Source organism: Dermacentor variabilis, chromosome 9, assembly GCF_050947875.1.
Source record: "Dermacentor variabilis isolate Ectoservices chromosome 9, ASM5094787v1, whole genome shotgun sequence".
NCBI classification, from domain to species: domain Eukaryota; kingdom Metazoa; phylum Arthropoda; class Arachnida; order Ixodida; family Ixodidae; genus Dermacentor; species Dermacentor variabilis.
Window position 1 is genome coordinate 124,376,199 of NC_134576.1, and position 288,358 is coordinate 124,664,556.

At 45.7% G+C, this 288,358-nt stretch overlaps 3 protein-coding genes across 13 annotated transcripts; 2 read left to right on the forward strand and 1 right to left on the reverse strand.

Moving 5' to 3' along the window:
* Window positions 1–43,313: 43,313 nt before the first annotated feature.
* LOC142558173 (uncharacterized) lies at window positions 43,314–62,316 on the forward strand. The gene is made up of 4 exons (XM_075670331.1): window positions 43,314–43,913; window positions 45,471–45,530; window positions 58,522–58,696; window positions 60,948–62,316. The coding sequence occupies exons 1-4, from the start codon at window positions 43,740–43,742 to the stop codon at window positions 61,010–61,012; spliced, it is 474 nt and encodes a 157-aa protein (XP_075526446.1). The 5' UTR covers window positions 43,314–43,739; the 3' UTR covers window positions 61,013–62,316.
* An 8,500-nt stretch (window positions 62,317–70,816) lies between these two features.
* On the forward strand, window positions 70,817–213,963 carry LOC142557411 (venom factor-like). 8 transcript variants are annotated; one of them, XM_075669223.1, is made up of 42 exons: window positions 70,818–71,340; window positions 74,023–74,194; window positions 88,911–89,074; window positions 92,323–92,523; window positions 96,259–96,329; window positions 97,617–97,754; window positions 98,874–98,916; window positions 102,039–102,120; window positions 104,744–104,846; window positions 123,117–123,353; window positions 127,603–127,785; window positions 135,944–136,060; window positions 139,253–139,318; window positions 140,210–140,404; window positions 143,777–143,926; window positions 144,745–144,874; window positions 147,556–147,609; window positions 148,779–148,964; window positions 151,360–151,513; window positions 155,446–155,674; window positions 157,480–157,689; window positions 159,561–159,660; window positions 159,866–159,967; window positions 161,829–162,017; window positions 164,483–164,558; window positions 164,643–164,799; window positions 165,460–165,546; window positions 167,553–167,721; window positions 168,275–168,441; window positions 178,660–178,809; window positions 180,361–180,471; window positions 181,783–181,879; window positions 185,139–185,177; window positions 187,835–187,892; window positions 190,767–190,854; window positions 192,079–192,150; window positions 193,529–193,634; window positions 195,288–195,377; window positions 205,152–205,262; window positions 209,234–209,317; window positions 211,299–211,443; window positions 213,801–213,963. In XM_075669223.1, exons 2-42 carry the CDS (start codon window positions 74,061–74,063, stop codon window positions 213,940–213,942), a joined length of 5,187 nt encoding a protein of 1,728 aa, XP_075525338.1. In that variant the 5' UTR covers window positions 70,818–71,340; window positions 74,023–74,060; the 3' UTR covers window positions 213,943–213,963. The 8 variants fall into 8 exon arrangements, with proteins under 8 accessions (XP_075525345.1, XP_075525338.1, XP_075525339.1 ...); XM_075669224.1 differs by having other exon boundaries at window positions 213,807–213,963; XM_075669227.1 differs by lacking the exon at window positions 140,210–140,404.
* Window positions 213,964–274,414: 60,451 nt separating this feature from the next.
* LOC142557412 (uncharacterized) lies at window positions 274,415–283,765 on the reverse strand. 4 transcript variants are annotated; one of them, XM_075669234.1, is made up of 6 exons: window positions 282,146–283,761; window positions 281,912–282,014; window positions 277,816–277,921; window positions 275,812–275,990; window positions 275,373–275,428; window positions 274,415–274,554 (listed from the first exon to the last, which is right to left on the reverse strand). In XM_075669234.1, exons 2-6 carry the CDS (start codon window positions 281,999–282,001, stop codon window positions 274,530–274,532), a joined length of 456 nt encoding a protein of 151 aa, XP_075525349.1. In that variant the 5' UTR covers window positions 282,002–282,014; window positions 282,146–283,761; the 3' UTR covers window positions 274,415–274,529. The 4 variants fall into 4 exon arrangements, with proteins under 4 accessions (XP_075525349.1, XP_075525348.1, XP_075525347.1 ...); XM_075669233.1 differs by having other exon boundaries at window positions 282,113–283,761; XM_075669232.1 differs by having other exon boundaries at window positions 282,104–283,760.
* Window positions 283,766–288,358: the final 4,593 nt, after the last annotated feature.

The following is a 288,358-nucleotide window of genomic DNA, read 5'->3' on the forward strand; positions in this document are numbered from 1 at the left end:
GGTTTGTAGTCCTGCATATACAACAGCGCAGCAGCTAGGTCTGTTCTACACGAGAATGCGCGCCGGCATGCAGAAGTAGCTCAAACCTTTTTTTTTCTACTTATGGGGTTTTACGTACAAAACCACTTTCTGATTATGAGGCACGCCGTAGTAGAGGACTCCAGAAATTTTGACCCCAGAGATTCTTTAACGTGCACCAAAATCTAAGTACACGGGTGTTTTCGCCTCCATCGAAATGCAGCCGCCGTGGCCGGGACTCCATCCTGCGACCTCGTGCTCAGCAGCCCAACACCATAGCCGCTGAGCAACCATGGCGGGTTAGTTCAAACATTAACGTCTGCCACATCTGCCGCATTTCGATGAGGGTGAAATACGAAAACACCCGTGTACTTAGATTTCATATATACACCCATGTACTTAGATTTTCCCATATATTAATAAACATTAAGGTCTGAGCTGTCTTACTGAGTGGAAACTGTAAAAAACTCTAGCCGCGTGACTTGTTCTTTTTTTTTAACAGCTAGATTTTCATTTCAAGCGCAATGCCACGCAAAGGCCAAAAAACATTTACTCTGAAAGTTAAAAATAGTGTAACATCTTTTACGACTTCGTTTTAAAGACAACGGGCTGTTATTAAAAGCTGCGCTAAAGGGGATAAAGAATTACCAGCCAATAATTCTTTTTGTGTCTGTGAATCATCCACGTAACAGCCGCACGTTTACAACTTGAGAAGACTTCATGATGGAGGGACGCCAGGTACATAACTGCTATCCCACCTAGCCAGCGTAACCCTGAAATAAACGTTCGTTGTGTCTGGCACGAGCAATTATGACGTTTCTAACATGATGCCTTTGTACTTCGTGGAGTAGAGGTATTCAAGTTGGCATCTTTGTTAAACTAAGAAGTGAAACACTAGGTTCGACCACTCTGGTCACTGAATCATGACGAATCATGACCTAAAACTAACTCATAAGTTTATAGCTAGTTTACGTACAATCGAAGAATGTTGTTGTACATGTTTCGTTTCATATTTTGGGTGCATGATCACGTGTCTAAAGTTAGCATTGACCTGTGTAATACGCTGTAGACGTAATTCTTTTACTGATTGTTTCATAGGGTTTTACGTCCGAAATCTAGGCTGGGGCTATGACATGACACCGTAGTAAATGGCTCCGGATTAATTTTGACCACCCACAATCCTCTAATGGGCAGCCAAATCTAAATACAGGAGAGATCTTGCATTTCGCCCCCTGAAAAATGTGGCTGCCATGGCCGGGGATCTAATCCGTGACGATTAAAGACAATCGTCAACGATTGGTTCTAAAAATGGCAGATAAACGCACGCATAAGGAATCACACTGTGCCTATATTGTATGCATTTAAGGTGACTGCAGTCCGCTTGTATATCTTTCATGGTGTCCTTCTTTGCCCATGAGTTTTGATACGAAGGTGAAACACTCTTGCTTGCACCTTTACTGGAACTCGTAGGTTCTCGGAGAAAAGTAAACGGGACACAGAAGGTACTGCGAAGTCAAAACAAACGTCTCCACTGCTTTCATAGTAGTGTTTATAGCATGCTAAAGGACAAAGACCAAATAAGTAATGAGACAGGCTCTGTCAACTATCTTTGCAATTGTGTCAGCGCCCTTTGCCAGACGCAATGCGAGCTGTGCAGTGCGGTTTGTGTGGGGTGTACCCGCCGCCAAAGCAGGCTCTCTTGCGAAATAAGGTTGCTTACAAGGTTGCTTACGAGGAACAATCAATATCCTACGCGCAATCTAACTTGATCAACTCACGACTTCGACCGCAGCCCCAATTCTTTATTACTATTTTCTTGTTTTTTTATTCGCGTTCAACGTAATGGAGAGGAGAAAATGTGCGAACGCCTCCGACTGCTGCTCCGGAAGTGCCTTTATATCAAACGCGTGTGCTCCTCTTCCCGCTCTCCTGCACTCCTTTCTTTGATAGGCGCTTGAGAGAGATGGAGACGTGGAAAGGGTTGAGCAGTTGTGGCCCCTGGGCGGCTCTGTATGCCGGCGGGCTAGGTTTAAATGCCCCTTGTTTCTTCGAGGGGAAAGAGAGATTCTCGGCGGATGGAACTGCTCACTGCGACGTCGCTTTCGTGAAAGAGCGAGCTTGTCACAGTCTCTTGTTGGGCGTCAACTAATCGCCTCCTCCAAGACTCGCTTGTTTTTTTAACGTCCTTCTCGCACACTCGCACCCGGAAAGGTAGAACTAGGGGAGCGCGAACGCCCTGCGTTTCGGTGTGCAGCGCAATTTTTGCCGGATCGCTTCGAAGACAGCTCGCTGTTCTCTACGTCTGGTAACATCGAGCGTCGGTCTGAATTCCCCACGCTTCATTGCCAAGTCGACCGGTCTCGTTCTGAGGAACCTCTGGTCAGTTGAGTAGCGGCGGTCAGCGATGGCATCTTGTCCGCTGTCCGTGATCCTGGTCAGTGCCTGCGCGGCGTTGGCGGGCGAGCTTGCGGCGGGGCGGCAGATCGAGGTGACGCCTGACGATGAAAGAGCCCCACTGCACGACATTCTGTTCCGTCATCATTCCGCGCCAGCGCCCCGATTTGATGTTCAGAATCAGGTGGGCACAGCGGGTAATGCGTTGCCCATGTAATAGTAGCAGCTTCATTGCTGTCGACGTGGTAGTGGTGTCGGCGTTGTATACTCGTAATAGTAGCTAGCAATAGTAGTAGTATTAACATAGCAGCATGGTATCCAAGAGCAATATTAGTAGCTGTGATACTTACAGTTTCTATTGTATTGATGGTTAGGGTAGTAGAAGTACTAGTGGTAGCGCTAGTTGTATTTGTTGTTGTTACTGTTACTCTTCTTATTAGTATTAGTAGAAGTAGTAGTAATTTTTGTGGCAGAAATACGACTATTAGCAGTAGTAAGTAGGAACATTAATGTATAAGGAAATAGTGGCAGGAAAGGTAGTAGCAGGAAAAGGTAAAATTGTAGTACCGGTGTTCGGAGTATTAACAGTATTAATAATAACTGTATTAAGAGTAGTTGTGAAGGTAATAACGGTATTGGAAGTACTGGTGGTAGTACTAGCAGTGATCTTGGCTCCATTTATGTCATAAGTATTGCTGTAATATTAGTATTACTGCTATTTGAAGTATTTAGCAGTAGCCGACATTATAATGGCAGTATCGGCAGACGGAGAAGTCGCGATTTCAATACCAGTTATATAACGTCAGCAGTTGGAGTACTAAGCGTTGCATCAGTACTAATGGTAGTAGTGATAATAGTATTCCTATCAATGGTGGCAGTGTTGAAAAACTGCGCACAATGGTGGTAACAAAGCTGCCATTAATACTAGAAGAATGTCAAGGAATACTAAAAATGCCCCACGTAGTAGCGCCAACAAAGCTGCCAATATCAGTACAACGGTTTACTGTAGTTGCATGCCGCGTTCTGAGTACTACATAGCCTGCATAGCATTGCGACTAAAGATAAATGTTAGTATTTTAACTGGAGGCCATCACAATGGTGCACTAGGTATACGTTCCACCAGAGTCCTTTGGTAGTTCTTTGCATAAGCGGCGTGGCGCAACCTCCTTCAAGCGCCCAGTGCGCGTTTCTTCATTCCCTTTCCTGCCTAACATTGTGCGGATTAGTTACCGGGAGGCGAAAATGTTGATAGGCAAAGCCCCGTCTCCCTTGGCGTCGTGGCAATGCGTTGCCTACACGATCTCTGCCGGATGCTTCGCAACATTGGATGCTCTCCTTTACCAACTGTGTTGATGCAGATTTTCACGACATCTGTCCTTGCTCGTTCTTTTTTGCATGAACCATGTCAATATAACAACCCGGTTCCTCGTACAACCATGTTATGACACTATGGATTGAGGTCTACCTACAGACAGTGACTGCGCTTTAAATGCACGTCGTGTTTCTTATGGTGTGTTTGATGCTCGGCGCAAACTTATTATAATGTAGCAAGATCTTCTGGTATCATTATTGATTGAGTACTGAGCCTCACTTTCAACGAAACATTCAGGCCAAGTGTTAATAGGGGGTAATGAAAATTTGGGCAGCAAGATGTTATTATTTCATAACACTGTACAAAAGACGGGCCTGCCCTTCAACATTACTACGAAAGATGTGCAAAGACCGAAAGGTAATTACAGACACACAAGTACACGTACACTCTCGCAGAATCCCGTCCACGCTGGCATGGAGCACGCACAGGAACGGTCGTCGTCCTGCGAACGGAGAGGAAGCGGCCGTAAATCGCACGCTTTCACTCATATTACTCGGGAAACGATACCGGTGAATATTGCCCTCATGCAAACCAAAGGCAATCAAGCACATTACACCCCGCAGAAATTGCTGAGCAGTCTTATTGCAACAGATGTTTTTACTCAATGACCCTGAACTTGACAGAGGGTCGCGTTAAATACGCCAGATGTAAGACAGCCGCTCATGTTTTTGAAGAGATAAGAAACGTGCGCTTTGAAAATCTTGGCATTGCTCATTAGCACAAATTAAAGATTTAAATGCTGTAGTTGCCGTACGCTTGTAGCAATTACCATACTGACTACAAGTCATCAAACTGCCCAGACAATAGTGCAGAATGTAAGTGTTGGTGGCATGGTTGCAAAGGTTCCACTTGTGCCTTGCGCAAGTGAACAGCGACGTCAAAGAACGTCCTCTCCTTACCAGATGTGGTTAGGCGGTGTGTTGTGAATTCTGTTCCTCCCACCGAACTACGTAATTGTTCTCAGTAGCCTTTACACGCATACTGAGGTTGGTGTTGAAATTGGTGGTCTTCAATGGAAAAGGCGCGCCACACTCTGAACAAGCACATAATTACGGGGTGGAAACCGCGGGTAGTCCACGGTGCCTAGGTACGCCGGTCGACGTTTCGCTATGCGGATCTTCCTACTTAAAACAGACGCTAGTCGTAGGGGTTAGTCAAGCGTGTCTCTTCCCTGTGCGTTCGTTAAGGGACGAGCAGTCGGTGTGTGGAAGACCACCTAGGTTTGAAAACAGAAGTGGGCTAGAATGTGGTGCCTCGGGTAGTCCAATACGTATGACCTACCCTCTATATTCATGGTCAATGTGTTTTTTTTTCTTCGTAACACATCAGGAGACGTAGCACACTCGGCAGTAGGATTTCATCGTCACCGACTTCATGCAGTCGTCGACCACAGCGTTGCGGTCGTCATGTTTGACGTTGGGCTAGCTGCTTAAGTTTCGGGTGGCGTTTCAGGCTTTCATCTTAGTTTCCCGTTTCTAACGATTCGCTTGTTTGTGGTAAGTGGCGTTCACTTTCAGTATAGGTAAATGCTATTGTACGCAGCCCAAACAAACCCCTCAACACTTCTAATCTCAGGCCTATATCACTAACCTCTTGTCTAGGTAAAACACTCGAACACGTCATCCTCAACCGACTCAGTAAATACATGGAGGACAACAATCTTTATCCATCAGAAATGGTAGGTTTTCGAAAATCTCTCTCATGCCAAGATATCATGCTTCGAATGAAGCATAACATCATTACACCCAATAACAGTCTAGATACGCAAGCAATTCTCAGTCTGGACCTCCACGGCGCCTTCAATAACGTTTCACATTCCGCCATCCTCCGAGAGCTTAATCTCATTGGGGTTGGCGGAAAGACATATGACTACATATGTACCTTCTTATCCAACCGTACCGCAACGATACACATAGGCACAGAGCAATCCCTTTCATACGCTTTAGGTAGCTACGGCACGCCCCAAGGCTCAGTGCTGTCCCCTTTTCTTTTTAATCTTTCTATGATGCCGATGGCGCAAGCATTGCGGTCTATTCCCGATCTCAAGTTTTCACTCTACGCCGATGACATCACTCTTTGGACGACTGGCGGCTCCGACGGAAAGATTCAAGACACTCTACAGGCCGCAGCAGACACCGTCGTGGCTCATGCCGGGGCTATGAATCTCACATGCTCCCCTCAAAAATCCGAGCTGCTACTTCTGCCATCCCACCGGGGGACCGGAAAACACATGTCTAGCATAGAGGTAATCCTAAACCACATTCCCGTTACTAGAGTGGACAGGCTCCGGGTGCTCGGTTTACACATTCAAAGCAACCGGCTCAACACATATACTCTACATACACTCCAGACCACAGTCGATCACACCCTGCGTCTTCTAGGGCCAGTCTCCAATAAACATGGCGGACTAAAGGAGGCCGAACTTCCCCGCTTGATTCAGGCCTTCGTTATCAGTAAGATTACATTCGCAACACCATATCTACATTTCCTTAAATCAGAATCAGATAAGATCGACACTCTTTTTACGCAAAATATATAAATTCGCTCTCGGAGTCCCCATACGTACCTCCGCTGAAAGGCTAATGCTTACTGGAACTTTCAACACACTTTCTGAACTCACAGAAGCCCACCTCACATCCCAATACAGCAGACTTTCTAACACCGCAACAGGTGGACACATTCTACAAACTCTTTCTATCACTCCGGCATCCATCATCAAGACTAAATACACCATTCCACATCACATACACGAGAACCTCTGCATCCCCCCACTTCCTAAAAACATGCACCCTGTGCATCACAAACAGCGCAGGAGGCAGCGAGCAAAGGCTCTCCAAAAACAATTCTCCACCTCTAAAGACGTGCTCTATGTTGATGCAGCCGAATATGGGAACAGAAATCATTATGCAATATCAGTCATTAACTCTCACGGGCAGGTTGCTGCGGCCGCCTCCATTCCTGGCTCTTCCTCGGAGGAGGCGGAGGAAGCGGCCATAGCCCTGGCCCTCACAATTCCAAATTCATCAGTTATCGTTAGCGACTCCAAAGCAGCCATACATAACTTCGGAGCGGGTAGGGTCTCTAAGCCAGCTTTTTCTCTCCTCTTGGCTCATCCTTTAAATCAAACTGTGGCATTAATCTGGACTCCCGCGCATGCGGGCCTTGCCGGAAACGAGGCGGCTCATGCCAGTGCCCGAGGATTTACAGTCCGGGCTCAGGCATCAGATGCGTCGGACATCGCCACGGAGGAGGCGCCGTTTACAGCGCGGGATCGACTTATTACTTACCACGAAATCTGCACACACTACCGATTAGACCGCTTAACCTTTCCGCCACTCATGGGCAAATCCCCGCGTAGGTGTGAAGTTCTGTGGCGACAGCTGCAGACTCACACCTTTCCGTCCCCTTACCTCCTCCACCGCATTCATCCCGCCATTTACCTTTCTCCCTCTTGTAAATTCTGTGTATCTCCCAGAGCAGACTTAAACCATATCATGTGGAGGTGCCCTAAGCACCCCCTTCCCCCTTTCCTCAAGCAATTAATATCTAGTGAGGAGCAGTGGGAGGCTGCCTTGCGCAGCTCCAGGCCCGATCTTCAGGAGGCCATCCTGGAGTGGGCTGAGAGGATAAAGGAGGCCTACTTCAAGTAGTTCCTCCCCCACCCTCTATTCCATTGCCCCCTTCCCTTTAAAGAGGGATAAATAAAGTTTTTCATCATCATCATCATCAACATTTAGCAGCGTTCGACATACGGCTCACGATTTTATTTTTGCCTTGTTTTTTTTCTCGCTTCGCTCTGAACACACAACAAGAATTCAGCGCACGTATATCAGCGTTCGCAAAAGACACGCAATGCATCCACGAACGTGCGCATCTTGAATGCTTCGGGAGTTCTCAATCTGTCGTAAGTCATCACAGCTGCATAGAGACCACGGCCAAGAAACGCATGAAAGAAACGGCTCTTCTCACATCGTAGTGACAAAGGATGGCGTGTGGGACTTGCAAAGCGACATCTCACATGTGCGGTTAACAATTTCGAAAGGGCAGCTGCAACAACCGTACTGGACATGTGTGAAAAATCTCCCCCCGCGGGGGAGTTTTTATTAGTGCTCTCCGTATGGGAACACGGCAAACTCCTTCATAGGGGGAGTTTTTTTAATGCTGTCCCTGAACTGATGTATGAAGCTTATGAAGTCAGCAATGAAAATAATAATGTCACAATTATATTACTCGCGCTAAAAATAAATATAAGACGGAGAAAAGTGATGATTATACCCCGCTGTGAAATGTACAACTGAGTTGCGAATAGAAGTATTGCAAATCCGTCATAAACGTTGCAAGAAGTTTACGTAAGCTGTAAATTCAAGCGACATTTATCCACCATAGGTTCTCTAACAGATGATGCTCACAGGACTGCGATGTCAGTTCTTATTGCAGAGTTGTGGGTTTGGAAACCTCGAGCTTTAATTGCTCCGGACCGTTCCGATTTTTAAAATTTTAGCAAGAACTTCTAATTGCCAATAAAAATTCTGCTTCCTTTCCTATACATCATTTAAATTTTCCCTCTGAGATGCAGCAAATTTTATTCAGGTCGGTCTAGCGATAGTCTCACGAGAGCATTTCTGCGTTTTAGGCGTGTTTGAGCAGGGAAACTGGAGCTGACCTCGAACTAAAGCTCCTTATTAAGAGGGGCGAATTCGACGACATAAGAAGAGCATAGCGATATTGTTTTTAGTATCAGGCAAATAAAAATGTACGAACCGTGCGGGCGCTGTGCTATTTTCTTTCTATCAGAGCGTATCGGAATGAGGCCAGCTTTCTTTAATTGAGGTTCATACATATAAAGCTTAATTCTGAGGTTTTACGCGCCAAAACCACGCTCTGATTATGCAGCCGGTCCAGCAGTGTAAAATTCCGCATTAATTTTGACTGCATCAGCTCCTTTAACGTGCACCGAATACACGGTAATTGATCGTTATTTTTTAACATTGATTTTGCATTTCGCTTTTTTCTAAATAAGGTCGCTGCGGTCGGGAAGTCGAATACGCGTCCTCGTGCTTCCTTCATTGGATACCTACTCCACCGTGGCAGATCGATTGTAGTGTAAAGAGAAAATGAAAACAGTATATAGCACATTCCATCTATCAAGGCGTGTGCAGGACTGGGGGTGTTGGGAAACTCCTTAGCCAGTTGGAAGGCTGAATGCCCGCCGAGATGTGTTCATCCGCGCGGCGTCGTCTGCTCTCCGTCACAGTAATTCCGGGTATACAAAAAGGCATACGCAAACATCCTAACATGTCCCTTATCCCTGTAACGTATCATGTGCCAAGCAATTGAAAGAGAGAAAGAGAGAGAGAAATAAATAAATGAGGTACGAAAGGCAGGGAACTTAACCGGAATATAGATATCCAGTTTGCTACTCAAACAAGCGTAACATCACTCCTTAATCCATCCTGACGTTGATGAGAAACTTATGCTCGGAACGATATTCACTTGCGCAAGCACACTGCCTGTGCATGCCTGATGCTGGTACCTTCGGCAGTGCTGCAAACGACTTGTGAGATGGAGCATTGAGTAATTTTAACAGGTGCATGCCCCAAGGTCGGACTGGGAACACGCTGTACCCATCCGAAGTAAATCCGAACTCTGGTGCATCCCGCACTGATGTGCCTCACTCCGTGTTGTGCGCAGAGGTTTGGCGTTGACCATCAGTGCTCCAACAACAGCGACTGTGAATGGGATCTGTGCTGCCACGTCGATACCAGCACATACGTCAGCAGGTGCATGCCCGGGTCCAAGATCGGGGAATTGTGCGTGCCGGAATTTCCGAAGAAGTATCACTGCCCCTGTCTAGAAGGTATTACGTGCCCCCGCACGCATGGGCGAGACGAAATATATTCGCGCCCCGTATTTGCATGCGCGGCACTCGAATCTCTTACTCCGCGGAGTAGAGTCACCTATTTACTTGTTTATTTACTCATTACTGCCAGCATTCTTTTGGCAGCCGAGTGCGGATTGGTGCAGGTGCTATCGTGACGTAATAAAACGCGATCAGAGGAGCGCATTGCTCTCGGTACATGTGGCAGTGCCGGCGCAGGATACAAGAGGGCATCGTAGTGGCGCTGTGTGTTTTTCTCTCCCTAGAAACGAGCCGAGTACGCTTCCGGAACTTCGGGTTTTCGTCGATCCACTGTGTGGTGTGAGACGTTCCTAAATTCTTAATTTCTCAATATATACAGTGATTACTCGGTATGTCTTTCGAGAGTCTCCTTGAATCAGAAAATTTCCTGAATTGTGGAAGTTGTTTGCCTTGGTAACATTACATTTAATATAAAACCTTCACACCTTCCTTTTGAATCCGTGACACGTGTGGTATTTTGTGTCATAGATATTTGTCGAGTTTATGGCTCTTGAAGATCTGTTCCTTTTTCAATTGTGGGGTTTCCTGCATTGGGCAGAGGTATTGATACAGTTTTAATACGTGTTTTCTTTTATACCTTTGTGATGTTGTGTCACTTGGATATACGTCTACGTTCTTCACGTTAAAGTGATTAGTTGGTGCGACATGCTGTGCCAATATGTACATCTTTAGTCACGTCAAAAGGAATGCTCTCGGCCACGTAAATACTCTTTTTCACCTGAAGCCAAGAAAGCTCAGGAGTCGTGGCATAGCGGGGTTCGCCGAAATGCGAGTACGAAGGAACTTATCGCTATCACTGGCTATAATTGTTCGTACTGCCTTAAATTTACGCCGATTACATGCGCGACAACGAAGGACTATGCGCATGCGAGAAATGTGGCCCGGCACAGCCAACGTGACTTGTGGAAACAACAATGCATTATAGGCTAATTAAATGAAAACATAGAGACCGCACAACGTTCTTACCGCCATTCCTCTAGGTGTGGATGACCGACTCACTGGCGAAGCTACGTTGCGGCTATGATTTTACTCATTAGAAATCTTAATATTGCAGAGGCAGTTGTCTGGCTACATATATATCCGGCTCCGTATCTGTGGCTAAACTTCCCACATTTCATATTTATTAGCAAAGATGAAATAGAAGAAGAAGAACAGGCAGATGTCGGCAGACTGGTACGCAACTACGAAAGACCAGTCAAGTGGAACGTATTACAAGATATAAAAGATATCGGTAGGACTTCGAGATCCCGGATAACAGTTCAAAATTGATGACGTTGTTTCTCGCTATCTTTCCTTCTTTTTTTTTTAAGGCGAAAGCCATTCTTTGCTCATGGTGACGTTTGTGTCAGCAGACCTGACCGACAGGGTGGCCGCAGAAGCGTCATCACGCCAAATGAAGGCAGATAAAAGACAGGTTATAGAATGATAAATGATTCATAGTGAGAGTTGGTGAATGATAACGTTATAATTGAGATTGGTAGAGGTTAATAATGACCTGTAATGACTATGATGAATCCGAAATGACCAGTATTTCTAGCGATGGCTTGTAATGACCGCCGTTGATTAGAAATGACTAGAAATGTCTGAAATAAGTAGTAATGACTATAATGACTACTGATCACTTGTAATGAGTACTAGTGACTACGAATCGTCCAATATGTCTAACGACGGCTTGTGAAGACCACAATTGATTATAAAGGACTAAAACGCTTACTAGATATCAGTAATGACTAATAATGGCTGAAATGACTTGCAATGACTGCTGATGACTCGGATATGACCAACATCTCTAACGACGGGTCGCATCGAAAAAAAAATGATTACAAATGTCCAAAAAGGCTTAGTAGTAGGCACTAATGACTAATGACTGAAATGACTGGTAAGGTCTTGTAATGACAATTAAAGGACCAATCTTTCTAATGGCAACTTGTAACGACTAGAATTCATTAGAAATGACTAAAGATACTTTGTAATGACCAGTAAAGAATAATAATGACTGAAATCAGTTGTGATGACTACAAACGACTACGATATGACCAACATGTCTAACGACGCCTTGTGATGACCATGGATTACAAATGACTAAAAATGCTTAGTAGTTAGCAGTAATGACAAAAAGAGAGAAGAGAGAGAGGCGAATGATAAGAAGAGGAAGAGTAGGTTCTCGCCGTTCACCTCTTTAGAGAGATCTTAAGATACTCTATAACTTTTTCTTTTTTTGAAATTGGGGCATCATGTTCTAATCGCACACCATCTTGTGCTCCATCTGGTGTTCGTAAAATAACTCCTAGATTCCCGTTTAGTTATCTCTTTTTTCGTTGGAAAAGCTTATCGAGAAAGACAATTTCACTCTTTCGCAAACCATTCGCGTGCATGAAGCTTGTCAGAATGCTAAGTACAGTGTTTCTCCTTTTTATTTTTTTCCCAGGGTATTGCGAGCTGATTACGGACGGATCTCACTTATTTGACTTCGGAAAATGTGTAGATCGAAGCCAGGGTAAACGCCACGTCACGTCAGGAAGCCCTAGCGGAACGCAGCCGCTGGAAGCGACCGATTATTAAATTAGATTTATTTACTTTATTCAATTAGATTTATTTTTGCATTTTTGTACCAAAAGCTCCAGCGAACAATAAGAATATCGCTCATATGCCAGCTTGATGGTATCCCCGCGTACTCACCAACAATTGCTTACGAACGGTACTTAGGTAAGGACATGTTATTTTAGTGGTTCTTCTTTCACCGCGAAGTAATACACTGGGAACATAGACTTTAAAGAGACATTAAATACAAGGATGAGTTGATCTGTTTAGTAAGAACGCAAATCGCGGAACACCAGTGGCGACGCCCCACGCAAGTTCGCGAACCTTTTGTCGTGACGTCATGAATTGTGATGACGTTTGCTTGGGCTCAGTTCTCCTTTATTAAAACGTAGAACGCGCCGTATTTTAAGGAAGCCATACAATGACCCGAGGAACTTTTAAACTTAAGTTTAATGTGCTCGCATCTGGCCAGACGCACGATGAAATACATTGAAGTTTGTGACGTCGCAGTGACGTATAGGGAGAAGGGAGAGAAGAGAACGTTACCACTGGGATCATAACTCCGTAACGAGGCCCGATAGTAACTACCCCAAAGTGTTCGGTATGAGGCAAAAAAAAAAAACGCGTCATGTTATAAGTCTGAAGATCAATTACCACGGCAAGCTGGGCAAGTTGGTGATTGAACATATTCCTAAGGGTGGGCAGCGCAACCCAGTAAGAAGGCAAAAGGAAGTACACAATACGAGCGCAGTCTTATGCGATACGACACGAGCGCAGTTGCTTATGCAAACCTTTGTTTGAAGAAACCAAAATATTGCATAAAATATGAATCAAATCAACCGCGAGATTGTGGAAGTCTACTTGATGCATGTAAACTCAGGCGCATACATTAACCAGACTTCGATACCTCTGGAGGATAAGGAAACTGAGTTTTTGAATGGCAAGATAGGCTAACACCCTTTCACCCTTGCAAGCGTCACTTTACACGTGCTTACTTTTTCTATATATTTATGCCACTTGTTTGAACAAATAAATGAGTTGTTATTCTGCGCTCGTATCGTGTACTTCCTTTTGTCTTTCGTCCTGGTTGCGCTGCCAACCCCTAGGAACATGTGTAAAGATCAGGCACACGTAGATGCGCATCCAGAGGCGATCGAATTAGCGAAATAGTAGCGAAATTTATAGATATTTCTGTGTTGTGCAAACGTTAGCAAGTATTGCGCTTTTCTGGATTCCTTCTGTGACTACAGATAGCGGAAGCTATCTTCGGACTTTCCGGACGCCGAGATGAAGATAATATGCACACAGGTAACGTTCGCAAAAACATTTCTCTATAATGAAGAAAAAAATACGAATAGTTTCAAGCTTTAGAAAATGTGGTATTTAGCGCTACGCGCTTCAGCGCTCCCTGTCACGTTGCACGATGACATGTTCCATCCTCGGTCAGATGAACGGAGGACCTACCCATCTGATCATCTGCAAATAAAAAGCAGATCGCCTCTTCACATGCCACTGAATAGATCTAAGTCAGCTGGCTGCGCCGCATTGTCCGGGAAAATCGGGTCCTGGATTTATTTCCACATTTCCAGACAAGAAACGCATGACGCGAAGACAACCAATAGCGATGTAACCAAAACGCTGATGAGCTCTGCATCAGCACCGGTCGGTAGTCACTGGGTTCTTTAGCGCAAATATTACTCGGTTTACTAACCTGCATGTTGCAGAGGTAACAGTTTGTGAAACTCTTTCGCAGTACAACCACCGAGCCCACAGGTTGGCGCGCGGGGCTGTAGCCCTCTTAGTAAAACCGGTGTGTCCACGGATTTTGCTGACGATGGTGCCTTCACAATTGGAAACAAGGATCGCAGCTTTCCAAGACGGCGCTGGTGTTGGATCACAGTACTCTTCTTCGCAACGAGCAGTTAGGTCACGGCCAATGCATGTTTCCACACGTATCGCCGGGTGACCACGCTGCAACGGATGTGAGAGTAGGCAGCGATAAATATGTCACTGCGAAAGAAGGCAAAAAATCACCTGTGTTTAAGAGCAGCAGTTCAGCGGACTGTTCTGTTAGGCCGCACAACCACCGAGTCGACCTAATGACGCAGCTAGCTGCTTTGTGAAGTTGAACGCTAACTAACTTCACTGCAAGTGCGACAACTATACCCCGCTTATGCATATCTTCCGCTGGGAAGAAGAGATTAGCCGGGCTACTGCTTTGCTTGTTGGTAAAGCACGAATGTCACGTAAATTATTCGTGAAGCTGCGCCAGTTGCGGCCAACGCTAAAGGTGAAAAAAAAACTTCTGCAAAGGAGGTGAGCACGTGACCACGCCAGAGGGTGCACAAGAGATGGCGATTGAGACAAGATGGCGGCCGAACTGGCATTTACTGTGCAAGTAAAATCAGGTTATCATTCGTTATGCGGGTGGCTACCTAGGCAAGCTTCTTAGTTTTTCTGTTTTTACGTGGCGCTCCTTCTTTTATAATGAAGGAAAATAAATTTGATTTGGTGTGAAGCACCCTTGATACACCACCAGCAAGCACGGTGAGACGATCACTCAATGTGGCTGAAGTTGAGGCCGGGCGACTAACGTTGAAAAAAGTGCCTGCTGGCGCTGTAAACGATGTAACCACGTGCAAGAAAATAGCTGGGAAGATAGCTGGGAAAAGAAGATGCCTTTCAGTTGTTTACGCAATTTACGCATACAATAATTCTGATGGGACTTTCGATAGACTTCAACTACTGCAAATATTTGACATTTTGCCTAATTTTTTGGGTACCTCACCTACCGCTTAATGCGCTGAACTATACTGCCAAACCAAAATTGGAGCCCCCTGTCCTGACTTCATTCAGTGTTTCTTAACATATAGGTTACAGCTGTTTTCAATACATGCCCCGAATTTAATATTAAAATTCTGGCATAGTTTATTTTAGTTAATTACCTAACTGTATATGTAGAATAGAAATCTTCAGCTGCTCAGGTTCACTACGAGAAATATGCTGTTAGGACCGTTTTTAAGGAAACATATTTTAAAGTTTCCCTCAAGAGAGAGAGAGAGAGAATCTTAGCGGGGAAGGTATGGGGGTTAACCAAAGATGTGCCCGGTTGGCTACCCTACACTTGAGAAAGGGGAAAAGGGAAGAACCGATAAGGAGAGAAAAGAAAAATAATAGTCGGTCACTCAAAGTCAGTCGCAGAGGAATCTCCACTGTGACATGCGTCTACACAGTTCAGTGTCCTTCAAGAAACGCCAAAGGGCTTTTTTGTCAAGCTACGTTAAATACCGAGTGCACAGTTTTCCTTTGCAGACGGAGGTAGGCGTATGCGTTTACATTGTAGCCACACAAGCTTAACCAATGCTGCGAAAGGCCATGATAAGTCTAGCGATGGTGAGCCACTCTGAGATCCGCCTTTGTCCTTTCGATGCAGTGCGATCATAAAGATGAGCGCGACGACAAAAGCGACAGCGTGTGGCCTTGAGGAAAGGGAAAGCGACCACAGTCAGCACTGCATTGCTTTGCTCCTAGATAACAAATTGTGTGGTTCTCGTTTCATTCAGATAGAGTGTATTCACTGCCATGGCGGTGGCGCACTAAAATAATTTAACCCTTAAAGGTGAACAAGGGTGTAAAATTGGTCTATAACTAACCCTTATACCAGGTTGAAGCGGTGGCGTAGAGGTAGAACACCCGCTTCGCGTGCAAGAGGTCCGTGGTTCGAATCCCGGTGCCAGGATTCGAACCACGGACCGGATTCGTGCCGGGAAAATTGTATAAAGAGGCCTTGAGTGTGGCCTGATCCCGGTGACGAGAACCGATAACGCACTCCCTCACCAGAGCTAGATTGGCCACCCTGGTGCAGTACTTGACCACAACCTCCTATATGAGCACAACAATCAAACCCTGGCCCTCAGTCCCCAGCAGCTGCGAAGCAACTGACCACGGCGGCGGTCATACCTGCGACGCTGCAGAGGGTGCTAAGAATCCCTGGCTCCGGACAGGCGGCCATTGGAATATGAACATGGCAACATTTAACGCTAGAACGTTATCTAGTGAGGCGAGTCTAGCAGTTCTTTTGGAGGAATTAGAGTGCAGTAAATGGGATATAATAGGGCTCAGTGAAGTTAGGAGGCCAAAAGAAGCATATACAGTGCTAAAAAGCGGGCACATCCTTTGCTACCATGGCTTAGCGGAGAGACGAGAACTAGGAGTTGGATTCCTGATTAATAAGAACATAGCTGGTAACATACAGGAACTCTGTAGCATTAACGAGAGGGTGGCAGGTCTTGTTCTGAAGCTTAATAAGAGGTACCAAATGAAGGTTGTACAGGTCCACGCCCGTACATCCAGTCATGATGACGAGGAAGTCGAAAGGTTCTATGAAGACGCGGAATCGGCGATGGGTACAGTCAAAACAAAATACAGTATACTGATGGGCGACTTCAATGCCAAGGTAGGCAAGAAGCAGGCTGGAGACAAGGCAGTGGGGGAATATGGCATAGGCACTAGGAATAGCAGGGGAGAGTTATTTGTAGAGTTTGCGGAACAGAATAACATGCGGATAATGAATACCTTCTTCCGCAAGCGAGATAGCCGAAAGTGCACGTGGAGGAATCCGAACGGCGAGACTAGAAATGAAATAGACTTCATACTCTGAGCTAACCCTGTCATCATACAAGATGTGGACGTGCTCAGCAAGGTGCGCTGCAGTGACCATAGGATGCTAAGAACTCGAATTAGCGTAGACCTGAAGAAGCAACGGAAGCAACTGGTACATAAGAAGTCGATCAATGAGTTAGCGGTAAGAGGGAAAATAGAGGAATTCCAGAGCAAGATACAGAACAGGTATTCGGCTTTAACTCAGGAAGAGGACCTTAGTGTTGAAGCAATGAACGACAATCTTGTCGGCATCATTAAGGAGTGTGCAATAGAAGTCGCTGGTAACTCCGTTAGACAGGATACCAGTAAGCTATCGGAGGAGGCAAAAGATGTGAACAAGAAACGCCAATGTATGAAAGCCTCTAACCCTACAGCTAGAATAGAACTGGCAGAACTCTCGAAGTTAATGAACAAGCGTAAGACAGCCGACATAAGGAAGTATAATATGGATAGAATTGAACATGCTCGCAGGAACGGAGGAAGCCTAAAAGCAGTGAAGAAGAAACTAGGAATTGGCAAAAATCCGACGTATGCGTTAAGAGACAAAGCCGGCAATATCATTACTAATATGGATGAGATAGTTCAAGTGGCTGAGGAGTTCTATAGAGATTTATACAGTACCAGTGGCACCCACGACGATAATGGAAGAGAGAATAGTCTAGAGGAATTTGAAATCCCTCAGGTAAGACCGGAAGAAGTAAAGAAAGCCTTGGGAGCTATGCAAAGGCGGAAAGCAGCTGGGGAGGATCAGGTAACAGCACATTTGTTGAAGGATGGTGGGCAGATTGTTCTAGAGAAACTGGCCACCCTGAATACGCAATGCCTCATGACTTCGAGCGTACCGGAATCTTGGAAAAACGCTAACATAATCCTAATCCCTATGAAAGGGGACGCCAAGGACTTGAAAAATTATAGACCGATCAGCTTACTGTCCGTTGCCTACAAAGTATTTAATAAGGTAATTGCAAATAGAATCAGGAACACCTTAGACTTCCTCAACCAAAGGACCAGGCAGGATTCCGTAAAGGCTACTCAACAATAGACCATATTCACACTATCAATCAGGTGATAGAAAAATGTGCGGAATATAACCAACCTTTATATATAGCTTTCATTGATTACGAGAAAGCGTTTGATTCAGTCGAAACCTAAGCAGTCATGGAGGCATTGCAGAATCAGGGTGTAGACGAGCCGTATGTAAAAATACTGAAAGATATCTATAGCGGCTCTACAGATACCGTAGTCCTCTATAAGGAAAGCAACAAAATCCCAATAAAGAAAGGCGTCAGGCAGGGAGATACGATCTGTCCGATGCTATTCACAGCGTGTTTACAGGAGGTATTCAGAGACCTGGATTGGGAAGAATTCGGGATAAGAGTTAATGGAGAATACCTTAGTAACTTGCGATTCGCTGATGATATTGCCTTGCTTAGTAACTCAGGGGACCAACTGCAATGCATGCTCACTGACCTGGAGAGGCAAAGACGAAGGGTGCGTCTAAAAATTAATCTGCAGAAAACTAAAGTAATGTTTATCAGTCTCGGCAGGGAACAACAGTTTACAATAGGTAGTGAGGCACTGGAAGTGGTAAGGGAATACATCTACTTAGGATAGGTAGTGACTGCGGATCCGGATCATGAGACTGAAATAACCAGAAGAATAAGAACGGGCTGGGGTGCATTTGGCAGGCATTCTCAGATCATGAACAGCAGGTTGCCATTATCCCTCAAGAGAAAAGTTTATAACAACTGTGTGTTGCCAGTACTCACGTACGCGGCAGAAACCTGGAGGCTTACGAAAAGGGTTCTACTTAAATTGAGGACGACGCAACGAGAAGTAGAATCATGGGTGTAAGGTTAAGGGATAAGGAAAGAGCAGATTGGGTGAGGGAACAAACGTGGGTTAATGACATCTTAGTTGAAATCAAGAAAAAGAAATGGGGGGGGGGTCATGGGCAGGACACGTAATGAGGAGGGAAGATAACCGATGGTCATTAAGAGTTACGGAATGGATTCCAAGGGAAGGAAAGCGTAGCAGAGGGCGGCAGAAAGGTGGGCGCGTGAGATTAAGAAGTTTGCAGGGACAACATGAGAACAATAGTACATGACCGGGGTAGTTGGAGGAGTATGGGAGAGGCCTTTTCCCTGCAGTGGGCATAACCAGACTGATGATGATGATGATGACGACACCATTTACACAATTAACACTGAAGAATGGCTTAAACTCGTTTATGACTCACGCCCTTACACCCTCTTGACACCTAAATGTGAAAAGGGGTGTAAATTGGTCTATAACCCCCACCCTCACACCTTCTGGACCCTTAAAAGTGAATAACGGCCAAAATGTGTCTATTACTCACACACCCACACTTTTTGGGTGTGAGGTTGTAATCTATAGACCGACCTACACTGTTGCTTTCTAGTAAGGGTGTATGTTATTTTGTAGTGAACGGAGGACTCTCGAGGCGTGCTCCCCCTTGCGCAGCCCTTGCGTGAATGTTTAGTGGTCCAGAGATGTGCAGGGCGCTTAGCTATAAAAAAAAAAGAAAAACAGCGAAGTCTATACTTAGTGGACGCACCTTCAGGTTCCATACGATCAGCTCTCTAGTGAAACCGGGGCAGCTTTCTGCCCTCCTCTGTTTGCAGGAGCATTGTGCGCGCACACAGTAGCGTTCGTGCTGAACAGCTGTGTCCATAACAAACCACGGCCGCCTGTAACACTATTCGCCAGGTGCGGTGCTGATTTGGCCTCAACAAGTGGTGTATGTGAGAAGCACCGACTGCCTGTTTTTTTTTTTCGTCTTTTTTTTTCTGAGCCGGCACCGCTCGCCCGCTTGCCTGTCGTGCCATGGTGTTGTGCTACCTTTTATTCTTTATTTTTTTTATCGTTGGGTATGCAAGCTACGTAGTTCTCTTTCGCATGGAGCCTGTTGGTAGCACGAGGTCTGTTTACTCCGATTCATGACGTCATGCTACCTGGCCCGAAATTTTCCATTTTCACGGCCGGCGTGTCGATATCGGTTACATTAAAGCACTGTTGATTACTCGGGAGCCCCCCCCCCCCTTCCCCATAGGACTCTGTGGCAGTCGGGAGCAGGTAGCATGACGGCATGGATCGGCGGCGAAGAGGCCTTGCCCTGTTTAGGTGGTGTTGGTGTAGCCCACTGTTTGTGCGCACTTTGTCTTAGCAATCCCTGACGTTCACGATAAAACATGCGCCAAGACAAAAAAAAACAGAAAACTGACTCGCCATCCCGGCTCTGCTAAAGTGGATGTCCAGCGAATCTGTTGAAAACCACCGCAAGAACTGCGTAGGGGGTATCCAATGCTTTATTGCTTTTGATTAATGGTCGTAATGGGAGTAACGGTAAATATAACGGCACCCCGCCGCAGGTCGTATTGCCTGTTCTTTTTTCCCTTTGCCACTCCATGTATTCACGATGCTCCTTGGGAGTCCTAACAATGCGTTGCCTACCCATAGCGGGGCTGCAACAGCGTTGAAATCAGTTCCTAGGCTGCTTCTGTTATATACGAACGGCTAGTGACGTCACTCTCGTCAACGTATGTGAGGAGCGGCTACGTGCTTCGCATTGTTATCAGGATTGCGTTATCATCGATTATGCGGTACGGATGCTTGTTTTGTGCTTGTTCTTTATTGAAACGAATGCTTTTCTGTATATTGTATGCATGATACCAAAGAATGTGTGCACTTTACGCCTCACTTTGCTGAGTGCTTGAGGCCTCCTTCACCTTCGCTGTGGATCGGCCCGGTATTTGACTACCTCCGCAACGGGGCTACATTTTTGCCCCCTGACTTCGGCCCGAAAAATGCCTACGAACGAGAGGCTAACCACGTCGCTGTAAAAAAAATGAAGTCCAACTGCAACGCAAAACATCAGCCGCCTTGTTTTATTGACAAACGCAGGCAGTACAAGATCAATGCATACGACGGTTCTCTACCTGCTTTTCAACAAACGCATAATCGGGCAATATGCATGCGCTTTTCTTTTACGAAGCATTCATAGCAAACAACTGAACGAACGAAAAATTCGCGCGGTACACTTCCCGGGCTTTCGCAGGCTTCTTTCAGGATTAAAAAAAAACTGTCATGCCGCATGTATTCCGCTTTCTCGTGCTAGTAATGTCTGCCTCTTCGAATAACCCACCTCAAGCACAAGAATCGCCGCAGGCGATTTCTAAGGATTCCGTATAACTGAGAATTGACCAGCCGGTATGTAGATCATATAACTAAGACATAAGTAGTGGCCGTATGCAGGGTGACCCAACTATCATGCAGCAAGATTTAAAAATATGCAAACGCTATGTAGCCGGACAGAACCAACGTAACTTTGTTTGCTGTCGCTTTGAGATACTCTGATTATTTTTTGCATTCCGCCTAATTACATAATTAGTCTTATAATCATGGGTTGGACAAAAGCTCGGCTGGTCAGGCATAGATAGATAGATAGATAGAACGATAGAACGATAGATAGATAGATAGATAGATAGATAGATAGATAGATAGATAGATAGATAGATAGATAGATAGATAGATAGATAGATAGATAGATAGATAGATAGATAGATAAACTTTATTAAAAGAATAATAAAAAACAGCTAATGGTCGGGGCCCTTACTCCAGGGCTCCGCTGGCTCTTGCCACCTTCTCAGCTCTCTTTATCAGCTTGAGCTGGTCGTCGAGGGCCGAGCTGGACAGCAGTGCCTCCCATTGTTCCCTCGTGGTGTTCGTGTCTGGGTGTTCTATGTCGTGTAGTGCGCACTCCCACGTAATGTGGTATAGGGTTGGTGTGGCCCCACACCATGGGCATTCGTCCCTGTTGGCTGTGGGGTGTATCCTATGTAATATATGTAAGTTCGTGTAAGTGCTTGTCTGGAGCCTACGCCAGGCAGCGGCATCTTATTTGTTTAGATTTCGATGGGGTAGTGGATATCGCAAGCGACGCCCTCTGTGGTAGTTCACGATGGCTGAATACTCGAGGTCGACAGGGTCCAGGTCTTCTGCAGCCGGCGTGTTGAGTGCTCGGTTATGTACGAATCCTCGAGCTGCTCTGTCGGCCTGCAAGTTGCCCGTGATGCCAGTGTGGCCCGGTATCCAGATGATGGTTTGGGTGGTGAAGTCCTCAGGGCCCTCCTTGAGTATTCCGGCTAGGACTTGTGCAGCAGGTCTTCCAATTCTTCCCTGTTGGAAGTTGCGGCAGGCCTGCTGGGAATCCGTGAGGATCGTCAGTGGTTGGTTTGCGTGTAGGCCCTCGCGGATGGCTAACGCGATGGCCAGCTCCTCGGCTTCCGTAATCGTGCAGGGGCGGGTCGATGCAGCGGAGGTAACGTGGCCTCGCTAGTCGCATGCCACTGCAACTGCGCCCTTGTTGTTCGTGCCATACATGGCAGCGTCCGTAAAACGGGCCGTGGTATTGAATCTGAACGCTTTCTCCATGTACTGGGCCCTTACAGCCTTACAGGAGGTAGAATGGTGAATAGCCGGCGGTGTCGTGACGCGATGAATAATACGCGAACGAGGCATATGGTAAGTGAAGATCCCAGTCGTGGTGATCGGTCGAAACGTACTTCGAAAGCATGTCGGTGATGGTCCGGTTGAGGCGCTCCGTGAGGTCGTTGGTCTGTGGGTGGTAAGACGGTCGGAACTTGTGCTTTGTCGACCAGGAACGGAGGATGTCCTCGACCACTGCCGAGAGAAAGCTGCGGCCACGGTCAGTGAGTAATTGGCGCGCACCACCGTGCACTAAAATGATGTCATAGAGAAGAAAGTCAGCAACGTCACTTGCTCAACTTGTCGGGAGTGCTGTGGTGATTGCGTACCGCGTAGCATATACAGCAGTGACGGCGACCAATTTATTTCCGGAGTCCCAGAGAGGACATGGTCCAAGAATGTCTACACCAACACGGAAAATGGGTTCGAGTGGGACGTCGATAGGCTGAAGACATCCAACTCCAGTGGAAATGTGGAGGGCTTCTTCCGGCACTGCCAGGGCTCTCAAGCGGAAACGTAGCGCCGCACGGAGCGGGCGAGACTCGGCCACAAGAATCGACGGCGAACGCGGTCGTATGTGCGCGTGACCGAAAAGCACCACTTGAACTGATAAAGGCCGTCAGGGGTAACAAACGCAGCCTTCTCTCGGTCCATGTCGTCTACGGATATCTGCCAGTAGTTGGGCCACTAGTCGACAGAAGAAAAATACGTGGCACCGTAGAGGCAGTCTAGAGCGTCTTCAATACGTGGCAAAGGGTACACGTCATTTTTTGTGATTTTGTTCAGGTGGCAATTATCTGCACAAAAGCGCCACGTTCCATCCTTCTTTTTGACAAGTGCGAAGGGAAAAGCGCAGGGACTGCAGGAAGGCTCGATAATGTCCTTTTCAAGCATCTTTTTTACTTCCTGTTGGATAAGAGCTTGTTCTGACGCAGAAACACGATATGGACGTCGGTGATGATGATGATGATGATGTGTGGTGTTTTGTGGCGCAAGGGCCAGGTTTGGCCAAAGAGCGCCATGACAAGTGGTAGTGTTAACGATGTGTTATGGAGGATGTGACTTGGCTGTAAAGTGGCCTAAAAATAGTCGTTGTAAAGTGCGTAAAATCGACGTGCTATAAAATTATGGCGATGACTAATGACGAATGCTATGAACATTAAAATCCATCGTAGAAGAATGATGCAAAATCAAAAATATGTAGGATGTTAAAATTACTTGGAGCACTGCTGCCTCGCCAGAGCCCTTGAAAGACAAGGGCCTAGAGGCATGTGCTATACTAAAGAGATATCGCAGCGGCATCCTCTGAAGAGAGGACCCGCTACGAACATGTGGGGCTAAAAACATGCAATACAACATCTTTCAGAAAACTTAGGACGGCGTTGGTGTCAAATAAAGGTTCTGGGCCGAGTAGCATTGCGGGATGAAGGGGGATGTGATGCCGGTATGCTAAGGGAAAATGTTTCTTTCTTTCATATTCGGCTTCCCGACACTCCAGGAGGACGTGGAGGATGGTCAGCCTCTCCCCGCATCTACCGCAGTTTGGAGGATCATTTTCAGTCAGTAAATAGTTATGCGTGTCAAATGTGTGTCCTATTCTGAGACGACAGAATAGGACATCTGTTTGGCGTGATTTTGTTACAGAGGGCCAGAATCCTAACTGTGGCTTTATCACGTGGAGCTTATTATTTGTTTCCGCGTCCCATAGGCGTTGCCAGTGATTTCGTAGTTTCCTCCGCAAGAAGGGCTTCAGATCTGTGACAGGAACTGCAGCGGTGGGATTAGCAGAATGCCATGCAACTGACGTGGTCATCTGGTCCGCCAGAACATTACCTTCGATGGCCCTATGTCCTGGCACCCAGCATATAATCACATGCTGGTTAGATATATATGTGTTACATAATATGGAATAGAGTTCAATTATAACAGGATTTTTGTACTTACAGAACGATATCAAAGCCTTCACAACACTCAGGGAGTCCGTATATATAACTGATCTTTTGAGTTTTGATTTCCTTATATGCTTCACGGTCGATAATATTGCGTAGGCTTCAGCCGTAAAGATACTAGTTTCCGGATGCAGTATGCCGGATTCCGAGAAGGATGGACCCACGGCTGCATAGGACACCCCGTTGTGCGACTTCGATGCGTCTGTGTAGAACTCCGTACAGGAGTGTTTGTGTAGGAGTTCCCGGAAATGCATTTGGATTTCAATGTCTGAAGCGTGCTTTGTAACTTGAACGAAAGATGTGTCGCATTGTATCAGCTGCCACTCCCAAGGAGGTAGCAGCTTGGCTGGATGCATTAGGCGAAGCTCGAGGAGTGGAACATGCACTTCTTCACTAAGCTCCCTCACACGCAGCGAGAAAGGCTGTCTTACGGAGGGACGATTGCTAAAGAGTGTAGCGTATGTCATCTCGTTAACGGTATTATAACACGGATGTTGAGGATTAGAGTGGACTTTCAAAAAATATGTTTGGCTGATGTATGTTCTCTGGATATGAAGTGACCACTCATTCGATTCTGCATATAAACTTTGTATGGGACTCGTTCTGAAAGCGCCCGTGGCTAAGCGGATTCCTAGATGGTGGACCGGATCTAGCATCTTTAGCGCGCTCGGGGCGGCAGAATGATAGATCACGGCACCATAATCTAATCGTGACCGAATCAGGCTCTTATAGAGATTCATTAGGCACGTCCTGTCACTACCCCACGTAGTCTGCGATAGAAGTTTCAATAGGTTCATTGTTTTCAGACATTTTTCTTTAAGAAGTTTTATGTGTGGGATGAAAGTGAGTCTATTGTCAAGTACAACACCTAGAAATTTGTGTTCTTTGTTTACAGGTATCTGTTGTCCACACATTTCCAAGCAAGGATCCGGAACCAGGCCTCTCTTCCTTGTAAACAGCACGCAAGAACTCTTTAGAGGATTGATTTTAAATCCATTTTTCTCTGCCCACTGTGACACCTTGTTCAAACCATGCTGTACCTGTCTCTCGCAGACTGTGAGGTTGCAGGATTTAAAACCTGTTTGTATATCGTCTACGTAGACAGAATAGAAAATAGCTGCTGGTAAAGATGCACGAAGCGCGTTCATCTTCACGACAAAGAGCATGCAGCTGAGTACGCCACCCTGGGGTACCCCAGTTTCCTGTATAAATGTTCGCGACAGTGCAGGACCTATTTTCACTCGAAATGTACGGTTCTCTAGGTAGCTCTCTATATAATTTAGCATATTGCCGCGGATACATAGCGCGGAAAGATCGCGTAGGATTCCGTACCGCCAGGTTGTGTCGTACGCTTTTTCCATATCCAGAAATACAGATAAGAAAGATTGCTTGTGCACGAAGGCATCGCGAATGCTCGCTTCGATGCGCACAAGATGGTCGGTTGTAGATCGCCCTTCCCGAAAACCACATTGAAATGGGTCAAGCATTTTACTGGACTCTAGGAGATGCACGAGACGGCGATTGATCATTTTTTCAAATACCTTACAAAGGCAACTTGTCAGGGCTATCGGGCGGTAACTTGCCACTGAGGAAGGATCTTTGCCTTGTTTCAAAACCGGGATCACAATGGCTTCTTTCCATGTAGTCGGGAAGTATCCCACAGCCCAAATCGTGTTGAAAATTGTGACTAGTGTAACTTGGGTGTCTTTATGTAAGTTTTTGATCATTTCATACATGATTCTGTCAGATCCCGGTGCAGAGCTCTTGCATGCGCTCAAGGCAGCTCTCAACTCGGCAATGCTAAAAGGACAGTTGTATGGTTCATTCTGTTGACATTTTCTCATGAGTGGCTTACATTCTTCTATTTGTTTATATTTCAGAAAGGATTGCGAGTAATGGTTGGCCCTTGACACGCTCTCAAACTGCTCCCCAAGTGAGTCCGCCTGATCTTGTAGGGTATCGCCTTCTGTGTTTACCAAAGGGAGTGCATGTGCTTGTCGCCCTCTTATCCTATTGACCCTGTTCCACGCTTTCGCCTCATCTCTGAACGAGTTAATACTCGATAGAAACTTCTGCCAACTTTCTCGTCTGGCCTGTCGGCGGGTTCGCCTGCCTTCGGATTTTACTTTTTTAAGGTTGACTAGATTCTCTGCAGTGGGAGAAGCGCGTAGCAACCCCCACGCCCTGTTCTGTTTTTTACAAGCGATCCTACAATTGTCGTTCCACCATGGGACACGCCGTTTGCAGGCCAAGCCTTTTACTTCTGATATGCATTTAAATGCGACATCTATTATGAATGCTGTAAAAAACTCGACTGCAGCGTCAATTCCTAACGAAGACAGGTCAGCCCATGAGATACTAGTTAGAGATCGAAATTTCTCCCAATCAGCTGTCTCAATCTTCCACCTAGGAGCGTATGGTGGATATTCGTTTTCTTTATATGATCTTAGCAGTATAGGGAAGTGGTCGCTACCGTAAGGGTTGTCGGTAACTTCCCATTCAAGTTCAGGCAGTACAGACGGGGAGACTATGCTAAGATCTATTGACGAAAAGGATCGGTTTGGAAAAGAGTAATATGTGAGTTCTTTCTTATTGAGAAGGTACGCTCCAGAAGAGAAAAGGAACTGTTAAACAAGGCGACCTCGCGCATCTATACGAGAGTCGCCCCACAGGGAGCAGTGCGCATTGAAATCGCCAAGAACAGCATAAGGTTCTGGCAATTGATCGATCAAGGAGTGAAATTCATGTTTGTTCAGTTGGTAATGCGGGGGTATGTAAAGGGAGCAAATGGTGATGAGTTTGTTTTGTAGGACAACTCGAACCGCCACTGCTTCAAAGGGCGTTTGTAGCTGTAAAGGTTGACACGCAATACTTCTATGAGTAAGAATCGCAACACCACCCGATGATGCGACGGCATCATCGCGATCTTTGCGAAACGTGACATATGTACGGAGAAAGTTTGTATGTTTAGATTTTAAATGTGTTTCCTGTAAACACAGCACTTTTGGATTATGTTTGTGGATGAGTTCTTGCAAATCATCAAGGTTTCTAAGGAGACCTCTCCCCGCAGGGGCGTCTGCGTAAGCAGGCGTTTGGTGTGTTGCGACACCACGTACCCGAGCACACGAGGGTTGGACCCTCCCGCGTGTAGCCGTGCGCGGCTTAGCCGTGTCCGGGGAAAAGGGGATCCTGGGGGTTGAGCCAATGCCGGGTGTTTGGACCTTTACGGCCCCTTGGCGGCGGCAACACACCCCTTCGGCCTCGGCTTCACATAGACGGCACCCCCGGACTGACCCACCCGGGGGAAATCGGCAGTCGCCTTTTCCTGTCCTCCTCTCCAATCTTCGTCTTTCTCTCTCGCCTTTTCATCTTTCCTGTCTTCTCATCACTTCTCCTCACTTCCTAGTTTCCCGGCGGCAAGGGTTAACCTTGTGTAGCTAGCCAGCCTTGGTTATGCTGTATTTGGTTATAGCGGCGATGTACGGCTGGCGTTGGCAGGGTTTCTCTAGCAGAAAGTCCTGTCGCGTCCCCCTGTTGGGCTCCATGGTGGGTGGTCGGCATCGCGGCCGAAAACCCAACTATACTCATGGAAAACGCTTTTCCTAAACTCCCTGATCGCCCTCAGAAACGAGGGCGGACCGAAGAGATCTTCCAGTTTTTCGGACGCCAAGTCCAGAATTTTCCTCGTTTTCATGTAATACACGCAGAAAAACCAGCTAAACAAGTGCGAACAATCTCCCCGTTCCTTGTAACAAAGTCTCTTACCGAACTTTTTGGTCCAGGATATAAGGTGTCGAGGATGGCTAGTGGTGACCTCCTCCTGGAGCTCCGCGATCAAAAGCAATTTGAGAAACTGCCTCAGCTAGTATCATTTGGGGACACCCAAGCAACAGTAACCCCGCACCGTACCATGAACACCACCCGCGGCGTTGTCTCGGATGATGACATGCTAGAGCTCACTGAAGCTGAACTCTTGGAGGGCTTCAGTGAACAGAATGTCATAAATGTTAAGCGAATTAAGATCAGGCGAGACGGTAAAGAGATCAATACGAAACACCTGATACTCACTTTCGGTTCAAGTGTCCTCCCCGAGTCCATCGAGGCCGGTTACATCAAACTTCGTGTTAGGCCATACGTGCCCAATCCTCTCAGATGCTTTAAGTGCCAAAGGTTCGGCCACAGTTCACAGAACTGTCGAGGCCGGCTGACATGTGCCAAGTGCAGTAACAAAGAACATTCCTCTGAAACGTGCCAGAACACTCCACATTGTGTCAACTGTGAGGGCGAGCATGCCGCATACTCGCGGTCCTGCCCGTCCTGGAAAAGAGAAAAAGAGATTGTCACAATCAAAGTTAAAGAAAATATCACTTTCAAAGAGGCACGTAGGCGGGTGTCATACCTGTCTAAGAGCAGCTTTGCCGATGTGGCGCGTAAGGGGGCAGCGTCACAACGGCCTCCGGCGGCTGTCCGACCCACAGGCAGTGAGTCGGCAGTTACGCCATCTGCCCCCGCGGCGGTTGCAGCTAGCGCTGCTCCGTCAACCGAGGAGAAGGGACCATCCACCCCGAAGGTGGGTGCAGCCGAGGCTGCCCCAACCTCCGAGGCCCCTTCCAGCGCTGGCAACGGCCAGCGCAGCCAAATCCCTCAGGGAGCCCCATCGACCTCCGGGCTGGTGGGCGCAGGGGTCTTGCCCTCCAAGGCGGGACTCCCTCTGAAAACCTCTCGCTCGCAAGAGCGCTTGTCCGGCGCCTCACACGAGGCAATGGACACTACACCTGTCCCCAAGGCGCACCAAACGCCTAAGGAGCGTCGAGAATCGCTCGAACGCTTCAGAAAGAACAAAACACCTATTACAGGGCCTCGAAAGGGCTCTGCAATATAAGGCATCCACTCCGTTTCCGTAAACACAGCACCAATTTACCTTAAACATGGATACACAAATAATTCAATGGAACATCAGAGGTCTCCTTAGAAACCTTGATGATTTGCAAGAACTCATCCACAAACATAATCCAAAAGTGCTGTGTTTACAGGAAACACACTTAAAATCTAAACACACAAACTTTCTCCGTACTTATGTTACGTTTCGCAAAGATCGCGATGATGCCGTCGCATCATCGGGTGGTGTTGCGATTCTTACTCATAGAAGTATTGCGTGTCAACCTTTACAGCTACAAACGCCCCTTGAAGCAGTGGCGGTTCGAGTTGTCCTACTAAATAAACTCATCACCATTTGCTCCCTTTACATACCCCCGCATTACCAACTGAACAAACATGAATTTCACCCCTTGATCGATCAATTGCCAGAACCTTATGCTATTCTTGGCGATTTCAATGCGCACAGCTCCCTGTGGGGCGACTCTCGTATAGATGCGCGAGGTCGCCTTGTTGAGCAGTTCCTTTTTTCTTCTGGAGCGTGCCTTCTCAATAAGAAAGAACCCACATATTACTCTCTTGCAAACCGATCCTTTTCGTCAATAGATCTTAGTATAGTCTCCCCGTCTGTACTGCCTGAACTTGAATGGGAAGTTACGACCAATCCTTACGGGAGCGACCACTTCCCTATACTGCTAAGATCATATAAAGAAAACGAATATCCACCATACGCTCCTAGGTGGAAGATTGAGACAGCTGATTGGGAGAAATTTCGATCTCTAACTAGTATCTCATGGGCTGACCTGTCTTCGTTAGGAATTGACGCTGCAGTCGAGTTTTTTACAGCATTCATAATAGATGTCGCATTTAAATGCATATCAGAAGTAAAAGGCTTGGCCTGCAAACGGCGTGTCCCATGGTGGAACGACGATTGCAGGATCGCTCGTAAAAAACAGAACAGGGCGTGGGGGTTGCTACGCGCTTCTCCCACTGCAGAGAATCTAGTCAACTTTAAAAAAGTAAAATCCGAAGGCAGGCGAACCCGCCGACAGGCCAGACGAGAAAGTTGGCAGAAATTTCTATCGAGTATTAACTCGTTCAGAGATGAGGCGAAAGCCTGGGACAGGGTCAATAGGATAAGAGGGCGACAAGCACATGCACTCCCTTTGGTAAACACAGAAGGCGATACCCTACAAGATCAGGCAGACTCACTTGGGGAATATTTTGAGAGCGTGTCAAGTGCAACAAATTATACAAAATCCTTTCTCAAATACAAACAAACAGAAGAACGTAAGCCATTAACAAGAAAAGGTCGAGAGAATGAGCCTTACAACCATCCTTTTAGTATTGCTGAATTGAGAGCTGCCTTGAGCGCATGCAAGAGCTCCGCACCAGGATCGGATCGAATTATGTATGAAATGCTCAAAAATTTACACACGGATACGCAAGTTACACTACTCACACTTTTCAACACCATCTGGGATGCAGGGTACCTTCCAATCGCGTGGAAGGAAGCCATTGTGGTCCCTGTTTTGAAACAAGGAAAAGACCCTTCCTCAGTGGCAAGTTACCGCCCAATAGCCCTCACAAGTTGCATTTGTAAGGTGTTTGAAAAAATGATAAATCGGCGACTCATCTTTTTCCTTGAACAGAGCAAAATGCTTGATCCTTATCAGTGCGGCTTCCGAGAAGGGCGCTCAACAACTGACCATCTTGTACGTGTAGAAGCAAATATCCGGGACGCATTTGTACACAAGCAGTTTTTCTTATCCATATTCCTCGACATGGAGAAGGCCTATGACACAACGTGGCGCTACGGCATCTTAAGAGACTTGTCAGAAATGGGCATTCATGGCAATATGCTAAACATAATAACAAACTACTTGTCTAATCGTACATTCCGGGTTAAAGTCGGCAATGTACTGTCACGTCCTTTCATACAAGAAACTGGTGTACCCCAGGGAGGCGTGCTTAGCTGCACGCTCTTTATCGTGAAGATGAACACGCTTCGTGCTTCACTACCACCCGCCATCTTTTACTCTGTTTACGTGGACGACATTCAAATAGCTTTCAAATCTTGTAACCTCGCAGTCTGCGAGAGACAGGTACAGCATGGCCTGAACAAAGTGTCAATGTGGGCAGACAGGAATGGATTTAAGATCAATCCTAACAAAAGCTCTTGTGTTCTTTTTACAAGAAAGAGAGGACTTATCCCAGATCCTTGCATAGAACTGCATCGACAACAGATACCTGTTAACAAAGAACACAAATTTCTAGGTGTCATACTTGACTATAGACTCACTTTCGTCCCCCACATTAAACATCTTAAAGAAAAATGTCTGAAAACAATGAACCTAATCAAACTTCTATCCCATACTTCGTGGGGTAGTGACAGGCAGTGCTTAATTAATCTCTATAAGAGCCTGATTCGTTCACGATTAGATTATGGTGCCGTGATCTATCATTCTGCCGCTCCAAGTGCGCTAAAGATGCTAGACCCTGTTCACCATCTAGGTATCCGTTTAGCCACAGGAGCTTTCAGAACGAGTCCCATACAAAGTTTATATGCAGAATCGAATGAATGGTCACTTCATATCCAGAGAACGTACATCAGCCAAACATATTTTCTGAAAGTCCACTCAAATCCTGAACATCCCTGTTTTAAAACCGTTAATGACATGACATATGCTACACTCTTTCGCAATCGTCCCTCCGTAATACAGCCTTTCTCGCTGCGTGTGAGGGAGCTTAGTGATCAAATGCACGTCCCACTCCTCGAGCTCCGCCTAATGCACCCAGCCAAGCTGCTACCTCCTTGGGAGTGGCAGCTCATACAATGCGATATATCTTTTGTACAAGTCACAAAGCATGCTCCAGATATCGAAATCCAAATGCATTTTCGGGAACTCCAGTACAAGTATGCCTGCACCGAGTTCTATACAGACGCATCGAAATCGCGCGAGGGGGTGTCCTATGCAGCCGTCGGTCCATCCTTCTCGGAATCCGACATACTGCACCCGGAAACTAGTATCTTTACGGCTGAGGCTTATGCACTGCTGTCGGCCGTAAAGCATATAAATAAATCACAACTCCAGAAATCAGTTATATATACGGACTCCCTCAGTGTTGTGAAGGCCTTGATGTCTTTCTGTAACCACAAAAATCCAGTATTTATTGAACTCTACTCCGCACTGTGTAAAGCATATATATCGAACCAACATGTGATTATATGCTGGGTGCCTGGACATAGGGGCATTGAGGGAAACGTACTAGCGGACCAGATGGCCACATCAATCTCATTGCATGCAGTTAACTCTACTGCTTCGGTCCCTGTCACAGACCTGAAGCCTTTCTTAAGAAGGAAACTACGAAATTACTGGCAACGCATGTGGGACGAAGAAATAAATAATAAACTGCATGTAATAAAGCCACAATTAGGTTTCTGGCCTCCTGTAACAAAATCCCGCCGGACAGATGTCCTATTCTGCCGTCTAAGAATAGGACACACTTTTGGCACACATAACTTTTTACTCACGGGAAACGAGCCTCCAACCTGTGGTAGATGCGGGGAAAGGCTGACCGTCCTCCACGTCCTACTGGAGTGTCGGGAAGCCGAATCCGAAAGAAAAAAACATTTTCTCTTAGCATACCGCCACCACATCCCCCTTCATCCTGTTATGTTACTAGGTCCAGAACCACTCTTTGACACCAGCGCCGTTCTAGGTTTTTTGAAAGATGTTGTGTTGCATGTTATTAACCCCACACGTTCGTAGCGCTTCCTCTCTCCAGAGGATGCCGCTGCGACAATTATTTTGAATAGCACATGCCTCTAGGCCCTTGTGGTTCAAGGGCTCGGGTGAGGCAGTAGTGCTGTAACCAATTTAACATCTCGCATATTTCAAACAATGCATCATTCTTTTACGATGGATTTTAATGTTCATAGTCATCGCCATAATTTTATAGAACGTAGATTTTACGCACTTTACAGCGACTATTTTTAGGCCACTTTACAGCCAAATCACATCTTTCATAATACATCGTTAACGCTACCACTTGTCATGGCGCTCTTTGGCCAAACCTGGCCCTTGCGCCACAAAATAACACACATCATCATCATCAAGGAGACCTCTGATGTTCCATTGAATGATTTGTGTATCCATGTTTAAGGTAAGTTGGTGCTGTGTTTACGGAAACGGAGTGGATGCCTTATATTACAGAGCCCTTTCGAGGCCCTGTAATAGGTGTTTTGTTCTTTCTGGAGCGTTCGAGCGATTCTCGACGCTCCTTAGGCGTTTGGTGCGCCTTGGGGACAGGTGTAGTGTCCATTGCCTCGTGTGAGGCGCCGGACAAGCGCTCTTGCGAGCGAGAGGTTTTCAGAGGGAGTCCCGCCTTGGAGGGCAAGACCCCTGCGCCCACCAGCCCGGAGGTCGATGGGGCTCCCTGAGGGGTTTGGCTGCGCTGGCCGTTGCCAGCGCTGGAAGGGGCCTCGGAGGTTGGGGCAGCCTCGGCTGCACCCACCTTCGGGGTGGATGGTCCCTTCACCTCGGTTGACGGAGCAGCGCTAGCTGCAACCGCCGCGGGGGCAGATGGCGTAACTGCCGACTCACTGCTTGTGGGTCGGACAGCCGCCGGAGGCCGTTGTGACGCTGCCTCCTTACGCGCCACATCGGCAAAGCTGCTCTTAGACAGGTATGACACCCGCCTACGTGCCTTCTTGAAAGATATATTTTCTTTGAGTTTGATTGTCACAATCTCTTTTTCTCTTTTCCAGGACGGGCAGGCGCGCGAGTATGCGGCGTGCTCGCCATCACAGTTGACACAATGTGGAGTCTTCTGGCATGTTTCGGAGGAATGTTCAGTGTCACTACACTTGGCACATGTCAGCCGGCCTCGACAGTTCTGTGAACTGTGGCCGAACCTTTGGCACTTAAAGCATCTGAGAGGATTGGGCTCGTATGGCCTAACACGAAGTTTGATATAACCGGCCTCGATGGACTCGGGGAGGACACTTGAACCGAAAGTGAGTATCAGGTGTTTCGTATTGATCTCTTTACCGTCTCGCCTGATCTTAATTCGCTTAACATCTATGACATGCTGTTCACTGAAGCACTCCAAGAGTTCAGCTTCAGTGAGCTCTAGCATGTCCTCGTCCGAGACAACGCCGCGGGTGGTGTTCATGGTACGGTGCTGAGTTACTGTTATTTGGGTCTCGCCAAATGAGACAAGTTTCGGCAGTTTCTCGAACTGCTTCTTATCGTGGAGCTAAGAGAATAATAATAATAATATTTGGGGTTTTACGTGCCAAAACCACTTTCTGATTATGAGGCACGCCGTAGTGGAGGACTCCGGAAATTTTGACCACCTGGGGTTCTTTAACGTGCACCTAAATCTAAGCACACGGGTGTTTTCGCATTTCGCCCCCATCGAAATGCGGCCGCCGTGGCCGGGATTCGATCCCGCGACCTCGTGCTCAGCAGCCCAACACCATAGCCACTGAGCAACCACGGCGGGTTAAGAGCTAAGAGAAGATCATCACTTATCATTCTCGACGCCTTATATCCTGTTCCAAATACTTCAGTTAAAGACTTCGAAACAAGGAACGGTGAAATGTTACGCACTAGTTTGTCTGGGTTTTCTGAGTGGATCACATGATATCTAGGAAAGTTCTGGACTTGTCGTCCGAAAAACTGAAAGAGATCTTCGGTGTGCCCTCGTTTGTGAGGGCGATCAGGGAGTTTAGGAAAAGCGTTTTCCATGAGTACAGTAGGGTTTTCGGCCGCGATGCCGACCACCCACCATGGAGCCCAACAGGGGGACGTGACAGGAGTTCCTGCTAGCGAAACCCTGCCAACGCCAGTCGTACATCACTGCTATAACCAAATACAGCATAACCAAGGCTGGCTAGCTACACAAGGTTAACCCTTGCCGCCGGGAGACGAGGAAGTCAGCAGAAGTGAAGAGAAGACAGGAAAGATGAAAAAGGCGAGAGAGAAAGACGAAGATTGGAGGGGAGGGGAGGAAAAGGCGACTGCCGATTTCCCCCGGGTGGGTCAGTCCGGGGGTGCCGTCTATGTGAAGCCGAGGCCGAAGAGGTGTGTTGCCTCCGCCGGGGGGCCTTAAAGGTCCAAACACCCAGCATCGGCTCAACCCCCAGGACCCCCTTTTCCCCAGACACGGCTAAGCCGCGCACGGCTACACGCGGGAGGGTCCAACCCTCGAGGGCTCGGGTACGTGGTGTCGCAACACACCAAACGCCTGCTTACGCAGACGCCTCAGCGGGGGGACGTCGGTGAATAGGTTTCGCATCGCCAGTATTTATGTAATGGTTCACAACGGACATTTGACCTAAGGGTCAATTGTCAAAGTCAAATATGTCAGGATAGCCTTCAAGAACGCGGCAAAGGACTTCAGCTTCAGCAGGTGTAAGGTCAGAAGAAACCATCTTCTCAATGTCGACGTCAGTACCGTGCGATTACGTCACGGTATGGGCTGAGCTGTAACCATCTTCCACTGTGATTGGCTCCACTTCATCATCCTGCAAAGTGCTAATTATAGCCAATGATATCCCCTGAGGCAGAACTTGGGCGGTTAGCGCGAAATTGACAAGGGAAAGGCCAGTGTGGTTGCCAGTAATTGTCAGCACAGGGTGCGGCACGGTAACACCATGTGTAAGACTAATGGCTGGAATTGGTGCGACCACGTAATTACCCTCAGGCACAGCTGGTGAGGACAACAAGTCGACGTGTGTCACAGATTGAGGCGGAAGGGGAATAAAATTCATGCAGCTCAAACGGCTTGGAGGCGGGCCCCAGTGTCGGCAAGAAGAGGCAAATCAAGGCGAAGTCAGCCGGCTGAACAGTCAATGAGGGAAGAAGGATTTCCAAGGAAATCCAGAGTGAGAATGAGTTCGTGAGGGCAATGCTTGATGACGGTGAAGAGGACGACGGTGTGTCTCAGCAGTGGTGAGTCGGGCAGAGCACATGCCAACAATAGCGACAGTCCCTCCGTAAGCGTCTTGTAGAACTCGGTTTGGTGCAGGCGTCAGAACTTTTTTGAGCCGACGTCGAAGAGCAGCACTCATAATGGACACATGCGCCCCGGTGTCAATCAACGCGCACACAGAAACATTGTCGGCGAGAACGTCCAATAGATTCTTGTTCGTGGGTAAGGTGAAGCGAGGCTTTTGGGCCAATGTCGTCATTGCAGCTTCACCTCCAGAACCTGCGCTGTCTAGTTTTCAGGTCGGTGGTGCGGCGAATAGATCGGAGAAGGCGCACGGTGTGTCGCGGGCGAACGAGATTGACGGCGGAAGGGAGAAGGTGAGCGAGAGTAGCGGGGTCGCGTCAAAGGTATCGCAGGGTCCGATGATGGGGCGGGCGTGTGGGCGAATGAAAAGGACGCGCTATAGGGCCGAGGGTGGTAATCAGGAAAATAGCGCGTCGGAGAAGTCCAGTGGCTGCGGCAGTGACACGCGACATGTCCAATGCGTCGGCAGTTATAAGAGATCGGCGTGTCGTCCACGGATCGCCATTCGGAGGGGTTGCGCTGTCCATAAGAGGATTAAGAAGAGCAGGGTGGAGACGTGTGTGGAGAAAGATGTTCCGAGCATACGGAACGAATGAATTGCAGGCCGACGTTGGACAACTCTTGACGGACGACGCCCTGGATCAAGGAGAGATTGTCACCGGAGAATGATCAGGTGCCGTGAATGAAGGCGACGCCGGTTGTGCTGCTTCGACCTCACGACGATTGATGCGGGTCGACTTGTCAGATCGCGACGGCTGGTGGAAGAGGTCATGATAAGATGACGTAGCAGCAGTGTTGGGAAGTCGGGTGATGTGCTGGGATACGCGGCGGCTTTTAGCATGTTCGTGATGGCGGCGCTCCTTAAGGATCCTATCGATGCCGGTGGCGTTCGTAAACACCAGTAAATCGAAGGCGTCGACAGCAATGCCTTTGAGGACGTGATTAACCTAATCGTTCTCAGCCATGTTCGGGTCACCCTTGGAAAAAAGAGCGAAGACGTCGAGAATGAACGACACGTAGGACTCGGTCGAGGTCTGTGGACGTCTGGCAAGGGCTTTCTTGCCATTGACTTGGCGACCGAATGGATTGCCAAAAAAGTATCGGAGCTTCTCTTTGAAGAGATCCCAGCTCAAGATCTCTTCTTTGTGAGTCTGGAATCATGCCAGTGGAGCTCCGTCGAGGTAGAAAAGAACGTTGGGAAGCATAGTAGTCGGATCCCACCTGGTGACTGGCGCTGACACGTTAATATAAGCGGACACCAGTCGTTAACATCAGGGCTGTAGCGTCTGGTGAAAACACCAGGATCCCGAGGGGGGAAACGGCGACGTATGTCGGGGATGCAGGCGGAGACGCATGTGTACATGAAGTGCCGCTAGCAGGAGCCGAAGCTTCACAGGTGCCGTTGCGACCACTGCGGAGCTCCATGACGGGTACTGGGATCGATACCCCTCCCCTACACCAAATTAATGTTACGTGTAGCTGATACCCATTGCTACTTACAATTTATTTACAGGGGAACTAACGGTGGTCAAAATGGCGACGCTATATGAAGCGGGCACACGTCGTCTTCCTCCTCCCCAGTGCAGCCACAGTGTGGTGGCTGTTCCGTATCAAAATCATGGGGAAAAAAGGCGCGCTATCCTTTTATCGTCTTAGTACTGTAGGTTACGCAGAGTTGCCATCTCGTTTTACAACACTGTGCAAGGTTTCGGAGAATCATTTTAGTATGGGTGTGCGTCTTTAAACAAAGCCACAATTCACCTCATATGTGCTCAGAGTGGTCGGCTACAGCCTAAAGCCGTAACACAAGCAGCCCAGATTTCCCTTTTTCGGTGATTCGGCAATTTTGTCGCACTAAGATGGTGTCGCATGGTAGGAATTTACTAAAAACATTGTGAGCGTGTCCAAAGCAGCTGCAACGTTATCTGGCGTCTCTTGGCTTTCTATGATAACTAAGGTGAGAGATGTCGAAGGGCTTGTGTTCATTATACGGACGTTGGTATAAAGCCTGCGCATAAGACTGCTCTCACGCAAGACGCTCATCCAAAGCGACCACGTTATGTTACGCACACTCATTGACCATCTTAAACTATTATTATTTTTTATTATAATGTCTTCCTTGTACAGTGGTAAACACTTTTTCTATATCGGCCAACTCTGTTCCGAACACACTTGCGTGGTGCGAGCCCGAAAATAGGGCGATGAAAGAATGTAGGCTGATGCGGGTGGTACTGCAGCCCAAAAATTGCTGGCCGAGCCGTAAAGTAGTTTAGTCAAAAAATTTATGCTGGGATAAAGCTGTGTGCTCCTTCTTCTCACCCCGAGCTAACATAGGAAGAGGTTATCATTCTTCGACGTAAACTAAAATTTCAATCGCTTCCGGACATTTTTTTTGTTTTGGTATAGTAGTGACGGAGCCCTCCGCAGTGTTTCTCTAATTGCAATCATCACCACAGACGAAGCAAGAAAAAACATAACTGCAGTGGAGCAGTGGACACTGTATTTCTGACCTCGGTCGGCGAGACTCGGTCCCAGGATGCCCGGATCGCCGAGGTTGCCGTGAAGGAGCAGGGCTACTGGACAAATAAAAGGGGGGGGAGGGGGAAGGGAATCCTAACCTTGCACACCCCATCCTGGACAACAAAAAATACGCAGTTCCGCCTGACCCGTGAAGCACCGATTGCGTAGAAAGGAACAGACACAGAGATAGCGCTGTCCATGTGTGTTCACTTCTTTCTGCGTACGGACTTGTTCACTCGCGCTTACACATACTGTCATATATTCAAACCAACTAGCCCGCCAACGTCTTTTAACTAAGTTAACCAGTACGGTGCCACGCGCGCACAGGTAAACATGAACACGTGTCTCTCGATGAGTTCCGAAACACGCGGTGAAAATTCTGGAGTGAAGAATCGCGGCAGCAGCAAGCGAATTGACCTTCATGCTTCTCTCCCTTCAACGCGAACAAAACTTCAAACGCACAGCGCATGCGAAGCTACCGGCACTACGCGCACTCTGTAAACATCACAGATTGCTTTGAATATGAGGCCCGCGCGGGTGCGCGCTTTGGCAACGTTGCAGATTGCTTTCAAGACACAGAGCGCTGGCAACGCGTCCCTACGGCGTCCGCTAAAGGCGTCTACTACGGCGTCCGCGATCCACGTGGGCAACGCCGTAGTGGACGCCGCGGTTGTCTCCATTTTGTACGGAACGGCGGGGAAAGAGGACATCGAGGAAAACCTGGCAGCCGCCGGAGAAGAACGTCCCTCCTCCCTCGCCGTCTGAACCCTCTGCCTGAAAGTCTGAAAAATTATGATTTAAAAATTAAGGCTGTAGTTGAAGAAAAAAGGGGCATGAACGAGAACCACATAGAAAAGAAGCTGGTGCTGACAAATTTCAACTGGAAGGAAGCCAAAGAAGAAATCCTTAAGCGCACAGCCACAGGGCTAGACGATGTCCCGGTAAGGCTGATTAATGAACTGCGATCAAAAAGTACGGGATCTCGGATGAAACCAGTGGAAAAAACCTTAAAAGATAGACGAATACCAGCCAGCTGGCGACAAAGTAGAATGAATTTTATTTGTAAAGGTGAGGAGGAGAAAGATAGAAATAATTCGTATAGACCATTGATTATTACATCGGTAATATACAGGCTGGTAATGCAGGCAATCAAATTAAAGCTGCAAGCATGGACAGAGAATAATGGCATTTTGGGTGACCTTCAGGATGGCTTCAGAATAGGTAGGAGTTTGTATGATAACCTATTTGTCCTTATTCAGTGTATTTAAATATCACGAGTAGAAAGGAGGCCGTTGTATGCGGCCTTTTCAGACATTACCGGAGCGTATGACGACGTAGACCGCAAGATTTTGTGGGATATCCTGGAAAGGAAAGGCTCTGACAAAGATTGCGGACAGCTTTCAAGACATAGTTACCTTGAAATTACCATTTGCTTTGAATGAAAAAGGTGAGGAGCGAGGAGAATGTTTATATCAACAAGGGACCGAGGGAGGTTGTGCCTTTTATCCCCACTCCTGTTTATGATGTACATGGTGATGATGGAAAGGGTGCTACAGTGAAGTAATATCGGGTTTAATCTCTCATACAAACAGACAGATTCAGTAGTTGAGCAGCAGCTTCCAGGTTTAGTTTAAGCGGACGATATTGTGTTGCTAGATGACAAGCAAAGTAATATGCAGCGTCTGGCTAATATCTCTAGACAGGAAGGCGATAAGCTGGGTCTGAAACCCTCCGTTAAAAATAAGTTTTTATGGTACTCAATGAAAACAGTGAACAGACTGTGACAAAACAGGGCCAGGAAATACCTCGCGTAAAAGGTTATAAATACCTTGACATATGAAAGAACAGGCCTGGAGTGCGACCTGATCTTGGTGACCAGAATCGGTAATGCACTCCCTCAGCAGACCAGGATTGGCCACCCCGGGGCTGTACTTGGCCACAGCCTCCTATATGAATACAACAATGAAACCCCGGCCCTCAGTCCCCAGCAGCTGCGAAGCAACTCACGACGGTGGCGGTCAGGCCTGTGACACAGCAGTGTGTGCTAAGAATCTCTGGGATTTCTGCGATTTCAAGCCTGCTCTTCGAACGATTGACTGCGTCCTCAGCTGGGGGTAATTAAGCTGGGGGTAATTATGCACGTGGAACGATGTTCAAGCTTTAACACGCCCGCGTTGTGCTAAGCTATGCTCACGTGTAGAAAACGTCTGCGTAAATCATGTGACTCAGCAACGATGATCTTCACCATCTTACATTGAAACATTTACAATGGCACTATGCATTGGTTAGTCTTCTCCCGTGAAGATGTATTAGTGTGAACTACTCCTTCAAGTGATCGACCGTGATCTATGTTCCGCCCACAAGCTCCAATGGGAAACGTTTGTGCAGTGAATCTACGGGCTCTTAACAGAAAAATGAAAAGTACGCAATAGAAGAGATAGTTGATAGAAAAGGAAGCAAGAGGTCTTTGCATCAGCTTGGTTTGTAGTCCTGCATATACAACTGCGCAGCAGCTAGGTCTGTGCTACAGGAGAATGGGCACAGGCTTGTGGTATGCACAAGCAGCTCAAACATTTTTTTCTACTTATGGGGTTTTACGTACAAAACCAGTTTCTGATTATGAGGCACGCCGTAGTGGAGGACTCCGGAAATTTTCACCACCTGGGATTCTTTAACGTGCACCAAAATCTAAGTACACGGGTGTTTTCGCCTCCATCGAAATGCAGCGGCCATGGCCGGGACTCGATCCTGCGACCTTGTGCTCAGCAGCCCAACCCCATAGGCACTGAGAAACCATGGCGGGTTACTTCAAACATTAAACTCTCCCACATCAGCCGCATTTCGACGAGGGCAAAATACGAAAACACCCGTGTACTTCGATTTCATTGCACGTTAAAGAACCCCAGGTGGTGTAAATTATTCCTGAGTGCCCTGATACGGCGGGGCTCATAATCAGATCGTGGTTTTGGCACGTAAAACCCTATGATTTTAATGAACATTATGGTCTGAGCTGTCTTATTGCGTGGAAACTATAACAAACTCTGAGCGCGTGGCTTGTCTTTTTTCTTTCACAGATACATTTTCATATCAAGAGCAATGACACACAAAGGATAAAAAACATTTATGCCAAAGTGAAAAATAGAGTAACCTCTTTTATGACTTCGGTTTAAAGGAAACGGGCTGTTATTAAAAGCTGCGATAAAGGGGATAAAGGATTGCGAGCCAACAGCTCGTTTTGTGTCTTTGAATCGTCCGCGTCACACCGCACATTTACAGCTTGAGAAGACTTCATGATGGATGGACGCACGGACGTAACTGCTATCCCACCTAGCCAGCGTAACCCTGAAATAAACGTTCGTTGTGTCCGCCACGAGCAATTATGACGTGTCTAATACAATGCCTTTGTACTTCGTGGAGTGGAGGTATCCAAGTTGGCATCTTTTTTAAACTGAGAAGTGAAACACTGGGTTGAACCACTCTGCTCACTGTCTATGATGTAAAACGAAGAGAGAAGTTTATAGCTAGTCAACGTACAATCGAAGAATGTTGTTGTACATGTTTCGCTTCAAATTTTGCGTGCATGATCACGTGTTTAAAGTTAGCATTGACCTGTGTGAGACGCTGTAGACGTAACTGTTTCACTGATTGTGTCATAGGGTTTTACGTCCGAAATCTACGCTGGGGCTATGACATGACACCGTAGTAAAAGGCTCTGGATTGATCTTACCCACCCACAATCCTTTAACGTGCAGCTAAATGTAAACAGAGGATAGCTTTTGCATTTCGCCCCCCGAAAAATGTGGCCGCCATTGCCGGGGATCTAACCCACGACGAATAAACAGAATCGTCAACCACTAGTTCTAAAAATGGCACATAAACGCACGCATAAGGGATCACACTGTGCCTATATTGTATGCATTTAGAGTGACTGCTGTCCACTTATATCCCTTTTATGGTGTCCTTCTTTGCCCATGAGTTTTGTTACGAAGACGAAGCATTCTTGTTAGCACTTCTACTGGAACTCGTAGCTTCTCGGACAAAGATAAACGGGACATAGAATGCACTGGGACGCCAACACAAACATCTCCACTGGTTTTATAGTAGTGTTTATAGCGTGGTGTACGACAACGACCAAATAAGCAATGAGACGGGCTCTGTCAACCATCTTTGCAATTGTGTCAGAGCCCTTTGCCAGACGCAATGCAAGCTGTGCAGTGCGATTTTTGCGGGGCGTACCCGTCGTCTAAGCAGGCTCTCTTGCGAAATAAGGTTGCTTACAAGGTTGCTTACGAGAAACAATCAACATCCTACGCGCCAAATAGCGGCGCCCACTTCTTTATTATCTTTTTGTTTTGTTTTTATTCGCCTTCAATGTGACGCTGCCGACAAAATGAGAGAAAGCCTCCGACTGCTGCTCCGGAAGTTGCTTTATATCAAATGCGTGTGCTCCTCTTCCCATTCTCCTCCACTCCATTCTTTAATAGCGGGTTGATAGAGAGGGAGACGCAGAAAGGGTTGATCAGTTGTGGCCCCTCGGTGGCTCTGTATGCCGGCGCGCTAGCTTTAAAAGTCCCCTTGTTTCTTCGAGGGGACAGAGAGATTCTTCGCAGGGACCTGCTTTCGTGAGAGCGCGAGCCTGTCGCAGTCTCTTTTTGGTCAACTGATCAGCCAACTGATCAGTCAACTGGCAGTCAACTGATCGCCTCTTCCACTACTCGCTTGTTTCTTTCACGTCCTTCTCGAACACTCGCACCCGAAAAGGTAGGACTACCGGAGTGCGATCGCCCTGCGTTTAGGTGTGTAGCGCATTCTTTGTCGGGTCGTTTCGAAGACCGCTCGCTGTCATCTACGTCTGACAGCATCGAACGTCGGTCTGAATTCCTCCCGCTTCATTGCCAAGTCGACCGGTCTTGTCCTGAGGAACCTCCGCTCAGTTGAGTAGCGGCGTTCAGCGATGGCATCTTGTCCGTTGTCCGTGATCCTGGTCTGTGCCTGCGCGGCGTTGGCGGGCGAAATTGCGGCGGGGCGGCAGATCGAGGTGACGCCTGACGATGTAAGAGCCCCACTGCACGACATTCTATTCCGTCATAATTCTACGCCAGCGCCCCGACATCATGTTCCGATTCAGGTGGGCACAGCGGGTAATGCGTTGCGCTTTCGATAGTAGCAGCTTTATTGCTGTCGCAGTGGTAGTGGTGTCTCCGTTGTATGCTCGTGATAGTAGCTAGCACTAGTAGTAGTATTAGCACAGTAGCATGGTATCTAAGAGCAATATTAGTAGCTGTGATACTTACAGTTTATATTGTATTCATGGTTGCGGTAGTAGTAGTAGTAGCGCTAATAGTAGTAGTTGTTGTTACTCTTGTTCTGCTTATTAGTATTAGTAGTAGTAGTAGTAATTTTGGTGCCACAAATACGACTATTAGAAGTAGTAAGTAGGAAAATTAGTGCATAAGATAATTGTTGTAGTGGCAGGAGAGGTAGTAGCAGGAAAAGGTAAAATTGTAGTACCGGTGTTTGGAAAAGTGATCATAGTAACAGTATTAATAGTAGTTGTGAAGGTAATAAGGGTAGTGAAAGTACTGGTCGTAGGACTAGCAGTGATCTTGCCGTCATTTATGTTATAAGTATTGCTGTATTATAAGTATTAATGCTTTTATAAGTATTTAGCAGTAGCAGACATCGTAATACCAGTATTGGCAGACGGAGAAGTCGCAATTTGAGTAACAGTGATTTAACGTCAGTAGTTCTAGTACTAAGCGTAGAATCTGTACTAATGGTAGTAGCGATAGTAGTATTCGTATCAACGGTGGCAGTGTTGAAATACTGCGCACAATGGTGGTAACAAAGCTGCTAATAATACTAGAAGAACGTGAAGGAATTCTAAAAATAGCCTGCGTAGTAGCGCCAACAAACAGTACAACGGTTTACTGTAGTTCCATGCCACCTTGTGAGTACTACATAGTCTGCATTGTATTGCGGCTAAAGATAAATGTTAGTATTTGAACTGGAGGTCATCACAATGGTGCGCTACGCATACGTTCCGCCAGAGTCCTTTGGTAGTTGTGTGCAAATGCGGCGTGGCGCAACCTCCTTGAAGCGCCCAGTGCACGTTTCTTCATTCCCTTGCCTGCCTAACATTGTGCGGATTAGTTAGCGGGAGGCAAAAATGTGGATAGGCGAAGCCACGTATCCCTTGGCGTCGTGGCAATGCGTTGCCTACACGAACTCGCCGGATGCTTCGCAACATTGGATGCTCTCCTTTACCAACTGTGTTGATGCAGATTTTCATGACATCGGTCCTTGCGCGTTCTTTTTTGTGTGAACCATGTCTATGTAACAACCCGGTTCCTCGTACGACCATGTTATGACACTATGGTTTGAGGTTTACCTACAGACAGTGACTGCGCTTTAAATGCACGTCGTGTTTGTTATGGTGTGTTTGATGCTCGGCGCAAGCTTATTATAATGTAGCAAACTCTTCTTGCATCATTATTGCTTGACTACTGAGCCTCACTTTCAACGAAATTTTCAGGCCAAGTGTTAATACGAGGTAATGACAATTTGTGCAGCAAACTCGTACTTTTTCATAACGCTGTACAAAAGATGCGACTAACCGACAACTATACTGCGAAAGATGTGCAAAGAACGAAAGGTAATTACAGACACACGTACACTCTCGCAGAATCCCGTACACGCTGGCATGGAGCAGGCACAGCAACGTTCGTCCACATGCGAACCGGGAGTAAGTGGCCGTAACTCGTATGTTTTCACTCATATTATCGGGAAACGACACTGGTGAATAATGCCTTCTTGCAAACCAAAACGCAATCATGCACACTGCACCCCGCAGAAATCGCTGAGCAGTCTTGTTGCAACAGATGTTTTTACTCAATGACCCTGAGCTTGAGAGAGGGGCGCGTTAAAGATGCCAGATGTATGACAGCCGCTCTTTCTTTTGAAGAGATAAGAAACGTACGGTTTGCAAACATTGGCATTGCTCATTAGCACAAATTAAAGATTTAAATGCTGTTGTTGATGTACGCTTGTACCAACTGCAACACTGACTACAAGGTATTAAACTGCCCAAACGATAGTGCAGTATGTAAGTGTTGGTGGCATGGTTGGAAAGCTTCCACTTGTGCCTTGCGCAAGTAAGTGAACAGTGACGTCAAGGAATGTCCTGTCCTTACCAGACGTGGTTAGGCGGTGTGTTGCGAATTCTGTTCCATTGAAGTTGGTGGTCTTCAAAGGTTCCCGTCTGGTGCCAGTGCGCACCTACCTTTACTAAGGGCTCAGTATAAAAGTTGATTCACTCTCTCACTCTCTCTCTCTCTCTTCAAAGGAAAACGCGCGCCACACTCTGAACAAGCACATAAGTACGGGGTGGAAACCGAGGGTAGTCCACGTTGCCTTGGTACGCCAGTCGGCGTTTCGCTATGCGGATCTACCTACTTGGAAGAAACGCTTGTAGTAGGTGTTAGTCAAGCGTGTTTCTTCTCTGGGCGTTCGTTAAGGGAGAAGCAGTAGGTGTGTGGAAAACCACCTTGGCTTGAAAACAGACGTGGGATAGAATGTGCTGCGTCGGACAGTCGAATACGCATGACCTACTCTCTATAGTTATGGTCAATGAGTTTTTTTTTCGTAACACCGCAGGAGACGTAGCACACACGGCAGCAGGATTTCATCGTCACCGACTTCATGCAGTCGTCGACCACAGCGATGCGGTCGTCATGTTTGACGTTGAGCTAGCTACTTATGTTTTGGGTGGCGTATCAGGCTTTCATCTGAGTTTCCCGTTTCTAACGTTTTGTTTGTTTGTGGCAAGTGGCGTGCTATTTCAGTATAGGTAAATGTTATTGTAGGCAGCCCACTCATTGAGGCAATCAACATTTAGCAGCGTTCGACATACGGCTCGCGATTTTATTTTCGCCTTGTTTTTTTTCTCGCTTCGCTCTGAACAAACAACAAGAATTCAGCGCACGTTTCCCGGCGTTCTCAAATAACACGCAATGCATTCGCGAACGTGTGCATCTTGAATGCTTCGGGACTTGCTAACCTGTGGTAATTTATCGCGGCTGCATAAAGGCCACGGCCAAGAAACGCGGGAATGAAACGGCTCTTCTCACATCATAGTGACTAAGGATGGCGTGTGGGACTTATAAAAGCGACATCCCACATGTGCGGTTAACAATTTCCCAAGGCCAGGTGCCGCAAGCGCACTGGACATGTGTGAAAAATCTCCACCCGCGGGGGAGTTTTATTGGTGCTCTCCGTATCGGAACAAGGCAAACTCCCCCACAGGGGGAGTTTTTTTAATGCAATCCGTTATGGTAACACAACAACTAGATGGGTTTGCCAGATGCGTTCGTTGGAAACGAGCTGCGATACAGGCGAATAATCAGGCGTCCTTTGAAAAGCGAACAACTTTCTTTTGACACGTTTTATTTCAGTTTTTTTCTTGCTACCCTTTTTTACGACTGCCATGGAACACTAAGTGGGAGTTTGAAATGGCATTTTCCCTCTTTTGTTGCCGCTTTTGTTTGACTGCAGCAGGGACCAGGCCAACATATTTAATAAAGACGCACACAACTTTATTGCTGCCATAATCAAAACTGCTTTGGATCGAAAGGCTGTTCAGCGCTGACAGCATCTTTCGGCGACTATCCGTACACTGAATATAACTGCGGACGTTGCGCACTGAACTTTTCCCATGACTGCGTGTGATATACGGAGGGATCATGTTAAGTTTCTCCGGAATTTTCGAAAACTGCCTGTGGCAGATAGCATAATCCTTCTCCTAGAGCTGAATTACTCGAATAGGTGGGCACTACTGGCACGAGAAATCGAAACACAAATTTATCTAATTGGCACAAGTTCGACAATTACCTTCCTAAATAATTTACGGCACATGTTCAAATTTAATAATTGTAGCCGATGAGGTTGCAGGACGTGTTCCCTTGATATGAATCTCCAGGGTGACAGCAATTTCTAGATATTATTTCGCAAAGAGTGGGACCAAATAGATGGGCGTTCCAGTTACTTTTGTGCTTAAGGAAATGGAGCAACAGTGAATTTTTAGGTTGAGTTGGATGCCGCTTATTACAGCACTGGTGTAATTCTGGAACTTAATTCCATGTGAATACGCTTTGCAACTCACCGGCTGCAATTCGTAAATTGCAGTATAGCCTGTAATGTACTTAAGAAGATAATTAGTCAGTTCTAATTGTTAGTTTGGTATGTGTTTCGATTTCTGGTGAAAAGAATGTCCCCCTCTTTGAATATTGCAGCTCAAGGACTGGAAAACTTAAAAGATTATTACCCCGCATTGTGTGCTGAGTAGGGCTGGGCTATTATTCAAAATTTCGAATTCGAACCAAATATTCGTCTCTAAGATCTGTATAAGAAAATGAACTGTTTGGTATTTCAAATATCACAACTAACCCAATATTTTGCAGAAGCCAACTGTTAGGGTGTTTGCTGTTCTCCGTCTACAAAGGAAGGTATGGCAAATTATAAGGGAGGCAATGAGAAAAGCTTTTGAAGCAATGCAGAAAGAAAGTGGGTATATATGGCAGGCTTTTTCCGTGGTTTCACGTCTGAAGCGTATGCACAAAAACCTGTGATTCTAGCTTTTAGTCAGTCGTTTACTGCTTAGGGCAGTCTAGTCATGTAGCAGTTTTGTGGTTTACGCTAGAACCAGTGATGTTTTCCTTGCAACGGGAATTATTACAAGTGTCTATGTCACACTAGTCCTTCAGTTCCAGTTTCAGTTTACTATTCCTTAAATACGGTGAATGGCCTACAGATATTACACAGACGAGGGTGCCAAAGTCAGAGACTGCAACCGGAACCTTGTATCTTAAGTAGCTTTTTATTCTCCCGTTTCAGAACTTGTAATCTTTTCCCGGTAGGCCTTTATTTAGCGTCTTTCTTTAAAGCGAGTCATACAGCAGCCATTTATTTTTTGGAAGGATGGTTTGCAACATGGTTCCAAAAATTTCGAGAGGCTGTTGCTGCAGTTTTGTTTTCAACAACAATTACTAATCTTGTGTTTCAAACTGATCATAATTTTTCCTCATAATTAGTTTACAATATAGACTAGTCAGCACAAATGTGGTATCTAAATATATCGAAATGAATATTTATTTTATAAATATATGCGTCTGTGTTTGACTAATCGACATTCGATTCGGTACTTGATACTTAGTATACCTATTCGATTCGTATTCGAAAAAAAAAAGAAGTTTATACTCGCCTACTTTTAGCGCGGCGGCATCCTAGGCATTTCCACCTGCATTTTTTTATCTTCTATGGCAGTGCCCGCCGTACGGTGTGCTCACTCTCCGCTTCGTTCGCAACCATGCACATTAACCCTGAAATGTACCCTCTAGGGGTGCACCCTAAGAACAGAGGGAATACCCCCTCTCCCATTCTACTTAGTGTGAGCACCAAGGGGGAACATTCTCAGGTAGTCACGATCTGATAGACACCCAAGTATGAACACAAGGGACATATCCTAAGGTCAAAGAAAGTACCAGCATGGGCTTTCTTCTGTGAATCGGCCCTGAGAGGTTACATGCACGCGTATCTTGAAGCCGATTCATGAAAAAATGTAACCTATAGTGTTGCAGAGTAAAGCACGGAAGCACCGACACCCCCTTTAGGTGTTCTAAGTGTTAGGGTGGGCCCCTAGAAGGTATGTTTCGTTGCGAATGTGCTTGCTACACGCAGGATTTCACCCATGAACCTTTATTAACATTAAGCAGTCGTCGTGACTTAGGCCTGAGACTGAATGATGCTGTCGGCAGGTGGGGAAGAAACACTTAAGCGTTGCGTTCAAGGAAAGCGACCTCCGTCACTCCGTTTTCGGAATCAGTCTTTCAATGAAACCTTGTGGAGACTTTCAAGTCTGAGCATGTTACTGTCGCCTGTAGGAATGCGTGTTCATCCTTGAATGTGTGCATCCTTGATTAATTTAACTTTCCATCCCAGGGAGAGGGATAGAGAATAAACATTTTGGTTAGGTAAATGCAGCTTTGGAGAGGCGTCCTCATTCCAGAATGCCTTGAGCTCGGGCCGCGTCCTGGGTCTTCGCAATCAGCCGTGGCCGATCCTCGAGGTCGGAGGTGGCCAAGGCTCTCTCCCAAACCTCGTCGGTGTGTTAAGGGTTCAGATGATTTAATGGTGCCTCTCTAAAACCCCCTACTATGTGCCTGAGGACCCGAAGCTCTGTGCAGAAACGGAAGGTAGCACTGTCCAGATCTGCGGCCGATCAAAGTTGTATAGCTTCAATTGGTGATGCTTTTCTTTTTTCCAATGGCCTAACTGGCATAATTTTAGGGTCATGCTTCAAGGCTCACTGTCTATTGCGTGTACGTAAGCTTGTTTTCTTTTTTTTCTTTGTTTTTTGCCTGAAATGATTTTGTAACAACGTGGGATCGACCAGGGTATGGAGCAGCGCCACTAACAAATTCACTTTGTTGTTGTTGTTGTTGTTGTCCTGAGTGGCCGTGGCACATACCCACAGGGGGGGATTGGCCAAGAATCGGGTGGTTTAATTAGGTGCCTAAAAATAATAATGATAACAAAGGAGTTATCTGTAGTCAAAGAGAAAAACCAACGACGTCTTCTTCGTCTCCACGCTTAAGCCAAAGACCCGCGCTACTTCAACCTCGTCCCCACTGGCACATACCCGCGGCAATATAGGTGTGCCAAATGTGGTTGTGCGAATATTGCATTTTACACCTCATCCCATCGGTATCTCACTTTGAAACAACCCCCTTTAATCTGCTATTCTACTTTCGGCAACTGTGTTCTTGCCAAAAATATTCCCACTGTTTAATTGGGCGCGCGTCAAGGTGAAAGATGTAAAAAAGTAAACATCGACTTCGGCACCCCTTACATGCGCGTCACGCAGCCTCTCAATGAATAAAAGATAAACATTGATGAATAACAAGTTAACGTCAAGCTGCCTCTGAAGTGAACATCACAGAGGAACGCCCAGGACGTCCTGTTCAGCGAGCACCATGGTGATGCTCAACATCCGAGTGGCTTCCATAAATCTTGGCGACAAGCACCGGCGGCTATAGCTTGCACTGCTTTCTTTCTAGCAGCAGGTGCTTGAAGATACGCGTCAATTATCGCCATTTTTAAAAAAAAAAGAAAATACCGCGTGCTGCGTGCGAGGCGCCCGTGTGTTTACCCGCGTGTGTGAGGCTCGGCCTTACACGAGCGATTTCTGACACCTTCCGAGTCGTTAGTCTCGCTGGCAGGAGGAGGAGGAGAAACTTTATTATTGCAGAAACCGTTGCGCGGTTTATTCCTGGGTGGTTCCCTCTGACAGGGCTCCACTGGCGATCGCGGCTCGCCCGGCCTGGTCGAGGGTCGCCAGTTGGCTTCCCAGGTCCAGTTCGGAGAGTCTCACCTCCCAAGACCACGTAGTGAGGGTGTGTGTTGTGACTCGTGGCGAAATTGCGTCGCCCGGACGGTCAGTGCATTCATGTGTTATGTGCGCGAGTGTCGCTGTGTGGTTGCTACACCAGGGACATGTTCGGGACGTATAACTGTCTGGGTAGATTGCGTGTAGACGAGACAAGTGTGGGTATGCGTTGGTTTGCAGGCGGCGCCAGTCCCTTGCCTGGAGTTTATTGAGAGCATTGTGTGGGGGAGCGTATTGCGTTCTTCCGAGCCGTTGGTCCTGTAGTATTTGTTGACCTGTCGTTAATAACTCGTGGGTCGCTCGTCGGTCTGTCCGGGGCTGAAGAACGGTGTGGTCTGCCGCTCGGCTAGTGAGACCTCGAGCTGCGCAGTCCGCCTCTTCGTTACCCCGCAGGTCTTCGTGCCCGGGGCACCAGACGATACCGTGGGTCCATTGTAGTGGCAATGTGTTGGAGACACGCAACACCCGAGATCGACGGCGCACCCGTACTAGCTCATATTACTTGGACAGAAGGTTCTGCATTGGCGTACACAAGTTCCATCATAGTGGAGACGTTCAACGACGCGCGTAACGGAAATCTATAGAGGAGAGCAAAAAAACCTGAGGTAAGCGAAAAAAAAAATCCCTGCCCCACTAATAAAAATATCGTGGCACACAGCGAAGAGGCAACTGAAAGGTTCATCGCCAGCCCTATATGTTTCCGGAACCGTGGGTAGTATTGCTCGCTGTCAGGGGTCTGCTGAATAGAAGAAAGTACAAAGAGACGGAATTTTAATCTGCCTGCCTCAAGACGAAAGTCGGGAACGCATCTCTTGTGAAAAAAAAAAATTGCTCCTGTCTTCACGCTACTCCTGAGTAACTCGTTTTGGCGGAACCGATAGGCACTATGCAACTGTCTAGGGCGCTACGAAATTTTATGCACAGGGCTATGCTGTTCTATATGTTGCCCAAGTGTAACACTGTGCTTTATAGGTTCAGCACCCTACAAAGGTGGGGAGCATGCAACGATACTGTTCACGACGCGAGGTGTTCGAGTCCTTTACTTTTATCCTCTCCTGGTTTTCGGCTGCCCATGCCACGCCCTCTACAAGCTCGGTATGGTTACATAGTGCCATGGTGACTACATGGTGACAGCCCGCCATAGTACACTATACCTCAATTCTGATTGGCAATGCAGGCTAATGAGAAGGGTAGGAAAGAGTGCGAAAGAGAAGCAAAAAAAAAGGGGGGGAGGGAGCAAGTAAAATGTGTACATTTCCGCACCGCAGCTGTCAACAAAGTGTTGAATGAGCTCTCTTAGAAGGCGGGACGCGATACACTGTGAAATAATTTAAATCCTCCAAAGTTAATGAGGCTCTTAATTTTTCTATAACTCACACCCTTGCGCAAAGTAATTTACACCATTCAAAGTGAATCAGGGTGTTAATCTATAATTTACACCCTTACACATTTCTCAAAGGTGTGAGTGGGTTTCTTACTCACTCACTTACGCCATTCTTGGGCGCAAGGGTGTAAGTTGTAGGCCAATTTACACCCTTATTCACTATAAGGGCATAAAAGATTTTACAGTCTATTTACGCTGCGCTCCATGAGCTAACGCTTATATGAGTACCGTTACATATTTTCAAAATATAAACTCTTATAGCACGCTTCTCGAACTTAATAGATTGACGCCAAAGGCGTAGCCAGGGGCGCCAGGGGCTTATTGGACTTCAGCCTACCCCCCCCCCCCCTGAAATTTTTCCGTGCGGTCATGTATCGCCGACCGAAAGAACCCTTTCGACGGAAATCATTCTGGATTTTGCCTAAAATGCGGGGGGGGGGGGGGTCTTCTTTCTGCTCAAAAAGACATTTCGGCGCGAACATTGCGAACTCGGGCTGGATTTCGCGGCAACTCCCATGCACTTGTAGTCACATAAAGCAAAGAGCCCCATCCGAGCACAAAGTTTCAAGGGCGTTTCGATGGTGAGCGGGCTCGTCGTGGTATCGCGCGGAGGCCGCGGAAACTACGGAGCGCATGGATTTCAATTGCGAAACTTTATGGGCAAAAAATTCTTATTAACATTTCATACCCAAACTGCATTGACTTTTCTAAAGTCGTCCATTGAAACATACAATGAGACAAGCCAAATCAACACACTCTTATACAAGTGGGCAAAGCGCGCAGCGAGATCCTATGAGACGAAGTGTTGTGGTGGTTCATTTGCTCCGTCATGTAGCAGAAAAGAATATCAACATCTTTTTCTCCTGCGCCAAAGCATCGATATCAAAGCAGTAGAACCTTATTATTTCTTATTTCTTATTATTTCTTATTTATTTTTTCTACTTTGACTTTCATTCTGGAGGGCACATTCAGCCTCTTCAATTTTCTTGTTCTCGCTACTAGCGGGCTTTCAGAGCCAGCCAATACGCATGCGTTTTTCTCCGGTTGCCTCGACCACCGCGTGGCGCACTTTGGTGCGCGTTCGTTTTTCTGGAAGCGATCGGATTTTAGCCTGCCAGAGTTTTGGACACGTTCTGGCTAGCAGACGAGAAAGATAAACAATGGTCGCTCGCCGCCATCACTGTGGGGACTCAGTGGATTACAACGTCTCCGCTTGAGAACATCACCTTTACATTGATGTTATTGCAACCTCTCCGGAACGTCTTTTATATCGCCGGTGTAGGATACCGAGCAGTATGCGTATGGCTCTCTGTGGTCCAAGTGTCTCACGTTTTCTTCGATATTCCTTGGGTAACCACACTAGGTGCCCAAATTAGGCGTACGATTGTGGCCAACATGCTTTCGTTTGCGTATTTTTTTCACTTTGATGCCCCCGCCCCACAAGAGAAAGACGTTGTTGCAGCGTAGTGAATTGTTGGATGGTGAAAGTTCCAGTTTGTTACTTCTTCTTTTCGGGAAAGTGATAGGCCACGGGACGCTGATACTCTTATTAAATTATTGCGGTAGCAATTACAGGGACACTTCAGGTGAATCCTGCCGTGGCCGTCATGTTCCGTCTAAACTCCAAGCGCTGAACTCGAAAGTTTGATGGCAGCCGTCTGTCCGGAAATATACATGTTGAATTAACGCGAGAAGACTGCGTGATTTCAACGGCAGAGCGACTACTAACACAAGCAAGAATATCGAAGTGCAATGCTAAGGTCCGTATGCTGGAAAATGATGCCTTCTATGCCCGTCGCCGATTAGAGTTCCTGTGCCCTGCCGAATTTGTTTCAATTCGGCTACACGCTAAGTTGCAAGTCAAGCGGAGAACACGAAATAATGATGTCATGCGTCATGCCAAGCTGGAAAGGCTGCGACCATCCTGAAATGGTCCGTCCCGAAGTGTCCCAGGAGAGGCTGTACACAATCTTTTTTCGTATAAACTTCACAAAGCGGAACTCTGTTCCTAGCATTGGTCTAAACTTTAGCACAGGGCCCACACGAGATACGAAGTAGCTGACTTGTGCTGTTGAAATGGCTCTAAGCCAAGTCGACGGCACTAGACATGACGAAGCTCGCACGCGTGCTATTAACGAAGGCTTCAAAACTCTTTTTCGAACTCCGCGCTGTGGCTAGAGTAACATGAGGCTATCGACCGGCTTCGAAGCAATCCTGGAATCGTAATTCTTCCGGGTGACAAAGGAAACACCGCTGTTTTCCTTGATAGTGGTGACTACACCAAAAAAGTACTGGCACAGGTTAGTGATGCCAATACCTATAGTCGCCTGATGCGTAATTCAGCAGGAAAACTGCAAAGGAACTTCCAGAAGCTTCTGGCTAACGAATTCCATTTGCCCCCCACCAGCATAGGTCCCTCTATTACCGGCTACTTTGTCACAGCGGATAAGCTCCTGCACTTCGTGTCCTACCAAAGGCACACAAGCAAGCAATAGGCATGACGGGACACTTCCGACGGTGTACACTCGCTGCTTGCTTCACGTACTGAGACGTACTCAAATACGTTGTGTATCTCTTATCGGTTTCATTGTGGGCAGGTATCCCGTATGGGGAGCCGGAACGTCATTAAATTTTCAGTTATCTTGGTCGGTGCATCTTCACGCGCTTATTGATACAACTTCAAGGGCGATAATGTTGTCACCGCGCGTCCCCATGCTGTACGTGCGAGTGTAAGAGTAGGGGGGAGGGGAGGTAGGTGAGCCGACGATGGTGTGCGCAAGGGAGAAAAGTGTGGAGGAAGTGCCCCGCCTTTCATCGCGCGCGATGCATCGGGGAGAATGGAGGAAGGGGGTGGGGGGAGCTCAGGATTCTGTGATCTGTGATTGCGCAACAAGCTTATTTACCTTGTGTGATGCATTATATAGAGTGAGTTTTCTTTAGATACGTAGATTTATTGGATACTGATGCGCATATATAAATATCTCGTTGCGAGCTTTTGTGCATACATGCAATGGACTTTGGTTTCAGTGAGGCTGTTTTGCCCTTTATCAAGCTGTATCTTCGAATTTGTATATTCCAATGTAGCTTCACATTTCTAATGTATCTTTTGCAGAACTCCTGCTTTTTATATATGCTCTCCGTTGCGTTGATAATTTTGGTGCAATTAATCATAATACGCGACCTGTCACAGCTGCTCCTGCACAAAACATTGTAACCAAGGACAGCGCCTTTGAGATTTTTTTTTGGCCGTTGCATATGTAAAAATATGTAAAGAAGGTTTTTGAGTTACAATATTTCATGAAAGTATTTGTCCTCAACTTGTTCATTTCATGGCTTCACATTCTTTATACGAGTGGCATGCACTCCTTTGCTGGTTTCGAACTAATATATTCCAAATTTCTTGTGATATTTTCTCTTAAATAGACAAAAAAGTGGAAGTATTCATATCAGTTATTTCTGGCACAATTTTTTGGACATACGAATATATTATTTTATGAAAAAATACATATTTCACATATTTGGACAGCGTGTAGCTCTCAAGAATTCGTTTGCAGCAACTTTGGCAATGGCAATGCAGTTATCGTTGATGTATGTGACCCCTCGACAAGTTCTATAAGGAGCAGGCCGAGCTGGAATGTGAGCTCCCCCCCCCCCCCCACCCGAACGAAATTTCTAGCTACGCCACTGGTTGACCCGTAGCAGGGGCGAAAGCAAGTTCGCAACCACTTATAATATATTTTACTTTGATACTATAGTTTCTCAAGATGGCGGACCTGACGTCATCGGCACTTTCGTGACGCCATATGACGACACACAGCGAAATTTGCTCTTGACGTAGCGTAGCAACAGGGCTATGCAATAACTGAGGCCTTAGCCGTGCCTCCGTTATCGCAGGATCAGAGCAAGCCACTGTTTGATGACGTCATGGCCGGTCATGAAGAACACACTTCCTTGGCACCGAAACCGAAACTGGTTCGTAGAAACGAGTATCGCCGTAAAAGTTTACATGTTGCTGTTGTGCACGCAAGTATTCTCTTTTTTTCATTTGGCTCAAGCAATTAGGTCGAAAATATCATGTCAGTACTTTTTAAGCACCTCGTAAGTCCCATATTTAATTTACGAATAACAGCGATGCCGTGAATCCGATCTGATGAATTCATGCCGGAGTTACTGACCCACAGGCGCAGACGGCCTGCAAATGCTTCAAACTTTTGGTCTGGGGATATACACGGGACCGAAGAGAAGATGCTTTCCTCAGCAACCGCTGCACCGATTTTGACAAGGTTTGTTGGATTTAAAACAAGTTAAAGATGAGACTGTAGCAAAGCAAAATTTTTTTTATTGAAACCCTAAATATTTTCCCCAAAGTTCTTGAAGATTCCAAAATGCAGAGAAGTATGAAGCTTATGAAGACAGCAATGAAAATAATAATGTCACAATGCTATTCCCTGCGCTAACCATAGATATAAGACGGAGAAAAGTGATGTTTATACACCGCTGTGAAATGTACCACTGAGTTGCGAATAGAAGTATTGCAAATCCCTCATAAATGTTGCAAGAAATTTATGTAAGCTGTAAATTCAAGCGACGTTCATTCACCATAGATTCTCTAACAGATGATGCTTACAGGATGGCGATGTCAGTTCTTATTGCAGAGCTGTGGGTTTGGAAACCTCGAGATTTAATTGCTATTGAACGTTCCGATTTTTACAATTTTAGCAAGAACTTCTATTTCCCAAAGAAAAATTCTGCTTCCTTCACTATACAAAATTTAAATTTTCCCCCTGAGATGCAGGAAATCTTATTCAGGTCGGTCTGGCGATAGTCTCACGAGAGAATTTCTTCGTTTTACGCGTGTTTCAACAGGGAAACAGGAGCTAACCTCGAATTAAAGCTCCTAATAAAGAGGGGCGAATTCGACGACATAAGAAGTTTATAGCGATTTTGTTTTTAGTAACAGTCAAATAAAAATGTACGAACAGTGCGGGCGGTGTCCTATTTTTTTTTTTTTTTGCTATCAGAAAATATCGGAATGTGGCCAGGTTTCCTTAAGGTTCATACATAGAAAGCTGAATTCTGAGGTTTTACGCGCCAAAACCACTCTCTGATTATGCAGCAGGTCATACAGTATAAAATTTCGCATTAATTTTGAGCACATGAGTGCCTTTACCGTGCACCGAATACATCGTAAATGATCGTTGTTTTTTAACCTTGATTTTGCATTTCGCTTTCACCTAACTAAGGTCGCTGCGGTCGGGAAGTCGAATCCAGGAACTCGTGCTTCATTCATAGGATGCCTACTCCACCGTGGCAGAATGATTGTAGTGTAAAGCGAAAAAGAAAACAGTGGAAAGTTCATTCTATCTATCAAGGCGTGTGCAGGACTGGGGGGGGGGGTGCTGGTAAACTGCTTAGCCAATTCGAAGGCCGAATGCCCGCCGAGATGTGTTCATCCGCGCCGCGTCGTCTGCTCGCCGCCACAGCAATTCGCGGTATACAAAAAGGCATACGGAAACATCCTAACATGTCCCATATCGCTGTAACGTATCATGTGCCATGCAAAAGAGAGAGAGAGAGAATGAGAGAGAGAGAGAAATAAATAAATGAGGTTCGAAAGGCAGAGAACTTAACCGGAATATAGCTATCCAGTTTGCTACCCAAACAAGCATAACATCGCTCGCTAATCCATCCTGCCGTTGAAGAGAAAGTTATGCCCTGAACTATATTCACTTGCGCAAGGACACTGCCTGTGCATGCCTGCAGCTGGTAACGACTTGTGAGACGGAGCATAGAGTAATTTTTACAGGAGCATGACCCAAGGTCGGACTCGGAACACGCTGTAACCATCCGAAGTAAATCCGAACTCTGGTGCATACCGCACTGATGTGCCCCACTCCGTGTTCTGCGCAGAGGATGGAAGTTGGCTGTTCCTGCCAATACAACAGCGACTGCAAATCGCATCTGTGCTGCCAACTGGTTTACCTCTACAAGCGCTTCTGCAAGCCCCGGTCCAAGATCGGGGAAGCGTGCGTGGCGGATTCTCGGGCCAATCGACCTTACGATTACTACTGCCCCTGCCTAAAAGGTATCACGTGCCCCAGCACGCATGTGCAAGCCGAAATATATTTGCGCCCCTTATTTTCATGCGAGGCACTCGAATCTCTTGCTCCGCGGTGTAGAGTCACCGATTTACTTGTTTATTTACTCATTACTGCCAGCATTGTTTTGGCAGCCGAGCGCGGATTGGTGCAGCGGCTATCGTGACGTAATAAAGCGCGATCAGAGGAGCGCGTTGCTCTCGGTACATGTGGCAGTGCCGGCGCAGGATACAAGAGGGCATCGTAGTGGCGCTGTGTGTTTTTCTCTCCCTAGAAACGAGCCGAGTTGGCTTCCGGAACTTCGGGTTTTCGTCGATCCACTGTGTGGTGTGAGACGTTCCTAAATTCTTAATTTCTCAATATATACAGTGATTACTCGGTATGTCTTTCGAGAGACTCCTTGAATCAGAAAATTTACTGAATTCTGGAAGTTGTTTGCCTTGGTAACATTATATTTAATATAAAACCTCCACACCTTCCTTTTGAATCCGTGACATGTGTGGTATCTTGTGTCATAGATATTTGTCGAGTTTATGACCCTTGAATACCTGTTCCGTTTTCAATTGTGGGGTTTCCTGCATTGGGCAGAGGTATAGATACAGTTTTATACGTGTTTTCTTTCGTACCTTTGTGATGTTGTGTCACTTGGATATATGTCTACGTTCTTCACGTTAAAGTGATTAGTTGGTGCAACATCCTGTGCCAATATGTACATCTTTAGTCTCGTCAAAAGGAATGCTCTCGGCCACATAAATACTCTTTTTCACCTGAAGCCAAGAAAGCTCAGGAGTCGTGGCATAGCGGGGTTCGCCGAAATGCGAGTACGAAGGAACTTATCGCTATCACTGGCTATAATCGTTCGTACTGCCTTAAATTTACGCCGATTACATGCGCGACAACTAAGGACTATGCGCATGCGAGAAATGTGGCCCGGCACAACCAAAGTGACTCGTGGAAACAACAATGCATTATAGGCTAATGAAATGAAACCATAGAGACCGCACAACGTTGAACCACCATTCCTCTAGTTGGAATGGTGGTTGCCTACACCGGCGAAGCGATGTTGCGGCTCTGATTTTACTCATCAGAAATCTTAATCTTGCAGAGGCAATTGTCTGGCTACATATATAGGCGGCTCTGATTCTGTGGCTAAACTTCCCATATTTCATATTTATTAGTAAAGATGAAATAGAAGAAGAAGAACAGGCAGATATCGACTGACAGGTACGCAACTACAAAATACCAGTCAAGTGGAACGTATTTCAAGATATAAAAAATCTCGGTAGGACTTTGAGATCCCGGAGAAGAGTTCAAAATTGATGACGTTGTTTCTCTGTATCTTTCTTCCCTTTTTTTAAGGGGCAATTCATTCTAGGCTCATGGTGAAGTTTGTGTCATCAGACCTGACCGTCAGGGTGTCCGTCGAAGCGTCATCACGCAATATGAAGAGATATTAAAGACAGGTTAAAGAATGAGGAATGATTCATAGTGAGAGTTAGTGAACGATAACGTTATAATTGAGATTGGCAGGGGTAAATAAGGCCTGGTAATGACTTATGATGACTACTAGTGACTTCGAAATGACAAGTATGTCTAATGATGGCTTGTAATGACCGCAATCGATGAGAAATGACTAGAAATGTCTGATAATGAGTTGTAGGGACTATAAAGACTACTGATCACTTGTAATGACTACTAGTGATTACAAAATGACCAATATGTCTAACGGCAACTTGTAACGACTAGAATTAATCAGAAATGACTAACAATACTTATTATGACCAGTAATGACTAATAATGACTGAAATGACTTGTAATCACTACTAATGACTACGATATGACCAACATGTCTAACGACGCCTTGTGACGACCATTGATTACAAATGAGTAAAAATGCTTAGTAGTGAGCAGTAATGACTAAAAAGAGAGAAGAGAAAGAGGTAAATGATAAGAGGATCAAGGTTAGGCTTTCGGCGATCACGTCTTCAGAGAGATCTTAAGATACTGTGTAACTCTTTCTTTTGTGAAATTCCGGCATCGGGTTCTAATCACACGCAATCCTGTGCTCCAGCTGGTGTTCATAAAATAATTCCTCCATTCCCGTTTAGTTATCTCTTATTTTTCTTCATTGGAAAAGCTTTTCGAGAAACACAATTTTCAGACTTTCGCAAACCATACGTGTGCATGAAGCTTATCAGAATGCTTAGTAGATTGTTTCTCCTTTTTATTTTTTCCCAGGATATTGCCAGGCGCTGCCTTCGGGATCATTTTGCATAATGGCCGACGGAAAATGTGTACAATGAAGCCAAAGTCAACGCCCCGTAACGTCAGGAACCCGGCCGAGGCCACAGCCTTCCATGCCCTAGCGGAACGCAGCCGCTGGAAGCGTCCGATTATTCAATCAGATTTATTTACTGTATTCAATTACACTTATTTTTGAATTTTTGTACCAAAAGGTCCAGCGAACATTAAGAATACCTCTCGTATGCCAGCTTGATGGTGTCCCTGTGAACTCACCAACAATTGCTTACGAACGGTACTTAGGTAGGGACATGTTTTTTTCAGTGTTTCTTCGTTCACTGTAAGATAGACTTTAAAGAGACATTAAATACGAAGATAAGTTGAGCTGTTTAGTAAGTTGCGCTTCAACAACGTCGTAGAAGTGGCTATCGCGGATAGAAGAGTCTTCTTCAGCCAGAAAGAACGCAAATCGCGGAATATGAGTGGCGACGCCCCACGCAAGTTCGCGAAACAGTTCGTAGTGACGTCATGAATTGTGATCACATTTGCTCGGGCTCACTTCTTCTTTATTGGTAAAACGTAGAACACGCCGTATTCTAAGGAACTTTTAAACATAAGTTTAATGTCGCCGCAAGGGCCAGACGCTCGACGAAATACATTGAAGTTTGTGACGTGGCAGTGAGGTACTGGGAGAAGGGAGGGAAGAGAACATTACCATTGGGATCATAACTTGTTCTTTATTTATTGAAAATCTCCGTAACGAGGCCCGACAGTAACTATCTCAAAGTGTTCGGTATGAGGCGAAAAAAAATACGCGTCATGTTATAAGTCTGAAGAACAATTACCACGGCAAGCTGGGCGAGTTGGCGATTGAACATATTCTTAAGGGTGGGCAGCGCAACACGGTAGAAAGGCAAAAGGAAGTACACAATACGAGCGCAGTCTTATGCGATACGATACGAGCGCAGCTGCTTATGCAAACCTTTGTTTGCATAAGCAGCTGGGCCGTCCGCGTGGCAAACGCCGTAGTGGATGCCGCGGTTGTCTCCATTTTGTACAGAACGGCAAGGAAGGAGGACGTCGAGGAACTGTGGCAGCCACTGGAGAACTCCCCTCCTCCCTCGCCTGACCCCTCTGCCTCACGCGCGACAGGAGGGGGCAAGCGTCCGGGCCGCGATCCTCGCTCGCGCACGCGATATGGAACCGCGTTCGCCGGGTCCCACGCTTTCATTCATACGGAACCTCACGGCGACCCCGACGGTAGAAATCCGCCATTGGTGTCCATATATATTTCCTATCGCAATAAACAATTACTCTCTCTCTCTCTCTCTTTCTGGACGAAGTCAGAAAAAATAAACATTTACATCGTCCATATACATTGGCGCAACTTAAGGCGTCTCTGGCTTCTTGCAACCACTCGGCGCCAGGTGGCGATTGTATAATGTGCGAAATGATTAGGCACCTACACCCTTAAGCACTGCAATCACTTCTATTTCTTTTCAATACCATGTGGGCGGCGGGGTACATTCCATCGTCCTGGAAAGAAGCTATAGTTATTCCCATACTTAAACAAGGGAAAGATCCGGCCTTAGCCAGCAGCTACAGGCCAATAGCGCTAACAAACTGTCTGTGCAAAGCTTTTGAAAAAATGGTAAACCGGCGCTTAATCAGCTTCCGAGAGAGCAACAATAAACTAGACCCCCTTCAATGCGGTTTCCGAGAGGGAAGGTCGACAATAGACCGCCTTGTCCGCATTGAGGCAAACATTAGAGATGCGTTCATTCATAAACAGTTTTTACTTTCAGTGTTTCTGGACTTCGAGAAAGCCGACGACTCGACATGGCGATATGGGATCCTCCGCGATCTTTCCGCGATGGGTGTCCGTAGGAACATGTTAAACACAATTGAGAGCTATCTGTCTAACCGCACTCTTCGCGTAATGGTTGGTAATGTCTGATCTAAATCATTCACCCAAGAAACTGGTGTTCCGCAAGGGGGCGTACTTAGTTGCACGCTGTTTATTGTAAAAATGGACAGCCTACATACAGTCGTTCCACGGGCAATGTTTTATTCCGCTTATGTTGACGATGTACAAGTAAGTTTCAAATCTTGCAACATTGATGTCTGCGAACGACAAGTGCAGCTGACGATAAACAAATTGTAACAAAACAAGAGGGGTGTAGCACCACTGCCTAGTATTAAGATCAAGGGAGACCTACTCCCTGTGAGCAGCCAACATAAATTCCTGGGAATCGCTTTAGATTCAAAGCTCACGCTTATTCCCCATATTGAAAATCTGAAAATAAAATGTTTGAAAACAATGAACCTTCTCAAGCTACATGGGGTAGTCACCGAAAGTGTCTTTTGAACTTATATAACAGTCTTGTCCGCTACCGCCTTGATTACGCAGCAATAATTTATAATTCTGCAACACCAAGTGCATTAAAAATCCTAGTACCCGTCCACCATCTGGGTATCCGTCTCGCGACGGGCGCTTTCAGAACAAGTCCAATCCAGAGCCTCTACGTAGAGTCAAATCAGTGGTCACTTCATCTACAACGGTCATATAACAGTTTCACATACTTTCTGAGAGTACAAGCGAACAATGAACATCGTTGTTATTCAACCACAAACTATATCGCCGCTGCTACGCTCTTCCATAACCGGCCTGCATTGAGGAAACCGTTTGCTTTGCGTGTGAGGAAGATAATTGAGGAAATGGATGTTCCCCTCCTTGAACATTGTCCTATGACTCAAGCGAAACTGTTACCGCCATGGCAGTTGCAGATCATAGACTGTGATGTGTCGTTTGCAGATGTCGGGAAACATACGCCAGAGGCACATATTAAAATGCATTTTTTAGAACCCCGGTATAAGTACTCTTGCACGGAGTTTTACACGGATGCTTCCAAGTCGGACGCAGGGGTTTCTTACGCAGTCACCGGCCCATATTTTTCAGAATACTGCGCGCTGCACCCGGAAACTAGTATATTTACGGCAGAAGCCCATGCACTATTGTCGACAGTGAAGCATATAATGAAATCAAAACTTCGAAAAACAGTCATATATACAGACTCTCTAAGCGTCGTAAAAGCCCTGAATTCACTCTCAAAACACAAGAACCCTGTACTTGTTGAGCTTTACTCCGTTCTGTGTAGAGCATACATATCTAACCAGCAAATCATTATATGCTGGGTACCTGGCCATAGAGGTATTGAGGGAAATGTTCTAGCAGACCAAATGGCCAGATCAATTACATCGCAAGCTGCTCTTACCGCTGCGGTCCCTACTACTGATCTGAAGCCTCTATTACGAAGAAAACTACGGAACCACTGGCAACGCCTGTGGGACGCGGAAACGAATAATAAGCTCCACGTGATAAAGCCACAGTTAGGATTCTGGCCTGCTGTAGCAAAATCACGCCGAACAGATGTTCTATTCTGTCGTCCCAGAATAGGACACGCGTTTGGCACCCATAATTTTCTGCTCACCAGAAGTGACCCTCCAACCTGTGGTAGATGCGGGGAGCGGCTTACCGTCCTCCAAGTCCTCCTGGAGTGCCGGAACGCCGAAGCGGAGAGAAAGAAACATTTTCCTCTTGCATACCGTTACTACATTCCTCTTCACCCGGCTATGTTTCTTGGCAGAGAACCCCTTTTTAATGTCTAGGCAGTCCTCAATTTCTTAAATGATGTTGTCCTACATGTTATGAGCCCATTACATTCGTAGATCATCCTCGTTCCAGAGGATGACGCTGCGATAATTGTGCTGCATAGCACATGCCTCCCGACCCTTGTGTTTCAAGGGATCCAAGGAGGCAGTAGTGCTCTAGCCAATCTTATAATCTTATATATTTTTACACATCGTATCATTCTTTTTAAATGCATCTTGATGTTCATAGCACACGTCATACGCCCTCGCCATAATCTTATTATATAGATTTTACGTACTTTAGAGCGACTACCTTTTAAGGCCCCTTTACAGCCACATTGCTCCAACTACATAGAACTCATTAAGTATATTGCGAATCCATTACCATGGACATGGCGCTCTTTGGCCATACTTGGCACTTGCGCCATTAAAAATCAAACATTCATTCATTCAAGAATCTCTGGGTTCGGACAGGCTGCCAGGACACATGGACGATATTCTGAGATTCCAAGCCTGCTCTTCAAACGATTGACTGCGTGCTCAGACGGGGACCGTATTAAAGCGAAGCTTTCTATGCCTCATCCTTCGACTTTCCCACTGCTGCTGCTGCTGTGAGCTGCTGTCACACACACCGCCTCAGATGATGGTTCAGAGGATGTATAGATGAGATGCAGGAGTAAGAGAGGAAAGGCGACGGGAGAAGCTCGTTTTCACCTAACCGCATCAAATGTGCACAATGCCCCCTGGAGCTCCCTGGCCATCGCCATGTTAGCCGCTTGACAGCTGTAATTGTCCGTAACTCCCCTAAGAAGCTTTGCAGAAACTGCAGTGCTTCCTTTATACTAACGTGCGAGGCCAGACGGGACGCTGATAGAACGGTAGAGAGAAGTGAAGAAGAAGGAGAGGGAGGTAAAAGGCAGCTCCCAAGTAAGAGAGGGGAGGAGGTGGCATGAGAAGGCTACGAAACCCCTCTACTATAATACAGCAGTTGTGGGGAAACAGGATAAGCTTAAGTTCAAGGTACGGTGCAGTACGTTGCTGCTATTTCTGAAATGTAGACGGGCTGAAAATATGTCAAGTGGGCAACTTACGCAGGGCGTTCAGAAGCAGAGCCGCATTAATTAAAGCGCACCGCAGCGTCCAGGGGACACTGAAGCGGTCGACCGTCAAATCAACACTTGTGTGCCCGCCACGTTAGCTTTACGACAATGGCATTGCTAGAGGTCGGGGATTTGATCACAATCATGGCGGCCGCACTTCGACAGGGGCGAAATAGAAAATGCACGTGCACTTAGATTTTGGGACACGTTAAGGAACATCACGGAGTCAAAATTAATCCGGATTCCGCCACTACAGCTTGCCTCATAATCTGAGTGTGGTTTTGACACGTACAGCCTCATAATTTAATTCCAGTTTAATACTTCTGTCTCAATGCGATGTGCCATGTCAGGGAATGACAACGCTCGACCCTCTCAGAGGTTACAAAATATGGCGCACAAAAACGCCTCAAGGAAACACCTCTCTCTGCGTGTTCTGTGTACTACGCAGACAATCAGCAGTGTTTACGCAAGGTAACGTTCAACATAAGCTCGCCACTCTCGTGTGTTAGCCTAAACATTGAAGAATTAAGCATTAGCCTTCAACGTCACCGCTAATTATCGTCGATCAAAGCATCCAGCACGGAAAGCTTCACTTACAATTACCACAGTGTGCTGGATCTGCATAATGTTTATTCATTGGCTATATAAATTATAGAGCATCTCGACCATGCAAATAGAAATGGCCACAATGTCGCCTTTTAGTGAATACGTTCACATTGCAGCGCCATAGGGAACGAACAGACAGACTCTGAAGAGAAAACTCTTTAAACAATGCTTCTGAACTACGCTTTCCGTTTTCACGAACGGATACACACGCCCTACTTCGTCGTGTAATACGTAACCCCTATCTTGGAACACTGGACCCCACCAGATCGACGACACAAGTGAGTACACAAAAGGGACAAAGAAATGACATTTCGTATGCCTCACAAGCTCAAAAGAAGCCGAACGAGCATGGTGCACGGGTTCGCCTTGGCGTCGCATTCAGCAACCGTTATAGACATCTGATAGGGTGCAGTTATACTAGACCAAACTACGAATACTGTGAGGTACCAGAAACCCTTGGTCGTACATTTTGCATGTGTCCTGCGTACGCACAAGAACGAAAGCAACTGGTCTCTCCCATTGCAAACGTCCATAAGAGGCCGCTATGCAGACGAGTTTCATTTAGGTTCTTGGTCTAATGCAAACAGCGCAGCCCTGATAACAAGTGCCGCTAAACCCTTTCTCCAAGCGGCTGGGCTAGCCGCGCGGCTTTAGAGATGCCACAACTCCGCGAACTTGTATATACGCATCTCTTCCTTATACCATCATCACCAGTCGTCAGCCCTTTTCCTCCCCGTCCCTTTTTTCCCAAATGTAGAGTAGCATGCGAGAGCAAGTTACAGCTCAGGCCGACTTCTTTGCCTTCAAGTAAATAAATCTCTCTCTCTCTCTCTCTCGTCGTCTTGTAGCGATATTCGTGGTCCGGAGCAGTGGTGGAGCGGGCGCGGATTCTTGCGAGATTGTCGACGTGGGCCGCTTGAAGGAACGCCGTACAAAAGACAGCGAGCTTGCCTGCCGTGCTGGTCGTCGCTCGCCACTTACGACCGCTTTTGGTGGCGCTCACGTCTTTCTTTTCATAGGCCATATAATTTTCTTGCTGTCCGAAAACCAGTTGCACTGCATGTGGGCACGATTGCCAAAGTTTCCTCATAAGTAGAGAAAGTGTGCGGGGACCTTGCGACTGCATGCGCCCCCAAATGATTCCTTTAAAAACCCCGGATCTGCACCGTTACCTTGGAGCAGATCCGTCTGCATGACCAATAGTAGAAATCAGGGGGGAGGTGGTAATTACATAACACGGCTGGGCAATAGATGCTTCAGCCATAAACGCTTTTGCCAAAAAACTTCCAAACTTCCAAATGCGCTGATTACAGTCCGGACTCGGACGCTGCGGCGTATTGTACTTCGCCCGTGGCATCGGAGTGTTATTACGTTGGTTCCTGAAACCGTTCACGGCGTACCCGTCTTCTCTGCCCGCTCGCCGTGCTGAGCTCGTACCCCGGTCGGTTGCCACGCAGGTCATGCTTTGCGGTCCCTCGTTGGGCGAGATGGAGCCAAAGCTGCGTACGCAGTTTGGGAGAAGGACAGTCTCTTCGTTGACCCGCTGATGAGTTCTCGCTTGTTTATTGAATCCTCGAATGACGCAGCCCAGTCGCAGCTATAAACTGATGCGTACGTACGGAGCTGCGCGGCAGAGTTAGCTGTGCCTAAAACACCACCCAAAACAAGCACAGAGGAAAGGAGTGGAACTAGCTTGAATGTACCATTTTCTTCGGAGACACAGAACACATAAGCATGCACTATAGTCGGCGACAGCCTAAGGATGCAATGACAAATGCAGGACGTGCTGTTCGGCTAATAGCGAGCTTGTAGCAATGACATGCATGGTCAAATACGTTCGCCCATACACGGAACTACTCCGTTAAAGAACCCATTAAAATCTATGTTTGGTTCGCAACATATAAAGAAAATTATGTGGGGAATCTGTGAATTCCTTATAGAATGCGGAATAGGCAACCGAAATAAAAATGAAAGTTCGTATAAAAAAATGAAATCTATTGGTGCATAGTTTAATAGCGAATCATTCACGTGGAAGAAAGTTCAAGCTTGAACACGCCCGTGTTGTGCTAACCTATGCTCACGTGTAGAAAACGTCTGCGTAAATAAGGCGACTCAGCAACGATGATCTTCACCATCTTACATTGAAACTTTTACAATGGCACTATGCATTGGTTAGTCTTTTCCAGTGAAGATGTATTAGTGTGAACTACTCCTTCAAGTGATCGACCGTGATCTATGTTCCGCCCACAAGCTCCAATGGGAAACGTTTGTGTAGTAAATCTACGGGCGCTTAACAGAAAAATGAAAAGTACGCCATAGAAGAGAAAGTTCATTGAAAAGGAAGCAAGAGGTCTTTGCATGAGCTTGGTTTGTAGTCTTGCATATACGACTGCGCAGCAGCTAGGTCTGCGCTACAGGAGAATGGGCGCAGGCTTGTGGTATGCACAAGTAGCTCAAACACCTTTTTCTACTTATGGGGTCTTACCTACAAAACCACTTTCTGATTATGAGGCACGCCGTAGTGGAGGACTCCGGAAATTTTGACCACCTGGGATTCTTTAACGTGCACCAAAATCTAAGTACACGGGTGTTTTCGCCTCCATCGAAATGCAGCGGCCGTGGCCGGGACTCGATCCTTCGACCTCGTGCTCAGCAGCCCAACACCATAGCCACTGAGAAACCACGGCACGTTAGCTCAAGCATTCGTCTCCTACATGATCCGCATTTCGATGAGGGCGAAATATGAAAACACCCGTGTACTAAGATTTCATTGCACGTTAAAGAACACCAGGTGGTCTAAATTATTGCGGAGTGCCCTGCTACGGCGAGGCTCATCATCAGGGCATGGTTTCGGCATCTAAAACCCCATAATTTTAATGAACATCAAGGTCTCAGCTGTCTTATTGCGTGGAAACTATAACAAACTCTAGCCGCGTGGCTTGTTTTTCTTCTTTCACAGATACATTTTCATATCAAGAGCAACGGCACACAAAGGCCAAAAAACATTTACTGTGGAAGTTAAAAATAGTGTAAACTCTTTTATGACTTCGTATTAAAGACAGCGGGCTGTTATTCAAAGCTGCGCTAAAAAGGGGATAAAGAATTAAGAGCCAACAGCTTGTTTTGTGTCTTTGAATCGTCCACGTCACAGCCGCACATTTACAGCTTGATAAGACTCCATGATGGACGGACGCCACGTACATAACTGATATCCCACCTAGCCAGCGTAACCCTGAAATAAACGTTCGTTGTGATTGGCACGAGCAATTATGACGTGTCTAACACGATGCCTTTGTAATTCGTGGAGTAGAGGTATTCAACTTGGCATCTTTGTTAAACTAAGAAGTGAAACACTGGGTTGGACCCCCCCTGGTCACTGAATCATGACGAATCATGACCTGAAACGAAGTCAGAAGTTTATAGCTAGTCAATGTACACTCGAAGAATGTTGTTTTACATGTTTCGTTTCAAATTTTGGGTGCATGATCACGTGTTTAAAATTAACATTTTCCTGTGTGATACGCTGCAGACGTAATTGTTTTACTGATAGTTTCATAGGGTCTTGCGCCCGAAATCTACGCTGGGGCTATGACATGACGCCGCAGTAAAAGGCTCTGGATTAATTTTGACCACCCACAATCCTTTAATGGGCAGCCAAATCTAAATACAGGAGAGATTTTGCATTTCGCCCCCTGAAAAATGTGGCCGCCATGGCCGGGGATCTAACCCACGACGATTAAAGACAATCGTCAACCACTAGTTCCAAAAATGGCACATAAACGCACGCATAAGGAATCACAGTGTGCCTATATTGTAAGCATTTAGGGTGACTGCTGTCCGCTGATATCTCTTTTATTGTGTCCTTCTTTGCCCTTGAGTTTTGTTACGAAGGCGAAACACTCATGTTTGCACCTTTACTGGAACTCGTAGGTTCTCGGAGAAAAGTAAATACAGAAGGTACCGGGAAGTCAACACAAACGTCTCCACCGGTTTCACAGTGGTGTTTAGAGCATGCTAAAGGACAACGACCAAATAAGTAATGAGACAGGCTCTGTCAACTATTTTTGCAATTGTGTCAGCGCCCTTTGCCAGACGCAATGCCAGCTGTGCAGTGCGATTCTTCTGGGGCGTACCTGCCGTCAAAGGAGGCTGTCTTGCGAAATAAGGTTGCTTACAAGGTTGCTTACGAGGAACAATCAATATCCTACGCCCAATCTAGCTTGAACCACTCACGACATCGACCGGAGCCCCACATCTTTATTATTATTTTTCTTTTTTTAATTCGCCTTCAAGCTGACGGAGACTTGAAAATGTGAGAAAGCCTCCGACTGCTGCTCCGGAAGCGCCTTTATATCAAATGCGTGTGCTCCTCTTCCCATTCTCCTCCACTCCTTTCTTTAATAGGCGGTTGAGAGAGAGCGAGTCGCGGAAAGGGTTTAGCAGTTGTGGCCCCTCGGCGGCTCTGTATGCCGGCGGGCTAGGTTTAAGAACCCTCTTGTTTCTTCGAGGGGTCAGAGAGATTCTCGGCGGATGGAACTGCTCACTGCGATGTCGCTTTCGTGAGAGAGCTAGCCTGTCGCAGTCTTTTGTTGACCGTCAACTGATCGCCTCCTCCACAACTCGCTTGTTTTTTTCACCTCCTTCTCCCACACTCGCACCCGAAAAGGTAGGACTACTGGAGCGCGATCGCCCTGCGTTTAGGTGGGTAGCGCATTCTTTGTCGGGTCGTTTCGAAGACCGCTCGCTGTCGTCTACCTCTGACAGCATCGAGCGTCGGTCTGAATTCCCCACGCTTCATTGCCAAGTCGACCGGTCTCGTTCTGAGGAACCTCTGGTCAGTTGAGTAGCGGCGGTCAGCGATGGCATCTTGTCCGCTGTCCGTGATCCTGGTCAGTGCCTGCGCGGCGTTGGCGGGCGAGTTTGCGGCGGGGCGGCAGATCGAGGTGACGCCTGATGTTGAACGAGCACCACTGCACGACATTCTGTTCCGTCAGAATTCTACGCCAGCGCCCCGACATCATGTTCCGATTCAGGTGGGCACAGCGGGTAATGCGTTGCGCTTGCAATAGTAGCAGCTTTATTGCTGTCGCAGTGGTAGTGGTGTCTCCGTTGTATACTCGTGATAGTAGTTAGGAGTAGTAGTAGTATTAACATAGTAGCATGGTATCCAAGAGACATATTAGCAGCTGTGATACTTACAGTTTATATTGTATTGATGGTTGCGGTAGTAGTAGTAGTAGCGCTAATAGTAGTACTTGTTGTTACTCTTATTCTTCTTATTAGTTTTAGTAGTAGTAGAAGTAATTTTGGTGGCACAATACGACTATTAAAAGTAGTAAGTAGGAAAATTAGTGTATAAGATAATTGTAGTAGTGGCAGGAGAGGTAGTAGCAGGAAAAGATAAAATTGTAGTACCGGTGTTTGGAAAAGTGATCATAGTAACAGTAATAATAGTCGTTGTGAAGGTAATAACGGGAGTGAAAGTACTGGTGGTAGTACTAGCAGTGATCTTGCCTTCATTTATGTCATAAGTATTACAGTATTATAAGTATTACTGCTATTAGAGGTATTTAGCAGTAGCAGACATTATGATGGCAGTATCGGCAGACGGAGAAGTCGCAATTTCAGTAACAGTTATATAACGTCAGCAGTTGGAGTACTAAGCGTAGAATTAGTACTAATGGTAGTAGCGATAATAGTATTCGTATCAACGGTGGCAGTGTTGAAATAATGCGCACAATGGTGGTAACAAAGCTGCCATTAATACTAGAAGAATGTGAAGGAATACTAAAAATAGTCCACGTATAGTAGCGCCAACAAAGATGCCAATAACAGTACAACGGTTTACTGTAGTTGCATGCCGCGTTCGCAGTACTACATCGTCCGCATAGTACTGCGACTAAAGATAAATGTTTGGTTTTGGCACGTAAAACCCCAAATATTATTAAAGATAAATGTTAGTATTTGAACTGGAGGTCATCACAATGGTGCACTAGGCATACGTTCCACCAGAGTCCTTTGGTAGTTGTGTGCAAATGCGGCGTGGCGCAACCTCCTTGAAGCGCCCAGTGCGCGTTTCTTCATTCCCTTGCCTGCCTAACATTGTGCGGATTAGTTAGCGGGAGGCAAAAATGTGGATAGGCGAAGCCACGTCTCCCTTGGCGTCGTGGCAGCGCGTCGCCTACACGAACTCGCCGCATGCTTCGCAACATTGGATGCTTTCCTTTATCAACTGTGTTGAAACAGATTTTCACGACGTCGGTCCTTGCGCGTTCTTTTTTGCGTGAACCATGTCAATATAACAACCCAGTTCCTAGTACGACCATGCTATGACACTACGGTTTGAGGTCTACCTACAGACAGTGACATCGCTTTAAATGCACGTCGTGTTTCTTATGGTGTGTTTGATGCTCGGCGCAAGCTTATTATAATGTAGCAAACTCTTCTTGCATCATTATTGCTTGACTACTGAGCCTCACTTTCAACGAAACATTCAGGCCAAGTGTTAATAGTAGGTAATGACAATTTGGGAAGCAAAATCTTATTTTTTCATAACGCTGTACAAAAGACGGGACTACCCGACAACTATACTGCGAAAGATGTGCAAAGCACGAAAGGTAATTACAGACACGCAAGTACACGTACACTCTCGAAGAATCCTGTCCACGCTGGCATGGAGCAGGCACAAGAACGGTCGTCCTCCTGCGAACGGAGAGGAAGCGGCCGTGAATCGCACGGTTTCACTCATATTACTCGGAAAAACTTTACCGGTGAATATTGCCCTCTTGCAAACCAAAACGCAATCAAGCACAATACATCCCGCAGAAATTTCTGAGCAGTCTTGTTGCAACAGATGGTTTTACTCAATGACCCTTAGCTTGAGAGAGAGTCGCTTTATATATGCCAGATGTAAGACAGCTGCTCAGGTCCGATAGTGTAAAATTCCGCATTAATTTTGACCACATCAGCTCATTTAACCTGTACCGAATACACGATAAATGATCGTTATTTCTTAACATTGATTTTGCATTTCGTGTTCATCTAAATAAGGTCGCTGCGGTCGGGAAGTCGAATCCACGTCCTCGTGCTTCCTTCATAGGATGCCTACTCCACCGTGGCAGGTTGATTGTAGTGTAAACAGAAAAAGAAAACAGTAGATAGTACATTCCATATATCAATGTGTGTGCAGGACTGGGGGTGCTGGGAACCTGCTTAGCCAATCGGTAGGCCGAATGCCCGCCGAGATGTGTCCATCCGCGCCACGTCGTCTGCTCGCCGCCACAGTAATTCGCGGTATACAAAAAGGCATATGCAAGCATCCTAACATGTCCCTTATCCCTGTAACGTATCATGTGCCAAGCAAAAGAGAGAGAGAGAGATAAATAAATAAATGAGGTACGAAAGGCAGGGAACCTAACCGGAATATAGATATCCAGTTTGCTACCCAAACAAGCGTAACATCACTCTCTAATCCATACTGCCGCTGATGAGAAAGTTATGCCCGGAACTATATACACCTGCGCAAGGACACTGCCTGTGCACGCCTGCAGGTGGTACCTTTGGCAGTGCTGCAAACGACTTGTGAGATGGAGCATTGAGTAACTTTTGCAGGTGCATGACCCAAGGTTGGACTGGGAACACGCTGTACCCATCCGAAGTAAATCCGAACTCGGGTGCATCCCGCACTGATGTGCCTCACTCCACGTTCTGCGCAGAGGTATGGCCTTGACCATCCGTGCTTCCAGGGCAGCGAATGCGAATGGAATATGTGCTGCCGCGCGGATACCGTCGACGTGCGCACGTGCAAGCGGCGGGCCGACATCGGGGAATGGTGCTCCCCGGAAACGTACAGTCGGCATTACAACTACCACTGCCCCTGCCTAAAAGGTATCACGTGCCCCAGCACGCTTGGGCAAGCCGAAATATATTTGCGCCTCGTATTTGCACGCGAGGCACTCGAATCTCTTGCTCCGCGGAGTAGAGTCACCGATTTACTTGCTTATTTGCTCCTTACTGCCAGCATTGTTTTGGCAGCCGAGCGCGGCTTGGTGCAGGGGCTATCGTGACGTAATGAAACGCGATCAGAGGAGCGCATTGCTCTCGGTACATGTGGCAGTGCCGGCGCAGGATACAAGAGGGCATCGTAGTGGCGCTGTGTGTTTTTCTCTCCCTAGAAACGAGCCGAGTACGCTTCCGAAACTTCGGGTTTTCGTCGATCCACTGTGTGGTTGGAGACGTTCCTAAATTCTTAATTTCTCAATATATACAGTGATTACTCCGTATCTCTTTCCAGAGCCTCCTTGAATCAGAAAATTTGCTGAATTCTGGAAATTGTTTGCCCTGGTAACATTACATTTAATATAATACCTTCACACTTTGCTTTTGAATCAGTGACACGTGTGGTGTTTTGTTCATAGATATTTGTCGAGTTTATGACCCTTGAAGACCTGTTCATTTTTCAATTGTGGGGTTTCCTGCATTGGACAGTGGTATTCATGCAATTTTAATACGTGTTTTCTTTTTACCTTTGTGATGTCGTGTAACTTGGATGTATTTCTATGTTTTTCACGTTAGAGTGATTAGTTCGTGCAACATGCTGTGCCAATATGTACATTTTTAGTCACGTCAAAAGAAATGCTCTCGTCCACATAAATACTCTTTATCACCTGAAGCCAAGAAAGCTCAGGTGTCGTGGCAGGACAGGGTTCGCCGAAATGCGAGTGAGAAAGAACTTATCGGTATCACCGGCCATAATCGTTCGTACTGCCTTAAATTTACGCCGATTACATGCGCGACAATGAAGGACTATGCGCATGCGAGAAATGTGGCCCGGCAAAGCCGACGTGCCTTGTCGAATCAACAATGCATTATAGCCTAATTAAATGAAACCATAGAGACCGCACAACGTTGAACCACCATTCCTCTAGTTGGAATGGTGGTTGCTAACACCGGCGAAGCGATGTTGCTGCTATGATTTTGCTCATTAGAAATCTTAATATTGCAGAGGCATTTGTCTGGCTACATATATAGGCGGCTCCATATCTGTCGCTAAACTTCCCATATTTCATATTTAATAGTAAAGATGAAATATAAGAAGAAGAACAGGCAGATGTCGACAGACAGGTACGCAACTACGAAAGACCAGTCAAGTGGAACGTATTACAAGATATAAAAGATCTCGGTAGGACTTCGAGATCCCGGAGAAGAGTTCAAAATTGATGGCGTTGTTTCTCTGTATCTTTCCTCCTTTTTTTTTAAGGCGAAAGCCATTCTAGGCTCATGGTAAAGTTTGTGTCGGCAGACCTGACTGTCGTTGTGTCCGCCGAAGCGTCATCACGCCATATGAAGACAGATTAAAGACAGTTTAAAGAATGAGAAATGATTCATAGTGAGAGTTAGTGAATGATAACATTATAATTGAGATTGTTAGAGGTTAATAATGACTTGTAATGACGACTAATGAATCCGAATTGACCAGTATGGCTGACGGTGGCTTATTTGAAGAAACAACTAGAGAAAATTCAGAGGTACGCGGTGCGCTTTATATGCTCCCGATTTCGAAGGACTGATTCAGTCACAGAAAAGCTCCGTTTTTCTAAACTGGAACTGCTAGAAACACGTAGACAAAAACATCGATTGAAATTATTATTCCAAATACTTCAAGGCCAAATAAATATTAGGAAGGAAACATACATAATAGCACCTGGCAAACGGAGCTCCAGAACCAACCATAACCGATCTATCCAAGCTTATACCACTCACACTAATACATTCAGGCACTGCTTCTTCCCCCACGGGATTGAAATGTGGAACAAGTTACCGATGTGTGTAGTGGAACATACTGATCTGTCCCAATTCAAAAAATCTCTGGATGACTATCTGTGCGAATGCGTCGCTTGATTTCGATGTATTCTGTGTTTGTGATTATTGCACTGTTCTTTTCTTTTATATATTCTTTTTCATAACCCTCTCTGTAAGGACCCTCGCAATGGGGTTGACAGTATTGTTAAATAAAAGATAAATAAAGAATAATAAATAAATATTAATGATATTGTTAACACGGTTGAAGATGGTGTACAGATTCGATTTTTTTTTTCGATGGTTAGACCTAAGCTGGAATATGCTTGCATTGTTTGGGACCCATACACAAAAACTAATATCAATAGTCTTGAGAGAATTCAGACAAAAGCGGTCAGATTTATATTTAACCAATTTTCCAGATGTGATTCCCCCACCGAACTTATGCAAATTAACAACCTTGAACCACTTGAACTTAGAAGAAAAAAAAGAGACTTGAATTCCTTAAACTACTTCACACTAACAATTTATCCCTTGACCCATCTGAACATTTATCGCCGCTATCGACCAAAACTACACGCCACCGCAGACACGATGCATTAATCCTTTACTTTGCAAGAACAAACCCATATAAGTTTTCTTTTTTTGCTCGGACTGTAACCGAATGGAATTGTATAAACTGAATCCACTTCCTAATCTTGTTCTTATTGGTTCTGTTTCTTTTGTCAATCTGATTTTCTTTGTATGTATCATAGGTCGCCCTTCCTGCTTGGACCACGTGTCCGCAACATCAATAAATAAATAAAATAAAAAATAAATGACCAATATGTCTAACGACGGCCTGTGATGACCACGATTGATTAAATATGACTAAAATGCTTACTAGTGATCGGTAATGAGTAGTAATGACTTAAATGACTTGCAATGACTACTGATGACTCGGAGATGACCAACATCTCTAACGACGGGTCGCAATAACCAAAATTGATTACAAATGGATAAAAATGCTTAGTAATGCTAACAAAATACGTATAGACTGTTCGTGGACTGTATGATAACACTACTACATCGAACTGAAATATTTATGTTGTACTTTAGTTCAACTTTCTTGTAGAGAGATTTCTCATTATTTTACGTCATGTGCTTAGCGTTTTCTGTAGACTGCTGTTCTGTGGGCGACTGTTCATTCTATATTTTTCATTGACATACTATAACAGAGCAGTCGCTACAGATTTTTGAGTATTTTATATGACGTGCTTTGGTGTCTTTTTTTTTCATTCTTTTACATGACCATTTGTAATCTGTAAATATTTTTGTTTTCACTCAAATGTATTTTCTGTCTCTTCTTTCTGCCAAGTAATGGGGCGCACCCAGTCAAGCTGCAGCTTAGGAGCCTTTTGTGCTTGTCCTAGCATTCTTCTGTTTGTACAAAAGAAATGCTGAAATAAAATTGACTCTACTCGAAAGTAGGCAGTAATGACTAACAATGACTGAAATGACTGGTAACGACTAGTAATGATGACTAGGAAATGGCTAATATGTCTAACGGCAACTTGTAACGACTATATTTCATTAGAAATGACTAAAAATACTTAGTAATGACCACTAATGACTAATAATGACTCAAATAACTTGTAACAACTACTAATGACTACGATATGACCTACATGTCTAACGACGCCTTATGAAGGCCATTGATTACAAATGACTAAATATGCTTAGTATTGAGCAGTAACGACTAAATAGAGAAGAGAAAGAGGCGAATGATAAGAGGAGGAAGAGTAGGCTTTCGCCGTTAACCTCTTTAGAGAGATCTTAAGATACCCTGTAACTTTTTCTTTCTTGAAATGCGGGCATCGGGTTCTAATCGCACACAATCCTGTGCTCCATCTGGTGTTCATAAAATAACTCCTCCATTCCCGTTTAGTTATCTCTTGTTTTTTTTTTTCATTGGAAAGGCTTTTCGAGAATCACAATTTTCAGTCTTTCGCAAACCATTCCTGTGCATGAAGCTTATCAGAATGCTCAGTAAAGTGTTTCTCCTTTTTATTTTTTCCCAGGATATTGCCAGATGATCACTGCGTACTTCGGAAAATGCGTATGGCATGTTAGGTAGGGTCGACGCACCGTCCAGTCAGGAATTAGGCAGAGACCACAGTCTTGCAAGCCCTAGCGGAACGCAGCCGCTGGAAGCGCCCTATGCTAATTGGACGCTGGAAGCTTCCGATTATTCAATTAGATTTATTTACTGTATTCAATTAGATTAACTTATTGAATTTTTGTACGAAAATCTCCAGCGAACAATAAGAATATCTCTCATATGCAAGCTTGATGGTGTCCCTGTGAACTCACCAACAACTGCTTACGAACGGTACTTAGGTAAGGACATGTTTTTTTGTGTGTGTGTGTTCCTTCTTTCACCGCGAAGTTATACACTGGGAACATAGATTTTAAGGAGACATTAAATACAAAGATAAGTTCAGCTGTTTAGTAAGTTACGCTTCAACAACGTCGCAGAAGCGACTGTCGCGGAGGGAAGAGTCTTGTTCAGCCAGAAAGAACGCAAATCGCGGAATACGAGTGGCGGCGCCCCGTGCAAGTTTGCCAACCAGTTCGTCGTGACGTCATGAATTGTGATGACATTTGCTCGGGCTCAGTTCTTCTTTATTGGTAAAACGTAGAACACGCCGTATTCTAAGGAAGCCACACACTGACCTGAGGAACTATTAAACATAAGTTTAATGTCGCCGGCAACGGGCCGGACGCACGACCAAATTCATTGAAGTTTGTGACGTTCCAGTGACGTACTGCGAGAAGGGAGAGAAGAGAACCTTACCTTACTTACTCGTGTTTCTTTTATTGAAAAGCTCCGTAACGAGGCCCGACAGTAAATACCTCAAGGTGTTCGGAATGAAGAAAAAAAAAACGCGTCATGTTATAAGTCTGAAGACCAATTACCACGGAAAGCTGGGCGAGTTGGTGATTGAACATGTTCCTAAGGGTGAGCAGCGCAACCCGGTAGAAAGGCAAAAGGAAGTGCACAATACGAGCAGAGTTGCTTACGCAAACCTTTGTTTGAACAAATCGAAATATCGTATAAAATATCAATCAAATCAACCGCGAGATTGTGGAAGCCTACTTCATGCATGTAAACTCAGGCGCGTGCATTAGCCAGACTTCTATCGCCCTGGAGAATAAGGAAACTGAGTTTTTCAATGGCAGGATAGGCTAACACCCTTTCAGCCTTGTAAGCGCCCCTTTACACGTGCTTGCATTTTCTGTATATTTAAGTCATTCGTTTAAACAAATAAACCAGTTGTTAGTTTGCGCTCGTATCGTGTGCTTCCTCTTGTATTTCATCCGGGTTGCGCTGCGCACCCCTAGGAACATGTCTAAATATCAGGCACGCGTAGATGCGCATCCAGAGGCGATCGAATCAGCGATATCTTAGCGAAATTTAGAGAAATTACTGTGTTCTGCTTACGGAAGCAGGAATTGCGTTTTTCTAGATTCCTTCTGTGACTACAGATAGCGAAAGCTATCTTCGGACTTTCCGGACGCCGAGATGAAGATAATATACACACAGGTAACGTTCGCAAAAACATGTCTCTATAATGACGAAACAAATCCTAATAGTTTCAAGCTTTAAAAAAACGTGGTATTTAGCGCTACGCACTGCAGCGCTCCCTGACACGTTGCACGATGACATGTTCCATCCTCGGTCAACAGAACGGAGGACCTACCCATCAGGTTGGCTGCGAATTAAATTCAGACCACCTCTTCACATGCCACTAAATAGATCTAAGACAGCTGGCTGCACCGCATTGTCTGGGAAAATTGGGACCTGGATTTATTTCCACATTTCCAGGGAAGAAACCCATGACACGAAGACAATCAATAGCGATGTGACCAAAACACCAAAGAGCTCGGCAGCAGCACTAATCGGTAGTCACTGGGTTCTTTGGTGTAAATAGCACTGTTTTGACCATCCTGGATGTTGCAGATGCAGCAGTTTGTGAAACTCTTTCACGGTGCAGCCACCGAGCACACAGGTTGGCGCGCGGGGCTGTAGCCCTCTTAGTAAAACCGGTGTGTCGACGGATTTTGCTGACGATGGTGCCTTCACAAGTGGAAGCAAGGATCGCAGCTTTGCAAGACGGCGCTGATGTTGGATCAAAGTACTCTTTTTCGCAACGAGCAGGCAGGTCACGGCCAATTCACGTTGCCACACGTATCGCCGGGTGACCACGCTGCAACGGATGCGAGAGTAGGCAGCGATAAATATGTCACTGCGAAAACAAGGCAAAAAACACCTGTGTTTAAGAGCAGCAGTTCAGCGGACTGTTCTGTCAGGCCGCACAACCACCGAGTCGACCTACTGACGCAGCTAGCTGCTTTGTGAAGTTGAACGCTAACTAACTTCCCTGCAAGTGCGACAACTATACCCCACTTACGCATATCTTCCGCTGGGAAGAGAAGCTTAGCCGGGCGGCTGCTTTGCTTGTTGGTAAAGCACGAATGTCATGTAAATTATTCGTGAAGGTGCACCAGTTGCGGCCAACGCTAAAGGTGAAAAAAAAAAAAGCTTCTGCAAAGGAGGTGAGCACGTGACCACGCCAGAGGGTGCATAAGAGCTGGCGATTGAGACAAGATGGCGGCCGAACTGGCATTTACTGTGGAAGTAAAATCAGGTTATCATTCGTTATGCGGTTGGCTACCTAGGCAAGTTTCTTACTTTCTCAGTTGTTACGTGGCACTCCTTCCTTTGTAATGAAGGTAAATAAACTTGATTTGGTGTGAAGTACCCTTGATAACACCACCCGCAAGCCCGGTGAGACGATCACTCAATGTGGCTGAAGTTCCGGCCGGGCAACTAACGTTGAAAAAGGCGCCTGCTGACGCAGTAAAGGAGGCAATCAAGTGCAAGAAGAAAGCTGGGAAAATAACTGGGAAAAGAAGACATCTTTCGGTTCTACACACAATTTACACAAACAATATTTCTGATGGGATTTTCGATAGACTTCAACTACTGCAAATATTTGACATCTTGCCTAACTTTTTGGGTGCCCCACCTACCGCGAAATCCGCTGAGATATATTGCCAAACCGAAATTGGAGTCCGCTGTCCTGACTACATTCAGTGTTTCTGAACATATTGGTTACAGGTTCTTTCAATACATGCCCCGAATTTATAATAAACAGCTGGCATAGCTTATTTTAGTTAATTACCTATAGCTGTATATGTAAAACAGAAATCTTCAGAAGCTCAGGATGACTACGAGAAATATGCTGTTAGGACCGTTTTTAAAGAAGCGCATTTTAATGTTTCCCTCAAGAGAGAGAGAGAGAGAGAGAGAAACGACGAAGCAAAGGTAGGGAGGTTAACTAAGGACGTGCCCGGTTGGCTACCCTACACTTGAGAAAGGGGAAAAGGGAAGAACCGATAAGGAGAGAAAAGAAAAATAATAGTCAGTCAGTCACAGTCAATCGCAGGCGAACCTCCACTGTCACAAGCGTTCACACAATTCAGTGTCCTTGAAGAAACGCAGAATGTCTTTTATGGCCTTTTGCATGCAAGAACGCATAGGCCCCGGTCCAAGGATCTTTTCTTCTGAGAGCGCTCTATTGTTTAAGCAGGTTGAATTGCGCTTGTAAAGCACATCGTTGAGTGTCAAAGGATGGGGTTTCCCCTCAAGTTACGTTAAATACCCAGTACACAGTTTTCCTTTGCAGACGGCGGTTGTAATCATTGTAATCACAAAAGCTTAACCAATGCTGCGAAATGCCATGGTAAGTCTAGCAATGGTGAGCCACTGTTATATCCGCAATTGAGGCCTGCTTCACCTTCGCCGCGGATCGGCCCTTTATTTGACTACCTCCGGGATGGGCCGACATTTTTGGCCACGGACATCGACATAAAAAATGCCTACGAACGAGAGGCCAACAGCTTCGCTGTAAAACAATGAAGTCCAACTGCAACCCGAAACATCAGTCGCCTTGTTTTAATGACAAACGCAGACAATGCGAGATCAATGCATACGGTGGTTCGGAACCTGCTTTTCAATAAACGAAAAATCGGGCAATATGCATGCGCTTTTCTTTTGCAAAGCATTCCAGCGTCACGACTCATTAAATCGTTGTTTGCCGGCACTTTATTAAAGTTATTCCTATCCATAGCATACAACTAACGAGCAAAAAGTTCGCGCGGTACACTTCCCGGGCTTTCGCGGGCTTCTTTCAGGATAAAAAGAATGACCATCCCGCATGTATTCCGTTTTCTCGTGCTAGTAATGTCTGCCTCTTCGAATAACCCACCTCAAGCACAAGAATTACGCTATCTGCCTAAGGCGATTGCTAAGAATTCCGTATAACTTAGAAATGAGCAGCCGGTATGTAGGTCATATAAGTAGGACATCAGCAGTGGCCGTATACAGGGTGACCTGTATACGGCCTGTAGTCAGCACGTGATGTAAGGAGCGTGCGTAGATGGCAGGTATAGTCCCTGCTGTCCGGTTCATCGTGGCTGGCGTCGACTGAATGATCAGCGATTCTAGCAGCCACCTTGTCGGATGGATGGATCACAAAACTTTAAGGAAGGTCCTGAGGCACGCGACTCAGCGCGCTGCGAGCCGCTCCCACTTTGGGACAGTCAGGCCATGCCCGACCGCCGCATCGTGGGCCCTCTGGACAGCCCATAGTTGCGTCCCGGCAACGGGGCTCTTGATAGCAGAGAGCCACTTATATGTTCCGTGCTTCGCTACTAGGGGCGACGCCAGAGCATATGGTCAAGGCTAGCGAAGTCATTGCAGTGCCTGCAAGAACTGCTGGCTTGAGTGTCAATATAAAGCTTGTGGAATAAAGCCGGGCTGGGGATACGAGCCTGTTTGCAATAATCTGAGGGTCAATGCCTGCACTCTATTCAACTTCTTGTGAGGAAGGTGAACGTCTCTGCTGCCGAGATAAATGTGCCGCGTAATTTCATTGCATGTGGTGGGTTGATATCTGTCCTGCGCCACTGCGGGCTGGCGGGGCAGTTCTCGATGGTCGCGGAAAGCGAGACCTCGCGCCTTGGAGTTGGCCAGCTTGTTGAGGTTTGAGGGGTCTCCCATATGACATGTACATTTTTCCTAGGCGACAACAGTGGGCACCGTCTTAGTCAATCTTGTGATTATCTTTTTGCGCATGCCCGGCAATTGCGTTCGTCGTGTGACTTATTTCTTACGTCACGTTTTTGGTCCTTGAGCCGCCTGGAAAACTTCCACGTTTCTCCAATATGTACTCGATGGTAATCAGCGCATTGTATCTTATACACGACTCCTGAGAATGATTTAATGGGCAACTTGTCTTTGACATTTATTATCTGTTCCGAAACCGCGGTTCCGAAACGACAGATAGTTCATCAAACTTTGTCAGTGACCGGGACTTTAGCAGGGAAGAAGTTTGGGCGTGTTGGTGGGATGCATTCAGACCGGGATACATAGCGCAAAGTGTATATATATACACATAGATACATAGCTGGTGAGTATATATATATTCACCAGCTGCAATAAATCAATTGTTGAAAGTTAGCGCTCGTCCTGTGTTCTGCTTGTCCCTGTGTAATTTTCGCGCTATGTATCCCGGTCTGAAGACCGGGACTGTTCTCTTAATTAGTCCTAATGAATTAGTCAACATGTCAAATACTATATATAAATGAAAAGTGTCGATGTGAAAATTGTAGAGCAACACGAAAAACTCCCGATACAGCTTTCTGCTGGTCATTATGTGCTACATTATAGTGTTTGTCCAAGTGTGAAAGAGTGCCGCGAAAAACACGCAAAGTGCCTCGAGTGGCCAGTCGCACGACAATTTCGCGCGTATTCACGGGCTTCTTTCACGCCTAGAAAAACTTTTATGTACCACGTATTGAGCTTGAACGTGGTCTTTCATACTCCTCTACAATTTTCTCATTTACGTATTTCATCTTACTGTAATATTTCCAGAGTTGATTATTTATTTAAGACTAATTATATAAGTAGGCGAAATGCAAAAGAAATAATCTAAGTATCTCCAAGCGATGGCAAACAACATCACCTTGGTTCCTTTCGGCCACGTGGCATTTGCGTATTTTAAAATCTGTCGTGCATGATAGTTGGGGCACCCTCTATATGTAAGGCACATAGCGTATTCATGCGGTGGAGCGGATCAGCTCTCCCAGGTGTAGGTAAGTAAGGGTGGGATGTTCGAGAGAGTTAAAAAGTGTAGATAACAGTGTACATCGGTCCATTCCCAATAACCAAGGAGTGCGTTGGGTATTTAGCACACGCTTGGTACGCCGGTTTGCCAGGTCTCTTCTCCTTGTGGTCTTTGATGGCATCGATGTGGTAAATGTAAGTGTTTTTGCCTGGCGAAATAGAACATATCGCTATCTCATCTGTTTCTGGGAACCCGGAAAGAGTGACATAATTCAAGCACAGACGTCCAGAACACACGTACAGAAGCCACGGGAATAAAAAAAGAAGGCTGTAGTTCCAAAAGACTATTCTTCTGTTCGACGCACAGAAAGCAACATCTTAAAAGTAACTTTCGCCAACTTGGTCACGCCTATCACCTTTACCTAACCTGAAAATTCGGGCAAGTATAAATAGTCAAGCTTTACTTCACCGGCACGGAGTGTGACAGCGACGCCGCAGCAACTTCATGACGTCACGCTCTGCAGTTTATTCATAAATCGGCGCTCTGCTTTCACCATTCTTTCGGGTATAGGCAGTGGCAGGGTCAACGTAGGCCTCGAACGGAGGCGGAACTTTGTGCCCCATAAGACGATACCGCAAGTACGGCTCGGCTTACATGGCTTTGAGGCGACAAGAAGCAGCGAGATAACACCAAGCGGCGAAAGACGGAATGTCGACGTCGGCGAGATAGTGTGAAGAAGGCGGCGAGCAGACGGCTCGTGAGAACCTGCAGAGACGAGCCTACGTCGACGACCATTGCCATTGGTGATGTCGGCTACCTAGGTGAAAAGAAACGGATCGATCTTGGTGCTCGAAAAAGATGATCCGGATTCGGCGTGGATCTGGTATATCGGTGCTGTTCTGCGGTGCCTTCTTATACGTGCTGCAAGGTCTCACGTGAGTAATCGTGTGTACCTGAAAACCTTCGCGAAAGAAATGATTCATCTGGACAGGAGTGCAACTCGCAGAAAACAAAGTCCTTGTGCCGTGGTTAATGCGAGCCGCTATGTGAACGCGCCGGTGCTGCGTCAACTAAAAGATACCGGATTGTGCAACAAATGCGACTGTAAGACAGTGTGCACACACTGTCTGACGTTTTATGCCTCAGTGGGGCTTTCACACTGAGCATGACAGGCCGCTGGAGAGAGGGAATGAGACAGAGGAAAGGGGAAAGGCAGGGAGGTTAACTAGACGGGAAAATCCGGTTTGCTACCCTACGCTGGGGAAAGAGGGGATAGGGAGGTAGAGTGATAACAAAGTTGAGATAAAGAAAGAAAGGAGCATATACATACGATCACAGTCGGTCAATGTCGCCCCAAACGGTCACCGCACGGCATAGTAGCACTTGCAGCACTATGAACATCTGTTCGTGCTACAGCCGCTTGTCCAATTCTGTTGCCCTTAAGAACTGAATCACTGCCCTCGCCCTCTGCTGCGATGGCTTGTAATGGCGGTATTTTCAAATAAGTTCCTCTGTTAGTGGTCTTCGGTCAAAGCGCGCTATCGCGTTTGCGAGCGAGCGTCTCTGTAATTATAACGAGGACAGTCACAGAGAATGTGTTGAAGAGTCTCCTCGTTACCACAGTCATCACACGAGGCGTCGTCGGCCCATTTCGCCTTGAGCACATTCAGTGGCTATATCGCTGCGCTTCTGTGCTCTAGATTCCGGGTTCGATTCTGGCTGCCGCCACACGCTGGCGCATTTGGATTTCAGGAAAGCTTGCTGTTGGGGCTAGTTGGTGCATGAAGTATTAAAACAAGAATAGCGCAAGAAGCGGGGCAAGCTTGTGTCTCTTTTCTGACCTCTTATTTTCACCATTTTTGTTGTGAAATGCATTTTTGGGTCCCAACATGTCATATCAAATGGTTCGATCGATTCTCTTGTCGTGATTGTGTCGACCCTCGTACGTGCATTGTGCAAAAGCTTCGGAAAGCAATAAACCGGTTGCAAGTCAGTGCGGCTCCTTTCGTTATTTTTTCCCCTTTTGGCCATGTTTTACTTTTCTGTTTTAATTTCAGCTAAGATCTCGCCGCTGCAGCAACACAAAGCTCGAGGTTACGGGTTCGATCCCAGCAGTGGCGGCCGCATTCCGGTTGAGGTGGAATGCAGAGCTGCTTGCGTAGCGTGCGTTGGGTTCACGTTAAAGAACACCAGAAGATCAGAATTAATTTGTAGACCCAATCTATGAGGCCTGCCTCGTAATCAGATCGTTGTTTGAACACGTGAAGCGCAAGAATTTTATTTATTTCGTTTAAGCTATGCTGTATATACCGGGTGGCAGCTAACACTGAGGAAACATTGGAAAAAAATGGTGTGCTGCGCTAATCTTCGACTTAGGTGTCTCAGTGGCTCGCGCAGCTGTTGCGAGCGAGGGAGCGAGCGAGCAGGTGTGCGTTGGCAGAGCAGAAGCGAGAGAGGAGGGAGTGACGTCACAACCCCTCTGCTAGGCAGATGTTCAGTCTATGTTATGCAACTAGTTTCCATTAATTAGCCGGTTAAACAACATGTCTTCTTGTGTGTGACGTCATTATTGACGTCATTACTTCCGCGCTCTATTTCCGGGTTTCTAGGAATTTCGCAAGGTCATGCTCCCGTGGCATGTGTCTAAAGTCTACGATTATGTGCCTGGTGTGCCGTAATGAGTGATTTCCAAATAATTCTAATTATTCGTAGCACTTCAGTAACTCAACTTGTAACTAAACTTATGCGCTGATATCAAATTTGTAATGAAACCCACGAATTTTGTACTGCCCTAGTGTTTCTATCTTTATTTATTGATATTGAATTTCGTCCCCGGACGACTCAGGAGGTAACCGGAAGTGCTGCGCAGGAAACGAGGGTGTCACTCGATGTTCGTGCCGCAAAAATTAAAGAAAAGCACGTTGAGACGTATATAGCTGACACTTGACCCGTAAGATCTGTTTTGAATTCGACCGATGACCTTGTTCACTGTTACCATTGTCATTCGAGCATTGACTTCAATGCTGGGCAGAAGTTCGCCCAATAAAGAGTTGGATTCTACATCTGCGCTTTCCGGATGTCTTCGATTCCTGACCTACACTGTGGCGTGGGAACACACATGCGCTATATGGGACCCATGCCAATTTTAGCCAAGCTCAGTAAGCGTGACGTCATGCCATCCAGATGATCTGCACATTACGTGACCCAGTACGTCGCAGCTCTCTACTTGTATCCCTGCGCAACTGACAAAAACCAACCCCAAAAAACCGTTCATCATGTGACTTCGCGAGTGCTTACATCGATGTAATCTGCTTTTAGCGTCGCTGAATTTGGCTCGCAGTCATAATTATCCTATATTATACTCCCTGCCTGGACAAAGGCTTCTCCCAGTAATCTCCAATTTACCCTGTATTGCGGCGGTAGGCTCATCCCGATTCGGACAAATTTCTTTATTTGAAGACAGTGCACCTCTTCCCTTGGGACCCATTCTGGCTCTACTTGGTAATCGGTAATATGCTCTATAATCATTAAATGACCTGCCCCAATTCCGTTTCTTAGCTAATATATTACCCCGCCCCACCACCATAACTCTCTAATATACATCGCTGTCTTCCCCTTTTTTAACATTGTGCTATTTTATTTTCCATTCCAGCATTTGTTTCGTCGTTTTTAACTCGTCTGATGTGTACCTTCATGGTTCTTGGTTGCTTTGTTGCGGTAGTATTTCTCGCGAGTGTCAAGAGTTGACAAGCGAAAGCTCGTTTTTCCTGTTTTTACAAACGCCGTACAAGTTCTAGAAATCGCCTTGTTTAGGAAAATTATCGTGCTCTGCCACCCAAAATCCCTGTCATCACGCCACCCGCTGTCGTACATCTGAAAGCATTTGTCTGCGCAAAGCTGTGTACGCGACACGCCGCATCTCGGATCTCAACGGAACGATCTTCCCGCGAACATAATTCTACGCAGCTGTGTTGCACAAGACCACCATCGAATCAATCTTGTGCCCATTAGACATTACCCACCCTCCACCTAAAGCGCCGGACACAATGACGTCACTGGGCAATATAAAAATAAATCATGATGTTATAGCTTTGTGGTGGGAGTTTGCCAGGATATCACCACCACGTGTATTGTTCTTGCGCTTTTTCTGGACTACGAATTCCTTCTTCAGTGGTAAGATTGGACGCTTCATCATAATTTCTAGCACAAGGACAATCTTTGTCAAACACATTAAAGAATTGAGATGATCGTACTCTGAATAGACAGACAGTACTAGAGCACCGTCCCCACCGATCATCGACTCAGGAGGCAGTGAAGGTACTTTTGTGCTTTCTCAGAACGTCTGGTTTGCGCGAGTGGCTTTACCTCACGTACAGTCCGAGCACGTCTCTATACCTTCTTTCTCCCTTCTTTCTCCTCCCCTTCTCTCTCTTCCTCCTTTCTTCACCCAGCGCAGGGTAGCCAACCATCCTCTTGAGTGGTTAACATCCCTGCCTTCCTTATATTCATCTCTCTATCGCTCTCTCTTCATCATTACAGAAGTGTAGTTTGCTAATATGATTTAATTTATTATTGAACTAGTGGCGTCAAATATAGAGGTTCTTATTTGCTTGTTTACTTACATTTTGCAGTGATGGGTGCATCGTGACCGCTCCTAGCCTCGTCCGGCTGGGTGCTCAAGAAACGGTACTTGTCATGAACAGGGGAAACGCAACCAGAAATGTCACACTGCAGGCTACTGACTACCCTGCTGAAGCTCGCCTTCTCTTTATGCAGTCGTTTCTACTCAAAAACGGTAAGCGTGAGTCCCATCTTTATGGAGGCGCTTCGTATAAGGAAGCATACTTCGAACGGGCGCTGCAGGTGGGCTCAGGCCGTCGCCGTGCTGATCTGGTATCCACGGTGTATGTGTAGGCCACGTTCAGAGTGTCTGTCACGTGATCTGCTGAGAGGGTGAGAGCGACGACTCTAGAGCCGAACTATGCGAGAGCCAGAAGGCTGGTGCCTTGTTATGCGCTGTACTTCGGTGCATCGCGTTAGCTGTGACGTGAAGTGATGAGGTTTTTCTTTAGGAGTGGTAGGAGGCGAAAGGTTAAAGGGAGCAGCAGCATCGCGGTGTGCGTTAGCTTCGAGATAAAGGCGCGCGCGCGTTTTCAGCTGGCGGTGAACCTCATGACGGCAGCGTTATGACCACGAGTGCTCCCAGTCGTCGAGTGAATTGTGTCGTTGGATGGTCTGACACCACGCGTGTTTAGTAATAGTAAGGCAAACACTTACTGCATTTTACACAGCCCTTAACGCTATGAGCCTTATTATTGTAACACCTAGATATATCTATCGGGTCGTCGCCATTCGCGCGATACTGCAGCGGTACTGCTTCCCTCTATAGCCGCCATACACCTCAGTTACGGGCGAATGTGCTCTGGCTGGTGCCCAGTATCTGGCATGCAAAGCGATTTGCTTGTGCGTGTACGTGACCAGCTGCGTCTAGAAAGAGAGAGAGAGAGAGCAAATAATAAATGATAGGTAGGGAGGTTAACCAGGACTGAGCCCGGTTCGCTACCCTACACTGGGGAAAGGGAAAAGGGGGCGGAGAAAGTCCAATGGGGATATCATTCGGTCACTCAGTCTGTATCACAGACGCTGACTCAATCCGGTAGCTTTCAAATATCGCAGCAGCGCTTTTGTGGCCTTTTGTAGCTGCGATGAGTGAGGCCATGGTCCAAAGATCTTGTTCAAGGTTAACGGTTTTCTATCTAACTGATTGAGAGCCGTGCAGAGGTCATGTCTTTCATTTTCAAAAGATGGGCAGTAGCACAGTAGATGGTCTATACACTCTAAAACAAAATTACACCCTTTGGGTTGTATTTTGACACACAACAATAAACGTCATCTGTCTTGTCCGCATTTCCTTTCTTTAACGCTGCGAGCCCGGTACTTCCCAGTAACGAACGGCTTGCGCGTTGGCAGCATAACATAGCATTCCTGACAGGAAAGTAGCGGGCGCGGCATGTTCAAGAAAGGAAACGCAAGCAAGGCAGATGACGATTATTGTTGTGTGGCAGATATACACCCCCAAGGGTTTACTTTTGTCTGAGAGTGTAGTTTCCTCGACACCGCAGGCATTTAACTAGGCGCTATCAGCCATTCCAATAAAAACGTATATACATTGGTGAATGCGACACCCAAGCGTAAGCGGCACAGCATGGTTTCCTCATTACGTGTAAGGGCTGGTAAAAGCCGCAGTGTCATACATAATTCGAGGGAATGCAATCGATGTTGGGTGAATTCAGGCGTGTGGCACTTCTCCAATGTCATATGGTGCGCAAACTTGCTTACTGCGTCAGTCCGCGATAAAGGTACAGAAACAAAGGTTGCTCCTTCGTGTGGTTTCCTAGCAGCTTCATCAGCGAGGTCGTTGCCGGAGATAGCGCAATGGCCAGGCAGTCACTGAAACACGACGTCGTGTCCTTTCGCGGTAATGTGATGGTGCATTTCTCGTAACTCCTACACGAGTTGTTCACAGGAGCCGCGATGAAGAGATGACAGAAAAAATTGTAAGGCCGCCTTCGAATCCCAGATTAGCCGGTTGGTTGTCAATATAATAAACGGCAACTTGTAGGGCAATAAGCTCCGAACCGGTCGATGTTCTCAAGTGAGAAATCTTGTATCAGATGCTTAGTGATCATGATAGTATAACCACTGCGCCGGTGGAGCTAGTCTGAGTGGAAGAGCCATCAGTATATATATGCACTCGGTCAAAGTAAAAAGTGGGCAAATAATCCAGAGCTGCTTGCTTCAAGGACAAGGTCAGCAGGTTGTTCTTCTTTCTTATGCCTGGAACCGAAAGACGCACTTGAGGTTGTTTTAAACACCGATAAAGAGTGCTCGATATAACTGTAGAATGCAGCCCACTGACGAGCCCCATGTTTTGCCGGCAATGAACTTGAAGACGCGAACAATAGATGTGAGCTTCTGCTTCAAGTGGACAACCTGAGGGCTTCAAGAGAGGTCCCGGTCAACAATGACACCCAAAAACGGATTATTTCTCTTGCAGGAAATACACTGGCCATTGATGCATACTGGATAACGAGACATCGCTTATCGCGTGAAGGCCACTAACGCACATTTTTCTTTTGAGACTCTATAAAGTGAACAGTGCACAAACCAGCGTAGCTACAGAACTAGTAATATTCGCAAGAAATGAGCCCTATACGCAGCCGTACACGTCTACAATGAACTAATCTGAACGCCGTCAAAGCAAACGTTGATAATGTTGAACTGTACGTCCAGTGTTTATCAGGAGTGTATCTTCGCACTTGAAATGGTGCAAGGCAACTCCATTCGTTTTATATTTATTAACTACAACCTTATCATCGGCGTCACCGGCATCGCGGTCATGATGATCATGAGGGCTTTTCGTGTCCTCTGCAAGATGAACACAGCGCTCGGCAATCTTGATTTACCTTGACCTCGTTTCAGCTGACTCCACCTTGCGCAGCCACAGAACATGCGTAACTTCAGCAAAAAAAAAAAAATCAGCCTAAACTTGCAATCCCTGTCCTGTTGACGTGCGCAGGTTCATTTGATTCGACTTTTCGTTCGTAAGTGTCGTTTGCCATTCGACGGACGCCCACGCTTACAATACGCCAAACAGCACCATTGGCTGATATCTGTTTGCTTACAAACAGTTCTAGCGTAACAATATTTTCTGCGAGGGCGGACTACCACATATTTTGCAGTGATTCTTGTTGAACCCAGAAAAAAGATGGAATAAACTTCCCGCATCAATTTTAACAATTCTGACATGATCTGTTAAGCTAGTGTCGTTTAGTCAGAAACTTACTTTCTCACTCGTATTTTTATAGCTCTTTCCCCTTTGCGACGTTTATTCTACCATGAGGGTGTGCATAATAATAAACGTTGCAAGTGCTGTATTATTATAAGCTGTTTCAACTGTACCTATCGCACAGAGTATTCTCAGACATCAGGATTAATGTAGCGCACTTCCAAACACCGCCCTCTGCTTATTCATCGCAACAGGTGAGGAGAAACTCGTGTACCTGAGACTCGACGAGACAAAATTTTCCAGCGAGGACCTCCAGTCAAATCGTTCGATGCTTGTTTCCCTGAGAGTCCAGTGCGGTGGCGAGTTCAACAAGACGGCAGTTTTGGTGCTGAAGCCGAGTTCGGGGTACATATTCGTCCAGACGGACAAGCCCGTCTACAGCCCGGGGCAGGACGGTAAGTGCACAAATTTTTTAAGCTCCCTGCTCCCTTTCCACAATGTGCCTGTGAGCGCGTACGAAACAAGCAAGGTTGCGGCGAATTTGTCCGGTATTTTGATGTTGCAAGTACCTCAAGTGGAAGTGCGCATGCGCAATAGTGTCAAGTGTGTTTGATGAATTCGGTGGTGATTTAACGGTGAATTCGATAGAAATGTGTTAGCGCTACGTCGTATCCTTCTTTAATTCGAGATCTCAAAGTGTTATTGTAACGTGTGGCTGCACGTCTTGACAGACGACTAGTGGAATTGCAAAGTGTTGTTACATGTCTTGCCACTTCGAGGAGCGAAGTGCGGCTGGCGGAGGTCCGGAGCAGATCACCGTAAGTTGCGCTATATATTTTATCGTGGTCGTAATCAGCCTATTTTTATATAAACTGCTCGACGAAAGCATCCTCCAGCGATCTCCAACTGCCCCTATCTTGCGCTAGCTGATCCCAACCTGCGCCTGAAAATTTCCTAATTTCGTCGCCCCACTTAATTTTCTGCCGTTCTCGACTGCGCTTCCCTTCCCGTGGCACCTATTCTGCAACTTTGACTGTCCAACGGCTAACTACCCTGCGTATTACATGGCCTGCCCAGCTGCGTTTTTTTCCCTAATGCCAACTAGGATATCGGCCTATCCCCATTTGCTCTCTCATTCACGCCGCTCTCTTCATGTCTCTTAACTTTACGCGTAACATATTTCGTCTCATCGCTCTTTGCGCGGTCTATAGCTTGTTCTCGAGCTTCTGTGTTAATCTCGAAGTTTCTGCCCCATAGCACTGTTTGAATGCAATGATTGTATACTTTTGTTTTCAACGACAACGGTAAGCTCGCACTCAGCATTAGGTATTGCCTGCCGCATGCGGTCCAACCCATTTTACAGCAGAGCTGTCAAGGGCTAGTTTCCCCGCAATCGTGCCCGGGTGTAGAAAAAAAAAAACCGAAGATACTGCGATGCCGGGCCGACCCGCGGCGGGGGTGACGCAGGCATTAACCACTTCCCATACGTGGGGCGATCGCAACGATAGTACAACACCGGGCCGACCCGCGGTGGAGGTGTAGTTTGCCGTCAAGGGGCCCGAATGCACAGCTTGGCTGGTCGTACTTCGTCACAGAGTGGAAGGGCACTGAATTTTTATTCTATCAATTCCCTTCTCGTTATCAGGGTCCCACGTCAGCAATTAACCTAGCTTAATTTACTTCTGCACAGACGAGAACCTGATTGACGGTCATGAATTCTTGCTGCCCTTGTGCCATAATAATCTTCAACCATACTCTTACACTTTCTCGGCTAAGGTCTTCCACCACTTGGTGCAACTCCTCCCAGTGTTGCTGAACAGGCCTATATATATATATATATATATATATATATATATATATATATATATATATATATATATATATATATATTGTAGTGGGTAATATGCAAGTGGCACTGTAGTTGTAGTGGGTAATATGCATGTGGCACTGTGCGGACTGCCACCGCTGCGGCGCGAGACACGAGCGCGGGTTGTTGATGCGAAGCGCTAGGACTCGTGATCTAGAGCTACCTGCGATCCCTCGAACGAGCTACAATAAACCCCATTTCATTTGGTGGAGGTGCGGGGTAACCTCGAAAACTGGAACTCCGAAGCCGGACGCTACCGACTGCTGCGACCATGCCTGACGAAACCACCCGGGAAGATGCACCACAGCCTCCGACGGTCATCGTTTCCGGTGCATTGCGCCAGCGTGATCCTGCCATCTTTAGCGGCACCGATGATCATGACGTGGAGGATTGGTTGTCATCTTACGAAAGGGTGAGCCAGCATAACAAGTGGGACGACGTCACGAAGTTGCACAATGTGCTGTTTTACTTAACCGGCGTCGCGAACCTCTGGTTCCGAAACCACGAACACGATTTCACAACGTGGAGCAGATTCAAGACAAGTTTCACAGAAGTGTTCGGGCGCCCCGCTGTGCGCAAGCTTCGCGCAGAACAACGCTTACGGGGGCGCGCGCAACATCACGGTGAAACGTTCACAAGTTACATCGAAGATGTCATTGACCTGTGTAAGCGCGTGAATCCGTCAATGGCGGAACAGGACAAGATAAACCACATTATGAAAGGCATTGATGAGGACGCATTTCAAATGTTGCTAGCGAAGGATCCGCGTACCGTGGCCGAAGTTATCAACTTGTGCCAAAGTTTTGACGAGCTACGGAAACAACGCATCTTAGCTCGGCGCCCACCGCCTACGGAAGATTCGTTAGCAGCATTGGTTATTGGCGACAACCACACAACTTTGCTGACGCAAATAAAAGAATTTGTGCGCGAGGAGGTCGCGCGACAGCTCTCGATTTTGCCGACCACGGAGAAGCCTTCTCAATATTTGGCTCCAGCGATCCGACAAGTAATTCAAGAGCAAGTGACCGAAGCTCTTCCACCTCCGTGTCAGCCGGCTCTCGTGGCCGCGCCTCTGACGTATGCTGAAGCCGCTGCACGGGCGCCTCGTCTGCCGGGATTCTCGCCTCCGCCTTCAGCGCCTCCCCAGCCGTTGTTCTCTCATCCGCCCTCGCCTCGCCAGCCGGTCGCTCCCTTTTTCAGCGCACATCAGCAAGGCACAAATCCTTGGCGCACTCCTGACAACCGCCCAATATGCTATGCCTGCGGTACACCGGGACATGTAGCGCGCTTCTGCCGCCGGCGCTTGCCGGCCTTCGTGGGCACCGCGCGACCACCTAGCTCCGGCTTCCGACCATACCGTATGCCTCAGCGACCACCACCGGAAGTCTACGCTGCTGATGACATACCAGCACCGCAGTCACAGCTCTACAATACTCGTCGCTCGCCTTCCCCTCGTCGGCGCTCACTCTCACCCATGCGTCGTAGGCCCAGTGCCAGTACTACTGAGGCGGAAAACTGATTTCCGCAGTTCCTGAGGCACGAACTGCGTCATCGTCGGAACATCAAAGTCCTCGTTTTTCCCCCGCTAACGTTATTGAAGTGTCTGTTGATGGCATCCAATGTCTTGCGCTCGTCGATACAGGTGCTACTGTATCTGTGATTAGTGAGAAACTTTGCCGTGCATTACGGAAAGTGACCATGATGCCTTCGGTATTATTGCTTAGAACAGCCAGTGCACAACAAGTTCAGCCTGTCGCTATGTGCACTGCCAGGGTGTTGATTCGAGACATTTTGTATTCGATTGATTTCTTTGTGCTAACTTGTTGCTCCCACGATGTGATTCTCGGTTGGGATTTTCTGTCGCGCCATCACGCCGTCATTGACTGTGCACGTGCTGAGGTTCAGTTCTCCGTTCTGTGCGATTTGCCGTCTCACGACTTTCAAGTTCATGATGTTACCAGGATCTGTGTCGCTTCAGATACTGACCTTCCCCCTCACAGCGCGGTATTTGTCCCTCTTTCATGCGCATCGCTTGCCGAAGCGACGGTCATGTTTTCACCCGCTGCCGTCTTCATTCGCCGCCTACCTATATTGTTGCCTTTCGCCCTCCTCACAATTCACCATGGGGCTGCAGCAATACTGATTTCTAATCTATATATATATATATATATGATTTCTAATATATATATATATATATATATACAGTGTTCTTTTGTAAAGGGTGCTGATAAACACAATTAGTCTTTCAGGATGTTATAGAACAGATGGAAACTCACGGTCGAGCTACATCGTGCGGCAATTAATTGCACGCAATTTTTTTCAGTTCTGATACGAATTGTGGCTGTGGATGAAGCCTTGCTTCCTTCGGTCAACACCGTTCACCTCGAGATCAAGGTATGGGCAATGACATTAATTAATAAAATAAATGGATCTATGCAGATAAATAATATGTTAGGCTAATCAGTGTCTCAGCTTTAGGAAAGTACACATAAAGAAATGTTCATTCATCGGAAAAGTGGGCGAGAAGCGCTTACACCCAAGTGAGGCTGATGAATTGCACGTGCCGTTAATTCAGTTATTGATCGGTGTCAACTTCTGAGTATTTACGACAAGTTTACTTCAACTCTACAGGCTCAAGAGACGTCGTCGTGGAAGGCGGCAATTGAGAAACCCATTTACCCAGGAGGCGTGATAGGCTGTCGACAAATGTGCCAAAATTCCATAATTTTAAGCCAATGTGTATAGCAGACTAGACTGAAGGAAAGTCATAGTAGTTGGGTGATCCTTTTTGTTTATTCTATTGAGCCATCGTAATTGGAGTATTTATTAGGAATATTGTCGTGCATGAGATAATCTGTTGTTTCGTAATTTACCTTATTTTACCTATTTATTTGTGATTCATCTATCATGTGAGACTAACTAGCCGGTATTTTCGTTGCAGTAGAGTATACATAAACTTGATAAAATGAATATGCAGTAAGGCCATGCCACGTTTTTATCATGAAAATAATTTAATGGCATGCTCCAAGCACGTGCATGAGTTCATTGTTGACTTCAAGCATTACGAAGAAAGAAGGAAACTTATTCCTTGACAAATGCTGTCGGTACGTGGTACGTCGGACATTCCGTCAAATACTGTTGTTCCTGCGGTATTGTAGTCGGGTGCATAAATGCACTGAATTGATTGCAAGCACTTTGGGTCAGCGGAGGGTTACTCTTACCGCAGCCTAACGTCAGCTGTTATTGTATGACATCTGCTGGGCTCAATTGGCAAGAACAGGCCGCGTGCGCATACTTATGTATACAACCGTGAACTGAAAGCGATAAAGAAATATATTCTGAAAAAAGAAAAAAAACAGGTTGAAAATGGCGCGCGCAGCAATCACTCTCTTTGAAGCAGCCCGAAATGTTGCCAACGACATTGTCCCCGGCTTCTAGACGAGCAACGAATTCCTGAGAAAAAAAAAGGTAAGCTGAGCGAGTATTTACACATTCATGTTAGAACTCCGGTGCGCATAAAAAAAAAGAGATATACGGACATATTAGAGACCACGTGACACGAGTGCTTCTGTTCATTTTGACACAGTTTGTTCGACATGAACTACCTGTTGACTGATTCGTCAGCCTTGGTGATCAGCCTCGGTTGCTCGTATATTTTTTTTTTACTTCCATGTAACGCAGAACCCGCAGGACGTTCTGTCCTACGCATGGGACGTTCCGTCCGGGGCCCCGAACACCGGCCTGATCAGCCACACGTATCCCCTGCCCAAGTACCCGATGTTCGGCAAGTGGAACGTCATCGTGACGTATGGACAGCACGTGAGTTGAATATTCCATCTCTTACCCTGATATTAGACAGTTTTAGTATAGCGTACGCTATTCCATTGCGTACGCTAAAAAATAGCGGGTCGTCACTGCGCATGCGCTGAACGCTAAACGAAATAGCGGGTATAGCGGGCGTACGCAACGCAAAGGAGTTAGCGTTAGCGTTTTTGCGGGGTTTGCGGAGCTTGCGGGAAACATGGCGGCGGTCCCGGCTGCCCACTTCGAATTGAATTTGGCGTTGCTTTTGTAAAATGCGCTTCGTTCGTAGCAAATCACTGTGTAAACGGCGTTCGCTTAGTCTCAGGCCGCTTCGACGACAGAGTGTTATGGATAACCTCGTGGTGTTTTCGAGATCGCTTCTCGTTTCGAACGAGTCGAAGCCTAACGAAAGAAACGTTCGAGATGTCAGCGCTACCTGTCGCTAAAGGCGCGAAATAGCCGCAACAACGGCATATGGCCTCTGAGATCCGAAGATATCGCCGGCCAACTAAAATTGTAGAAAACGTGCGCTGCTTAGCGTACGCTATAGTTGCGGACGCTAAACTAAAACTGTCTATTTGCTCGTCGATCGCGGCCCGGACACATTACGGCAATAACTAATTGATTGGTTGGTTGATTCGTCGTGAGGGGTCAACGACCCTGGCACTAGAGTTCGCGCTACACTGGGCAATGTAATAATCATGTTCTTCAAATGGTTGTCCCGATATTCATTGATAGTTGTACCTTCAGCGTACCGTGCCATTTCCATGTACCGGTGTGCGCATTTTGCCTCTTCGTGCGTATATTTCGGCATTCCCGTACTGAATAAGCTATTTGCAAACCGTGCCGGATGTTCTCTTCTTCTTTGTGTTTTGTTATGTAAGCGGTGCTTATGTACATTAGTTGACAACAACTAGGCCTAGTAGTGATTATTCTGATGTGAATGATTTCTCGCTTTTCTGAAGGAAACAAATTATCATAATATGGTTGCATTGGTGCATCTCGATGCTAGGTTAATGTTTTCAGAAATGTTCATCCGGTCACCCATTCCTTTACAAAAATATTCTTCAGAATCACTGCATGAACTTTAGAACTGTGTGTTAGCGTGTTTTTATTTATTTCTTGCACATGCAGAAAAATCGAAAACCCGAGGTCTCCTTCCAAGTGAAAGAATACGGTAAGGCTTCTCCGACTGAAATTCAATTTGTTCGTGCATGGCTGCCCGTTACGGTGCATCTTAAAACATATTCGACCTCGAAACGATGTACGGCGTTGAGTGTTGTCGAGCTGTGAGGAATCGTGAAATTTTGAAGCCTCCTGCGGCTTTGTATGGGGTTTTAGCAACGGACATTTAGGAATAGTCATATGCGTGGTCTCATAGGGGAGTATCTGGGCTGGCTAACGCCCGTTAAGTGAATAAAAAAGATAGCGATGCTGCGTAGTCTCGCAAAGAGGGAGGTGTATCTCGGCTGGCTAACGTCCGTAAAGTGAACAAAAGAGATAACGAACGATAGTAGGGCGCAGAGGGAAGAAAGGTCATGTGATAGGGGAGTATCTGGGCTGGCTAACGTCCGTAAAGTCAATAAAAAAGATGGCGACGCTGCGTGGTCTCGCAAGAAGAGAGGTGTATCTCGGCTAGCTAACGTCCGTAAAGTGAACAAAAGAGATATCGAACGATAGTAGGGCGCAGCAGAAAGAAAGGCCACGTGATCTAACCGCGCGGCGCAGCAGCCGAGTGGGGGAGTGCAGGCGCGCTGGTCGCCGTTGCTGCCGGTTTCGTCTGCTGTCGTCTCCCCTTATTACAACGGCGCGACAGTTGTGGTGAAAAAACACGGGAATGTGAGTCGCGGTAGCCGCCGCAGTGTGTAAGAACCTGATTGTGCATTGCAGAGGTTGACCATTGCCAACACTCCAACAAAGATGGGGAACGTGGGAAGGCTACGCATTGTGCGCACGGCCGAAGAACAAGCCGCGATCACCATCGTTTTGAAATAAGATAAATAGAAATTATGCACACATGTATACGTGTGTGTGAGTGTATGATTTGTAATGGGAAACCTAATCACTGAAAGAGCTTCGCTCGCTAATGCACCGCGGTACGAATGGTCCGGCCCGAATTTTTTTTCTTACAGGCAGCAATGGTCATATGTGAACCATAGGGGTGCGTTTGAATTTGCTTTATATCGCATGTGTGCTACCACTGCGGCCGGAGATCTTGCACCGGTCTGTCTCTCACGCACGCGTTCTCAAAAAAAAAAGAACAAGAAAGCGAGTTGCGCGCAGAACTTCTTCCTCCTCCATCCCGTGTTCCTACTCTAAACCAACAAATGTCATTGGCAAGCCTGTCATTCTGAGTTTGCCGAATGCTTTTAGCCAGAAAGTTCGTGCTCAAAACCAAAACTCATCAAGGAAATTAAAATAAATCAGCGACGATTACCATACTCCCTAATGCGAAATTTGAGCTCAGATCTGTACGCGTTATCATTTCGCGGTATATTGGCTGGCGCGAACAATCTGTCTCGTGTCGCACATTGCAAACGGAGCAAAGTGTGGCACGACCGCCTCGCTAATCGAGAGATGGCGGGACGCAGTACGTAGGTGAGGAGTGGGCGTGATTGACAGCAGCCGCCGCAGATAGACCTCCGCTCATGCAGCCCTTTGTTTCCATATACGGTACCGTTGGCGTCATCGCTGAACAGACGACGCGCGTTACTCTGGCGCCATTTCGTAGCCAGCGTAGCTGCAAAGACTGTCTTGTGCGGCACCTCGCTTTTCTCCCCACGCTTTCGCCATGCCCTCCCTCCTCCTCCACTTTCCTCCTCGCGCTCTCTTCGCTATCGCCGTCTTCTATCGCCCTCTGCGCTCCCCGTTCACTCTTTCATCCTTCGCTGCGCTCGTTCCCTCGGTTACGCCGAGGGACGACGCCAACACGAAATGCAGGAAGGGGCGCTCAAGGGCTGCGCTCTAAAAAAAATTCTCTTATATTGCTTGCAGGGAATATCCGTCAATAAAGGGTTTGTAATACGTGACGCCTCACGGCGCGACGCCGCAGGTGACACATTGCTTCCATGCAGCGGGGCCAGCTGGCGTCGTGACAACACTGGCTATGCGAAAAACGCCGGGAGCGACGTCGCTAGCGTCTCACCTCGATGTTGCACCGGCTGAGACGGATGTAATGTAAAACAATTTATGCCCTTAAAAGCGATAAAACGGTGTAAATCGATTTGTAACTCCCACCTTTACACGCCGTACAGTATAAGAGCCTGTTGATAAGCCGACTGACACCCTTATTCACTTCTAAGGGTGTGAGTTGTGTGGGAAGTTCTCGGGATTGGCCAGTGCCCAACGAATGTGTCAGATTGATTTAGCTCGACGTTTAATTTCCTGTCGTGCTCAAACCAGTGTATGGAGCACGGTGTGGCATGCGCACATTTGCCCCGCAGTGACGCTAACGCTTGACCGTTCGACCCCTGGCTTCGTCGCTTTTGCAGACAAACGCGGCCGCCTGTCCCCGAGGAATTTCTAACCATCAACTCGCGGGTTCTGCACGCGCGTTGATGCGCTGACAGCACGACGGCGACTCCAACGCGCACTGAGAGTACATAAATTGCTATCTCATCAAAATAAGATGTCAAAGGCAGTCTCATTACGACGGCGATCGCTACGCAGCATAATGCCTGAGAGAACTCAAGTGCCCTTCCTTTGTTCTCGTATGGTTGTACAGCCCCTCCATCTCACGCGCGATTGCTTTGGTGACTATTTCGCATAATAACGAGCTTTAGGATGCCGCATGGTCCATACGTGCAGGTTGTATCGTCATGAATTAACATAACCGTCGCAGTCGCTGTTACATATACAGCCCCTGGTTTATTAATGACGAAAGTTGCAGAAAAACAAACCCCTCACCGGGAAGAACAGTAGGACAGCCTTTTTACCGAGAAGATGAGCTTTTTGTCATAAAGCTTTTTATTCAGTAAGCAAAATGGATCTGCTTGGAGAATTGCGAGATCATTCCAGTAATCCAATGAGCTAAATCGACGCTATAGTCAAATGGTGCCTACTACGCGCGGAAAGCGTGGCATCGTTTCACGAGTTAATGGGACAACTTAGTCGTATCGTGGTGACCATGTGTAGCCCAAAGCGCTCACGGCTTTGCGGATTGGCTCAGTTTAAGTGCTTCGACATGGGGATCACCTAAAACCATCATCAGTGGCCGTTGAGTATCGACGTCTCATGCCACTATTAACACCTTCTATGCCCTTGTGTAAGGGCATTTCTTTTTTTTTTTGACAAACGCAGTATTGCCAACGTTTTCTGTTCATCTTCTGGTGCCGAAGGTGATTCTGCCGAGCAGGCAAGATGGCATCACCGTGAAAGCAAGGTAAGTGAACATCGGCTGGCGCTTTTCTGCGAAAATATAATAGTTCTATATATTGGGCGCTTCGGCGTAATAGCGCACTCAACGTTATTTCATGCGACGAGCTTAGCCTGAAGTCCGCGTAGGTACAGCTGCGCCCTTTACGGAATACCGTACGGCATTCCATATACAGGTGTCAAGTTTACAGACTACTAGATTATCGCGGGCATGGACGGCAGTAGCAACGCTAGCAGTGCCATCTTACGGCTCTTTTTCTAACTACAACGCATTACAAATGTCTTCTTGTTGCATACGAGTGTTCCCGTCAAAGAAAAAAAAAGTGGAATTCATGACCAAAATTTTGTCTCTGTACACGCTGTACGCCAACACCTAACTAGGCTGTAGTTGGCCGCTGCAACAATCGCTCTGTTCCCTCTTTGGCCAAAGGCTGCGCCACAAGATGACACTACTAACGCGGCTACTGTTAACTCAAGCAGGCTAAATGACTCTCTGTCACTGCCTCTTTTCAAAGGGGATGACATTAAATCATCATCATCTCGCGACTACTTTTTGGTCACCCGGTATTACGTAGTAGCAGCAGGCTATAACAATTTACATGTAGTCCTCGATTCTGTATTATACGAGGCCTCGCGAAGAAAACAAAGGAATATATTGTAGTCATCTGTCGTAGCGTCTTTTCCGAATTAATTGCCGCAGCAAGATGGCAATGCGGATCGCACTTTCGGTAAGAGAGCATAACAACGCGGGAAAAAAATGAGAAAAAGCTCGACAACATGGCGCTGCGTGGTCGTATTTTTCTTCCTCTTGTCCGTATTGCTTTTGCGCTCTCACCAAAAGTAGGATAAATTTCTAGCTGTACTTACACCTAGAAATTCTTAAGCGTCAGTGAAATCGACATCTGGCGCGATACTGTGCACTATTTATGCAACCATATTGGCACTCGCGAGAGCTTTACTAGCACAGTTTTCCTACCGTGTTCACCTAGCATCACTATTTTTGATATCACCATCTGTAGATAAAACTACTATTGTTGCTCAACTACTATGATCAGGTAAATTTTAAAAAAATTGCCAAATAATTATTGAAGCCGCTGCCTATGTACAGAAATCACATATGTTAACGGTAACTTGTGAGTAGGCCCGGAATCACAACTGAAGGTACAGGGTGCGCCGTTGGCTAGTGGTCACCAGAGACTACATGGTGTTATAGTGCCTGAAATATACCGGCTGGTGTGCCAATCGTATGTTTACACTTCCGATTATCTTATATTTCGTTAGCAGCTTTCTGCACCTGCTTCTCCATCATGTGTGCATACTTATGATGCACTTATTGCCGTACATTTATTTTCATCCATGTTCCCCAGACTTCAGTCAAAACCAGTTTTGTTCCACAAGTCTCTGGTTTCAGAGGGAAGCCAAGCCCATGTCACCCGGCACTGCCTCATGTGTGATTTCACCTTGACCCCCCCTCCCCCTCCCAAGACGACTGGTCTACAGATCTTTGGTTATCTTCCTACACAGTCAAGATGTCTCGTTTTAGGCTCAGAATGACATTCGATTGGGGATGTGGTTCCCACGGGCAACAATCGTTGGCATGTCCGCAAGAAAGAAAAAAAAACGACAAACGTGCCCTATTCTTTTTTGAATAATCGTGCAAGCATGTGAACAAACCCCAAACGAAGCCGCGCTTTGCGCAGCGGTACGCCTTTCCCGAAGCGCGCAGGGAGGGCCCGATCCACGTGGTTCACCGCATTACGGGACCTTGTGGCCGCCGTCGGCAGGCATCAGCCTAGGGGGTATACACAGATCAACAGTTAAACTAGTCAGTATATCCTAGGCTCTATAGAAGTGCGCAAGTGCAATTTGGCTACGCTGTGCAAGAATGCTCGCCATACTGCGACAGTCTTACTTTCGTTTTACCTGGTTTTCGTTTTCTCACGTACAAATAAGAAAGAAAATAATACAAAACTAATGAAGCGACACTATCCCAGCAGTGGGGAGAGCATGCTTGAACAGTTAGGCCAATCAACATGTGCGTGCCTGCCTCTGTTGATGAATGGCTGATGGCGCGCACAACACCTTCATACTTAGCGATGGCGCGCACAACACCTTCATGAAGGTGCTGAGTGCGCCATCGCCAATTATGAAAATTTTGTGCGCTCACAGCACCTTCATGAAGGTGCTGTGCGCGCCATCGCCAATTATGAAGGTGTTGTGCGCGCCATCGGCCATTCAAAAACAGAGGCAGGCACGAACAAGTTCATTGGCCTAACTGTTCAAGCATGCTCTCCTCACTGCTGGGATAGTGTCGCTTCATTTTCTTGTATTATTTTCTTTCTGCAGTTATGATTCAAAGGGGGGGGGGGCGCTCCCGTACTCGCAGCTATGTCAGTGCGTCGGTAGTGTCTTCGCCAAGGAGGGCCGGCATTGAAAGCAGCAAACAAAATCTACTCCTGAATTATTCATCTCTGCATCCCTTTATTGTCAGAAGTCCTAATACCATGTGTTTTGCTTCAATTTCGCCTTATAACACCTTGACCAACTTGCCTTCTATCTGTGTACAACGGTGATAACTTGATCGTTATCGTCTACCAGCGATAACTTCTCCACAATTTTTAACGTTCCAGCTACGTTTACGGGGAGTCGGTAAAAGGCAGTGCCATTGTTACGCTGTCGGTGCGGAACGAAGTCAACCACGACGTCAAGTTTGGGACCAAACTTGTGGCACAGGTAAGTGTTCCACCTCGAAGACATAATAAGGGAAATAAAATCCAGTATGTAAGTCGTGTCCCCACTATACCCATAGGGGGGGGGGGCACTCAGGGTTAACGGTCAACCACCTGCGCTTCTTTGCCGCGCAGCCACTGCATGGTACGCGAACGATTCTGCATTCCATCCGCACCAGTGGGCAGCCGTCGAGACTGGGATCGAACCTGCGACCTCTTCTTTAGCAGCACAACGCAATGTCATAACGCTCATCGGCTACCGCGACGAGTTCGAAGTCTCCAACCTTACAGCTCCCCGTCTAATCGTGAGCCGTTCGAAGTTCCTACAGGGGAAGGCAAGAAATTGTTGACACGTTGCACATACACTCTGCACCTTCGCCAACCAACGGTGACGTGCTGAACTGAGGCCAATCTTTTCGGGGCAGTGCCGGTCGGGGCAATGCAAGAGAGAAGGTAAATGAAATTACTTGGTCTTAAGTCGCGAAACTTAGTACTTGCTCATGAGGAGAGCTTAGTGAGGGGAGGAGGGGTGAGTACCGGATCAATCTCGACCGCCTCAGTTTTCTTATCGTGCGCGTGAATAGACGAGCGTTTTTTTTTTTTCATTCTGCCTCATCTATGGGGATCGCCCCTATCGGGAATCGAACAGGTGACGTCTTGCTCAGCACTGAGCCACAGAGGCAGATAAAAAAGGAGATTAAACCAGTAGATTAATATTCGCATGGCACTGTAGCGGAGGGGAAATTTAGTTGAGTCTGGTAATGTATTCTGTCAGAACTTTACAGCGCAATTCAGATGGAAGGAGAACATTGATTTTGCATTCAAAATGAATGCGAAGCTTTCGTTTCTTTTTCTTTTATTATTTTGCGCTCAACCATAGCTCGGCCGAGCCAAGGGGACGGCTGAACTATGGACGGCCGTCCATAACCGAACGGTACGGCCGAGCTAATTAATCCCGTTAATCGAATGGAATTCATGAATTAAACACATTGATTAGGGGGTTTAATGAATTTAAACTCGTTTTCTCGTATAGCGGGTCATTTTGGATCAAGAAAACGTACGCGCGCGCGTGTGTGTGCGTGTGTGCGTGAGAGAGAGAGAGAATGAAACGTAATCCTTTTATGACTTCTGGTCGGTTTGGTGCGGGAACTTCAGTGAAGCGTCTCCAGCCGTCTTTGGTTCAGTTGTGGCACGCAAAAGAAAGGTCACGTATTCTCCTTGCATTCCAAAAGAAAAATTTCATGAGAATTGCTTTAGTGGCAATCTGTCATGGGATGCAAAGACGGCGACGAATACGCGAGCGTGTTCTTGCAAAGGCGCAGGAAAAGGCGCAAAGAAAGATAAACCATCTAGCAAGCCGCTCAACGAAGCTTATTCTGATTTCTTTTAAAATGCAGTCATCCACTCGTCTGGTCTGACTTCTCAACTGCACAATAAACCCTTGTTCAAAATTTTTCGCTTTCCCAATTCTCCATTCACTGTGGAACCATCTGAACTGTTCAATATACTCCATTACTATATATATATATATATATATAACCCGGGTGCCGCTTATTATTAGTCAGATGGTAAGAAGCCAACAACAATGGCACCAAGAACATACACAGGGAAATTATTCTTAGTTGTTTATTGAACTAAAGCAATGACAAATTAATGAAAATGAAAGTGAATAAAAAAAACTGGCCGCAGGTGGAGTACGAACACACTTCTTCGGATTACACGTGCGATGCTCTTACCAACTGCGGTACACCACGACGGCGCCGTTTTCCCATCCACTTTCTGGCGTGTTTGTCTGTCTAATAGAACTAACCCTAGATGTTCTACCCAGCACCTTCACCAATTGTAATGGGGTGTATTGAACAGTTCAGATGGTAACGTCTGTTCGTAACCGAGAAGGCAGTTGACGCAGAGCAGGAACAGCTTGTTGCCCGAACGGTTCTCACTCGTGCTAAGCACTGGCGATCCGGCTGGCCCACTGGCTGCACTGCAGGCATGGAACAGACGATCTGGCTGGCCTTGTCCTTGTGCTCTTCTTCTTTATTACAGTACGTTCAAATCCCTATTGAAAATTTGCCCGTTGCTGGGCATGGTGGAATCCATCACCCATCATCATGGTGCATTATGGTGATGGGTGGCATGCTGGGTGCCGGGCGGCATGCTGGGTGACGGGTGGAATGGTGGGTGACGGGTGGAATGGTGGGTGACGGGTGGCACGGTGGTTGCTGGGCGGCACGATGGGTGCTGGGCGTGCGCAGTGGGTGCTGGGCAGCACGGTGGGCACTGGGCGACATGATGGATATGATCATGGGCACAGCAGGTCAAAGACAAGTTGTGCAACGAATTTAAGGAGCAGCCACTGCACTTGGAAAGCTCATGACGCGCTATCTTCATGTGATCTTGAGTCTTGTAAAGTGTATAGTCTGTACCTACATGTGGCCAAGTATATGCGGCCATTTTCATGCCATAAAGAATCAATGTAAAGCACCATACTGTGTGGCATATAATCACATTTTATTGAAAAAAGATTTCAACTGTTCACTTTCTAACTCGCTTTCCTTGGCGACCTGCCTCAGTAAAGAAGCTGCGTAAGTGCTTCCGCACTGACGCTATGCGGTGCTCCGGAGGTGGTGCTGGGGGCCCCATTGGATGTTGCCTGATGTACTTCTCCAGGCAGTCTAAAGGACAAGTGTAATAAATGTAGAAGTAAATTGTTTTTGCAATGACTTGTAGCAATAAGGGAAGAAGTAAATCTACTGCAATCACTTTAAGCAAAAAATCGATTAAACAATGTTTCAGGTAATAAAATGCAGAAAATATTACAAACAAACATATGCTACTCAGTGTGCAAGCCAGAGCAGCTTTATTTGTAGTGAGAATGCATACACTTGCATCACATTGTTTTGCAGATTTACATGGTTTTTCGCCAAAGCTACGCTTCTTCTATCAGGAGCTTTACTGCAAGGTTTAGTCGCATGGCAGCTGCACTCAAAGCCTGCACAAAGCATAATTTGTCTGCTCTACCACCACCCAAATTCCTGTCAGATTGAGAGGCCACAATTTGGCTACACTGTCTCCACGCATGCAGGAGAGCTGCAAGGTGAAAGCTGCCTGGTTTGTCCACGCCATCACCTGTTACCTTTACCTGTTGCTCGTGCAGTTGGGGGCAAGCGGGTCGTAACTTTAGCATTTGCCATATATATAAACAAACAATTTTATGTAAAAGCTGTGGTCATGGCTGGTTTGCAAGCTTTATTTAGCTGCAAATGATGGCAATTATAATCAATGTTTGAAAGGGAAGCTTTCTCTGCCTCTTCTCCCAATTTTACGGGCGCTCCTGCTGCTATGGTTTTGTCATGCGTGCCGCTGTGTTTCTTGCAACACCATCAGATGGCACTCACCTCCGCACATCCTGGCCAGCGCTGCTGTGCTAGCATTTCAGTTTGCGCGTACTGCACGTGGTGTGCCTATCTTTAATTCCTGTGCTACAGACATGCAGCTGCTGGACTAGTGATAGTGTAAACATTACAATCGTCCTTAGCCTGAAGAGAGTGCTTTGAGCTGGAGTCTCAACAGTGTGCTGGTCATGTATGTAGAAGAAGCCCGTAAACACGTGCTAGCAGGATGGCTCAAAGGCGTGCACACGGTGTCAAGGACACCCAGGCCCGAAAGAAGCGTCACACATAAGAGGAGCGTCTTCGCTACACAGCAAAATGTGGTGCAGACCGCGAATGCTTGCATCATTGTATACATATACAATTATAACAACTAATTCAAGTAGGCACAGCCCCATAATTCTATGAACGTTTCATACTTGCGCCACAATTTGGTGCGCCATGTGAGGCCATGACAATGCTCAATTCCCTCTCAGAGATTATGAACAATGACTTGCAACAACGCCTCAAGTAAACACGTCTTCCTGTGAGTTCTAGGGACAATGCAGACACACAGCAGTGGTGCATGTAGCGAAAACATTTTACATCATCTCACCACTCTTGTAATGGACTACATGCTAAAGAAATTACACATTTGTCATTATTGTCAATCAAACCACACAGCATACAAAGCTTCACTTACATCGATTCTCACAGTTCATGGAATCCGCAAATTGCTTGTGTTCTAGTTTGCAATCTCCATATCGCTACTTTGCTAAGCTAACCTACATCTTAAATGGAAAGGAGCCTAAACAAGCATCATAAAATAATACAGAACAATCTTTTATGCTCATTTGTTTTCAAAACATTTTTTAGGAAACGGAATTTGCGTCAGTTCTTTCATGCCAGTACAAGAGTTACTGGTACTTTGATCCATAAAACAACTGAATCTGCCCAGAAAAAGAATGCCAGTTACAGCCACACTATATAGTTGTCCATTCTAATCCAGGCTGGTGGCGAGTGCTGGAAATCTGCGTGATGCCCACCACCTCGCTTTCTTTGGCACCAACGACAGGCATGAAAGTCTATAGGATGCTTTGCATAGGACAAAATCAGCTATTCATGTCACAGCGTACATGCGACTAATGTACGAGGTGCTTTCTTTGTGCAGCATTTCTTTTCTCATTCTTATATGCTCAAATAAAATGAGATCACTGAAAGTGCTGATAGGCCATATCTTACAAATTTCAATCATCAAAACAGTGTTTTGTTTTGCAATTGCATGGCTGTGAACGCTACAGATTGTAAAGTGGCAACCAGGTGACCACAGTCAACACATTGGAAGGCAGTGGTTTAAAAAGCTTCTTTTCAGACAACAAAATTTGCCAAGCTGTGTCGGAACCCAATTTTCTTCAGAAGCATTTTTTCAAAACAGTGAAATGAAAGCTGCAGCATGAAAAGCTACAACACATGCCAAGTCTACATTAGAATTTTCAAAGACAATGAGGTGCTTAAATGCTCGCTTCTGTTATAAAGACAATAAGCAGCAGGTGAACATAATTCAAGCTGCCAATTAAGGTCCTTACAAAATTAATGCCTCATGTACAATTTAAGGCACATGTAGCCACCTGACTTTCTTAATTGTTTTTCATTTAAACTAATTACGGGGGAAACATTGTGGACGGTTTTTGCCAGAAACGAATATCTCAAAATTATTTTCTGCTGCTTTTCATAACTGCAGATACATTTAAATTATATGCCAAGACAGAGTGGATATACAGCAGAGGAAAAAGATAGTACACATAGGCACTTGCCTCGTTCTTGCTTTGGCATTTCTTTGCGTCGTGCATATATCACGCAATATGTTAACTCATCCAGATAACTGTTACGTATATACTGTCCTGTTTCTTAAACAAGGTGACTGCTGACTTACTCTTTACAGCAGCCACTTTATCCGGTGTTGCTTGGAGTTTGCCGGATGCCTCGGACATTGTACGGCAGGCCTGGCCAGTCAGGCTACTTTCACCTGCTTCTGCTGGTGTCCATAAATGTCGTGCAACATTTATTGCGCACTTCGCATCACATGTGGATTTTAATACGTAATGCCACTTGCTCAGTGGCATCATGTATCCCACACCAATCTGCACCTGCAATAGATATGAAGTGATTTTTTTTTCTGAGCAGTACTCTTAACACTAAAACACGTCTGTATAAAACAATATTATAAAGGTTAGCTCCTTCGATTTCTGATACAACCCCATAATTTCCAACTTCTGCACCTCAAACAAGTTTTATAAAAACGGGATTAAACCCAACCACACCAAGAAATTTACTTTTTTGTAAAGGATTAAACTTATAAAATTTTCTCACATTAAGGGTAGCAAACATTCATATTTCACAGTCTAACCTTGAAATTATGAAATCGATAGAGAAAGCAAAACAATCGTTTCAAATAGGTGCAGCGCCACGCAGAGAACAGTGCAAGAATGGAGTGCCATCAAGGTTGCAAGCAGTGTCACATGGAGAACAGCGCGGTGCATGTGACTTGGAGAGCTACGCGTGCCAGTCTCCAAAGACCACCGCCATCATACACTACATGGCATTGTTCTGAAACCCACAGGAGACATGCCTTGAAAGTGTGATTACCCTTGCATGGTTGAAAAGGAGTGAATTCCCTTGTGGCTTCTGAAATCCACACTTGGCAGCTATATTTTCGTCATGATTAAACTGCAGCGGAGGATGCGCCAAGTCCCGTCACCACTTCAAACTTACGAACTTGGTAAGCGCCCTCCTTTTACCGCGGCCAGGTTTGAAATGTTTCTAATGAATGCATTGTTGTGCCAAAAGGAAGATAAAGACTTAGGAGAGAGAGTAAGAAACGACGGGTCAAGCGCTGAACTTCAACTTATTTTATTATTACAGCAAAGCAGGGAGAATCAACAAATGCGCATACGCACATCAGTGTTGTCTAGAGCGATTACAGTGATGTTTTCAACAGCTGCATCACGTCAAACAGAAAAACAGATATCACTAATACAACTCATGCCTCTCTTTTATGTGATATGCCTATTTGGTGTGCCAGTTTTCTCTGCACCACGCAAGTTGGATGGACTGTGCCCGTGCATAAGTCACGTTAACAAAAAAGTCAGGATGCCAGAAAAACCACACTAGACCATATGTGAAATGTGTCAATGACCAGGCCCAGGAGCATGAATTGTCTATAATTAATAAAGGTAATGCGCGTAGCAGGCACGTGCCAGCCACTACTACATGAGATTAAGATACTTGGCAGAAGTGGCAATACATAAAAAAGCATAAAAGAGAGAGGCACGAGTTGCATTAGTGATATGTCTGTGTTCCTCTTTGACAACGAAATGCAGCTGTTAAAAACATCACTGTAATCGCTCTAGACAATACTGACGTATGCATGCGCATTTGTTGATTCTCCCTGCTCTGCTGTAAGAATAAAATCAGTTGAAGTTCAGTGCTTAACTTGTCGCTTCTTACTCTCCCTCCTAAGTCTTTAGTTTTCCTTTTGGTGCAACAGTGTAGTCATTAGATTTCAACCAACTCGGCCAGCAACAAGTTCTACTTGAAATGTTCGTTGTAACAGCACAGCGCTATTGAATATGTTCATTATATGTGGACGCAGCTTCAACAAGCATGGTTAGAAAATCGTAAATTAATGCAATGAAACGTGGTGATTTGAACCAATAATTCGTTATATCTGGGAGTGTTATTAGCGAGAGCTGTAGTGTACATGAATCTAAGCTGCGAGAATTTTTTACATATGGCGCTCCAGTCATAGCAAAAGTAAAGGCATTTGATAAACTGCTAATAAGCCATCCCTGTTTCTCACTTCTTTGCCACACTACTCACACCCTTTTCCTGCACTACAAAGTGCAGCTAAAGCTAGGAGTTGCATTGCACGGCAGAAGAAAGCATCCTCCGTTCCCAGCCCCTAATCCCCCTCCCCGTGAAGCTGGCTGAATGGAAGCTTCAGTGTTGCGTAATGGGTGAGCCCTCCACCATTGTCGGAACACAAAATTATTGGAAATACCTAAACCAGGGTTTCTGCAGGTCTCCGAGAGAAAAATTAAAGGACATTCAAGGACTTTCCAGGCCCTGTGAAAGCTTTTTCAAGGGTGCAAGGTCCCATGCAAAAATAGGAGATAAGATCAGCATGCGGATCTTATCTCCTAATGTTAAAGTGTCTATACTGCTTAAATAAAAGGTCTGACGTTTAGTGGTTGTGCTCAGCAATATCTGTGCCTTACCGTATGCCCCTTTTTTTGTGCTGATGACAAGTTTCCCAGTTCAAGCTAAACCATTATCGACCTTTAACTGTCCTCCAAGTAACAAACGTGAGGCTGACTTCTCTTGAGGCCGAAGTGTGTTCAGAGTCAATAGTGCACAGTGAAACCTCGTTTCTATGAACACCACATTAACAAACTTTTCAGAAATCCCCTGCCGACTTCTTTCAGTTTCAATGTAAAAATATTTCAGTACTACGAACTTCAGAATACCAAAATTTTCAGAATAGTGATCGCTATTCACTTTTCCTGTGATGTTAACACCTCAGTACTATAAACTAATGTTCCGAAATGTGAGGATTCTTAGATTTCCGTGTATTCTTCACAGCAGCCAAAACAGTAGGCTAGCAGACAAGGCACAGAGAGTGGACATCACGGCGCATGGGTTCCGAAAACCGTGAGACGGGACCAGAGAAAAAAAGAATGTAGGCAGGTGGAACCGACGGCGCATAAGGTTTTGCAAGCACATGCTCCGACCAGAAAAATATCGCCTAGCAACGGAGGCATGTCTCTTCCTTTTTTCACCCTTCTTTCTGTGCACACCTTTCTTCCGCGCTTCTTTCTGCAGTTGGATTAGCTATATGCACAGTGAAATGTAACCTCTGCACTCATGGGGATGTCACACGGTCACAGTTTGCACTTTCTAGACAGTGTTGTTGACGCTTGCTTGCACTTTGACATAGTTCAGATGTCTGCCTCGAGCGAGGCACTTGTGTTGTACACGGCAAAAAATGTGAAAAACAAACAAAAAGCAAGAACATTGCGCTTTGGGGACGACATAGAGCTACATTTTTGTCGGCAATTTTCTCAGCGTCAGCGTCTTGTTTTGCACACGTCACTCTTACTATACAGTGCTTCATTGTGCACGGCAGCTGAATCTGTGGAAAATACCTAGCAGCAGCACGTGGTCAGAGCCTACAGCGACGTTATTGTGAATAGTTCATATGGTGACAACTTGTGAACTGATAGGTTGATGGGCGGAATGGTTAATTTTGGGGCTTTCACTATAACGATCTTTCAGAGTAATCAACAATTTACCGTGGTCCCCTGAATTTCGTTATATTGAGATTTCCTGTATAAGCATTCACCTCACATTCCTTATTTGTGGCAATAATCGATGACACACGGACCTTTTTTTCCTGACATTCCATTGGAAAGCATATCTATGAAGATTTAGTCATACAGAAATTTGGCCTCACCTCTCCATCAACAGTGGAAAAAAGTCCACCAGGAGGGGATGACGGCCCTGAGTCCACTGCACTAGGCAAAGTAGCGCAGAGTGCAAGTGCACTTCCGGAAGTTGGGGCCTCCGCTACGGTGCCTGGCACGTTTGTGGCCTCCACTGCAAAAAATGACAAAATTGATTGAAACATATGGTGGTCATAGCAGGCTTTCAGTCAGAAATCATGGGAGCATGCGGACAAACATACACATAGGCAGACTGACATGATGCTGCATCTGATGGCGGTCGCAGGCATTAAGCACAGTCAACTATGGCGTCTAAGGTTTATGACGACACACGACGTGCATACGCAAATTGTAGATGCAGTAAGCCACATTGATGCATGCTCTCAGCGAAAACTGCATCACACGTGCCATAATACCAAACCCACAACCTTCGCGGGTGCGGTTGTGGGTTCAGTTCCCACCTGCGGCAAGTTGCTTTTTTCATCCACTTTAATTTCTATTAATTTATCATTTCTTCATTTCATTTATTAAGCACAAATAATTTCCCCTATGTTGTCCTTGGTGCCAATGTTTGTTCGCTTCTCATGATATGACTAATAAAAATCAGGCCCCTCGGTTAACCGCCTTTCTTCTCGTTCATTACATAACGAGGGTCTCGAATTCGGCTACCTTGATACCTTCAGGTAGCATATGTGGGTTTATTGACCAGTTGCCTTCACCCAAAAAGATAACGTTCTCGTGACGCCTGCGGCGAAAAGGACGTTCCACGTCCACTGCCATGATCTGTGAGTGGTGGCACTGGCTAACACTCCCAGGGTTCTACTAGGACACATAAATACCCAAGAAAGAGGATGGGGAAACAGCGCCGCGGTAGCTCAATTGGTAGAGCATCGCACGCGAAATGCGAAGGTTGTGGGTTCGGTTTCCACTTGCGGCAAGTTGTTTTTTCATCCACTTAAATTTCCATTAATTTATCGTTTCTTTATTTCATTTATTAAGCACAAATAATTTGCCCTATGTTGTCCTTGGTTTCAGTGTTTGTTGGCTTCTCATGATATGACTAATAAAAATCGGGCCCCTCGGTTAACCCCCTTTCTTCTCGTGTCTTAAAGAAAGGTGGTTCAACGCCACGCTACCCAGACGAACTGTATATATGTGCAGTCGAGATGTCTACTAGTCTTGCGATCATAAGCATGTACAGGCTCGGCCACTCTTAGGGTGAACACGGCTCCCCATGGCCGCGCTTCGCGGGGCGCCAGTGCATCGAAGCGAAGCAGCACAGACACACACGGACCTGTAGGAGGCACTTCGCGTCGTCTGCTACAGTGCTGGAGCGCGCCGCTCTGGCTTTGCTGTAAAGTAGACTTCACGAGACCCAGGTGACTGAGCGACCGAGGCGGCGTTGCGGGAAGGCGCACTTCACTAACTGGAGCATTTTCCAGCTGGTTCGGTCTACGACTATCAAGGGTCGCCTCTACGCCCCAGCCTAATAAAGAGCGCGAAAAAATGACTGCATTTTTACCCTCATCACTTATACAAACATGCTAAGTGATTTATGTGGTAAGAAGCTTGTTTCTGTTAATGTATATTGATTAAGCAGGCTGTTCACAAGCTGTAGACCAAACCAGCTGAAAAATGCTCCAGTTAGTGAAGTGCACCTTCCTGCAACGCCGCCTCGGTCGCTCAGTCACCTTGGTCTAGCGAAGTGTACTTTACAGCAAAGCCAGGGCGACGCGCTCCAGCACTGTAGCAGACGACGCGAAGCACCTCCCCTAGGTCCGCGTGCGCCTGCGCCGCTTCGCTTCGATGCGCCGCAGCGCCGGACGCACTGGTGAGCCGTGTTCACCCCAAGAGTGGACGAGCCTGTACATCAGACCGAACACGTGTCGTTGCGACTCAGAAACATTTATCGCACAAACAATAAAGGCCTGAAAGTCCCACAGTACGCTGATCCTTGTGTGCAAGTACCTTTTAACATCGATGTGGCAAAAAAGCATGACAAATGTATTGAGTTTAATGCTAGATCACTACACGTTGAAACTGAAGATGCTACAGAGACCCACGACAGAACACTGTTCCAGCGCTGATCTCACATTTGCAAGCAGGCTGTGTCATGTTACGATGGCAGAGTCTCTGACCGTCTACCCCAGCGATCACAATGCAATACTATGCGAGTGTGTGTGCACGTAATCAATGGCTACACGATCTAAAGTAAAGGCTGTGGAATTTAACGAAATGTGTCTTCATTCAACTTCAACACTCAAAAAATGCAATCCTAAACAAGATCAAATCGCATATGCGTACCATCGGGTCGCTCAGCACTTAATGAGTTCCTTGCGTGGTCATTGGCTTTGGACTTTCAGTTTGCATTGGGGAAAGCTTCACATGCAACCATCTTTCTTTCAGAAAGCGGCTTTTTTTAAACTGATTAACACTGCACGGGCCCAGAAAGAAAGGCCAGTCGACAATCCAAAACCAGATAGCCACACAGAAATAACAGTACCTTCATTCAGAGATGCTGGTTTGTCGGTCACTTGGCCTGCAGTTTGTTGAGGCAGACCTGAAGCCTCTGTTGGCTGCCGGTAGCCCACAGACAGGTTGCTCATACACTCTACCTGCGCACAATCCCTTCTGGCATGTGCACTGACTTCGGCCTCCTTCTCTTGGGCTTTCCCCCGAGCAACCTCTGCATTTAAATTCATTATTGCACTGTTCAGGTAAACTGCCAATGAATGACTGCTGTACACCTAAATCTGCAGAAAAAGTTTATTACTGCCTGCCACTGCTTCAGCAACATGAAGAGGTCATAAATTGAGTACAGGAAGTTAGTGCACACCTTCTTCATGCCCCAGCATGAAGAACATGCCATCATGCAAGGGTAGCGATGTAGGCTTGTTCGGAAATCTTGACAAAAGGGAGTTAGAAACACCATGACAAAGGAAGGCATGGTGAAATCCACAGGCGCTACTATCACCAACGGTGCTTATTTCCTTGACCAAGCTGAACTGAGGTACCATCAGTACGAAATGTCACTGACATGATCAATCTGCTCAGATTCAGTTTGTTAGGCCAGTGGCTTCAGTATTTCTACCTACAATTACTTTGATAATAAGCTTAAACCAGTAAACTCCAAGAAAAATTTTGAGAAAGTCACCAGGTATGAATAGAGAATGCCAACAGTGACCATAATAACAAATAACTTGGCATAAAGCAAGGGTTATCCTGGATATAAATATAAATAGCAATCTTTATGACCGTGAACTGTGTGTGAAAAATGCACAAAGATGCAGCTGGCAATTTCACAATCGTTTTACATGCTGCAGGTCATCTAACAAACTATTAAAATAATTAAATTCTGGAGTTTTACATGTCAACCATGACATGATTACAGGGCACACCATAGTGGGGGGACACCAGATTAATTTTGACCACCTGCAGCTCTTTAATGCACACTACTGCACAAAACATGAGCGTTTTTGCATTTTGCCCCCCCCCCCAAATGGGGCCACCGTGGTCGAGATCTCATCCTGCACCCTCGGGCTTAGCAGCGCAATGCGAAAGCGACAACGCCACCATGGTGGGCTGTCTAGCAAAACATAATGACTAAGTGAAATTATAAAAAACCAACAAATTATAGTCAAGGAAAGCATAGGGAATTACAGTCAAGGAAAGCATAGGGGGCATTTCGGTGTACATTTAATTTAAATGTAAAATGAATAAATTAAAAAAAATTTAAGTGGATGAAAAAACAACTTGCCACTGGTGGGGGCCGAACCCATGACCTTTGCATAATGCGTGCATTTACTGCATGTTGTAGGCTCAGTCCCCACGAGCAGCAAGTTGCTTTCCATCCCTTACATTTCCCATTGCTTTACCATTCCTACACTTCAATTAAAACTACAAATAATTTCCCCTACGCTTTCATTAACACAATTATCTGTTGGCTTCTTATGGCTATGATACACAAAATTAAGACCCCTCGGTTCCCCTTCTCATTCAAGTGCAATATTGTGATTTCTGCTAAGAGAGCACCAGAGCAAATAGATCTATAAAATCATTGTTATTTCGTCCCTTATGCAGATGCAGACGTTTCTATGGCAGCGTTGCACGTAGCTGGCATGATGAAACAATAGCTCATTATCCACACAATTAATCTTTTTTTTAAATATCTAACAGGAGCATATTCTTATTCATTGCAAAGAAGTACCAGCAGCAAGAGGTCATAAGAAAGTGCATGTGCTCTCCAGCACTCATGGTAAAATTACAAGCCAATGAGCACCAATCTGTATAAGCAAGCAAAGCCCCTGCAATTTGTTAATGTGCCTCCTAGCAGAAATTTGATCATGGTGGTCACTATTTCCTGTTGCAGGGTGATAGGCTACCTGAGAAATGCATAACGTACTCACCAATCTTTTCCAGCAATGCATTGGTGAGCTTTTTATTTAGCTCTCCGGCTTCTTTGAGCTCAAGCTTAACTTTCTTAAGCTCCTTCGCCTGCTTCTCAATTGTGGCTTTTAGCTGAGCCACCAGCCCTTCCGTTTGCGATTCACTGGACTGAAAATTGAAGTAGTGCAAAAAAATATGGATCACTATAAAACACTGAGTACTGTGCTTCTGGCCATTTTGCCACATAATATGGTTCCAAAATAGTCCTCAATGTTTTGTTCCTACCTCATGCTGGTGCAAAATTCTGTCGTGCAGAGCCTCTGTGGCTGCCAGCCGCTGCTTTTTGGCATCTCTCGGTGTTGGCTCCTTCTACACAGGCAGGATCAGAGTAGGAATGAAATGTTACCTCAAGATTAAATACCTATAAACCTATAAGCATATTTGAATATGAAGCATTCTTTGTCTCATTCTTTACAATTCGTAGTAGGTAGGTGCGTAGGTTCTTGTCTCTCCTCGCTTTAAAAAAAAGAAAATGTGGCCCAATGGTGGAATCACACCTCTACCGTTGAGCACAGCAGCTTGGTGCTTCAACCACTAGGTCACAATCACACGCATGCTTCTCTTGTTCTAAAGCCAGCCAGCTCTTTGAAACACTCAGCGCATGTACCACACATCTTTTCCTTGTCTTCTTTCTCTTTCTCTATGACCGCTCGTTCTTTAGGTGCCTTGCTGTACTTTCTTTGGGACCGGCCCACTTTTCCCAGTACTCTTTTCATAGCAGTTTACGCAATGTAGAAACTGAACTTCGTGACTACCAGGCTAATCATATTTATCTCTTCTCTGGTATACAAATTCCACCATTTTCAGTCTTCACTGAAGTACAAGTTCCATCATTTTCACATACCCTGCATGACATAGCCCTAAGCCTCAACAATTATGACAGTCGCCGATGACATCACAATCAGTGTCTCTCCTTAGTTTGCCCACTACCGCAGAACCCAATAATTGCCATATCCTAAGGATGCGACAAACAGCCAGCAATGGCAATGGCCGATCATGCCATTGCTGCCTTATGATCCTTTGCAACATGGTCATCGTTACGCTGCTGTCCTCACACATGCATACACTCAATATAGAAAAGTATACATGTGCATGCATGTTTATATAAGTAAAAATGGGACTACATGCAGTGCTACCATTTGGCAAATCAGACAACCAGGTACACATTAGGCGCCTGCCATCGCTGCGTGTGTCGCTATATATATACCATTGACACCTATTATGTTCTCACTATCACATATATTCGCTCATTTTCCTTCCAATAAGTGTCCCACGATCCACCGAGTACACCCACCATTCACCCACCATTTCCGCGTTGCCCATTACGTACACCCACCATTCACCCACCATTTGCATGTCGCCCATTACGTACACCCACCATTCACCCAGCACATCCATCATTCACCCGCCATTTACACAGGTCACCCAGTATGTACCCACCATTCACCCAGTATGTAGCCACCATCCTCCCAACATGCCCAGCATTCACCCACCATTTACACAGGTCACCCAGTATGTACCCCACCATCCACCAACCACACCCACCATTCACCCAACATGCCCACCATTGAGACAAGTCACCCAGTATGTATCCCACCAATACATCCCACCATGTACCACTGTACCCACCATCCACCCACTATACCCATGATGAATTCCATCATACCCACCATGTTTTCCACCATACCCAGCATATTTTACATCATGCCCAGCATAAAACTCATGATGGGCAATGCTGGGATTTTCAATAGGGAATTATCACTCAAATCTTGGGCTTCCGTTGATTGTGGGTACGTGCCACGTTTTGAAAGATCATCACCATAACCATCGTCGTCATCTTCTCGTTGCGCGGTTCTAGACCGGAAAAGCGGCGCCATTGTGAAAAATTTGGGAAAGGAATGCAACAGGTGGGGGGAGGGGCATAGGCGCCAATCCTCCTTATGGTACGTGCCATGTTAAAAAATTGGAGGAGGCTTAAGCTTCGCCTTCAAGAGTGGAACGCGACAGCGTTCCCGTCGACTCGCCAAGGGGTGTAAGACAATGGGCTACGGCGCAGCGACTACGCGCCCCGCATCGGACGCGGTGAGCGTCGAGCAACGCAGCGTTCGGCGCGACAACGAAATGTGTGCCTGAGCAAGCGACGCACGCCTGAAACAGCTCGTTTCTAAGGCAACACCGCGTTCACTAGAGGCGCTTTTGTACCGCTTTGAAGCATCGAACTCGTGGCTCAGTGCAATAAAGAAAAAAAACTCGTGGCTCAGTGGTAACGTCTCCGTCTCACACTCCGGAGACCCTGGTTCGATTCCCATCCAGCCCATCTTGGAAGTTGCTTTTTATTTATGAAGTGCCTGCCATGATTTATCGCTCACGGCCAACGCCGCGGACGCCGACGCCGACACCGACACTGACGCCGACGACACCGGCTTTTCTGCGACACGAGCTCCTTAACGCTATCGCGTTAAAAGGACTCTACACCAAGATTAACAATTTGCTTAACAATGAACAACTTTGCGTCCCAACAGCAACAAACAGCAGCAGTGGCGGGAAGATATCTTGCTGTGGGTATGTGCCACATGGTGAAGAGGGAACAACAAGATGCAGGCTGTCCAGTTGTTTTCTTGGAATCGCCTTCTAATGCATCCGAGTCTTGGCCAATACACCATAGTGGGCATGGGCCTTCGACAAAAGGCCAGCACGCCAACAAACGGACAGACGGACGGATTAGGTTTCGGGCTTCCTCCTGAATCTGCATGGTGGTCCTGGGGCTGGAGCTCTTACGTTTAAATGAAAGCCGGTGCAGCACGTCGCAGTTCCCAAGGAGGCTTGATTGGTGCTCGTGGGTCGGGCTGAAGTAGGTTTAAAATAAGATTGGTCGGGATATTCAGCGATGTTTGATGTCGCGAGTTATCGCCTATTGCACCCTGCGCTTTGTCACCTGGCTACGGCGTTTGCATGGCAGCGTCCGCTTTCGCGTGAGACGCTGGCCGCGTCGCGCGCCTGCCGGGAGCAGGAACATACAACGCGTGTCTGCCCTATACGTACTTGCTGTACCTTGAGTGAAGTGGCGGAACTCCTGCACGTAATGGACGCTCGCGCGGAACGCCAAATGCAGCCTCCTTGCTGCTGTTCGAGGGTGTTGCTGAGATTGCGTCGTGAGTATACCCCGTCGTGCCACATTGCCGTACTGTTCATGCCCATTTGAATAATCTCGCAGGGGACACTGAAAGCTGTCGTCGCCTCAGTAATTGAACTTGGATGCTCCGCCCAGCAATACGGTGACGTGTGACCTTTGTGGTTTTTGTTCATTTGCGTGCAAATGCTTGCTGAACTTTAGGTCTAAGGGTTGGTCTAAATTTATAGATTACTCTATATTTTCATTAAATAATGATAAAGTTGTGCTTATGTGCGTGTGTGTGCGACCGCGAACTAACGCTTTGCCTTTTATTTCCTACGCCTGTTCGGTGTGAATAGCTTTAAGAAGCTGTGACGGTAAAAGCCCCTAAACCGGGACACATTCCAAGATGCTTTCTAGCTCGGCAATTTCCAGCATTGTATGCGAAGCGAAGCCGCTGTTGTTAAAATAGCCCATTTCACCACTTTTTTGGAGGGGCATTCGCAGTAGCACGTAATCGTTGAGATAATTTATTAATAAAGCATGTATGTTCGCATACGAACCCATAGGAATTTATTGGATTACGGTACGGGGGATGCTTTTTTCCCTTCTTTTCGTTAATAATATGGCCTGTTGCTCCTGTCGTCTATGGCTTTCTGCTGGCGAGAACGATGACACACGGCTTCGTATGTGGCGGCCACACACCGAAGGGGGCTCAATGCACAAATGCTCAATCGTGTACGGATACTCGGGTGCCTGTCGCGTATGCTTGTTAACATAGACCCACCACTGTAGCTCAGTGGTCATGAAGGCGTTGTGCTGTTGAGTTCGAGGTCGCGGGTTTGATCCCTCCGGCGGCGGCCGCAGTTCTATGGGAGGAAATGAGCAAACGCTTAGGTTCACGCCTAAAAATGCACATGTAGTCAATATTATAGGCCGACTACAACAATATTTCCCATTGGCTAATGGTTTTCAATAAGTAGCACATACTACTTGATGAATATTGGCAATGTCGTACGGCTAGTAATTGTCGAATTCCCTTGTTAGCAGCCTTTGAACAGCACATAAGCATATGTGTGCACGCAGAGGTTGGCGGGCGTGAAGACCGCACGCATGGCATGATAGCTGACAACAGATATTTTGCGAGAATCTATTAAAGTAAAAATAATTAAAAAGACACTGGACGTGCACAAACCTTTCAGTCTAAATGCATAACTTGCCTGTTTAAAAGCATGGCGATCATTTTACGCGAGAAAGATAATTGATAAGAGAGATAAGATAAGATAAGATAAGAAAGATAATCTACGCCTTGTTGCAATCTTTCTTCTTACTTTTTTTACTGCAAGCAGTGGTCATAATGCCTTTTACGACTTCGGGTAAAAGTACGCTATCTTCTTTCACTATATATGTAGTATGCCATGCAAGTGCGCTATACAAGTGCAAACCTAGTGTACTTGTTCATGTTTTTACTTCTTTCTGACACTGCAACTTCAATGCGGGCGACTAGAGCGCTGTTGAAGTTTCTGCATGGCACATAAACTAGACGAGCGGCTCTAGCAGGGCCGCCGTCTAATGTGCGTAAGCACTCACCACTTCTCTTATCATCATCATCCATCCAAGTACTTTCCCTTCCCTTACCTCTTCCCCAGTGTGAAGTAGCAGATTTTCCTATCAACGGAATCTACATTAACCCATTTTTTGTTAAAAAATAAACGTTCAGCCGTCAGCGATATGGTCAAGCAGTCTCTGTTCTCTTCTGTTTCACTTTTTCAGCTCTGAAATTTCATACGAATACGTGCTAATTCACTCAATTTGCCCTACTTGAAAAAAATACTTGATTTCAGGTGGCTGGCGGACGTGCATACGTCAGGGTTCCCGTTGAAGAGCTTAAGAACGGAAGCGAGTGGAAAGACTGGGTCGATGGCAACAGACTTTCTGTACGAGCCGTGGTGGTCGAGGAAGTCACGGCGAAGCAGGAAGCTGCGCTAGATGATTCGGCAATTTTCAGCAACACGCCTTACACCGTCAGTCTGGAGAGTGCTCGACGAGACTTCAAGCCTGGCACGCAAGTCGCGGTTGTGGTAAGTGCTCAGCAAATTAGGCTGCCTTGACTCGGTCGTGCATTGCAATGCGAAAGACATTGTACAATCGGGTCGAACTCCTACAGATATGGGCTAACAGTGACCCGTGTTGTGATAACTTCTTGAGGCCAAGTGCTTCGAGGACAAGTATCGCTAAGGTCAAGTAACCGCTCGAATAGTGATATTTTCTATTTCATTCGGGTGCAAATATTCAAATATCATTCAAATACTGACTCAAATACCGAACATTTTGTTTGGAGCGAAAGAAGGCACACGCCACTTCAGAGCGAACACAATGATGTTCGCTAAAGTATGTATTGTTTGAATAGATGAAATAAATCTGAAGGCAGCCTAGCGAAGAAATGTACTTGAACAGGTCACTAACAAGGTATCGCAGAAAAGCGGAAGCGCTGCTTCGCGATTTACTACTCATACTGGCGTCCTCCATGAACTGGTTCAGCATTTCAAGTACAAAATGAAAAAAAGAAGAAAAATTGGCTGACGATTTAGCTCTGGTTAAGCACAAACTATTATGCGCTCGCACCGCTAACTGCTTACATTGTAGTTAATAACTGTTTTACATAGTTTGCCTTGGCTTATCATTAGTCTGTGCCACTCGGTCTGTGCTAGTTTCCAATGAACCTCTTTGCTGTCAACTTGGGTTATTGGTTACGCGCCTGTAGGTGTGTGCGTCTTTTAAATCAGCGTATTTGACCGAGCGCGTGGCGTACTCTTCGGCAGACTCCTTCGCTCCTTGAGTCCTCATAGCTTGAACGGCGGCGTGTATGCGGCGTTGTCGCTGTTCGGGAGTGTCGTTACCCCCCACGCGTTTCTCGTTGCCTCGGCATCAGCGTCGAGACGGCGTTCCCTCTGTGCAGGAGTTTCATCCGCACGTTCGCGACAATTCCTCAACTTCTGTCTGCTTCCAACTTTTTTCTCTCGTTTCGCTACATTGTCAAGAACAGTCGACGCACACCAGCTTGTCGTTTCAGCCGTACTTGTGCATTCTGTTGAGCCCGGCGCTCCGCGTCTACCAACCCAGATAGACCCGCCGCCTCATCTGTGGCCCATCTCCGTAGAGCTGTGACACGACCAAGGAGGTTAAAGAAAAACTGCTGGAGTGGAAGCTGTGCGCGGAAGGTGAAGCCGCACAGGAGGGGCACGATAAAACTGTAAATAAACTATAAAAATGGCGAAGAAGCACTTTACGGACACTTCCCACGAGTTAATCGACGTCCTTGGTTAATCGTGGCTTATTTTACCAGACAGATACTCATCTACGTGTATCTGTGTATTAAATAGCGGTCTTAGTGGGAAATCTGAATATCCTGGCATACTGTATTGGGGAGAACGTCATCAATATTAAGATGAAGTTGCTATTTTCATTGGGAACAACCAGCGCTTACTATCTAATTCGCCTAGCATTACAATGGCAGAGCCAAATCACTTAATCTGTAAGCGGAGATCACCCGACAAGGCTCTATTTCAGGTGACGGAGGGGCAAGCATTGGCTTCACCTTTCCCGGCAAGAAGCTACGGGAGCTTCCACTCCAGCGGTTTTTCTTTAACCTCCTTGGACACGACTTGTTGTGTGGCACTGCCATATTACCTGCTAAATCGCGCGGCGCTTCTGCCCACCGGCCACCGCCACGGCCGAGCGCGGCTTCTTATTGGCTTTAGCTGTCGTAGCGCGCGCGCTCTCATTGGCTGTGCCGTGTGAGGCGGGAGCCTGTCATTGGCTGTGGGTGGTTACTCACCTCCAAAGCGTGATGTACCTACTTCTTGCCCCCTCTCCACCGCGCGTTCATCGTCTGGCAGCCCACGGACGAATAGCTTTTCCGGATTTGAAGCACTAGCGCTAAACATTAAAAATATACGGCTTTGCAGCGTCTCTTTCTTTTTTTTTTTTGGCCCAATGGACACTATCAAGCATCATCATTGCATAACTTTCTGTCAAATTAAAATGCAGAAAATTATGAGTGCAAAACTATAGAATAAATTGCGACACAATAACGATAACTATAAGATCAGTACTAGAATTGTGAACATTTAAACATCCTAAAATAAGAACAACAGACGCCAGTTCCTTTTCAAGTCGGTTATTTGTCTAGTCAAGTACGGACCCAGAAAGCACATTGTTTGCACAAATGGCAGGGTTCAGTACACATGGCAGTCACGAAATGCGCGTGCAAAATGGCTGTCAGCTCAAGTTTATTACGGTAACGCCCATTTTTCTTACTAAATACATTGAACATTGGTGGCAGCATTGTTTATGTTCCTGCTGCATGCAAATGTCGCACTGATATTGCGGCTTTCTGAAACTTCCTTAACGCTGGTGTTTCGTCGTTGTGGAGGAATAATGAAACGTTTTGGCATAAGTCTCTGATTCCTGTACGAGTGGTCTGTTTTACATTCCAGAAGTGTAACGCATCAATCTACCTTAACACAACTACATTGTTCCATTCCTGTGCCTATAGAATGCGGCCTACCGAGTGCTTCTTGAACAAGTATTTCACTGTACATTTGACTGGTTGTTTTACTGCGTTCCGGCTCAGGTTCGATGACGCGGATTCCATTTTAGACCGGAGCCAGATCGGAGACCTTCAGCCACATACGAGGAAAATCAGACCATTGGTGGAAACACTTCACCGTTGCCTTTGCTGTAATATTGCAACAGATGTAGCAGACAGAAAAAAAATGCACTGGAGTTGTCCAAGTATGTGTAAGCATAATCCCCAACTTCAGTTGGCTCACCCCTAAATTCAAGTTAGCCCACAATCAAATTTCAAGTTGGCCCACCTCCAAATTTCAAGTTGGCCCACACACATACTTCATGTTGGCCAACTCCAAATTTAAGGTTGCCTTATCTCCAAATTTATATTTCGCCCATGCCGAAATTTCAAGTTGGCCCACTCCCAAGTTTCAGTTCGCCAACGCACAAATTTCTGTTCGCCCACCCCTACTATAGGCTTCTCCATGCATATCTTATAGAGCCTAGTGTACCCCTGTCGGAATTCTTTCTGACAAAATTAATTACATAAGTTGGTTTCGACTGTTCCGTATCGCCTACAAAGCTTCCAATCTACATTTACACTAGTATAGTGATAAAATGTCTTATCTTCGCAAATTACGCATTTTCGCGCAGATACGTTGCAATACACTTTTTGCGTGACAGGCTGGGGTTCTCGCCAAAAAATTCGCACAGATTAAAAGCACGCAAATGTAATTTTCCTGCCGAAAATTTAACCAACAATTACGATGCTCCCTAATGCAAAATTTGAGCGCGGATCTATACGTGTTTTCATTTCGCGATATATTGGCTGTCTCGTGCAGCACGTTGCAAACGGAGCTAAGGTTGGCGCGACTGCATCGCTAATTGGAAAATCGCGAGCGGCCGCGCATAGGCGACGCGTGGGCGCGATCCGCAGCAGCCGGCGCCGCGTACAGACTTCCGCTTATGCAACACTTCGTTTCCATTGTCTGACGCGAGCTACTCTGGCGTCACCTCGTAGCCATCATCGCCGCGGAGCTCGTCTTATGCGGCAGTACGCTTTTCTTCTCATGCTTTCGCCTTACGCTCCGCCTCCGCTTTCCTCCTCATGGTTGCGCTGCAGCCTTTTCCACTGCTTTCCTCCTCGCGCTCTCTTCGCTATCGCCGTCTTTCATCTGCCGCTGCACTGCGCGTTCGCTCTTTCATCCTTCACTGGCTCGTTCGCTCGGCTACGAGGGACGCCGACGGCCGTCGCAAGAATGGGCGCCTAAGAGGTGCGCTCTAAAGTAATACCGTGGCAGATGCCGAAGCGACAACAGATGTGCCAGCAGCCACGTGACCAAGACTCTGTCTGTTAGCTCGAAGTTGCGAAGGCCTTCGAGCGCTTCGAGCTGGTGCACGACGCTCCGAATGAAGCGGGGGAACGCGATTCGAGCGCTGGATTCCGATAACAGAGCGCTCGAGAGTGACCAGTCGAATGTATCATCTGTGTAATCTTTCTATTTAGCCTCCCCCCCCCCGGTCTTTTGATAAAACACATGCCAAACACCACTGTATAAATTTGTCGGTCAAGCGATCACCATGATAGCGGAAGGATGTGACCAGAGTAAATTGTTTAATAAAGTGACAGTTGTTGCCCTACGTACATGTAGATAGATACCTGATGTCAAGTTCGCTTTGTTTTTGGCGCAAGAGTGACTCATGGTGATGATGCAGATGCCAAGTGCCCACACTGCTGTTTCTCCTGTGCACGATCAGGCAGACATTCGACATGCGAACGGCCAACCAGCCAGCGATGTTGAAGCGAAGATAACGGTGACCTATGAGAATGGCACAGAGGCGAGCGACTTATGTACGTTTTCTACGAAGAAAACGAATAAAGAGGGCAAGGCGCGGTTTGTCATCGAGACGCGACGAGGTCAACAACGGCTGAACGTAACGGTGAGTCGTTATCTCTGCTAATCTTAGCATCAAGGCATCGCGTGGTCCCGGATCCACTAATATACCAATTTTCCACAGTCCATAAAACTTGAACAGTCGCTATTCCTCGGCGCGAGTGGCGTCATGCACTCCAGCAATCATGATGCTTAGTCACTCTTGGCTTTCTAATGCATGTCAATTCTTTCGCTACCTCCGGTGAACTTCTGGTCAAAATTGTGTTCCGGTTAAAATCTTACCTATTGAGTATGCTACGGACTTGCTCGAATATTCTGCTAGCTGGATACGTCGGCAGCAATACTGGCCCGTCTACAAATAATATGCTGAAACTCTTTCTTCAAAAACAACTACATTTAGAAAGGATAATCTATCTCTTCGACAAGAATCTCGTAGTAGTCGCGCGTACGTTTGCTAAATTATTACCTCTTGAAGCCACGGTGCGTAACTTTCAGCATAAAATAGACAGCAGCAGCAACAATAAAAAAATAATCTAATGATCCGGATGAGTGCAAGAACATGGTCGTCTTCGGGGTTTTACGCAGTCCTAATGAGACAGGAAATAGAGACACCCAGCTAGCACCGTCCGTCTCGGCTGGCGGAGGAAGTGGGTTCAAAACCACGCTGCCGTAGGTTTCCCATGGGATAGCGATACGGGCAAAGGTGTCTCTCGGCCGGACGCTCGACTTTCCTCAGGGGTGAATCGCTCTGGGGCAAGGAGCCCGCGCCGTGCAAATACCGTCGAGCTCCATGCGCACAACAAAACGCTAAAAAAACGATTGCCCTTGTGTCTTCAGAAGCATTCGTCATTTTCGTCTTCGTGTGGAAGTGAGGTCTCGGATGACGCCCCCGAAACGCGCGTTCAGCTTGCGTTCAGTTTCACCTCGCGCAACCGGCCTAGGCTGCGCCGGTGTCGTCAGTCGCGTATGTCGGCGCGACCTAGGCCAATCGCGTAAGGCGAAACTGAACGCAAACTGAACGCTCGTTTCGAACAGCAATCTCCGATCGCGTCCCAGAGCCGCCATCGGAGATCGGTATAAGCTTGAGGTCGCGGGTGATGGAATCCTGGAAGCGGCGGCCGCATTTCGATGGGGGCGAAATGCAAGAACTCCCGTGTACCGTCCATTGGGTACACGTTAAAGAATACCACGTGGTCAAAATTAATCCGGAGCCCACCACTACGGCGTGCCTCATAATCATGTTCCGGTTTTGACGCGACGTGAGACCCCAGAGTTTAGTTTTTTTTTTAACTCTGTGCGCATCGGGAGCAAGAAGTTCTTGATAAGACAGCAGGGCTTGTTGTAGGAGCCTGCTGCTGTCGCAGGAAATGCGTTCGCAGTGGGATAAATGGCGAAAGTTCTTTGATATTGTCACGCGCTAAGGCAAGAATAAGCAGCAGGATCAGCAGCCAGACACGAAAATGTCAGACACAAGGAGGACGGTTCACCAGCTGGCGCAAGATCCTTGACTTCGTCGTCTTCAATCACCGTTTTTGCTGGGCACGCAGCGCTGGCTCAAAACACCAGGTGGCATTATTCCCCCTCCCAACGGAGCATCGACTCGATGCTCAAACACAAAACGTACATGGAAACTACACAAATTAGGTAAGACAAAAAAAGTGCGGGGGGGGGGGGGGAGGACGCGCTAGCACACATACGGAAATGCACACGGAAAAATGTGTTCTGTGGTCGGGAACAAAAAAAAAACGCTTCACAGTTCTTTGGAGGAAGACGCGAGGACAGCGAAAAAAAAAAGGTTGTTTCACGAGTACACTTCACCGTGTAAAATACGGCTTGAGGCGGACCACATGTACAGTCTCTGCGCGTGGTAAACGGCGCTTGGACGATGGCAGGTCTCCATCTGGGATCACTTCATAGTTCACGTCGCTTACACGCCTTAGTACTGTGTATGGTCCGAAGTACTTGCTGAGGAGTTTCTCGCTGAGGCCTCGCCGTCTAATGGGTGTCCAAACCCAAACTTGGTCACCAGGCTCATAGGTCACTTGTCTATGGTGGAGATTGTACCTTATTGCATCGGTACACTGCTGCTGTCTTATGTGCACGCGGGCCAGTTGACGCGCTTCCTCGGCGCGCTGAATGTACTCCTCGACGTCAGGAGCTAACTGGTCGAGCTGGTCGGTATCTTCATATGGCATCATGGCGTCTAGCATAGTTTGGACATCTCGACCATAAACGAGGCGGAATGGCGGGAAGCGTGTAGTTTCCTGCGTGGCAGTGTTGTACGCAAACGTTACGTACGGGAGGATTTCGTCCCACGTCTTGTGCTGCACATCCACGTACATAGCGAGCATGTCTGCCAGTGTTTTGTTTAGTCTTTCTGTCAAGCCGTTAGTCTGAGGGTGGTATGCAGTGGCCTTTCGATGACTCGTGTAGCTCAGCTTGAAGATGTCATCCAGAAGCTTCGCCGTAAATGCCGTCCCTCGGTCAGTGATGATGAATGACGGTGCGCCGTGCCGAAGCACAATGTGATGCATAAAAAACTGGGCAACTTCAGATGCAGTCCCGCGTGGTAGTGCCTTCGTCTCAGCGTAACGCGTCAAGTAGTCAGTTGCGACAATGATCCACTTATTGCCGGAGGAAGACAAGGGAAATGGTCCAAGAAGGTCCATTCCAACTTGATCAAACGGCGTACGCGGAGGGTCGATGGGTTGTAGAAGGCCTGCAGGCTTGCAGGGTGGTGACTTGCGGCGCTGGCATTCACGGCATCCTTTCACATAGCGTTTGACGCAAGCAGTCAGTCTAGGCCAGGAGTACAGTTGCCGTACCCTGTCCAGAGTCCTTGAGTAGCCCAAGTGACCAGATGTCGGCTCGTCGTGGCAGGCTAATAGGATGTCGTCGCGAAGGGCTTGAGGTACTACTAGCAGATGTGGTTTGTCGCCGGCACCTGTGTTTCTTTTGTATAAGATGCCCCCTCGTAGGCAAAATGACGACAACCGTCGCGAAAGTGGGCGAGGAATGGACGCGATGCCGCCTTCTAAGTGATCGATGACGGGTCTTAACTCAGCGTCCGATCGCTGTTTAGCGAGCAGATCCGGCCCGCTGAGGGCTCCCAGAAAGGCGCTGTCGTCTTCCTCGTCAGGATTCTGAGATTTAATAGGTGCCCGTGATAACGTGTCAGCATCTTCATGTTTCCTGCCTGACTTGTACACGATGGTGATGTTGAATTCCTGGAGTCGCAGACTCCAACGTGCCAATCGTCCAGAAGGGTCTCGGAGGTTGGTCAACCAGCACAAAGCGTGATGGTCGGTCACAACTTTAAATGGCCGCCCGTATAGATACGGCCTAAACTTTGTGGTAGCCCAAATAACCGCGAGGCACTCCTTCTCTGTGGTGGAATAATTGGACTCTGCGCGTGACAGAGTGCGGCTCGCGTAGGCTATAACTCGTTCAGTGCCGTCTTGTCGTTGTACCAGGATAGCTCCGAGACCGATATTGCTGGCGTCAGTGCGTACTTCTGTGTCGGCATCCTCATCAAAATGACCGAGCACGGGAGGAGAAGACAAGCAACGTTGTAGCTCCGCAAAGGCGGTCTGTTGTGCATCAGTCCAGAGGAATGGCGTGTCGTCACGCGTAAGGCGAAATAGCGGATCTGCAATCTTCGAAAAATTTTCAATGAAGCGTCGATAATATGCACACAAGCCCAAAAATCGTCTCACACTTTTCTTATCGGTTGGAGCGGGAAAAGCTGCTACGGCAGCAGTCTTCTCAGGATCAGGCCGAACACCTGCCGCGCTTACGACGTGACCAAGGAACTTCAGTTCCTCGTAACCGAAATGGCATTTCTCTGGCTTGAGTGTAAGGTCAGCCGATCGAATGGCTTCGAGTACATTCCGAAGGCGTCGAAGGTGCTCGTCAAAAGTTTCCGAAAAGACAACGACATCATCGAGATAGACGAGGCAGCTTTTCCATTTGAGGTCAGCGAGAACGGTATCCATCATTCGCTGAAATGTGGCTGGAGCGGAACAGAGCCCGAAAGGGAGTACTCTAAATTCGTAAAGGCCGTCCGGAGTTACGAAAGCAGTTTTCTCGCGGTCACGCTCATCTACTTCAATTTGCCAGTAGCCGCTTTTCAGATCGATAGAGGAGAAATACTTCGCGTGCCTCAGCCTGTCCAGAGAATCGTCGACACGAGGCAACGGGTACACGTCTTTCTTTGTGACGTTGTTTAGCTTCCGGTAGTCTACACAAAATCGAAGGGTGCCATCTTTCTTTTTAACAAGGACGACTGGCGATGACCAGGGACTGCATGAAGGCTGGATTACGCCGTCTTGAAGCATTTCCTTCACCTGCGTTTGAATAGCATGTCGTTCGGTCGGGGAAACACGATAAGGCTGTTGCCGTATGGGGGGCACGTCGTCATAGGTGATGATACGGTGTTTCGTAATCGATGTTTGACGTACCTTCGACGACCGTGCAAAGCAAGAGTGGAATTCAAGCAACAGCTCGCGCAGGGGTTGTCTGTTCTCTTCAGGAAGCGTTGGACTAATGTCGACGTTGCGTAGAGGTGCTTCAGCAGTGCCGATTGCCTCGGAAACAAAACACTCAGTGACATCGGCTATCGGGTCGGCGTAGGCGATGACAGTACCGGGGAAAAGGTGCCGGTGTTCGTAGCTGAAGTTGGTGACAAGAACCTCACAGTGGCCATCGTGGAGATCGACAAGGCTTCTGGCTACGCAAACACCATGAGAAAGCAGGAGAGACCGATTGCTTTCTACGACTGCTTCACCGTGTATGAGCTTGTCACATGCCACTTGAACCACGACACTTGCACGCGGTGGTAACGTGACAGCGTCATCGATGACACGAAGAGATGCTCGAGGGTGGATGGTGTTGGTCGTCGCTGTGGCGCTTTTTGTCGAGAAAGTGACGAGGCGTTGTCGAATGTTGATTATAGCGCCGTGCTCCCTGAGAAAGTCCATGCCGATGATTAGGTCTCGAGAACACTGAGGGAGAATGCTCAAACTGGCAACAAACGTAGAGCCGCGAATCTGTATTCGTGCCGTGCACATGCCGAGTGGTGTGACGATGTGCCCGCCAGCTGTACGAACTGGCGTTTGATTCCAAGGCGTGGTCAATTTCTTCAGAAGGGTGGCCAGTTTTTCGCTGATTATAGAATAATCCGCTCCAGTGTCCACTAAAGCAGTCAATTCACGACCGTCAAGCAGTACAGGAATGTCCAAGGAAATTCTTTTTCTGGAATCAGCAGGTACTGTCGTCGTCGATGTATCGTCGGTCCGCGTACGCCTCAGTGGGGGTCCTTGAGCACGTCCAGACTGAGCGGCCTCGCCCCCAAAGGTCGCTGTGGTTAGTTTTCCCGTCGTGGGCTGGGCGACCGACCCTGCACCACGCTTGCATACGTACGGCGAGCCGGAGAAAGCCGCCGCGGCGAAGGGGAGCGTGACTGGTGTCGAGCTGATGGAGATCCGCGCTGCTGGGCAACGTATTCTTCAATTTCAGGAGGACGCTGGCCGAACCTAGGTCGCGGCGAGTTCGCTGAGAATCCGCGTAGTCCGAGCTCTCGATAGGAGCACTGTCGGTAGACATGCCCAGCTTCGCCACAGTGAAAGCAAAGGGGACGGCGATCAGGTGCCCGCCACACGTCGGATTTCCTCGGGGCCTGTCGGTGGTCCTGGTAATACGAGGCAGCTTGGACGGGCTCTAGCATGGCCGGGTGCGCGGCGCGAAGCGGGGAGGGAGGTGGGGCAGGTTGCCTCAAAGCTTGCGAATATGACATATGTGGGCTGTCATGTCTTAGCGGTCGAGCTGCTGTATTGAAGGGTGGTTCTTTTAGCGCATGCTGAACTTCGTCACGGAGAACGCTGGACAAGGAGCTGAGCGTCGGCTGTGAAGGTACCGACAGTTTCTGGAGTTCTTCGCGGATCACGGAACGAATGAGCTCTCGAAAGAAATCGACGTGACCCCCGAGAGCTCCGAAGAAGTCCGTAGGTGAGGCAGTGTTCACTTGACGTTCGTATGATGGTGTCCGCTGGCGAAGAGTCTGCTCCATGGTGATGGCCTCGGAAAGAAATTCTGACACAGTCTTGGGAGGACTGCGCACGAGACCGCCGAACAGCTGCTCTTTCACTCCGCGCATCAGGTACCGCACCTTCTTTTCTTCCGACATGCTGGGGTCGGCTCGTCGAAAGAGACGCGTCATGTCCTCGACGTACATTGCGACACTCTCGTTCGGCATTTGGATACGGGACTGGAGATCACGCTCAGCTCGCTCTCGGCGATCAGGGCTCGCATATGTATCAAGAATCCGCCTTTTGAATTCTGCCCATGAAGTTAAGGCATCTGCACGGTTCTCGTACCATACACGTGCGCCATCGTTAAGGCTGAAATAGACATTTTTCAGCTTGTCTGCGTCATCCCACTTGTTGAACGCGGCAACACGTTCATAGTGCAACAGCCAATCTTCAACGTCCTCATGTATGGCGCCGTGGAAGGGATTCGGCGTTCGCGGATTGAGTAGCATACAATGAATCGGCGTTGTGCCTTCCATACCGGTTGGGGTGGTCGGAGCTGCCATTTTCTCTGGGAGGAGTCCAAACTCAGGGGCTTGTCCACGGATCCTTCTGCTGGCGCGGTGTACAGGCGTAACCACCGGTACGGGGCTGGAGCTCCTGCTGCCCGGAGGGGTTTGGTGCATAGATTAGATTACCCAGCACCTCCACCAGTTTGTCACGCGCTAAGGCAAGAATAAGCAGCAGGATCAGCAGCCAGACACGAAAATGTCAGACACAAGGAGGACGGTTCACCAGCTGGCGCAAGATCCTTGACTTCGTCGTCTTCAATCACCGTTTTTGCTGGGCACGCAGCGCTGGCTCAAAACACCAGGTGGCAATATATTATTCTTTTTCATTTCAGAAACACCCTTCCTGCAATAATCATACTCATCATCGCAATCATCATCGTATTATAGTCGCCCGGGCGAGGACAGAGACTCGCCCACGATTTTTCAATCAGCCTTGCCATCCGCCAGGCGAACATGTACGCGGGCAAACCTGTACGAACAGCAAGCAGTTCGCTCGAGACGCTCGACTCGGATGTTCCTCAGCACTGTTTCTCCTCTCCCCTTATCAGCTTGCGCGTAATTAATGGCAATTAATGACAAAAATGGTCTCGGGGAACTCGGGCCATGAGAAGAAAACTCCCGAACGATTATAAATTTTTGGATTGATTATGCTAGGTACTCCACATTCACCACTGGTAGCTCAGTAGCGCACCACGCTACTGTTGAAAAGTCTACGATCGTTGCATACTACCTGCACTAACAAGCATAACTGAAACTTGAACGGTAACGATGAAAAGTAGAAAATGAGCGCGCGACGAGCGAAGGAAAGTAAATTGCTGGCCTATAGCGAAGAAACGAAGAAAGCGGTGTGTATTATAGAGTAAACGAGGGTAGTAGATGCTTTACGTGAGATGAAGAGGAAGGGGGAAATGTATAGAGGAAGAAGTGCGTAGAGGAAATAGGCGGTGATGTATTAGACGGTTAGGTTGTGTGTTACAGCAATTAAGGTATTGCAGTCGAGGATGGCGCTTATATTAGGTGGTGTGACGAGATTAGGAAATTTTCAAGCATATGGCGCACTGGGGTGACGCGAAGCGCAGGTAGGTTGACATCACCGTAAGGAACCTTGTACCTGCAGTGGGTACAAGTGAGACTGAGGTTCATGGTACTGCTATTTCATTTCAATGAATATTTATTGTTATTGCGTTAAGAAAAAGTGCAGTCATCATACATAGAAGAGCGCACAAAGACAGAGAAAGCGCACTTGTTTAAGCGCCTACATGGGAGTGAGTTGTGCAGTGCTCCTTAGACACTCTTTAAGCATGGTGCATATTCTCTGGCTCAAGTTTTGGAGCCAAACTTACGCTGCCGTTACAAACGCAGGTCAGCCTCGAAGCGTAACGATGCACGCTATTCGTCTTCGACCTGTTCGTGTTTGAATTTACGGCAATAGTTCGTACGGATGTGACGGACGGCTGTTATCGACAAACATTAGCATAGCCACCACAGTTACTTCTTTGGTAGGAGAACATTCAGCGGTTAGCCCCCGTCGCTTTCGTTACTACGATCTCGTGCTACGAGGTAGCAGAGACACTTGCACATGCACGTAAATTACCCTTTTCTGCAGGTCCGCGCAGACAACGACCGTCGGTCGGAGGCCTCGGCAACGCTGGTCAACTACACGTCACCGGTGAACGCCTTCATCGCTATAGGACAGAAGTCCTATAACGCAGACGAACTCCAAGTGAGTGCGGCAAGCAATGCAGCTTTCTCGGCAACAAAGCGCAATTTAGATAAATTGAAGCTTCTCATCGCATGACTAAATAATTTGATGAGTATAATATTCTATGACTAGAACTTGATGGCCATAGATTTTGGTATGTTCTATCATTTTAGTATTGCTCCATTGTACTACCGTTTGCTTGTGTGACCATTTGCCACTTTTTTTTTACTTTCATTCTGTATACTTGTCACTGATAACGCTTATCCACTCTGAAATTTTTATGACTGGCCGTCACCTTGCTGTACTGCGAACTTGTAAGGGATCGGGACCTTATCAAGCTGTTCGAGCTTTTAGTTCCGTACTTGTTCTTTTTTCAAAGGAATTGATTGATTGATTGATTGATTGATTGATTGATTGATTGATTGATTGATTGATTGATTGATTGATTGATTGATTGATTGATTGATTGATTGATGTTTACTGAGCGAGAAACGGCAGAATCAGTAAAACTGGGACACAAGAGATATGCGCACTGAATAGAAAAGTAAGACAGCTGTAGTAGATTATGTTGCCATGGTGCCCCAAGTGCCAGCTGCATTTTCCACCCATCGAAATGGTGTAACCTGTGCAGGATGAGTTGGCCTAAAGTGACAGGGATGACCGTAAAGACCATTGCAGTAAATCGAAAAAACAGTGGTTCTCGATTGCACTGAAGCCGCAGTTAACCGGACTGTTTGTGGGACAAGCTGCGAGATGTATTATTGAAACATTTAGAGAACGCAATAAAAAGGCACAGAAAATGAAATAACGGTGATGCATCACGCTTGTGGCAGCTGCACGTGTCAGCCATCTTTTTCGTGCAGCAGAAATTAAAGGTCTGCGTCACTCAATCAAAGCAAGAAGAAATGGTCTGCGGACTAGGCACGCTATCGATCAGCTCTGTATATAATGATCTGCTTCTTTCGATCAATCTTCGGACGCTGCAACCAGATTATCATGTTGTTGACACGCTCACTGATTAGTTTTATGATGAACGTGCGTATTTACTGGCTGAACTGGAAATTGCATGTTACGAGGAAGAGGCTGTGCGCGGGAAGATAAAAGAGCCAAAAGAAGCGCTACAAGTTAAAGAAAGGCGTTTAGCAAGCAAATTAAAGGAACGTTCAAGTTCCCATCGAGTGTTGCGTGACACTTTGGTGGCAGCTGTGGGAATCGAACCCATGACCTCGAAAATGCTGGTGCTACGACGTTGTTCACATGTACCGGGAACGTTTCATTTGCTGGCCATGTGGCATTTACGTTTCTCGCTCGTTTCTTCCTCTGTCTTCACTCCGCGGTAACTTCGGTTCGCGCCTACTTATCCTGTTTACTTATCCTCTGTTCTAAAACCACTTGCAACCATAAAGGGAGTGATCACGTTTAAGTTTTACGAAAAATTTAAAAATCACTCGTAGCATTCTTGCCTTAGATCTGGATTATTCGAAGAGGGGAACCTTACTAGCGCGAGAAATTGAAACACATATTTAACTACTTAACAAAAATTCACTAATTACCTTCCTGATTGATTACCTTACTGCGGAAATTGCAACTTGCGAAATGTAGCCGGTGAACTTGTACGACGCATCAGCTTGAAATGGATTTCCAGAATGACACCAGCTTTGAGATAGCATCTCCCAAAGTGGGGGGGGGGGGCGAAATATATGGGCGTTCCAGTTGCTTTTGTGCTTCAGTAAATAAAAAGAACATTTTGTTAAAAAGGTACGTGGAACAACAGTGCATTTTTTACGGCCAATTTTATGACACATATCTCCAAACTGATGTAATTCTGCAAGTTAATTCTAATTGGATACTCCTTACGTTGGATAATTGGATACGCCGCTACAGTTCATAAATTCCAATATATGCAAGTAACACAATTAATCACTATGGTTATTAGTCTTGGTTATTAATTACTTAACTTGTCTCGGAATCATCCAGCTCAAGAACTAGAATTATGTTATCTGCAACAGGCGATTTTTAAGATTTCCATTAAAAAAAATCACCCTGTGTATTGAGCTGTTTTCAAATAAAACAGAGCTGCGGTGTCGTCTCTCCCGATTTTGATGTGTGCGCTGTTTCTTGTCCGTCTTTTAGAGGCGGCTTTAGCTCGGGGCCGAACTCTTGCCTTTTCTACTCCGATACACGCGACTTGAATAAATATATGTGGTTGGAAAACTACTGCATCTACTTGAATGAAACTTTGTTGCATTGAAGTGAGTAAGGTGAATTTGACCGTTTTAAGCAGAATTTCGATTTACGGTCTCGGAGTTGAAAAAGAAAATTTCCGAGAATTGATAGACCCTAAAGGATTGAGGAGGGATTTAATGAATGCGCAACACATTAGCAAAAACAGATGTTGGAGTTTTGCAAAGCGTGTTTATCGGAGCGCCTGAAGCGGACAAATTGCATATTTGAGATTGCAGCTCACGGGAAAGTGCGAGAATATTTACGAGGTGTTTAAAAGGCCGACTCGTAATTTGGTGATATATACCGCAGGGACGTGAATTCCGGCAATTCTGTCCGCTTTAGATGTCGCAACAGGTGCAACTTATAGAGTTGTGGCCTCGTTTTTTTTTTTTTTTGAGATATAGTTGCAAACATGATTTCTATGTTTTTTTTATTGCTTAGTTCTTTCAAAATTTTTGTAAAAATAACAACTGCAGCACGCAAACACCTGTTTCTCCCCAGTTGACATTGTCTAACTTGTTCTATTTTAACTGCAGCAAACATCACTAATTTTCGTGTAAAACTATGTTTTCTTTCCCCTTTGCCCGCTCAGTAGGTCCTGATGTGAAGCTTATTTTGAACGCGCGGTTAGGTCCTTCCTGCCTTAAAATGTCACCTAATTTATTTGCTATCGAACTGCGCACCATTTATGATCGCGGTGGAAATTTAGTGATGCCTTACATTACCTTCACAACACTACCAGAGGGCTGTCAGCTACGACCAGTCGAACATGCCGTTAATTTAGTCCTAGTGATGTTTTTTGCTGCAACCTCCATGTGTTTGTCATTGATTGATTTATTGATTGATTGGTTGATTTATTTATTTATTGATTGACTGACTGATTAATTGATTTATTGATTGATTTATTGATTGATTGATTGATCGATTGAATTATTGATTGATTTTTTCATTCATTCTATCATTAATTCATTCACTGGATACTTTCAGGTGGGTAACCACTTCCAAAATTACCTGACAACATACCCGGACGACTTCTCAACAGTGTATTACCAGGTAAGGCGTGGCTTTCAATATGATACCTTACAGAGCCGCGTGGCAGTCTTAAGCGGATGCTTTGGCTCAGACTAAACGCCTCCAATTAGGTGGCTCGTAACTATATATTTACTGCATGAGCACGTGTCCTCAGTGGTCGCGTTTGGTCTGCCTGTTCTTTTTTTTTCGCACGTATCTTTTTCCTCAAGCATTATTTTAGTCTGACGAAACCAACGATTTAACGATACTGTTTCCCATTTTCTCTGGCTGGTGATGCGAAATTGCTGGTATACAGAGTGTTTCCTGAATGACGTCACAGATTAGTAGAGCTGAAAGACTGAAAGTTGGGTAAGTTGATGCACAACGCTCACAAGACTTAATTCTGCACGGCACCATTAATTCGATTTAACGCTCTTCACAGTACGCGATGACGTAGTGTTAAACGTTTGGCCTCTCGGCATATATACGCCGTGGTTCCTCAGAGATTCTGCGCATGCGCAGAAGGCCTAGCGTATCGAGGCAGCGTGTCACGGAATTCGACAATTTCCGGGATGGTGCGCACTGTCTGGGTTCGGCTTGCAAGGTACAGTTACACTGCATCAGAACCGAATGCGAGTTCCTGCATATGCAGCTGCAGAGCTCTATCACGTTGCTTGCCATATGTTCTGCATCTTCCGTCTACCGTCATCGTCACCCATCATGCACCTCTTTCTTCCCACTTTCTTTCCCTCTTCCCCTTCCCCCGATGCCGAGTAGCTGGCTAGAAGAATATACCTCAGGCCGACCTCTCGGCATTTCGTATCATTAAACCTCTCTCTCTCTCTCTCTCTCTATCCCGTCAACGGTGTTGCTACGTTAGCAGCCTTCACAGCTACGTTAATGTTATTTCATAATTGTGTTTCGGCCGCGCAGGTTATCGTACGTGGCAAGATTGTGGCACATGGAAACGCGGATGAATCGGGCCAGTATAAATATCACGTGTACTTTAAACTCACAGAAGAGATGTTTCCCAAGTTTAGGTTGCTGGTCTTCGGCTTCCACCAGGGGCACGTGGTAGCCGACTCGGAAGACTTCGAGATGGGCGAACGCTGCTCCTTCTCATCTACGGTGAGTCTGCGTGAGTTTAACATCGCCTAGGTAATGTAAAGCTATCCCGAGGGAAGCTTTTGCATTTAAACCAGTGCCACCTTGCAGTGATAACTTAGCGGTTATCGTGCTGCGGTGCTAAGCTCAAGTTTGCGGGTTCAATCCCGGACGCAGCGGCTTCATTCCGATGAGGGCGGAATGCAAAAAAAGGGCTCGTGTACCGAGATTTTGGGGGCAGAATTTGAGCAACCCCGGTAGTGCATACGATCCGCAGTCCCCCACTGCGGCGAGTCTATATTCAAACCGTGGTTTTGGCACATAAAACCCAAGAATTTAATTTATTTGAAATCAGTGTCAATAAGAAACGCGTGTGAAGTGAGACTATAACACACATCAATGCGGTTTATTGGTAAGCAATGAAAAAAATATGACATGCCAATATATCGCGCACACACATTAATCTCGTACGAAAATATACCATGTGCTTCTTAACGCAATAAAATTTGCAGTTTCGCCCATTATACAAAGTAGTGATGACATAGCTGACAAAATAATGCGCGCAGTAAGTCACGCACTACTTTGGGCGGTATCGATTGAGGTAAGCACTTGCGGATGCCTATGAACAACCTGCTTTCGAGAACAAAGAAGTACTTCTAGCCCGAGTTTCTATGTTTCGTGTAGGTGGCGCCTCAGTGATAGTGTAGTGAATTGTGTAGGCACACAATTTCGTACCTCCCCTCCCCATGTTTCAGTGTTTTCAGCCGATTTAGTTCATATTCGTATACATCGGCACTGGTTTACGGATCAGCAGTGGAGTGTGATGCGAGGCCGCCATTTTAGCTAGGGCGCAGCAGCAGTGTTCCAGGAGCAGTGTTTTTTTTTTTTTTTTGCTAGAAGAATCGGGAGAGTGTCTGTGTGTTCGAATAGTTTTTTTTTTTGTTTTCAGTTCTGGAGTTCAAGTCTTCCCACGGCTCTAGGGCTGTCTTTCTTTATTTCTTTACAAAAACTTCGCAAAGCACTCTGTGATAGCAGCGACCGACACTGGCGGTACCAGTGCACACCAAAGTGACTAGGAGATTTAGCCCAAGACAGGTACTGCTGTGAAATCGTTTGAAGCATGCAAAGCGATACGGCCTGTTCAGCAGTTATGCCTGAAGAGGCGGACATTACCTGTACGGCAGATAAAAGCATTATGTGAGCTAACAAGCAATGTTTGAATATTTACTTTTAATCCTTCACTTTCAAACGCGAATGCCAATCGCAGAATTGAAGCAAAGCGCTGATGAATTTCTAATCATTTAGCAAAAATTATGTGCTTCGAACCAGTTTCGAGAAAAACGGTCAAAATCCAAGGTCAAAATTCGCACAGCATTGATGTTGCATTCGATAGGTTCTCAAAAGCGTCCTTGTAGCAGTACATAACAATATTAACATCAATGTCACCAGAGGGAGAAAGAAAGATAGAGATGGAGTTAGCGAAAAAGAACGGAAGGGCAAAGAGATTAACCTGTGAGAAGTCCGAAAAAAATGGATTGAAAGAGTTAGAAAAGGAGAAAGAGGAAGCGAAGCGAAAGTTGACGCAAAACGCTCTGAGGCAGCAGAACCAGTGAAGCACTAGTTCTCGTGGGTTAGTGGCATTCTACGATCCAATGACGAGCGACGAGACAGACAAAAACGACTGTGTACCTCTCTTCTCTCTCGTCACCGGCTCCGAGTTTGTGCACAAAAGCCCGCAGTCATTGCTTATTTTGCAGGCTCGCAGATTGCAGGAACCGAGCTAGCGTTCCGCTTCCGTTTAGTGCACACGTTCGCTGTGACCACTGCACTAGCGCTTGCCCTTCCAGCGGGCGGCCATGGTCTTGTTACCTTTTGAGTGGACAGTTTGCAACGTTGTAGTACGTCTAACGCAGTAAATAGCAAACTACCCCTACATAGTACAACGTGAGTATGAAAGAAGGTTTTTAAGCAGATTTTGGGGATGGCTCTCTCCATATTGGGGCTAGTCTCCGAATTGGTGGCGCAAGCGCAGACCTCCGAGATGTCGGCTGTGAATAAAGCGCGGAATCGAAGATTTTGGAACTCATGACTCAGCTGGGTCTTTATTTTTTTGCGGCGCTTCACAATATAAAGCCTTAGATTCATGATACGAAATGTAAATATGCAATGTAATGCTATGTAATGCCCCTTCCAGGGGTCCTTGAGAACCAATAAATGATGATGATGATGAATGTTCGCCATCTGCGAGGCGGACCTCGCTTCGAGACACTTACCATCATGCATCGAATATTCTGCGTGTGAAGAAAAGTTCTCGTATTACCAACGAATAATAATAATAAACAAGTGCGGCACAACCAGTTGTGTGTATCCATAGTCTTTTATATCTCCATTCTTTCTATCCAGTTGACTGTCTCTGTTTCTCTCATTTTGTTTTTGATGCTTCTCGGTTGTCTAGTTACAGTTTCACTCAGGTTATACTTGGCTGCCAACTTTCTTGACTACTTCCTCCATTCTGTGTCCGCGCTTTATCAGTACATGTGCTTGTGCACCTTAGCCACCCATTTATTTTGATCCATGCTCCTGAGTCTTTCATCAAAACTAATTTTTCTCTGCGCTTGTCTGGCTTCAAAAGAGGCCCAACCGATGTAATTCTGCACGGCCCCATTTGTGGGTTTACCGTGGGCTCTCAAAGCAAGCCGGCCTACCGATATTTGGTTAGCGTCCAACTCCGACAAGATTATGTGCTTTTAAGCACAGAATGACATTTGCGAACGTTAGCGCCGACGCCATTACTCCTTTCCAGATTGCGCGCACCACCTAATATTTATTGGGGCCCCAAAATGCTCTGTGTAGCAGAATTACTGCATTTCGCTTCCCCTTTATTTTCGCATTACCTTGGTGGGTGTTCGAGTAAGTGTTTTCTTCGTTTATGTATATGCCGAAGTATTTATGCGGCTTGACTATGGGTATTAGTAGCTCTTGAAGGGAAACCACGTAAATTCGCATCTCGTCATTAAAGATTATAAAGTATGATTTCTTCTTAGTGGGCATGCTGCGCCATCTAGCGGTGTGGCTATGAAGTCTGCGAATGCGGACTTCGTGGCGGCAAATTTCAAAAAGGTTTATTGAAGAGCGGCAATTACCCAGCGACCGAAGTTCGTCCAGCGGTTGGTTTCGAACCCGGTTTCCTCAGCACAGCAGCCTAATGCTGTATCCATTAGGCAATGAACTACCGATTCAACCATCACCTGGCGGGTAAAAGGTTAGAGACCTAGACAAAGAGACAGGCAGAAAACAGACAGTCCCTTGAAAGGGCACGGAGTTCTCAAGCTATACTAATCGCATTAAAACAGCGCTTAATCCGGAACATCCCTTTTCTGTGTGTTATCTGTGCAGATAAAACTGTTTATCAACCGGGACCGCGCGGAGCCCGGTGATCAGAAAGTAATTGGCGTCCAAGGAAAGGAGAACACGACAGTCGGTCTACTCGCTGTGGACAAAGCTGCGTATCTTCTCGGCGACGCCAGCCTGCTCACGAGAAAGAAGGCAAGTTGAAAAATATACGCCTAATCTTGCAGAGATAGCTAGATAGAAGTCTGGCCTAGTTATTGTAGTCTCTTGCAGCTGTCATCAATAGGCAGTAAATATATCTACAACTAGTTCCAAACTAGCTTGCTCCATCTAGCACGTTTGTCGTCGTGACGGCGTTAAATTACAGATGGTATGAGAATCGAAAGATGACAAATGGAAGGGGGAGATTAACATTAGAAGAAACGTGAATCAAAAGAATTTTATACATGGGACAACCTATCTGTAACTGCTGAGCATTGCAGAGTGTGTTGCAGTATAGTGGTGCCACAAGAACGTAGCCCCAAAAAATCAGTGCAAGGGGTGAGATTGAGCACGACGAGCAAGAGTCCATACAAAGTCCGCTTACCCTACAAAGAACTGAAGTGCTAAGCGTCTTACAATAGCCTTGTCATTTGCATCATCATTGACAAAATATAGCGCGAAGCTCTAAAGAATGAACTCATTATGGTTTCTGAATGGGGAAGTCTTGAAGTAAAAAATTTCGCTATGGTACCGGGATTAAATCCAGCTTACCTTGGTTACGGCTCTTTCACAAGACTTATAGCTAGCAGACGGTAGAAGTAGAGCTAGGAAGACTTAATCGACAACTTGTAAAGCAATACAACTGATTAACCGACATGGGTTGAGCAGAAATGCGCAAAGCCAAATGAAAATTTCCTCAAGTAAGTCGTTACCCGGCGAATGCAAGCACTCTGTGTGGCGAATCGCTTTGCACCGGAAACGTTTTGTGCCCACTGAATTTGTCACCAGAGTCTTAAACCCCTGTTTGGCAGCTATTTGGGGCACTTCGCTCACACGACCCAAGTTGCGGCCCAGGCGGAGGTGTCACGGCGGAAGAGGTCCTCGCTAACGCTGGCGTCGTGATAATCTCGGCTGAGGACTCCACGGACGGCATCACTTCAGGTAAGAGAAAGAGATGTAAGGGGCTCGCGGTTTCGTCTAAAGTGCAATGTGCTGACACCGACTAGTTGGAGTACTATTGGGGGTATAATTGGGGACTTTTGTAAAGCCGGAACATCTGTGCAGCTGTCAGGTAAGTCTGGTTTCCTGCGGCCAATATGAGCAATAAGCTTGGGCAGACTCTAGTAGGCAGTCACGTACCCCTCCAGACGTCTGCATAGCTTCTGCTGTTTCTCCAGTGTCCCTTCACTGAACGACTATATGCCGACCTAATACTCGTGCTGCTCTACAAGCAATGTATCTATGTGAACGGTCCCGGCTGCAAAGCATACGATAAGGGCTCCACATTCACTGCAGCACTCCTTGCACTGACCTCGAAATTGAACCTGGTCCCTGCGCGGCGTTTCCAAACGATTGTTTCACACTAATTTTAGCACATAAGTGCAGCTGCGTTGTTTCAGAGTCACTGTTTGATGGAATGTGTACAGCTTACATTTTACAAGTAGGCCGTTTATCGCATTCGTGAGCTACGTCGCGAGTGTATGCACAGCATTCACATTTCTTGAATCAAGGTTGGGATGCCGGGCAATGAGGGGTAGTAATAAACGTAAGCAATCGTGTGCCCTTCTGGTATAACGCCTTTGAGGCCGCACTTCAGGCGTCCAAAACGACCACGCGTGATAGCTATACACCAGTGTGGAGGCAATATGGCAGCGTGACGGTTTGACGGCTTCTTGGTTTGCTTCTCTCTGTGGTTTACTTTGTGTTGGAGCCCGCACTTTGTGTTGGAGACCGAGAACTTGACAAAGAAGATCCAACTTCCGTCAAGACGTCTCCATGTAACCATGTTCGCTTTGCAGTAGCCAACGACACATTCATCGTGTAGGCGCTGAATCATGCCACGATCTTCCTCCGACCTTTTGCAGGGGACCAAGCTTGCATTTGCAGTCCCATATTAAGCGGCGATAACGCTATAAATGTCAACACCACTTCGATACCAAGAGACAGGTATCACCTGAGCTCGAGCAACCAGCGAAAACTTTAGACGCGAGTCCTGTGCTCGCATGCATGTCTATCCTTCACGATGCTGACGGGAAACCAGTGTTGCCTTACGTGCGCAAAGAGCTGTTGGTGTTGACGAAATCTTCTCCATGACATCTTCAAATGACTCTAGCCACAAGAGCAATGCCACCCAGTGTTGTAAAATCCATACACTTTCTTTATACAGACCCACGGAGAAACTTATAAATGTCTAAAATTTGTCATTAGTGCGACTGAGGAACAGTGCTGCTGATTTTTATAGCAGCTGTACAACGAAGCTTCCGGAAGTTTATGTCATTGCTTCGAAATTGAAGTTGATTTATCCTTAAGAATGGCCAATCGAGGTGGAGTTGAAGATGCGTTTCAAGAAAACGTATCGCAACTTTTGACAGACGAGAACTCCATCCGCTTACTAGACTGGTCGTGCATTTTCAATTACCTGCTCGAGGTAGCAATGCTGCCACTTCAAGGAATCCATTCGCTACCGCGTGTATAATCAACATTGATGCTGACTGGAAATACGGATGATTGCTGCTTATGTAGCAATGCTTGCAATATCTCCCTTTTTGCAAGAACTACCGTTATAAAAGAAGTAGGTAGCTGAGAGAGAGAGAGAGAGAGAGAGAAAGACCGCATGGCGCTCGCTATAGCAAAATTTTGTTCGTTATTTGCCATATTTCAGCTAAAAGTGCAAAAAAAAAAGATTTGGAGGACGCTTAAGCTTTGCCTTTAAGAGCGGAACGCAGTCAAGTTCACACACCTGCCTGCTTTTCATGCTTCCTGGCATCTGCACTTTATGTAACCGTAACTTTTACAGAGAAACGATGGCGGCAAACGCTATGCATGGAGGGAAGCTTTCTTGTAGAAACGCGGGCCTTTTGCGTTGGTCGATCTTCTCTTATTGTTTCGCACTTTTAATATTTCAGTCTGAGAAGAGCTAACATAAAAGATAAGCGCTGTTGGCGTTTTTTATTTTTTCATTACATTTGTTTGTGGGATGCCGTTATCAAAATACCGAGGAAAAAATTCCGAGGAATAACTTTGTAAAGAAAGAAATAGAGGTATGAACAACTTTGGTGGTAGTAGAGTGGTTTGGTATGCGTGGTTCGGATGTTGGTTCGAAATTATTTTTACCGAAGCGACGTCCGACGCCGGGTTTTCTGCAACATGAAGCCCTTGGCACTATCGGGTTAATGTGCACTCTATGATGTTTACATCGGTCGCAAATACGCAACCACAGCTGTTCTGTTGAAGCTGTGTTTCCCACCACATTTTCACAGCAGGAAATCGCAGCCGATTTATGAATTACCTTTCCTAATATCCCTATCATTTAGTGACATTTAGAAAATTTTGAGCTGGCTCAAACGGAAATCAGCTACCTCACGACCGCCGCTGCACCTACATGTCTGCATTATCTGTAACGTTTTAGATGCGGAACGTTCACGAAAATATGCATATATGTGTGATATATTAACTTACCTGTGTCAAAGTAGTTGTTTAATAAGTTGTCGATAAACATAAATTTCTACTGTATTTTGAAGCATCCGCACCTGCGGGTTTTCTTGCGTAGTGTTGAGAACAATCGTCGCAAGTACTACACTGCACAAAGGCGACTGTTTTTTTCTTGTCTTCATCTGTTTCAGAAAACAGCTGCGCTGCCAGGGCTCATCGTCGCAAAAGAGACGTTCGCGAAGCACGTAAGAGCTACGTCTGACTTTATATATGCGTATGTGTACTGAACTCATGCACAAAACTTTGCTATTCATGTACTGCTGGACTCTGTAGTTTTTATTCATCCGGGGTTCCACTCAGTGTCTGATTTTTTACTACATTGTCCCTTTTTGCGCATATTTGTTTCCTTTGCTAAGTGACAAGGAGTATCCAGTGCCACCATAAAGGCACCAGCCTCTCCTATTATTCATTTTAATAAAGAAAGGAGCTACATCGTATGAAGAAATGTTTGAGTAAAATGAACATTTTGGAGCAGCCATGGACATATGTGACGATCGTCGCGGGTGGCGGTCGCATCCCTTCAAGAAATTAATCCGCCTTTTATCACCATCGCGACCAGTACGATGTTGGCGGGACGTTGTATTGGTCGATTTCTCGTTTCTTCTGAGTAAAGTATGAGTGCTGAGCCAATCTATACACGTGAATGTGTGCAAAGCTGGAGATAATTAAGCATTATATTTTGAACTAACGTGTTCACCCGTGTCGATAGGAGGGGCACATTAAGCAGCTGCAGTTTAGGCAACTCTAATAGCTCGCTCGACGTTTTTCTTGTCGACGTGAATGTCCGTGGCTCGCGCCCACAAAGGAGAATTGGTCAAGAATGAGGTGACTATGACAAATCATCAAATATAAGGCATTACGTAGTGGCATAGTGCGTAGCACGACATAGTGGCAATTGAAAGCACAGACAGAGACCAGCGCAAATATTTCTTGCTTTATCTCTGTCAAAAGTGTGCCACGAGACTGCTCGGACAGCAGTAAGCAGTTGAAAGCTTGCGCCAGGTAATCTTCTCACTGAAATAAAGCAAATGAATGTTTTCGTACTGAAAATACTTTCAGAAGATAGCCTTCTGGCTGAAATAAAGCGCCCGAAGTGTACTGTAAATAGAGCTATGACGGGCTAGCTGGTTGGAGGACATTCCGAGAAAAACAGCGCAGCAACCGGAGCATTCGCCAACATCGCCTGTATTGTTTTGTCTTTCATTGCTGATGTTGCTGCGATCTTTTTTGCTCAGTTGAAAGTCTGCGCCTCATAATCTTGTCAGAAGACATACCTCCGACTGACTAGCATGCTATCCATTTCAACCCTTCAAACTTTGCTTAACATTGTCATCGGTTTCTCTTCTTTCTCCAGGGTTTCGATTCACCACTCCGTTAATGCGACTCTGTTGTGATGTGGGCACGTTGCCGGACAGACTGCGGAGGCACTGCTCTACTAGGGAGGACATCATCCGGCGCCACTTCAACAGCCCAGAAGGCAACGAATGCGCTGACGCATTCGCTTACTGCTGTGCTCGCACATTCCAATTCAAGGACGGCGGTACGTAGCCCGGTCGCGGTTGCAACACAATAGCATATTGTTTCCACACATGCACACACGCACGCACACGCACGCACGCACCAAAATGAACTCAAGAAGGGTATTGGGGCATGCGCTGAAGAAACGGCTGCAGTGCCGCAATGAGCGACGTAGAGGCTGAGTGGCTACTAAAAGCAAAAGTGGACATATGTATACCCGGAACCACGCTGCATATAGCTGCCTCTTGTGAAGACAAGGAAGTCCTTGTTTGTACCAACGCTAAAGCTGCATTTTTTATCCTTCTTTAGTGCTTTAAATAGTAGCGCAAAAAAAAAAAGATTTCAATTTGTCTGCGAAGAAACGGTAGTTTGGGTAATGGCCTGTAAACATCGCAAGGCAGCGCATAACCTATGAGAGCCGCCGCAGCGGAGTTACTTCAATAGCTTTGACCACCTGGAATTGTTTTACCTGTGCCTAAAATGCAGTTCAAAAGTGGTCTTGCAGTGGGCCCCACACCGAAATGCAACATAAAAACACGAAACTCCACCCGTGATCTCGTGTTTAGCGTAACAATGCCATAGACAGTGAGCTACACAACCATGGCGAGAATTAGCCAAAAGGTGCATGTCCCTTACGTGCATCTTTTGGTACGTTTCTGACATTCGCTTTGAAATTCAGGCCGGAATTCGTCTGAATTTGAAAGCAATCTATACTTTTTTATTAATGCAAATGGCAATAACTCTGCAAGCACACATAATCTATATGAGACCTTCGTGCTGGAGGTCCTGCGTTCAAATCCTGCTGTAACACAATTCTAATAATGTTTATTATTTAAAGCGCAGTGGCTTTCTTTAAAAAGTTATCATGTTACTTGCAAAGTCACGAAGCCATTTAAAGCCGGGAGGACGAAGTTTACGGAAATCAATGTACAGTACTACCCATCGCTCCCATGCTGGCTGAAGTGCCGTGCTTGCAGCTGGCGTTACAGTTCGACCTATTACCTGCACGAAACTACAGGGCGTCAGCCACGTGACACATGCGGCACAAATCCGTCGCAGGCAGACGTGTGACGCGTCGCCCCCCGTGAAGAATGAAAGAAGAGGGAAATAGCTGACGTCATTAATATGGTGTGTGCCCACTAGTGCACCCAAAAGGCGAACGCGTAAACGCGAGAAAGACGTCGCAGCAGTTCCCTTGCTTCCCTTAGGACGCGTTTCTCACACACGCCTCACCTGCGTCTACCCTCCACGAGGCGTGTGTTCTGCTTGGTGGTTTGGGTGAGGGAAAGGACGCTTATTCTGCAGCCCATATGGGAGCACGGCGCAGCGTACACCCGGGGGATGAAAGATGAGGGGATAGAGGGGGAAACGGGGAGTAGGTGCCAGACAGCATACGGCAGCTTCATCCAGGGGCGATGGCCGGCGAGTGAGGCAGAGGTCCATGGGAGGCTGATGTCTAGTGGCAATCTAGGAGCCCGTTTGTATCCACATATTTAAGCAGGCTTGCCAATGCTGGAAGGTGGCAGTGGGCCGGTAAGAGCAGGTGTGTGTCTGAGGCAGCCGGGAGCCCGTACCGTCGGTAGGTGGCAGGGAATTGAACTCGCTCCTGGGCTAATGCAAGAAAGGTGCAGGGCAGGTGCTTGATGGTCTCGGCGTCGCCCCACCTGCAGGCCGGCTAGGCGATGCGTCCCTTGGCATGTAGCCTGGCCGCAGTTCACACGGAGTCCGTGCGCGGGCGCAGGAGTTTAGAACAATCCTGTCGCAACAGACCGTTCTCAAGGAGGAGGTTTGGGGCACGGTTGGTAGCTACCCTGTTGTCCAAATAGCTGGAAGCGAGCAGCTGTTTTAGTCGCTGTCTGGAGAAGTCCGATGCTGCGACTGCTCTAGTGAGTGGAACGGTTGGGTGCTGGGCGGCGTTGGCAAGCACACCCGCCTCCTCGTTCCCGACGATCCCTACGTGGGAAGGCAGCCAGTATAAGGAGATGGCTACCCCCACTGCAAGGAGGGCCTCTCAGGAGGGTCTCAATGAATCCGTGCCGATGGCGATCGGTGAGTGCCCGGAGAGTCGGTCGCGAGTCCCTCTGCACCGCCACTGTTTTTCTCGGGAGGTCCTCAGCCAGAATATTTTTGAGCGTGAGAGATGACGGATGCTCAAACCATCAAGACTGGATTTATTGCAACGAATGCAGTGTGGTTTATCTTAATAAATCTTCTCGGCCAAGCTGGTGCGATGAGGAAAACATTATTTTATGGCGCTAAAAAGAAGGGAGAAACACTAACAAACACACATAGTTTCTCCCTTGCGTGTGTCTTTTTAGCGCCCTAAAACCATGTTGTGCGGTTGATGCGTCTAGACTGGAAGCGAACTCCTCTCAACGTAAATGAAAATGGTCAATGTTTTGTTGCTTTCCCTCCAGGGCCTTTGTTAATGGAGAATTCCGACCTGCCGAGGGCTCGCGGTGGAAGTAATCATCTCGACGTGCCGGGTGGTCTTGAAGAGGAAGATTTGTCTGACAAACTGCTGAGGCAGGACTTCCGGGAGGCATGGCTGTTCGTGCAAGGAACAATAGGGTAATCGCAAAGCATGAGATTTTGTATATAGGAATTGGTGCTAAATGAACTCGGGCAAATCCCTGGCTCTCTCGAAAGTTAAAAACAAAGTCAAATCGTTGCCACTCAAGACAGTGAAGCAAATGTGCTTTTCAAAGACGCCATCGTGAACGACGTCATCGCGGCCGCCACCTTGGTATAGTGGCACGTCGAGAAGCTGAGCGAAAAAAAAGAGAAACCGCATACCACAAGCACGTCTTGCGCTGAGCGACCTGCAGATAACAGTGATAATTGAAAATGTGTTGCCTTCAACCAGGAAAACTAGGAATATGCACGGGATCTGAGGCAGTGACGTCATCGTGGCCGGCCATGTTCAAATACTAGCACGATGAGAAGCAGCGTTCGTGACGTCACTCGAAAACAATTTTTTTTATTTGGGTCCACCGCCCACATCTCTCTATAATACTGGCTAAGATAGGGGACAAAAAAAATTGAACGTAAATCTTTTTGGAGGTAAATGGAGTGTCCACTCTTGATTTACATACTAATAAATCGAAAGTGAATGACAAGAAAAAGAACCTCTACCAACTCCAAAGAGAATGAAAGCAGGAGCATTGCGTTTTCAGGAGGCCCATATTATTTTAAGTTAACTGAAGCAAACTGCGTAACGTTCTATCTGTCCTTTATGCTAGCGAATAATCGTATCGTAAACAAGATACGCCAGCACACCGTTTCCACTATATGATTTTGCAGATTAGCACCGCGACCAGCAACGGTGTGCCTTGCCCTCAAATAATTAAATTATGCTAACGTGCTAAGAACGACAAACTCGGATTTAAAGAGAGTGTATGTTGTGCTACCAAAGTCTCGGGCAGCGTGTATTTGATTATTTGATCTGTACTGGAAAACATTATCATGGTCCTGCAGGACGCGCTTAGGGCATAGCAGGCGACCCCCACGTAGGGGCCGAGGGGGAGTACATGGTGGCTGCTACGCGGACCTGCTTGACGGAGACGACACCACGTTCGATGGCTTTGATGGCCGGTCTGGCCATCAAAGCCATCTAACGTGGCGTCGTCTCCAACCAGGCATTACGCATCCTACGTATCGCGGATCCGAGCACCCTCAAGCACCACACTGTCATCTTGTTACTCACCCATCTCGGTCGGGTGCTGGGCGGATTTGTACCAAAGAAAGCAAGGTCAGAAAAGAGAACCACAGGGGATGCGCTCGTTTAGCCTGATTTAGAACTTTGAACTTTCGTGCATCAGGCAAAAAAGAATTTCGGTTTCGTTCAGTCTCGCCCATAGGGCCAAGCAGTGACAGCGATAGCAAAGTTTAGCGTTGCGCTCGAACTGCTAGGACGTCGCTCTGACTACAAGCGAGAGCGAGATGTTTGCTCACTGCAGCATGCAAAGCACCTGCTGCTGGGGGGGTGGAGACTGACAAGACCGGCGGAAAACCGTCTACTTCAGTCAGCAGCGCCCAGTTTCTTTCTTCCTCGTTTTTTTTTTACGTTTGTCCCTGTAACCCAGCTGTAGATGCAGTTTTCTTTGTAACAGAAACTAGCCTCATGGCTATCGGTTCAATTATTGTGTGGTCATTTTATGCGTTCAACTAATAAAGCTGATTGATTGGTTGAATGATTAAAACGTTTTACTAGTATCACATAGTCACTTTTATCGTGATCGGGCCCGAACCTGGTAGTCGCACTTCTTAATCGCTGCTGCGGAGTCCAATGATTCGGATCTAGTTTGGGTAACTTCAAGCGCACGAGTTGCCTTTAGTGTGTCCAAAGCACTTATCAAACTTGTCTGATAAGTTGGAAAGGTTGTATTATAAAGCTATTTATTTTTCGCAACGAACCAACGGGTAAGGCTACTATCATCTGCTGATCGTCTGCAACTCTCAGAACTATATGGTCATTAGCCTAAGATCAACAACCCTACGACCACAATGAAAATGCTCGATCGCGATACCCGGGTGACGATTGTCCGAATCCGTATCGTACGAGACTGTGGTCGAAAGGGACCATGTAGCAGCATTCGATCCTGATCGAACTCAGTCTGAGTCGAGCCAGATCGCGATCGAAAGTGGCCATGTGACACAGGTATTAGTTAACGTTAGCATAACGCTTACTGCCCGTTCCGCTCGGACGAATAGATGCACACGGCAAATAGCCGGTGAAAACCTAAGGATGAAAAAAATTGTATGTGCGCTGTCTAACTCGTACACAATATGCATATATGCACCAGCCAATGGATTTCGCACATGTCCCTTACTTCACGTAGTTTGGCGTGTTTAAATAAAGCGGATGTTTTCTCCGCACACTTGTGTCCTCTTGTGTCCCTAATTTAAGAATGAGACAGGCATGTCTTGGCAAATGTTCTGGGTGGTCTTGATCCCGTACTCAAAGGTAATATTAGCTTGAAACAACCAGATTTTGTTTTCCAATTAGTTTGCCATTTACATAGCAGAGCAATATAGTTAATTTCCTTTCCCTTGTCCTCTCGTAGCTTCAACGCTAGTCAAGGAGGGAAGGTGATGAAGGTCCGAAGTCGGCGCCCCTCGATGATTCGAGTGCACGGTGGCAGCGCGAAGGAAGAGCCGTTGTCCGACGAAGTGACGTTTTATTCAAACGCCGAAGCGTCTGTCCGGGTCCAAGCCCGAAGCTCCGCTCTTTTTTCACACAACCAAACATGACTTTTTAAGCCCTCAGTTGTACAAAGGATTCGCAAACCAGCCAATCACACATGCGAGTTCACATCATTGTAACCAATAGCACAACCACTTTCGTGCCGCACACGGCATTAGTGGAAACAGTGGCACTCTTTAGAACACGCCAGGGGATAGGATTTCTCAAACACACGTGCCACCTCCCTCTCCCCTACGCTGGGCTGCGAATATCGACCCCTGATGTCTTCCCTCTTTTCACCTGCAACCGGCCGCCATACAAGCTGCCGAGAATGTTCCGTGAAATCAGTCAATCGGATTATTAACTCCATATCCGCTGGACAGCGGGCTACCCTGCCAGTACTGAGAAATCTGTTTCCCGTGCTGCTGTGTGCCGGTTCGCTTGAAATACAAACACCATAATTGGGACCCGATGGCAATAGCACATAAAAGCATTCCTCGGCCATAGCCGGCTAAGTGATAAAGCTACCGCCATTTTCACGGGAATCCTTAGCAGGCTCACGCGGATGGCAAACATCAAAGCGGCTGGGCAGGGTCGCGTCGCCCAAATTCCGTGACGGGACATTTGGGGAGCGCGTGGGCATTAGCGGTGGCGGTGACCTCAAGCACCCCCCTTCTTTCATCTTCACGCTCGTCTCCCCGAACGCTCCCGTTCAGCTCGGCCCTTGTGCCCTTTTGTTCCGAGTGGGTTTCCCGTTATAGTGCCTTTTCTACGGTGCAGCCACTAATCCGCTTTCTCTTCACGCGTGAGTGCTGCCCGCGTCCCCTCTTCTCGGAACCCATATGCGTGCCTCATTTCCGGTTATTGGCCGATACAGCAGGTGTGGGCTCGTCCTACGCTTTGCTGTAGTCGCCTAAACTGGGCCAACCAATAACAGCGAGGTCAAGTCCCTAATCTCAAACTGACTAATATCATTAAGCTGCGAGCAGACTCCATCTGGCTAAGCTCTCTACTACTGACGAAAAGCAGCGCCTCATAACCATATTGTAGTTTTCAGCACGCAAAACCCCAGAATTTTTTTATTTAGAAAAGGAAGTGAAAAACACGTGAATGGGGGCATTTTGGGCGGGCCTCGTTTTTAATTCTCAGGACGTGCCCGACTATAGCTTGCGTGTTCACAATGCTCTTGCCAGCTGCGGAAAGCAGAACACTTGGCCTGGTTGATTGAGCAGAGCGTTGATGTTTTGTCCACCTCACATCGTTGTTTTTGTGCAGCTGGCCGCCCTCCTCGTCTCACCGTCACGCTCGTTTTTTTCAGGGGCGACGGCTGGTACAACTGTTCATTCAGTTTGCCGCACAGTATAACAACGTGGTCTGTTCAGGCAATGGCCGTGTCCCCTGACGGAGGCGTTTGTGTCGCCGAACCTGTGGACGTGGTGGCTTTCCGGAAAGTGTTCCTCCAAGTCAGCTTTCCCTCGACGGTCGTCAGGAACGAACAAGTCGAGATAGTGGCAACCCTGTTCAACTACGACACGGAATCGCAGGACGTAAGCGCTGACGTTCGATATGCCATCGCGGCTCATTTTAAGCTTTTGAGTCCAGAATTTGTTTATCAGCAGTCAAAAGTGTTTCCTCGTTTGGCCAGGGCACTTTGCTACCTTCGGTTGAACTTTGAGCACTTTCTATGAAGAACTGTGCCGGGCGGGTGCCCAGCGCCAAAGAAAGCACGCACTTATATGCTCGGTATTCTGCACTCTTAGTATATTTACTAGGACAGTGAACCACTTGACACCGTCGGGCAACTTAAAACCATTGCAAGCCGGATGCAGCGTAGACAGGAATCCATCCAAGATGCACTTGATGCGCTTGGATGGATTCAGCCTCATGAGTTCCTCGATCTGTTCCCGCTCATTGGAAACGCATGTTGTTTAGTGCTGCTTTTTTAAAAAAATAGATATGCCAACAGTCTTACATGTTCTCGGACCACTATACATGTGACAATATAGCTTTCACTCGCTGAAACATCCCGCCCGGCTGTTGGGGATGTTGCGAAAAGCTGGGGAGGCATTCTGTAAGTGTCAATCTAGTGAACTGTCCATTCCGGTCGCCGAAGGTTAGCTGTAGCTGTACTAGCGAGAAATAGACTGGTTAGGGGCGCATGCTTCCTTCTCGCTGGCACCCCAGGTTAACAAGTCAGCACTTCAGCAGCAGCCGAAGTGGACACTTAGGACTAGCCCCCCCCCCTCCCTTTCACCTTATGTAATACCATGAAAGTGGTCCTTAAGGGACAATAAATGATGATGTTGATGAGCACTCTGTAGCGAGAAGATTTTATGACAGCGAACAATTTGACACGGAAGCTCTTGCAAAGAAGTCAAAACTGTGAGAATAGGCCTTGCGTTTGTAACGTACAAAAGCTCGTGTAACGTGCTCAAATTACATTATGAAAAACTCCAGGTGGTCGGCATTGATCTGAAATGATCCACCTACGGCGTGCTTCAGAATGATATCGTGGTTTCGATACGTAAATCCTAGAATTTATTGTATCCTTCCGAGTCCGCCATGGTTGACGGAGTCGGTGGAATCTAAAAACTAGATCAGGTGCCGTGATGTAAAGTATTTTAGTAAGAAGCAGTGAGGCTTGTGTTATAGCTGTAACGTGGGCGCTGGGGGGGGGGGGGGGGGGAGAGGTCGCAATGCTAATAAAGTATGTATACAGTCGAACCCGCTTATAACGAACATACTTATCCGCGAAATACTATACTCTGATATATCGGGTAATTCTGTATACTCACCTACACCGAATCCGAAGAGCCCTTGGGGATGTATTCGTCATGTGTATTTGCGGATTTATTGTCTTCAGTGAAGAAAAGACGGAAGAGAAGAAGGAGTTTAATTTTTTTAAACAATGCGCGTAGTAGTTAGCAATTGGGGCACGTGTATCCAACAGTTTTCCAGTTTCAATAAGAACGGTGCATCGATTGGATCATGCCTTGACACGCTTCTTGCATGCTTTCGTGCATTCGAGAAACAAACAAAAGTACAATAACACCCCCGAGAACTACACGTGTGGCATACGTGCTGCTTTATGGCGCTGATTGCGGATGATATATTCGATGTTTAGTTCGGTATGAGTGATTTATTTTTTACTTAAGCATCGCGGTCGGTATGTTGTGCGTGTTCAATATAGAAAATAATTCGCCTTATCCGGTTTAGTCATGTTCGCCTTCGGCTGTATATCTGTAAGCGTAGTTAGTTTGCAAGGTTCAAATGCTTGAAAAAGTGAGAGATGAAAAAAAATTGGTGTGGGTCGATTGTAAACACTCCTGAATTATTTTCTTTCTTCGAATAGGCAACAATCTCCTTGTACGGCGATCCGGGCTTGTGCATCGCGTCGAAGCATCCTCGGCTGCCACACGTAAAGATGATAAAAGTGGAAAAGAGATCCGCCGGCAGCGTCAGCTTTCCCGTGGTTCCCCTGCGTCAGGGAACCTTGCCCATTCAAATTCAGCTCCGAAGCACCAGCCATGCCGACCGTGTTAAGAAGACTTTAACAGTTGTGGTAAGCATGAACTTCCTCACTGAAGCTGTCCACAGAAAATGAGGGGGAGAGTAAAATTTGGAGAGAAAGCATGTGCGTTTGTGTGGTTCAATGCAATCTACAGGAACAGTCGTTGTCAGCTGGGCGCTCAGAAGTCAGTACACCACGTGTGTGGGCGCGTGCACCGGCGTGCATGCGTATGTATTTGTATGTATGTATGTATGTATGTATGTATGTATGTATGTATGTATGTATGTATGTATGTATGTATGTATGTATGTATGTATGTATGTATGTATGTATGTATGTATGTATGTATGTATGTATGTATGTATGTATGTATGTATGTATGTATGTATGTATGTATGTATGTATGTATGTATGTATGTATCAGTGCACGTATGTATGCAAGCATATGTGTGCATGTATGCATGCATATGTGTGCATATGTGCATGCGAATGTGTGCATGTATGCGTGCATAAGTATGCGTGTATGCATGCATCCATATGTAGAAAGAAATCCGCTTTGAAAAACGCAACAAACCCATTTTCCTATCTTCGTTTTCTTTCACTCCCACATAGACCCCTACACTGGAGCAAAATCATTACTTGCAAAACTCATGAGCATTTCTTGTTGTGGACGTGAGTTTTTTTTCTTGATTGAATGAATGAAGGAAGGATTTATGCAGTTGAATTATACATTTATCACAGCTGAGCGTGTTGTGTGAGCCCTTATGGGGAACGCTAGTCATGGTGTCTGCATTTGGTGTCTTGTGGTTTGTTGTGCGGGCTCTTGCCTCACTTCGAGGGTCGCTTGCCCACGCCTTCGTGCGGCTTTATCGCCGAGCGTTGCTTGCTGATGAAGAGATGAGTTCGTGAATTTCAAGGAATGAAGAAGCGGGTTTATTTGCGTGTTTGCGAGTTTAACAGGTTCCAGCAATACGGGCACCCACTATACGTCGGACCGGCGTGCACACCCCTTCAAACTCGCATCTCCCCCTCCTCCTCGCGCCAGAGATGCCAGCCGTTCGCTCTCTCCCAGTGTCCTATACACGTGGCATTTCGAGAACCCGGGTTTCGGTCACTCGGAGGTGTCGAAAAGTGTTCGTAGCACTCCGACCATGGGGTCTCACATAATCTTGGCGGAATCTGCATCCAGTGTTTGAACCCTTTCCTCGTATACGAGGCCACCACGAGGCAAGGATGATTCTCGAAGTCAACCTGCAGGGGCTTGATGAGCCGAGCCTTCATGGTTGTCCCCGCGTCTTTGTTGACAGCGTGGGCCCCTGTCATCGTCTAGGCAGGCGACCAGCCAAGCGTTCGCCCCGCGGGAAACTTACGACGGAAGGCACCTGTCGTGCTGAGATGTCGCAACGAGTACCAACTCAAGCATAAATTTTGGAGCAAGAGATATCGAACGGGTAAAACAATTTGGCGAAAATTTCAACATCTAAGTAAACTCAAAACTCGAAGGTACAGCGAAGGCATCACATAAAATTGCAATATTAGTGTAATATAACTAATAATGTTTTAATCAATCATTACGATAAGAAATGTAGGTGCATTTTACTGGTCATGTATTTGACGAAAATTTCCTATATTTTATCGAAATTCCCGGTGGAGTATACTACTCGGTCACAAAACATACCAAATACGCAGCGTTTCCGACTTTCGCCTGCCTATAGGCGCACACATTAACAAAATTGTTGGTTTTATTAGATTTCCTTGTGTCATCTTCAAATGTTGATAAAACTGATTTTAGTGTTCACGAGCACGCAGAACTAACCGATGAAATGTTATGCGCAAACCATTTCCTTGCCAGTCACACGGCTAAATGCGATGGGTAGTGAATGTTACCCCGCACGATTAACACGCATCTGATTAATCCTCAGCCTGAGGGGACGCCCGATGAACAGAGCTTCTCGGTGACAATTGACCCAAGCAATGAACAACGCCGGAGGAAGAGAGCCGTCGTGACCAGGGAGTACAGAGGTCAGTGAACCACGTCCCTGTTCATCTTTGAAGAGTGCATTCGTGTCGGAAAGGCTGCACTAATGATGTAGCAGTTTTCTTTTGCACATCTTAAAGCGTCCAATTTACCTATTTTCCGCTTTACCCCATGCATTCACCAAGACATGCATGTAGCTGACATCGACATACCGTATTATGGACACCAGGATACGTTTTATTTCCTCAGATGTTTTCGAGGAAGACAACGGACGACAGGTGATAACTATAATTCCACGTTATCCCTACAACACAGTTCCAGACACAGAGTCGTGCTCTGTTTCCGTCATAGGTGAGTACGTCCGCTTTGTATGTGCGAATACACGTTTAGTAAGCTAATAAAAAAAGTTTTTAGTGTAAAAGTAAACAGATTACTTTATGCCACACGTTGCAATAGACGAATTGTAGCCGGTGACTGTTAAATTCATATCCACTTCGAACGAATTATGAGGCTGATATATGTTTCGAGTTACTTGGTCCCAAAGTTTGTGACGAAATCCATTGGCTGTCCAGTAACTCTTGAGCTTCAATGCTTAAAAATACGTTTTTTTTTTTTCTAAACATAACTGGAACCCCAGCGTATCTTTACGGCAAGGTTGACGGCCCTCACCTCAAACCTGGTGCTAGTTTGGCAATTCTTTTCAAGTTGATATGCGTTATGAAATCATGGCTTCAATTTGTGTATTGCAATAGCTGTGCTACAGTAATTAGTTGCAAAGTTCATTAGCAATATTTTGTTAGTCAAATATTGACTAACTTCTTTATCGAAATTATGTCCGCCTTTGAATGTGGCGTAGCTCAAGAAGTAGAATTGTGTTACATGGTCAGGGGCGACTTTTTGAAAAAAAGTTTGTTCACGATAAAATGAAGGACTCCTTGCATGACCAGCCCTTGAGCTTCGAGCAGTCTCATTTGCACTGAGGGTTAGAACGAGCTGGCTAGCTCTCCGTGTCTCATTGTCAAGCCGAGTTTTATAATGTTCTGTACGACGTTCGATTAAAAAAAAAACACTCTCTTCCCACTACTCCTAGGGGGGGGGGGGGGCGGAGGTATTCTGTAAGAGTCCACCTAGTGGACTGTACATTTCAGCCGCTACTGATTGGCTAGCGCCGCTCGTCTCCTCCTTACTCGTACAGCTGCATCCAATCAGCAGCGGTCGAAATGGACAGTCCACTAGGTGGACTCTTACAGAATATCCCCCCAACGACTATTAAAGCACACTGCGCAAAAAGCATGCAACTGTACGTATCCCACGCAATGCAAAAAAAAAGAGATCATGCACGACACAGTTTACGATGCAAGGTCTTGGAGCGGGGGAGGAAACCAAGGAGGCGCTTAGCGTTTCTATTTCCCTGCCTCTACCACGCCCTGCATGCACTTGCGAAAAGCATTGACGTCAACGGCTAACGCACCCTGAACTCAACGTAGCGAAAGCACCACCCGCCGTTTCCGCTATCGTTGTTGTTATTGTAGCCTGTCACACGTGTGGCTCCTACGCACGATGGGGGATTGGCCAAGAAATGGGTGGATTATTCCAAATTATTATGGAGCATAAATTTCCTAATATCTATGGAATTAGCAGTGAATAGCGTAGAATTGCCTTTTAAAATAAAATCAGGAAGGTCATATTGAAGTAATGATAATTAGAGAGACCAAACCTATGTTTACCCAGGCTACCACGCTGGGTCACTGTTACGTGGGTTAGCCCAGTAATACTAGACTGACTCGGAGCGATTTTCGTTGCTTAATTACTATGCATTAAAACGCTCTTTTGAACTGTTTTATTATCAGCTGTTTGCTTTGTTTGTGTATTTTGTCCCGAAACAGCCTCTCACTTGTAAGGTACACTGGCCGTAATTGCGGAGTCAGTGCACTTCATTTGACGTGCTGACTCACGCCACGTTAATTCATTGAACAGCAAAATATATTCGTCAATCAAACTGCACCCCGCATTCAGATCGTTGCGAAGCGCATAGGCAGGGTGTATGACGAAATTACAGAACGAAAAAGAATCTGAGTGCGTGAAACCAAACTGTGTATGACGGAATTACAGAACGAAAAAAAAATCTGAATGCGTGAAACCAAACTCGATCTGATTGCGCATCTAAGCGTGGTTCAAAGATAAGCATTTTCACCAGTTTACGATGTTGCAGGCAGCGAAGCGGCTACCGTTGGGGGAGCGGCCATTGCGAACGTCGAGTCACTTATATCGATGCCCAAGGGTTGCGGAGAGCAGACTATGATGATTATGGCACCGGTCCTCTATGCGTACAAGTATTTAAAGGTGAAGAAAATGCTAAACGAAACCGACAGAGGCAACGCTCTCAAATATATTCTCGAAGGTAAGTGATACACCTGCGTCACTACTTTCCGGGAAGTGGGAGGGGAAGTTTGCAATATCTGCACAAAAATCTCTGTGTCGGTTCAACAAGCACTGTGTTTGAAGTACCATTCTATGCACGACAGAAATTCAAGCAAATAAGTGCGTGTCGTGGCACGCTGTTACCAGACCGAGAAAAAAAAACGGGGTCGCATTATTTATATCTGGAGGTTCAATGGGGCCTGCTTGTTCCCGGCTAAATGTTATCTTTGTTATTTTATAATACCTCGAAGGATCGGGGACAATAGACGAGGTGTGGACTGGTCGCCTGTCAGTTTAGCTGGCACGACTGGCTGGTTGGTTACCAATTCCTGTCCTGAAGCGTGACAGGTTGGAGATTGGGGTGATTTCAGAAAAAAAAAATGTGTTCCAATTATTAGATGTCTGCAGAAAAAAAAGAGCGTGAAATGTGGTCGTACATTGGGATAGCTAAGACGAGACAGACGGCGAGCTGGATATATAAGTGTGTTGCCTGGTGGTAGTGAATGAAAACAAAAGATACAAGAAATAAGCAAAGATGCGCTTGTTTGGACAGCCTGAAGTGTGCTGTTTAAGTATGCTCGATGGGGTCAAAAATAGCGCGAGCATATCCCACTCTCGGTTGGATGAGAGTTGTATTGGCCAGTAGTTTTAGAGAACAAGCTGACAGGGATAAATTGCGGCGCAAGTGGTCAAAGGAGCAGTTAACGGGAAAGTAATTACCTGATTTGACATCGTGACATTCCCACATGACATCGCATTATCGCTGCACTGTGACAATGTGCTTCGTTTCATCCTCTACTTTAGTGATCACAGGCATGAGGTAGCAAAAGGAAAGTTGTTACAGTTGATCACGTATTTGCAGTATCGAGAATCGAGGACTGTTCGCCTGAAAGTCCTCGAGAAAATTATCTCCGCAGGATACGACACATGTTTTGTATTAAGTACATGAAAATTTTGTATAGGCACCAGGTTCGGTTCTCTCTTTGCCAAAAGTTCTTCAGCTGTATTAATGCAGCAGACCATTTTGCCATATTGTGTTTATTTAGCTCTTTGCATACCGCGACTGTAGAAACCGATCAGTTCCATCGACAGTTTTTCTACACGTTGTTAAACATTTCAATTCTTCTACTAGGGACGTCATGCACCGTCTGGAAGGATGACTGAACTTTTACAATTGATCAGGGTTAAGAAGTTTTTGGCAAATAGAGGAGCCGAGAAAAATAAAATTTCGACTTAAGGTGTCTCCGAAACTAGCCTCCAGTGTTCCTAGCACTTACTCAAGAAAACGAAGCAGTGTTCGCGCTTTGGTCGACTCGGCAACATAATTTTTAAATGACAGCATCAGTGAAGGCAGAGAAGCTTCTGTCGGGTAGTCTAATTTTCCAACCGGATGTTCTGGCTCTTTTAAGCAAGTCTCAAACACCGACTGATGCCCATGCGTGCGTACTTTTTTTTACAGTTTCGTTGTACTAATATCTAATACAGCTTTATTTTTCCCGCCGTCGGTTGCTTTCATCCATCAACGTTTTGACAGCATACTTGCAAATTTTTCAACATACTTGCAGCATACTAGCAAATCCTTCCCGTCTTGTGGGGTTTTCACTCCCACAAGGGTGGACAATCGATTTCAAACCGACCTTCAACCGAAGCTTGACTCGCAGTCTAACTTTTACATTTTGAACACCACATGTGCAAGCGGCCTCATTCAGTACTGTACGTTATTGTACAACACTCCAAATTAAGGTACGGTGCTGCAGAGTAACTAAAGAAAGTTGTGGAAACTCCAGTACCAGTTGAACGCGCACGACACTAGCTTAATTGTGCAGAAAAATTGCTCTAGCGCAAAAATTAGGTATGATGAGGCTCCTGTATGATCCCCTGACCTGACGACATTCGTGAGCCTATATAATGCAGTAACAAACGAACCAGGTGCCTTCTGCAAAGAGTAAAAACGAATGCTCCCAGCATAATAGAAATTTGCCCATTCTCACATTCGCGAAGCTATACTGCTCTTCCGCATAGCATCAACATCGTTACGGCTAGTGTTAATCCAAACAAAATCTGCATAACAAGCTTCTTTGCGTGGTCTGACCTACAAAGGTTGGGAGTGAGGAGCCAGGACCATATCTTGTAGATTTCAGATTTTTTTACTCTTAGTAACACTAAAAATAGAAAATTGTTACTCTCTCTGATTCGTGTTCTTTGAGGTGCTTCACTGAAGTGTCACATCAGAATTCTCGAAAACTATGTGAGCAGTTTAAAGGGCTTTACACCCATTCGAAACACGAATGATCAATATGGCTGCAATTTTATGCATCACGGTGTGCGTTGCTACTACCACGTCTCGACATAAAACGCTGAAACATAAAAGCACCGAAAATGCGGGCACTGCTGGCGGTAAGGAAAGATTTAACTCGTTGGCCGCTTTCTGCGCCATCTACGCAGGGTACGGGCGAGAGCTGAAGTTTAGAAACGAGAATGGATCGTTTGCCACATTTGAGAAGAGGCCCGGGAACGTATGGTAAGCCCACTCTCGTTGGCAATGTCTTCGTTTGCGTTTATGCGGAGACGTGCTTCCTTAATTAAGATTCACTGGCCTTGGCAGGTTGACAGCCTTCGTGCTCAGGGTTTTCTGCGAGGCCCAAGATGTTATCGACATTAGTCCTGACGTCATAGAAAAAGGATTATCCTGGCTTTCGAAGCAGCAACAGCTCGATGGCAGCTTCCAAGAGCTTGATCCCATTTTACACCGAGAAATGCTGGTAGGTATACCAATATATACTGCACAATGAACGGAATGGGTATCATTAACACCACTGTACGTCGCTGTGACTAAGTGGCTATAGAATGATTCTCTTGATAACGAGGTTTCAGGTCCAAGGGTTCGATTTCTGGCTGCAAGTCCACATTACGATGGAGGAGTGCAAATGCTTTCATGCACCCAATCTTGTACCCGATCATGCACCTAAAACTTGTGCGCTATGTCCTGGCTTGCCCGTAGACCACTAGATAATCAGAAGTAATCTGTAAGTCTCCATATTTGTGCCCTTGATAGTCATTTCGTTTATTTGAGAGGTTGACCCCATGGGTCAATCAACTAATACCAAACGCTACCATTACTTATAGATTTTTTTCTCATAAGCGATCGTCATTAGGAGTGCTAGGTCAGCCTATGGGTTCTAAGAACGAATGGTTTCAAACTGTGTTTTCTAACTTACGCAGTTCTAAATATATTTAGGAACCAAGTGTGATCCTTTAGAAAGGGCCATTAAGGGAGCGTGCTTTCGTTAAGGAATGTTTTGTGAACGCGGACGAAGCGTCTCAGGTATTTCGTATATATTTGAAGCAGTGTGTTCATTCTGGTCCGCTAATTGACTATAGGGTCATCTCATTACTATTCTGATTTTCTCGCCAATACTCAGGGAAGCGTTCTGGGAAGAACGGCGATGACGGCGTTTGTTCTGCTGACGCTTCAAGAATGCGCGGCTGCATCAGCTTCTCTGTCGGAGGTGAGCTTCAAATGCTGTTTTCTGACGCGTTCGTGAGAAGTAAATGCGAATTTAGAATGCAGGCAACTCTTAGCACGTGAATATAAACGAAAAGAAAGCAAGAAAGAAGCTCGAGAACTGCTGTGCTCGTGGTGCTCCAGTGTCTATGGAATATGAAATGTAACGATCTTTGACTGAGAACTTGGCAATGTTGCAAAATGCGTGGGTCGCCAACACTTTGCTTCCGTCTTTGTAGGCAAGTTGCTACAGTAATTCTTGGAAAGTTCCTAATATTAGGCTAGTGGCTTAAGTCTTACAAATATGCCACTGTCTAGCTCGTGCTATTGTTCATGCTTTTGACACACAAGTAAACAGAAGCTTCCTTTAATGCCTTCAAAAGCTACAATATTTGTCAAAAGATTGAGTCTGAAAAAACAAGGATATCACCTACAGCGGAGCTTGTTAATTACACCGTGGCGGTGCAGTGGAGGTGTATGTCAGCAATGTCAGTGAAATGGTAGTCGTTTTATTCAGCGCAAAGTGCCGTGGAAGACTGCTGTCCATGGTTTTGGTGCTAGACAAAGAGCACCGACAAGATGTACACGACTGTATTTTTTAATAATTACTAGGAGGCGTTTTATGCTTGGTGTTTATAGTGAGCCTGTGGTTCTGCAAATTCAATGGCCCTCCTTATGAGAGGTCTGCTATAACTTCCGAGCCACAGCTGTATTGTGCCAATGATGCAATGGGGCTCAAGTCTGGTAAGTCGGTAGTGCTACTGTCACTAACTGAGTTCAGTATATCGTCCATTTGTAAACATATACTTCATAGTCATTATACAGTCAACTGACTTCATTATTTCTAAATACTTTTAAAGTTTATGCACATTAAGAGACTGGTATTAGTCCTTTTGTACAGCCGCGTTTGATCGACTTATCAAAGTTCATTATACGATCTCACTTAAAATTTAATGATGACCCATCACCATTGGCACGGCGCCCTTTGGCCCTATCCGGCCCTTTCTCCTCTAAAAGCAGCACATCAACATCAATGGTGCTCAGGTGTTACATCGAGTATCCGGTTTTGCAATACTTGTTGCTCAATTTTTTATCCAATATGTGCATCTCTTAACATGTCGTTTACCCTCACTGCATCCTCAGTGAAGTGTGCTACAATGCCGTCCAATAATTACATACACATCTTTTCTTGTGCCATTGGTGCAGGCATGTCATGCCAAGGATTTGCAATCGCTGTCAGCTACACAGCCGTAATGCGGGTCACGGGTCGAATTTTATTTTGCATTTTGAAGTTTATTAAATACATATTGCGGATACAAAAGTACAGATATTTAGTACGGAATAAGGTCCCATATTGTAAACACTGTAGGGGGACCTTTTGTAATGCTAAAAAAAACACAAATACTACGTAACAGTAAAAAAAAAGAAAAACAGTGGAATATAAAGTTATAGCAGTGCATGAACAGACGCTTCAGTGAGGTTTCTCAGTGGCGGGCAATTCTCGTTCGCGCATGGCTCATGTGCCGTTACACATGTATACGTCTCACCGGCGTGTCGGTATTAAAGGAAATTATTAGCTTTTCGTTTCACATGCCTACGCTTACTCGTGCGCGAACGGATCAATGAATCTTTTCACAGGCCTGACGCGCTGTGTGATTATTGCGCCCAGATTTTCTTTGATATAGTCAACTTGTACCCGTGTCGGTGCGTGCTTGCGTTATGTGTGTGCAGTCTCACTTGCTTCTCCTAGGTGATTACTTCTTTTTGCCTTTAGTGTCTGAAACGTTCTGGGCGTGAGAATCGAAAGCCCATTCATTTCAGCGCACTTTCTCTTGTTGTCTTGATTGACGAGCTTCTTGTTTCAAGCTTTCTTTTAGTCCGCAGCTTCAAACGCTGCGTAATTACGTGACTCACACCTAGCCAGCATGCGTTAACCATGGTGGGCCTAAATGCAGCATAGTTTAGTGTGATATGTGGTCGTAAGTGTTTCACAATGATACGCTCCTGCAGGGGGTCAACACGACCATTGCGCGAGCTCGATTTTATATCGTAGAACGCCTGGATGCCATCAAGTTTCCGTACATAGCAGCTCTGACGGCATATGCGCTGAGCTTCGTTCCCGGACCCGACCGGCAAAAGTCGATGGACGTCCTAAGAGCGCACCTGCTCGAAGACACAGGTATTCTTTAAAACAGACTGATTACGTTATAGATCATTCCGCTTTTAATTGAACTATGCCTAAATTTTTGAAAGTGTGCTTAGATCAATGATATATTTTATAAATTCGAATCATAAAAACAACTACACAAAAACAGACATCTACCCAATCGTAGCGATTCGTCGGGTGGTTGTCTTATTTTGCCTTTATTCATTACTTCAATCCACCTTGAGGGTTTCCGCAGAACTAGTACGTCAAACTCTTGTCTTTGCTTCGAGTTGTCGATAAATTCGACTTCGCCCTTCTATCGGCTAGCCGCCTGGTTAGCTCAGATGGTTGAGCGGCTGCCCCGGAATGGCGGTGGTCCAAGGTTCGGGTCCCGTACCAGGACGAATATTTGTTCAACTACGAGGCTTTTCTTTCGAGTAACCCGTACGGGTTTTCCTTTGTAGCAATTGCTACGACTGGGTGGATGTCTCATCTTGCCTTTATTCAGTACTTCACGCCACCTTACGGGTTTCCGCAGAACAATTACGTCAATCCTTTCTTTTTTTCCTCGTGTTTCCATTTTCAGATATGAATACACTTAGCACGGGAGATGAGGCAACAGGCATTGACGTGGAAGGCACCGGCTACGCTCTTCTGGCTCACCTCAAGCATCGTGACCTCGACTCGAGCAAGAAGTTTGTCAACTGGCTTCTTCGGCACCGGTCAGCTTCGGGGTCGTTTGTGTCGACGCAGGTTTGTGTCACGTCGTGAGATGCTTTTATTTGACCTCAGGTCGTGGATAAATCATAGTGCGCTCTCAAACATCTGGCTGCTACATTAGTGGCGCCATCTTCCGTAAGCTGTGCCATTACGGAGGCCACCCATGTGATGGGATTGGGGCTGTCCCGAAAACCATTACTCATACGCCTGGTCAGGGGTTGCTGACGTCCGCTGATTAGTACAATAACCCTCAGTGAGCTTATGAACTTCCGCATTTCCGTCTTTCCGCATTTGCCGGATCAGGGCAACTGAGGTCCATTAATAAATAATTAAATTATATGATCAATTATTTAGAATTTTTATGAACAATTTTGTAATTATTAACAAATATACAGCTGAATAAATAAATAAATAAATTATTGATGAGTAATTGCGGAATTTTCAAACGGACCCTCGTGATTTAGGTTGTCTTTTCGTCATGCGTACTTTTTACGAGCAGGGCAGATTTCAAGACCACCTTTAAAAGCTAAAATTCTTTTGTTTAAATTCCTCATATTACAATAATATAGATTATATTCAAAACGTTATAATGTTTGGTGCACTTGTGCTAAATCAGCAGGACGGGATGCTAAAGCATCTTGCACATATATTTATCTGTTTATGGTTTTATTAATTTAAATATTTATTTAGTACTGCAATGCAAAGGGGTGTTAGCACTTACAGAATGTAATTCTATTCTTTTGACCCTCTCACAATTTTATTTGCTCTCGAAAGGTGTTTAAAGCGCATGGTACTGTTCAACGAAGTCTACAATAAACTTCAAACTTGAGCCTCACAAGGATAATACTAAAGCAGACAAGTTGGAGGAAAACTGTGAAACCAAGCAATTTGGTGATAATACCTTTAGTTGGCACAATAAAGTCCAACCCACATAAAGTTTACAATCTCAAGTAATGAATAAGCAAGGATTGAAGGATGCAGTAAAACTAGACACCGGCATACATTATGGACGCCAGGAAACGGTTGTGAAATAGTTCTTGGAATTTATCAACCGCGAGTTCATTTCACTCCTTAACTGTCTTAGGGAAAGATGAATACTTCGAACAATTATGCATAGGCGAAAAAGAGTTATCGCTAGATTATGACAATATCTAATGAGTGTACTTTTCAGCAAAGAATGTATATTACGTCAGAATATATCGATCTTCTATTGTCCTTGAAATATCTGGTGCAAAATTTGAAGTCATAAAACAAGATCTTTCTTTGATTTCTTTCTGCTCGAGGGAGAGAGAGAGAGAGAGAAATAACTTTTATTTATATAGCCGGCAGATTCGTGGGGGGGCCAACCCCGCCTAGATGGCGGCCAGAAGCCCTTGAGCTCTAGCGGCATCCTCGGCCTGCTGGACAGCCAAAAGTTGGTCTTCGGGGGCCGAGCTGAGCAACACGGTCTCCCACTGCTTCCTATCCTGAATTTTTTGGCCCTGTCGGGGCGCCCGAGGGCAGGCCCAGATAATGTGATCCAGGTCCGCCCTTTCTTGACAAAGTTTACAATTGGCCGAATATTGGTCTGGGTAATAATGATTGTAAGTCACCGGATTCGGATATGGATTCGGATATATGATAGGGCCTGGAAAAAATCTTACATCGCCAATTTAATAATTTTTTCGAGAAGAACAATATAATATCACCTGCCCAATTCGGCTTCAGAAAGCTTAAGTCCACCGAATATGCACTGTTGGAACAAAAGGAATTCATCTTATCCCAGTTCGAAGAAAGAAGGCTTGTGCTTGGCGTCTATGTGGATTTTAGCAAAGCATTTGATAATATTCACCATTTAACATTGATTGAAAAACTTCATAGCTATGGCATTCGAGGTCATTCTTTAGCACTAATTAAATCTTACCTAGCAAGCAGACAGCAATTTGTTCAGATAGATATGCATTGTTCAAGTATGAAGCCTATTTCAAAAGGAGTTCCGCAGGGAAGTGTCTTGGGGCCCCTTCTCTTTAACGCCTATATCAATGATGTAACTAATATTTACCTAAACGCGAAATATGTCCTGTATGCTGATGACGCCAGTATATTTGTTTCAGGAACAAACTGCACAGATATAGAATATGAAACGAACCTCATGCTCTCTAAGCTGAGGGACTGGTCAATAATGAACCAATTAGAAATAAATACAAACAAAACCAAAGCTGTGCTCTTTAGGCCTAAAAATAAGCCAGTGAATTCAAATATTAACATTATGTACGGAGAAAAAACGATAGAAATGGTTACTAGTATGAGAACTCTCGGCGTAACGTTTTCGAGTAATATGCTCTGGGACGAACACATTGACGCAGTCACAATCCAGTTATCTAGGGTCATTGGCATGACGTGGAAATGTAAATCACTATTGCCGTTTAAAGTTAAACTTCTCATTTATAACTCACTTTTTTATTCGTACCTCTATTATTGCTTATTGGTATGGGGTACAACTACCTTTGTTAATTTGCATAAACTACTTGTCTTGCAAAAGAAGTTTGTTCGGCTACTCTTCAATGTCCCCTACAACTCCCATACTATAAACTTATTTCAGGAAGCCAACATAATTTCTGTGTTAAAGTTATACCAGTACAAGTTAACAACTGCATTTAGGCGGGAAGCAAAACTGAACTGCTCCTTTCTACGAGAACTTTCTAACCTTGAACTTAATGACAAATTTTATGTTACCCGTCATAAAGAGATATGGCGGGTGGTCACACCCAGAACAAATTACTTAAGGGAAAAGCTGTCACACACAATGCCAAAACTTCTAAATAAATATAATAATCTAGGCGTTGATATCACCCAAATAACGGCCCAACAACTGAGAGACTTGTATATGCATGATTTTTAAATTACTGGTTCAGTGTACATCCTCTCGGCTAGTATGTATATAAAGTGTGTATATATGCTTCTGTATATGTGTGTGTGTGTAGGTGTGCATACGAGTGTGTATGCATATACGGGTATATGAATGCATGTGTATGTGTATATATATGTGTGTATATAATGTTCAGCGGCGTATTCTTGTCTCATTTGTATTCGCCACGAGAACCACACAAGCTACTCTAAGTATTTTTGGTTTTGTCACCAGTGGCTCTGTATGGATATGGGTGTGCATGTGTAAATGCGAGTATGTGGGTTCATGAGAGTATATATGAGTATGTGTATATGTATGTATACATATGTATATGTGTATGTGTATATATGTATGTATGATGCATATGTGCTTGCATGTATGCTGTTGCCGAATATTCTGTAGAGGGGGCTGCGGGCCTCGTCAAGCTGCTTACTGTAGCAGCTTTTACTTGCAGCCTCCTCCATCAAGTAGATGGAAATAAAGCTATTCTATTCTATTCTATTTGTTTGAAGGAGGCGCCATGCCACCGCCTGCTGCTTATTAAGTGATGGGTGTGCGGGAGGAAAACGCACCCTCCCCAATCTGTAATGATTAGTGATCTCCCTATAGCCAACCATCCGGTCCCCTGTCAGCCCCAACCGCGGCGCCCCGGTGGCTCGGTTTGTGAGTCCTCGAGCCACAGTGTCTGCCGCCTCATTGCCGGGGAGAGAGGAGTGCGCAGGCGCCCAGATGATATGGACAACCCGCTCACCGCGAAAGTTTTCCAGGATACGTTGTGATTCCGGCGAGATGCGTCCCTTTGCGTAATTTAAAATGGCGGTTTTAGAATCACTGACTATTATCGTGGCCAGTGTGGAAGCCATTGCGAGAGCAATGGCCGATTCCTCAGCCACCTCGGCTCTGTTAGTTTTAATAGATCCGCTGACCTTACGCTCACCTTCCGAGTTCACTGCAACGATACACATATTCTGAGTAGTCGTGTACTCTGCCGCGTCGACGTACACCACGTCCTGAGAGCGTTGGAATCTCCTCTGTATAGCCCTTGCCCTTTCCTCCCGCCTTTCCCTGTGGTGTTCTGGATGCATGTTTTTGGGTAGCGGTGGGATAATAAGCTGCTTCCTTATGTCGTGGGGAATGTCTACTTTAGTGCCATACTGTGATGCGTATGTTACTCTAAGCTTGTTAAGTATGTGTCTGCCAGTAGGTGTTTGTGAGAGTCTTTCATATTGCGCTATCGTATGGGCTTCTATGAGTTCTTCGAGCGTGTTGTGGACACCTAAGGCTTGGAGCCTGTCATTTGATGTGTTTATCGGCAAACCTACGGCTTGTTTGAATGATCGTCTAATGATGCCGTCGATTTTTGTCTTTTCTGCTATTTGGAGATTTAGGTAAGGGGTTACATATACTATGCGGCTGATGACAAAAGCCTGGACTAGTCGTACCAGATTGTTTTCTTTCATCCCATAATGGCGATTAGCTATTCCCTTAATTAGTCTCATTGTTTGTTGTGCGCTGTTTTCTAGTATTCTGATTGTTTCCCCGTTGTGACAGTCAGCTGATACGTGGAGTCCGAGGACTCTAATGCTGTCGACAATAGGTATTTGGTTGCCATTTACAAAAAGCGTGATGTTTGGTTTATCCGTAGAACTCTTACGGCCCCTCCGTGTCGGTCGGTATAGAAGTAATTCTGATTTTTGCGGCGAGCATCTCAATCCTTTATCCACAACATATTTCTCAACTGTATGTACGGCTGTTTGGAGGATTTCCTCAATCTGCCCATCACTTCCACCTGTTACCCAAAGGGTGATATCATCGGCGTACAGGCTATGCTGTAATCCTTCTATATTTTCTAGTTCTGCTGGCAGGCCAATCATAGCTACATTGAAAAGAAAGGGAGATAAGACTGATCCTTGTGGTGTGCCCCGGCTTCCGAGTTTTATCTCTTTGGATTTCACTTCACCGTATTGTGATTTGCGCAACACGGTCAGAGAGGAAGTCTTTAACGTACGCGTGGGTTCGTTGGCCCACTCCTAGGCCTTGCAAGTTTTCTAAAATAGCCCTGTGGGTGATATTATCAAAGGCCTTCGTAAGATCAAGACCAAGGATAGCTTTTGTATGTAGTGTTTGAGGTCCCGCGTCTATTATTTGGTGTTTGATTTGCAACATAATGTCTTGTGTAGACAGTTTTGGTCTAAATCCAATCATGGTGTGCGGGAAAAGGCCGTTATCTTCCATGTAATTAGTTAGACGTGTGAGGATGACGTGCTCCATGAGCTTGCCAGCACACGACGTTAACGATATAGGCCTGAGATTCTCAAGTTGAAGTTTCTTTCCCGGCTTTGGAATCATTATAACCCGGGCGGTTTTCCATTGACGTGGAATATTACCCTGTTCCCAGCAGGTATTAATATACTTGGTGAGGGCCGAGATAGATTCATCATCGAGATTTCTCAGGATCTTGTTGGTGATTCCATCCGGGCCTGGCGTGGATTTCGTGTTGAGCCTGATGAGTTCCGCTCGAACTTCAGCCTCGGTTATGGGGCTGTTAAGATACGGGTTTTCCTTACCAGTATACGGATGTTGTTGTTCTTTGGTTGTATTTCCTACGTATAGACTTTGTAGTTCCTGTAAAAGTTCTTCTTCCGTGCCTTTGTATCTGTGAATTATTTTGTACAGGCAGTGTCGTTGTGTGGACTTGCTGTTTTCCGGGTCTAAAAGATAACGCAGAAGATTCCAGGTTTTAGGTAGCCCTATCTGTCTCTCCATGGCGTTGCACGTGGCCTCCCAATTTTGACGGCTTAATCTATTCGCATAGTCCTCTATTTCCTTATTGAGCATGGCGATTTTCCTTCTCAGGTTTCTATTAAGTTTTTGCTGCTTCCAGCGTTTCTGCATACTGCTTTTTGCCTCCCACATATGTAGGAGTTTGCTGTCCGCCTCCTCTATCCCTGCTTTTTCCGGAATAGTCTTAGTGGCTCGTATCACACTTTGATGAAGTTTTTTAGTCCAGATATCGATGTCATGTATGACTTCATCAGATTCCTCCTCCCGGATTTTGCGGAAGGAGTCCCATTCGACAATTGTTATTTTTCTGCCTTTCTTTCGTGATGGGCCTGCGTGTACAGTTGTTGCTACAATGAAGTGATCACTACCCAGATTTTCTTGCGTGTTTATCCATTTTGCATCAGGTGTGTTCTTTGTAAAAGTTAGGTCTGGTGTGGTGTCATTGCTGACACTGTTACCCATTCTAGTGGGCGTCTGTGGATCCGTTATGAGAGTGAGACCCTCCTGCTGAGCGTCTATCCATAGATTACGACCCTTGACGCTCTCCAAACGGTATCCCCAAGCCGCGTGGGGTGCATTAAAGTCCCCTACAATTACCATTGCATTTCTTTCTGCTAAATTTAAAGATTTACAAAAAGTGGGCCGAATCTCATCTTGTGTCGAGGGCTACTGTATACATTTAAGATGAAAAGGCTTCCTTCTCCCTTGCGCATGGGAATGATTTCAAGCAGGACGTGGTCTACACCGGTCACGCCAGTGGTGTGTTCTATGACCGTAAGGTTTCTATGTACGAGAGTAAGGTAAGTATGTAAGGTTTCTATGTAACCGGATAATTTAGCCAGTCCCCCCGTTTCTTGCAGGGCGATGACGCCTGGGGCCTCCCTGCTACGTAGGAACTGCTGCAGGTGTCCCCGTTTCCGGCGATACCCGCGACAGTTCCATTGCCATATTATGTATTTATTACGCGGAGCCATGTTTAATTGTTTGATTCTCCCCGGTGACTTTACTGGTTTCTGTCACTACGGGTCGATGATGTGGTTTGGTGGTCGCTTTTACCGGTCCCACTCCCGCAGGCCTCAAGTCCTTTTGCGCGTTTTCAACAACTGTTAATCGGGTTTCAATGCCTTCTATTCTTTGTATAATTTCCACGAACTGTGCGTGTAACCCGGCGAATTGTTGTTGTAGCGTCTTGGTTAACTCCACAAACATTCCCTCTACTTGCTTTTCTAACTGCGTTGAGACGCTGCTTTGCGCGTCTGGCGCGTCTTCGGCTTTTCTTTTGTGGGGCGGCGTCCCTGTCATTTGCGCGAGAGCGGGCGTTGACTCGCGGCTAGGCGTCTGTGCCATACTGGCGGTAGGCGTATGACTTGGCTCGTGTGTCCTATTCTGCTGAAGCCTAGCGTTTTCTTGCTTTAATTGTTGAATTTCCTGCCTCTGCTTAGCATTTTCACGAGTAATTTGCCCTAGTAATTTTCTAATTTGGATCATTTCCTGCTCCAGGGCGGACCCTTCTATTTTAGGTGTTATATTAGACGGAGAAACAGCGCCGGAGACCGTGTCTGCCCAGCTCACCTGCGTTTTGTTGCCGTCGTACCCGCCAGAGCCCTCCGGGGTTCCGCGTAGTGGGGATCCTCTCGATCTCGATTCAGACCTGGGCCGGGACCTGGACCGGGACTTGGAGTTGGAGTGGCCGCCACCGCCTCCACCGGGGAGTCTTGGGAAGGAGCTAGAGCGGCTCCTGTCGCGGTGTCTGCTGCCGTGGCTGTTGGTCCATGTCGATCCCTTGTGCGATTCGGTGCTGCCCGACCGCTCCCTGGACCGACTTGGGCGATTGTCCGCCATAGCTTTCTTCGGTGGATGTTCATTCCGTTGTTGGTGTTGTTGTTGTTGTTGTTTCCACTGCCTCTTTCTGAGAAGATATGGGATCTTGAACCGTTCACGGCACTTTTTGTCTCCTGTGAGGTGTCCCTTCCCACACATGAAGCATCTTGGCTCGCACTGATGATCTTCGGGTGGATTTAGAGTTCCGCACCCGCGACATTTCTTGCTGTTCGGTGTCGGGCAGACATCCGCTCGGTGGCCGAGGCGGCCACAGGTGGTACATGTTTCGTACTGCTTACGATATAGTAGGCATCGGTATTCAGCTCCACGGTAGTACACGTAGTGTGGTACGTACGTTCCTTCAAATACTATCACAACCGAATCGGTGCGTCCCATGCGTCTTGCGTGTAGTATAGTCGGGTTTCTGCAGTTCACCAGGCTTTTTTCAACGTCTTCAGGCGTGTCGTATTCTGGTATACCGTGTATGACTCCCTTGGAGGTGTTCTCCGGCGCAGTAATGTAAGCGGCCGTACTGTAGGTGTTCGATCCAAGTTGGATTTCCCGTATTTTGCTGTAGCGTTTCGCATTCTCCAGTTTCGGCGTGCTCATGATCATGGTGTTTTGTCTTGGATTGATGCGTAGCGTATCTTCTCCGGCATTTTCTGGTGTCAATGCGGCTGCTAGCAGAACGCCATCCTTTATGTACGCAATGCGTTGTTGCGCCATGTCGAGCCCACCTCTCGGGCGGATCACGACCTTGTAGTCATCCTCCGGTAGCTGCGGTTGCCTCGGGGCCATTGGTCGCTGTAGAATTCGTACGTTCGTGGTTTTCCACGCCGTTGAAACCGGCGAGTCTCCGATGTTCTTGGATCGTTCATCGAGGTCTGGGCGTCTCTTGGCGTTACTGTGGCGTTCGTGAGCCGCAATCCAGCCCTGGTCGTCATATTTTTCCGGGGAAATTGTCTCCCCTTCCACTTCTACGACGTCCATCCTCGCGTCTCGTGGCGAAGCGGGGGCCCGACCGCACCCGAGACAGGCGGCGTTCCCGCCGAAGTGGTGGGAACAGTGGCGTCGTAGACCCAGCTAGTTAGGGTTAGCCAGGCCGCCGGCGTGGCAGTGTATTAAAACTGCCTTTGTGGCTCAAAAAATCGCCCACCTGGGATAATCCCGATATCTTCGTAGTCCGTCGACCTTCCTGTGTGAGATGTGGTAGTTCTAGACTCGAGAACTGCCTTTTTCCGCCACAATCAGGGAAAGTTTTCGGAGCCCATGTGCATCCCGTCTTGTCGGCTCAGCGCCCTCTTTCTGCTCGAGTTGGAAATTTTTTTATCGGTTCTTGAAAAAAATATAACTAAAAAGGATGTTCATTTAGACTACCAGTGTTTGATGTCAGTCTGTGTGAACAGGTCTGGAATAATGTTGGTGCATTTATCAATTATAGCAAGACAGATTCTGAAAGCAAGATAGCAATTATAGCAAGACAGGTCTGAAAATTAATCTGCAGAAAACTAAAGTAATGTTTAACAGTCTCGGAAGAGAACAGCAGTTTACGATAGGTAGCGAGGCACTGGAAGTGGTAAGGGAATACATCTACTTAGGGCAGGTAGTGACCACGGATCCGGATCGTGAGACTGAAATAACCAGAAGAATAAGAATGGGCTGGGGTGCGTTTGGCAGGCATTCTCAAATCATGAACAGCAGGTTGCCGCTATCCCTCAAAAGGAAAGTGTATAACAGCTGTGTGTTACCAGTACTCACATATGGGGCAGAAACCTGGAGGCTTACGAAAAGGATTCTGCTGAAATTGAGGACGACGCAACGAGCTATGGAAAGAAGAATGATGGGTGTAACGTTAAGGGATAAGAAAAGAGCAGATTGGGTGAGGCAACAAACGCGGGTAAACGACATCTTAGTTGAAATCAAGAAAAAGAAATGGGCATGGGCCGGACATGTAATGAGGAGGGAAGATAACCGATGGTCATTAAGGGTTACGGACTGGATTCCAAGGGAAGGGAAGCGTAGCAGGGGGCGGCAGAAAGTTAGGTGGGCGGATGACATTAAGACGTTTGCAGGGACAACATGGCCACCATTAGTACATGACCGGGGTAGTTGGAGAAGTATGGGAGAGGCCTTTGCCCTGCAGTGGGCGTAACTAGGCTGATGATGATGATGATGATGATGATGATGATGATGATGATGATGATAATGAAATTAACACAGGAGCGGGAAGTTACAGATCTGGCCTTAAAAAATCAATTTAGTGTTATCCTTGTCTGCTACGTAAGTTATATCTTTAACTCAAATAAAGTTGTTAGTAATCCTGAGCACTAGATAACGTAGTGCGGTACCTTCTTAAAAATATAGTGACTAGAACAATCTTGAAACATTAGCATGTGCATTTTGCATTATTTGTTAAATAAAAACTTTGATTTGGAAAGCTTAACTTTTCCAATGTTATCATTCTGTTTGCCTTCTACGTTTCTTCAATATTTTATGTTGATGAGACGTCTGCATCGTTGTTGATGCCGTTACCCTTGCATTTTTTGTTCTGTGTACACAAACATAATTGGAAGTACGCACACTGCCATTTGAGCTTCAGCCTTCTGTATGAGAACACGTGCTCAAAACGAAGATACTCCGAGTATAATTTCGCTGCGACATCTTATTCAGGCTTCTCTGGGCTTCTCCTCTCCCTGTCCCCCTCGTTGTTCTTGCGATGTTCTCAAATCGCTAAGTCACTGTTGTTTCCGTTCTCTCAGGACACCGTCGTAGCACTTCAAGCCCTCTCGGAATTCTCCATACAAATTTCTAATGCCGCCCCTGACATCTTTGGAGTAGTCGTCGCTGATAATACTCTTCAGGACTTCCGCGTTAAACGAGAGAATGCTGCTCTGTTGCAAGAGTTTATGGTAAGTACGAGAACCACGCCTGCCTTATCTCGGTTATGTGCTTCGCAGACTCTGCAGCTCTTTAAATGTGTAAGCTCAGAATTCGATTACACTCTCTGTCTGTTAAAATAGGACTTGGCATCAACCCGCCATACCATTTTCCACTATTACTAACACACCCACTAAACCCTCTATCGGGCTTAATGATCTCCCACTTCGCTAAAACTGACAAACGGAGACTTACAATCTTCTTACTTTTTGTTGCTTAAAGAGTGTGTCAGGTCTAGTTGGAATAGAATAATGACGATACAGCTCTGCAGAAATACAATAGACTCGCAACTAGAATTACTTTCTATGGACAACTAACTTGTTTTACATGCACTGCATCAACCTCTAATGAGTTAATCTAGGCATACTCTAAGTCACTGTTAAGAAACAAAAACAACGTTCCACGATTGTCGCACTGTGTTATCCAAGCATTGTTTTACGCAAGCTAAGAATCAAGTTTCACCGTTGCTCTTGTGCAGCTTGCTATGTCAGAAGCCTTGAGTTGCCTGCTGCTTTGATTCACGGGGTTGCAGTATATAATAGCTAACTGGACCCACTATACCTTCATAGGTACGCAATAATGTAGCATCACAATAACATGGTTGACCAAGAGCAGTTGTGTAACAAAAGCACAGAGCGCTGCCATCGTTTCAACCAACGGAATTTTCTCAATCGGGGCGGCAAATGCCCTGCTTGGAAGCGTTTTCATAGGTCACTAATCCGTCCACGATGAATGACAGCTAATTTCGAGGCATGAGCAGTAGTACATCAATACACCAATTATTTATGTTTTAAAGCCCGACTCGCTGAAAAGAAATAATTGTAATGTATTAGAAGAAGAATTAGCCATAGCTACATTGTTCGATGCGCAAGCAAGTGTTTGTCTCGTCTGACTGCAGTGCTTCTAATTCGGGCTTGACGTTCGTGCCGAAGATGGAGGCGCAATGTTGCTTCAAAATGCCTTACTGTTGCAATGTTGTCGTGACATGTAATGCCGTTAGAAATTGTAATATTGTTTCTTATACCATATTGTATCGTGGCACCTGATTTTTCAGTATGCGTTTTGTTCTTATGGTACTGTTATACAGAACATTACAACTGCAACCAACTGCTACCTAGGCCCTGTAAGGGTCTGATAGTATATTGAAATAAATAAATAAATAAACAAACAAATAAATAAATAAATAAATAAATAAAAGGTCCAACCAAGCACCCCGGTCTTGATAAAACACTTTTGTAGACTGCCAAATTCTGTGCTCATTTACGGGCTAAACCTTGAGCGCAAGGAGATGTAGCCAGAGGGTCGCAAGCTCTTCAGTCAGTGTCGTTTCCCTGTCGCATCTAAGTGCATCGACAGGATAACCCGTCTCGCCAAAAAGCCGTCTTCACTCTAGAGATGTGACGTCTATAGAAGATTGAATGTTTCTCGAACTTCGATTGACCGAAAATACTGCTTCAAGCTCGAGAAGCGCTTGCCCTACATAAACTGCCGGAAACTACGAAAAGTAACACGCACCCTTGCAGATCGTCGACGCCAGAGGAAAAATTGTCGTTAACGCATCTGGAATGGGCACGGCAGCACTGAATGTGAGGCTGAGATACAACATTCTGGCCCCACCCCAACAAGGCTGCAAGGTATGTAATTCCCTCCCCCCTTTCCCCCGTCTTAATTGATCGACTGTATGACTGTATATCGCCAATACCCTGTTAATAGTTTATAGACTTCCGAACAGCTCACATCATTTGGGGGTGTATCTTTTTCCCACGCTAATATTAATTATATGCCTTCCTTGCGTTTCCCTTGTTGAAAGCTCGGTGCTCGCTACTTTCCTGTTCAAAATACTATGTCACGATGATAACGCGCATGCCGTTTGGGACCTGGAAGTACCGCGTGCACCATGTTAAAGGAAAAGTCATATAAGGAAGGTGGCGATTACTCTTGTGGGATGATGATACACCCCAAAAGGTTTAACCTGTTATGGGAGTGTGGCAGATTTCATGAAATAAACTCATTACGATTCCCTTGAATTCCCTTAAATCTCCTCGAAGCTCAAGCACCTTTATGTGAGGAGGGGAGGGAGGAAAAACCTAATTTACAAACGCGCCAACAGTGGGCAAAAATTTCTGGCTACGCAAGTTTCTAAACTTGTCATCCAGGTACCCACGGTTTTCCGCAGAATTGGCCAGAGGGAACTCCGGGGCCAGGGGCCATCCATCGTCTACCCAGCGGTCGATTTAGGCACCACTGGCCTCCTTGAAGCCCTTGGGTTCCGCGAGAGCAGTGGAAAAGTAAACATGTCGGCAATAGGGATTAGCAAGAGGGGTTTGGAGGAATGGTGGAAGAAACATAGGGAAACGAGAAAAAAACGCAGACGTATAAAAGCACAGTTCACAATAGGGGATCAGATGATTTGGTTGTGGGTGTTTATAGTGTTTTTTTTTTATATTGTTTAACCTGGGTAGGGTACTAGGCAGTATAATAGCAAGTGCTTCGTGGCGCAACCCACCGCCCCGTTACAAAGGGGACGCTCATAACATCCATGCATCCATCCTATGGGGGCAAACCGCAACTCCCTCTCCTCCCCTTGGTGTCGCAACCCACCGCGCCGTTTCAAAGGGACGCTCATAGCATGCATCTATCGATCTATTCATCCTATGGCAGCTACAAGTGTGGCAGTTCATTCAGTGTGGAAATTATAGGAATTGCGTGGAAGTGGATTCAAATGGCTTTGTGACTTTGCAGATAAAAATGCTCGATGAAGGATTGTGTTATAACTGCAGCAATTCACAATGTACATGGATGCGCGCACAACCCCATTGCCTACGTATGTTTAAAAAAACTGATCTCCTCAAAGTTTAGTAAGATAAAGCTCTAATCTGTCAGTTTTTTACTCAACCTTTACCTGTGGAAGCCGTGTTTACATAGATAAACATTTTTTCTTGCAGTTTGCTCTTTCTGTTGCAGCCGAAATATACAGTGAAAGCGGAGGAGGTCCTGGAAAGCTTCCCGTAGACCTACTACAAAAGATTGGTGTACAGGAGTGTAAGCACAATTCAAAACTCGTATCGATTCTCTTATTCACATGCACATGAAGTGGCCTCGGCCCACTTCAATTAGCTTACGTCGTGTTATATACAGGAAATAGTTGCTTCTTAATCTTTCGTCACCTTTACTTAGGCATGAACACACAACAGCAGTGGCAAGTCAGTCTGGGCCGGTAGAACACTTCTAGGAAAAAGCAATTTTTTTTTGAACGAACGGTTCAATATTAGTGGACAAAATGAAGGAAAAACTTAACTGACTATTACTATACTACCTAATGCGAAATTTGAAGCAGTTGTATGCGTGTTTTCATTTCGCGATATATTGGATGGTGCGGGCAATCTCTCTCGTGCGGCACGTTGCAAAAAGAGCGAAATGGGGCCCTACTACCTCGCTAATGCGGAGATCGCGAGGCGGCGCGTGGGTGACGCCTGGGCGCGGTTCACAGCAGCCGTCGCAGACAGACCTCCGCTCATGCAGCGCTTTGTTTCCGTAGAGACGACGCACGCTACTCTGGTGCTATTTCGCAGCCATCGTCCGCGGCAAAGCCCGTCTTTCGAGGCACCTATGCTTTGTTCTCACGTTTTCGCCTTACCCTCCTCCTCCGCTTTCCTCTTCGCGCTGTCTTCGCTATCGCCGTATTTCATCCACCGCTCTGCTCCGCGTCCGCTCTTTCATCCTCCGCTGTGCTCGTTCGCCCGGTTACGCCGAGGACGCCGACGCTCGCCGAAGGAACGGGTGTCTAAGAGCTGCGCTCTAAAAAAGTTCCCGCTTCAACTTTAGCGTGAAAACCTGGGCGCCGGTACTTCAGTGTGACGTTACTCAGTTCAATGTATTTCACTAGAAGGGAAATTTGCGCGAGTTGGAGGTAATTCATGTTTCGAAAAGTAGCACCACTAAACATACAAGAACATAGGCAAAGAAGAACACGACAATGGCGCTGTGTCGTGTTCTTCATTGCCTATGTCTTTTTCTGTTTAGCGCTATCAAAAGAAGCCAACAAAGACACCAAGGAAAACGCAGGGGAAATTACTTGTACCGGCTAATTGAAATGAAGAAATTATAAATTGATAGAATTGAAAGTGTATGAAAAAATAAATTGGCAGTGGCTTAGCTCGGCTATGCCAAGATATACGTATCGAAATCGAAGGCGTACCATGGTTAGCCTTGGTTAATCTTGATTGCAAGTCCAGGTTAGTCTGGTTGTCTAGCGATGTTGCGGCGTTTAGCCAGTCGTTCGGCGCCCTGTTCGTCTGTTTCCTGGGCGATTAGTTTCCTCTTCATCTCGTTCCGACGTCGATTCCTTGCCTCCTCCTGCTTATCGGAATTGTCGCCGTCCATACTGCCGCCTCAACTGTGGTGGCGGCGCACCCGAGCCCTCCTTTTGAATTCGCCGACATGTTATCAGGCATGAGACGTAGCTGGCAAAGCGAGCGGAGGCGAGCGCAACGACGAGGAACGCGGGTTAACGTCATACCAGACGGCGGTGGCGGCAAGGTGGCAAGGTGCGGCGCTGCGCAGCGGCCGAACACCTGTGGCTCGGTGCTACTAGTGGCGCATGCGCAGTAGTAACTAGGGAGCAAGAGAGAAAGAAATATCCGCGGCGAGGCGCACGTTGTGATGTCATGTGCCTCCTCGGAGCAACGCCATGGCGAAATTGCAAGTTCGCGGCCAGTAAAGCTTTCGTTTTAAAACAACCTGCCGCATGTTGGGAACGATCCCACGTCTCCACATTAGGCGTGTAGTGCTGTACCAATTGAGCTACCGTGGCTAGTCTGGTAATGGGGAGACGTAATGGGGAGACGTGGGATCGTCCCCACTTTCGGCAAGTTGTTTTTTGCATCCACTTTCAATTCCATTAATCTATAAGTTGTTTATTTCAATTAGTAGGTACAATAATTTCCCCTGTGTTGTCCTTGGTATCTTTTTTTGTTGGTTTCTTATGATATTATTAATAAAAAATCGGGCCCCTCGGTTAACCTCCTTTCTTCTCGTTCTGTTAGCACTGTTCCTTTTCGAAACTTCAAATTCGTAATTTTCAGGCCGTTTTTGTTTGGAAAAAAAATTATGTGGAAACTTGCTGGGTTTAGTCTTACCTCTTTTTATCACGCAGCGTAACGCTTCTTTACTGACGAACAATTGGCACAAGTAGACGCCATCAAACTACATCACGTCGCTGTGAGCAGGGGCAAAAAGCTTTGCTCCGCAACGAGACGTGTTCAATTTTGCGTCCGTTGAGGCTTACCGAGCTTACCGTCATCGTAATGCTAGGCACTGCATAGTTTACGGATGCAGCCTACCCTAATAACATACCGGCCAACCTTTGAGCTTTGAAATTCAAAAAAATCTCGCTCGCAAGCAGGCGGGGGAGGGGGGTAGGAGTGAGAAGAGCGAGAGAGGAATTTCGGGGATACATACACGCCTCATTAAAGATAGATGATTTATCTTGTGATGCAGCGCACAAGCAACGACAAACATGGCACAGCAAATAGTTAAAAGCAACGCATTGTTTTCGTATGACAGTGACTTCTTTTGCGACTGGGTGCTTCAGTAACTTGTCTGCATAAGCTTACTCGAAGTATCCCTCTTCGTACAATCTTTCACCATGCATCGGAAGACTTCTACGGGAGGGTATCGGGGGCTTACAACCCAAATGTCTTTGTTAAGGAAACTTATATTTCGTAAAACATGATGTAACATTCGCAAAATTGTAAAACGAGCTCAAATTTGTAAAACTTACGAAAATTTCTGCATAGTTGGCCGTTATTCTAATAGCATTCTTCAGTGTTTCTTTAAACTTCTGCACCAGCTTGCATTCGTGTACGTGTTGCAGTAAGCAAGTGAAATATGTTTCTTTATGACTAAAGAATTGGGTCACTGACCGTGTAACAAAACACTGGGTCGGCGACTCAATTTTACAATTGTGCTTTTGCTAGAGCAGACGGTTTCTTTTTTGTCTTTCTGCCAGATCCTTGATTTTATGGTGTCCTTATAATAATGCACTTTCTTCATTAACGATTTAGTCCAAATGGGATAGCTTTATATTTCCCCGTTTCTTAAAGGCGCAGAAAAAAAGAACATTGACGACGTGTTTCGTAAGTCCTGCATGTGTGCTCGTAAAAAGAAAAGTGGGAAAAGCTTTAACGATTGATATGGATTGCTTTTATCAATCGCAACTGTCGTTTTTGTTACTTACCCATGTGTGTTTGTTATCCAACTCCGAATTTCTAAATTAATGCGCCATTTGCGATTGTTTCAGCGCACCTTGAATCCAGGCATCGTGTTGGGCGAGCACAGGGTGAGAAAAAAAAACGAGCGCATTGCGATCACGGCCACTTCCTGACGTTCTGTTTTTGTCTTAATTAGCCCATAGTGACTGTAGCACACTCTGGAATGCACGTACAATGAAATCAGTCGTTTTAGTTAGCGGCAAGCATAAGGAATGCATTCGTATTCAAAACTTGCGCCACTGGAAGCTTCTTTTGCCGTTAGGAGCAATTGATGGAAGGAATGAATAAATAAAAGCTAGACCCGTCTGATCCTGACATGAACTGCCTGTATTCACTATAAAAATGGCTCTGGTTACTCAATGTTGTTTGATCACAGTAATCCTGGATCTAATCATAATTTTTTTTGACAATCGGTTTCTAACGCCTTGCGCGGTGTCTCAAATAGCTACGCAGTTGGGCTGCTGATCCCTAGGTTGCGGGTTCGAGTGTGGTCCCTAGCGGCTGCATTCTGGCGTAGGTGCAATGTTGAAACGCGTGTGGACCATGCTTTGGGTGCACGTTATCCAACCAGCGGTTGTCGAATGTAATACGAATTTTGCTCCGATACTTCCTGCCACGTAGCTGCATTGCTGTTTCGGGCCGTTATATCCCCAAATTTGATTTGGAATTTTTTTCTGTTTCCATGCTTTGGCCGCCGGCTTGTTCTATTTACTTTACTTTTGCAGTGTTATCTGTTGACAAGAAAGTTGCAAGGAAAGTAGCATAAAAGTAATCAGATATGTTTTAGTAATCGGCTCAAATGCTTTAGTGGCGCTAGTGATTGGACGCTGTAATCGATTACATTTTGGAAGGCAGTGATTGTAATCGTCGTCAGTTATATTAGTTAACTAAGCTCTGGGCATAGATATCGGAAGACATGTGAGCGCTTTCCGAGCTCATTACGCCTTGTCAAAAAATGGCACAAGAAACGTATACGGTTCTTGTACTAAAAGGGGCACAAGAAATGTATTCCAAGCTTTCCAAATTTACCGCTTATTAACTAACTCGGGATCAGTGTGTTTTGCTCTTCGCAATTTATTTGGTTAACACTCTGAGGCAGCGGCTAGTCACGTTTCTGACTCAGTAAGGTACCTCGGCGTGGTCACTGTCGGGCTGTTTATGTTCTGCGTAATTGCGCGCTCATGTGGTCAGTTGCGACAGATTTGTTCTTGCAGCACCCAAGGCCTGGAACGTAGATCTTCTCTACTTTGTAATAGCCTGTAGCAAAAGCGTATTATCACTATGGTCACTCGCTTACTATGTTCAGTGAGCTGTCAGTGTAGTCGCCGTCATCCATCATGGGTGCATTGATTAAAGAGTGTGCCCATTCATTTATCCTTGATGCTTGGTGATACAGTGGGCGTAAGTTCGCATATGAATTGGGGTGGATGTGTGTAGATAACGTGCGGTGAATATTATTATTCCAGGAAGCGGTGCTATTCCCTTTGTCACTGTGTAGCGAGTGGTACTCACTCTAGCCGACGTTCTGTGGTTTAAATCCTTTTTTGGAGGTTAGCAATGGAACATTCACGGATGAGTAAATTTTTTTATCTTCGAGGAGAGTCGTCCATCGTGAAGGTGCGGCAATACAGGCAGTCCTTGGGTAGGAGTGGTCCGTCAACTTGGCCACACAGATGAATTTCATTCCTTAATATGCCAGTCGCTATTTTGGCAGCGAACAACTACACATGTCTTCCCTCTACCGCTCCACATTTTGCACCATGAATGGAGCACATATGTGCTAGCGAACACCCTGTTGCACTTCCCACGGCTTATCGCACAGTAGCAGGGCAGAAGCAGTAATATCTATTTTTATTTTTATTTTTACACACTGCAACCCAAACTTGGGATTTTAGCTTAGTGGAGTTGCATTAGATGGGTTTTGCAAATTGACAAGCCACCAAAACAACAACAACAGAATACAGGGAAGGAAAGAACACATTTTGGCAATGCAATACAAACCAAACGTATAATAAGCATGGCTCGATATGCGAGACAATTCACTGCTGGAATTGTACAGCAAAATAGTTTAAGGATGTTTGTGAAACCACTCCATTAAGAAGTTTATTCCATTCACTTATTGTCCTAGGTAAAAACGTATACTTAACTGCGTTATTTCGGGTGGAGAAAGGAGTAATTGTCAAGGCGTGTTTCGGCCTTGTGGCGTATCCTGCAGAGAAAGAAAGTATCTGCGATATGTCTAACCTATTACTATGAACTAAATGAAACAAGAATTTCAATTTTTACATGGTTTCGTATTTGTGCGCTTTGGATGAGGCAATGTGCGGCCCGCCACCGTAAGCGCCATCTCGTTCGTCTAGAGCAAGCTGCTCCGCTAAAAGGGTTTACATCGAGAACTTGCGCACTGTGGGAAAACCAGCTTGACAATTGGAATTCCAAGGGGTCTACCCTTTGTGTATGCTGCAGCTACATTTTGTCAACTAATTTCATGGAAGCAACGTTTGCTTAGTCACTGGTATAAGTCGTACTTTTGGAGTTGGAAGCAATCTTATCACATACTCAAAACTAAACTCGCGAGACACTTCGGACGAATATTTAGGATTTTTGTTAAAAGTGACGTGCTTAACACATCCATGTTGCATATTGTTCCGCTTGCCTTATTCGCTGAACAGTGAATAATGGAAAGTGAGTTAGGGCCTCTTATTTACTTACTTTATTTTTTCAGGAAAGCCAAGAAACAAGCCTGATCAAGAGCCTACATATCAGATAAAAGTGTGCACCAGGTAATTATTGCATTCACTTCGCCTGTGCTTTTTGTCTATTTTCTTGTCTATCTCCCTCCCCCGTTCCTACATGTCGGGCAGCAAACCAGATTTTCTTTTAGGGTTAAACTATCTATTCTACTTTTAGATGTTCCTTGCTCTCGTAATAATTATTTTGTTCTTGTTTCTTTGATAACATAACATATCTTGAGGCATAAATCGGCTTTAAGCCCCGCGTGTGCTACAGTTCTGGACAGTTCAAATGCAGAAACATCGGTGAAAGTAATGCTTATACCATGTCGCACACACCTAAAACACCTTTAATTGGAATTTCGCTGTAAATTTGAATATTTTTAAAGTGTCTTAGTAAAACAAATTGTAAGGTAGACGGCTGGGCTCTGAATGTTAATACGTACATTGTCATGTAACGGGTTCACCTTATTTCACATGAGGCATATTTATCAAGTGGCTCGGCAGGTGCTTTCCAAGTATGCTGACCGTGAAATAGTTGATTTCCTCATAAATTATGTCTCTGTAGAGTGTGAGCAAAACTACGACAAGGTAAAAGCAGTTGTTGTTTTGCTCATGGTATTGAATTTCCATCTCACGCCTTCCCCGTGTTTTCTCTGGATCTCTACAGAGCCGTCGCACGCGGTCCACATTCTGTACATGTGACAAAACTCGTTGTAGAATTAAGAATTCTTAATCCGATCTACAGCTATAAGCTTTTCAAGATCCTGAAGATGCAAGAAATGTGGGGAAGCAATTATTTTGGACAAAATTAGCTGGCGGCTGATGTGGACACCAGGTATAGACACGCATCAAGTTTACATGATCAAGTCCAGTAGCAACCTCCAAAGTACTGAGAGTCGGGCGTGTCCGTATTGATTCACCGTTAAATCACATAGGCTACAAAACTGTCTCCAGCTTGTGTTTTTGGATGGTGTATTCTTTTTTCAAGTACACTTAGTCCTTCGTCATCTGTATAGACGCTAAAGTTCACTACGGGTCATTTTGGACCTACCGCGATAGTTGTATATCCACGAGAACCCTCATGGCGTATTTTCTTGCATCTCAACAAAAGTTGTATTGAAGGCAAAAAAAGTTAACACAAATCAATAGAATTATTACAACTTTTGTAAGAACAATCACTTCGATGTTCGAAGATTACGATGGTTTTGAGACAAGGCGGGGCCGAGAACCGAATCGTATGCAGATTATAGCTCTGTAATCGAGAGTTCTACGGAAGCCCGTCTTGTCGGAATGAGACATGACAATGAAAAACGTACACCGACAAAATAAAACTTCTTTAAAAGACACGCAGCAATGACTACGGACAATATTGACTGGATGAAGTCTAGTCTAGTCGGCCAGGAAAGAAACTGGAAGCCACGCCTGCACCTGGAGTCTCTCGAGACACAATCTACAGTACACAAACTCAATCGAAATGAAGGAACCTTCACCCCATCTTACGCGCGTTGCTTGTACCACTTGCTAAAACCTATTTAAACAGGCATTTCAACCTTTCTCGCCCACTTCTAAACAAGGCTTCTCTATAGAAGCCGAAACGTCTTCTATGTTAAACAAGTTTTTCTTGGTCGGTGTACTTCTTTCTTTGTCAGGTTATAGCTGTGCTAATACGACCGGTTGGATTACACGCTTTAGGCGTGAGTGCATTGATTAGTACATGGTACGGGCAAATTTGAAGCGGTGCCTAATATTTCTTTATCAGTGATACAAGTGCATACTTCTACTGGCTCACTGCTTATGTATCGGCAGTTCATCGATTAAGAAGGTTGTTTCATTACTAAGGTATTATTTGTTACCTTAATTGCAACGGTCAAGAAGTGTGTGTAGTTCGTCCTGCACAATGAAAACGCCTCAATGTTTCCTACTTTATCCGCACATGATTGCATTGTAGACTTCAGAAGTATTTCTTTCGTCCTTAGACCTTTAACTGGCAGCTGAACAATAATGTCGACCTTGTAAAAACATATCCGAAAGCTAGACAAATGAAAACATGAGTATTGCCTTTAAATTTGTCTTTCGTCATCCACCCGCTCAACATTGGAATTCAGAAAAACTTTGACCGTGAGCAACATCAGATGCTTCGATAACAACCCCCCCTCCCACCCCCCGGCTTCTTCCCCCCGTCAGTTTCTTCTTAGCGCAAGTGGTGGTAATAGTCTCGGCACTGCGAAAATTGTTTCATTTGTTTAAGCGAGCAATTATTTTTATGCTAATGCGTCAAATGCCCCATTGAGTGAAAAAGCCGGTGTCTGTAATCTGTAGCAGCAAGGCGGCACCTACAATCACCTTGGCTGTGACGTCACGTCACGTCATGAGCGCGCCTCTACGGAGCAACGTGGACGAAAGGAACACCTCCTGTTGTCTTAGCGCGCCAGGCGTTGCGTGAAGGGAGAGGGCATCCCCGCGACGCCACGTCACCCTCGCTCTCGCTCTCGGAAGCCGCCGCGCGGTGTCCAGGCCAGCACCGCAGGCTGGTGCTGCTCTCTGGCTCGGGCCGCACGTACCACTATCTCCTTCCGGCCTTTGTGGCTGCTGCTGCTTCCTCGGTTTCCCGTCGCGCACGACGTAGGGGGCATGCGGCGTTGGTACCGCAGGCTGCTACTGCTTGCTGGCTCCGGTAACACATACCGCTGCGGTACATTACTCACTGTCCGAAACTCGAAGGACCGCCCAGCGGTGTTCAATTGGACATAAATGCAGTCGCAATCACCACTCATACGTAATGTTTGGGTGCAATAATAAATTCTAAGCCACAACTTTCTTATCTTGCCAGTTAGAGTGTTAAGGCTTCGGACGCTGTTTTCATAATTTCTGGCGTGTATTAGAAACGCACTCAAAATAGCTTTGTTCATTTCTTGATTGCAGATACTTGGGCGGAAATGAATCAAACATGGCTATTGTGGACGTTGGAATCTTCACTGGCTTCAGGCCGATTAAGAATGACTTGAACAAAGTAAGCAACCGTTCGCCTGTTCTTACAGCATAAATATTTTCCTAGCAGCAAGCAGTACAGCTGCTCATTACACAAGAAGTCTACGATCCAGGAGTGACTTCACTATGAGATGCGATGGCTGAGGCATTTTTGTTCGTGTCGTTTTTCTTGAGATTAGTTGGACATTTCCCACATACAAATAAGCAGTTTTCTTCGGGTGAACAGACTTTGTGAATCTGTGCTTCTCGTGGACGTTTAGCTATGTAGAGAGGCAAATAGTTGCGCTGCTGTAATGCAGCTGGGGGAATGCTTGTGGGAAGGAAAATATTTTCATGGCTGTAATTTCCGAAAAACACCCACAATTGTTCTAAGTGACTTTCAGATTGCAATTAGGTGTGTTTCTAGGTAAATACGAATATTTTAGGAAATATACCATGCGCTTCCATGGGTCACAGATGTAGAGCGCTGCAAACGGTGAAAATTGAGTGTTAATCGAACATAAATATACAAAAAATGCCAGATATTCGAATAAAAATGTATTTTTATTCGAGGCTATTGAAGCTTTGAGATGAATGGTCTTAATAGGAACTTTCTTTATTCCATTAAAACATGTAATGCTACGTCGAAGTGTTCAAGATCGTAGAATTCAGTATCGGCAAGTGAAATATCGCCATAGCTCCTGGCTGGCTAACAACAACCTGAAATTTGCTGTGACCAATGTGCCTGAAACATTTCTCAAGTCAGCAGGTGTAATTATTAGGAGCGACGATGTAGATTCTGCCATGAAATATTATTGAACAAGCTGGACGGATTACTGAAATTTGCAACCGACTATTCCAATTCAAACGTTCCAATATTTCAAATTTTTGAAATTTTCGAAAAATTGAGTGCTATTATTGAACACATAATTTGAATATTCTACTCCCGCTGCTTAGAACTGCATAAAAGCGCACAAGAAATTCATTTGTGTTCGGAACACGCTGACACCTAAAGCCCGAATCTACGCGTCACAACTACCCCTTGATTGAAAAAAAAAAATTGGGGTTCCGGCTCATATCGCTCAGGTGCGCAGAATTCGTTTTCGATTTGAACAGCTTGCTTTTTGGCTTATTCGGGTATTTAAATAGAAGCGTATAAACCGACCCCATGTAAAAACTGAGTAAACATTGTAGAAAAAGCTCCTTGAGTGCCATCAATATCCTGTGCATTTTCTTGCAGACTGTTTAATTTTCCCGTCTGTTGCAGGTTGCCAAAGAGACGGCGGGGGTAGACTCTTACGAAGAACGGGAGAACGGCGTCATCTTTTACCTTAAAACGGTAGGCAACCCACAGTGCACGCCAACATAAAAGTTGCTATCTTTTTTTAGGGGGGGGGGGGGAGTATTCAGGATTATTCAAGCTTTCGCCCATAAATGTTCCACGCACATACAGGCGGATGTTCCAAGGTCACACTGTCTGGGGACCTCCCATTAGAGAAAGTGCAAAGGACATACATATATAAGCAGTCAGAAATAAAGCGGTACATTCGAAGCCGGAAAATACAAATAACAATAAAATTTGGCCAATGCCTTATCAACTGACTTCCAATAAGTATGGCGATGAGAACGAAGGAAGTTTGGAATACAAATAAGAAAACGCAGTAGTACCATAGTAACAGTGAAAAGGGGCCATGGTATGGTCGTACGACGGTTTTCAGTTCACTATTGTGACTGCGAGGAGAGATCTCAATATGGTTGTATGAGGGGGAAAAAACGGGCTCTCCGTAAGCATTCTAGCTCGAAATTTCAATTTAGATCGCTTCCTCGAAGGCCTTTCTACGGACAGCGACCTCGAGTTTGACATAGGCTGTCTGACGTCACGAAATGCAGCGCCACCGCTGTGTACTCCGTCGGCGGCTGCGTATGGCCGTATGGCCATACGCCGCCGCCGCGCTATCTGGAAAATTATCTGCGATTAGTACAGAGTCTAGATACGCCGAGGGCTGATTGCTTCGTGTGCTAAGTGTCGTCACCGCTTAGAGGCAGCACGAAGGTAAATTCGCTCGCAGCGGCGGCTGCTATTCCTGAATCCAACGGATTTTGACACTGAATGTGCGCGTGCTCAACGAGTGAGATTTGGTTATGTTTGCCTGTGCGCGTGTGACGCCACGGTTGTTGTTTCAGTTGGTAAGCGAATGTTTACGAGTTTAAGCGGCCGATGAAACTGCTATCCTTACTTCGCATCATTGCAACAAATGCTTCGCCTTTCGGGAGAGACTGTGTCTTCTTTCTTTTTTTTTTTTACCGCGCCGAATGCGCTCAAATTTCGCCAGCCTGCTGAGAAACGTGTTATGGCTTAACATGCGATGCGTAATTCAGCCTCAAAAATTTCGTTCACGGCCCTTTTAACGAAGCACGAAACGTTACGTTCTTGACGCTGAATGAGGCCATTTGAGCACGTCGAAGGAAATTCACAGTGCAATGTGGTGAAGCAAAAATACATCAGAAACTCTTAAGTAAATCAACCAGGTATCGCTACAGGAAAAAACAAGGTAACACAATGTTGTCATATTGTAGTAAATAAATTTATATCACGTTACTGGCTGAAAGTGAAGAACACCTGTTCTGAGCGCTGTGAAAATGCCGTGGTATTTCAAAAGACCTGATTCAGGAGGAGGGAGCCTTCTAAGTGACAGCGTGGCGTTTTTTTTTTGTAGGTGAAAGCGGCGACGGCGACTTGCCTAAAGTTTCGGGTTGAAAGGGAATTTGCAGTAGCAAATCTTCAGACTTCAACCGTCAAGGTGTACGACTATTACCGACAAAGTAAGTGTGTGTCTACCATAGCCCGACGGTTACTGTGATATCCCACGCACAGGTCAGAAACGACTCGTCGCGTTGAGTGCCTCCCTTCGCACACACTATGTGATACAGTGAAAAGATGGATTTCGTTACATGGGCAACCATATTCCTAGAGTGGAGTGAAGAATGAAGGCTAAACACTTATCAGAGAGAATGGCAGCCAAAGAGCGGTCTCGGCACATCGCATATAGCGTCAACGCACTGTAAACGAAATAAACGCGTTGTGGAATACTTTGGCGGAACGCATGTATTGGAGAAAAGGTGTATTCCTAACGGTTATCAGCACTACGTCTGCTTCGCACTCAAAAGCACAGAGCCTCGTAATTACTAACGCGCAGCCTTCTTTCCCTCTGCCTTATCAGGTGTTTTTCTGTGGGTAAGCAGTAGTAAGCAGCGCGAAGCTGGCACAAATCCAACAAGTAAACAGAAAAAAAAGAATACAAAAGAAGAATAGAGACAGGCAGACACAGTGTGGGCAAGCTGCAAATCATTGCTGCGTCTGTCATTTTTTTTTGTTCTAAATATCATGTACCAACTAGCTCCACAGCAAACTAACTCTTTTGCGGTCAGTAGTGGCTAGGTTCCAGATTCGCCGGTGTTGTGATTCGAACGAAAATGCGCAAGCGTAATATCAGGATGTTCTACTCATTAAGCCATAGACGCAGTTGCATGAAGTTAATAATTATGAACATTACCTCTCTCCTTCGCTAATGGTAGGGAGCGCGTGGGTCAAGTCCCTTAACAAACGGTCTGCTCATAAACTGGAGAACAACTGCGCACGGGCGATAGTTTCCCCCCATGGATAGGGGGCGAGAACTTACTCCTGCTAAAATATATGTGCCGAAACCATCGACGATGATTGTCAAGGTAAGCAAATAGCCAGAAAGAAGCAACGCCCCAACAAGAAAACGAAGGAGCGAGCGTGAGAGAGAGAGCAAGAGAGAGAGAGTGTACAAACGAACGTTTTTCTTGCCGGGTACGACCACCGACGGACCACCGGCCAGCCTAACATAGACCACCGACCAACCTCAGACTGACCAGCGACCAACCACGAGAACGGCAGAAAGGACGAAAGAAAGTTATTTGCTTTAAATGTATGCGCAGAAGAAACAAGGCGCCGAGCAAGTGAAACGAGGCGAGTAGAGGAGTGGGACGCGCGTCCAGCTGAGTACCGTGAGCTCTGTGCTTATCCCCTGTAGTGCTGATAATTTAACTTGGCTCACGTTTATTTTGGGACCTCAAAATCCTGACTTATTCAGGATAAACATGCCTAAATACAAAATTCTAGCCTTTATCATGTACTAGAGCGAGTTATCGTATCCGGAGAGTGGAGGAATCAACTACAAATTGTTATATCTGCCGTACTATAATTAGATTTTTCCTGAAGTAAGGTTACCTTTCTTTACATACAAAATATTTTGCGTGGAGAGAAATAAAGATGGTGGAGTTCTAGTTTTGCTGCATATGGAATTGTGTTCGGGCACTGCAGGCCGTGAAGCCGGCCTCAGACGAGTTGGACCGGAATAATTTTCTCCCTCTATTTCTTGCTTGAAACAAAGTTGAAAATCTTCACTACTGCATCTCGTACGCATGGTTTGCATTCCTCCTTGTATGCAGGCGACAATTGCACCCAGTCATACAGACCAGAGCCAGCGAGCGCTTCGGTGAAGCTCTTCTGCGACGGCAACATGTGCAAATGCGCTACAGGTACTAACGGTGGCAGGTTTTAGCCATCTAGCAAAAGAGAGTTATGCATTGTGTTGTTTGTTTCAGACAAATCAGACAAATGCATATTTATTGCCTCTTACAAAATACTGGTGCACCGGAGACTAAGACAGCTCCTGGGGACATCTTATGATGATCGGTTTAACCACAACGCGTGGTAAAAGTCTTTGTTTCGCGAGCGTGCTAGTTGAATGAAAGTTCTCAAGAAATTCTGAGTCCATTATGCTGCTGCCTGTGTATTATATTGTCAGCTATAAAGCGCATCGTTGATTGTTGCAGTAGTAGCTGTGTGTGTTCTGGTTAAAAAAATGTCACAATATGGCACCAGCAAAACAGCTGAACGTCCTCTGCTTACAGGTTGGTGAGAAGGTGAATGAGGAACCCTCAGCTGAACTAGGGGCATTAGGGCATTGCTCTGTCTTCGTAAACCGGGTATCCCGCAAATAGTAATACATTTAAAAACAGGCCAGAACTCTCAAAATTTTCACGGATCAAATTGTTTTGAAAAGGAATCGAGAATGTGACATCGAATTGTTTCGGGTCTCCTATTAAGGATGGCTAGACGAGCTGTGCCAGTATTAATGTAGCCTGGTTTACAGTAAAAGAAGTCCCTGCTGAAAACCACCCAGAAAATGTTAGCGTTCGCAGTTTTTTTTTTTTGCAATTCGAAAGTTGACAGCATTTCGTATGCAAAGGCAACATTATAACTAATGTAATTACATACCGTGTAATCTTCACAATTTCTTTTCAAAATTTTTACGGGGTGCGGGCCTTGCACGAGGTAGCTTTGTAGCTACTTACTGAAGCCTCGAACCATGCTCTCAGTCTGCTACTCACATAAATACAACCACTGGTGGCCGACCGAGAACACATGTAGTTTCCAACCGACTTTTTGGACACGTGATAGTGCGAGCTTGTAGCGGCTTGCGCAAATTAACCAGCACGCGAGTTTGCGCATGACACTGAGGGAAACATTGTGCTTAATATTTCGCCCGGGAACGAAGTGCAGGTGTGGGCCTTGCACGAGGCAGCTTTGTGGCTACTCAATGAAGCCTCGAACCATGCTCTCAGTCTGCTATTCATATACATACAACCACTGGTGGCCGACTGAGAACACATGTGCAGTTTCCAACCAATTTTTCGGACACGTGATAGTGCCACCTTGGCGCGGCTTGCGCAAATAACCCAGCACGCTAGTTTGCGCATCACACTGAGTGAAAAATTGTCCTCGAATTTTCGCCCGAAAACGAAGTGCAGGTGTGGGCCTTGCACGGGGCAGCTTTGTGGCTACTCACTGAAGCCTCGAACCATGCTCTCTGTCCGCTACTCATACAAATACAACCACTGGTGGCCGACCGAGAACACATGTGCAGTTTCCAACTGATTTTTTGGACACGTGATAGTGCCACCTTGGCGCGGCTTGCGCAAATTAACCAGCACGCGAGTTTTCGCATGACACTGAGTGAAACATTGTCCTTAAAATTTCGCCTGGGAACGAAGTGCGGGTGTGGGCCTTGCACGAGGTAGCTTTGTAGCTACTTACTGAAGCCTCGAACCAAGCTCTCATTCTGCTACTCATAGAAATACAACCACTTGTGGCCGACCGAGAACACCTGTAGTTTCCAACCGATTTTTCGGACACGTGATAGTGCCAGCTTTTAGCGGCTTGCGCAAATTATCCAGCACGCCAGTTTGCGCATGACACTGAGTGAAAAATTGTCCTCAAATTTTCGCCCGGAAACGAAGTGCGTCTGTGGGCCTTGCTCGAGGCAGCTTTGTGGCTACTCACTGAAGCCTCGAACCATGCTCTCAGTCTGCTACTCATATAGATACAACTACTGGTGGCCGACCGAGAACACATGTGCAGTGTCCAACCGATTTTTCGGACACGTGATAGTGCCCCCTTGGCGCGGCTTGCGCAAATTAACCAGCACGCGAGTTTGCGCATGACATTGAGTGAAAAATTGTCCTCAAATTTTCGCCCGGAAACTAAGTGCGTCTGTGGGCCTTGCTCGAGGCAGCTTTGTGGCTACTCACTGAAGCCTCGAACCATGCTCTCAGCCTGCTACTCATATAACTACAACCACTGGTGGCCGACCGAGAACACATGTGGAGTTTCCAACCGATTTTTCGGACACGTGATAGTGCCCCCTTGGCGCGGCTTGCGCAAATTAACCAGCACGCGAGTTTGCGCATGACATTGAGTGAAAAATTTTCCTCAAATTTTCGCCCGGAAACTAAGTGCAGGTGTGGGCCTAGAACAAGGGCCTGCCTCGCACAAGTCGTGCCTAGGAGCCGTGCTGGCTCTCAGACGTTCTGGGCTTTTCGGCCGCTTACAGAAAGTGTTAATGACGGCGTTTCTTTAGTAATTGGCACCAGAAACATATAAATTTGCGAGCTTTTTGTGACTCAGCCACTCGTATGCGGCATCTGATAGTTTGAACGCGGTCTGCTATTATCCGTACAGTATTAAATCCGCCTTTTTACGCGGTTCAGCATTTTGCTGCAGTTAAGTTTTCAGGGAAAAAAAAGCAGCTTCACCGCAGGATTTTCCTATTCGACTCATTTGAAGGGCGGAAACGTTTTCTTTAGACAACCACTGAAGCAATTTCAGTGCTGTTTAACTCATTACAAAAATACGATGACCTTTGAAAAGGTATCTTATTTAGGCCTCTGTATCTTTGATCGCCACAATCTAACAAAATTGAAATAGACCGATTGAGAGGTCTTCAAGTTTACAACTCAGTCCCTCTGGAATAAAATTGATATTGCCGTTTTGTAAAGGGTATCTGTTGGATGGTGTATTGTTGACAAAGCGCATGTAAGTTTAGACTAATGCATAATTTCGTAACTTACATTGGTATAGCATTTGCTTATGGTAAATAAGATCCTAAAGTAGACTGTTATTTCTTAACTTCATTTTACCTGCTTCTAACTAATTGCCAGCTGTTTCCGGCAGCACCTCGATAACCAACTTCTAATGCAATATTGCTAACTGAACGCTGTATTTTTTAGTTTGCCAATTCTCGCACTTTCTACAACTGTCACGCGTCGTTTTTTTTCGATATTTTTTACCACACGTATAGACGATCTTGTAAGCGGTCCGCGAGCGCCGCAATCTTTGACGTACAAGAAAAATATTTCACTTTTGTCCGCGCTGTGGTTGAAATAACAAGGTCAAGGAACAACGAACGAGGTCGAGAAACACCGAACGCATCTGTGTGAGATCATCTTCATGCATACGAAGCGACCGTTTGCGCTCTGTTACCATTAGAAACCGCCAGTGTTAGCATACGAAGCGACCGTTTGCGCCCCGTTACCATTAGGAACCGCCATTGTTAACAGCCCAAGATGGTAGCGCTCCCTAAAGTTGGTGAGATATTGTTACGGAGGAAGACGCAGACGAAAAGCTGTGTACGAGTATATTTACAAGAAAATACGCTGCGCTTGGCCAAGACGCAACAGCCCGCGCTAGCTTCTAATCGTCATCGTCATCTTCGTACTGCTCGGCTCTTCGTCATTGGAAATACTATCCCGTAGCACTACCCCCGGCGGCAAAAGCGCCGTCCCGGAGCGACTAAACGCCGGAGTCTGAAGCAGTGTAGTAGGTCTTGAGCCTACTGACGTGCACGACATCACTAGATGCCAGAGTAGATGACGAGGTTGAGCTCACAGGAGCAATTTCGTACGTCACAGGCGTCACCTGGCGCAGCACGCGCTAAGGCCCTGTGTATCGCGAAAGGAGCTTTTCTGAAAATCCGACGTGACGAGAGGGCGACCACAGGAGCACGACTGCGCACCAGGCGAAAAATGTACGTCACGGTGGCGGGCGTTATACTGACGCTGCTGCGTGGTTTGCGAGTCCGTCAGTCGAGCACGGGCAAGCTGGCGTGCATGGTCGGCGAGGGCGATGGCGTCGCGCGCATACTCGGTTGTTGAGATCGCAGCAGGAGGAAGTACCGTGTCAAGGGGCAAGGTCGGTTCGCGACCGTAGAGTTGATAAAATGGAGAAAATCCGGCGGTGTCGTGCCGGGAAGAATTATAAGCAAATGTGACGTAAGGAAGGGCAACGTCCCAGTCGTGGTGGTCCTTCGAAGCGTACTTGGACAGCATGTCGGTAAGAGTACGGTCTAACCGCTCTGTCAAGTCATTTGTCTGAGGATGGTATGAGGTAGTCAGCTTGTGTTGAATAGAACAGGGACGCACAATGTCGGCGATAACTTTCGAGAGGAAGTTACGAACACGGTCAGTAAGCAGCTGTCGCGGGGCGCCATGCACTAAGATAATGTCACGCAAGAGAAAGTAAGCCTGCGACGTCAGTGGCGCAACTGGTAGGGAGAGCTCGCGTGATAGCGTATCGGGTGGCGTAATAAGTTGCGACGGCTACCCATTTGTTCCCAGAGGATGACGTGGGAAAGGGACCGAGGAGGTCTAATCCAACACGAAAGAACGGTTCCACAGGGATGGTGATCGGCTGTAGATGACCGGAAGGTAGCACCTGAGGTGTTTTCCGACGCTGGCAGGGATCACAGGCAGCAACATAGCGTCGGACGTAGCGAGCGAGACCAGGCCAATAGAAGCGGCGGCGGACGCCGTCCTACGTGCGGGTTACCCCAAGATGTCCTGCAGTGGGCGCGTCATGCATCTCAAAGAGCACAGTCTGTCGTAGATGTTTTGGCACGACAAGAAAAAGATCAGGGCCATCAGGGAGGAAGTTCCTTCGGTACAGAATGCCGCCCTGCAGGACATATCGGCGAACGGATGCGTCGGTAGGTGTTGAGCGCAGACGCTCGATGAGTACTCGCAGCGATAGGTCTCGGTACTGCCCATAGGCGATGTTAGCGAAGGCAGGCACAGAGAAAATGCCGTCGGCGGTACTACTGTCGGCGTCGTCAGGCTCGTCTACCGGGTAGCGAGACAGGCAGTCAGCGTCCTTGTGTAGTCGGCCAGATTTGTAGGTGACAGCGAACGAATATTCTTGGAGGCGTAAGGCCCAGCGACCAAGTATTCCTTAAGGGTATTTCAATGAGCATAACCAACAAAGCGCGTGTGTCTGACGCTCACGCTCAGTGATGGAATAGTTGCGCTCCGCGGGCGATAGCGATAACAGCGATAGCGATAAGTTGCTGGCGTAAGCGATAACACGGTCGTGGCCACGCTGGCGTTGTGCCAGTACTGCGCCAATTCCGTGACCGCTGGCATCAGTACGGACTTCGGTAGGCGCAGAAGGATCGAAATGGGCCAGAACGGGAGGCGTTGTGAGAAGGTCGATTAGAAGCGAGAAGGCAGAGGCCTCGTTATCGCCCCACTGGAAAGGGGCGTCTTTTTTCAAAAGCTCGGTTAGTGGTCGTGATATGGCCGCGAAAATTTTCACGAAACGGCGGAAGTACGAGCAAAGGCCGATGAAGCTGCGCACATCCTTGAAACAGTTTGGAACAGGGAAGTGCGTAAGAGCATGGATCTTGCCTGGGTCCGGTTGCACTCCGTTCGCGTCAACGAGATGTCTAAGAACGGTAATCTGGCGACGGCCGAATTGGCACTTCGATGCGTTGAGTTGCAGACCGGCTCGCCGAAAAACGTCCAGGACTGCTGAGAGGCACTCGAGGTGCGTAGCGAATGTTGGGGAGAATACTATAACGTCGTCCAAGTAGCACAGGCACGTGGACCATTTGAAACCGTGAAGAAGGGAGTCCATCATGCGTTCGAAAGTGGCAGGAGCGTTACATAGACCGAACGGCATCACTTTGAATTGATAAAGACCGTCGGGTGTTACAAAGGCAGTCTTCTCGCTGTCGAGATCGTCCACGGCAATCTGCCAATAGTCGGAGCGAAGGTCAATAGAGGAGAAATAGCGAGCACCGTGGAGGCACTCAAGAGCGTCGTCAATCCGAGGTAGGGGATACAGGTCCTTTTTGGTAACCCTGTTAAGGTGCCGATAATCCACGCAAAAGCGCCATGAGCCATCCTTCTTTTTTACCAGCACAACAGGTGACGCCCATGGACTACATGACGGTTCAATGTTCTTGGCAAGCCTTTTGCGAACTTCGGTGTGAATAACTTGACGCTCAGCCGGTGATACTCGATACGGCCGGCGATGAATAGGAGGGGTATCGCCGGTATTAATGCGATGTTTGACAGCTGTTGTTTGGGCCAAAGGACGGTCGTTAAAGTAAAAAATATCTTGGTAGGAAATCAGAACGCAGTAGAGCGCACGAGCGTGCTCGGAAGGCATGTCGGGTGCAATCATTTTCTGTAAGTTGGCGATGGTACAAGTTGCCGACTGCGACGGTAGAGGAGGATCGGCTGAATGGTCGTCTACTGAAATCGATGCTACAGAGTGATCCTCGAATGAGCAAAGTTGGGCCAGAGACATCCCACGTGGCAGCACTTGTGTCGTCAAGCCAAAATTGACCACTGGCAGGCAGACGCAATTCGCCGTAATAGATAAAACTGTATAAGGTACTGTGATCCCGTGTGTAAGGAGGACGTCTTGCATAGGAGCCGCGATGTAGTGACCGTCGGGGACTGGTGGGGATGACAGGAAGTCAACGTATGTCAGTGCCGAAGGTGGCAAGCGAACGAAGTCGACGGAACTGAGGCAAGTAGGGTGTTGTTCAGCGGGATCCAAAACAGGCAGGTCGAGGCGGAGAGTACTGGCGGAGCAATCGATGAGAGCAGAATGTGCGGAGAGGAAGGCTAAGCCGAGGATGATGTCGTGGGGACAGTGAGCGATGACTGTGAATAGCACGATTGTTGAGCGATCGGTGAAGGAGACGCGGGCGGTACACATACCAATTACGGGGGCTGTTCCGCCATCGGCGACACGGACAACAGGCGTCGTGGTGGGCGTGATAATTTTCTTGAGCCGGTTACGAAGGTCAGCGCTCATTGCGGACAAATGCGCCCCAGTGTCTATGAGTGCAGACACAGAAACACCGTCGACTTGCACGTAAAGAAGGTTCAGATGAGTGGGCAACGTCAGTAGAGGATTTGGCGGCGTAGGGAGCAATGCAGCGTTGCCTCGAGGCGTTGCATCGTCTAGTTTTCCGGCTGGGAGCGGCGTCCGAAGGGAGTCGGTGAATAGGAGCGATTGGGCTGGGGAGAGCGAGATTGTCGTCGTTGGGGCGAAAGCGAACGAGAAGAGGAGCGGTTCGGTGCAGGAGAATCAGCGGCGGCGTCATCGGAGCGTGCGGCATAGGGACGAGAAGGGCCACCTGGGGGGCGAGAGTAGGCATTATGAGTAGGCCGGGTCGGGGAACTCCAGCGACTGCGACAGTGCCGAGAGAGAGAGAGAGAAACTTTATTTTGGTTCCTTCAAGGATTTAGCGTCTCGAGGTCTCGGTCGTCTTGGGCGCCGGCGACTTGGAGCCTCTTCCAGCAAGGGTGGGCCCCTATTCCAGGGCTCCACTGAGCCTAGCTACCTGACTAGCGTGCTGCACTAAGGCCCTTTGGGCCGTGAGCTCGCAGCTGGGAAGCCGACTCTCCCATTGCTCCGCACTCGGGTTATTGTGTTGGTGGAATGATTTATTGTGTTTACATTCCCATGTGACATGGTATAGTGTGCGTGTGGCCCCGCACCATGGGCAGGTGTCTCTGTATTGTGTTGGGTACATTTTGTTTAAGATGTATAAATTTGGGAAGGAGTTTGTCTGCAATCTGCGCCAACTCGTTGCTTCCTCCTGTGTTAGAGCTTTGGGGGGTGGGGGATATTTGGCTCTCGTCCCTCTGTATAAGTTTAATATTTCTGTGTATCCTCCCTCACAAGCGTGTGGGTGATACTCCGGGGCGCTCGACTGCTCTGCTCGGCACGTGGTCTCTCGAGCTAGGCTGTCTGCCCTTTCGTTACCCTGTATGCCTGCGTGGGCCGGAATCCAAATTAATGTGCCCGATTCGATGTCAGTGGAAACGAATGGGCTTGTCGTCAGCAGTGCGCCATTCAGATGGGTTTCGGAAACGTGGTGGGTAAGTAGATGCGGGACGGGGCGGAATCGAAGAAGCCGGGCGGGTATCAGGACGATGAGCCGAGCAGATAGTGTGAAGACCCATGTTTTCGAACTCTTGGCCGATAACTGCCTGGATCAGTGAGACCGTGACTGCAGATGTTTTGGTGGGACTGCAGTCGAAGGCAGCCGGATAGGCGGCCTCGATCTCACGCCGGATGATCCTGTTAACATCGGCAGTGTTGTTGGGACGAGGAGTGTGGGCACAGGAAGATGTCGCCGGGGTGTTGGGCAGACGGGCAAACTGCTGGTCAATACGTCGGCTTTTAGCGAGTTCCAGGTGGCGGCACTCTTTTATAACAGCATCCACCGTCGCTACGTTTTTGCAAACGAGCAAGTTGAAGGTGTCATCGGCAATGCCTTTGAGGATGTGGGCAACCTTGTCGGACTCAGTCATGTGGGTGTCAACTTTGCGGCACTGAGCCAAGACGTCCTGAATGTACGTGACATAGGGCTCTGTTGACGTCTGCACACGGCCGGAAAGCGTCTTCTGCGTGGCAAGTTGGTTACCGTAGGGGTTGCCGAACAAGTCTCGAAGCTTTGTCTTAAGTGAATCCCAACTGGTGAGCTCATCTTCGTGCGTGCGATACCCAACTCTAGGTGTGCCACCGAGGTAAAAGACTACGTTGGCGAGCATAATAGTAGGGTCCCACCGGTTATTGCGGCTGACGTGTTCATACAGGCTGATCCAGTCGTCGACGTCTTCCCCATCTTTGCCCGAGAATACGCCAGGATCACGGGGAGCGGGGAGAGTGGTGTAGGTCGTCGTGGTGGCAGCAGGTGTCGGAGTCGGCGGAGTAGGGTTGTCGTCGCCGGGAGCCATGAAGGAAGGCTCCACGTACCGTCCTGTGCGAAGCTCCGTGACGAGGTGCAGGGAACGTCCACCTCCACCAGATATGTTACGGAGAAAGACGCAGACGAAAAGCTATGTACAAGTACATTTACAAGAAAATACGCTGCGCTTGGCCAAGAGGCAACAGCCCGCGCTAGCTTCTAATCGTCGTCGTCGTCTTCTTACTGCTCGGCTTTTCGTCATTGGAAATACTATCCCGTAGCACTCCAGCTGCGTGTTCCTCCAGCTTAGACACCGCGCTGTTTTCAGTATTGAATAAGCAAAAATAAGTATTGCTCGTCGTGAGTATAGTATATCGCGTAACTGTCTTCGCGGTCTTTTAGCCGTCGTATGTGCTGCGAAAAACAAGCCAGGTCTTGCGATAGCAGGTATACAATGAACATGCGTGTTAAATTTATTTCGCCATTGCTCGATAGCCGCGTATCTCAGGACTCTCAATAAAGTTTTTCCATCTATCCATCCATCGCTGTCGGGCTTGAGTGGAGTTGCGTATCGCGGAGCTCGACTGCAGTATCATGCAACGTGCTATCCTCAATTCTGTAATAGCCAACGCATCTCGTATACGCTTCAAATTCTCACATAAGCATAACAAACTTAACGCATGAACCACAGTGCCGTTTTTGATACGCTGAAGCGGGTTTGAAATTGCGGATTGTTCAGCGAACCAACTACTGAATATTTTACTATACTAATTAAGCACTAACTCAGATATCATTTCACCATCCTTATTGGTCCAAATGTGCTGTCGGTATAGCCAGAAAAAGAGACGAAAAATGGCAACAATCTTTGATGGACAACTGTGTTTGGGCATGCATTGAGGGATTAAGAAATTATCTTGCTTCGAATTCCGTGTTTCTTCGATATCGATGTAACATCGAGTCTTGCGTTTTCTTTCCCGCACAGCGGAGTGCCCTGTCAACGAAACTTTCACTAATGTCATCAAACCGGGCAGGAGTTTCAAGGAGTCGAACAGGATGGCCCTCAGAAGGATAGCATGTGACGACCATGACTTCGGTTGGTATACGTACGTGCTTGTGCACTCAATAACTCAATAACAATCAATAACAATAACAAAACAGCCAGCAGCTAATGAAGTCCTAATATTGCACGCTTCCCTCCTACGCTTGGAAGCTTGGTTTGGGCTTCCGCCTTCTGGACAGATGAATATAGTGATATCTTTTGTCCTACATGTCGAAGTTGAGATTAGGCTAGGTTAAGATGACATGACGCTAGCTTGTGAACACTTAGGACGGACCTTCGCATCGCAGACAACTTTGATATCGATATTGAAATGGTACATCTCAAAGGAAGCTATGCTCTAATTAGACAAACACTGGTCTCATTTGATTGGAACTCGTTGCATCGAAAGATAAAATGGAATTCAATTGACTGCAGGGAGCAGAATTTCGATTTACCACGCATCGTCTTCGCAGAGGTTGCCGAAAATTCGTAAGGAAAAAAAAAATTTCATAACACACAGAACTCTCTGCCATAAGGAGATGTCGCATTTCTATAAACTGAGTTTGCCAGAGCAACGGACTGTGACAGAAGTGATACCCGAGTTTATTGCGTAAGTCCAACTGTTACAATGTTTACGATGTTCTTGCATGAGTGCTACTCTAAACTTAAAGAACCCTTTAGAGCCGTGTATAACGCATCAATTTTTTTCCAATGTGTTAATAGCTGGAGTTTAAGTCATTGTGATGTCGTTGTTTTTGTTACCGACGGTTCTTTTTTCTGAAGCCTTATGCTTTAGCTTTTCTAAAGAAAAAGAAATATTGATTACCCTAATAAAAAATGAACCTAGCAGTCGTAGATTCCTGTTTTTTTTTTAAATGCAAAAAGCCTTATTAAAATTGGTGTATTGGCGGCTGAGCAAAAGATTTTCTGCTTCAGTTTATTATTATTGGACATTCCGAGGTAAAGCTTCATCTTAAGACAACTTCAGGAGCTTGCCCCGTAACATGTCGTATCCACGTCATATTTCAACCAGCGTTACCTTAGCGGAGTTTATGAAAGGTGCGATATTTATTTCATTTGATTTCGTTTATTTACTCTAAGGGGAAAATGGAGGGCCTTACATGAAAGTAAAAGCTACATGAAATAAAAAGTAACAACCCAAGTGCATATATGACAACAAATAGAACAACCCGAATAGTGAACATAACTTAGAAAGCAAGAAGTCGGCAGAACACAAGTTCACATGGCATGTGCAAATATAACAGTCCCAAAACAGAGAAAAGACGGGGAATGCGGGAGATGGCGATCGCCTTGAAGAAGACAAGTCCACTTGTCGAAACGTTGGCTCCTGCATTCACCTTGTTCACGTTTTGCTCATAGTCCCAAAACAAGCCAGATATGCAGCGTCAAAAATGTCAGCAGGACATGGAGAATACACTACAACATAATACACAGAAAGTAAAACAAAGCCCACGAAGTTGGTTAGAAAACATCGCTTGTTACAAAGGTTAGTAACGCCGATCATAAAGAAAATGGACTCATTGTCGGCTATGCTCGATGACAATAAATTTCACTAGGCAATCGACAGAACAAGCGGGGCATTCTAATGTTGTTGTTGTTTTTTTTTGTTCTGGCATATACAGGTCTATATTATCCTGCATGGTGAGCACAACATGAAATGTGACGGGTCAGAAAGATATGTCCGTGGGCAAAATAGGCGTCACTATGGTACAATGAGTGAACAAAAAAAGTTAGATGCTCAACTCGAGTGAACGCTTCTAGTGACTCAACGTGAATAGATGTTTTCCGTCTTCTCACCCTCTGGTTAACGCAATTTAAAATGATAAATTGTGCTGCTTTATTTGTATCAATTCTATAGTATGCAGCTAAGATATATGAGGTAGGGGTTCCATATAGTAAAATTACACTTTACAGACAACCTGATCAGTGAGGTATAAACTTTGTCGTGTGCTTTTGTCGGCTCATTTTTAAAGCCGTTTTAGAGCACAAAATTTTTTCAAAGCTTTGTTAGCAACGTATTAGTCTACATTAGCCTTGAATAAGGGTAGACGCCTAGGTATTCTATAGAACGGACAGAGTCAATGAGAAGTTCGCTTACGGAGTAGCAGTAGAAAGTGGTGTTTCCAGTTGCACGAAATTTATATAAAGGACTCCAAAGGACTCGGCTAAGTTCTGAACACATGGTCCGCGTAATTAGGCAGAAGAATTCCACAATTTTACATCCCACGTGAAGTATTACACAAGAGTTTGTTCCTTACGACGTAACCCCGAAGAACATTCAGGCGGTGCTATTGTTCTGGTAAGTTCAAGAAGTTTCTTGTGCGGTATACGTGGACACTCAAGCCATTGTTCTTGTCGCCAGCGCCGCCATCGTGATCGTTATCATAGTGATCATCATCATTTTCATCCTCAGCGTCGTTACTGTTTTGTCTATTTGTCTGAATTTCTTCTTTTTCAAGGTTGGACCGCCCACCGCAACCTATTGGTTTATGTGGTTGTGGCAAGTGTTTCTTCATGACTGAGCTCTCTACGTCTGTACTTAGGATGCGCTAGTTGCGAATACAGTTCAACGTAAAAGGCCCGTGTCAGCGAATTCCGTCACGACACATTGGTTAAAACACCTCGTGAGATGAGAAGCGAAACGCCTAGGAGCCAAAGCGTCTCATTGCTAGATTTGTAACTATGCTTCCTGTAAAGCACTCGAAATGAAACTTGCCTCTTACACAATTGAAAGCATAAATTTGAAAATTGTACTAGAACCGGGAAGCGCACAATTACGGGGTAACGTTCTTTTAGGTTTACGCACTAGCGTTTGCTGAAGTCGCCCCCCCCCCCCCACAGGTATCACGAGGCACATCTTGAGCGCTCAGCCATATTTGAATCGCAATTCAAAGAATTGTGAACTATCACTTTCAATTAAGTGATTGCCGTATACCGTAAAATACTTTTTTTTCTGATCATCACCAAAGTTTTCACGAAGGCAGCTTATGCGGGGGGCACAAATATTCGTCGTTGCTAATGCCGCATGTTTTTCTTCTCATGAACATGGTTTGAAGAATAGCCAATGTGAAAGACTCTTTCATAAAGAAGCGGACTCGTGTCAACCCATGTTACAGTGGGCGGTAGCATTAGGCCTTCTAACTTTCATATTTCCTGTCGTCGCTGCTAAGTTGGCAAACAGAACGACTAATATTATTGCTATGATTGTTTCTTTAAGCATCCCTTGTACATAGTACGTGTTCCAGGCCTGATGAAGCTTGAGAGGTGTGGCAGGGCTTGGCAGGCACAGAAGCAGCGATTCACCATGCCCACCGTGCATAAAGTCACAATATTGTAGTCACATTCGGCACAACACACACACAAAAATGCGAAAGCTGTACTCTGAAGAGAAGGAGATGTACATGAAATGGAACATGGATGTATGCTTATGAAGACGGTGATCGTTTCATTCAGTTTGGTGGAAAGGGTGAATAGGAAGGGAATAAGGTTGACGGTTAGAACTGGGCCGCCATCAGATGGTTAGTCTCTGTGTACGAAGCCTCTCTCCCTGTACTATTCTAATTACTAGTAGTAAACAAGGCTATAACACGAACATATTAAACACAAAGCTGTAATCTTCTTTCGCTTGAAAATACAGGTCAAAGAGGCTTTTCTTGTAAAAAGCAACATGTGCGCAGATATAAATTGACATTTCGAGATTCTTTATTATGCATAAAGAAGCGATGACCATAGCCTTGCATAGGTCATGTTGCTCATCGCCAGTCAGCTATGAACAATGTACGCCTTCAAATCCACTCCGGAAGCTATCATTTTGCTGTGAGGCCCACTAACGCGTCTGAAGGAATAGCTACACACGAAATTAAAAGGCACATTCTTTTAGTGATGCACCTTCAGTTAGCCATTATGACCATAGCAGAATACAACAGCCGCTCGTGAACTGTACTCTGCACTTGATGATTATTGTCTAACCCTGTACGTCCTGCTTTCACTTTCACTTAACGCAGTGTGGCAAGGAAAAGTTTCTGCAAACTACGTCCTCGCTGGTTATAGGCACTTAGCGTTCCACATCGACAAAGTTATAAAAGAAGGTAAGTGTGTACTGCGTACGCTGTAAGGGTTTGGCTCGGGGATATAGTGATAGAAGCGCTATGAAGATGACTGATACGTTCCACTAGAGAAGCTGCTGAGGCCATTCCCTCCAAGGACACTGAAGCGGTGTTGAGCACACAAAATGAATGAGGAAAAGCAATATCTGGTTCCTCAAGTACATATTCGGTCAAGATAAGCGTTTTGGCGCGCCTTCTAATCTCACATTTAGCCTAAAATATGTTTAGGAAAACCAGAGCAATTTATTTATTTATTTATTTATTTATTTATTTATTTATTTTTATTTATTTATTTATTTATTTATTTATTTATTTATTTATTTATTTATTTATTTATTTAGCTTTAATGGGCGCTAAAGATGACCAGTTTAAACTGACATTGTATGGTAACAGTGTACGATAACACTTTGATTATTAGAAGATAAAACCATCATCCGAGCCAAATGTTTCTTCAATATCGCGCCAGAATCCCAGTGCAGACAAATCAGTGTTATGTGACAAAATTTCAAAAGCTGTTGTGTTGTTTCTTTGTCTTTTTTTTTGTAATTGGACAGTTGTGGGCTCAGTAAACGTTTCTAGAGCCTTCATAAACTCAGTTTTCGGTTCTTTTTTTTTAATGTAGTCTATCTTTGCCGACAAAAAAAAATAGATTTCCGAGCAAATGCCGTCAGAAAGCATGACGTCAGAGGGAGCTGCAGTGCCAGAACTTCAGTGCCGCTTCTCCACCACCTGCATTTCGTTCTTCAATCTTTGCTTCCTAAGCCCCCTCCAGCGGTAAGAGCGGCATTTTTGTGTGCGTGGTATGGCAGAGAATAATTTATTAGCACAGATCAATTTTTTTTCTCTCTCTTTGGAATCCCTTTGACGTCTCAATGTAAAGATAAATTTACGAGAGGCGATGTTGTAGAGGGGCTCCGGATTATTCTTTAGCACCTGGCGTTCTTTCATGTGCACGTGAATGTAAACATTCGAGTGTTTTTTTTTTTTTCATTTTGCGTCATCGAAATGGCGGCTGTCGTGGGCGGGAGCCAACGCGTAGACCTCGTGTTACACAAGAGAACGTCAGAGCCGCTGTTCCATCACAGCGGGTAGAGTAACGTAACTACTGAATTTTCGTATGGAATAAGACGCATGCAAGAATAATGGACACTATTAGCTGTTTTAATTGTTGTAGGGGTGTGCATGCCAGAGGACGCAATTCGCGCGCTGGGGCCACATGACCATGAGGCTAGGAGTGTTTTTTTTTATCCTTGCAAATAAGAGTGCCTCTAACGTGTCTGTCTGTGGGGTCAAATAAGTAGGCCGTGGCGTTTTATGTGTATATCTGAATGAGTTTTTGTCTGTCTTCTTCTGGGCCAAAAATAATTGTTCGTACCACAGAGCTTATTTCAATGTACTTTTTGAGATGGATTGCTCGGAGGCTGACATTACTGATACGAGAAACAAAAATACATAATCGATGAACTAGCAAAATTCAATTAATTAAGATTTAAATTATTTGCGCGGCAAACGTTGGAATTTCAGACATTGTAGCCACCGTGTTCTTGAGATGTGCCCACTTGAAAGGAAATATTTTGAAGAATTAATTCCCGAACTGCGCGAGCAAATACATTGTGGCGTCAGTAAGCTTTGTGTTTTAATGTAAGAAACGCCGCTTTGTTAAAATAAAGTTAGTAGAACAGCAGTGCGTTTTCGCCGCAATTTGACGGCGCACATCCTAAAAACTGGTGCCAACGTGAGATTTTGTTTTTAGTGATTGTGCGCATAGCAAACTCGCCGGCTACAATTCGAAAATCGTATTACGTGCCGTAAGGTGATTGGCGAGGAACTAGTCAAAATCAATCAATTGCGTATTTCGATTTATCGTGCAAGGGATGTTAGCCTCTTCCAGAAATCCAGCTGAAGAACTATGATTGCTTTATCTGTCGCACGTTATGACATATCTCTGAATTTTGAATTTTAGGTGAAGAAAATAGCAGCACTCTTCAAAACCAAACGCGACTTCTTCTTGGCCGCCAGTTGTGCAACACGTCAAACCTCGACGTCGGACGTCAGTACGTCATATTTGGCAAGGACAGCGATGACGACATCACGGATGGAGGTTTAAGGTAGGCGTACTGCGCCTCCACAGTGCGTCTCTTGTCACCCGAGGAAATGGAGCCTTCTGTCTATAAACTCGATGGCGTCTAGCCTGCTGTCTCAATTTGGCGACATACCGAATCTGAGCTTGCGTGTTTGAACGCTACGCCTAGGCGAGAGAAAGCGTGATTGTGACGTCATGTGTAGTCACCTTAAACAAGAAGCTGCCTCTGAGAACAATGCTCTGCGTACGAAGTTTCAAGCGAGGGTGAGTGTTCCAAGAAGCTCCATTCACTGAGATGCAAAAGTTTCAATTGTCATACCTGAGTGTTTTAAAAGATGTCATGAGATGAGAGCAGGTAAACCTGTCAATCCAAAGTTCATAGAAAGGGAAAGTAGGCAGATTTAAATTCATTCTTGTGTGCCAGGAAGCGCCTGAATTTTTTCGTGACGAACACAAATATAACATTACTAATTAGTGCAATGCAAATATTCTCATTCAGACAAAATACGTTTATCACACGCTAAACGCAAGTATGCAAGCTATATAGATGCGTAGTCTTTTAGCGTTTTTCACGGTCCAGTATCAACAATTTCTCGTGTGCGTCACAGATGATGTAACTAGGGGAAACGGAGTCCATATGTAATTACATGTGGTCTCCTTGTCCTCCGCATGGAATGAAAGGATTCCACAGAAAAGCACGAAGTTGTCTTTTGTTGGCGCGGCCGCACCATCACGCATGGCGGGCCATTGATATTTGATTTGACACTTGCCGAAGGCACCATGATATAAGGAAACCGGTGCTCTGCTCTTGTATTACCTTCATCCGCGCCCCTTACAGGCCCTTTTTTATCACCGCTTATACAACTGTATTATCAAGTGCCTAGTTTACTGTCGGCTCCATGCAATTCTGAAATACGTAACTGCCAATTTTACCACGTGACTGAATTTCAGGTATTTAGCCTGAACTTCGAAGTCGTGATTTAAAAGCACCCTACCATTGGCTACAAATGAACGTGGCGGGCCCAGCGGGCCAGGTCTTCTCTACCGCCTTGGCCAAACTGCAAGCCCCTCTTGTGACAACTGAGGCTCTGTTGAACGAGCACATAATTCTAAACTGTAGAGTGCTCAGTGGTGGAATGGTCACACAGGAGACAATTAAACATGGAAACAATCTCTCAGGACCCTCTGATATTTACGCACATATTAGGTCTGTGACACTTCCCATCAACGCAACGTGAAGCGCTCGATTTCTTTGTTGTTGTTTGACTGCCCTGAATCGCAAGCCTGTCTCTAGAAAATCTAGCCCTCGTTCGGACATTAATGCACGTCAAAATTTCGGCAGACGCACTTAAGACTGCTTACGTGTGCAATTTCGAAAGCATTATAGTCGCTTTAGCATTATCTATGATCAGAGTTTGCTGATTATAGCCAACCCTGACCGACGAAATCTGAAGAACAAGGGACGCGCGGGAGGAAGCGCGTGCATCTTATTGGATTGGATTGGATTGGATTCAGTGGCCTCACCCTTTGTAACGGGTGGGAATCACCGTGAAAAAGTAGCGATGTCATGGCCTTAGTAGGTAACAATCAGGTACATGCACACATACACTCGTAACGCGGCGCCATCTCCTTGCCAATTGGCTGCGCCATCACGTGTCCAATGACGTACGCGCCAGGCACACCGGGTACCAGAACCACGGAGCCGCCCTGGCGTCTGGGAAGCGTCCTCGTCTCACACACCGGAGGCCCGGGTTCGATTCCCACCCAGACCAAAATCTACCACATATTCTTTTCAAAGCCACTGATTTACGTTGTTTTCAGGAACCTTCAGGTGAACTTTGATTTCGCTCCGAGCTTTTTTTGACGTGCTTTTTTTCTCTTTGCACCCTTTGACATTTTTGGAACCATAGCTCGGTCACTACGACGCCGGATTTTCGCGTAATGGGGCATGCAATGCGCTCGCGCAATAAACAGTCAAAAAGTGAAATCAAGACGACCCATACATTCGGACAAGGCGGACTCCAATGTGAAATCAAGATATCATGTAGCGTTGTCTTCTTTTTTCGTTTTCTTTTTCTGCCCTCATTTATCTGTCGACTTCCTCTCCGCTCCCCTCCACCATGGCAGACCAGCTTGTATAATCAAATATTGCTACGCCGGCAAACCTCCGTCGTTTTAAAGAAAGAGGTGTCTTCCTCTCTCTATTTTGTTGAAATTTCTCGCACCCGAATGACAGATGTAAAATTTATATATTTTCGCTCCAACCTTACTTCTTGCATTGTCACGGCGGGAACCAAGTGAATCTTTAAGTCCTACCGAAACAGTGTCTGCAGAACGTGATACTGTAGACTCTTTATTTTTGTTTTCTTTGTTGCTTTTCAGCGTCAGGTACCCGCTGAATCACAGAGTTCGCATCTACCATACTTCAAGTGGTTCCAAACTGCCAAAGGAAGAAAAAAGTGTGCAAAGAGCCATAGGGTGGCTCTCTAACGGGTTTATCAGCGACGGTGGCTGTAATGAATAAATGTTTCAGAACAGCAACTTGTTCTTGGTGTTCAAAGTTCTCGTTACGAGCGGGGGAACAAACGACGTTTTAAGTCTATAGCCCCACGATGACTTTCATTTCCTTATTTCTGCGTCAGATTATCCGGCCAACTGACAGCTACCGACATTCCATCGCCTTCGAGTAGCTGTCCGCCACCACGTGATCACTGGATGGATCTACCATTGTCGAACCACGAACTTAAGGCAGCCTTAGCTTTCAGGCAGCCTGTGAGCAGTGTGGGGACCACGCACACTGTTGATAATATAGACTGCGTAATAGAGACTGTTTAAGGTAGACTGTGTGATGAGTTTTCGTGAGAGTGCGCTGATGAGTTTTCGTGAGAGTGCGCACAGTTCACCTCCCTCAACGCGGCACGAGTTGCGGCGTGATTAATTGCGTGCAGTGCCTCTCGTGGATTAGTTTGGCAATGCAGCAATCTGCGGAGCCCACGTTTCCTGTGGCAGTCGATTGGTCGGTAATCTTCGGTCACGGCGTTGCAACCCAGCGCAATTTCGTTTGAGCTATAAAACGCAGGAACGACGCCATAGCTATAGTTTTGTTACGGTTAGGCAACAGACGGCTGTTACAGCGATTCATGGCCTGTCTTGCTGTTCATCGGAACATGTAATCCTGCTGTGTAGCCACACATCAGCCCCAGGACCTGACGGAATTTTCTACCGAACTCTGTGTCACGGGGGGGGGGGGGGGGGGAGCGAGTGAGAGGAGTTCTTAAGGTGTACAATGAATCTTGGAGAGATAGCACGCTACCAACAACCTGGAAGACAAGTCGCCTTGTTCCACTGCTGAAGCCTGGCAAGTCGCCGTTGGAACTCTCATCATATCGCCCGATCGCTTTGGCGAGCTGTGTGGGCAAATTAATGGAGAGGATGGTCCTAGGACGCCTGGAGTGGTACTTGAAGTACCACAACACCTACCCAGATGCCATGGCGGGCTTCCGACGCGGTCGATCATCGATCGATAACGTCGTCGATCTGGTCACCTACATTCAACATGAGAAAGGCAGTAAGCGTCTCAGCGCTTCTTTATTCCTCGACGTTAAAGGGGCGTATGACAACGTTACGCATGAAGCCATCCTCTCTGCTCTCGTAGAGGTAGGAGTGGGTGGTCGGATGTTTCAATGGATACGGAGCTATCTATCCATGCGATCCTTCTTTGTAAGCACCGAGAAAGACCATACTTTTCTACATTATAGCTACCGCGGCGTCCCCAAGGGCGGTGTACTTAGCCCTGTTTTATTTAATCTAACACTAATTGCTCTCCTTGAGCACGTGCCAACCCCTGTCAGGCTATCAATGTACGCGGATGACATCTGCACATGGATGTCTGCAGTAACACGCCTACAATTGCGAGCGAGAATTCAGAGGGCCGCCGCACAAACTGCTATCTACCTCCGTAATCTAGGCCTGAAAATTTCCTCCGAGAAATGCGCACTAGTGTCATTTACGCGCAAACCCATGGCAAACTACAGTGTAATGATATATGGCCAATTAATACGAAGGGTCCGATCGTACAAGTTCCTAGGTGTCATAATCGACAGGGACTTGTCATGGAGCCCACACCTATCATACGTGAATAAACGGTTGACAGGCATCTGCCACTTGTTGAAGTTTTTCGCTGGCAAGACCTGGGGAATGTCGCCAAGCGCCATGTTGCAACTGTACACGGTGCTTTTTCTAGGATTTCTGCGATACAGCTTGCCAGCAATAAACAACACAGGTAAAACGAATCCACGCACAATACAAAGTCTTCAGGGTCAAGTGCTCCAGATCTGTCAAGGCCTGCCTCAGAGTTCTTCAACAGTGGCTACGATAGCAATCGCTAGAGACCACCTTGCCACGACCCACATTGAAATTGAAGTACTCAGGACCCATATAAGGCATCTAGACAGGACTCCTCGTCACCATTTAGCCTCTCTACCAGCGGACAGACCAAACACATCTTTCAGCCAAACGATAACCGCATATGATGAATCATTGCCAGCTTCTTTCACTCCCGCTGCGAGACCTTCGATCCCTCCAAGATGCCTCGCTCAGCCAAAAATCAACCTTGCAATACCTGGTATCTCGAAAAAAGCTCATGTGTCATCACCAGCCCTTAGACAGCTCACGCTACTACATTTGCACGAGAACTACCGTGAATCTACGCATATTTACACTGATTGATTTGTCCTTCCATGCAGCTCCGCGGCGGCAATCGTCATACCAGAGAAAGCTACAACAATCAAATTTAAGACCACCAACGCGACAACATCGACGGCAGCAGAGCTCGCAGCGCTCTTTACTGCCCTTCATCACATTGGTGATGAACGGCCACGCAAGTGGACAATATTCTGCGATTCGAAGGCGGCACTGCAGTCTCTACTGTCACCTTTACGACGCAGACAACACGAACAACTAATATTCCATATTACAGAGATGCTACAACATATAAGTGATGCAGGCCATGAAATGACCTTCTAGTGGGTTCCAAGTCACTGCGGGATTATCGGCAATGAAGGGTGGATCACGCTGCCCGCTCAGCCCATACTGAGGAGCGCCACGTCCCAATTCCTCTTTCTAGAACTGACGCAGCAGGGAAGCTCCGCCTACTTGCTCGGCAGTGCACCCCGTCGTAATGGAACGAACCACATTTAAGAAATACGCGACTGTACTCACTTGATCCCGCACTAAGTCTTCGAGCGCCATCACAGCTTCGCCGTAGAGACGCCACCCTTTTATATCGACTTTGGTTGGGCGTCGGCTTTACCAAAGCCTATGCATTCCGCATAGGGATGGCCGACACCCCAACCTGTGACCACTGCGGCCATGAAGAATCAATTGGCCATATTTTGTGCGCCTGCCCGCAGTACAGTCCACTGAGGGCATGCCTTCGCCACGAACTTGACCAACTGGACGACCAACTGGACGACCAACCGCTATCCGAAAAAATAATTCTACAACATCGAAAGGACCTACCGTTACAGAAGAAGGCCGTGCAAGCGCTATTGCGCTCTTTGCGATCTACCGGTCTGTGTGAACGACTTTAACTGGAACGCCTTTTGTGTGTGTGTCTCCATGTGCGTGTTGTTTTTTGTCCTTTTTTTGCGTTTTCCTCTCTGTCATCTTTCTAACCCCTATCCCCCATCCCCAGTGTAGGGTAGCAAGCCGGAGACTCATATCTGGTTAACCTCCCTGCCTTTCCTCTTCATTCTCTCTCTTCATTTCCTTACAGTAGTGTTACATATTCGTCCGCTATAGTCAACAATGTATTGGTGTCATTAAGGTAAGGTAAGCGTTGCCTAAAATGAAAAATAAACATTGATGAAGAATTGTTGGAAATTGCAAACAACACAATAAATATATAATTAAGCGAAGGAACCGCTTCTACAAACTTTTGAGCCGCAGAGAACACAATGCTATGCCAGTGTCCATAAAAGGATGATGCGTGGAGAAAAAGAAGATCGGCAAAAAAATATTTAGACGAACTGGTGAAAACGGTGCTTTTAGGGTGTATTTTCTCTCAAAAACCAATATCTTCGGCCGCAGGGCAAGGAATTATCTGTGGTTGCAGCACCTCCAATAAAATGGCACAGCTACGGTAAGTGTGTTACAGCACAGCCCTTGTATGAAGAAAATATAAAAGTTCAAAGCATGCATACTAGCCTTTTTGGCGTTGAAAGCGACAGTCACGTACATCTCAGCTTTCAGGAATTTGATTGGTTGCGATCCCAATTGGAACACAGCGTAGAGACCTTGTACCACTGTAACTTATTGTATAAAAACCTTATACCACCCAAATTTATTTACGTTGTGGATCCCAAGCGTAAGCCTTGCTCACATGGAAACGCTGAACAAACGCCTCGTTGGTAACCATTCTGTACAGTGTGCCTTACCGAGAAAACCTAGGAGCTGCAGATGGAAGCCGCACGAATCCTACTGGACATGGGGCTTTAAGAAGCAGGCTTCCAGTTCATACGTTAAAAGTATACATCATGCCACAAATTACTTCAGCGTAAAATATTCTTTAGTGCCACGATTGCAGAAAACAATTTCTTAGCAGAGAGGAGGAGGAGGAATGAACGTTTATTGTAAGAAACAGCGAGAAAGTGTCCGTTCTTCGCCCTAGGTGGGCGGCTCTCTTAGTCCAGAAAGCCGTTGGCTAATGCTGCAGCCCGGGCCCGGTCCACCAGACTTCGCTCATCTTCCAGGCTCTGTGCCTTTAACATTGCCTCCCACGTTTCTTCGATCGCTTGTAGCGGTTCTGAGGCATCATCTTCACTGTTTTTCTCGCGGTGCGGGCACACCGACACCATGTGTGGGAGCGTGTCTGGTACGTCACAATACCGGCATAGGTATGAGAACTTAGCAGAGAAACACACGTAAATTGTGGGAAAATTTGTTACAGCCACTACAACGATACGCCTCCACCGCTGATTACGTGCCGCAAAAGATGTTATTTCCTTTTTTTTTTTTAGGTGTTCGTCAAGTGTCTTTCAATCTGTGAAGTTTCGGAAAAGCGTCTAGGAACAGTGGAAGACGTTTCGGTACTGTTCACACGTAAGACTATGCGAAGTTGATATGCATTATCTATTCACCATTTATTTTATTCAATCATTTTTATTGAGTTTGAGCTCCCCACCTTCCTGTTTGGTTGCTAACTGTTAGTAACCGAAACGTTTCACTTCACTAATTATTATGTACCCTTCATTCGTTCAACAATTTTTAGTTGTTGATATGTGGGCGAGATATTGTGCTCCGATGTGTAAGCGCGACTGACGAGGGCGTAGAAAAGAAACATACATACACAGAGCGGCTGTCTCTGTGTATCTGTTTCGGCATCCTCGTCGTCAGTCGTTTTCAAGGCCTATTAGTCGCGTTTTCAAGGGCGGTTCTTGTGCACTTTCAACATTCTGCTCCAAGCTTAAATTAATTCTATAACATATTTATTAGCTCGAGCCGCTTCTCGATGCCTTTTTCATTAGAGTAGCGAGCCATCAGGTGGACCAGCCTTGATTGCCGTCGAAGTACAATACAATGTAGTCGAAGTGCGATTCTTTGTCCTGTTTGCGCAGGATCCCACCTAGCACAATTAATCGATCATGGGAAGGTATTAGTGTATAATAAACAGCCGAGTAATTATAAGACAGTGTGGAGCATTGCGGAATTCGGTTACGCAAGAGATTTTTCCATATAAATCCGCCGTATCTTTATAAGAATACAGATTGGATTGTTGGCGCATACGTCCGAAGCGGTTCGAGTACCTTAATTAGCGCAACATGTCACGAGTTAGACCATCGATCGTAGTCCCCCCAAAGGTTGTGGGTTCTACTCCCACCACTGGTCGTTGGTGCGATTCCCTATGAATTTTGGTGCCATAACACCGGACATCGGATTTTTTCGTCCCAGGAGCCGTCTAAGGATTCCGTCTTAATAAATAAACAAATGCAGCTCTAAGCTAAGCAACAAGCACCAGAAGCCATGTTCAAGAAAGTAAAACGCTAGGCTGGCTTGTGGGAGACATCAACTACGAAGGTAGATGTTGCCGAGATCGGTGGCCCGGGTTGATGTACATCATATGGCACAAGCAATCGTCGGTAAGCCTGCATATACTCTGCGCGATTGTCCCTGATCTCAGTGGGGATGGCCGTTAAATTAGCGTAGGCGCGTTATGAGTTCCCATTTTGCGAACATATGTCGTCGGGCGGTAGGGTTGGTATGACCAACATCTGCGACTCGAGTGGGTGTGTAGTCAAGTAACCAGAAAAATCCGTTCTGGAGTCCTATGACTGTCGAAAGGGAACAATGTCGCCATCCTACTTCGAAACAACGTAAGCAGTTATTGATACCGTGTGAAGGTTACCGCTACCTTCGCGTTATCATCACTAACAAACTAAATTACGAATCTTGTTTATTTCTCAGAGCACTTGTCTTCACTAGGACGTCGCATTTGAAATTCTGGTAAGCTGCCACTGTTCATATGACATTCTGCCATTCTCACTGCTCAAGCAAAACGTTGGATGAAGCGATTCATAGCCGTCATGGAATATGAGCTTACAGTAGTCTACGGTTAATTTGGCTGCAGAGACAAAGCGATGACGTTAAATTTGAGGCAAGAAACAACGCTAAAACAAGTTCCATTTTGTTTGCTGAATAGTGAGCTATCACATTTAAACTGTACATACGCCAGTGCAGCTTAAGGCAGCGAATAACCAACGTGCTGTTATATTGATATTCTAATTTATGTAGTCGTCTGTGCTACCTGCATCAGGTGATCAATGCTCTCTTAAATTCAGAGGTGGCTAGGAGCAACGCAACATGTGCTAATATTTTTTGACCCTTGATAGTGCCAGCTTGTAGCAGCTTGTGCAAGTTAACCAGCACGCGAGTTTGCGCATGACACTGAGTGAAACATTGTCCTTAAAATTTCGCCCGGGAACGAAGTCCGGGTGTGAGCCTTGCACGAGGCAGCTTTGTGGCTGCTCACTGAAGCCTCGAAACCTGCTCTCAGTCTGTAACTCATATAAATACAACGACTGGTGGCCGACTGAGAACACATATGCAGTTTGCAACCAATTTTTCGGACACGTGATAGTGCCACCTTGTAGCGGCTTGTGCAAATAACCCGGCACGCGAGTTTGTGCAGGACACTGAGTGAAACGTTGTCCTCAAATTTTCGCCCGGCAACGAAGTGGGTGTGTCGGCCTTGCTCGAGGCAGCTTTGTGACTACTCACTGAAGCCTCGAACCATGCTCTCAGTCTGCTGCTCATATAAATACAGCAACTGGTGGCCAACCGAGAACACATGTGCAGTTTCCAACCGATTTTTCGGACACGTGATAGTGGCACCTTGTAGCTGCTTGCGCAAATTAACCAGCACGCGAGTTTGCGCATGACATTGAGTGAAAAATTGTCCTCAAATTTTCGCCCGGAAACGAACTGCAGGTGTGGGCCTACAACAAGGGCCGGCCCACGCACAAGTCGTGCCTAGGAGCCGTGCTGGCTCTCAGACGTTCTGGGCTTTTCGGCCGCTTACAGAAAGTGTTAATGACGGCGTTTCTTTAGTTTTTGGCACCAGAAACATATAAATTTGCGAGCTTTTTGTGACTCAGCCACTCGTATGCGGCATGTGATATTTTGCAAGGGGTCTGCTATATACCCGCATAGTATTAAATTCGCCTTTTTACGCGGTTCAACATTGTGTTGCAGTTAAGTCTTCAGAAAAAAAAAGCGCTTCACCGCAGGATTTTCCTATTCGACTCATTTGAAGGGCGGAAACGTTTTCTTTAGCCAACCACTGAAGCAATTTCAGTGCTGTTTAACTCATTACGAAAATACAATGACCTTTTAAAAGGTATTTTATTTGGGCCTCTATATCATTGATTGCCACAATCTAAAAAAATTGAAATAGACCGATTGAGAGGTCTTCAAGTTTACAACTCAGCCACTCCGGAATAGAATTATTATTGCAATTTTGTAAAGTGTGTCTGTTGGATGGTTTATTGTTGACAAAGCGCATATAAGTCTAGACTAATGCATAGTTTCGTAAATTACATTGGTATAAAATTTGCTTATTTTAAATAAGATCCTAAAGTAGACTGTTATTTCTTAACTTGATTTTACCTGCTTATAACAAATTGCCTGTTGTTGTCAGCAAAACCTCGATAACCATCTTCTAATGCAATCTTGCTAACTGAACGCTATATATTATAGTTTGCCGATTCTCGCACTTTCTACAAATGTCACGCGTCGTTTTCTTTTCAATTTTTTTTGCCACTCGCATAGACGATCTTGTAAGCGGTCCGTGAGCGCTGCAATCTTTGACGTACAAGAAAAATATTTAGCTTTTGTCCGCGCTGTCGTTGAAATAACAAGGTCAAGGAACACCGAACGAGGTCGAGAAACACCGAACGCATCTGTGTGAGATCATCTTCATGCATAGAAAGCAACCGTTTGCGCTCTGTTACCATTATAAACCACCAGTGTTAACAGCCCAAGATGGCGGCACTCCCTAAAGTTCGTGAAATATTATGCGTGTTCCTCCAGCTTAGACACCGCGCTGTTTTCAGTATTGAATAAGCAAAAATAAGTATTACTCGTCGTGAGTATAGTATATCGCTCAAGTGTCTTCGCGGTCTTTTAGCCGTCGTATGTGCTGCAAAAAACGAGCCAAGTCTTGCGATAGCAGGTATACAATGAACATGAGTGTTAAATTTATTTAGCCATAGCCGCGTATCTCAGGACTCTCAATAAAGTTTTTCCATCTATCCATTCATCGCTGTCGGGCCTGAGTGGCACATGCGCATCGCGGAGCTCGACTGCAGTATCATGCAACGTGCTATCCTCAATTCTGTAATACCCAACACGTCTCGTATACGCATCAAATTCTCACATAAGCATAACAAACTTGACGCATGAACCACAGTGCCGTTTTTAATACGCTGAAGCGGGTTTGAAATTGCGGATTGTTCAGTGAACCAACTAATGAATATTTTACTATACTAATTAAGCTCTAACTCAAATATCATTTCATCATCCTTATTTTCCCAAATGTGCTGTCGGTATAGCCGGAAAAATAGGTGAAAAATGGCAACAATTTTTGATGGACAACTGTGTTTGGGCATGCATTGAGGGATTAAGAAATTATCTTGCTTCGAATTCCGTGTTTCTTCGATATCGATGTAACATCGAGTCTTGCGCTTTCTTTCCCGCACAGCGGAGTGCCCTGTCAACGAAACTTTCACTAATGTCATCAAACCGGGCAGGAGTTTCAAGGAGTCGAACAGGATGGCCCTCAGAAGGATAGCATGTGACGACCATGACTTCGGTTGGTATACGTGCGTGCTTGTGCAATCAATAACTCAATAACGATCAATAACAATAACAAAACAGCCAGCAGCTAATGAAGTCCTAATATTGCACGCTTCTCTCCTACGCCCGGAAGCTTGGTTTGGGCTTCCGCCTTCAGGACAGGTTAATATAGGGATATCTTTTGTCCTACATGTCGAAGTTGAGATTAGGTTAGGTTAAGATGACATGACGCTAGCTCGTCAACACTTAGGACGGACCTTCCTATCGCAGACAACATTGATATCGATATGGGAATGGTACATATGAAAGGAAGCTATGCTCTTATTAGACAAACGCTGGTCTTATTTGATTGGAACTCGTTGCATTCAAAGAGAAAATGGAATTCAATTGACTACAGGGAGCAGAATTTCTATTTACCACGCATCGTCTTCGCAGCGGTTGCCGAAAATTTGCAAGGAAAAAAAATTTCATAACACACAGAACTCTCTGCCATAAGGAGATGTCGCATTTCTATAAACTGAGTTTGCCAGAGTAACGGACTGTGACAGAAATGATACCCGAGTTTATTGCGTAAGTGCAACTGTTACAATGTTTACGATGTTCTTGCATGAGTGCTACTCTAAACTTAAAGAACACTTTAGAGTCGTGTATAACGCACCAATCTTTTTTCCAATGTGTTAATAGCTGGAGTTTAAGTGACTGTGATGTCGTTGTTTTTGTCACCGACGGTTCTTCTTTCTTAAGCCTTATGCTTTAGCTTTTCTAAAGAAAAAGAAATATTGATGACCCTAAAAAAAAATGAGCCTAGCAGTCGTAATTCCTGTTTTTCTTTTGCTTAAATGCAAAAAGCCTTTATTAAAGTTGGTGTATTGGCGGCTGAGCAAAAGATTTTCTACGTTTCAGTTTATTATTATGGGACATTCCGAGGTAAAACTTCATCTTAAGACAACTTCAGGAGTTTGCCCCGTAACATGTCGTATCCACGTCATATTTCAACCAGCGTTACCTTAGGGGAGTTTATGAAACGTGCGATATTTATTTCATTTGATTTCGTTTATTTACCCTAAGGGCACAATGGAGGGCCTTACATGAAAGTAAAAGTTACGTGAAATAAAAAGTAACAACCCAAGTGCATATATGACAACAAATAGAACAACCTGAATTGTCAACATAACTCAAAAAGCAAGAAGTCGTCAGAACACAAGTTGACATGGCATGTGCAAATACAGCAGTCCCAGAACAAGCCAGATATGCAGCGTGAAAAAATGTCAGCAGGACATAGAAAATACAGTACAACATAATACACAGAAAGTAAAACAAAGCCCGCGAAGTTGGTTAGAAAACATCGCTTCTTACAAAGGTCAGTAACGCCGACCATATAGAAGATGGACTCAATATCATGGCTATGCTCGATGACAATGAATTTCACTGGGCAATTGACAGAACAAGCGGGGCATTCTAATGTTGTTGTTTTTTTGTTCTAATATATACAGGTCTAAATTTTCCTGCATGGTGAGCACAAAATGAAATGTGACGTGCCGGAAAGATATGTCCGTGGGCAGAATAGGCGTCGCTATGGTACAATGAGTGAACAAAAAAAGTTAGATGCTCAACTCGCGGGAACGCTTCTAGTGACTCAACATGAATAGATGTTTTCCGTCTTCACACCCTCTGGTTAATGCAGTTTGAAGTGATAAATTGTGCTGCTTTATTTGTATCAATTCTATAGTATGCAGCTAAGATATATGAGGTAGGGGTTCCATATAATAAAATTACACTTTACAGACAACCTGATCAGTGAGGTATAAACTTTGTCGTGTGCTTTTGTCGGCTGATTTTTAAAGCCGTATTAGAGCACAAAATTTTTTCAAAGCTTTGTTAGCAACGTATTAGTCTACATTAGACTTCAATAAGGGTAGACGCCTAGGTATTCTATAGAACGGACAGAGTCAATGAGAAGTTCGCTTACGGAGTAGCAGTAGAAAGGGGTGTTTCCAATTGCACGAAATATATATGAAGAACTTCAAAGGACTCGGTTAAGTTCTGAACACATGGTCCGCGTAATTAAACAGAAGAATTCCACAATTTTACATCCCACGTGAAGTATTACACAATATTTTGTTCCTTACGACGTAAGCCCGAAGAACATTCAGGCGGTGCTATTGTTTTGGTAAGTTCAAGAGGTTTCTTGTGCGGTGTACGTGGACACTCAAGCCATTGATCGTGCCGCCAGCGCCGCCATCGTGATCATTATCATAGTAAAAATCATCATTTTCATCCTCAGCGTCGTCACTGTTTTGTCTATTTGTCTGAATTTCTTCTTCCTCAAGGTCGGACCGCTCACCAGAACTTATTGGTTTATGCGGTCCTGGCAACTTTTTTTTCATGACTGAGCTCTCTACGTTTGTACTTAGGATGCGCTAGTTGCGAATACAGTTCAACGTAAAAGGCCCGTGTCAGCGAATTCCGCCACGACACATTGGACAAAACACCTCATGGGATGAGAAGCGAAATGCCTAGGAGCCAAAGCGCCTCGTTTCTAGATTTGTAACTTTGCTTCCTGTAAAGCACTCGCAATGGAACTTGCCTCTGGCACACTTGAAAGCATAAATTTGAAAATCGTATCGGAACCGGGAAGCGCACAATTACGGGGTAACGTTCTTTTAGGTTTACGCACTAACGTTAGCTGAAGTCACCCCCCCCCCCCAAAAAGTGCATCACGAGGCACATTTTGAGCGCTCAACCATATTTGAATCGTAATCCAAAGAATTGTGAACTATCACATTCAATTAGGTGATTACCATGTACCATAATATACTTTTTTTTCTGACCATCGCCAAAGTTTTCACGAAGGCAGCTTACGCGGGTGGCATAAATATTCGTCGTTGCTAATGCCGTATGCCTTCCTTCTCATGAACATGGTTTGACGAATAGCCAATGTGAAAGACTCTTTCGTAAAGAAGCGGACTCGTGTCAACCCATGTTACAGTGGGCGGTAGCATTAGGCCTTCTAACTTTCATATTTCCTGTCGTCGCTACTAAGTTGGCAAACGAAACGGCTAATTTTATTGCTATGATTGTTTCTTTAAGCATCCCTTGTACATAGTACGTGTTCCAGGCCTGATGAAGCTTGAGAGGTGTGGCAGGGCTTGGCAGGCACAGAAGCAGCGATTCACCATGCCCACCGCACATAAGGTCACAGTATTGTAGTCCCATTCGGCACAACACACACACAAAACACGAAAGCTGTACTCTGAAGAGAAGCAGATGTACATGAAATTGAACATGGATGTATGCTTATGAAGACGGTGATCGTTTCAGTCAGTTTGGTGGAAAGGTGAATGGGAATGGGAATAAGGTTGACGGTTAGAACTGGGCCGCCATCAGATGGTTAGTGTCTGTGTACGAAGCCTCTCTCCCTGTACTATTCTAATTACTAGTAGTAAACAAGGCTATAACACGAACATATTAAACGCAAAGCTGTAATCTTCTTTCACTTGAAAATACAGGTCAAAGTAAAGAGTCTTTTTTTTTTTGTAAAAAGCAACATGTGCGCAGATATAAACTGAGATTTCGAGATTCCTTAATATGCATAAAAAAGCGATGACCATAGTCTTGTATAGGTCATGTTGCTCATCGCCAATCAGCCATGAACAATGTATGCCTTCAAACCTACTCCGGAAGCTATCACTTTACTGTGAGACCCACTGACGCGTCTGAAGGAATAGCTACATGCGAATTTAAAAGGCACATTCTTGGAGTGATGCACGTTCAGTTTGCCATTATGACCATAGCAGAATACAACAGCCGCTCGTGAACTGTACTCTGCACTTGCTGAATATTGCCTAACACTGTACGTCCTGCTTTCGCTTTCACTTAACGCAGTGTGGCAAGGAAAAGTTTCTGCAAACTACGTCCTCGCTGGTTATAGGCACTTAGCGTTCCACATCGACAAAGTTCTAAAAGAAGGTAAGTGTGTACTCTGTACGCTGTAAGGGTTTGGCTCGGGGATATAGTGATAGAAACGCTATGAAGATGACTGATACGATCCACTAGAGAAGCTGCTGAGCCCATTACCCCCACCCAGGGACACTGAAGCGTGTTGTGCCATTACCACCAGCCAGGATTCCGAATTTACAAGATGCAGAATTTATCCTGCGAGCGCCCTTTGGACAAACCCGGGGCTGCGCCGAAATGGTAAGCGCCCTAATTCTCCCTTGACAAGTCAAGATGCTGAGCCGTCAGGCAGCGGTGTCCTGCGGAGAAGCATCGGCGAGCGACATGTCCAAACGTGCAACCAAGTGCCAGACAGCCCGGCGCCGTACCTCCCCTTGCCTGGAGGTCACCGCGCCCGCCAACTTTGAACCGGGGGGGCCAGCGCGGTCGCTGGTTGGACCTCTCGGACGACCGTCGAGTACTGGCTTTGTATTGGGCCGTTTGATGACAATGGTTTCTCGGGGCATTATAAGCCGACGCCGCCGCCTGAAAAACCGGATCCGCCGACCCACCGGGAGCTGAGATCCGCTCTCGAGTGGAGTGAGATCCATCACGCGTTTTCGCCCGACGTCGCCGTGCGGGAACAGTCGCGTTTGCTGTGAGCTCTCGGCCCCAGTGTCGATCCGATCATGTCCTGTATAATGACCTGTATATAATGTATAAAGTCCCTTTCGTTATTCTCACCGACGCCTGACTCGGAGTCTTCGCTACCAACGCTCTGTCACGAAACGGGTGACGAGCGCTACGGGACCACCTCAAAGTCGTATAGTGGTGGCAGCGGTGCAAAGTCGTAACAAGCGGTGTAGAGCACACAAAATGAATGCGGGAAAGCAATATCTGGTTCCTGAAGTACATATTCGGTCAAGATAAGTGTTTTGCCGTGCTTTCTAATCACACATTTAGTCAAAAATATGTTTAGGAAAACCAGAGCAATTTATTTATTTATTTATTTATTTATTTATTTAGCTTTAATGGGCGCTAAAGAGGACCAGTTTAAACTGACAGGGTATGGTAACAGTGTACGATAACACTTTGATTATCAGAAGATAAAACCATCATCCAAGCCAAATTTTTCTTCTATATCGCGCCAGAATCCCAGTGCAAACAAATCAGTGTTATGTGACAAAATTTCAAAAGATGTTCTGTTGTTTTTTGTTTTTTTTTTTGTAATTGGACAGTTGTGGGCTCAGCAAACGTTTCTCGAGCCTTCATAAATTCAGTTTTCGGTTCTTTTTCTTTAATGTACTCTAACTTTGCCGACAAGAAATATAGATTTCCGAGCAAATGCCGTCAGAAAGCATGACGTCACAGCGAGCTGCAGTGCCAGAACTTCAGTGCCGCTTCTCCACCACCTGCATTTCGTTTTTGCATCTTTCTTTGCTTCCTAAGCCCCCTCCAGCGGTAAGAGCGGCATTTTTGTGCGCGTGGTATGACAGAGAATAATTTATTAGCACAGATCAATTTTTTTTCTCTCTCTTTGGAATCCCTTTGACGTCTCAATGTAAAGATAAATTTACGAGAGGCGATGTTGTAGAGGGGCTCCGGATTATTTTTTAGCACCTGGCGTTCTTGCATGTGCACCTGAATGTAAACATTTGAGCGTGTTTTTTTTTTCATTTTGCGTCATCGAAATGGCGGCTGTCGTGGGCGGGAACCAACGTGTAGACCTCGTGTTACACAAGAGAACGTCAGAGCCGCTGTTCCATCACAGCGGGTAGAGTAAAGTAACTACTGAATTTTCGTATGGAATAAGACGCATGCAAGGATAATGGGCACTATTAGCTGTTTTAATTCTTGTAGGGGTGTGCACGTCAGAGGACGAAATTCGCACGCTGGGGCCACATGACCATGAGGCTAGGAGTGTTTTTTTTTTTTATCCTTGCAAATAAGAGTGCCTCTAACGTGTCTCTCTGTGTGGTCAAATAAGTCGGCAGTGGCGTTTTATGTGTATATCTGAATGGGTTTTTGTCTGTCTGCTTCTGGGCCAAAAATAATTGCTCGTACCACAGAGCTTATTTCAATGTACTTTTTTAGATGGATTGCTCGGAGGCTGACATTACTGATACGAGAAACGAAAATACGTAATCGATTAACTAGCAAAATTCAGCTAATTAAGATTTAAATGATTTGTGCGGCAAATATTGGAATTTTAGACATTGTAGCCGCCGAGTTTTTGAGGCGTACCCACTTGAAAGGAAATATTTTGAAGAATTCATTCCCGAACTGCGCGAGCAAATACATCGTGGCCCCAGTAAGCTTTGTGCTTTAGTGTAAGAAATGTCGCTTTATTAAAATAAAGTTAGTAGAACAACAGTGCCTTTTCGCCGCAATTTGACGGCGCACATCCTAAAAACTGGTGCCTAGTTCAGAATTTGTTTTTAGGGATTGTGCGCATAGCAAACTCACCGGCTACAATTCGAAAATGGTATTACTTGCCGTAAGGTGATTGGCGAGGAACTAGTCAAAATCAATCAATTGTGCATTTCGATTTATCGTGCAAAGGATGTTAGCCTCTTCCACAAATCAAGCTGAAATACTATGATTGCTTTATCTGTCGCACGTTATAACATGCCTCTGAATTTTGAATTTTAGGTGAAGAAAATAGCAGCACTCTTCAAAACCAAACGCGACTTTTTCTTAGCCGCCAGTTGTGCAGCACGTCAAACCTCGACGTCGGACGTCAGTACGTCATATTCGGCAAGGACAGCGATGACGACATCACGGATGGAGGTTTAAGATAGGCGTACTGCGCCTCCGCGGTGCGTCTCTTGTCCCCCGAGAAAATGGGGCCTTCTGTCTATAAACTCGATGCCGTCTAGCCTGCTGTCTCGATTTGGCGACATACCGAATGTGAGCTTTCATGTTCTAACGCAACGCTTAGGAGACAGAAAGCGTGATTGTGACGTCATGTGTAGTCACCTTAAACAAAAAGCTGCCTCTGAGAACAATGCTTTGCGTGTGAAGTTTCAAGCGAGGGTGAGTGTTCCAAGAAGCTCCATTCACTGAGATGCAGAAGTTTCAATTGTCATACCTGAGTGTTTTAAAGAGTGCCGTGAGATGAGAGCAGGTAAACGTGTGAATCCAAAGTTCATAGAAAGCGAAAGTAGGCAGATTTAAATTCATTCTTGTGTGCCAGGAAGCGCCTGAATTTTTTCGTGACGAACACAAATATAACGTTACTTATTAGTGCAATGCAAATATTTTCATTCAGACAAAATACGTTTATCACACGCTAAACGGAAGTATGCAACCTATATAGATGCATAGTCTTCTAGCGTTTTTCACGGTCCAGTATTAATAATTTCTCGTGTGCGTGACAGATGATGTAACTAGAGGACACAGAGTCCATACGTAATTACATATGGACTCCTTGTCCTCCGCATGGAATGAAAGGATTCCACAGAAAAGTACGAAGTTGTCTTTTGTTGGCGCGGCCGCGCCATCATGCATGGCGGGCCATTGATATTTCATTTGTACACTTGCCGAACGCACCGTGATATAAGGAAACCGGTGCACTGCTCTTGTATTACCTTCATCCGCGCCGCTTGCAGACCCTTTTTTATCACCGCTTATTCAACTGTATTATCAAGTGTCTCGTTTACTGTCGGCTCCATGCAATTCTGAAATACGTAACTGCCAACTTTAGCACGTGACTGAATTTCTCGTATTTAGGCTGAACTTCGAAGTCGTGATTTAAAAGCACCCTACCATTGGCTACAAATGAACGTGGCGTGCCCAGCGGGCCAGGTCTTCTCTACCGCCTTGGCCAAACTGCAAGCCCCTGTTTGTGACAACTGAGGCTCTGTTGAACGAGCACATAATTCTAATCTGTAGAGTGCACAGTGGTGGAATGGTCACACAGGAGACAAATAAACATGGAAACAATCTCTCAGGACCCTCTGATATTTATGCACATATTAGGTCTGTGACACTCCATATCAGCGCAACGTGAAGCGCTCGATTTGTTGTTGTTGTTGTTGTTGTTGTTGTTGTTGTTGTTGTTGTTGTTGTTGTTGTTGTTGTTGTTGTTGTTGTTGTTGTTGTTGTTGTTGTTGTTGTTGTTGTTGTTGTTGTTGTTGTTGTTGTTGTTGTTGTTGTTGTTGTTGTTGTTGTTGTTGTTGTTGTTGTTGTTGTTGTTGTTGTTGTTGTTGTTGTTGTTGTTGTTGTTGTTGTTGTTGTTGTTGTTGTTGTTGTTGTTGTTGTTGTTGTTGTTGTTGTTGTTGTTGTTGTTGTTGTTGTTGTTGTTGTTGTTGTTGTTGTTGTTGTTGTTGTTGTTGTTGTTGTTGTTGTTGTTGTTGTTGTTGTTGTTGTTGTTGTTGTTGTTGTTGTTGTTGTTGTTGTTGTTGTTGTTGTTGTTGTTGTTGTTGTTGTTGTTGTTGTTGTTGGCGAGATATTGTGCTCCGATGTGTAAGCGCGACTGACGAGGGCGTAGAAAGAAACCGATACGAAGAGACACAGAGCGGCTGTATCTGTGTATCTATTTCTACGTCCTCGTCGTCAGTCGTTTTCAAGGCCGATTCCTTTTTAAGGCCGATTCGTCGCGTTTTCACGCGCGGTTCTTGTGCACTTTTCAACATTCTGCTCCAAGCTTAAATTTCTTCTATAACGTATTTAATAGCTCGAGCCGCTTCTCGACGCCTTTTTTATTAGAGTAGCGAGCCATCAGGTGGACCAGCCGTGATTGCCGTCGAAGTATAATACAATGTAATAGAAGTGCGATTCTCTGTCCTGTTTGCGCAGGATCCCACCTAGCCCAATTAATCGATCATGGGAGGGTACTAGTGCATAATAAACAGCTGAGTAATCATAAGGTAGTGTGGAGCATTGCGGAATTCGGTTGCACAAGAGATTTGTCCATATAAATCCGCCATATCTTTATAAGAATACAGATTGGATTGTTGGCGCATACGTCCGAAGCGGTTCGAGTACCTTAATTAGCGCCACATGTCCCTAGTTAGACCATCGATCGTGGTCCCCCCAAAGGTTGTTGGTTCTACTCCCACCACTGGTCGTTGGTGCGATTCCCTATGAATTTTGGTGCCATAACACCGGACATCGGATTTTTTCGTCCCAGGAGCCCCGTCTAAGGATTCCGTCTTAATAAATAAACAAATGCAGCTCTAAGCTAAGCAACAAGCACCAGAAGCCATGTTCAAGAAAGTAAAACGCTCGTCTGGCTTGTGGGAGACATCAACTACGAAGGTAGATGTTGCCGAGATCGGTGGCCCGGGTTGATGCACATCATATGGCACAAGCAATCGTTGGCAAGCCTGCTTACTCTGCGCGATTGTCCCTGGTCTCTGTGGGGATGGCCTTTAATTTAACGTGGGCGCCTTATGAGTTCCCATTTTGCGAACATATGTCGCCGGGCGGTGGGGTTGGTGTGACCGATATCTGCGACTCGAGTGGGTATGTAGGCAAGTAACCCGGAAAATTCGTTCTGGAGTCCTATGATTGTCGAAAGGGAACAATGTCGCCATCCTACTTCGAAACAACGTAAGCAATTATTGCTATCCATGTTGAGGGTTATTTACTTGCGCTTTTAGAATCTTGTCACATGAATTTGTTACCCAGTTAAAATCTTAGGTACCAAAAAAGGTGGGATGTATCGGTGACGCAGGCGCAAGTGAACCTTCTTTGTGTACTCTGTTCGGATGTTTGACTCTCTCGCGCCCTTTTACATTTGTTTTCCCCGCACGACTCTCGTGAGTCCCGCATCTGGCTTTCCGCAGTGTTTGTGATGTTTGTATAGGCTGGCAGTTTTCATGGAGACGGCGAGTTTTATTTATTTATTCGTTTGGCATACTCCCATGGACATTACGGAATTAAAGAGGGGAGTGGTGGTTACAAGCAAAACAGTAAATTCAAGAAAATAAAACATATATACAAAAGCAAATAATGAATGGCACCTAGATATACAAAGTTGGTTGGCGTTCGTGAGTACAGGTTGAACAATGCGAAGAAAAAGGATCTTAGTTAAACAGTGTTAGCTATGGCGTTCTTGAATAATTTGGGGACTTCCGACCGTGGGCGCTGCAAATGGCTGCAAGAAAGGGTTGGATCTGGATAATGGAAAGCCGACTTTGTGAATATGATCTAGTCTGGGCGATACATATGGAGGTGGGGAAATAAGTTTCTTGCGTAACAGCGAGTGATGAAATAACTTTTCAAGAAGACATAGAAGGAACATTTTGCGCTATTCGCAAAATGATACTCGCGGTTCTCTTAAAGTTGTAAAGAATGTAGCAAGTAGAGTTAACTTGAACCATTTCCAGTGAGTTCCTTGATCGTTTCTTTAGCTGCATTAGAAAGATCCTATGCCGCAAACGAGCATGGCTCCATGTCTTCCCTGCCCTTTCCCGACAATACTTGGGAGCCTCTCTGGCTTATCTCGACTGCTGTTGTGCATACAATTAGCGTTGAGTGTCATCGTTTCTGAAAGGCGGGCGTTCCCTAAGGTAATGGCTGGATGAATGTCTTGGAATTATGCCCAGTGGGCTCCCGATTTTTACTACAGCCAATGCGTCCCTCATTTGGTTGTTCATACTTTGATCCTGTTTGTTTTTGTCCTCAGGCGAGCCTCGAAGAGAAAAGCAGTGTCCTTTGCGCTATCGAACAAGCTATCTCAGTAAACTCCATGAACTTTTGCTGAGAAATGAGAAATAATCAAGAAATATTTACCGCTGTTCAATTATTTTTTTCTTTTAATTTATATAAGCATACAACAATTCCCCGTGGAAGTTTAAATGCGGCAACAAAATTCAAAGGTTGGAGATTTCAGAGAAAATTGTAGGTCTTAAATTTTTATAAAACACTTTTTAAAATACTTTTTGTATGTCGCTAAATATTAATTTCGACACACCTTTTACTCTGTTTGGCAGGTCTATTTTAGCCATCCAATTGCTTTTCACATTACCTTTTTGATCGACGGGTCTCGCGATTATAGTGAACTAGTTCACTAACCTCGATAAACAAGTGCGGCATCAAACAAGTGCGGACACCGACGATAACGCCCTCCTGCAGCTGAGGTCTTTGAGGTCTAGTTGTTCGTGACACCGCATGAATTCCCACTAGGGTTACATTGATATGAAGTCTGCGGTTTCACGTACAGAATAGTCCTGCACCTGGAGCACATTTGAAACTAGCTGCATAAAAAGTTATGTACTTATTTGTGCTGCTCAACGAATGGACGTCCAGAACCTAACTGTGGGGTTGCCAACCTAAGAAGCACTAAAGTGGGGCACAATATATTTTGTGTCGGTACTCCCTCAATGAATTACTCCTAGGTGCATGGATTGATTTTAATAGAGAGTAATAATTATGAGGGAAATTTGTTTTACACAGTTAATGTGCTATTTTAAATCGTGCGGAACAATACTAGAAACCATTGAGTCCGTCAATCGCTGTGTAAGCAGGTGTATCTTTCACTGAGGTGGCACGAAGAAGGAAGTTTCGCAACTGTAGGCTGATCAACCAACTTTCTGCATGGGAGTCCCAGTTGAACACATAAGGTTGTGACCAAATATTCCAGGGTGAAAATCAAGCCTTTGTGGTTATCAGAAATGTTGGGACTCCCAATAAAAACTGGGCTCCAGGGCCCACAATGAGCTCTTTGTGCTAGGGAAGCCACAGATCAGTTGTAATTCTAATTGGTAACTTTTGACAACACCACAAATCAGTTTTGTGTCAGTTTGCATTACTGTATCTATTTTATGCAGGATACATTGTTTATTCGGCATTATCCTAATTTAAATAGTACATTAAGTAACTCTCTGTTTTATTGCTTACAGCGTCTTAACTAATCAGAGTGCGCTTGTCACTGAGGCCACTAGACAAGCGACTCTTAAGATTTGGATACCTTGTGATAATCCGGTGCCCGTTTTCACGTTTATGCATTGTAATGCAGTGTTAAATGGTATACAGGGATTATTTATGTAAATATCGATGTCTTTTCACCAAATCACTCATTTTTTGTGAAACTGGGCTATGGTTGGAGGAAGCTGCAGAATGTTAAGTTATACTATGAGCAAAATAGTTCCATGCAAATCAATCAAACTTTTTAAGTAAGGGTACAGGCGACTTATCACTAGGTGGTAGGGCTAGAAATAAGCTGAATGTTTAAATATATTCCTAAACTCAGTAAATTGAGAATGCAGACTGGCGGGACTGAAATTCATAGCACATTTATTGATCAATGATAGGGAAACTAAGTAGAATGTTAACCGAAGACTTTGGATTGCACAAGCTGTCTCAGAATGGTAAATGCATTACAAGGATGGCTCATACACGTGACGTTTCTTGTACAGAAGTTATTCACCGTGAAAGCATGTCTTATCTCCGAATGTTCTCTCTAGACTGTAACGCGAACGACTTACCTTTACCTGAAGACCAAAGAAGTATTGAAAAAAAGATAAGTTCATGACATTCAGTAGATCTATAAAAAGTCTCGCAGGGATGCCCTGAAGGGTGGATTAGGTGCACATCTGCTGAAATAGAGTACCTTGATGATGACCATGGTGGTCTTGAGCTGTGAAGTATGTGGCATACATTGATATATAGGTGAGTTGGTCGATTTGTAAACTGGACCACGGATGCGGGTTTAACCTAGAGTACCAGCACATTGAGTTACATTTTCTTTGGCGACATGCAAAGCTATGCAAAAGCTGAAAAATACAACTACGTACAAAACAACACTTCATTACAAAGCTCTCGCGCCTAATTATTAGTGAGGTTAATGTTGGTAGCTGATTATGAGGCACGCCGTAGTGGGGGAATTCGGATCACTTGGGGTTCTTTAACGTGCACCTCAGTCTAAGTACTTTTTTTATTACATGGAAAACAAAACTGAAGGTGTATTACAAAGTTGACACCACTACACGCTTAAAACTCGGGCAAACACACACATGCATCAAACAAGCGCATCCAGTCTGGCGGAGGTTTCTGCACAGCCTACACACTTCTTACATAGGCGGCACTTTCGCGAAAGAAGGATTTTGTAGATCGCGGGCCTTGGGCATGGCGATCAGACAGTCTCATAGACTGTGTGATCACGCAGTCTCATAGATCCCATAGACTATATAAACCAAGTACTATGAACATGTCATAGAGAGGACCACCCGTAAACTTAAACGGTAGAAACCTAATTTGATATGGAGTCATGTCAATGACCTTTTTAAGCGTCCTTTGGAGAATGCCCCAAAAAGATACAGCGTCGCTACAGTCTACGAAACAGTGATCTATGGTTTCGGCACGTGGAGAGGGACGACAATTTGTTGACCACGGCACAAAGCAACCACTCGAATTCAACCAAGTTTTAGCAGGGAGTGTTTCCGAATGTAATTTAAAGAAAAATGTTTTTACTCCAGGAGGTACACACATTTTTCGGACGCGCTTAAGTACATCCTGATAAGGTCAGCTTAAATAAGGTGCACGATACAAAGGATCTGGGAAAATAGAGTCCACCAGTGCCGCAGAAATTGCTTTTCGACTCGCAGTGAACACGTACTCCAGGCTGAATCTAACTTCCGAGAAAAGAAATGTGTCAACTTCCTTGACAAAGCCCTAAGGAGCCTGTGGGACAACTTTCACATTTGATGACGCTACTATATTAGGAACATAATGAACTAAGCGGAGTTGCAACATTTCACGCAAAAACGGATGGTCACTGTCTCGAAAGAAAAGCAGGCGAGAAACAATTTGCCTGACGAAGAGGTGTACTAATCCTAGACCACCACGTTCAAGGGGGAGGAACAGATTGTCGCGCCGCATCGATTCACAGCTCGAACCCCAAATAAATGTTGCAAATACGCGATGCAGTGCGTGAAGGTGAAGTCGTGAGCAGTGCAGTACTTGTAGCACAAACATAAGACAGGAAGCTAAGAACACGTTGCACACTTCAGCACGAAGGAACATTGACAAGTTCCGCCCTCGCCATGAATTCACCTTACGTTGAATTTTGCCAACTTCTCCCGACCAATGAGCGTTGCTATTTCTATACTGTGAGGGAGGCACTCCCAAATAACGCAGATCTTCTTTCCATTGAATGCTTGCGTATTGTGATGGCATTGTGGCCAATAATCCAAACCAAAAACCTGAACTTTTTTCAATGTTAACGCTTGCATCAGAAGCCGCACAAAATTCTTCTGTAATTGCAAAAGCAGTCTTTACACTCTTTTTATCGGTAAAAAAAAAGGCCACGTCATCTACGTACGCAAGAACCCGAACCTCATTAGTCAGTAATTTAAACCCTTGGAAATTTCGTTCTTTAAGAATGCTCATACAAAGTGGCTCTAAATACAAGCAGAACAGAAGTGCATGTGCAAAAGACAGCATACATATTCAATCTAAGTACACGGGCGTGTTCGCATTTCGAACCCATCGAAATGGCGCCGCCGTGGCAGGGATTCGATCCGGCTACCTCGAGCTTAGTAGCCCAATATCATAGTCGCTACGGAACCACGGCAGGTATGAGGTACGACTGTTAATACATATATTTTTAAGACAGAGCTTTGGGGGAAAATTACAGTGCACTCACTGGAATTTGCACTTCTGTTTGCTTATGATACTGAGGGTTCGATCATGAAACCACGTGGGTACGTCGACGATCTTCTCTGGCATACATTTTGCAGAGACCATGTCACTGTAAGTGCAATTTCTCATAAATGCAATGGCCTAGTTCTTACAATGCGCCCGATCACATATTAAATTCTTTCTCTTTCAGATAATTTAACACAGAAGCACACTGTTTCACATTGAATTCCAGTGATTACAATGCTGTATTTCATTTAGCTGAATCTGTGGCAAGCAGCACACATAACATGTTCCAGGAAAGGGCGCGATACACCTACGTAGAGTATTGCGCTGACGTAGTACAAGAATGCCCTTCTTGTAGATGGAGTGCAAATTTAGGAAATAAATCAGGGACGCTCTTGCACATGAGACACTTGAAGTGTATTTTCATATAGAAAGATGCTTTATTAATAATAACACAACAAAATAAAGAACGAAAACGAGCAAAATACCAGATTCATCAATAAAAAACGCGACTAGTCATCGCTGTATCCCTGAGTGGTTTTGCCTTCGGAGCGGCAAGATCAGCAGGTCTGAAAAAAAAAACACGGAATTACACCGTTGCATCTATAAGGTTTGGTTGAACTTCTTAAATGTCTAAAGAAATTTTCTAACATATAATATGCTCTCCCTCTACGTCGACAGAGAAAGGTGAACAGATACCTTAAAAGCCTGACGGGTTTTGGAATCAGCGTATCCAAGTTAGCACCAAAGATGTTCAGTAGGGAAGTGCCCATTTCCACTGGGACGTACCTAGGGCACATTTCACCTTGCAACTGCCCATTGCCACAAAGTCTGCACTACCTGCCATCTCTGGGATCGCCTAAGAAAAACTCCCAGGTTAGTCTTCAGGTTGTCGTTAAGGAAAATTGCGTTGAACTTGCCAACATTGATCGCATCAATATTACAAGGGGCTTTTAACTGCGATTTGCAGGGAAAGTTTACCTATAGTTGAACGCAGTAATGATAATTTAAACGGAAACAAAAGTGGACGAAAAAAACATTAGGGCCAGCGCTCGCGGGTGAGGCCCGATTGCAAGTCCTACGCTTCACTCAGTCCTGGGCTAACGATAAAATATGCTACGCGCAAGATCAATAAATATGACTCAATGGGAACATGACAAACGCCTAGCGACATCGAAGGGTGTAATTTATTTATGTGTATTGATGTTATATTGGCACTTATGGTATATGTTGGGATATAATTACTCCACTTCCTGTTCCGTTAAGCACGAATTTTCCCAGTGGATAGGGGCCCAACATTAGGTTGTATCAGGACAAACTCACTATAGCACATTTTCTTCCTTGCAGTTGCTCTAGTGGCTTGTGGGGAGGGTGCAGCTGCTTTAAGATTCACCCGCCTCTGCCTTTGTTTTCTCTCTCCGCTGTTCCGTCTTCTAGGGGGCTACGATTCGAAAGTCAAAAACGCATGATTTAGGATGAAACAGCGCTTCATCACACTGTAGGAATGCTTGACATTCTCGGGTCCCTCTACATTCTCTATCATCGCATGACACTCACGACTCCTGACACGCACAAGAAATGGATGACACGGCAAACGCCGACATTCCGCAAGGGCCTTTCAAATATCTACCTGCATTTGGCTTCCGTGCACGAATGTCAATGTTCGTGAGTAGGAGTTGGCAGTTTTCAAAGAGATGGCGAGTTGCTGAATACTAATGGCTCTCTTCTTGAAACTGGACGGCCAGTAATAGCCAGTTAGGCTGTGAGCCAATTAGCTATGCAGGCAATAACGCCGGCTCCATGTCTTTCTTTTTTTTTTCCCGCGTATACTACAAGCCTCTCTGGCTTATCTCGACTGCCAATGCCTTAACAGTACCACTAAGCATTTAGTTCCATCGCTTGTGGAAGGTAGGCTGTCTGTAAAGACATGTCAGGGTGAATATCTTTGCGTTACAGAAATTCGCAGTTGCGTCCGAAAGGCGAAGCACCAATTGCGATAGCAAATTAGTAGACAGCTTTACGAAGTAAGGATAGTAGTGTTATTGCCCGTATAAATTTGTAAACATTCGCTTACTAACTGAGTTAACAATGATGGAATGTGTAAGCGTGACTCAGCGAGCACGTAGAAAGAAACATACACAAAGTGACAGCGCTGTCATTGCGTGTCTGCTTCTGTCGACGTCCTTGTTCAGTCGCGCAAACACATTCTATCAAGGATTCAAACCAACTAGCCCGCCAACGTGTTTTAACTAAAGTATCCAGCACGATGCCACGCGGCCACAGGCAAACATGTACACATCTTACTCGATGTGCGTGGAAACTCGCTGTGAAAATTACGGAGAGGAATCGCGGCAGTAGCAAGCGAATTGACCTGCATGCATGTATCCGTTGTCTCCTTTCAGCACAAACGAAACGTGGAAAGCACAGCGCATACGAAGCTACTAACACTACGCGCACTCACCAACATCGCAGATCGCTTTGAAGATGAGGCCCGCGCGGGCGCGCGCTTTAGCTACGTCGCAAATCGCTTTCAAGACACGAGCGCTGGCAACGCATCCCTATACAGCGTCCGCCAGGGGGTTTACGACGGCGTCCGCGATTTCTTGGCCAACGCCATAATAGACGCCGCGGTTGTCTCCACTCTGTACGGAGCGGCGAGCGAGGAGGACATTGAGGCATTTTATCAGCCGCCTGAGAAGAACCAAGGCCTCACCCCCCTGCGTCAGGCACCACAGGAGAGCGCACGCGTCCGGGCGCGTTTCTTGCTCGCGCACGCGAGAATGAACCGCTTTCGCCGGCTCACCCTCACACGCTTCATCGAACAAATTTTCGCGTGATATCTTGCTTGCCATGTTTCTAAGTAGGTTTCATGAAATTTTGCTGAGAAGTTAGAAATAAACCAGAAACAATTTAACGGGGTTTAGTTAGTTGCCTTCTTTAATTAAACAAGCATAGAACAATTCCCCACCGTCCAAGGTTTTATGCAGCAACACTATTAAAAAATTAGAAACAAGAGAAAAAATCAAAGGCTGCCGCGTTTCGATGGCGGCGAAATGCGAAAACACCCGTGTACTTAGATTTAGGTGCACATTAAAGAACCCCAGGTGGTCGAAATTTCCGGAGTCCCTCCACTACAAGTGCCTCATAATCGGAAAGTGGTTTTGGCACGTAAAACCCCATAAGTCAATTTCATCTCCCTTGGCCATTAAAAACGCATCTCCCACATGGTATGCCATTTGCGGCATAGTGACTGACTTTGCCTGCCATACGTTACCTGCAGGAAGGCGCTCCTCAATGCACGTATGTAAAACAGATCTTCGCACAGGTTTCAGGCCTGACATGGTGTGGCGTTGGTTGAAGACAATCTCACGGAATTCATAGCTTTGCGAAAGTTGGTGAAGCTCTGCAAGTGTTTTACATAAGTTTTTGAAGTTTTTCATCTTTGATGCCTTGAACCTCATACGCCAGATTTGTTTGAGTGGTCCGAAAAGAGAGATCATGTGTGGGTAGTGCACAAGGTAATGTAATTTAGGGATTATGCGGGCTTCTGGGTAGCGGGTAACGAATGAACGGAGAAATTCTTGAATTTTCACCTCCATATAAACAAGAGACTCTAAGGGAAGCTCATCAGACAAAAGCATGCCTATAACTTCTTTGAGTAGGAGGTAAACCTCTCAGCCTTGGTTTCGCTCTAGAATTTTAGAAGCGAAAATCTGAGGCAAAAGTCCGAAAAGGCACCAGTTCACTGAAGCAGTGCCCTTTAGAGGGGTATTGCCTCGTACGAAGGCTTCTGTGGGTCGTGGTGGTCTGTCAACGCTTTAGATTTAGAATCTAAAAACGTTGTGGTCTGTTTGTACAATCATTGCACTGTTCTGCAGTGCACTGTTCTGCAAACCCCTGTGCAAAAAACGTGCAAACCGCTGCTCTGTTCTTGCTCAAATTCTGTAAAGCGATCGCATTTTGGCGTCGACTTTACACTTGGCACAGTTAAGTGCCTTGTTTGTAAGGAAAAAAACGCGAATTTGCCTGCGCCCATGAGGGTGCGAACAGCTGCTGTAACGGGCGCAAGCATAAACCTGTGTCGCCGCCTGCCGTCAGCTTCAAAAAGCAGCGTCTTACGGAGGACGGTCGCCTGTTCCAGGCATAGAGTTTCTCACTACATTACCTAGAGGGAAATCTGGCGCTGCTGCGCTATGGTGGCTAGCTGCGCTGTGGTATGCATCGGAATGCCGGTATATTGTGGATTCGGATTGGCATCGTTCTCGTAGAGACAGGACACCTTGAAGACGCGCTTGGCAAGTACCGTTCCGTCTGTCACAATTACTCATTTTCTACTAGACCAGCACGTGAAAAGCTGTTTTAGCTTTATTATTACGCGAAAACATGTTTTGTTTAACTATGAGAACTTGTTATTGTGTGTACGACTACATGTTAAGTAAAAAGTATCAGCGGGCCGCTAAAGTTGGAGGACAGACGACAAGGTTCGCGCTCACTTTGAAACAGTTGGTCGTCTGTTCTTGCTTTTCTTCGCTTGGTCATGCATTGTGGGTGAGTAGAGATGTAATACGCGTGAATGGAAACATTTTATGAAGATTTTACTTTGAGAACGGGTTATTTGTGTAGCCATATCCACGTTTTAGACGAAGCCTCTTACAACACCAGCCAACACGAGCCTCGCAGACACATATACCGTCATTCCCATGACGGCACGGTTAGCATAAAGCCCCTGCATCTACGCGCCACCGCCGCTTTTGGTCGGCGGAAACGTGTATGGAGGGGCTTTAGGTTAGCACGCATAGAGTTTCTCACTATAACACCTAGAGGGAAATCTGGCGCCACCATCTATGTGAGTTTTTTAAGGGGCAATGTCGGGAGCCACACAGCGATGGTATTTGACTTCTTCCTGGCATTGAAGCCACGGAAGCCTGTGGTGCCAAGACAAGCGTCTAGGTTCACCTAAATAATCCTGTTCGGAATCTCCGTGAGGCTTGTGGGGGCCAGAGCTTTAATGGTTGCTTTATAGCAAACCAAGTCCGGTGTTGACACAACTGGGTGGTCAGTCGTTAGACAGGAACACTTGCCTTGGCAGTCGCTGTTGGCCGAAGATAAATCTGGTGCAGATTGTTGTGAAGGATGCTTCTGAGAACCACGGGTGGCCACCGGTGCAGATGGTAGGTTAGAAGACAAGTCCATAGGGGTACTCGGTTTGTAATGCACAACAATTGGAGCCCCATTCCCAATTGGTGTCTGGGAGGTCATCGCTGGGCTCCGCCCTGAGGGCAGATCACTCACAGTCTGATGTGCATTTCGGGAAGGCGGGGGGTGGGCTGTATCTGAAGGACTTGGAGTAGGAACCAGGAGCTGGGATCCAGGCTCAGGTGTCAACTGTGCGGCCGGTAATGCCGTCGTGATGAGCGGCGCCGGTGAATCTACCGCAGCCAGTGCGTCGCAGGAAGCACTAAGCCTAGTCCCGGTGCACAGTTCACCTGCAGGGCTGATGGAGTGACATTCGCTGAATGCCAGAAAACCAGACTGCGCATGAGCGTCTGGAATGTCCTCGGATGACTTGTGGTCTAGTCTCTTGAAGTATGGAACATATTTACGCTGAAGGCAAGATTGTTCACAAGCGCGATGATGATGATGAACCCTCAATCATTGGCGCAAGCCTACTATGGGGGATAGGCCACGAATCGGGTGGTAATATGATTGAATAAATAAAAGAAATTGGTTAATAAATAACTAACACACACAAAAAAGTAAAATAAAAAAGCATATACTTAAACTTGAGTAAGGTAAATTATGAATAATAATACTACTAAGATTTAAAATGTGCATTTGTGCTCTTACTTTTTGAATTTTCTAAACTGAAGCAGAACTAAATCAATTGTGGAAACTAAGAACTATTAACAAGGCATTCTTCTTATGCCACATAGAAAATTATAAATGGCTAGACAAACGTTCCTGTGGCTGTATCCCAATACTTTTGCTCCAAGGGAGAGAATAACAGTGCTGCTTAAAGGCAGTCCTAAATTTTGAAGTGGGATTTCTAGACATAGTTTTCGATGAGCAGAAACCCGCCAACAGGATAATAAAAAATGATCTATAGATTCCGGTTCATTGCAGAGGTAACATAGAGGGGATGCCGCCAGACCACATCTGTGCAAGTAAAAATTAAGTGTTGGAATACGGCAATGCAGCCTAGTAAATGAAACTTCGAATTTCCGGTTAGGACACCATTTTCGGTTCGAAGAATAATTTATGTGCAAAGAATATGTACATTATGCTAATGACGGCTTTTTTGTCTTCGCTCAAAGGAAATTGCTTATATCTGGCTGCAGTGATGGGCACCGTTGCCGGCAGCACAGATAGCACAGGACCTGTTAAAGAAGCTCCTGCTAAGGAATCAGCTATTTCATTAATATGAATGTCTCTGTTGCCTGGCACCCGTACCAAATCAACTAAACTTAAGTGAGGCAGAGCTAAAAATAACACGTGTTCAATGTTGTCGACTTTGTAGATGCAGTAAGTGCGCTGCATACAGATAGAGAATCTGTGACGATAATAACTCTTGTAGTATGAAGGGGTAATTTTCGCAAGGCAGGAACTATTGCCAGAAGTTCAACATGAAAAACTTATGTGCACTCTGGTAGGCGAAGTGAAAAAGACCACTCGATGGGTGGTGAGTAGATACCCACGCCTGCCTTCTCTTCACACAAAGAAGCATCAGTCGCTATTACATTTATTTTGAAACGGGCAAAACATTCTTGTAAATAGTCAATCAAATATGTTGTGGGCAGAAATTTTGCATTGTTTGGAAAAATGTCTGTATATTCAATTTTGAGCAACCCTGGAGGCCTATGAAGCTTAATTATTTCTCTAAGGCTAATTGGTGCTAATTCTGCTTGCACAAATACAACTTGCGGGGTATGCAACCGTTACCACGTCTTCTCAAAAGATGGATTTGGTTCACTAATAAATGGATATTGTCCACGTTGTAGTGAAAATTGATAAGCTCTTAAGTAGGTTTGAACCGTAAGCATGCGGAATCGCATGTGAAGTGTAGGTAGGTCTGCTTCCTGGTATAATACATAATTAGCAACAAATTTAGGGAGACCTAAACATAGTCGAAGAGCTTCTCTTTCTAACAGAACAAGAAGTCTTAATTTATATTTTGCACTTCCAGAGAATAAAACACAGCCAAATTCTAAAATCTGTCGTACATACATATGATAAATCATAATTAGTGTGTCACTTTGCATACTAGAATGCCAGTTACTGATTCTATGTAATAAACGTATGGCTCACGTCTCCTTTTTTCCAATATTCCAATTTTCCAATATGATACCCAAGTATTTAAGCGACTCTACCTGAGGAATGGTTCTCTGTTCATTTACTAATGATAACTGTAACGGCCCGGAAAATGGAAAAACAATAACTGCACTTTTGTTTACGTTTAGTGACAGATGCAGATTGTGAAGTCAAGTCTGTAGAGTACAGAGGTACGTTTGCAAAGACAGGTGAAGAGAATTGACGTCTCTAGCTGTTGCGAAAAATGCGATGTCATCTGCATAGACGTACAGATTCACAACCTGGTGCAGTGGTACTGAACTCATCAATAGGTTAAATAGTACAGGAGACAGAACAGCCCCCTGGGGCACCCCACTTGTCTGATCGAACTGTCTTGAAGAAAAGCCGGTTTGAAAACACTGAAATTTTCTTTTCTTATAAATTAAAAAAATCCATGACATTATATATCTCGGAAAATTGTAGGACTGTAATCTGTCCAGCAGTAGAGAGTACTCAATGCTGTCACAAGCTTTTGCGATGTCAAGTGTCACTAAAGCACTAACTTTTTTTCTATGTTGGGCAAGTTGGATGCGGCTTTCTAAATCTACATGCGCACAGAATGGAGAGTCTGGGCCGGAAACCTATTTGACATGGGCTCAGTAACGAATTTAGAGATATATGATCCATCATACAATCATATAAAACTCTTTCAATTAGTTTTACCATATTTGACGTAAGAGAGATAGGCCTAATGTCGTCAACATTGTAGCCGGCTCCTTGTTTTTTGAGCAACGGAATAATTTTGGCTGTCCTCCATTCTTGTGGAATCCAAGCATTTTGTAGACAATAATTTACGGTGTTCAGAATGTCATCAGAACACATTTCAAACAATAATTTTAGCATGGCATTAGAAATGCCATCACGACCTGGAGCTGAGGCAGGCAGAGATCTAAGGACATTAGACAGTTCTGACGCTGTGACTTCCACAAAGTCATTGGCCTTAGTGGCCCATTCGGCAAATGTGATGTTAAGCGGTGCACTAAGCCCTTTCCTATGAATTCTAATGAAGCAGATATCTCGCCTGGTGAAAGAATGATCGATTCAGTATTCGCTGGTGTCGGTATGAATTTTCTATATCGAAGGAATCTAAACAGAGCTTTTTTGTTGCTGGGCTTAGAGAGGAAGTCGTGATGTTTTTTGTCATACTCGCATTTGGCATTCGATACTGTTCTCTTGAACACAGCAGCTGCGATTTTATAATCACTCCAGTTACCGTAAAAACGGGAACATAGGTCAAACTTTTTTCCAAAAAACCATTGCGAAAAGTCAACCCTCGTCTTATATACTGGACATTGGTGGAAAAACTACGGAAGTCTTGCAACAATGGGCGGATGAAGTAAAGAAACGCCTTTGCCATCGCCATCAGCAGCAGTGCGTCGTGGCAACATTGTGGCACCGCCAATGTGCGTTTACATTGTCACAAAGTGTATTGGTTAAAGGCTGCTTTTTCACATTTTGTTTCAAAATGAGCGGAAGCCGACGACAAGTAACCGTCGCCTTCAATAAAAAGGCGATTGAGTGCGCGGGAGCCTACGGCAACCTCGCAGCACAGCGCGAATTTGGAGTATCCAAAAAGAGCATTCGGTACTGGTGGAGTCAGAAGCAGCAAACCAACGGAAAGCGTCATTTCATAGGTGGACTGCAGAACTGAAAGACAAGGTTGCGGAGTTCGTCCAGGAGCTGCGTGTAAGATGGCTGCCTGTGACAGCCAAATGCATCCGTTTTAAGCGATAGAGATCACGCGCGCCTCTGGACTGGGCAGCGAGAAGTACTCGTCATCCGACTCTAGTTCGGACCACTCTAATCAAAGGCGTTGCTCTGATTCGGAGTAGCGCTTGCGCACTTCGTGCCCTTCTGCGTACTGTACACCCGGCCAATTTTTAACAGTATCGCGCGACCATCGACCAGCGTGCTTGTCAGCACCTTGTCATCACGGCACGGAGTGGCAAAATAGCGAAAGTAAGCGCATGTGTACACATACGCGAATCTTGTTTGTTTCACCGCTCAGCGCCATTAATAAGGTGCTGACAAGCACGCTGGTCGATGGTCGCCCAACACTGTTAAAAATTGGCCGGGTGCACATGCAAGCAGCATTTAAATAAATACTGTCACTATTGTGCATGAGTCGCATTTGTTTCGAGGTAAGGGTGTCTTTCGGTACTTTTGCCATTGAAAAAGATTTTTTTCGTTTTTAGAATTCATTAATTGGGGGATCGACCTATATTCCGGTCCAACCTGTAGTCCAGTTTTTACTGTCGTCAGACACTGATTGTAAAGTAATTTCTTCCACGCGGCTTTTCGTGTTCTATAATCTCGCGTGCAATCCAAATTCCACCAAGGAGAGGGAGTACTTTTGCTTATGTTAACGTTAAATTGGGACTTTTTAAAGAAACTTTTTAATACAGTGCAAAGCCTCGTGGCTTTGATGTCATTGGGTACCGTTTTCTGGGAGTTGACCGTTTTCAAGACACTCTGAAATTTCTGGTAGTTGACATAAGTCCACGTCGGAGACTCCAGGGGAATAACAGGGCAGACAATATCAAACCTAATAGGTAGGTTTTCATATCATTTTCATTTATTTTACCCTCAAGGTACATAGTACATTATAGAGGGGAGGGGCTAAGAGAATACAAAGTAAACATTGGTAAAAGTAACTAAAAAATAAATAATAGCAGTAATAATTCCAAATTTTGAGTTGACATCCGATGATAATAAACAGAGGTACAAAAGATACAAATGTGATGTACACAATGGTAGAGATTAAAAAAAACATATGTACAGTAGATTTACAAAATGCATTGTTAACTTTTTGATCATGATGCTGATGAAAACTGATGAGAACGCTGCAATAGAGAAAGGTACATACACATAGGCAAGACAAATGGTAAGTATACTACAAAAGTTCGTTTTCAAGTGCGTTTCTAAACATAAGTGGGTTAATTATACCTGCTAATGAAGGGGATAAGCTGTTCCAGTCTTTGCTAGTCATTGGTAAGAATGAATTTGCACTATTTGCAATGGTCACTATTTGAGGCTGAGTCAACAGTAGACCAGGAAGTTACGGAAATTCCTGAACTGGCAAATGTTAGGTCCAAGGCTGATTTAGAAAGACTCTGAATAAAGGTAGCTGAATTCGTGGTTAAGCAACAAAAATTTTGACTAATTGCCCAATCCGACAATCGCTTTCCACATGAGTCCATTTTGAAACCCCACGACACATGATGTGAATTAGAATTCAGCTACCACAATTTCTTTCCTACAAGATTTGACAACAGTATCAAGGAAACGAATATCATGCACGCCTGTGGGAAAATATGTATTAACTAAGGAAAATGGGGAACAACCAAGAATAGTTACATCTATTGCTAGTATACTCGCACTCCTTAGACATATACTGGTAGGAAATTATCACTTTGTGGCGCATTTTAGTTGTTATAAAGAAAGCAAGTCCTCCGCCTCTTGATGGACGGTCCAATCGAAATAAACAATAATTTTTTATATGAAAATATTGGCCATTGGAGAGCCAAGTTTCCTGCAAAAGAATAATGTTGGGAGAAAGTTGTGAACAAAAATACATTAGATCGGTAGCTGCTGAAATAATGGAACGGCAGTTCCACTGTAGTACCTTTAAATAACCTATGATGAATTAATGCCTACTTTAGAGACCGCTTGCTCTAAGATACTGCCTTTTAGAAAATCTTTCTTCAAAATACTGTCTTTACTGTGCTTTGTGGGTTTTGATTCAGGGACATAGCTGGAAGAGTTAGGATTAGAATCCGACTTGGAAAGACTATCCTTCACAAACTTATTGTTTTTTTAGTGCGGCACAGAGACCGACGAATTATCGTTGGGTGATCTTGTGCATTTGAGCGTCGGGAGGTCCATTTCTACATCCTGGTTGTTTTCCAACGCTGATCCAGAGAAGCACCCGTTGTCGGTCTGCTGAGTTGAAGTTGATGGCCTCGCATTGTCTGTGTCTTCTACAATAACTGATAAGGGATCCATTAGCTGTTGAGCGTTCAATGTTAGGGTCTGTGTAAGAATCTGCGAGCTAGCATTAGAACTCACTAAAGGACTGAACAGCTGAATCATTTGTGAAGTCATCACGTGAGCTAGAGTCTCCCGACAGATTTGATGTTAATTGATCCCTAGCTTTTGACAGCGCCTTTCGGTCCGCTGTCGCAATAGAATCGGAAAGGGCTGAGTCTGCAACCATTTGCTGTCGGGCTGTCACTCCTGCATATCCCTTAAGTCCCCCCTGGACCTCCACAACAGCATCACGGCGTGAGCAACATCTCCTTTCAATTACATCAATAATTTGCATTTCCTGTGATCTTGCAGGGCAATTCGAGTAGTTGGTGGTGTGACCACCACCACAGAGACAACATTTCTCTTTTGACGAACAATCAATAAAATTGTGGTTGTCTCCAGAAGTATGGCAGCGGGGTGCAGATCTGCAGCCTCTGACGCTGTGACCAAATTGCCAACATTTGTTGCATTGTAGAATGCATGGAGCCAGAGCTTCTACCTTGTAAATTAAGGGCTGGACCTTAATTTCCATTGGCTGCATTGTCCCAGCACATGTAATTATAACCGACTCTGTTGGTATCTTTTTATTGTCAATTACTCGACTACACCGGTAAACGGATATGATTCCAGCGACCGAGAACATGTCTAAAATCTCATCAGGGGTTGAAGTGACGTCTACCCCTCTCACAATGCCTCTAGAGCATGCGAGATGTGGCGGTACGAAACAGCTCACCGGATGTGAAGCGAAGGTGGTACAACTGAATAGTTCTTTGACACAGGTCTGGTCTGGTGAGCAGTATAGTATACCCCCTTTGCCGAATTGACGGATGTCTGTGATCTGGCGGAAGTGAGGTAAGGCCTTCTGCAATTCACCCTGAATTGTCTTTATATTTTCATAGTGATTGTTCCGCCGTCGGTGGGTACCATGGCCACAGGAACATTGCTGGCTCCAGTGCAAAGAAAAAACTCAAGTGGCAGCTCCTGAGGAGCTATCAAGGCTGACCACGGGGAAGCCCTGTAGCCCGGTGATGATACAGACATCAAGCAAGGCTAACATGAAAACACATAAAGAAAAAGAGTAACGGAAAATTACAAGCTGAGCAAAGAAAATACCACCCGATATTTGACCTAAGCCCCCAAAGCAGGAGAAGCCAGAATCGAGGAACTCATTTCCTAATCGCAGAGCTAGATCGAACGTCAGCCAGCCACGATGGCCAAGGCGCGATCAGCAGCCACCGTAGCAGGGACACCTCGTCGTCTTCTTCCGACCGCGAGTAGTTAGGTTATTAGGTTAGGCTTAAACTCAGAGCAACGACGATGCTAACGAGCCTGGAACATTGGTGGTCGCAGTCGGGCAAGCCCGCCTGCAGTGCTTGCAGTTAAATTTTTGAATTGGGATACCTGCTGAACGAAAAATTTTGATTTTTTTCTTAGATATAGTGCCTATTAGAGGGCAATACATTCTGTATATTTCATAATTTTTGTTACATATCTCTCTTAGTAGATGCAATTGTATCTTTACAAACTTTGTTAAATTGTTAGCCCACAATCTTGATCCTGGCAATTTATATCTTTTTTATGACATATATCTCGTTAATTAAACTTTTAAGCGTGAAAGGTGCATTTGTTCTGCTTTTTGTTTATGTACTGCATAAAATATTCGGTGCAATAGCTCCTTTAGAAGAAAAATCTGGCGTCACCTACAAAGAAAACCTATTTTCCCCATGGTATGGAAAGAGTTAGACGTCGATCTGTACATCGCTGGAGCTGCATGAAATCTGTCAAATTTATGCCTGCTTTGTAAGTTTATTAGGGTATAGTATATTCTAGACACTATACTTAGGTTAACATGGTACCCTAAAAGTTCAAGAAATGCAGTATCTGAAATGTCACAGGGAGCAATGAAAGTTAAATAATATAGACGCCTCATAATGATGAAAAGGTCTTTGCCAGTGACGATGAATGAATGTCGAGTCTGGTTTAACTCGCATGCAACAATTTCTTTAGGCAAGAGCAAATTGCTATAATACTATGAACCAATCTAGGAAACCGGCGGAGCTCCAAAGAACCAATCATTGCAAAACACGGAGCTCGGATGATAACGAATCCTGGAACGACACACTTAGGGCCAGAAGGGAGGGAAAAAAAACACGAAGGGCATCCAAGGACGGAGGCAGACGTCGAATAGTCTGGCTGTGTTGAAAAGCAGCATAGCCATCTTCTTTGTAACCAGGTGAGAACAGCGCCTTTACCTCGACTCCTTGCCCACCGCCTCTCAGCGGTTTACGCTTGTTGCGTTGACTCCACCACATGCTTGCACTCGCCTTACGCCATAACTCTTAGTAGGTTGGTTCTATTCTGAGTTGTGTCTTGGTGTTAGTATTTCATCAAGTAATGCGGTTGTCACACGGTGCACTTTTGATCGCGATCAATTCTGAATTTCTCAGTCATGCTGGCTCCTCTGCACAAAATGCGCGAGACAGCCAATCGCTGTCGAGAATTTCGATCCGAATCTGTGCCGATCGCGATCAGAAGTGTACGTGTGACACCGGTATTATTCTCAATCTATTTTATCCCAGGTAAACAACATTTATTGTGCACTTTACTGCAACGAACGGTGTTGTGCTTGATTGGGTGCTCTAGTGTTCTGCTTCAGGGACCCGTTCGAAACCTTAGAGAGTGAACCTGCATCACAGTAACATGTAGCGTCCTCGCCGTGGCCGCGCACCAACATGCGCCATCATCGTGCCATGAGTATAGTGTGGATCGATTCGAGGACTGTGTAGAATGCGCTTCTGTACCCCGCAGGACTTTTGGACGCCACACCATACCAGACTCAAGCATGGTGACCGTCTTCTTAAGTGGTGTTTTGTGGATCTTCCTTGTCTACCCAGCTTGCGTCGTCACCGAAAGCGTGCTGCGATATGTGGTATGTTGCCTTCTGTCCATCTCTGCTTTCACGTGCCCATTTCAGTTATGCGGCAAACACTTTGAGTTTCGATGACCTCAGAGAGTCTTTGCAGCGAATGTGACCGACGATCACACTTTAGCCGTGAGCACCGTGCCAGAATATGTCTGCTGCAAATAACGCTACTCAGCCTGTCGCAGTTTTCCAGGCTAACGCAACGGCCCTCCTAGTCTTTTCTTCAGGTCGCCAATCTTCCCCATAAGTTTAGAGATTACTTCTTTCAGTTAGTACAATAGTTTACTTACTTGGTCAGTTATCTAGAGTTATTTTACCTATTATTTAGGGTAGTCACGTTAGTTAACAGTCTGTTAGCATGGTTTATCTAGTTCACCAGTTTGCTTAGTTATATAATTAGTTGGACATAAATTTGTTAAAGTTTGGTATTAGTGAATTAATAATTGGCTGGTTGAGTTAGGTCAGTTGTTTTTTATGGATGGAACTTCTACAGTTATTTTTGTTAGGCCTTTCAATCGGTACATTTAGTAATGTTAGTTAGGTAGCCTTGTGACTTGACCGACACGCAGGCACGCAGTAAATGTTTGGAATGCTCGCTACCCTGAAGCATGCTGTCACTACACGCAGAGAGATGTGCAGTTAGAAAACTAACATGACCGGCCGGCTAAAAGCAGTAAGGCAGGCCTTTTACGTCCAATTACATAAAAGTGCAAGGTGAAATTACTCTGTAGCCGTTTCTCATAGAGTTGTCTCTACTGCACCAATTTGTACTTGGCGGCTGTTACAAATGAAAGAGAACCTAGAAATGAAACAGGGCATTGTAGTTCTTTCTAGATTGTTCCAGTTTACATATTCAAACTCTGTTCAGCAACAGGGCGACGGGTTGCATGTTGTGCCGACTATATTCGCACACCGTAAGGAGCAGCGGATGCTTGTGCGAAATGGGGCGAGCACATAGAACGCCTATGGCGTCTGTAGGGCGTCTGCTCCCATGCGCTTGCACCAGCACTGCGGTGTGTTCACTGTGGGTGCTAAAGGAAGCGCTCCCATGGTGATATGCAGGAATTTCGTGACCAGATGAAAAGTAGTCAAGGACCCTGCTAACGCGCTTCTAACCCTCGCTTTCACTGGCAATGCCGTGCATCTCCTGGTTGAGGATAAAAATTGGGCAGAGACGCTTAAGACTGCTTACATGTGGGATCGTGAAAGCTTTCTAGTCGCATTGGTAAAAAATGTTTTCTATGCGACTCTGTAAACTTGAAATGTTTGACAATGTAGCAAGGCGTGAATGGTGAAATGTTATTGTTAGACAGAAAGGACATTCTCGCGACGTGGTCGAATAGCGCACATGACGTGGCGTCATCACTGGCTAGTTTTCAGCGTTCATGCAGCGTCCACCTGTCCACGGTGATCAGCAGCACTAGGCACACCTTCAGTCAACCAGGAACGAGGGGCCTCATTGATGTTGGAATGACGTGCTCCGCTAGCACCCAGGAGACCAGGCGCTCGATTCCCAACCAAACGGCAATTTAACCCAAATTTCTTTTGAATTTTGTCAATTGTTCACTTGTCTACAGAGAGCTCCCTTACAAATCTGACGTTAGTACTAGCATCTTTGACGCATTCTCACTCTGCGCTGTCAGAAATTTTTGCTGCTGTCCTTTTCGGTCATGCCTATGCCGACAGACTTTCGCGCACTTTAGTGCGTAATGCTTTCGTAAAAAAAGAAGGCACTGTATATGTAAACTTTCCCAGCAGCACACGATTTCTGGCAGGTTAGCGCGTTCCTAATTACAACATTTGTGGCAAAGTTTCAAGTCCTGTGTTGCTACTTCGGACCCGTTCAGGTCGCAACTGGGGCTGTAAAAATTTAGCATTTTAGGCAAGTTCTGCACCCACCACGTTGTATGTTGTTTGGCTATGCCCTCTTGATTCAGATAACAAGGTCCCTGGCTTGGTTACCGCAAGCGGTGCTGAATTTATAGCGCACAGCTACTAGAGCTTCATTAAATAGCCCATTGCAGCTGCGTGCTTCTTTCTGACTATCCCTGTGAACACATCTGAAGCTGTTTCATGCCTGCATTGGAAGTTTTATAATCTACTTTTCTCACAGTCCAGGGAAATTCTGAACATAGTGTCTTCTTTCTCCTTTTTTCCTACTTAAGTAATTTCTTGTTTAGCTATATTCTACCGAACATTGCTTATAATTGGACACGCCCCCCGAATTGCGAAAAAAAAGGGAACTCTTAGACTTAGCCATCATGGTGTAAATCTTGCCCACGCGTTAAAAGGCATGGTGTGTTCCAATAGGTTGGGTGAAACAAATACGCCAGTGCGACGGGCACACCTGTGCAACTGCAACGTCCATGAGCTAGTGCCCCTATAAGACCAATAAACCTCCAGAATGGATACATCACTTTGTGTGACTTATTCGGTAGTCTGTTGGTTTTCTATTAGAAGCGTTTGCTGGGGTTTCTGCTGGGTTTGCCAATATCGATATCTAAGCACTGTTTAAGATGTCGACCTCTTGGACCATTCTGCATAGTGTATTTCCCGGGCTCTCTACAACTCGCAATCTCTGCTTCTTGCTATTGTTTTGTGCAGATCTGCAGCCCATGGACAACGATGTATGGGGCATCCTGGACATTAGGGAGGGCCAAGGATGGCCTACTGCAGCCCGACACGAGTAGCAGACAGGTGTTTTGTGGTACGTAACGGGTCATGTTGCTCAACATAGTGCGCCATCGTTTCTCTTCAGTACCTCTAAGATATAAAAGCTTGCCGACCTGAAGTAACAGAATTGTCCCGAGTACGGTATTCACTCTAGTCTCTTCTGTTCGAAATATTTAGTCAAAAACTGTCATGCGCACTAAATACGAGATAAATCAAAAATACATTTTTGATAGATGCAAAAGCTCTCATCATTGGCATTCAAAAGTGCTATAGTCCAATCCATACGTCACTGCAGCTGCATGAAATCGATCAGGTTTGCGCTGGCTCGGCAAGTTTATTAGGGTATAGTATATTCTAGACACTATAGATATGTTAACATAGTATTCCAGTAATTCTCAGATGCAGTGCCTAAAATGACACAGGGAGCTATGAAAATAAATCAATCTGACAACTCATGATGATTAAGAGGCCTCCGTCAGTGATGATGAATGAATGCCAAGTTTGTTGTAACTTGAATGCATTGATTTCTTTACGCGAGATCAGATTGCTATATTACATCCTCTCGCTGGTCGTGAAAAACTGGCAAGGAAACAATTGGTGGCATTATGTTATTCATTTCAGACCGTGAAGATCTCGGGCAATAATAGTCGAGGGCGTGTTATAATCAATAAAGTACGGTATATGGTATAGGTGCATTTGTCAAAGATGCAGTTGTATTATAATTGAACTTTTCTGGGTGATTCAAAGCCCAGTACGGCCCCGAATGACAGCCCAGTACAGAAGTACGAACAGATGTGAAATTGTGTTAATGGTGTGGGGAACACTGTCGTATGCCCAGCCCAAAGCAAATCATCTGAAGCAGACGTCACACTCTTACCACACTTCATCTGTCCAGTCTCGTTCAAAATGGCAGCTACAACTGCACGACATAAGACGTTTCCAGGATGATTCCTAATTCAACTTGCCCCTGTTTGTACTCATGTTAAACAATTCCATTTGATCATCTGTACCACTGGCCAATGCTTTTACACCCAGCACATTTCGCGATGCGTTTTGTGATGCATTGTTCAGTGTGACGTTGCGTCGTTCTTCTGATGCGGCTTTCCGAAATGCATAACCGCGGCGCAATGCTTGAAGTTAATTTTTTTAGTGCTGAATGATTTCTTCTGACTAAACCTGTTCTTGTATACACTTCCCAAGATACACCCTGTGGCCTCTTGCTTCGAGGTTTCTTTACCTCCTGTGCTTTGTGGGGAAGAATAACTAACTTGCAAAAGTTTTCAAGCATGCGAACGAGTGTTATATTTGCAGTAAAGCGGTTGAGAATGCCGCGTACATCTGATGCACCGACAAAAAAAAAGCAGTGGGATAATTTCTCATGGAAGTCATTAGACAACGAACTGCTGCCCTTACTCCTGTCCCCTTCTTTGTATATCAACAAACAAAACAGCCAGGCCTGGTTCAATATATAGCACTCATAGTTATGGTACTTTTGTTTTACTGCTGCACGATAGTACACATCGGCAGCATCCAGAAAATTACATTGATCCGGTTTTGAACATATCAGTTCACTTTTTTCCGTGTCATTCGAGGCACTTTACATAGTTACTCAAATGTGCTGCCACATGCTGTGCAAGGCCACGAATACATACATATAGATTAGTGTGACCCTGTTTTTTAATTTTCAGACCCATACTGGAGGCTAGCTATCGTGTTGGGGCTCTGCATGTTCACCATAGGTTTTATCTGCGGCTGGATCATCCGGAGCTGCTGCGCCCCAGTTCGCAGATAATGACAGACGTCATCCAGCAAGGTGAAGCCGGCTATATCTTTATACGCCAAGCTTCAGTACAGGATTCACAAGCAGAGGTGCTTTGAAAGCAACCGAACGGCTAAAATATTCGTGTTCAGCAGAGCAAGAACCTGACCGAAATTAATATTTAGCGACATACAAACGAATTTGATAACAACTTAAGGCCTTCGATTATTCCCTAATTGCTAATCTTTTTATAGTGTTGTTGCATAAAACCTTCGACAGGGAATTGTTCAATGTTTGTTTAATTATAGAAGGCAAATAACTAAATACCTGAATGAATTTTACTTAGAGAGAAGGGTTTTCCTTCCGCCTCACTCCAAGCTAAGCAGGCGGTCACACTAAGACTTCTGCAAACGAACTCGTACCCAAATCGGGCGTCCCTTAATAGCATATATCCCGAGATTTATCCGAATTGTTCTTGCGTGGCTTGTGGTGACGTAGCTACGTTGCCTCATGTGCTCTGGGAGTGCGGGTCGCTGGGCCCGAAGTTCACCAAGGAAGAGTGGGACGCGCTCCTGCGAAGTCCCATCTTTGAGGACCAAATCCTGGCCGTCCAGCGCGCCTGCGATCGGGCCGGCAGACTAGATCTGTAAGTCCTGTCGTGGGATTAGCCAGGTGCGCGTTCTATCGCGCTTTGCTGGACCAAATAAAAGTTTATTCACTCACTCACTCAACTAACTAAACACCGCTAAAATGTGGTTTATTTCTAACTTCTCAGAAAAATTTCATGGAGCCCACTTGCAAAGGTGGCAAGCAAGATATCACGAGAAAATTCGTTTGATGAAGCGTGTGAGGGTGAGCTGGCGAACGCGGTTCAATCTCGCCTGCACAAGCAAGGAACGCTGCCCTAATGCGTGCGCTCTCCTGTGGCTCACGAGGCAGGGGGGTGAGGCCAGTGAGGAGGGGCGTTCTTCTACGGCGGCTGCTACGGTGCCTCAATGTCCCCCTTACCCGCCACTCCCTACAGAGCGGAGACAACACTGCCTAGATGTAGAGGCAACCGCGGCGTCTATTTTGGCGTTGGCTACGCGAATCGCAGACGCCGTAGTAGACCCTATGGCGGACGCTGCAGGGATGCGTTGGCAGTGCTCGTGTGTCTAGAAAGCGATATGCGACATAGCTAAAGTGCATGCCCGCGCGGGCCTCATCTTCAAAGCAATCTGCGATGTTCGTGAGTGCGCATGATACCGGTAGCTTTGTATGCTCTGCGCTTTCGACGTTTCATTCGCGTTGGAGAGAGACATGTATGAAGGTCAATTCGCTTGCTGCTGCCGCGATTCTTCACTCCAGAATTTTCACAGCGTTCCGCGTATCACAGGGTATCCGCGTTCATAGAGCGAGATGTATACATGTTTACTTGTGCGCGTGTGACACCTTGCTGGTGAATATAGACCATGGATCGATGGATGCATGTTACGAGCGTCCGCTTTGGAACGGGGCGGTGGGTTGCGCCCCCAAGCTCTCGCTATTATACTGCCTAATGGCCTACCTAGGTTAAACAATAAAACAAAGAAGAAAAAACACTATGAACTCCCACAACCAAATTTTCTGATCCCCTATTGCGAACTGTGCTTTTGTACATCTCCGTTTTCAGTCATTTCTCTACTTCCACCAATCCTCCAATCGCCTCTTAGTAATCCCTATTTCGAACATGTTTACTTTTCCACTGCTCTCGCTGAAACCGAGGGCTTCAAGGAGGCCAGTGGTGCCTAAATCGACCGCTGGGCAGATGTCCTCACATTCTAATAAAACATGCTCCATAGTTTCTCTAGCTTTACTGCAGCAAGCACATGCTTCGTCCTTCTTATATCTCGCTTTATAGGTGCGTGTTCTAAGGCATCCCGATCTCGCTTCGAAAAGTAATGAGCTTCCGTTTGAGTTATCATAAATTTTCTTTAATGATTTGTTTTTGTTTTTTCTCTTCAGTAGTTACTCATGACAGGTTTCTTTGCCATTGCCACCACCCATGAGATTATTTCAGCCATTCTGACTTTCCGCTTGATGTTCTTTGTTGCTGTGTTGCCCACCCTACAGGCTGCATACTTGCTGGTAAGCTTCTAGTTCTCATTCTCCACTGTGAATCAATGTTTTTCCTGTACAGATACCTTAACACTCTCCCAACCCATTTACTTTCTTCCATATTCCTCACTCGTTCTTCATACTCAATTTTACTGTGAGCTTCCCTCACTTCAGAACTAGTCCAGCCAATATCACCCTGCACAGCGTCATATGTAGTCTTCCTGTGAGCGCCCAATGCGAGGTGACCCGCTGACCTTTGGTTCCCATTGAGTCCTGATTGTACCGCTCATTTACAACAAACAACCGCATTTGCAAAAGTAAGTCCTGGAACCATTACACCTTTCCACATACTCGCAGGACTTCATACCTATTGTATCCCCATAGCGCTATGTGCTTAGTTATGGCTGCATTTCTCTTCCCCTTTACTGTTATAATTTTTTCCTGTGTTTCCATATATCAATTGCCTTCATTTATCCATATACCAAGGTATTTATATTCTTTTCCCCGAGGTATTTCTTGGCCCTGTATATCCACTGTCTGTTAACTGTTTTCATTAAATACCATAACACCTGATTTTCTAACACTAAATTTCATACCTAAATTGTTGTCTTCCTGTCCACAGATATTAGCCAGACGTTGCAAATCACTTTGCTTGTTAGCTAGCAACACAATGTTGTCTGAATAAAATAAACCTGGAAGTTGCTGCTCTACTACTGTACCCGCCTGTTTGTATGAGAGATTAAAGCCGATATTACTTCCTTCTAGCGCCCTCTCCACCTTCACCATGTACATCATAAACAGCAGCGGGGATAAAGGGCACCCCTGCCTCAATCCCTTGTTGATATGAACTTTCTCCTCACTCTTCATCCTGTTCCATTCAACGCAAACGGTATTTTCTATGTAAATCTCTCTCAAAAGCTGTAAAAATCGTCACCTAAGCCTTCCCCTTCCAGAATGTCCCACAAAATGTTGCGGTCTACGTTGTCATAGGTTCCTGTAATGTCTAAAAAGGCCACATATAATGGTCTGCTTTCTACTTTTGATATTTCAATACACTGAGTTAAGAACAAATAAGTTATCTAAATGCCTACCTATACTGAAGCCATTCTGAAGTTCTCCCAAAATTCCATATTTCTCTGCCCATGCTTGAAGCTTTAATTTGATTGCCTGCATTGCTAGCCTGTATATTACCGATCTAATGGTTAACGGTCTATATGAGCGAATTCTATCTTTCTCCCTCTTACCTTTATAAATAAAATCCATTCTACTTTGTCGCCAATCGTCTGGTATTCGTCTATCTTTTAAAGTTTTTTCCACTGGTTTCTCGAGAGCTTCCTTACTTTTTGGTCCTAGTTCATTAATCAGCCTAACGGGAACCTCGTCTAGCCCTTTGGCTGTGCGCTTAGGAATTTTCTCTTCCGCTCTCTTCCAGTTGAAATTTGTCAGCACCAGCTCCTTTCCCACTTGGGTCTCTTTCATGCTCTTTGTTTCTGCAAATACAACCTTGTCATTGGCTTGGAAAGATTTGGCTGTTATTTTTTGGATGTAATTTATTGCAGCTTCTCCTTCCAGTCTGTTTTCATCTTCGTCTAGGATATGTTGTTGTATTGTTGTTGACTTCCTGCCTAATAGTTTTATGTGGTTCCAAGATATTCTAGGTGCAGCCTTCTTTTTCTCACGTATTTCTAACACCCAACGTTCACTTTCACCTTTTAATTTTGCTTGCACCAGTATTTGAACCATACACTTTTTCTCCCGGTATATTTCCCATTTACTGGTTACTTCATCCTGCAGCAACTGCACCTTCTTTGGCTGCCTGTGCTTTCGGGTTGCTTTCTGTCGTTCGGCGATCGCTTCTCGTATCTCAATGTTCCACTAGCTTTTTTTTTCCTTTCCAACGAACACGCTGTTTCTCTTTCCGTATTTGTCGTTATTACACTTAGAACTTAGAAGCTTACTATATTCCCACTCTTCATTTGGCCATTTGCCAAGTTCTTCCTCGACTCTAGTGTCTATATTTGTTATTTGTTCAGCATTCAAATTTGGACTGGCCATTTGCACTCCTTTCTCTCTTTCCCAACTACATGTGCCATTTTCAAAATGATGCGTTTATGGTCACTCCCTATGTTGCTATACCCTTCCTCATCAATGACAATTTCTCTCAATTTATCATGAATTCCTTCTGTCATCAGATAGTAATCAATGGTTGATTGCCGGTTTCCCACTTCCCACGTGATCTGCCCTTTACACTTAGGCCCTGTATTCATGATAACGAGGTGATGTTGCTCACAAAGGTCTAGCATTGACTTCCCGTTGTCGGTATAGCCATCTAAATCCTGTATGTGGGCATTCATGTCACCTAATAGGATAAATTCAGAACCATTCCCAAAATCCTTAATATCAGCGCTTATGCAGTCCACTAACTCTTCATTCTTCTCTGTGCAATTATTTCCAGTCCACAAATATGTAATGCCCAGCCAAGTTTCATTCCCACTCACTGTACCTGATAACCAAAGATGCTCTTGACATATTGAATTTACTCTTTTCCATTTAGCTCCCTGATGGATGCACATTCGGACTCCCCCTCCCTTTCTTTACGACTTAGTTCTGTTGCACCCTTCCAAAACATAATTCTCAATAACTCGCGGCTCTTCTGAGTCTCTAACGTGTGTTTCTGTAACCGCATACACCCCTATTCGTTCTCTATTTAACTGCTCCTCAATCTCTGCCCACTTTTCCTTTCTTCTGCTGCCCTGCATGTTTATGTAGCCTATTGCATGGCGAGCTCTCTTTCTTGCTTTCCTCCTTTTTCTGTTAGCGACGGCGATGCTCTTCTGAGGTTGCCCTAGAGGACTTTCTTTATTACTATTGTCGACTGAGGCAGAGAAAGAAGAAGTACAGTGTTCGCGTGTGATCTCGGGGTACTCTGCACCGGCTGGGCCTAGCCTGTAGCTTCCCTCTCGGACCTTGTTTCACCCTGTAAATAAACATAATTCGTAACATCTTTGGTGGACTTGCGGGGTAAATCTTGGCCTTCTTTTTCTCACGTATTTCTAACAACCAACGTTCACTTTCACCTTTTAATTTTGCTTGCACCAGTATTTGAACCATACACTTTTTCTCCCGGTGTATTTCCCATATACTGGTTACTTCATCCTGCGGCAACTGCGCCTTCTTTGCCTGCCTGTGCTCTCTAGATGCTTTCTGTCGTTCGGTGATCGCTTCTCGTATCTCGCTGTTCCACCAGTTTTTCGGTTTCTTTTTTCCTTTCCAACAAATATGTTGTTTCTCTTTCCGTATTTCTGTTGTCATTACACTTACAAGCTTACTATATTCCCACTCTTTATTTGGCCATTTGCCAAGTTCTTTCTCGACTGTAGTGTCTATATTTGCTATTTGTTCAGCATTCAAATTTAGACTGACCATTTGCACTTCTTGCTCTCTTTCCCAACGTCATATCCCATTTTCAAAATGATGCGTTTATGGTCGCTCCCTATGCTGCTATACCCTTCCTTATCAATGACAATTTCTCTCAATTTATCTTTAGCTGCTTCCTCTGCGTGAGTGGGGTTGGATGTTTTCATCGAGGCGAAATTCACCATCGATCCTGAAGGTGTTGAGACCACAATAGTCATCACTCCATTCTTTGGCCCTGCGGCGTCCACCTAGAGGGTGTTAGGTTGCTCGTCCCATTTCTTCTGCAGGGCTTCCCCTCTTGCTTTTCTCCTTTCGATGTTATATGCGGGATGCGTGTTCCGCGGAATGGGGTACACGTTGATGCGTCTCCTCACATCACGTGGTACCTCTTCCCTTTGGTCTATTGTATAGGGCAGATTAATATGGATCTTTTCGAGCAGATCTCTACCTGGTTTTGTGAGGTGAGCCTATTGAGTTGTGAGAGGCATTGTGCTTCCCACATCTCTTTGAGGGTATTATGTACTCCTAGAGCCATGAGCTTTGCCGTTGGCGTGGAGTGTGGTAGCCCCAGTGCCGTCTTGTAGGCCTTCCGGATTAGTGTCTCCAACTTTTCAATTTCCGACTTAGAGAGGTTAAGGAATGCCGTCCCATACATAATCCGAGAAATCACGAAAGCCTGCACTGAGCGGATGGCGTCTCTTCAGGCCATGGTGCTTATATCTGATACGATGCATCATCCGGAGGATTTGCTCGGTGGATGTTGTAAGCTTCTTCGTAGTGGTGGTGTTCTGTCGCCCCTGCGGGATATACAGCCCTAGGATCTTGATCTCCGTAGGTTTTGGTACTGAGTGGTTGTCTATATAGACTGTGATGTTCTGCGCCAGGGGTGTCCTCGGGTTCTTCAGGATGAGCAACTCTGACTTTTCCGGCACACACTGGAGGCCTCTTTCCCTGGCGTACTGGTCCACCGTGTCCGCTGCTGCTTGAAGACGCTCCTCGATCTCAGCGTCACTCCCCGAGTTGCACCAGACAGTGATATCACCCGCATACAATGTGTGTTTGATACCCGGGATACCCAGAACGCCTGTCACAACTTCAATAATGGATTAATTCACAGGTCAGGGTTGTCATTTCTGACTAAGCACCCACCCAGCCAAGCCTCAGTCATCTGGTTTCCCAGTCACCTGCAACTACCAGGAGGAAACGAAGCCGCTCACAGGCATGCCCGAGCTCTTCTATACCGGGCGTCTCCCCCTGATGACCGAAAAGGGTGCTGCGACCTAACCGCTTTAGCAGTGTATGCTGACAATCTCGCACCATACAGAACAGCCAGGAAGGAGTACCCGACACCACATAAATCCCTCAATAAGTTGGAAGAGAACACTCTTAGGAGACTACAAACTAATACTTACCCAACGCCAGCTAAGTTACACCAGTGGTACCCTACACTATACTCCCCGCAATGCCCACACTGTGAAAAGGTAGCTAACCTCTACCACATGGTGTGGGCTTGCCAATTTAATCCCATAGTTGAACTCATTCCAAATCCCTCAAAAGAACAGTGGGAGGCTATTCTGCTCAGCGATGATCCTGACCGTCAGCACTGGCTGGTGGGGAGGGCCAGCGCAGCAGCAGTAACCAGTGGGCTACCGGACTAGGCGGCCCACCCACGAGTTCTACGAATATCCTGCAAATAAAGATGTTTTCAATCAATCAATCAATCAATCTCAATTTATCATGAATTCCTTCTGTCATCAGACAGTAATCAATGGTCGATTGCCGGTTTCCCACTTCCGACGTGATCTGCCCTTCACACTTAGGCCCTGTATTCTTTTTATGTAATCACTCTCATATATCATGGCTGTATACAGGCCAGAAACACAATGCCGAAGCATGCAGCTTATATATGTATCGTGCTGGTTCACCAACCGCAGTAATCGCTGTGTTGAGCAGCACCGTCGGCCTCATGCAGGAAGGCTAGTGTAGACATATAGTAGTTTCAAGCCCACTAGACTTGAAATAACAATGCTGGTGTATCACAAATATTTGATAGCGCCTGCCGCTTAGATGTTTCGTGGTTGCCTTAGGTTGGCCGTGCACGAGCATGCACTCTTATGTTTTACTCCCTACGCCAAGCGATGAGACAGTGAGCGGATTTACGATTTAATGATGGTAATACAGAGACACCGTTACACATCCTATCATTGTTAATTCAGGTAGTAAGCAAATGTTACAAATTGATACGGGCGACAAAACTACTATGCTTACTTCATACAGCCATCTACTAATTTGTTATCGCAATTGGTGCTTGGCCTCTCGGGCGGAACTGCGAATTTCTGTAACGCAAAGATATTCACCCTGACATGTCTTTACAGACAGCCCACCTTCCACAAGCGATGGAACTAAATGCTTAGTGGTACTGTTAAGGCATTGGCAGTCGAGATAAGCCAGAGAGGCTTGTAGTATACATGGGAAAAAAAGAGGAAAGACATAGAACACGGGTTATTGCCTGCATACCTAACTGGCTAAAAGCCTAATTGGCTATTACTGCCTGTCCAGTTTCAAAAAGGGAGCCATTAGGATTCATCAACTCGCCATCTCCTTGAAGACTGCCAACACCTACTCACGAACACTGACATTCGTGCACGGAAGCCAAATGCGGGTAGATATTTGAAAGGCCCTAGTGAATTGGCAGTGTTTGCTGTGTAATCTATTTCTTGTGCACGTCAGGAGTCGTGAGTGTCATGCGATGATAGAGAATGTAAAGGGGCCCGAGAATGTCAAGCGTTTGTACAGTAGGATGAAGCGATGTTGCATTCTGAGTCACGCGTATTTACTTTCGAATTGCAGCCCCTTAGAAGACGGAGCAGCCAAGTGAGAAGACCAAGGCAGAGGCGGGTGAATCTTCAAGCAGCTGCACCCTCCCCACAAGCCAATGGAGCAGACCTGCAAGGAAGAACATGCGCTATCGTGTGTTTGTCGTGATACAACCTAATGTTGGGTTCCTGTCCACTGTGAAAGTTCATGCCTAATGGAACAGGAAGTGGAGTACCTATATCCCAACATACACCATAAGCACAAATATAACATCAAAACACATAGATAAATTACATCCTTCGATGTCTCTAAGCATTTGTCATGTTCACGTTGAAGTTATATTTATTGAAATTGCGCATAACAGATTGTATCATTGGAACTGAATCGGCCCTCGCCCACGGGCGCCAGCCCTAACGTTATTGTTCGTCCACTTTCGTTTCCGTTTAAATTATCATTTCTGCTGTTCAACTAAAGGAAATCTGTCTTCAAAAATCGCAGTCAAAAGCCTCATGTAACAGTAATGATAGCAATGTTGGCAAGTTCAACGCAATTTTCCGTAACGACTACCTGAAGACTATAACCTGGCCATATTTCTTAGCCGATCCTAGAGATAGCCGGTAGCGCAGCCTTTGTAGTAATGGGTAGTTGCAGGGTGAAATGTGCCACTAGGTATGTCCCACTGGTAATGTTCACCTCCTTACTGAACATCTTTGGTGCCAACTTGGGTAAACTTAGGTGAACTGATTCCAAAACCCGTCAGTCTATTAGGGTTCACCTCTCTCTGTCAAAGTGGAGGGGGAGTATGCAATATGTTACAAAATTTTTTTACACATTTAAGAAGTTCAGTCAATGCTTATAGATGCAACAGTGTAATTCCTTTCCTTTTCCAGATATGCTGACGTGGCCGCTCGGAAGGCACAACCACTCTGGGACACGGCGATGATTAGCTGCGTTTTTTACTAATGAATGGTATCCTGCTTGCTTTTCTTTCCTTGTTTCTTTCTTTCTGCCATTATTAATAAAGCCTCTTTCTATATGAGAATACACTTCAAGTGCCTCATGTTCAAGAAAATCGTTGCGTTCTTTCCTAAATTTCCATTCCATCTGCAAGAGGGCTGTAGATATACTACGTCTGCGCAACATTCTACGTAGGTGTATCGCGTCCTTTCCTGGAACATGTTATGGATGCTGCTTGCCAGAGTTTCAGCTAAATAACGCGATTCAGCATTGTAATCACTGGAATTCAATGTAGAACTGTGTGCTTCTGTGTTAACTTCTCTGGAAGAGAGTGAATTCAATATGTAATCGGGGACCTTTTAAAAAGTAGGACATTGCATGTATGAGAAATTGCACTTGCACTGGCACGGTCTCTGGAAAATATATGCCAGAGAAAAGTGTCGACGTACCCACGTGGTTTTATGATCGAACCCTCAGAATCGTAAGCAAACGAAAGTGCAAATTCCAGCGAATGCACGGCAATTTTCCCCCAAAGCCCTCCATTGAACACATCTGTAATAAAACTCATAGCTCGAAACATACCTGCCTTGGTTCCTTAGTGACTACTATATTGGGCTGCTAAGCACGAGGTAGCCGGATCGAATCCCTGCCACGGCAGTGCCATTTCTATGGGTGTGAAATGCGAAAACGCCCGTGTACTTAGATTGTTGTGCACGTTAAAGAACCCCAGGTGGTCCGGACTCGCCCACTACAGCCTCCCTCATAATCAGCTACCAACATTAACCTCACTAATAACTAAGCGTGAAGAGCTTTGTAGTGAAGTATTAGTTGTATTTTTCAGATTTTGTATGGCTTTGTCAATAATGAAAATGTAAGTAAATGTGCTGGTACTCTAGGTAAAACCTGCATCCCTGGTCCAGTATACAAAGCGACCAACTCACCTATACTTGTATACTAAAGTATGCCACATACCTCACAGCTCAAAACCACCATGGTCATCACCAAGGTACTCTATTTCAGCAGATGTGCAGCTAATTCACCCTTCAGAGCAACCCTGCAAGACTTTTATAGATCTACTAAATATCATGAACTTATCTTCATTTCCATACTTCTTTGGCCTTCAGGTAAAGGGAAGTCATTGGCATTACAGTCTAGAGAGAACATTCATTGATCAGACATGCTTTCACGGGTCAAAAACATCTGTACAAAAAACGTCATGTGTATCAGCGCATCCTTGCAATGAATTTACCATCTAGAGACAGCTTCTGCATACCGAAGTCTTCGGGTAATATTGCTCTTATTTTCCCTATCAATGATCAATAAATGTGCTATAAATCTCACAGTCTCGCCAATCTGCATTCACAATTTACAGAATTTGTGAATCTGTTTAACCATTCAGTTTATTACTGCGCTACCACCTCGTGATAAATCGCCTACACCCTTTCCTAAACAAACCGTTTAATCGATTTGCATGGAATTATTTTCCCCATGATATCCTACCATTTTGCTGTTTCCTCCAACTATCACCCAGTTTCACAAAAGATGAGTGATTTGGTGAAAAGACATCAATATCTACATAAACATTCCCTGTATTCCATTTAACACTGCATTACAATGCATAAACGTGAAAACGGGCACTGTATAATCACAAGATATCCAAGTCTCTAGAGCCGCTTGACTAGTGGCCTCAGCGACAAGCGCACTCTGATTAGTTATGACGCTGTAAGCAATAAAGCAGGGAGTTACTTAATGTACTATTTAAATTAGGATAATGCCAGATAAACAATGTATGCTGTACAAAATAGATACAGTAATACAAACTGACACAAAACTGCTTTGTGGTGTTGTAAAAAGTTACCAATTAGAATTACAACTGAACTTTACCTTCTCTAGGACAGAGAGCTCATTGTGGGCCCTGGAGCCCAGTTTTTATTGGGAGTCCCAACATTTCTGCTAACCACAAAGGCTTGATTTTCATCCTGGAATATTTTGTCGCAACCTTCTATGTACAACTGGGACTCCCATGCAGAAAGTTGGTCGATCAGACTACAGCTGCGGAACTTCCTTCTTCGTGCCACCTCAGGGAAAGATACAGCTGCTTACACGGGGATTGGTGGTCTCGATGGTTCCTAGTATTGTTCCGCACTAGTTAAAATAAGACATGAACAGTGTAAAACAAATTGTACGTCAAAATAATTACTCTCTTTAAAAATCAGTCCATGCACCTAGGAGAAATTCATTTAGGGAGTACCTACACAAAAATCTTGTGCCCCACTTATGTGCTATTTAGATAGATAGCAACCCTACAGGTATGACATGGCACCTCAATTCCTTTAGCAGCGGAAATGGTAGATAACATTTTATGCAGCTAGTTTCAAACGTGCTCCAAGTGCACCACTATTTCGTACATGAAGCAAGAGACTATTCATATCAAAGAAATCCTAGTTGGAATTCATGCGGTGTCACGAACAACTCAAGCAAGAGACAGTTGACTCTACGTAGTAGTTGACTGATGTAACGACCTTGTAAGTAAAAGCCATCAAATTGACCCTTCTGATAGCGCGATTCCTTTTTAAATGCAGGAGGACTCTCTTTCCTGTTAGGCTCTCGAGTGTTGAATGATTTCTATTTTCGAAGCATGACCATAGTGAGTGTGTTTACGTCAACTGTGTCTTTTTCCCCCTCCCCATGTCTAGGGTAGCCAACCGGGTGCGCCCTTGGTTAAGCTGCCTAACTTTCCCTCCTCGTTTCTCTCTCTCCTCTCTCAATTGTGTCGTGTACCATAAGGCCACCACATCATGTATTAGCTACATGAATAGACTTCCGTTTCACCTCCAAATCCACACTATACGTTTTGTATGATTTCAGCTCTCATACAAAAAATTCATATATTGATTAAAATTATTTCTGTTTAACTAAATAAGTAACTGAGGCTCCTTAGCATAATAACCGAGTTGAAAGCTATCGCTTCTTGGTACAAAAACGAGACAAATTTTTTCTGGTGTAGTCCTAAAAAACCAAGCACACTCTCGTCAGCACAAACAATGACGAACAACCTTATGACCATTTTAATAATGTCAAATTCACATTGCATATTGTAAATTTCAAAAGAAAAAAGCCGTTTTTCTTACTGACAAATAGCCCAACATAAAACTCCCTTTCCTGGTGCTGACAGCATTTAAAATTGCAATTTGGCAAGCTAAAGTTCATACTCTTAACAAAATCAAAAAGCCAGATGTTCTCCACCAATAAATGCAAGCATGTCTAACTTTCATATATGCCACAATACACATTAAAAATTTTACGTAATTAAGGTTATAAAATGCATCGCATTTGTCTTGAGGCGCAGATCACGCTCAAGCAGCAATTTTGTCAGCCTCTCTGTCATTGTTTGGTAGAGTGTGGAACCATATTAACACACGAACAAAGCATGGGGAAACTTTCGAAGGTACCCCACGCAGAAAAATCTCATAAACTTTAAAAAGGCAAGAGCACAAGCCCGATATATCCGCCGTAGAACCGAAAAAACTTTGTGGCAAAATTACGTGACTTCCATAAATAGCTCAACCACATCAAAAGAAATGTGGGAGGAGGTATGAAAGCTAGATGTTAAATACTCCCCTTTCACACTTCCCCTTCTAACAGCCCCTGGTATACAGACAAACATCAAAGAACAGGCAGGCATCTTAGGTGGATATTTTTCGGAAGTTACCAGCTCATCAAACTACACAGAATCATTTCTTACATACAAAAGCACAGCCGAGAAACAAAGACTCCCTACAAGTGGATATACAAATGAACCATATAATAAATTATTCACAGTTCAAGAAATCAACACAGTCTTGTCCGCTGGTAAACAGACTGCACCCGGCCCTGACGGAATACACTATCAAATGCTGTCCCACCTCTCTGAACCTGCCGTAGAGGCACTCAAGTTTTTTTAATAAGGTTTGGGTATCGGGTAAGCTACCCAAAGCCTGGAAGAAGGCCATCATCTTTCCATTCTTAAGGCCCGAAAAACCACCAACCTCTCCCAGTCGTTACAGGCCCATAGCACTCACCAGCTGCCTTGCAAAATCCTTTGAAAGTATCGTGAATATGAGATTAACCTTTGTGCTAGAAGCCCGTGAGCTTCTCGATGTCCATCAGTACGGCTTCAAAAAGGCAATGCTCCACAAAAGACCACCTGGTTCGTCTTGAAAATACTGTCCGCGAAGCCTTTATACACAAACAACAATGTCTTGCTGTTTTTTTTTTCGATTTAGAGAAAGCTAATGACACAACCTGGAGGTACGGAATTCTTCACGATTTGGCTGAACTTGGTATTCGTGGCAGGATGCTGAATTTCCTAAAAGACTTCCTGTCAAACCGTTCATTCCATGTACGCCTCGGTTCAACCCTGTCAAGAATTTTCATTCAAGAAAATGGAGTGCCCCAAGGGAGTGTTTTAAGCACGACCCAATTTGTCGTTAGAATGAATTTAATCAGTAAAATAATTCCAAGGTCGATTATGTATTCAATCTGTGTCGACGATCTTCAGATAGCTTGCACGTCCTCAAACATACCAACATGCGAAAGACAAGTGCAGTTAACAATAAATCAACTTTCAACATGGGCTGACCAAAATGGTTTCCGGTTCTCCCCACAGAAAACAGTGGCCATACTTTTCTCACTCAAATGTGGCCTACAGACAGATCCTAGACTACACCTGAACGAAGCGGAATTGCCGGTAAAAAGTGAACAGAAATTTCTGGGCATAACTTTTGACAGAAAACTGACCTTGCCACACATAAAGAACCTGAAGAAAACTTCCCAATCATTAAACATATTAAAGGTGCTTTCACATAAATGCTAGGGGGCTGATAGGACCTGCCTTTTACACATCTACCGCAGTATAGTTCGCTCTTACCTCGATTATGGGTGCATTCTATACAACTCGGCTCGACCGTCCTACCTGAAGCGATTAGATCCAGTACATAACTCAGGTCTGCGCCTTGCAAGTGGGGCATACAGGACGTCACCCATAAACAGTCTATATGTCGAATGTAACGAACCAGCCCCCCCGGATAGAAGAGCCATGCTCACATGTGCATATGTCCTAAAAACCCGTTCACTACCAAAACATCTCTGCTACTCCATAGTTACAAAGTGCCTGTCTAAGCAGCTTTTTAACAACAAACCGAATGCGACGAGACCCCTTATTCTCCGATTTGAAGAAATTTGCGAGGAATTAGGTATTCTGGACACACTGCCCAATGTTGCCCAGAGACCCGAACCACTGCCACCTTGGCACACCTTTCCCAGTGTAGGTGACTACACACTGACACAATTTCATAAAAAGCAAACTCCACGTGAACATATAATACAAGAATTTTCGGTGCTAGACGAAAAGTACAAAGAATACACACCGTTTTATACTGACGGTTCTAAAACATCACTTTACGTCGGAAGTGCTGTAGTGCAAGATAAATGGGAAAAGGTAGTCAGGTTGCCTCAGTGCGCGTCAATTTTCTCAGCCGAATGTTATGCCATTTCGGTGGCTGTATCAAAAATAGTCTAGATGAACATTCAAAACAGCATTATCTACACGGACTCGCTGAGTGCAATCACAGCACTGAAAGCCAGAAACGTAAGGGAACCTTTAATAGGAAATATAATCCATAACATAATAACTGCTCAAACACAAGGACACGAAATTAAGCTCTGTTGGATACCAAGCCATCATGGAATTAGAGGCAACAAAAGAGCTGACGCGTGCGCTGCTCAAGCCTGCCATAAGGATGTCAGTACTGTAAATATACCCTATGCAGATTGCATGAAGCTAGCAAAAAATAAGCTTAAAAAAAATGGCAGTGTACATGGAATAGCGAAGAAAATAACTAACTACATTTAGTAACACCTATTCTGTGAGAATGGAGATCATGCAGGCATCAGGAACGAGGATATCAATATAACAGCATGTTGGTTATTAACAGCCTTAAGCTGCACTGGCTTATGTAAACAGTTTAAATCTGAACGGTCACTATTGAACAAACAAAATGGAACTTGTTTTAGCGTTGTTTCTTGTCTCAAATTTAACATCATCGCTTTGTCTCCGAAGCCAAATTAACCATAGATTACTTACTGTAAGCTCATATTCCATGACGACTATGAATTGCTTCATCCAAAGTTTTCCCCTAGCAGTGAGAATGGCAGAATGTCATATGAACAGTGATAGCTTGCATAGAATTTCTAATGCGACCTCCGAGTGAAAACATGCACTCTGACAAAAAAGAAGATTCATATGCTTGGAACATCAACCATGGAAAAAGATGCAAAATATATTTACTACGCACTACTCTGTGACAACACTGCAAGTGACACAGCTGTTTTGAGAGTCATATGGGATAGCGCTACGCAGAAACTATTCAGTAAACACAGAACAAAGGCCAACTGATGGTTAAGGTATCTTAGCTAAGGAATTTTTAAAATAAGTTGTACGCATTCAACCAAAACAATAGGCAAAAGTAAAGTTCACCATGATTTTCGGATAAATTTTTGTAATTTCACACATGAACATTGAAACGAGTCACGCAGTTATAAATTTCTTAACATTGAAATTGCTAGTTTCGTTTAGCTACTGTGTGAAGGTGACATTTTTTTGCACCCAGAACAGCATGCAGTGGTTTTTTAGTTTTTTCAGCACTTTAAAAGTTCAATTTTCATGAAGTGTTGCATATGTCTGCTTGTGAGTTGTTGATGATATTGTTTTACACCCTCGTGCCTTCCGTTGAAATAGCATTGTAATCTATATTGTACAGAGGCGCCTCAGCTGCAGGCGGGCGTTATCGTAGGCGACCGCCATAGAGTTTCTCACTATAATACCTAGAGGGAAATCTGACGCCACCGTCTATGGGAGTTTCTTAAGGGGCACCGTGCCATCATAGGAATGACGGTATATGTGTCTGCGAGGCTCGTGTTGGCTGGTGTTGTAAGAGGCTTCATCTAAAATGTGGATATGGCTACACAAATAACGCGGTCTCAAAGTAAAATCTTCATAAAATGTTTCCATTCACGCATATTACATCTTTACTCACCTACAATGCATGACCAAGCGATCAAAAGCAAGAACAGACAACCAACTGTTTCAAAGCGAGTGCAAATCTTGTTGTCTGTCCTCCAACTTTAGCAGCCCGCTGACACTTTTTACATAACATATGGCCGTACACGCAATAACAAGTTCTCATAGTTAAACAAAACATGTTTTTGCATAATAATAAAGCTAAAACAGCTTTTTACGTGCTGTTTTAGTAGAAAATGAATCATTGTGACAGACGGAATGGTACTTGCTAAGGGCGTCTTCAAGGTGTCCTGTCTCTCCGAGAGCGATGCCAATCCGAAGGCACAATATACTGGCATTCCCATCCATACGACAGCGCAGCAGCGCCAGATTTCCCTCTAGGTAATGTAATGAGAAACTATGGCGACCGCACTTATTTGATGCCTGCAATTGGTATTATTTGCATTGCCTTCATGTTTAATAGTGAGGTGGACACATAGTGGGGTGGACACATTTCCATGAGCTAAATGTGGGGTCATTAGCAGTGTCCTCCCGTTTTGTAAGGTCAACGAACATTGCTGAGCCCACTCTCATGCAATATTCTGTGATTTCGCCGCTACTTTTATTACAGTGCATGTAGAGTGATTAATAAAGTACCGCAACTGCATATCAAATCTGCAACGGAATGACACAGTTCCTACCATAGCCTCAAAGCCAGTACTTTATTCAAGTTGTAAAGAGGGAAAGAAGAAAAAAGACGCTGCCAAGAAACGCAAGAAAACGTCAAAAACTGCATGAACGCGACAATCTGAAACGTTAACTGCCGTTCATGCCGTTCAAATAGTGCAACATGATTACCAGCAAAGTAGGAACCCTTCACTCATATATTAAATTTGCTTACCGAACCGAAATAAAGAGGTGTTGCTGGAATTCTTCCAAAGACGATCTGAAGATCTCCATTCGAAAAGTCGTATTACTTTAAGCAAGTGAACAACACGAACGAACCGCTGCCACCGCTGCTGAAAGTTTCAAAATTTGCACAAATAAAAACGCGAAGCAGCACCTTTGCATGTGGCGCCACCTTCGCTACCGGCGCTAAAAAATTAAAATTAAATTATGGGGTTTTACGAGCCAAAAGCATGACCTGATTATGAGGCACGCCGTAGCGGGGGACTCCAGAAATTGGAACCACATGGGATTCTTTAACGTGCACCTAAATCGAAGTACACCGGTGTTTTCACATTTCGCCCTCATCTAAATGAGGCCGCCGTGGGCGGGATTGGATCCCGCGACCTCGTGTTACCGGCGCTACACTTGTATAAAGCTGTGCAATCTCTTTTCGTATAAAACAACTTTAATGCACAGCTATGTTTTTTCAACAGAATACACTTTATTTAGAAACGAACAGTGAACGGCCGTTCGCTTGGAACTGTTTGCCTAGGGCAGGGAATAGGTGACTTAAGAGGAGGTAGTAGGACCAGCAATTGGCAGAAAACTCCTTGCAAAAAAGATAGCTTCACTACCGGGGTCTTCGCGTTTAGTAATGAGTGAGGCTAATGTCTAATGTAGTAGCTGACGCGTTTCCTTGTGATGAAGATGAGTGAGAATGTTTTTGAGGCAGGACTGTTCTTATAAATGTTTTCAACGCAGCATCTTGGGAAAAAATTATGGCGCAGCCACGGGAATTTTGACTTTTTATGAAAGATACTGAGGGTACGATCATGAAAGTACGTGAGCAGGTCTAAGTATTTCTGTTGCACTTATTTTGCAGACAGCATGTCACCCCAAGCGCAGTTTCTCATAAAAGCAATGTCCTAGTCCTTACAATGTGCCGAATTACTTATTCTCACCTATTTCCTTCTCGTTTAGAGAAGGAAACACAGAAGCACACTGCTTCACATTGAATTCCAGTAATTACAATGCTGTATCTCATTATTTAGCTGAATCTGTGACAAGCAGCGTAATATTTTCCAGAAAAGGATGCGATACACCTATGTCCAGTGTTGCCCAGACGTATCAAAAAACGCTTCATGCAGATGAGTGCAAATTTAGGAAGAAAGGAGAGACGCTCTTGCACATGAGGCACTTGAAATGTTTTTTTATATAGGAACAAGCTTTATTTCTGGAGACGAAACCAAAAAAAAGAAAAAAGAAAGAAAAAAAAACGCTGCTAGTTGCTGTTTCTCGACGTGGTCAGGCGGAATGGCCGGAGTGCACGCTGGAAAACAAAAGGAATTACACCGTTGTATTTAGAAGCATTGATAGAACTTCTTAAATGTGTAAAAAATTTAGTAGCATATAATATCCTCTCGCCCCACTTTGACAGAGAAAGTTAAACAGATACCTTAAAAGTCTGACGGGTTTTGGGATCAGGATACCCAAGACGTTCAGTAAAGAGGTGCTCAATTCTAGTGGGACATGCTTAGTTGCACATTGCACCCTGCAACTGCTTAGTGGCACAAAGACTGTGCTACCTGCTATCTCTAGGATCGGCTAAGAAAAACAGCCAGGTTAGTCTCCAGGTAGTTGTTTCTGAAAATTGCGTTGAACTGGTGAACGTTGCTATCATTAAAATTACGTGAGGCTTTGAATTGCGATTTTTGTAAGACGCCGTTATATTGTGACACACACTGCATCGTATTTTGCGCCCATGCTAGAGCAATGAATTTTTTTAGTTTGCCTTTAGTTGAACTGCAGAAATAAATTAAAGGCAAATGCAAGTGCAGAAAAAAAACATTTCGGTTTGGCATTCGCTGGTAGCAACCGATCACACATCCTTAGCCTTACTCATTTCTAATAATACAATCTGTGATGCGCAAAATGATAAATATGATTGCAATGTCAACATAAATGCTTATAGACATCGAAGGATGTAACTTATTTATGTGCATTGATATTACATTAGGGCTTATAGTTTAAGTTAATGGTATATAGGCACTCCATCAGTCCCTGTTCCGTTAAGTGTGAGCTCGAACAATGGACAGGAGCAAAAAAATAGGATCTATCGAGACAAATTCACAATCGGGGCAAACTTACCTCCCGCTTCGGCCTTTCTTTCTGTGGCGCGGTGGATGGCTGGCACTCCTACGGCCCTGCGATTCGAAAGTCAGACGCGTGATTTAGAATGCAACAACTCTACATCACACTGTACAGATGCTTGACTGTCGCTCCCCTTTGTTTGCCTTTCATCACATGCCATTCCCGGCTCCTGATGGTCACCATGGCAATCGCTTCACTATGGAAGGTCTCTGTGGCCTCTGTCAGCTAGGACACTGGGTCCATATTTTCCCCGTGCTCAGCTAATTGCCTTTATTTATACATAATTCCTCATTCAAAGTTATACGCGACAACAATATTCAAAGAATAAGAATAAAGCTTACATTTTTATAAAATACTTTGCTTATTAAATGTTAATTTCACAGTTTTTACTCCGCATGATACATGTATTTAGACGTCCTGTTGCTTTTCACAGTACCCTTCTTGCCCGCATCCTTCTGTCGATTTGTACGACGTTTTGCAGAACGATGTGCTGCGGTTGAGGCTGTAGGGGGGCCGCGGTCGTTGGGGTCTGGGGACCTCTCAGGTACCAGCCAATCCACATGCCGACGATCAGTCCGCACAAGGTCAAAAGGATGGCTTGGGTCCAGGTTGGGGCTGAAAAGTAGAATAATAAGTTATGAAAGAAGAGTGGGAGGAGGCGCTCTAGAGCTCCAACCTCGCTCTCGGCTACGGGCGGTGCAGAGGGCCTGGGCCGCGGCGGTCAGGCACGGCCTACCCGTCGCGACGTGCAAACGGCCCGCAGCGGATTTTACACATTGCATATTGAATTACATCTGCACATTGAATTGCATATTTTACACATACGCCTAGCACATCGCATACCGTGTTTAACTGATTATAACGCGCCCCCGACTGCGAGCACACCAGATCGTCACGGCCTGAGAACACAGTGACATTGATTGTTCTTTTGCCAGCCTTTGACGATGAGGGAGAGAAAGTAATATTGGCGGCGAGGAGTTACGGAGTCGCCATCTATCGGACGCACCTCGTTGGCGTAGTATGAAGCATCACGCAGCGCGTTCCTCATAAGTTTTGCTGTCAGGGCTCACTGAAAACACCACGCAGATGCTCTTCCGGACATTTCTGTAAGTTCTTTCGAAACGAGAGAAGTTTTTTACTGTCTAAATAATAATCTCGGGCAAACTGAAAGCATGGAATCGTTTACAGGCGCTATCTCTTTACCGAATATGTACAGTGAACGCCACTGCGCGCGGTCGCCGTGATAGTGTTTAACTAAATGGAGCGTAATAGAATGAAGCCTCAATGCAGTGATCCCACAAGTTGGCAGCGACTGTTTCGCTTTCGCCGTGTGCGCGTTTTCGCACCGTGCCGTGAGCTTTAGGCCGCAGAATATGAGCATTTGACGGTATACGAGCAACCATTGTTGCGTGGGCGCTATCAGACCTGCTGAAAAATAATTTCATTGTAGAGACTTCGACGCCTACGGGGATGAGCCGTCGCGTCGATTCAATGTTTTTTCTTCTAAATTCTTGGACATTTCAATATTATTTCTCGAGTTGCGTCGCACTGTATATTTATTGGCGTGTGATTTCCCGCTGCTTCTTTTTTGTAATCCAGTGCATTACTTCATAACACAAACATGACCTTGTCATACTTATTTATAAAAAATGTGCTTCTTACACTCCCTTTCCACTCCAGTGAACTTGCCAGTATCTATAGCATCGACAAGTTCATCGACCAAACCGTCATGACATTAGTCGGGCAGCGAACTCGGGTGAGCGTCTCAGTGCGCGTTTTCCGAAGATCGCAGACCCGGCGCCGTAGCAGAAATCTTCCTCGCGTCTGTGCTTGCTGCATACCCGAGTTGTAGCCGATGACCGTTTGCCGGTTTTATGTTTCGCGAGCCAAGCTTCACGCAGCTTGTCCTGCGGCTACGTGTGAATAAGGCTCACACCGGGCTCCGTTGTGTACGTCCGGCATTGCGCCACCGAGCAGTAGCCTACCATAATGCGCGCCTTCAAAGGCAGCCACTACCTATTGTAGTGCTTTCAAGCGTTGTAAAGGAGATGCTCAAAGCGGGAAAATCTGGCCACTAAATGAGGACCGCAGCGTACGAGGGAATTTAAACTCCGTTTTTCAGCTCGCTTCGGCGCTCCCAAAGCAGCCCGACGCGGCCGCTATGTGCACGTGATCCCTCATAGCACAACACGCCAACGGTGGCGCCAGCTTTTCCAGTGGTGGAGCTCGAGGCCAATAGCAATTTGCTCTTGCCTAAAGAAATTGTTGCATGCAAGTTAAACCAGACTAGGCATTCATTCGCCGTCACTGACGAAGACATTTTCATCACTGTGAGGCGTCTATTATTTAACTTTCATTGCTCCCTGTGACATATCAGGTACTGCATTTCTTGAACATTTAGGGCACCAAGTTATGCCAAGCAAGATGGCCTGATACGTACATCCCTCCTTCACTTGATGGGACGCTGTCTGTCCTTTCCTTATAAGCGCGCTGATGGTCTCCGTGGCCCACGAACCAACATATGCCTGTAGGGCTGGATTATTGGCCTGCATGAAAGATTAGCAAGAGTACATATTCTATACAGTCATACAAAGCCCTGTAACAACAGTACATTTCGAGGGCTCGAAATCTCAAGCAGTACTTTGATATCAACCACGTAAAACCCCAAGCAAAACATTTCTATAGAGGATAGACTACCTAATTATTAACACCAATGAAATATTCGTTCTGGAGGCATAACTCCTTCAGTCATGGCGTACGCGTTTGTAGACGCGACTTAATTTTGCCATTACTGTGCAGTGGTTGCAAGGAATGGACAAGGAACATTAAACTTTCGGTAAATTGAACGTCCTGCTTTCCTGAGTGCACCCGCTTCACTCCTGAGTGAAATCTATCGCGTCAGACGACCGCTTTGGTGAAGGCACAACCGTATTTAGCTAGATGTTTGGAGTGGGACGTTTCGATATTTATTTATTTATTTATTTACAATACCTCTAAAGGCCCTTGAAGGAAGGTATTACAAGGGGGGGGGGGGGGGGCTACAAAAAAAAAAAGTGTACGTTCAGGTACAGCATACATGGAAAGAAAAACATTTACAAGAGATTTTTTTTTTCCGTTCAACAAGGCAGCGTAGTCATCATAATGAACCAAGAAACCAAAAAAGAAGAAGCAACGTACATTAAAACATCAGGAGCAAGCAACAACTCACAAAGCATAAAAAATATCAGGGAAACACTTAAGAAAACATTTTTAACAGCTCGTCACAGAAGTGCAAATTGTTTCCTTAAATTTGGCTATGTCAGTTTCCATGGCTATGTATGAGGGTAAATCGCTCTAATCGATAATAGTGCGTGGTACGATGGATTGAGCGAAAGTTGACCGACACAAAATGCGTTTCACTTTGTTCGGGTGATCGCGGCGAGGAAAGAATCGGTGGTGACTGAAAAAAATCATCACGAAGTGAGGAGTAAAAGCGAGAATGTTTTCGACGAAGGCTCAAGGATTGCAAACCGGCACGATTCTTTAAAGATGTAACGCTGGTGAATGTTGAATAATCTGAAAAAAAAAATCGAGCAGCACGGTTCTTCAGGGCTTCAAGGTTAGAGACTAGATATACCTGATGGGGATCCCAAATTGCCGCAGCATATTCATTTTCGGGCGAATAATTGTGATATATGCCTGTTTTAGTACGAGTGGTGGCGCTTGCTTGAGGGTTCGTTTAAGTATTCCAAGAGTACGGTTAGCAGCTGCCAGGGTTAAATTTATATGGTGATGCCACGTTAGGTCAGACTGGAAATGAAGGCCAAGATATTTGTAGGAAGTGGAAGACTCAATCGTGCTGTTATTAATGAAGTAAGTGTTTTCAATTCGAGACTTTCGACCATTAAATGTCATTAACTTGGTTTTAGAGATATTAAGCGACATTAGCCATTTGGAGCACCATAAGGCAATTGCATCAAGGTCAGATTGCAAGCATTGGCGATCGATATCAGAGGAAATTGTGCGGTAAATTACGACATAATCGGCAAAGAGATGATCCCGGGACGTTACGCAAGAAGGAAGATCATTAATATATATTAAGAAAAGTACAGGGCCTAACACGCTGCCCTCGGGGACACCAGAAGTAACGTGGGCAAAAGAAGAATTGTAGTTAGTGGAAGTAAACTGGATTAACCTGGAAGGAAGAAAACCTTTAACCCATGCGAGGATGTTAGGGCGAATGTTTAGGCATGCAAGTTTGAGGAGTAATCTGTGGTGCGGAACGCGATCAAAAGCTTTGGAGAAATCAAGGAAAACTGCATCTACTTGTAAACCAGTGTCAACGGATGAGTGTAAGTCATGAACAAACCCTGCAAGTTGTGTTTCACAAGAGTAGCCCGTGCGGAAACCGTGCTGATACTGGTATATTATGTTGTGGCTTTCTAAGTATTTGGAAATTTGGGAGTTAATGACGTGTTCCATGACTTTGCATATGGTACTCGTTAGCGAAATAGGTCTGTAGTTGCATGGTGAAGATTGGTCGCCTGACTTGACGAAGGGTGCTACCTTGGCTATTCGCCAATCTAGTCATTGCGAAATATTTTCCGCCTTTTTGTAATGCTGGCACCCAATAATTAACCTGTGCACGTAATTCGAGTGGGCGATTCAATATTTTTAGTGATGAAACGTAGCATGACCGACTGTACAATATGTGAATATTTAATTACTATGTAATTATGATGGGTCTACATAAAATGCATAGTCATTCTCATCCCACACTGACTTGGTTTCTATGGAGTCTTCAGCATCGGCATAAAAGCATCTAAATTTCACGCATTTATCGACAGTTGATCGTAATTAGTGACTGAAGTGGATCACAAGCTCACTGGCCCATGAGCGTAGTGGAACAACGGTTCCGCAGGTGTACTGGTCCCGTAGGCGTACTTGTTTGAACAACGTAACGCACACACCACACAGGTTAGCGCGTTCGCAACAGTTACGCCATGAAGAATACGGCTAAAAGAATATTTTTCGCAATTCTCGGAACCCGTTTAATTGTGTGAAATGTTCGGTAGAATATAGCTACACAGGAAATTACTTATGTAGGACAAAAAAAAATTACGCTTATGTTCAGAATTTATCCGGGGAAGAGGAGGGGGGGGGAGCGCTTCTTACGAGTTGATGGTTCGGATAGTTGGCTTTCCTTAACTGAACAGGTAACTTAGCGTACTAAAAACGTTAGGCACAAGAAAGGAGGCCAGAGGCAAGCGCTTGTCTATTTCCTCTTCTCATGTGCCTGGATTTTATTGCGCTGTTACTTGTTCAGCTACGACGCCGTGTGAACGGAGAAAACAGCAACGATGCGATAACACGTTTGCTCTTCGACCACATCGCGAGGGTGATAATGTGCTTGCTTTCTAACAAGAACGTCCTACCAGTTCTGTCTTGCAACGTTGTCAAACATTTTTAGCATACAGAGTCGAGAACATAAATCGAAAATACTTCACCAAAGGCACTATAATGCTTGGCATTGGATTTCCACACGTAAACACTTGTCTGTCGAACTTTTTTTTTCCTCAACGACTAGATCCACGGACATCGCCAGTAAAAATGAGCGCTAGAAGGGTGGTAGCAGGATGGTTCAATACTTTTCGTCTGGCCGCGAAACTCTCGCGTGACGCTATGGGGACGCTTCCTATAGCGTCCACAGTGAACGCACCACGGTGCTGGCGCAAATGTATCGGAGCAGACGCCTGACAGACGCCACTGGCGTCCTAGGCATTCACCCACTTTCGCGCAATGGTCCACTGCTACTAACGACGTCTTGTCGACACAACATGCAAATCGACGCCCTGTTCCCCAATTTTAATGCGAAAAATTTTGAAACTACAACGCCGTGTTTCATTTCCGGGTTCTTCATTTGCAACAGCGGCCAAATTCACATTTCAAAAGGTACACATGGGTCAACTCTGTGAGAAACCGGCTACAGAGCAATTTAACCTCGCAATTTTATCTACTTCCACCTAAATGTCGTGCCTGCGTGTAGTGACAGCATGATTCATGGTAGTGAGAATTCCTAATATTTGATGTGTGGCTGCCTGTCGGCGAAGTTGCAACACTACATAACTTACCTAAGTGTACTAATTGAAAGGCTCAACTTAGAAATTGAAATAATTGAACAATTTTCATAAGTAACAAAGAAATAAGCTAAGTAATTAAATAGTTAAACTCACCAATGCCAATCTAAATAACAACCAAGCTACAGATCTAACTTGCCTAATTATGTAGACTAACGAAGCACTGAATAGTAACGTTTCGCGGCGAGAAGGAAAAACTATGAGAACCCTTGTGAGGCCTTGAACCCTATGAGAAGGCTTGAAAACTGCGATACGTTGAGTAAAGCTGGCACCAGACACGCCTTGCCGTGGTGCTTGCGACCAAAGTGTGATTGTCGGTCACATTCTCTGCAAAGGCTCTCTGAGGTCATGGAAGCCCAACGTGTTGCGGACTAACTGAAATGTGTACATCAGCGCATAGATGGTCATAAGGTAACGTACCCACGACAACAGTACGTCCTCGATGCTCCTTCTGTTATAAAACGTCGCTATGGCGCTGAACAGGCTTGAAGCGAGCACCAAAGCAGCCATGTCGGACGAGTCACTGCGTAAAGGGTAGAAAGATACAATTACAACTCAAATCAGTACCAAGGAGTTCTGGCATAACGCGAATGCAATCATGCGGTAGATTACCTTACGTACAGACTGGGACTGGGAGACAGACTACACACGTACGAGTGTGTGGAGGACAGGTCGGTAGTCCCTCTTCTGGTCGCCGATCTGATGCTGCTAACGACGCGCTTCGGCTTTATTCTCTCTTCTGGTCCACGGTGTGTCGTTCCAGGATTGGTGACCTTCGGAGCTCCGCGTTTTGATTGGTTCTTTGGAGCTGCGTGGGATTTCCAGATTGGTTAATTTTTTCTTTGTTTCATTTGTTTGCGCCGCGTGTCCTCGTGCTTGCCGCTCTTCGACGTCGTCGTCCTTTGTAAAAAAAAAAAAACGCAGTTTCGCTCGAAAGGCGAAACACTGATCGCCATAGCAAATTAGTGGATAGCTGTACAAAGTAAGGACAGTAGTTTTAGCGGCTTTATACATAGAGTGACTAAATGAGGACGTAGGTAAAAACAGACACACACAGACGGCTGTCTTTCTGTGTCCGTTTCTTTCTACGTTCTTGTTCAGTCGCGCTTATGGCATCGGTGCTGACACATTCTATCATTCAGTCAAACCAACTAGCCCCCCAACGTGTTTTAACTAAATAAACCAGCACGGTGTCACTCACGCACTGGTAGACATGAACACATCTCGCTCGATGAGCGCGGAACCCGCTGTCGAAATTCCGGAGTGAACAATCGCGGCAGCAATAAGCGAATTGACCTTCATGCATCTTTCGCTTCAGCGTGAACGAAACGTCGAACGCACAGCGCATGCGGTGCTACCGGCACTACGCGCACTCTACAGATATCGCAGGTCGCTTTATACACGAGGCTCGGGCTGTGGCGCACTTTTGCCGCGTTGCAGATCGCTTTCATAGACATGAGCGCCGGCAAGCATTGCTACGGTGTCCGCCCAAGGCATCTACTATACCGCGTTTCATACATCAGGTGCAACCCTGTGGATGCTACAGACACTTTTTGCAGTGGCTGCGTTCACACTGAGAAACAGTTCGGCGTGTTTGGCGGATTTTCGTGAAAATGTTCTTTATGTAAGGTCAGTTCTGAATGAAAATAAGAATTTACCCTGAGAAGCCATCAAGCCATGCGTTCATTCGGCTGCTAACACGTTGTTTTATTTCAATTTTCTTTTCCTTATTGTTATTTCAATCCCGCCGCGGCAGCCTCACATGCATTCTCTCACGGCAGCCTCACGTGCAACGCCGCCAGCAAACGCCCAGCGAACCATACACGGAACACGCGGAGCGATATTATTTGGAGACTGCACTACTTGCGTAGCTTCCACAGCATTGCACCTGATGCATGAAACGGAGCTATTTTTTTTTTTTTATACAGCGTCCGCGATTCGCGTGGCCAACGCCGTGGTTGTCTCTACTGTAGGGAGCGGCGGGCGAGGAGGCTATCGGGGCACTCCATAGTTTCTAAATAAATACCCTAGAGGGAAATGTGGCGCTAGTGGAGCTGTCATGAGCGTTGCCTCAACCTTCACGAGAATGATGGGAAGTACAGGCTTCGGATTGACTTCGATCTTTAGACTATCGGTGTTTGCTTGTGGCGCAGTATACAAAGCTATACTCAAATATTATCGCACAAAATCTAATTTTATTTCTGCAATGTCATATATAATGTACAACACGTTACATCAAATTTGTGTGACTTTGAGACTGAAGCATGGCATACTATGGTTTATCAGCAGGGCACACCAGGTTATGTATTCTTGTTCGATTGTGTACCCAATTTAACGCCAGAGAATAAATATTCATTTTCAATTTTATTCAAATTTTTCAATTCTCAAATTATTCATTCATTCAATTTTAACAACAGCAATAACAACCGTGCATGTAGTTATATAAAGATACTCATCAAGTGTTCATGGAAATTAAAATGTTACATTGTGTTGCGCGCTTGAGAGGAATGTTACAAGTTTCGTCCGCTACGATGCCTGCTCGCTGCAAACGCGAGACTTTTCTCATAGACGACAGGAACTTGCGAACTCTCTCGCTCTTTCGAAAGGCTGCGTCGGCTGTCACGATTGCTGAACGTCTTCAAGTAATTTTAAGAGGAAGCTTTAGCTCGGGCTCAACTTCGACGCGGCCTATTCCAATACATGTAAAAATGCAAAAATGTTTTTCTGAGATGTACCATTAGGTACTTTTACTACTACTGTTAAGTACTATACTACTACTATGTACTATTAGGTACAATTCACGGAATTGTATTATCAATTTTCGTTCCTGCGTTACGGAGTTGTAAACTTCACAATTCCGTTTTATGAAACTTTTCGATTTTTGCCAATTTTTAATAAAAATTTACGGCCTGAAACAAAAATCCGAAACCAACAGACACTTGATTTTAAGTTTTCCTTTTAAATGCAACAAAACTTGTCAAATTTGGTGCAGTGGTTGCCGAGAAAAACGACCTCTCCTTTTACATGTGTTTAGATAGGAGCACCCGAGCTAAAACTTCCTCTTAAGCACATCTGCTTCAGGGCTAGCTAAGACGCTTGTTGCCTCCTACGAGTATGCTTCGTTATATTTTATATTGACCTGCCGCTTCCGAAGCGTTATGGAGTAGCTTTGCACTTACCCATTTTGTGACTCTAGACTACAGCCAGGTAGCAGCAACCTGTCCTGCCACAAGTAAGTTTGTGTTCTCAAAGTCCTAAAACACTCATTTCAACGAACACATAAACGAGCAATGCGTAACGAAGCCCTCAAAGCCACTAGAAGTACAACTGTCTATATCTTCTATCAGTAGTGCCTTCTTTTTCGTATTCTGAAGTTCCATAAAGCACGTAACGCTACAGCGCACACCTATACACACTTAACAGACCAAGGTCCAAACGGTCAAAACATGTTCTATCAGCGTTTACGATATCGTCGCTTTCTCGTCAGAGCTTCTACACCACACTGCAACACATACATCGTCCCAGCCGCTGGCCCAGCCCGCTATCGGCACTTCAAGCAACAGAACAAGGGCGGATGGCGTTGCGTCGCACTGTCCCACTGCAGATTATAGCAATTGCGCTTGGAGCGAAACCAAAACTGCTAAAAAAATACTTGTAGGCTGGTTCGCCAGCCAACACTATGCTAGTCCGTAGCCTGTACTTCCCATCATTCCCGTGATAGTTCAACGATCGCAGCGCCAGATTTCCCTCTAGTTATACTAATTTGAAACTCTATGTTGCACCTCAACGGGCACCCTAGCAGACGCCGGAGAGGAACGCCCCTCATCCCACACTTTAGCCCCCCTGGTAGTGCGCAGTGGAGTTTAGCCTAGTGGACGGAAGGGCGTTCTCTCGCTGAGGCACCGCGTGCGGAAAAGGTTTGCGAGGGCGCTGCGAGCAAACTGGATTGGGGCGGAGACGCGATTCTTGGCACATTCAACGCAATTTCACTGCGGGCCTTGAGACCGATTGCGCGCGTACGCTCTGATAATACTGCTTTATTTGCACTGCAAGTTTATGCTGACACCTTTCTGCTGCGTATACATATTTGAGGCATTGGATATACAACATGACGTCTTCAGTTTTGCTCTCGTTGTCAAGTGCGTCGTCTGCAAGCGAGCGCGGCGTTCGTTGCGCGGACACTGGCGGACGCCCGATTTTCTCGCAGAAAGACTCTACAGTAAGATTTTTTTGTGGTTTTACTTGCATTGGTGCGCCCGCGACTCTTGTCTCCTGGTACCAATTGTAGCTTTAGCCAGGTGAACTGCTGTTTGGAAAATTGTTTTCTAAATGTCACACGTAATTTTTTGTCACAGAGGCCGCCTATCTGCTAATTGAGGCTACGTAAGAAAATGTTACTGATATCATTTCATTTGACGTGCGCTTCTTGTTCGTGGAATATTGATCAGGGTCAATGATCAAACAAAACAATACTATAGTGAAATGAACCATGTTCATTAGGTGCGTGGCACGAAGAGATGCAGATGACCAATGCACTTCTAGGTAAATCTAAAGGTACGTAGACATAAATAGCCACAAAATATATGCAAGAGAAAAATTATCAATTATTCTTAATGCACTGATTGAACAAGTGAAAACTCCAGACTGGAATAAGCGAGTTTCCTTTGAAAGCTGCCTCAGCTCCAGGTGAACCAGTCGACTTTTCTAGAAAAGGAATCAAGGCAATTATTGGACGTTAACATGAACAACAGTGTCAGGGACACGGTTATGTCTATGTACTCAGACTGAATCGGCGAAACCGGGAAGTCCTTACCAAAGTAATCTCCGTGGCTCGTCTGGCGATCTAGCCCCGCGGCTATGATCTCAGCCGCAGATGGGGTCTCTGCCCTGACGGAGGCCGCGAGGGTCAAGGAGTTGTCTCCCGTTCACGGCGCTACCGCCAAGAGACACCCTTCGAGGTACGCAGCAACGTCCACGTACGTTACGTAAAGGTAATCCTTGAATTGTTGGCCCTGTCTGTCAACGCTCACCTTGCGTCGGCCTTGGTGGAGTTCATGACTCGTGTACTTGTTTATGGGACTCGCCTTGATCGTGCTTCTGAACTCGGGCGAGAGTGGTCATTGCCCATGGAGAGCGCGGAACTCCGTTTGCCGTTCCGGTCCAGTTGAGGATGGCTGTGCCCGCCGTCGTGTTATGTAATCTGGCTTTTTGCGGAGTTAAAACCGTGTGCTACAGCCCTGCGAAGTTGTTGTGCATTCCAAGAGCGCAAGCTTCTCGGTTGAGGTGGTGACGGTGAGACCCAGGGCCATTTCGTACGCGCCTCTGATGATGGCATCGACTTATTCTTGATCTCGTTTGTTTGGCAAGTGATATCGATACCTCACGCTATACCTCACTCTAATGATCACCAGGGCCTGGACGAGGCGAAGCGTGCGCTCTTGTCGCATGTCCCTGTGGCTTCTTGTTATTCTTTTGATAATCCGCGAGATCTGCTTCGTTGTGGACCTGGGGGTTTGGATGGTGTGGGAGGTTTTCAGGTTCCAGTGGATCCAAAAACCCAGAATCCCGTCTTATTGCTCTCCGTAATTTTCTGGCCCTCTCAGTATATGTCGATGGAGCCGGGAGGCTGGCAGATTCCTCCTCCGTGCATCCGGATCCCCTCGGACTTCTCCAACGCGAAACGCGTACGTCTAGCTGCCGCAAATCTCTCCACAGCTTTGGCGCCCTCCTGAAGGGTCGCCTCTTTTTGTGCGAGCGAGTCTTGGTGGCCCAGAGCATGATGTCTACATACAGGGCATTACCCGGGTTCGGGATCTTTCGCAGATCTTCCGCAGCGAAGCTGAACAGAATCGGGGAGGCTATCGACCCTTGTGGCGTTCATTTGTTGGACACGTCGATATTATCCGATCGAGTCTGGCCTATTCCTATGGTCGCCATCCGGTCCGTCAGGAACGATTTGATGTAATTCAAGATGCCCTCCCCGTGGATGATGTCGTTCAGACCCTTGAGGGTGACCTCGTGAGATATGTTATCGAAGGCCCCTTTTATGTGGAGTGCGAGCAAGCGACGTTCTTGTCCCTTCGGGACGCCCTTGAGCACTTGGGATTAGGAAAGCGTCTTGCGGAGAGGGTCCCGTCCTGAAACCCAGCATGTATTGCGGGAGGAGGTCACAGTCATCTACGTAGTGCGGGAGGCGGGCTTGGATGGCCGTCTCGTACAGCTTGCCGAAGCACGTCGTCAGCGAGATGGGACGTAGGGTCCCGATCGTGGCCTTCTTTTTGGGCTTGTGAATGGCCACGATTTCGGGGTGTTTCCACTCGTCCGGTACGTGGTGCTTGCCCAGAGTTCCTCGCATGGGTATTCGGTTAAGTCTAGGATGTGTATCGGGCTCAGGTTTTTATTCATGGCGTTGGTGGTTGTTGTCGGCCCCGGGAGTGGTGTTGCGCAGTGAGGCTCGCGCCGCAACGTACACCTTTTCCTCCGTCAACGGAGCGGCCATTTCTAGTCTTGGTTCCCCTTCGTATCTTAGGAAGCAGGGTAGCACAGGGTCGCACAGGGTCGCTAGTTAGGTATATGGTTTTTAGGGCGTCAATCAGATCTGGCCGTTCCTGGGGAACTTGGGAGCGATTTTTTCATATATTGTAATCTACGATAAAGCGTGTTGAATTTCTTATTATACTGACGCTAATTACGGTCGTGCCGTTACTTTCGCCTACTTTGCGACCATTTCTATTTTTTTGTATCTCACTGAGACCAGCATATTAATACCTTTCGCGGCTCGTTACGATGACCTAGAGGTGCGGAAGAGCCATTTTTTTTCACAAAGAGGCCAGTCAGATGCCCAGATGCCACGTACTCCAAACCTGT

Coding starts and splice junctions, on each gene's coding strand:
- LOC142558173 (XM_075670331.1), top strand. CDS start 43,740: ATGGCATCTTGTCCGTTGTCCGTGATCCTGGTCTGTGCCTGCGCGGCG. Junction 45,531..58,521: donor CGTCCACATGCGAACCGGGA/GTAAGTGGCCGT, acceptor TGTTCTGCGCAG/AGGATGGAAGTTGGCTGTTC. Junction 58,697..60,947: donor CTACTGCCCCTGCCTAAAAG/GTATCACGTGCC, acceptor ATTTTTTCCCAG/GATATTGCCAGGCGCTGCCT.
- LOC142557411 (XM_075669223.1), top strand. CDS start 74,061: ATGCGAATGGAATATGTGCTGCCGCGCGGATACCGTCGACGTGCGCAC. Junction 96,330..97,616: donor CCGTTCACCTCGAGATCAAG/GTATGGGCAATG, acceptor CATGTAACGCAG/AACCCGCAGGACGTTCTGTC. Junction 123,354..127,602: donor GCACGCAAGTCGCGGTTGTG/GTAAGTGCTCAG, acceptor GTGCACGATCAG/GCAGACATTCGACATGCGAA.
- LOC142557412 (XM_075669234.1), bottom strand. CDS start 282,001: ATGGCTGCTTTGGTGCTCGCTTCAAGCCTGTTCAGCGCCATAGCGACG. Junction 277,922..281,911: donor AGGACGTACTGTTGTCGTGG/GTACGTTACCTT, acceptor TCTTTCATGCAG/GCCAATAATCCAGCCCTACA. Junction 274,555..275,372: donor AAGAAAGGCCGAAGCGGGAG/GTAAGTTTGCCC, acceptor TTTGTTTTCCAG/CGTGCACTCCGGCCATTCCG.